General features: G+C 43.7%; 10 protein-coding genes, 2 long non-coding RNA genes and 1 other non-coding gene across 27 annotated transcripts; 5 read left to right on the top strand and 8 right to left on the bottom strand.

Moving 5' to 3' along the window:
* Positions 1-1,619: 1,619 nt before the first annotated feature.
* LOC144583922 (U1 spliceosomal RNA) lies at positions 1,620-1,779 on the bottom strand. The gene has a single exon (XR_013537859.1). It is a non-coding gene; the product is annotated as a U1 spliceosomal RNA (small nuclear RNA).
* Positions 1,780-16,777: 14,998 nt separating this feature from the next.
* Positions 16,778-22,863, top strand: LOC140708482 (uncharacterized). Its single transcript, XR_013537620.1, has 2 exons — positions 16,778-17,352; positions 21,844-22,863. It is a non-coding gene; the product is annotated as an uncharacterized LOC140708482 (long non-coding RNA).
* A 1,393-nt stretch (positions 22,864-24,256) lies between these two features.
* Positions 24,257-67,420, top strand: NDRG2 (NDRG family member 2). 9 transcript variants are annotated; one of them, XM_020807348.3, is made up of 17 exons: positions 24,257-24,388; positions 33,040-33,122; positions 35,716-35,760; positions 42,817-42,922; positions 45,655-45,775; positions 45,879-45,941; positions 47,243-47,303; positions 50,636-50,722; positions 53,412-53,468; positions 54,682-54,785; positions 57,710-57,754; positions 60,324-60,375; positions 60,545-60,592; positions 61,423-61,458; positions 63,344-63,395; positions 64,378-64,411; positions 65,432-67,420. In XM_020807348.3, exons 2-17 carry the CDS (start codon positions 33,045-33,047, stop codon positions 65,628-65,630), a joined length of 1,188 nt encoding a protein of 395 aa, XP_020663007.1. In that variant the 5' UTR covers positions 24,257-24,388; positions 33,040-33,044; the 3' UTR covers positions 65,631-67,420. The 9 variants fall into 9 exon arrangements, with proteins under 9 accessions (XP_020663007.1, XP_020663011.1, XP_020663012.1 ...); XM_020807352.3 differs by having other exon boundaries at positions 64,378-64,416; XM_020807350.3 differs by lacking the exon at positions 24,257-24,388 and adding an exon at positions 25,487-25,702.
* Positions 67,421-71,930: 4,510 nt separating this feature from the next.
* Positions 71,931-87,487, bottom strand: LOC110086469 (tubulin polymerization-promoting protein family member 2). Of its 2 annotated transcripts, XM_073004493.2 has the most exons (6): positions 87,361-87,487; positions 83,716-83,901; positions 82,551-82,646; positions 73,238-73,412; positions 72,788-72,941; positions 71,931-72,208 (listed from the first exon to the last, which is right to left on the bottom strand). In XM_073004493.2, the coding sequence occupies exons 2-6, from the start codon at positions 83,798-83,800 to the stop codon at positions 72,026-72,028; spliced, it is 693 nt and encodes a 230-aa protein (XP_072860594.2). In that variant the 5' UTR covers positions 83,801-83,901; positions 87,361-87,487; the 3' UTR covers positions 71,931-72,025. The 2 variants fall into 2 exon arrangements, with proteins under 2 accessions (XP_072860594.2, XP_072860593.2); XM_073004492.2 differs by lacking the exons at positions 71,931-72,208; positions 72,788-72,941; positions 73,238-73,412 and adding an exon at positions 78,777-81,320.
* A 10,201-nt stretch (positions 87,488-97,688) lies between these two features.
* Positions 97,689-122,246, bottom strand: ZNF219 (zinc finger protein 219). Its single transcript, XM_073004491.2, has 5 exons — positions 122,106-122,246; positions 112,977-113,067; positions 108,833-110,216; positions 101,329-101,448; positions 97,689-99,873 (listed from the first exon to the last, which is right to left on the bottom strand). The coding sequence occupies exons 2-5, from the start codon at positions 112,980-112,982 to the stop codon at positions 99,041-99,043; spliced, it is 2,343 nt and encodes a 780-aa protein (XP_072860592.2). The 5' UTR covers positions 112,983-113,067; positions 122,106-122,246; the 3' UTR covers positions 97,689-99,040.
* A 2,047-nt stretch (positions 122,247-124,293) lies between these two features.
* On the bottom strand, positions 124,294-162,735 carry ARHGEF40 (Rho guanine nucleotide exchange factor 40). Of its 2 annotated transcripts, XM_073004490.2 has the most exons (20): positions 162,472-162,577; positions 156,121-156,318; positions 152,872-154,645; positions 148,516-148,636; positions 146,803-146,908; positions 145,346-145,444; positions 144,043-144,159; positions 142,461-142,559; positions 140,954-141,081; positions 139,308-139,425; positions 136,589-137,184; positions 135,469-135,715; positions 133,862-133,948; positions 131,705-131,929; positions 131,268-131,429; positions 130,514-130,676; positions 129,608-129,760; positions 129,411-129,520; positions 128,470-128,523; positions 127,576-127,712 (listed from the first exon to the last, which is right to left on the bottom strand). In XM_073004490.2, exons 1-19 carry the CDS (start codon positions 162,472-162,474, stop codon positions 128,485-128,487), a joined length of 4,545 nt encoding a protein of 1,514 aa, XP_072860591.2. In that variant the 5' UTR covers positions 162,475-162,577; the 3' UTR covers positions 127,576-127,712; positions 128,470-128,484. The 2 variants fall into 2 exon arrangements, with proteins under 2 accessions (XP_072860590.2, XP_072860591.2); XM_073004489.2 differs by lacking the exon at positions 128,470-128,523 and having other exon boundaries at positions 124,294-127,712; positions 162,472-162,735.
* A 509-nt stretch (positions 162,736-163,244) lies between these two features.
* On the top strand, positions 163,245-167,513 carry LOC144583702 (uncharacterized). 2 transcript variants are annotated; one of them, XR_013537619.1, is made up of 4 exons: positions 163,245-163,385; positions 165,863-165,913; positions 167,111-167,189; positions 167,448-167,513. It is a non-coding gene; the product is annotated as an uncharacterized LOC144583702 (long non-coding RNA). The 2 variants fall into 2 exon arrangements; XR_013537618.1 differs by lacking the exon at positions 163,245-163,385 and having other exon boundaries at positions 165,794-165,913.
* SULT2A1 (sulfotransferase family 2A member 1) lies at positions 164,990-172,319 on the bottom strand. Of its 2 annotated transcripts, none has more exons than XM_020807382.3 (7): positions 172,100-172,319; positions 170,587-170,725; positions 169,462-169,670; positions 168,692-168,818; positions 167,397-167,491; positions 166,508-166,688; positions 164,990-165,978 (listed from the first exon to the last, which is right to left on the bottom strand). In XM_020807382.3, exons 2-7 carry the CDS (start codon positions 170,720-170,722, stop codon positions 165,827-165,829), a joined length of 900 nt encoding a protein of 299 aa, XP_020663041.3. In that variant the 5' UTR covers positions 170,723-170,725; positions 172,100-172,319; the 3' UTR covers positions 164,990-165,826. The 2 variants fall into 2 exon arrangements, with proteins under 2 accessions (XP_020663041.3, XP_078234259.1); XM_078378133.1 differs by lacking the exon at positions 172,100-172,319 and adding an exon at positions 171,318-171,454.
* A 20,592-nt stretch (positions 172,320-192,911) lies between these two features.
* On the top strand, positions 192,912-197,323 carry ATF5 (activating transcription factor 5). Its single transcript, XM_020807363.3, has 3 exons — positions 192,912-193,063; positions 194,495-194,770; positions 196,180-197,323. Exons 2-3 carry the CDS (start codon positions 194,593-194,595, stop codon positions 196,809-196,811), a joined length of 810 nt encoding a protein of 269 aa, XP_020663022.2. The 5' UTR covers positions 192,912-193,063; positions 194,495-194,592; the 3' UTR covers positions 196,812-197,323.
* A 923-nt stretch (positions 197,324-198,246) lies between these two features.
* On the bottom strand, positions 198,247-220,633 carry LIG1 (DNA ligase 1). Of its 2 annotated transcripts, none has more exons than XM_020807358.3 (27): positions 220,517-220,633; positions 217,534-217,691; positions 216,686-216,772; positions 214,540-214,693; positions 214,081-214,192; positions 213,609-213,737; positions 212,890-213,051; positions 211,994-212,114; positions 210,096-210,194; positions 209,385-209,441; positions 209,120-209,292; positions 208,201-208,367; positions 207,372-207,448; positions 206,963-207,054; positions 206,269-206,368; positions 205,299-205,384; positions 204,481-204,596; positions 204,297-204,392; positions 204,006-204,116; positions 203,620-203,691; positions 203,292-203,436; positions 202,864-202,946; positions 202,360-202,512; positions 201,454-201,507; positions 200,925-201,068; positions 198,909-199,001; positions 198,247-198,575 (listed from the first exon to the last, which is right to left on the bottom strand). In XM_020807358.3, exons 2-27 carry the CDS (start codon positions 217,548-217,550, stop codon positions 198,498-198,500), a joined length of 2,778 nt encoding a protein of 925 aa, XP_020663017.3. In that variant the 5' UTR covers positions 217,551-217,691; positions 220,517-220,633; the 3' UTR covers positions 198,247-198,497. The 2 variants fall into 2 exon arrangements, with proteins under 2 accessions (XP_020663017.3, XP_020663021.3); XM_020807362.3 differs by having other exon boundaries at positions 213,609-213,719.
* Positions 220,634-222,122: 1,489 nt separating this feature from the next.
* Positions 222,123-239,353, bottom strand: ZSWIM9 (zinc finger SWIM-type containing 9). Its single transcript, XM_073004486.2, has 4 exons — positions 239,214-239,353; positions 238,400-238,463; positions 237,037-237,306; positions 222,123-226,168 (listed from the first exon to the last, which is right to left on the bottom strand). The coding sequence occupies exons 3-4, from the start codon at positions 237,282-237,284 to the stop codon at positions 224,797-224,799; spliced, it is 1,620 nt and encodes a 539-aa protein (XP_072860587.2). The 5' UTR covers positions 237,285-237,306; positions 238,400-238,463; positions 239,214-239,353; the 3' UTR covers positions 222,123-224,796.
* A 3,689-nt stretch (positions 239,354-243,042) lies between these two features.
* Positions 243,043-249,113, top strand: LOC110086460 (zinc finger and SCAN domain-containing protein 20). Its single transcript, XM_020807391.3, has 4 exons — positions 243,043-243,144; positions 244,313-245,173; positions 245,373-245,541; positions 246,393-249,113. The coding sequence occupies exons 2-4, from the start codon at positions 244,382-244,384 to the stop codon at positions 248,366-248,368; spliced, it is 2,937 nt and encodes a 978-aa protein (XP_020663050.3). The 5' UTR covers positions 243,043-243,144; positions 244,313-244,381; the 3' UTR covers positions 248,369-249,113.
* A 402-nt stretch (positions 249,114-249,515) lies between these two features.
* LOC110086484 (zinc finger protein 232) lies at positions 249,516-258,231 on the bottom strand. Of its 2 annotated transcripts, none has more exons than XM_073004480.2 (4): positions 258,111-258,231; positions 253,217-254,171; positions 252,260-252,389; positions 249,516-251,091 (listed from the first exon to the last, which is right to left on the bottom strand). In XM_073004480.2, the coding sequence occupies exons 2-4, from the start codon at positions 254,051-254,053 to the stop codon at positions 250,601-250,603; spliced, it is 1,458 nt and encodes a 485-aa protein (XP_072860581.2). In that variant the 5' UTR covers positions 254,054-254,171; positions 258,111-258,231; the 3' UTR covers positions 249,516-250,600. The 2 variants fall into 2 exon arrangements, with proteins under 2 accessions (XP_072860581.2, XP_078234256.1); XM_078378130.1 differs by lacking the exon at positions 258,111-258,231 and adding an exon at positions 255,387-255,462.
* Positions 258,232-283,758: the final 25,527 nt, after the last annotated feature.

Below are 283,758 nucleotides of genomic sequence, written 5' to 3'. Positions count from 1 at the left end.
AAAGGTTGGGGATCGCTGCTCTACATGGATTGAGAGTTCTTGGGGAAATGAGAGAAGAGGAACGTATACCTCTCTCTCCTGAGGAATGTATGCCACCATGGCGATGTTACAAGAGGGCAAGAATATGTTTTTCTGTTGCCCTGGTAACAAGGTGAGATCCAATTCATATAAGTGAAAGAAAAATAGATTCTAAATGGAGAAATTTATTTTATTTTGGCAAAAGATAAGTTTCATATTGGTTATAACATTATAAGCAACTTTCATAGGAATTATACAAAACGGTCATAAACAGAAGGATAATACAATTTTAAAATCTAACAATAAATCTTAACATATCTATTCAGCTAATTACATAATATGGACAATCATGAAGATGAAATGTAGATGAGAGTGGCTTCTTTAAATAAGTGTGGATAGCAGTTGGGGGTCTGAGGGCATTCTGTCCCATTTTCCACAACCAGTCTCCTGTGGCTCACAAGAAAGGCACTAACTTCTTTATTCAAAACCAAAAGTGACTACTTTTTCAGGCTGTTTTAGGCCCTTAAAAGGTGGGATTGCCAACAAACCCTTAACATGGATAGTTGCCCTAAAAATTGCCAAATTTTGGGGCAAACATATTTTTCAGCAGTGGTAAGTAAGGGAGAGGCAGATTGGCCACCTACCCCCATCACTTAATGAAAAAATAAGTTCAGTTCAGTAGAAGTTATTCTGTGGGGTTCTTCCATGCAGGACATCTTCATGGAGAAGAATCGAAATAGCAGGCATTGGTCATGATGCCCTAGATTTTCTGTATCAATTGGAAAGGCTGTACTAGAGGGCGTAGAAGTCCCTTTCCAGTTATTTGATTCCATATAAAGACTGACAGGTGGATATCAAACTCGACAGACATGTCGTGGAACTGGAACTTTGCTTTACCATAGTGTATGATTGTAGCATACATAGTTCAGTCATGGGGCCAGAATAAATTGCCTAAACAATTCACATGAATCTGTTTGTTTCTTTGGGGGCATTTTGTGTCGTTTACTAGGTGGGAGGTGAGAGAATGCAAGAGTAGATTCCAAAACTAGTGTTTCTCATCTTCCAATGATCTATCTGCAGTGAGGGACAGCTTGTTAGCTAAGTCAGCTTCCTATTAAAAGTGTCAATAAACTCAAGCTTTATGGTCTTTCTGGGGTCCTCTTTCTAGTTAAATACAGTGGTGCCTCACAAACAATGTTGCACTTCACAAAACAATTGTTCCTATGGACAATTTTCACTGGACCATGTTTGGGTCCTTGTGTAGCAAGATGGGGTTTTTTTAATCCTGTTTTGCAGGACAGGTTCCTCCCCCCATTGAAACACATTGATTACATAAGACCTACTTTTTTATCCCAAAAAAATAGGGGAGAAAGTATATGCTGCTGGCTTTCCAGGGTCTGCCTCCTGGAAAAACAGCACCATATACTTTCTCCCACACTTTTTTGGATAAAAAAAGTAGGTCTTCTGTAATTAATGTGTTTCAATGGGGGAAAACCATCTTGCAAAGCATCACCAATGGGGATATGGCTGCAAATTTAAATGATAAGAGGATGGTGAAAATAGCCAAGAACCAAAGGGTAAAGAGATTATAAAAAAAAACTAGGGAAATCACAAATGTAATCTCCCATTAACACAGAGTATGCAGGTAAGTTCACCACATTTGGGGAAATCACAGGCATCAGTAGCACACCCAAAATGCAATGAATGATCCTCTCTCTGGGAAAACCACTTTTATGACATGGTATTTCCCCAGAAAAATATAAATTAGAATAATCCTTGTACCTCATACTCCCTTCTGTCCCCTGACCCCCAAAGTCATGGTAGCCCCCTGGCTGCACCTCCCACTCAGTACAGGGCTGCACAGCCCCAGTCCTGCCAGAGGCCAAGAGAGCTCCTCTGTGTTTTGGGGTGCCCTGCGGGACCCCCATCAGGGGCTAGGTGTTCCTCCCACAATCCTCTAGTGCACAGGTATTAGCATATGCTAATATCTATGCTAATACATGTGCACTAGAGGATTGTGGGAGGAACACTTAGCCCCTGATGGGGGTCCCGCAGGGCACCCCAAAACAATGAGGAGCTGTCTTGGCCTCTGGCAGGATTGGGGCTGTGCAGCCCTGTAATGAGTGGGAGGTGCAGCCAGGGGGTCACCATGCCTTGGGGGGTCAGGGGACAGAAGGGGGTAGGAGGTGCAAGGGCCATTCCAACTCATACCTTACAATAGAAATACTATATCATAAAAATGGTTTTTCCCAGCAAAAGCCTTGTCCATTGTACTTTAGGTATGTTGTTAATCCCTGTGATTTCCCCAAATGTGGTGAAATCAACTGCGTAATTTATGTTAGTGAGAGATTATACTTGTGATTTCTCTGGCTTTTATAGATTCCTTTTCATCTCTGTTTTTTTTTTTCACCAGGATCTGTTGCAAAGATGGCAAGTCCTGGTGGTGTCTTATATTGCATTTTTTTTCTCCCCTATGTTAAAGGATCAGGGCAAAAGCCAGGGGGCTGCTTTGATTCCTTTCATCTTCTTTCTTTGTTGCTAGAAAGAGGAGGACGGCCATTTGAGACCCATTGAATTTCCAGAGGCAGTGCAGGTGAGGGGATGGTTTTTTCCCAATATGGTATGGGGAGTGAATTAAAATCGTCTTGCGAGGCACCACAATTTTCTCAGACAATTTTCCTTTTTGGGAAGGAAATTTTAAGTGGCAATATATTTTTATGCAAACCTTTTTAACAACAAATAGAATTTTGGAATAGAGCAGATGTTCTCATGTGGAAGGTGTGTTTGAAGTGTGAGCAGTTTGGCCAGCACATCGTTATGTCCCATGCAATGAGAGGCTTCAGTTTTGAGTTTGAAGCCTATCATTCACACCTAGTGCTCCAGACTGCAATAGGCACACTATGTGTCAACAGCCATGCAATGATTAAAGAGTTGCTGTCCGAGATACTAACATAAGTTAGATGGTTTCACTTTTGTTAGCATAGGAACTGCATGGTGTAAACAGTTGAGACATGGCAGAAAATAGGGTGATGGTTCTGTTAGAGGAGTAACATTGAGAAAATGACTATGGTGGCTGGCATTTAGTATGGTTCATTTGGCACAGCTGGAGGAAAACCCAGTGTTTGGACAATAAACCTTTAGTGATGATTTTACAGGCAAAGTGTATGTAGAAGGGGGAAGGGGGGCCATATCTACGGAATTCAAACACATTTACTGTTTTGGAGGCAAATGCCATATGATGCGGAGAAGGATAGATCAAGTTAATTGCTTAGCCAACTGCTTTGGTCCCTTGAATGGAATGAAGCAGCCTGTATGTCTAAAATGCGTTTGCATCCAAGTTATTTTTGGTGGATTCAGATATTGCACCACCACCCTGTGAGCTTTCTTTTAATTTTGATTGTATCATATTTGTCATATTAAAAGAGCTGTTCTCTCTCTCTCTCTCTCTCTCTCTCTCTTTTTCTGCTGTGTGTTTGGCAGGCAAACTTTTTAAAAATGGTAACTGCAGAATTGACTAATCATCTCACAGTGTGTTGCTTAAATTCACTTATTGTTAGTAGCCATGAGGTGGCACTATCCTCTTGAAGAACATTAAAACCCTCAGTAATCCAGAGAGCTGCATTGAGTTTTTCTGTTTAACATGGTCAGGAATTAGGAATGTGCTTTATATTTGACTTATTCCAGAATCAAATCGGGCCCATTCAGACAGATTCATAAGATACTGCAGTCCAACTGACTTCAGTTAAACAGATCTGGATTCATTTGAATTTGGTGGGTCTAGAAGACACATCCATCAACCAGTCTGATCTTCGAATTTTGGTACACAGCTACCAGATTTCTTTCATTTTCCTAGGGGAGCCCAAGCTCTTCATCTTCATCAATAAACTTCTATAACTTCGCAGGCTGACCTTTCCCAATCCTTTCAGTAATAGACTTCAGCCATTCTAACTTTCAAAGACAATTGTTCTTAGGACATAGCCTGCATTGTCTGCTTATATGCATCCTTATCTCTAAGTTGAGTGGGACGTCCTTCCAGGTCACATAGGCATGCACCCTAAGTCTTTATTTTCTTGCAGATTGAACAAGTAGGTCCTTTTTCTTCTGTCCATAACATTAGTGAACTTTTGCGGTCCCCTTTGGCCACTTCTACTGTGTATCATCAAGCCTGCACGATTTTGGGATATGCTAAGCGAAGGGCAGTCTGCCTGTCAAATATGCTCATCTGTTAAGAGCTACATAAGACTTAAGTTTGCAAGAGCATGAGGACTGTCAAATGTTCCTCAGATGCTGGTGGACTCATTTGGTTTGATGGGTCACAAGGCCAGAGATGTAATCATCACTTTAACATCCCTGTCTCTGTGCAGTGCTCCACCAAAGCTACACAGACCTGTCACCATGACTGTCAGCTTGTCATGCACAGTTCTTAACAAGCTCTCCTAAGAATATACAGCTAAAGGATATGGCCTACATTTTGTATTATTGAGACTTAATGTGCAGTCTGTGCTTTCCACCTTAATTTTTCTTGGCGCATAATTTAGCCTTTCTTGGCACACAGCCTACTTTTAAATACCTTAGAACTGCCATCATGTCCTGCTTAGTTTTTCTTTTTTTTCCAGTTAAATAGGCGTAGTTCCTTTGTAACCATAGACGCCACATCCTATATTGCTTTTATAAAATGTGTCCCCATTCCATTTGTTTTCTCCTTTGATGTGGCAATCAAAACTTGTCATAATATTTCAGCATAGGCTTTGCCAATGCCCAGTGGTCCAATAGGTCATGTTTTGGCCAACCTGCTTGTTTGCTAAATGTTCAAATGAGTTACACATCCAATATGTGCCATTTAGGTTTATAGGCATAGTAGTAGGCATCCTTCAGGCTCAAGAGACTATGGTAACATGCTCAGAATAGCACGTTACAGGCATATCTTTATCTAAACAGGATAAAGTTGCATCCCCCATCTCAATCCCAACACTGTTAAACATGCCATCTGATGGTTCATTAGTCCTTTTTTGGCAGCAGTGACAGGCTGCAGGTTTCAATTCTGATTCTAATTTTCTATAGAGCAGTAGTTCCCAACCTCGGGTAACCCAGGTATTCTTCGAGTGCAACCCCCAGGAACCCCAGCCAAATGCAGGTGGTGGTGAAGGCTTCTGGGAATTGCAGTCCAAGAACACCTGGGTTATCCAAGGTTAAGAACTGCTGCTATAGAATTTAACCCAGTGTCTTTTTCTGTACTGTATATTCAAGAAACTGTAACAGAAGTTTGCAGTGTGCAAAAAGGAATACCTGTTCAGAATGTCAGCCAACCATGTCACCATCATCAACATCTTAGGATTGCAGAGCTGGAAGGGACCCTATAGATCATCAAGTCCAGCTCCTGTCAAGGAGACACAATGGTGAATTAAACTCCCAACCTCTGGCCTCCATACTTAAACTACTGAGCTATATAGCAGTTCCTCATCTAGAAAGATCAGTTTCATTCCTCCCATCCCAGTGCTCCAAATTTCTAATTCACATACAACATTCTATGTATACTGAATATATTCTGTCCTGAAAAGAGGGGAAGGGAGATCCTTTGTATTTTTGTACTTTAGCAAACCTCACGATCTCCTCAACTCACTTCTCTATTAGACCTATTTAGCCTCCAGACTCTCTGGGTCCTCCCCCACTACAGTCCTGCACCTCCAACACCATATTTCATGAAGGACCCTGGGAGTTCTGACACTCATTTGCAAACTTTTTGAAATAAATTGATCACTAAACGACACGAAAGGGCTTTTTTAATTGCCAAAAAGTGCCATTTTAAAAGAAAAAAATCAATGTGATCAAGGAGCAGGGATAGGCATAGAACTCTAGAGATTGCCCTGGTTTAAATTCTACTCCTGTTAGCACTTCCCATATGTTTACTCTTTGAAAAAGACTTTTTAAAAATATATATACACATTTGCGTTCTCTTTCCAATATAAAGTGTATCATTTTATGGCACATGAATTTTCATGTCAGCTTTGTGTTCTCATTTAATTAAAAATGGCTTGGATTTTTATCCTCTGAAATACTTGCAGTTTCTTCCAGTTTTGTGTCATGTGTAAATGTCATGAGTGTACTGCCAGTTTCTTTAATAAGTTAATCAGAGGGCATGTGTTCCCATCCAGACTGTTTCATTAATTGCTGTTCTTTGGGTGTGACTTCCCACCTTGTGTTGTGTTGTGTTGTGTCACTTTCTAAACCCCATTTCTCTAGCTGACCTGTAAAAATCTCTATTGGAACCATGCAAACAGCTTGCTTATGTCAAGAGATATTACATTGTTCTTGCCAATGAAATCCTGACAGACTTGGAAACAAGATTGGCATGGCATAATTTGTTCATAACATTGGGGTATTTTTATTTGTGCTTGCCAGCACTCGCTTTCTTAAGACATTTCAACAAAGCCTCAATAATGCAAGGAGGGCAAAACTAAGAACTGAGTTAGCAACACAGATCCCTGGTGGATTAGGTGAAACATTTTAGACTTCTCTGGGGTTGTGAAAAGTTTTCAGACCCACAGCGTTTGTAGCCACCTCAGGAATCTTTCGTTACACTGGTTCTCAACTTTGGGACCTCAGATGTTCTTGGACCACAACTCCCAGAAATCCTGGCCAGTACAGCTAGTAGCTAAGGCTTCTGGGATTTTTAGTCCAATAATATCTGGGGACCCAAGGTTGGGAACCACTCGTCTAGATGTACATCCAGTGGGCATTACAAGTTGTGAAATGTTTAAGAAAGCATCCATAAAGAAGAGCAGGAGAGGATAAAAATAAGCCAAAATGACAGTCTAAGGATCCCTTTCCTTAAGAGCCTTTCCTCTGGTATCAAAGAGGCAGGGGCAAATCTCCTTGTTTATTTTGATTTCTTCCAAGCTTTTCAAATTCAAAATTTTCCCCACTAGCTGTGCTGGCCAGTGATTTCTGGGAGTTGTAGTCCAAGAACATCTAGGGATCCAAAATTGAGAATTACTGTATTTGAACAGCCATACATACATGTATTAGAATTTGGGTAAAGTTCCATCCACTTGCTTCACGCTGAGGGCATTGACCTCCTATGTCATTTGCCCCAAAGCAGTGGGTTCTTAGTGGCATACCACGTCTGAAGATGGAGTGTCCTTAGACTCAGCTTAGCCAATGAGAAACCATCTACAGTAATCTTCACTGGTATCTCCACAGATTCTTCAGTTTTGCTGTCTCACAGAAAATATATCTCTGATTATGTGTAATGGTGGATTTTGAAACTACAGAAGACTGCCATTTCTGGGTGCTTATGAAATTGGTATAGTTGGCAAACTGCACTGGTTAGCAAATGACTCCATGACCTAGAACTGGACAGAGGCAGCAAGGCGGCAGGAGTTAATTCCTCACTCGTGCAAAAACCGGATGTTTCAAGAGCAAGCAAGGATTTTTTATCCACCTCTGGCAAATGCTCACATGCAGACTTAAGAGTCTGGCAGGCTCAGGAGGAAGCTGGTTAAGGAACCAACCCACCCTCTTTTTTAACCACCCCTCTGTTCCCAAATCAGGACAACCAGCTGGCTCTAGGAGAATAATTCCAGGGCTTTCCCCCTTCGGCTTTGATCGCAGGGCAGCTCGGGGGTGCTAGAGGGGTGGAATAGATCCGGCCCTGGCCTGCCACTCCTGGCGGCTTGCCTCTCTCGGTGCCAACACATTTCCAGGCTCAAAGCCAGTTCCTTTTGGACTCACATCCCCCTTCCCCAAATTGCCATGGCAACCATCCCCACAGGGAAGCCTATCCAGATTCCCTTCCTCAGCCACCCTGTTTTCTGAAAGGTTCCCCCCCCCCGCCCTGCCCCACACTGGAGAGGCCTTCCCTCAGCAGAGCACCCCTTGACACAAATCTCCGCCAACTGGGAGCCTCAGGGCCAGGTCAAAGCTGAAAAGAAGGGGATAAGGGGGCTGCTGTTTGTCAAGCCTGCAAGTCCCACGCCTTGGCAGGCCAGCCCTGGCGCACAAAAGGACATTGAGAAGTCTCCTTTGCTCACTCTCACACATATACACACCCTTCACAGCACCCGGCATGGGATCTTTTGTTCCCTTCAATGGGAAAAGTTGCCTCACCCAGAGTCCTGGCTCGAGGACCAGCCAAAGCCTCACACGGGTGGGAGGAAGTGGGGAATGGAGAGCTTTTTTTTCCCCCAAGGGCAGCTGCTGGGCTGACACTTGCTTTGCTGGGTCTTTAACAGCTGTGTGACTTAGAAATTCAACAGGTGAGGGTTTCTGCTGCTGCACCACTGAACTAGGACCTGTCATAAAGCTGTTAAAGGTACAAGAAAAATAAAAAAGTCTCTTCCTTAAAAAGACCCTTCATACCCAGCAAAATAAGACCCAGAACTTTAGGGACTATAATCCTCCTCTTAGAACTGCAGGACCGGACTGCAGAACTGGAAGGGACCTTATGGATCATTGAGTCCAGCCCCTCTCAAAGAGGCACAGTGGGGAATCGAACTCCCAACTCTAATCCACTGAGCTATCCAGCAGTTCAATCTAAAAGTTCTCCAAGGTCCCACAGACATTTGAACTTGGACAGCTGGATTCAAAGTCCCAAGTGCTAACTATTACACCATAGGACTTTCTATCTCATACCACAGCTGTGACTTCATTTATAAATGACTACAGTCTTCATATACTGTAGTTTAATCCAGAAAATTCCTAGTGTTTTATTCATTCGTTATGCTTATATCTCACCTCTCCCACTCTCACTTGGTCAGAGTGGTATACATGGTTTTCTTCGCCCTCACTATAACCTGGTGAGGTAGGTCAGACTGAGAAGTATTGCATGGCCCAGGTAACGCATTGAGTTCCATGCCTCAGTGGAACCATACATTTGGATTGCCTAAATCCCAGTCTAACACTGTAACCAGTACAAGGAAATTGTCAGAATCCCAGTTCTGCCAGCATACCTCCATCAGCATAAATTTCAGCTCCAAAGTACTGCAAGTTAAGAAGTCGGCATAGGCATTTGCTATCACACACCATTCACACAACTCAGCACATGACAGCTGTATCTAGCTGACTCCTCAGTCTAGCTAATTGTGGCAATTTGCAGCTGAAATTTATCCCCATAGAATCACACTGGAATAATTTTTGGCTGAATTCCAATCTTCAGAACAGCCCCTCCAAATTTTTACCCAAGGAAATGTGTCTTTTGAGAAGAGGCCAAAGAGAACCAATATTCTGTTCTTTAAAATAGAATAACTATCATATTCTGGCTATGTGCATCCAACCGTTAGGATTAAAATCCACATGGAGAAGAAGGCATTACAAGAGGGTTTTTTTAAATATGTGCTGTTTTTGACTCCACTAAAGTACAATAAAGTGATTAAAGCATGTTTAGGAATAGCTAATCTGAATAGATTCTTAGCACCACTTAACATGGAGCTCTGGCTTCTAGGCCCTTGCACTCTTCAAAGGACAAATGAAATTCCTGTAATACCTTTACAGAACAAAGAATATCCGAGGCTGAAACTTCTTCTCATTGCTGCCAAAACCTTTCCCTCGCCTCGCAACTACTAAAAACATAGGAACTTCACTCTCTTTTGCATTTGGCTGCCCTTCTTTTAAAACAGAAGATGTGCCAATTCCAAGATCATGATGACCCTCCACTTTCCCTCCTTCAGTTTCAAAGCCATTCTTACTTCAAAATAATATACTTCTGTTATTTGATCTGGAGTCACTATTCATTCTCTTCTTCTGCTGTCACACACACACATTTAAAATCACAACTTCATCAGCATTCAGTACAAGGGTTGCAGAGAATAGGTTCATTAACCACCCAACTACAGCAGGGTGGTTAAATTGAGTGGATGAAATATAATCTCCTGTTAAAAGTTTCTGACTGATATAGTATATCCCTCATCTTACAACCCACCCACCATGAAGCATAGTTAGGCCCAAGAGTCTTGGCTCGTAAAAGACAGCCCTTCTGTTTGCTCTCACCACTAGGTTACACTTTCACAGAATCATATAATAATAATTGAGTTGGAAGGAGCCTATTAGGTCATAGAGTCCAACACCCTGCTAAACTTTCTTCTCTATGTACCCAGGGAGACACATTTCCCGCCCTTCCTTCCTCCTTTTAACTACCTGCCTGCTGTTTCAGGAAAGAAGTCAGGGGTTCAAATATCTAGCCCACCCACTCCTCCTGTAAAAATTAAGCCCTTTTATGCCCTGGGAACAGCTGGTTCCATCTAGACCATGGAGGGATTAGCTCTCTCTGTTGCCCAGTGTGGGGTTAAGTGTGTTTGGGGCTTGCTCAAAGGGCCGGTGTCTCCCACGCCCCATGCCTGCTCTGGTGTCTCTTTAAATCAGTTCTTGTTCCCCTCACATGCTCTGCCAAGTGTCCTATTTTTAGAGACACTCCTTGTCTCCAACCCGACCCCCCTCAGCTTGTTTTGCAGCTTCCTTTGCCAGCTTCTCTAAACTTAGGCCAAGTGGGGCCAGGAGCCCAAAACCAACTCCTTAAATCCCCCCTCCCCTTGAGACCTGTCCCCACAGCTTTACATCCTGTCCTGTCTTCCTTACCACAGGGAAGTCTCCATGATCCTAGGAAGTTGTGCACAAGATCACCTTGAGGTCTGGATCCCTGTATGCACACCCACAGAAATATACGACCCAATCTCCTAATGGCCTTCCCCTGACGTTCACTAGCTGCTTCCCCCTCTCCTCACCCAGCCAAAATTGTTCCTCCAGATTCTGCAAGGTATTATCTTGTGCTCCTTGCTTTCAAAGTAGACAGAGAGAAGTTTCTCTAACAGACCGCATATTGGTCTATGCCCAGAGCTCTGCTCTTTTCTTTGGTCACACTCCTTTAAAGTTCAAGAGCAGACGGGAGGAGAATAGCGCAGAAAGGAGGCTGATATCTTTGCCATGCTATGGGCGGGCCAGGAACAACATGTCCTAGAATTGAGTTTTTAAAAAAAACAAGAGGGGGGGAAAGGGGGCTGAGGATGTGCAAGGGAAAGAGAAATGGCAGACGATTTCTTTGGAAGCATCAACATACAGTCAGACTGGTATTTTTGAGAACAGGCACAAAGAACCAGATACTGTAGACCTGAGTCACAGCAAAGCCAAATAGGGATTTTGACAATGGATTTCATGGCCCGCCACCCAATTAGGAGTCAAACTATATGATACAAAGAGCATATTGTTAGAAGTGGGAATTCCTTGAGTGCTGAACGACATCTGCCTGTCTTAGCAGGCGTTTTTCTAATCTGTTCTAGGCTCTCAGCTTGCAAACTAACTTGCTTTGTTTTGTGGTTGGAAGACAAAATAGGGACAGTTGTGGTACTGCACTACTGAAAGATGAATGTGCTTTCAGTTACTGATGGCGTGCTCTCTGTGTCATATAGTTTGAGCTTGGCTGATTAAAGGTGTATTTTGAACACCCCTCTCTCAAAGTTCTTCAGCAGTGAAACAGGAGACAGCTATATGACTGTGGTTTTGTTACTCAGTACTGGAAATATTGCTAGGTCAATCAGTGACGGCTGTTTTGCTCCTGTAAATGGATTGTTGTAAAATGCTTCCTTGTATGTAATGGGGAGTATTAACCCTATCTAATGCACTTAGGCTTGTGAAGGTTTACAGTAAAAAAGAGAAAATGAATACCAACTTCCGCATAAAAAACACAAGAGCCAATACAGCACAAACTAAAATCAGCTACAGAATGGTAATAAACTCCAAGCCCTAGCATCCTTCCTCAGAACAGCTTTCTCTAGATGCTTTTGACTTACCATCATCCCAGCACATTGGAACACCGACTGAGGCTGATGGGAGTGGCCGGTCAAAACATCTGGAAGGACCCTGGTTGAAGAAAGCTGCCTACAGCTTACCAGCCAAAGCCCAATCAATTCTACAAAGGCTTACTGGCTTATGCAGTAATTCCCAGATTGTTTGTCATGAGAAAGTGATTAACAATGCAATCCTATGCATGGCTACTCAGCCATGTGCCCCAGTGTGTTCAGTGGAACTTACCTCCAGATACGTATGCATAGGCTTGCAGCCTAAACAATTAAAAGCTTTCCAGACGCTCAAAATACCTATTTGGAAAGAAGACTGCCTGCTATACCTCTGTAAGATTTACTGATCTGACCATGCATCCTTTATGTTAGCCTTTGATGCACATGAGATGAGCAATAAAGCAATTAAGTTTTCAGCATTTCTATTTGTTGTTGCTGTCAGATGCAGTAAACTCCAACTTATTCAGCACTATGAACAAGTGATGTCCCAAATGTATTATTATTAACAGTCCTGCTCAGCTCTTGAAAACTCAAGGTTGTGGCTTCCTTTATGGATCCAGTCCATCTCATATTTAGTCTTCCTCTTTTCCTGTTGCCTTCAATCTTTAAAAGCATTGTTGTCATTCCAGTGAGTCTTGTCTTCTAATGATGTGGCCACATATGTGCTGAATGATAATTTATTCAGTAATTCCTGATGGACAGATGCTGCAGACCTTGCAACCATAATGAAGAGGCCATCTCTGGTGTCTTAATATGAGGTTTCAGTCAGATTCCTTTCAGTCAGAAGGCATGCTCAGAGAAGTGATTCACACAAAGAATAGGAGGTTCAACACTCCTCTGCAAGTAATTAATACTCCCCCTTTCATGCTGTAGAAATTAAAAATGTCTAGCCTACTAGATTTTCTTTGTCTACAAATCCCATTGCTGCCCCTGCTAAATGGAATTGATGGGAACTGGAGCAGAACAAAATTTGGGAGGCTCACAGATGTCCCGCACCTACTCCAAACCCAAGCTTTTCCACTGGGTATAACAGTAAAACAGGCATAAAATTTAATTCACAAGCAGAACAGTTATTCTCAGCTCTAAGAAGTCTAAAAATGCTGGCTTAGTGGAAAGCCTGCTGAAAGAGGTGAAGTCTTACAATTTTACATTGTTTTCAGAGCTGCAGCAGTGAAAAATATTTGGGCACCTCAGTAGGAATTCAATCTCATATCTGTGGAACCAACACCATCAAGGCCCAACTAGCTTTGTCTGGTCTCATTTTGTGAGGGGGGGATGTTGCTGGTGCTGCTAACAACTTGAAGATCTGTGTTCAAAGATCTATTTCCAGTACTCATCAACAATTCCACATGTTTGTTATATCTATACTTATTGCGGTTTATTCAATACCTGGCAGCCAATCCTCTGATGACAAGTCAGTATCCTGTTTGTTTTCACAGACAGGACTCAGACAACTGAGCATCCTGTATTTCCCTCTCCTTTTCTCCAGTTTATATTTACACAAGCTGAAGATTGTTTGAAAGCCTCCAATAGGTGCTTCCGCTTGCGCAAGGGACTGAGGGTTTCCTTCTGCAACCAGTTGCCAGAGAGGATGCACATACAGAACAGCCATTCTACATGTGCTCTGGAACCAGCTGGAAGCTAAGCTATCCACTTCTCTAGCTTGGGTTCTCAGTATGGTCTAGTAGTGGATAGAATGATGGACTAGGACTCTGGAGAAGAGGGTTCAAATTCCCCACTTGGCAACAGAAGCTCACTGAGGGAGTAGAACTGGTAAAACCACTTCTTAAATACTGGTAACTCACTTATCTTGAAAGCCCTATTAGGGTCGATTCCGATTTGATGGCACAGAACACACACAGGCCATGGCGTTTGCCACAGGGGCATACTTGAAGTCTTAGCAGGTGGTAGAACCTTCCAGAACTTGCACTTCCCTGACAAGCAGTGCAATCCAAACTCAAAGCTATGTTGGGAATGGTGGGTTTGGAATAGGCAAACGCCTCTCAACTAGATCTGTCAGCACAATGGCTGTGCAGGCTGACATCAGCCAGCAGAAGAGCCAAGAAAGGCAGAACATGGGAAGATTGGGGGAAAAGATGAGTTACACCATATCCAAATCCCTCTCATTCCAGACTCACAGCCACTATACTGACACAACCTTAGGCCAGGGCCAGGATAGTCCTAAGTAATTTCCAATACACCCAGGCTGGGAGAGCTTTGGGTTTAGCACAACATCAATTTGTCAAATGTCACCTCAGACATCCCAGAAAGGCATGCATACTCTTCAAAAGTCCAGGATCATATCCGATCCTAGGTAGTGGATAGAGTTGGACTTTGTAGACACACACTGACAATAATAAGGAGGAAGAGGAAGACTGATGAGGAAGGAGTCCCAGCCCAAGCTGTCCTCACTTGATAGCTTACTTGCTGAGTAAAAAAATAAATCAGTAGAAACCTGTCCTATTTCACAGATCCGTACATTTGCATTTGTCTCTGTGTCTCTGTATAAGTGCCTAGATAATCTAGTGTCTTGAGAGGAAGAATGCCTGATTGGTGTTCACTCCTTTGCAGCACTAAAAATATAAATAAAATAATCTGCAATTTTATTATCCTTTTATGGTACCTAAAAGTCTGCCGCCAGAGACAGGCTGCCTCATCCTGAGGCCAGATCCTTTTGCCTGTTGGCCTCTGAGGCTGGGATCAGAATTTTTCTATAAACCTGGCTTGATGCCCTGAGAGGCACAGGAGGAATGAATGATACAGGGTGAATCATGTACCTTATTAAATATATAATTTGCAACATTCCATCTTTTTTGCAACTGATTCTTTGGGAAGGCTGTTTATTTTGTGACGGCTGTTTTGAATAGGACTGTTCTGTTGGACTCTTGTTTAAGTCATCTTGGTCTTTTCATGGCAATAAATCTCATAAATAAATGAAATAAATAGCGAGGTGTGTGTTTGTTCCCTCTCTATAAAATGTCTCTTCCACTGGTTTGCAGATTGTGCATTCTCTTTGTGTATGCTGTGTTCCTAACATGAGGAATGCCATGTTAACTCCACAGCTGCCCTCAAAAAACCTGCTACCCAAACCCAGATATTTGTGTGTGAGAGAGTACTGTGTTTACTCACTGGTGAAAAGAAAGCATTTTTCACATGTTCAGAGGCACACACACTCTGTGAATTCATGTGGATCACCATAGGAGATGATCCAAGCTACCATGTGTCATAACCAGATCAAAAGGATCACTCAATGAATTGGGACACACAGGACAAATAAAAGGAAGTCGCCATGCAGCTCATAGTTAAAATTAGGGGATTCACTACCACATGGTGTAGCCTCTGCAAAAGAGGGCATACTTTTACTAGCTGTGCAGAAGTGGGAATTTCGACACAGAGAGTTTACATGATAAACTATGAGACAATTTCTACTTCCACACAACTGTTAAAGGTACAGGAATCTGTTCTCTTCTTTGGGGGGTGGAGACATTTTATTCCACACATTGTGATGATAGCCACAATGGATGATATTGAAAAGGATTAAACAAATTCATGGAAAACAGGGCTATCAAAGACTACCAGTCATGATGGCTGTATGGTTTCCTTTAATATCAGAGGTTTGCCCCTCAATATCAGATGAAGGAGAAAAGTGCCTCATATCTTGCTTCTAGATTTCCCACAGGTAACAATTGGCTCAAGTTACAGAATGCCAGATTTCGGTTGAATATCAGGAAAAACTTCCTAACTGTTAGAGCAGCACACCAATGGAATCAATTACCTCGAGAGGTGGTGGGTACTCCCATACTGGAAGCATTCCAAAGAAACTTAAGAGAACTACCTGGCAGATACCCTTTCATTTGTATTCTTGCATTGAACAGAAGATTGTATAGTACCTAATGGCCTTATAGCCTTTCCAGCTTCATTATGCTATGATCTGACACACCAACTGTGGAAAGAATACTGGACTAAATAGACATTTGGTCTAATCCAGCAGGATCCTCTTGTGTGCTCATGTACAATGTACCTTTGCTTTGATTAAGGTCAGGCCCAGACTAGATATCACTTTAAATTCTTTTAATATGAGAATGGTTTTGTTGCTGCTGTTGCATCAGTTAAGGAGAGGGCATTGATCAGGTACACAATCAGGGTAGAAACAGAGGCAGTGTGATTTAACACTTTCTTCTCCTACACTAATCCTAAAGAAACTACTGTATTCTGAAACTGTTACAGTATTTGCACGGGGAAGAAACTCCTATTGACATCACCTCAAGATGGCCATGTGAAGTAGTAGATAGCTGTGTAGAAAAATACATTTTAGCAGGTGTTACTTGTCTTGCAGTTGTCTCTTCCATACAATCATGAAGCCTTTTCCTCCATTTCATGTGGCCACCCTGCTGCCAATCAAGGAGGCTTTCATCAAAGTAAAATCAGCTTAAGAAGAAGGATCTTACTTGGGACCTTCACAAGAATTAACAGGGTTAAATCCTCCCCTCTATTCTTACTATGACACAGACACTCCATTATCAGCCACACTCAGCTGATTCAACAGGGAGGGACACCCCCCTGGACTCCTGTACCTTAGAGACACAAAAACACACTTAAATTGTATGTTTTGGCCCTCGGTTTCGGCTTAAGGTCAGTATCAATAACACACTTGGTTGTGGCAGAGTTGAGGTAGCCTTTAATAGCTGTGCCTCAGAGGAAGCATCTTCAGGCTCTCCTCCCAAGATATTTCAACAAAGAAGTTGTGAGGGGCCTAAAGGGTGCTCAGCAAATGAGCACAGAGAAGTGTGTGTCTTTGGCTGACGACAACCCACACTAGGATTAATCCAGGATGCAAACAGTGCAGGGACTAACAGGTTTGACCAGACAGGCATGCCAAAAGAATGTGCCAGGCAAAACAGTCCCGCCCAGCCCTGTCAGAAAAAGCAACATTTAAGTGGGTGGGTGAGGAACAAGACGCAGCCACTAGCTGTGAGATGTGAGAAAAGCAAGAAGATCCAAGAGAAGGAGAAATCTTCTGGGGCTGTCCGGATGGTAGTTTTACACCTCAGCAGCATTTCGTTAGGTTTCTGTGCGATTTAACATGGGGAAAGGCATGTAGGCAGACATTTCGTATCATAGCAGGACTTATGACCCACCAAGTTAAACACATAGCTATGTACTAGCAACCTCCCTAGATTAAGAGATTCGGTTGGGGCTCCGGTCTGAGTTGGGATCCAGGCCAAAAACTGTGGAAATGTGTACTATCAAGCCACAAGAAATGTATAGTAGATTCTGAATTCATCAAATTATTCAGGGCTATGTTGGGGTAGCAACAGCGATCAGAAGATAACTTGGCAATGAGTTCAGGAGTATAACCACAATTCTAGGGAATGCAGGATCATAACAAAAGCGGACATTTACAAGGTCACGTAACCAGTTTTTATTTATTACACCACTCTCCCTTCAAAAATCTCTGGGGAGTTTCCATGGGCACGGCCGACCCCTTTGACTCTCAAAACAGTCTTATGAGGCAGGACAGACTGAAAAAACAGTGACGAGGAAAAGGCTGGTAAGTGATTAAATACATACCCTTTCTGTTATGTTGGTTTTGGTACCGTCTTTCTGTACCAAAGGGACACTCAAAAAGTATGTGTGTGTCCACAAATAATATGTACATGTGTGCATGCATATATGAACAAAATAACGATTCTAAAAGCAACACCCAAAATAGCCACAGCTGCAAGGAAAACAAAGGAGGGAATTAAAAAACAGAAATAATAACAGATGAAAAAACAGAGAATTATTGGGAACTTTCACTAAACAATTCCCTCTAAAATGTAAAAGTCTTAACTTTGAAATTGTTAAAGGAGAGACTGACTGAATCTCCTTCACGATGCTGTTCCATATTTTAAGGACTACAATTCAGGGGCTCCTGTAGCCTCAGTTCTGTGTACACAGGATGGGGCTCCAGAGGTTTATTTCCCTTGCTAAAATATCCCAGATCTCCTCACTGATTTGTCAGTTCTCATCATTTCTTGTAGTTCTTTTCTTTAACACAGTACTTGAGAAATGCCAATCATGAAGACAGCTGCACTGTCCTTTGTTAAAATGGAGGGTAGCCTTTGGTCCTGTTGTAGGATTGTAAATACAGCTTTTTCTCTCTCTTCTGTTTTGCTCCACAGACATCTGTGAGCCACCTCTATTTCCCTCACAGTGCTGTGGTGGTACATTCTGTAGTACTGTACAAGTGCGTATTATGACAGCGCCCATAGCTATGCTCCAAGGAAAGTCCAACAATGCAAAATTTTGCATGTTGAGCTATGTGAAGAGACCAGCTCTAATCATTTTTATCTTTACCAGGGATATGTTTTATGTTCTGGTTTTTTGTTATTTGTAAAACAGATGGGTCTTAACTGCTAATTAAAGAACAAGCCACCCTAAAATGTTTTGCTTTATAAGAGGTATAATTCATAATAGCATAATTTTGCAGGAAAATCTATTTCCCCCATAGCTATTCTGTGGATTGCAGCTAAACTCAGAGGGAACAGATGGCCCCAAAGGATGGAAAGTAATGTCATTATTTCTGATAGTACTATGATTCTGAGAGTCTGGGCCCCACCACACCATTGCACAGAACTGCATGGTTCCTGTTCATTTGTATGGAAGAAAGTAAAAGGAGATGCTTAAGGCCTTCTTTAGGATGGGGCTAAACCTGATCATCAGGTAATGGAATTTCTAGGCAGCGATTTGAATCCAAGTCTCCTCTACTCGTAGAGCAACACCCCAAAAAATGAGATCGCAAGAACTCAGTTTCAGGTTTCCTTTCAAAAACTAGAATACTCTAGTGAAGGAGAGCCGACCACTCTCCCAAGCAGTCTTACTTTTATTGTTACAGCATCAAGCCATATATATAAAACAAAATTAAATACAGAGCTTCAAGTACTGACATAGACTGCAAAAAGCCAAATCAAATAAGCAAAAAGCAATAAAGCTACAAATATAACAATGTAATACCAATGTCTATGTTTGGCTATCTATTCTGGCTACTATGGCATGCTGCCCAAAATTTCGCTACCAGCTCTGTAGTAATCCAATTTTGATCAATTAACAATTGGTTACAGTAGTCCGAGTCTGATTGGCTTGTCATGTCTTTTAAGAGAGGTGTAATATATTTTCCTCGAATCTTCTTATGCCTGTTACATCTGAGCATCATATGCTCAATGGATTCTATCTCACCAGATCCACAAGGGCAGAGTCTCTGTTCCCTTGGGATCTTCTTAAACCTGCCTTCCAACACCGCTGAGGGAAAGGCCTCACATCTAGCCAGAGTAAAGGCTTTCCTAAACTTATATGTCTCAAGTTGTGATAAATAGGCCATGGGAAGCAAGCGATATTTGTGTGTGTCTATCGCTCTAAGGTTGGGGCATCTACCGAGATCTACCTTTCCATGTCCATTATTCTCTGCTGATTTTGCTTCATCCCATTGCATACTCAGTATTGACTCCCAAGCAGTCCATTCCAGTACTGAACTGCTCTTACTGCCAAGACACTCTTCCTAATGTTTAGGCAACATCTCATTTCTTGTCATTTGAACCCATTATTACAGTCCTAGTGTCTGGAGCTAGAAAAAACAAGCTTGCTCCATCTTCCACATGACAACCCTTCAAGATATTTGAAAACGGCTATGACCTCCCGTTCTTTTTCTTCTTCTAATATATATGCTTTTTTTAAAAATACAGAATTTTGTTTCAGTTCCACTTGATCAGGGTTCTAACATTACCTCTGGAGGTGTTTATCCTAAGATAAAGAAAATTCTGGAGCAAGATCTAGTGCCACGCAGGAAAATTTACTTTTTTGAAATAGGCACACACAATTGAAGCAGAGCTTGGAAATCAGCTGTAATGAATTATTTACTTATAATAAAATTCCTCCTACAATACTTAACACATAACCAACTTATATTAATAATAATGAATAACATCAGTATTTTGTGTTGTAACTATCTTAGTTATTTTTATAGTTCCAGGAGATGTAACAGCTATTTTGTATCACAAGTCAGTGGCTTGCAGCATTTCAATAAGTTTTCCTCCGTCCAAAGTAACTAAAAGGAACGCCTAAGAAATTTTTTGTTTTCACACAAAAGGAAAGAGATAGTTTTTTAAACTGTAATTATAGCAATAATGAACAATCCTTTGGCTTTAGAGCTGTAACTAGTTTAGTTTTTTAAAGTAAATTTCAAAATTTAAAGATGGTGATTTAAAATTTCCATTCTATGCATACTTACCGTATTTGCCAGCGTATAAGACGACTGGGCGTATAAGACAACCCCCCCCAACATTTCCACTCAAAATATAGAGTTTGTTATATACTCGCCGTATAAGACTACCCCCTCTTCCGCACACCTTCCACACACCAAATAAAAGGTGCTATTCATTGTCACCATTGTACGGGCCGCAGCGCGACTGCAGTACCTCCAGCCCACGCCTGCATCTCCCTGTGACCGGCACTAGTGCACAAGTGCGCATATGTGAGCTCTGCGTAGACAAGGGGCGGGGCGGAGCACCACTGCTTCCCGCCAAGCAGAACGGGCCGGTCATGTTGAAAAGGCTGTCACCCCTGTCTCGCTGCTGATGCTCACTGCCGCTGCGCTGGATACCGCACGATACTGGATGGTATGTAGAATGAGGTGGGCAGGCATCAGGAGGCTATTATGAGCACCGGGCGAGCATCGGAAGGCCACTATGGACAGCTATGTCTATCCCAGCTGAAGTGCACCCGGCATATAAGATGACCCCCCCACTTGGAGGCATGTTTTTCAGGGCAAAAAAGTAGTCTTATATGCCAGCAAATACAGTATTTAGGAGTTAGCTACAGAGACAGCAGTGGAACCTGTTATGTGCTGTCAAATCACTTCCAACTTACAGCAACCCCATAAATTAATAATTGCTAAAATATCCTATTGTTAACAGTTGTGCTTAGCTCTTGTAAACTAAAGGCAGTGGTTTCTTTTATTGAGACAATCCATCTCATGTGCACACTTCCTCTCTTCCTGCTGCCTTCAGATTTTCCCAACGTTACAGTACAGTATTGTCTTTTCCATTGAGTCTTGTCTTCTCACAATGTGTTTAAAGTACAACTGCCTTAGTTTAGTCATTTTGCTTCTGAGTTCAGGCTGGTTCCATTCAAGCAGCTACTTGTTTATATTTCTGGCAATCAACCTGTTAAGTTATCCTCCAACATTGATTTTTTCCCCCGTCAACTTGCTTCATTGCAGTTTTTCACATCCCTACACAGTAATCGGGAGTACCATAGCATAGATGTTAGGTCTGGTCTCCACTGACACTTGTGCACCTGATTACCTATTCTAGTTCCTTCACAGCCGCCCTTCCAAGTCTCAGTGTTCTCATTAATTGGCTGCACTCTCCTTTTGGACTGATAACTTAATCAAAATACAGAAAAAATTCAACAATTTCACTTTTTATGCTGTTATAATTAGGTAAAGATTCCCCTTGACATTTAGTCCAGTCATGTCCAACTCTAGGGCGCGGTGCTCATCCCTGTCTCCAAACCATAGAGCCAGCGTTTGCCTGAAGACAGTTTCTGTGGTCACGTGGCCAGTTCATCTAGACACAGAATGCTGTTACCTAAATAGGCAGTACCTATTTATCTACTCTGTTGGGAGCTGGGACAAGCAACGGGAGCTGTTATAATTAAAGTCATGTAATTCTTCTGTAGTCATTACTTTTGCCTTCTTAAGTAATCCTGCTTTTGCACTTTCTTGTTTTACGTTAGCTAGTTGTCATTTCAAGTCATTGCTGCTTTCTGCCATATTATGATTTATCTACATATGGGCCAATGTCTTGTTGCTTAGTGTAGTAAATCATCCTCAAATAGGCCTTCTCTAACTACCATGTTTCCCCGAAAATAAGATCTTCTTGGAAAATAAGCCCTAGTATATGTGGGGCAGGAAGCAAGTTAGAACTGGATATGGAACAAATGATTAGTTCAAAATTGGGAAAGGAGTATGACAAGGCTGTATATTGTCTCCCTGCTTATTTAGCTTATATGCAGAATAAATAATGTGAAAGGCCGGACTGGAGGAATCCCAAACTGAAATTAAGATTGCCGGAAGAAATATCAACAACCTCAGATATGCAGATGATACCACTCGGAGGGCAGAAAGTGTGGAGGAATTAAAGAACCTCATAATGAGAGTGTAAGAGGAGAGTGCAAAAAATGGTCTGAAGCTCAACATCAAAAAAACTAAGATCATGGCCACTGGTCCCATCATCTCCTGGCAAATACATGGGGAATATGGATCTTGGGCTCCATGATCACTGCAGATGGTGAGAGCAGCCCCGAAATTAAAAGATGCCTGCTTCTTGGGAGGAAAGCGATGACAAACCTAGACAGCATCTTAAAAAGCAGAGACATCACCTTGCTGACAAAGGTTCGCATAGTCAAAGCTATGATTTTTCCAGTAGCGATGTATGGAAGTGAGAGCTGGACCATAAAGAAGGCTGACCACCAAATAATTGATGCTTTTGAATTGTGGTGCTGGAGGAGGCTCTTGAGAGTCCCCTGGACTGCAAGGAGAAGAAACCTATCGATTTTGAAGGAAATCAACCCTGAGTGCTCACTAGAAGGACAGATCCTGAAGCTGAGGCTCCAATACTTTGGCCATCTCATGAGAAGAGAAGACTCCCTGGAAAAGACCCTGATGTTGGGAAAGTGTGAGGGCAAGAGGAGAAGGGGACAACAGTCAAAGGATCAGATGGATGGGCAGTGTCATCGAAGCTACCAACATGAATTTGACCCAACTCCGGGAGGCAGTGGAAGACAGGAGGGCCTGGTCTGCTCTGGTTCATGAAGTCACAAAGAGTTGGACATGACTTAATGACTAAACAACAACAACGATTTTTCTGGATGCTCGCAATATAAGCTCTAACCCCAAAATAAGCCCCAGTTAAGTAAAATCTCGCCCTCCACCCTTGTGCAGCAGCCAGAAGAATACATGGCTATTTGAATAAATGTACAGTAGATTGGTGTACATGAAAAAAATAAAATATCCCTTGAAAATAAGTCCTAATGCTTCTTTTTTTTTTTTTGAGTAAATATTAGCTACATAATAAGACAATGTCTTAGTTTTAGGAACACAGGGTATACAAAAGGATACTGTAATTAGAGTAGGCCCAGATGAATCCATGAAACTTACAAAAGAGTTGGCTCACCAAATCCCCCTGGATCTATAGGCCTTTCTAGTACAATTTTACTAGGCTAAGCAACAGATTTTGGCCACTATGTTTTCTTCCACCAATTTTCACTTCTCCACCTAAATCTAAAGAATCTACATAGAGTCTGTGGGATCTACTTTTAGATCCCAAAATTAGAGCGGGACCTTTGTTTGAAAGCTTTTCTTTTTTGAAATCTGGGTGGGAAAAGAGCGGTTGGAAAGCTAGAGTTTGCTTAAAGTTCCTGAGGAGGAGTAAACTGAAATTTGAATCTGGGTACCCTGTCGCTAATTTAAAAGAGGAAGGGGGTGACCAAGGGAAAGAATGAGGTAACTAACAGAAGAGAACATCAATCTTCCTGGGAAACCAACCCTTCCGTCTTTGCAACTCTTCTCTTTATTATCTAAGAATTGCCTAAGAGCACGTGCAGAGGCTTTCAGCCTAAACCAAACTAACGAGCAGAGATCCAGCGTCCTAGGCGGATGTCCAGAGAGACCGCCACGAAATTCCTATTTTAAAAAATGACGCAGAACTCGATTGCTAATCGGAGTACGATCTTGTTTACTACCCGCCTCAGAAACGCACCCACTCTGCATATGCTCGGAGGCACCGCCTTCTTCAGGGCGCAGACTCAAAAAAAAAACACAGGTGCTTCTTTGGGCCAGTCGTCGAGTTTAAATGAAGAAGCGACACGGGGATTTACTAGGGAGGCTGAAGGGCGCTGTTGTTGTTTTTTATTCCGGATTAGCTACTACGGATTTAATTCGGCTCATCTGCTTCATTCCGGCAGTGGCCCCTAAAGCTGGGCGGGGAGGGAGGGAGGGAGGGGGTGAAATGGCGGGAACCTCGCCCGGCAGGGGGCGCAGGATCGTCGCCTCCCATATTGTTTGCCAGCCTTTTGTGTTTGCACGTACACCTCCTCCCCACGCCCCCCTACCCAAGAGGAAAGTATTTTGCAATCGAATCGAACCGAAATTGGCTGGCTAAAAAAGGCTCTGAGGATCGAGGAGGGGTGGTCTTTGTAGGGATCCCCCTTTGTTACCACTACGATTTGGGGGGAAAGATGGTTGCCACTGTCTCCTCTGTCCCTTCCACCACCCCCTCCCCCGCGATCGCCTCTTCCCGCCCCTTCTCCCACCCCCTTTTTTTTTCCCTTTCCTTGTTGGCAATCTGGATTGGCAGAGGCGGAGCTGGTGGGGGGGAGGGGATCTGGGGGGGAGGGGTCTCTCTCTCTCTCTCTGGGGGTGGGGGGGGAGGTGGTGTTTGCAGTCAGAGAGTCAAAGGCAAGTGAAGGTGGAAAGACCGACGGAGCGGCGAACGCGCGGGCAGCAGCAAGGGAGGCCGACCCAGCACGCAGAGACAGACGCACGGACAGTGGGTACCCCCCAAAAGAAAGGAAAAAGGGGGGGTGTGGAGGTGCAGGGAGGGAAGGGGGTGTCCGTTTGCAAAGCGCGGCGGTTCTACTGTTTCTCTCCACCCCCACCTTCTCCCTCCTCGCGTGTTTCTCCCCGATTCCTTCTAAACCCCCCCAAGGGAGGGAGCAGAGATAGGTTACCAGATGTTGACAAGTTTATAGGGGATTAGATGCTTCTGATTGCACAGTAACCCTCCTCCCCTTCCTTGCTCATCCCCTCCCCCAGATCGACTGCTTTTCTATACCCCAGGAGCTATTTTTTTAAAAAAGCCCCTCACCTCTCCTGCAAAACGAAGGAATATTTCCGTGCTGAGCGATTAGATAGGATTAGTGCCCCCCCCAATACACACACACACACACCAAGAGAGGACCTCTTCCCTTCCCACCCGCGCCCGCCGTGAGCTGGTTTGATTTGATTTCCTGCCTGCTTCCTCGATTCGCTTTGCGACTGACACAATCCACAGACTCAAATGTCAAATGGAAAAACACTCCGGGTGGGAGGCACCCTCCTTCCTCCTTAAACCCACCCCATCCCCAACAGCCTTGGAAGGACCAGATTGCTGGAATGTATGGGGAGGAGAGGCGAGGAGGAGGAGAGGGTACCGCTACTACTGTGACCACTACCACTACACTACTATGTGAAATGGGGGGGGGGGGGTCTGGCAGGTTGGAGGAGGGAGAGATTGAGGGACTGGAGAAGGTTGGGCGGCTGATGGGGAAGGGATTGGTCGGGGAGGAATGGTTGCCTTCTGCTCCAGAAAAGGGATTAAGCAGATTGTGGGGTGGGGGGAGAGCAGAATTGGGGAAGTGGGATTTGCTCAGCTGGGATTCCTGGATTCTCTTGGAAAGGAGTGCGGTGAATGGGAAAAGTGGTTATAGCATGTGTAAGTATGTGTCAGACAGACAGCCTGCCCACCCACCCAATGCCGCTGGATTCAGATCCCATTTCTACAAAGACAGTAAGTTGCAGCAGGCAGAAGCATGGAGGTGGAGCTTGAAAGTCAAGGCTCGCTGAGGTTGTGTACATGGGAAGGGGTGTGTGGAGAGCAGGATGTGCCAGAATTATCTTGTGATGTAGAGGATTGAGTTCTGGGAAGGTACGTCAGGAACTCCTAGATTGTCAGTCCAGAGTGTGGTGGCATAGGGTGCAGGGGGCTATTCTTGTGGGCAAGCATGTTGTCAGGTCTCCAGGCCCCTCTTTTTCTATAAGGGCAGTGGATTTGGGAGCTGAGAGTTGCAGAGGAGTGAGCTTGGATGCCTGGGAGATGTATATGGTATGTACTGGTTTTATTTATCGGGTCAGAATAGAAGGGTCATCAGCTGAGAACAGGTGGATTTGCATCTCGGGGAGAGGAATTAACTTAGAGCTGTGGGAGAAGACACAGGCAGGACTTGGGTTCTATTGCAGCTGTGGAGATATAAAATGGTCCGAAAAGGAGGGGTTTTTTGCACAGGGGAGTCTGGAAACTGGTGAAGTCCAAAGCTCAGATTCCCTTGTTTTGGGAAGGGAGTATTTAGTGCCTTCCTAGGTCAAGAGGGTCAGCTGGGATAGGAAGCTGCCCAACCCATGCAACAAGGAGAGCAGGTTTTGTGTGTCACTGTGTGCTCCTGGAGCCAAGTCTGGGGAGGTTCTTCATGTGGTCTGGGCTGCAGCTGTGCAGTGTGCCAACATGTGTTTCCAGCTCTTCTGTGTGGGTGCCAGCTGTTCTGGAGTTACCTCCCGACTCTGTGTCTGGTTTTGGGCACTGGCAACTGGTTCCCTAGTGGTCTCAGTTGTGGCACTCACTTGCAGTCCTCACCATCCCATCTTACTTCTTTGCTATACACTAGGATGTCACGGGGACCCTGCTTCCCCTGCATGCACCTCATTGGAGGTCAGCAGAGCTGTCCTGGCTCATCGGCAACCTCGCAACGACCCCCTTGACCAGACTAGATGAGGAAGGAAGAATCAAGAAACACAGACCTTGCTCACTAGCCCATTACAAAGGCAGCTGTGGTAACACATGGATTATTTGGAGTGGCAGGCACAGAAGGGAAGCAGGAATTGATTCTGCTTAAGATATAACCCTACACACCACATGTTGCATAACTCAGGCTGTTATTAATGTCATTATTATCATTGTTTGCTTTGAAATTCCAGCACACTGATTCTAGGTCAGGGCCTAGGTGTGTGACTACAGCCTTATGAGCCACAAATATTTAATACAGTATTACACTTTTTTCAGAGAGGTAGCTATACTTGGTTCAGCATCTTTAACAAAAGAAAAAAAGTTTTTAAAAGTCTCGTGCCACCTTTAAGATTGACAGGTTTATTTAATAAGAGCTCTGTGGACCGGAGTCCACATCTTTGGGCACAGGAGAAGACATGGGCTTCCCACTTTCCCTCCAGTGACCTCAAGATGATGTACATGTCCCTTCCCTCACTTTATCCTGGCCCAAGGGAGTTTCATAGCTTTATGGGGACTTGAGCCTGCATCTCCCAAAGGCTAGTCAAGCACTCCTAACTACTACACTATGTTGATTAACAATGAGCCAGACAAAGTCCAGCATGATTTGTTGGCTGACTGGCCCACCATAGACTCACTAAAACCTGTTTTTGCTGCTGGTTTGGGACCTTAGCAGTGAAAAGAAGCTGACAAGCATATGGCAGGCTATGTATAACGTGGTTCCTTATGCTTTGTTGTCATTTAAAAATGATGTTGGCAAGACTCCAACAAGCATTTGGTAGAAGTTTTGGTGGGATGTAGTGCGGGTGGGACAGAACTTGGAAAAGTTGCTTTCTGGATCAAAACTCCCAGAATCTCCTGGTCAGCAAGGCCATGAAACCTGGGGGATTCTTGGACTTGGGCTTAAAAAAAAATTTAAAACTTGGATGGGGTGTAAAGCACCACCTCTGGGTATGCTCAAAAAGCATCTGTATTTTAAAAGTCTATCTGTAAAGAGAAAGCGGGCTTTAAAGTCCTTGGGAAGGGAGGAGAGAAACAGGAAGAATGGGACCACACCTCTTTTTACTATTTAAGTAGTATTTAAGCATTGACATCTAAAGTTTCATGCAGCACCTATCATGCTGCATTGACTCAGCAGATAGAAACCACTGTGCTCTGTGTGCTTTTAGCCGTTGTATGGCAGGCTTGCATTCAACAGGAGACATTTCCTCCTAGAAGAAGCATTTCTGTGCCAGGCAAGAGTGTACCTGTTGGACTTCTGGCTTGTCATTCAGCCAGTGAAGACACTATCACTGCCAAAGAGGCAACAGAGGAGGAAGAGAAAACTATGGAAAAGATGAGGCAAAGGCTCCAGAATATTTCCTCTTGGGAGCCCTGTCCCCCCGATGCTTCATGATGCTCCCCCAGTGCTTCATTTTCTCAGAACCAGGGCAACCCATTTAGGAGGTACAGATCCCCAGTTTTTCTGTCCTACTTTTATAAACCCTTCTTTTGCAGCTTTGAAACTAAGGACAGTGGGATCTGGATTTCCTGGCTTCAACCCTGCATTTCATGGTGCCCATGTGGGCTGTATCTCTTCCGTATGCAGAGGCTTCTTCAGTGGTGGCTAGAGGAATTATCTTCTGGATGCCTGTTCTTTGGCAGCCCCGTTAAGGGCCCCAGAGTGACAAGGAGCTCCCGGGCGAACTGGATCGTTGCCCTTGTCACGGTGATCAAAACAGCTATTTATGGCCCAGGAGGGGGATCCTTGGATGGAGCCCAAAGTGGAAACCAGCCACAGCATTTGGAAGAGAGAGCCTAGGAAAGTAGGGAACTGCTTGTACTTGTGGGCTTCTAGCAGTCCTACTTTAATACTGGTGGTAGATGAAAGATCAACAAGTGATCAAACAGGGCGGTGGCTTCTCATTTTCTTTTCTTTATCACAAAAGCTTTAAATCTCACTTTTTTCTCGAGAAGCTCAGGAAGGTCTATGTGCTTCTTCTCCTTCCCATTTTATACTCCCAGCAGTGCAGCGAGATAGGATGTTTAGGGAGAGTGAGTGATTAACCCCATTTGGGATTTATATTCCCTGTAGAATGCCTAGTTGTTAGTCCATGTGTTGGGTTAAACCCTCTGTGCCTAAGGATGGGAATGGGAAGTTCCATCATGCAAAAGGTCCGGATGTCTAGGTTTTAAAGAGTGCAGTTCATTGTGTTGGGGATCTAGATGTGTGCATGTGTGCACACATGCATGTCTCTGTTCTTAAGATGCCCAGGGGCAATGCCATTTAACTCTTTGCCCAACTCCAAGACACATCAGGATATGTACGGGCAGAGTGTACACAAACATACCGCAAACTCAGTGTATGGAACTGCACAAAGTTCTGCAAAGGGCTTTACAATGGCTACTGGCCCCTTCCTGAGGATTAACAACTCTGTGTAACAGATTAGGCCAAGAGCTATTCTGCACTGGATGGCTGCAATATCAAGTGATGATGGCCATGTGTGACTGAGCAATCATCTTTCCTATTCTTGAGACTGAACTTCCATTTGTGCCCCAGAGATGGTGGGGTTTTGGTGGCATATTTTTGTGCACTCAGTTGCCATCCTCAGATGTGCAACACTGAAGACCTACATGCTTATTTATTTTATTTATTTATTTAACTTAACTTATCCTGATGAAAAGGTTCTGCTGAGGGCTTACTTTTGGATAAATGTGCATTAGACATAGATATGCCTTTGTGTGAAAATCAGCCCCGAGAGAAAGTAAGAGTTATTTTCACACGGCTACCCAGTGAACATTGCAGGTTTGGTCCATTTCACATGTACTTACTGTCCATTTCACATGTACTTCGTGCTACGTGAGGTCAGGATGGATAGCTTTAAGTTTCAAGAAAAAAACTGGTTGAGATACTGATTTATATTTTTGAAACTTATACTCAGCATAAGCAACCTACATGGTGGATATAATAGAACTATTACTTTATTAATTCAATCAGTTTCTACTCTCACAATTGCTATATTTAAGCTTTATATATCTTTTGGATAAGTGTAACTAAAATATACAGACTTAGATCCAGATTAAAATTGAATCCTTTGTGAATTTCTCTGGAGACTGGCTCCATTAAACCAGAACGGACTTTCTCTGAAGTAGACACGTATAGTTGTAAGTTATTTGCAGCACTTACCGTATTTTTCCATAAGACGCACCAATTTTTTAGGAGAAGAAAACAGGAAAATATAATCTGTTTTCTTCGCTCCATAAGACGCACAGACGTTCCACCCCCCTGTTTTGTGGGAAAAAAGTGTGTCTTATGGTGCGAAAAATACGGTAATACCAGTTTGCATACTTTGGAGTAAAGTCATGAAACAGAAAGAGGTTCACATAACTTCGGATTGATCCAGTCCATCAGTTTGACGGTTAAGAGAGCCTTTACATAGTTAGGGACATGAGTGAGACCTCAGGCTGTTATGAGTGAGCAGATGTCCTTCAGATGTTTCTGCCACTAGTCAGAGATGGGAGCTGCAGTTCAGAAGCATCTGGATGGCCATAGCTGATTTGTGGGTGCAGTCCTGTGCATTTTAAAAAATAATTTCTGTACTCAATTTTTTAACAAATGAAAGAATCATGCATGTTCTTTGAGAAGTTGCTTTGAGCAAAGTGAAATTTACTTCCAAGGAATTGTGTCTCATAAGACAGTATAGTATCTGGGTATAGTTTTCAATAAACATAGGCTGATAGCTGGTTGTTTCTTACTTTTGTTTAATAAATTTGTATTCTACCCCAAAATGGTACCGAAAGCAGATGACAAAATCAAACCCGACTAAAAACATATATAAAGCATAAGAGCAAATTAAAAGCGCATCCAGAAAAAGAGGCAAAGTCCTTCTCAACTGTAACCGAGCATCTATGCCAAAGGCCTCCCTAAATAAAAAGGTCTTTGCCTGCTGGCAGAAGGATAAAAGAGAGAGGACCAGTTTACCCTTCTTTGGGAAGGAGTGCCAGAATCTGGGAGAAACTCCTGAAAAAGCTCTCTCATGTCCTCATTAAACAGCAGTAGGACTCCTAACGGCATTAAAATCCGGGCATGCTCCTAAGGAAGGATGCAGTCTTTCAAAGCTACTAGTCAAAAGTATGTTTTGCCCATGGGGATTGAAAGTAAATATGCATTTCGTTTGATTAGCAGATTCAGTAATACCGTGTTTCCCCAAAAATAAGACAGGGTCTTACATTAATTTTTGCTCCATTAGGAGCATTAGGGCTTATTTTCAGGGGATGTTTTATTTTTTTCATGTAGAACAATCTACATTTATTCAAATACGGTCATGTCTTCTGGTTGCTGCACAAGGGTGAAGGGCGGGGTTTCACTTAACTGGGGCTTACTTTTGCGGTAGGGCTTATATTACGAGCATCCTGAAAAATCATACTAGGGCTTATTTTCAGGTTAGGTCTTATTTTCAGGAAAACAGAGTATTCATAATATGAGAACAGAACGTACAGGGTTTAGACCACTAGAGAGCATATAACAAGAGGACAAGATCACCACATAATCTCCATAGATGATCTCAGTAAGATAATTAGCACCTGCAAAGACTCCAGTCATTATAATATTTAATCTCAGAAGTCTGGGGTTCTCTCACAGATTTCATTTCACCAGAGGAGAGTAGCTTTCCACTCAGATGGGGAACATAAGACCCTCTGTGTGTTGTTGGACTATTAACTCCCATTAATCCTACCCAGTGAGGAATGATTGTTGTCACCATCCTACAAAATCTGAAAGGGCACATCTCCCTGCCTCGTTGAAGTCAGTCTGTTGATAGATCTGATTTAAGAGTCTATAAGAATAAACAGGAACATGTTCATACTTAATTCAGATTTCCGTTTCAAACAGTTAAGCCCTATACAGCTAAATATATATATATATATTTCACCCTACACAGTGAGAGAATTCTGCATATATTAAGCAGGAACCTAATATTCTAGCTGCCTAATACACTTGTCCAGAGAAGGAATAAAGGATAAGATAGTATAAAAATGCGTGTCAAAACCTTATGCATCTAAACAGAAGACATGAACGGGTTCTGAGCAAGCTATCTCATCAGACCTTAACATGTCTCTCCTATCGACCCCTCCAAATAGCTAAATTATGGTACAGTAAATGGAAATATGTTATGGAGAATTGTATAGGTTATGAAATCTATGCTTGGTATAGATTGTGTGGTGTAGAATTCGAATGCCCTCAGTGGGGAGGGGGAGAACAGCCAAGAGCAGGCATTTGTATTTTGTATAAGCTGCAGTTCTCTCTTGTAGCGGCTGTTGTAATACTCTTTTCGCCGGTCACAGCCATTACTATAATGCTTGATCAGCTATTGTACTCCCTGCAGGAATGAGCAGCCCTTATGCTGTAAAGGCTGCCTGCAGGGCTGACAGATAATATTTTGTTGCCACAATCCCAAACTGCATTGCACGTAGTTTGAGGCCTGCCTTCCACATTCACCAAGAATTATGGGGCACCATTCTAAAAGCATGCATAGCCATACCCAGGCTAAGAATTCTACCTATACACATACTAGAATTGCTTCTCAGATGGACCATCTTTTTTGGGGAATTCAGAACTAAGTGACTACTGTACTGCTTAGCTGTCAGGCTGGGCCTGGCCACTTCCCAGTAAATGGGTGTCTATCTGAAATTCTGCCGTACTTGATTATGCAAGCAAAGGGGTTGTATCTGCAAATCCTGGGTTCACAACTTCATCTCTGTTAACACACAATCTGTTGAACCTTGGTAAGCCACTTTCTGTCAGCCTCTTCTCCCTCACATCATGTTTTTCTTCATTGTCTTCACTCTGGAGTGCTAAGCCAAAACTTGACCACATAATTCAGTGCAGGATATGTCATAAATCAAGGGGGAAAAACACTGTGGGTTCAGTCCAGATTTTGTTCGTAATTAGAGCGGGCCAAGTGAAATCAGTGGGTTGTGTCTTCATTATCCCATTGATTTCGCAGATGACTAATTGCGACTAAAGCTGGATGCAACCTAGAATCATAGTGTCCAATCTGAGGTCACAAAATTATTCACAAGTCTTGTTTTCATACATGTAACACATAAAGCAGGGATGAGGATTCCAGATGTTGCTGGACTACACATCCCATCAACCTTCACTATTGGCTAGGTTGGCTGTGGTAAAGGTGATGGGAGTTGCAGCTCAACAGCATCTAAAGGGATCCCATGTTCTCCAAAACTGCCATGAAGGTTGAAGAAACAAATTTTAAAAGATACAATGTTAGGTACAATTCTTGTCACACACAGTTGTGTACCACATGACTTGCTCTGGGCCCAAGCTGCCCATTTGTGTCTCTGAACATGTGCCACCTCTTGATAGCTGATCATGTGACTGAATGATACCATGCGTTCTAGGTGATATTGGGCAATGCTAATGCAAGTTCCATCTGCTGGCATTTGCTCCAGATAGCACGTTCACATCCACAGTCATCTCTTGATGGTGTAATACTCAGGTGAAGATTATAGACAGGTGTCACCCAGCCCTAAGGCAGAACAGATATTTTTGGGACAACCAGGAAGTAGGGTCTAGACAGCCTCCAACCTGTTGTTTATCAGATGCATCAGATGGACCTTTCCAGCTAACATACTGCTTCACGTTGGTGTCTTTGCGATTTCCCCCCCAGGCGCCATGACGGAACTCCAGGAAGTGCAGATCACAGAGGAGAAGCCGCTTCTGCGAGCCCCAGGAGCACCTGATCCGGGCAAGGTCAGCAAAAAAGCAGCTCTCCTCTTTCTCTCTAACCACGCCTGCCTCTCTAACCACGCCTCTCTAACCATCACCAGCGTTCCTTAATTTGTCCAGCCCCGTCTGTCTTCCTCCTTTCTCTTTCCCAGCTGAGACAGGATGACAGAGCAGATGCCTCCAAAAAGCAAAATAACCCTAAGTCTGGCTGTGGGTTCATTTAGCGCAGTGTTGGATAGCTCAGTGGTGTAAGTCATCTGGCTTCGGAGCCAGAGGTTGCAAGTTCAAATCCTCACCTGGCCTCCTTGACATGGGCTGGACTCAATGATCCATAGGGTCCCTTCCCACTCTGCAGTTCTTAGATTATTGTTGTCCACTGAGACTTGACAGGTGGTTTTCCAGTGCTACAGTGCTTCTTTCTGATCCCCTGCTACTGAGTCCTTTTAAATTTGAGCCATGTGGGATTTTCTGTGTTCAAAATATTCATTCCACAACAGATCATGGAAGAATGACATTACAACTTCCAGAATCTCCCAGTCAGCAAGATCTTGAGTACTGTCAGCAACCAGTCATCCCATCCTGTTTCTGAGGAGACAGTAGCAAGGGAATGCTAGGAATGACAGTCTTAAAAAAGCAACTTCTCAAGCTGTGTTAATTGGTGGATTCTGGAAGATTTTTAGACCAAGAAATATCTGTTAATAACTTCCCCAAGCCCTGCCCTAGTATTGTGACTCTCTGTAAATGTGTAGGTGCAGACGCTGTAAGCCAGATCCTTGAGTTCACCCAGAGGCAATGTGCGGGTTTTTAAAAAATATCGTAGGACTAAGATGCAAAGTTTATGGTCCTAGTTGGGGAGTGGGGAGGCTTGTGCCAAAAATGTCTTAAGCAAGAGTAAGGCTTTTATCCAAATCTCTGTTATATGCGTGATGGCTTGTAAGAGATGCCACGAGAGTCCTTCCATCCCATCAAATGCTTCAGAATCCCTTTGGTAGCGAACCTTTTATACTCTGCCTTGAGCTCATTTGATGAAAGGGTAAAATGTAAGATTAATAAGTAAATAAATAATGCACTCCCCCTCCTTCAAATATTCTGGAAGTAGCTGTACACAGTGGAAGTAGCTGTACACAGAATTGTTACTGTTAATTCTCATGAGGTAGATTTTGATCAAAACAGGGGCCGCCTGTCATGTTTTTAAAATTGCACTGCCTATCTGTGAATATTTTACTATGTTGTGTTTGACCTATCTGGCATAATCTCACAAGATCTAAGCATTTATTTTTTACTTGATATCCGGGAGGGACACCTGCTCCAGATTATCTGATTCTCCCTCCCCCTCCCCTGTCAGTGCTTCTGGGCCATTTGCCATCTGGGTGGCACCCACATTCAAGTGGATGGATGAGGATGAGGAAAGCCATTGCCTTGTGGAATCTCTGCTTCTTGTACCTGTATTAAAAGCACAGAAATCTTTCAAGGAGGCGAGGGAACCATGGCACTCTCGGACATGTGTTTTACACAAAGCCACTGTGAAAAAAGATGGCAGAAAAGTGAATATACTTTGTCTTGACTACAGTGGTGCCTCGCTTAACAATTACCTTGTTAAATGACGAATCCGCTTTACGATGAGGTTAATAATGATTGCAAAACAATGTTTAGATAGGGAAATTTCGCTTGATGATAATCGGTTCCCTGCTTCAGGAACCAATTTTTCACTAGACGATGATTCTAAAATAGCTGATCGGCGGCTCTAAAATGGCCGCCCGCTGTGCAAAATGGCTCCCCTCTGTGCTTTAGGACGGATTCCTCGCTTTACAGGCACTGAAAATGGCCGCCTCATGGAGGATCTTCACTGGAAGCTGAGGTATTTATCCCATTGGAACTCATTGAACCAGTTTTCAGTGCATTTCAATGGGCTTTTTCATTTCACTTGACAAGGATTTCGCTTAACAGCGATTTCAACAGAACGAATTTTCCTCTTCAAACAAGGCACCACTGTACTTGTACTTTCCATAAACAGATGTATAATCTGATGGGTTACCTGGACTGAAGTATGGACATTGACAGCTTTCAGGAAGCACTGTGGATTGATGTCTGCAAACAGCAGGCTTCCTTCACAGACGGGAGAATTGAAGTACAGTAGGTCTTTCCCTTTGGAAGGATGCCTTCTGTCCTCTGTAGCAGTGCCAACTAGAAACAGGGGCAGATATCTTATGGCTACCCCCAACTAAGAGTAGAGCCATTGAATCAGTTATGGAATAGTTAAAGTATACTGCTGTGTAAATCCCATTGAATCAGTGAGTCTACTGTAGCTGGGTCTAGCAGCAGAATATTGGCCATTAAAGGAAGTAGATCTGCCTTTGGATAACTCTTTTGCAACTTCTGAGTGTAGCCAGGTTTCTGGCGAATCTGTCATATTCTGTCTCTGTATATGTTCTATGCCCGTTTTAAGGAACTTGGCCAATGATAGGGAGGCTCTACTCTGCTTCCCTCCCCCAATCCCATAACTCTGGATTCCTCACTTACTTCCTACTCTGGATTCCTCACTTACTTCCTCCCTTCTTGCACTCTTTCTTTCTGTCTGTGTGTCTTCCCTCCTCTGCTTTCTTTCTCTGTGTTCTAGGATGCTGAACTGATAACAGCCAAACTTCTTGAGGAACATGGCCAGGTAATGTCCCTCTCTTTTCCTACCGTGTTGATGGGGTCAAAAATGGTGTCCTGCAAACCTGCAGAAATCCTCCACTTTAAAATAGCCAAAATGAAAGAAGCAATGAGTTGGTTGTCACCGACCTGCTTTCTCTCCTTCCTTCCTCCAAAACTGGGCATTTCTTGTTGGATTACATTCACACAGGGTATTCCTATGGGGAAAATAAAGGCTACCAACCACAGGTTCTGTGACTGCCTGTGAGAAAAGAATTAAGTTTAGGGAGCCTTTATACAGTGGTGCCCCGCATAGCGACGATAATCCGTGAAGCAAAAATCGTTGCTATACGGATTCGTCACTTTGCGAAATAAAAAAGCCCATAGGAATGCATTAAACCCCGTTTAATGTGTTCCTATGGGCAAAAAACTTACCTTTATGCGAAAATCCTCCATACGGCCGTCATTTTCGCTGCCCGGTAAGCGAGGAATGGGCGCGAAAACACAGTGGGCAGCCATTTTTTTAACCCAGTGGCCATTTTGGAACCACCAATCAGCTGTTGGGAAAACATCGTTATGTGAAAATTGGTAAGCGAAACAGCTTACCGATCATCGCAAAGCGATATTTTCCCATTAGAAACATTGTTATGCGATCGCAAAAATGATCGCAAAAAATTGTCGTTATGCGGATTCGTCGTTAAGCGAGGTGCCCGTTAAGCGAGGCACCACTGTAATTGGAATATGATACAATAAATGTAGATTCTCTAGGATCTATTTGAGAAAGAGACACAGTGAGCTACAGTCACCCAGGTCGGGGCTTCTTTGAACTCTACAGTTGCATGATAAGCTGAAGTTCAGTCAACACTGCTTCTCTTGTCATTCATCTCTGTGCTGAGACACAGTGCCTGCATCTGTTCCGTTAAATTATAGAAAACCGCCTTGTACCAAGGCAGATCCTTGGTCCATCTGGCCCCAGATTGTCTTGTCCTTGCTGACTGGCAGCGGTTTCAGATAGAGGACTTTAACCTGATGATTCAAGCAATTTTTTTGCATGCAATTCTTGCTGTTACCTGGTGGGCTGCTCCTCTTCCCTCAAATTATGGAATTCTTAAAGACTCAACAGAGCTTAGCAGACAAAAGAAAAAAAACGCACATGACAGCTTTTCCCAAGAACTGTGGCTCTCAGTCCAGCCTGTCCTTTGTTAGTTATTTTTGCTTTTTGTGGCAGGTACATCTCCCTGGTGTAACACTGTAGCCACTGCTGTCAGTAGACGCCTGCTGTTTCGTCCAGTGACAAAGGCAGAGCCATGAGAACCCAGAGTCAAAATTTCTATCATTCGAGTGTTCCCTGTATTACCTTGAATGGCTGCATGGTATAAAATCGTGAGCAGCTTCCTGTTTTAGTTTGCTTTGGGGTTGCCAGATGTTAAAAACACTCTTACTCCTACATTAAGGCAGGAACCTATGCTACAGACATTAGTGGGTGATCACAGTCCATATATATTCTGAAAAACTTCACTTTTCAGTTCCCTGCAAATCAACTGTTTCCAAAGACACAGGAGCACCCCGAACCTTTTAGCTGCATCTTTAATGCATCATTATGCTGAGAAAAGCCACCAGTTGGAATGCTTGCCTGGGCTAAAAGTATAGCAACTCTAGCAGCTTAGTCATTACCTTGTTGGCTAGTCATAAGCAGAGCATCATCTTGCGCACTCTCTTTCCCAACTGGAAAAAAGTAGGAATGTTTAATTATCGGGTTACTCTGAGCTTGGGTAAACTGTCATTTGTATACTTGAAATAATAGCCACATTTCCTGATTGCAAAAGTCTTCTTACATCAGTCTGATTCCTCACAAATGAAGTAATTCCTGCACCCAGTTTTTTGACAGTGAGGCAAGAGAAACCTACTCAGTGTGACAGGGATCTGCAACCCAATGCCAGCCGGGTCTGCTGTTTCACCCTATTACGTTACTTTCCATTCTATCCCAGAAGTAAAGAGGGAATCCAGGAGACTTGGCTTTGAAACCTTATCAGCTGTTAGGATTCTAAATTCTGCTTGGGTGGGTTACAAGTTTAACTTAATTTATTCATCTCATAGTGAACTGAGATAGCGAGTGTCAAAAGCAAGCAAACAAACAATAACAGAGCCAGATTCTGACATGCTTGGAGGAGCAAAAACTAGAGGAAAGGGAAAAAATTTAGACTAAGTTCAGTACCAATGGAATATTGATGTAGCTGAAAAAGCAGAATGGGGGAAATTTGGTGCAAAGAGTGGTGTGTTCTGCTTTGCTGCAGGTGGTTCCTTGGGATGCTGAATGCAAGCAGCCTTCAGGGTGAAGCTAGATTCCAACACTTGGTTATAGTTTCCCTTGTTTGTTTGTTTGATTGCCATGTTTTTACTCAGCTTTTGAAAAATCTATGTGTCGAGGCTCTCCAAGGTAGTCAACAATCACAAGTCAACACAGAAGCAGTCACGCTGCGAGTGATAAATCAGTATTCAAACAAGTAGATAAAGCAGCATAAGATTAGATTAGACTTCAATGACATAACAGTAACATAAAAAAAGGAAGAGGGAGAAATGTGTTTGCTATTACTCATGCTATCGGAATAGAGCCGTTTTCACCTGCCACTTGAACGTGAATAGAGACTAAACAAACTCTCAGAGGCATTAGAGACTTGCATGGCTGTGCTGGCCCTTAGCAGGGGGTGAAACTTCCTGGGTTTTTTAAAAGTGGAAAGCAACCACCTATTTCTTCATCTTTGTGCCACTGATAGCCCTTTCCTCTGCTCTGGTATGAAAGGTACAAAGGCCCTGTCTTCCTTAGCATCATGTCAGTCTGTAAGAAACTGACCGCCAACCAGTAAAACATTGCATATAGGAAAGGAGACAGTCAGGGCTTGCCCAAGACATTGTGCTGCCTGAGCCGAAGCACCAAAGGGAACCCCCAGCCTCCCAGAAAGCAAGTTCCTATTGCATAAAAAGACTATTTTCACTCTGAGTTGCTTCTTCTCTTTCCTGGTTAGTAAAAACACGATCACAGTAAATAAGCTTGCAGGATCTTCATGACACATCCAGCGTCTGCTGCCTCATGCAGCAGCTTCACTCTGCCTAATTATATGGGCAGTCCTGGGGGAGTTTATACATTTTCCTTGTGTTTGTTGCTTGCCACTGCCTTTAAAACAGTAATCAATAATTAAATGGTGCCAAGTCAGTTCCGACTGACCATGATCCTTGCCAGGGCTTCTGGGTTATAAAGTACTCCGAAGTGGCTCACCATTCCCTGGGTGATGCAGCTTGCGTGGGATGTCCAGACTGGCTGTTTTCCTGGGGTACACACTGGGAAATCAGTGATAGAGGCTGTCACGTCCTTTAGCATATTGTTTTAGGGCCTGTGGAATTAACTGTCCATTGTTGACTTTTATGTAGCCCAGACTCCATCTGGCAGAACTTTTGCTGCAGACCTGCATTATGAGTTATGCTGTGGAAGTGTATATAACTTCCATCAAATAAATATTTAGAGCTTGTCCATATGGGCATTTGTCCTGCTGTGTGGTGTGCTGATGGGTCAGGGTGTTCTGCTCTCTTTTTTGACATCCAAACATGTACATCACCAGGATGGACCAATTTGCCTCAACCCGCATCTTTTTGAACCCCCATCAAAGAGTTCTACTCTTGTGGTGCAGGTAGGAGGGCTCCAGTTTAGTCCCTTCCCCCTGAGTGTGGTTGCTTGGAATGGACTAAACAAGAGTCTTGCAGCATCTTTTGGTGCAAATTTCTGGTCAGTTTCATAAGCCACTTCAGGATATAGGAAATGGAACAATTTCCCCTGATTGTCTGTGGAGGGTCAGGGGAGGTGAAGTTATTTTTATTGTGTCTTCTAGACCATCACTGATGTGATGAATCACTTCAGTTAAATTTTAAAATATATATATTTTTCTTTGCCTGTCTGTGCATTGCCGCTCGAAACTGTGACTGTGGGCCATTTCTGGACTGGCAATACACAGAGGCAAAGAGAAAAATTAAATTTAATCAAAGTGATTCATCTCATCAGTTACTGTCTAGCTGCAGGGTCTCAAACATGCGGCCTGGGGGCCATTTGCGGCCCCCCAGATGATAGTTTGTGGCCCTCGCCTTGCCTGCCCCCCCAAAGCGCCCACACATCCTCTGCTGTCAAGAGTAAAAAAAAAAAAAGCCTTGCCTCGCTCGCCGGCTCTCTCCCAAGACAGCACCTCTTGCACCCTCCATCCAGAACCTGTCTGTCAGCTAAGGAAACTCCTGGGCGGCTTCCTCGGGCTCTTGCTCCGCTTGGCGGGAAATCTGATGCGGCCCAGCCTCACCCAGACTCTGTCTCTAGCGGCCCCCAGGTAAATTGAGTTTAAAAACCCCTGGTCTAGCGGGTGTAAAAAAATAATTTCACTGCCCCTGACCCTCCACAGATGATTAGTGGAAGCATATAACTGACACGAAGAATCAATATGCCATTTAGATAGGATGATCGCACCAAATGGCACATCGATCCTCTGATTTCAGCTTACTCTTTGCAGCCCAATCCGTGCCACACCAAAATGGCCACTCTGGACAGCCCTTTAGTTATGAGCAGCTCAGGCGACAACCTTTTGTCTGAACAACTAAATGTGGCAAGGCTGTCTCCCTACAGCCTGTCTGCACTGTATGGAGCAATTCAGCGCTTAGAGTCTCAGAGCAACGGCTGCTTGGCAGAATCCTGCTCCCCTGTGGCTTTCCTCACATTAATCCATTTGAGATAAACCTCTGAATAGGGCTTGTGTGCTGCCTGAATGCAGTGCTTAGAATTCATTTAACAAGTGCATCAGTCAGGCTGCAATATAAAGTTTGGGGGCTGGCATTATGCTTGGTGGACCTTTTCTTTCCTCATAGCCACTAGAGATGGGAAAATATACTTTCTGATAACGGAGGCTGGCGTAGATGCAATCCTAAATAATAATTTTCTCTATCTTCACTATCCCTCTATAACTACTCGCTCCCACTCTGCTCCTGTTGGTTGTGACACCCTCACTGCAGCTCTGAAAGTTCATGGCTCTTCAAGCGCTCCTGCCTCTCCCTCCAAACTACCTCCTTTATTTCCACTTTTTGCCCTTCTTTTCATGCCTGTGTTACTGCGTTGCAGTCGAGGAGCCCTGCCAAATGGCTCAGCCTTCCCCTGCCTCTACAGCTGCTTTTGAACACATTGAGTTCCCTTGTGCACCATAAGAGAAAGCCTTAAGCAGGAAGAACTGGGAGAATAAACAATGAACTTTTTAAAAAAAAAACACAACAGAATGTGATTGTTTTGAATCTCAATCCAACTTTTCCCCTTTGCATCATGGGAGTGATGATAAGGCCGCGATGGGCCGTCCTGCTGCACTGAATTTAGCACTTGCTCTGGAATGTTGCAGGGGAGGCAGCACTTAATATATTAAGATGACAAATGCCAAGCTGGGTCGTTCCCTATGAGTCACACCCTCTGAACTGCTTCGTCCTTCAGGTGTGTTCTCAAGGACATAACAGGGCTTAGAGATCATTTTTAATTTGAACATTACTGAACAGATACACAGAGGAAAGTAGGCTATAAAAGTAAACTGTAGTACATACTGGTGCCCCCATGTAGGGACAGTGAATAGGTTTCGTATATGTGCAGCTACCAATCTAGATGTTGTTGAGTGCTCTTTTGAGTACAAGAAAAGTTGTACTCAAAAAAGGAAAACTGCATTTTAATAATAATAATAATAATAATAATAATAATAATAATAATAATAATAATAATAATAATAATAATAATAATAATAATGATGATGAAGAAGAAGAAGAAGAAGAAACAACAACAACAACAACAACAACAACAACAACAAGTTACTTACACAAAAATTCTTCCAAGCTATGTGCCAAACATTAGGTGGCCAGGTCTTTTCAATACCTCAGTCTATATGGCCACGTCAGAGTATATCAGCAACCAGCCCAAAGAGAAAGATTGTATACTGCGTTGCCCTGAAAATAAGACAGGGTCTTTTATTATTATTATTATTGTTGTTGTTGTTGTTGTTGTTGTTATTCAAAATGAAGCACCAAGGATTTAGTCCTCAGGGAGATGAAAGTATAAAGGAACATCTGGTAAAATCTTACAAATTGGAGATGTTTATGGGGGTGAAAGAGATGGAGTAGTAAGGTCACCAACTTTTTTGCCATGCTGTGTAGATGCTGTGTAGCCACACATACACAAATATTGGAGAAGGAACAAATGATTATCTCTAAGATTTGCAAAGTCCCATCTTCTTCTTGTTCCTGTTTAGATCAAACTGAATCTAAGGACACGAGTAAGTCAGGATGGGGTTTGGGATAATTTGGCAACCAAGGGTAATAGATTCATGGCAGAATTTTTACTAGTTGGGGTGGACCCAGATTTTGAATAATATAGCTGCTTCCTTCTTTCCTTGAGTAGCATAAGCAAAGTAAAAGTATGGAAAGTTCTCTCTCACAGACACGCACTCTTTCACTGTGCATGTGTGTGTAATTTTGATTCTACCCTAAGTTTCATTTTACATGCACATTCTATATATACACAGCCTTACTTGCAAGGAACAGTGAGCACCAGCTTGGTGGTGGATGATGTTTTTACTTAACAATTTCTCTGTTGACTCTCTGCTCTAGAAGTCTTCTCTCTCGGCCCTGCTTCTTGAGGTCTCTTAAATAGAAGGGTTGGAAGGGATGCAAAATATATCTGTTTGAACCATAGCTGCTAAAAGCAGGGCACGCTCAACATGTGGAGGGAGAGGGTAGGCTCCAGCATATACATGCAGACTATGCCATTTGCATAGAATCTCATACGTTTTCAGGATTTATGTATGTGTGATTTTGAATGTTACATTTTAATGGTTTCAGGATTGTGCAGGGAAAGGTATGCATATACTGCTTGCTCCCAAGAGATGTTATGTGTGTGAAAATCAGGGATGGATGGCTGCCAAGCAGAATCCCAGTCCTTCCTCTGCGTGTTCAATATAACTGGTTTTGTAGTTGTCTAGCGTTGGAACACTGTGTTTATTCGTGGTTTTCTGTCTCTCTTCTTCCATAGAAACACACAGTGGAGACACCTTATGGAATTGTGACAATCACCATCCATGGAACACCCAAACCCAAACGTCCTGCCATCCTCACGTACCATGATGTGGGACAAAACCGTAAGATCGGGAATGCCCATCTGGTTGAGGGGCAGGGGAGGCTGGGAGTTTGCCACCTACTACTCCTAAAAAAAAAAATAAAGAAATAAAGAAAAGACCTTAGATGTTCACCCCGTAGCGTAGCTCATGGAGCTTTCAAGGGCTTTTTGTGTCATAAGGGAATTCCCCCCCCCCCATACTCCTTGTTCCACTAGGATCAGGAACTTTCTATGTATCAGCCCATATGTAGGGGATCGATATTGTGGTTTCTTTTACTAGAATCCCAAGGCTGACCAGTCAGATGCAGAGTAGTAGCGATATGAGGTGTAGGGAGAAGAAACCTAGATGCAAACTAGCTATTTAAAATAGAGAGCCTGTCGCGTCACTTTGACCAGATACAGAGATGTCTCCCCACTCTAGATGCTATACAAAAGGTTATAACCATCTGAGCTAACAGGAGCTAAATTGGGACAAATGTTCTTATGAAATAGTTGTCAGGGACCCTTCTAAGCTGATCCCACCACCTGAAGAAGAGAGATGGGCCTGAACTGCCAGTTTGGTGGGTCTTCCCAACTCGTTTACTGCTGCAACAGGTAGATGCTCAGCAGTTTGGTGCTCCATCCCCTCCAATGAGTGCCCACGCGGAAGGCGCATCCTGGCTTCCCTGCCCTGTCTTTTCCAGGTCCTGTTTCTGTCTGGGAGCCCACCAGAGGCAGTAGAGCACCAAACCACCAAATATCTGTTGCAGTGGCAAATGAACCAGGACAAACCACCAAACTGGTGGTTCCTGCCCATCTCTATTAAAGAATAAGGACCACAGTTGGATAATGCTCCAAAATTTCAGCACTGATTGTTTGCTTTGAAAGAGGATGAGTTAAATTCATATCCCAGACTCAATAAATGGTCTTGAGCAAGTCAATTTGTCTGCCCGAGAGCCAGCCTACGTGCACCTTGATGAAAGCTATTCTTACTGCCGTCTTTGAATCCCTCCTGCCAAGAAGTCAGGATGACAGAAACCATTTGTGGAAGAAGGAGTTCATTTCTCCTTCTGTTGTTTATCTGTCCTTTGCAGTTAATTTTTCCTGCTACTCCCCACCCCTTGCAGCTCTCATAGAGATAATTAGCCTCTAACAAAAGGAGATTAAATAAAGGACACAGAAATGTAGCCAGCAGTCCTTTCTCTACAGTAGAGAACACATCTATGCTCTTCAGCCTTTGCTGCTTTTTGGTAAGGAAACCTTCAGCATTTCCCATAGAACAGTAGAGCTGCTGTTCACAGGTGAATCTAGCGTGTAGTCGAGCATTTAATTCCCTATGCAGAAAATTCAGGTGATTGTAAACCCCCTTGCAGGTTTGCTCTAAATGTGAGTTAAAGATAGCTTGTAATGGAAGAGGTGGGTATGTCCTCTGATATTTTGGACTTCAACTTCCAGAAAGCCCAGGCAGCCTGGCTTTGTTTGTTTTGTTTTGCCTTTGTCCCATAAGAGGATTAAAGGTGCCTCACAATAATTAAAATGCAAGTAAAGTTAAAGCCATAATAAATTGCTCAATAAAAATAATTCAGTATAGCATAATACTGTATAAAAATAATTGTCACTTTAAAAAAGATTTTGAAAAATTCATTTTACTCCACCAAATCTTAGAAGATTCCTACTTAAATGCCCAATATAGCTTTAAAAACCTGTTTTAAAAGGAAACCTATTTACCCGTCACCAGAAGTAAAAGAGAAAGGGAGACCCGCCTAATCTTCTAAGAGAGGGCATTTCACAACCTGGGAGCAGCCACAGAGAAGGCCATCTCTTGCCATGCCATCAAGTGTGGCTGAGAGGGAGGCGAGGCTGAGAGAAGAGCCTCCCCTGAAGATCTTAAGACTTGAAAAGGCTCATGACGGGAGATACAGGAGTTTAGATAGTCTGGCCTCAAACTATAGGTATGGGGCTTTGTAGGTCATATAAACAGTACTTTGAACTGGACCCTGAAACGGGACTACAGCTGGTGAAGCTGGTTTAATGGGAGTTATATACTCTGTATAACCAGCCCTGTTTAAGAAACTGGCTGTAGCATTTTGAACCAGCTAATGTTTCCAAATCATCTTCAAAGGCAGCCCCTCATTGAGTGTGTTACCATAATCCAAGGGGATATATCTAAGACATCAAACAACCAAGGACCTTGAAATCGGGATCCCTGTCTTCTAGTTTCAATCTTTGATTAGAAATGTTAAGAATGGACACATTATCGTTTACGTTTCCAGTGTGATTTGTGCTCTGTTCTGGAATTCCTGCACCACCCATTTGGGCCAATCCTCAGTTCCTCCTTTAAGAATCTGCAAGGCTCTCCCACAGAGCTAGCTTCCTTGCAGGGGGGAAGACGGGAACTTTCCAATTAAACGTTTCCCACTTGTCTGAATGCACTCTTTTCTTCTTGTGCCAAGCCAGCTGAAGACAGTTTGGTGCCTTAAGCTGAAATCCTGTGCATTCTCAACTAGGAGTAGACTTCGTTGCTCACAGTTGGCCTTCCTTCTGAGTAAGCTTGTCTAGCCTTGTGTAGGGAGGTAGAACATCCCAGGAGGACCTCTGATGCTTAAAAAAAAGAAAATGAAGTATAACTTTTGCTGCCTTGCACCTGGTATCTGGTACCTGCCTCGTCCTAGAGCCACTCCTGTTTTGATTTGCCTGTCTGAGGGCACTATCTCTTGCCCTTCTGCAGCCTGACACCCCCTTCTTCTGTCTCCCTACCCGCACCCCCACCCCCAGATCATTCGTGCTTCGACACCCTTTTCCACTATGAGGACATGCAAGAGATCATAAAGAACTTCGTGGTGATACATGTGGACGCGCCTGGCATGGAGGAGGGTGCCCCGGCCTTCCCTGTGGGGTGAGCCTTGCAGCCTCCATTCCTGCCCCACCCGCACTGTTGGGTGTGATGGGGATAAAGTCTGGCCATCTAACGCAGCCTCTGCTCTTTGCTCCCTTCTTAGGTATCAATATCCTTCTCTGGACCAGCTGGCTGACATGATCCCCTGCATCCTGCAATACGTCAAGTGAGTCATGATGGGATGAATCTCTGTGTGTCCATTTCTCTTTCCAAGCCTCATAAACACCCCCACACACATGTGCGCACTTGGGGGTGAGAAACAACATTCTTCAGGGACTTCTCATCTGCTTCCCAAGGGGGAATGGAGGGGGAAATCAGAAAAATCATAGTGTTCCATGAATAAGAAAACTAAATAGAGAAACAGCTCAGAGATGTGATTAAACCTTCAAAGATATTGGCTTAGATCTCTCTTTTCCTAAACACCGAGCAGAAGGGAAATCACATAAGCAGCCCTATCCTCTGTTCCAGCTACCTCCTCTTTGCACACCCGTTCTCGCATTGGCTGTGAGGTTGTTAATGCAGCTGGTCACAGAGCAGAGACCTCTTGGCAAGAGGGGGAGGGGGAGCGTGTCCTTTCTTTTTCCTGATGTCAATGTTTTCATAAAAGTTCCAATGCTGTTGACAAGTATGTGACAATTTTTAAAAAAAAGGGTAGTAGGCACAGCTTTCATCATCTGAGAAGTGCTTTGATGATAGGGTGTATTTACTGAACATCTGTTCCTCATATCACTATTAAAAAGCTAAGCATCATTCCAAAGAGCTGGTTCACACTCTACCCCCACCACACACTACTTGCTTTTCACACCTGGCACTGCTATAGACAGAAGCTAGCAGTCCAAATCTTTCTTGTTTTAATCCATGCAACTCACCATTCCTAGAATCCTCACTGGCTCTTAGCTTCACGGATTCCCTAGGGAATTGTTAGAGTGCAGGACTCCCCTGCTTCCCAGTGTGTTTCTGCTTTTTAAGAAAGAATTTCGGCCTCATCCTAACCCTCCCCCCCTTCTCTTTTGCTAATCCAAGAATCCTGGTCTATTCAGCTTCACTGCTGCATATTAACCAGTATTTATTATAGTTCCAGATGGTACCCATGTTCTTTAACAAAAAATGTGAAGTTAAAGAAAAGGTCCTGGAACTGCAAATGCATTTATTGCAGCCTAGGCTTTTCTGACGTGAATTTGCTGGAAACATGCATATTTATATAAAGAAAGATAAATATAGGCAAAACATACTACACACACATGCGTGGAGGAAAAGGAAGGGGGGGAGGTCAAGAAATCAGAAGGCAAAATCTGGTATTTCAAAGTGCACATTCAATACATCTGTAAAAAAGTAACAAGATAAGCTAATGACAATCACCACTGGAACTTTCTGTAAACACACACACACAGAGACAGCAGAAGCAAGGTAGCTCCTGTTCCTTTGTGTCTTTTGTAACTGTCCTTTCTCTTTTCCTCCCTCCTGCAGCTTTACCAGCATCATTGGAATCGGAGTTGGAGCTGGTGCTTACATCCTGGCACGCTACAGTGTAAGTGGGATGGGGCCCAGCACATGTAACGTGAGGAGACATTAGATCCAACGTCATTGTGCCAAGCGGCTGTGGTCACTTCAGTTTACTGTGGCTTGGATGCTTGAGAAGTAACAGAAGACTCAGGCCACTGACTGTATGGCTCCTTGTGTCCTAATCATGACAGGCCATTGGCGTGAAATGGGTCTTGCAAGAGGGAGGTTTGGGTTGTTTGTTGAGTTGAGTGTGTTGGAAGGATGGCTCCAAAACTGATTTCAGCAGAGAACTAGTGTGATACATTGCAGTCGTTAAGAAAACTAGGAACAATTAGGGTTCAGTTCACAGCTGAGAGACATCAACTCCGCCTCAGTTTCTACAGTAAGTAGAATGAGAGGACCTGCTCCGTTAGTCCAAAGGTGGGCAACCCTGATGCCCAGGATGTTGTTAGATGGCAAGCCCTATCAGTTTAGTCCAGCCTTACCAATGGTGAGGGGTGCTGGGAATTGTCATCGAGCAACATCTAGAAGGATTCAACTGGTTGCTTGCCCCAGTTTAGCATCATAGGAAGATATTTCATCTGGACATTCATAACATGATGATTTTATTGCATTTATATCTTGTCTTTCCTCTAAGGAATTAAAGATGGCATTCACTGTGTCCCAACCCCCACCCCAGGGTTATCTTCGAGGTCGGTTAGGATGAGAAGTAGTCACTCAAGACTACCCAGCGAATTTCATGGCTGAGTGACGGACTTGAGCCCAGGACAGATCAAGTCTGACCTTCTAGTCGTTCCACCGCATTGGCTTCAATTCTGGAGGAGTGTGTCTGAAAAGAGTAGAGGTGGTTTGGAAAAGTCCTGTATGAGAGCAAGTGCAGTAATGTGTCAACAACACTGAGCGGTGCTCTGGTTCAAATTTTGGCTCAACCAAAAAAACCGGGGGTGGGGGAGGAGAGAAAATCATTAACATATGAAGAGCACTGTTGGATTAAACCAAGGGTACATTGAGTACTGCATCCTATTTTCAAAACTGTCCAGCCAGCTGCCTCTGGGAAGACAATGAGCTGGGCACTGAAGCAACAGATCTCTTCTGTTGCATGTCTCCACCATCTGGTATTTGGAGGTGTATCCCTATTTAGCTACCGTAGTCAAAAGTCATTAATTGGCACATCATTTGTACAAAACTCTTTGATATAAAATATAAATACTGATATAAAATATTGTTTTGTTTCACTTATGCTTGTTCTCATAAAAGTACATGAATGTACACTATGTCATAGTGAAAAACCTTATAGTGCACTCAGTTGTAAATTACCAAGTGTCATTACAAGTGAGAGGACAGGTACACTAACAGCCAGGGGGTGAGCTAGTATGGGCCACTTGGGAACAATCTTTCTAATCAAGCTTGGCCATTCACATGGAAATGGCACCTGCCAATATAAAGTGGCTTTATAAGCAAGCCACTTCAGGATATTGGCAAATTAATCGCCTGTTCAGCAGGGAAAGTGGGAAAAATATTTTTTACTATATATAGACCATTGCTGATGCTCTGTATCAGTTATTAAGAAAAACTCTTTGCCTTCTCATAAAGGGCTGCAACTGCCTGCAGCCAAAGCCATCACCATAGATTTGGCCGCAAGTGGGTTCTTGACCAGCCCTTTAAGGTGAGGCAAAGAAAAGATTTCTTTAATGTTTTTACTTTTATTGTTGTGTAAGTGATGGAACACATCACTAATAGTCAACGTACGGTCAAGATAATTTTTTCCACTTACCCTGTCCTCTGACAAGCAGGGGAAGTGATTAATTTGCCAATATCCTGAAGTGGCTCACTTATTAAACCACATCAGGATATTGGCACATTGAAAGAGGGAGGCTACCTTTGAATTACTTCCAGTGATCACATGCACTGGACCCAATCCAAACCAGAGCAATCCTACTCACACCAGAAGGACAGAAGCTCTTTGACAAGAGCTAGAAAGGTGTGGTTGGGAATACTGTGGGGGCAGGCTGGTGTGTCTAGCAAAGACATCATCTGATCGCTACCTTTAAGAGAGCACCATCCCATTCCAGCAGTGCCCCCCAAATAGCAGGCTAAACAGTACGTGTAGCTGGCCTCTGACTTCCATAGGTTAACTAAGCATTGCAAGTAATGCTTCACCATCTTAACAATATATGCTTTTTTCCTGTTACAAATCTACTCAGGTATTGTGTGGTAAAAAGGCTCACCAAATATGAGAGAAGAAAAATATTTTTTTTATTTTATATAAAATATTTCTCCACTGCCTTTTAAGGTGATCCTCATCCTCTGTACTCTTTTTACTTTTTCTATAACATTTGTAATTTTATGAACTTCTGCTATGCTTCTCCCTCAGTAAATTTTTCTTTTTCTTAACTCAAAGACTTCCAAGTACCATAGTGTTTCCTCAGGCAGTAGGTGTTTCCAGCACATGGATCATTATCACTATCATGCTGTAATTTTTCTAAGGCGGTGATAACCATTTTTCAGAGAGGGTGGTCAGAACTCCTGCATAGTGCAGCCACACCCTCGGTTTTTTTTTGAAAGATAATACATTAGTCGTTTTGTTTTATACTCCTTTCTTAATAATTCTAAGCATTCAGTTTGCTTTTCCCTTTCTGCTGGCGCTTCTAGTAAGCTGTCCAACATAACTGCAAGACACTTCTATCTGCTAGAGTAATGGAGATCTTACCTGTGCCTAGATGAAGCATCCTTTCAGTTTGATTGGTATGAGAGAGCCTTAGAGAAGCTGGGTTTTTTTTTTCTCCTCAGCTTCACACCCTGCCCCACTCCCTGTGTCTACAATGTGGGGTCAATGATTCTAACTCACCTTATAAGGCAACTTTGCTTACTCTGGTGCCCTCTAGATGTTTTGGACAACAGCTTCCATTAGCTCCATTGGTTAGGGATAATGGGACTTGCAGTCTAAATTATCTGGAGGTTGTCTTTTTAAAGAAAGCTATTTTGTAAGGGCTACGTGAGGCCTGGTCTATATGCATTACAAAATTAAGTAATCGGATGGACCACAGATTCTAAATATAAGGGCTCATGTCTGAATGCCAGTAGAAAATCAGAATAAGCAGGAAAGGTCTCGACTAGAAACTTTCTCCTAGTTATGCAAATTTATTTCTACTTATGGAAGTATTACCTGGGATTCAAAAGTTGTTTCTTCCAACTATGGTAAATAATGGCCTGTCCTGTTCTATCAACGTCTCCTTCATTGTTCTGCTTGCATCGGATTACCCACCATGTAGTGAGGCAGTGTGATAAGCACATTAGAATTCTGTTTTGTTATATTGTTAAAATGATAATAATAATGTGTTGTTATTTTGCCCCCAGCTCCTTCATGCAAACACTGTGGAGGGTTTGGTTCTGATCAACATTGACCCCAATGCCAAGGGCTGGATGGATTGGGCTGCTCACAAGGTGAGGAGGGGAGACGGATGGTGGAAAGAAGGTGTCTGTTGGTTGCATAAATGTGCGTGTTTACTCAGTTTCAGCTGGGGAGGGGCAGCAAACTAGCAATCCGCCTTTAATGTGGAAGAGAGGTGGCCAACTTTGGCTCTTCTGGTTCACCACACATTATGCTAGCTGGGGCTGATGGGAGTTGTAGGCCAAAAATACACAGGTGGCCTATCAGGGTCTGCATAATCCTCAAGTGATATTTTGGACTACTGTGGATTGAAACAGACAGCATAAACCAAATAAATGAGAAGTCAAGAGACAAACTTGGCCATGGTTTCTGTGGCAGCTGTACTGGGGAGGCAGGCTTAGGAAAGCTTATGTCAAAGATGCTACAAGACTTTATGTTGTTTCTGCTGCCACAAAGTAACATGGTTCTCCCATGCCCAGAGATTTGTACTGTTTTGCTGTCCCTAGTTTGGTAGTGGACTCTTCTCTCAGAAAGTTCTTTTGAATCTTTCAGTTCTACTGCTCTTCCCCCACCCCGTGATGCCCTGTCTATCCCCTGTCATTTTCCCCTCTCACCTGTAGTGTTCCTTCACATTTTCCTTCTCTGTCGGAAAACTCACTGACTTCCCTTTTGCTTGACTTTTATGCGATTGCCTTTACTTGGCACACATTTAGGTGGGCAGTGTGCGCTTACCCCACTACAGAAACGCTGTTGGATTTCACCACCACCCATCAGCCTGAGACGGTGGTGATGGGAGTTGTAATCTAACAAGATTTGGAGGGCCACAGGTGCTCCACCCCAGAGTATGGCATATTTTTCTCCCCCATGAAAATATCATATACACATCTTCCTGGTGGTGTGGATTTCCTCATGGGCGTTCATGAATAACTCTCTCAGGGGCGATACCTATATTAGATCTTTCAGAACATCCAAAAGGGCTCTCTGTATTTATTTTTTGGTTCTCAAGAACATGGAAACATGCCTTGTGCTGAGTCCATATAGCCCAGTGTTTCTGGAATTTATGACAAACATCTCTTCCACCCCTATCAGGACATGCTGGGGATGAAACGTAGGACCTGCATGCAAAGCATGTGCTCCACAATGGATCTGTCAGACTTCTTTGGCTCTGACTCAAAGCTAGGCTTATTTCCATATCCTTTCCTGGACAGTGAGAACCATTATGTCAGAACTTCACTTGTGCTGACCTTTTTCTGTAGGGCTCTTGATGATAAGCAATGGATCATTTTAATCCCCCTCTTTAGCCAAAAAGAGTAGCGTAAATGCAATCGCAGTCCCTAACTGCAGAAGTACAGTCTACAGATGCATCACAAAAAAGGGGGGAAGGATGGAGAGGGAAGAAAAACTCAACCACAGGTTTTGTAGCTGAAATGGGAACTCACGAGGACCAGCTGGAAACTCTTCAGGGAGAGGAGGAGACTGATGGAGGCTAATCTTTCAGCAGGGCTGATGGAATGGCCCTGTTTCTCCCCTTTCTCTGCTGCAGCTTATCATCCCCTTTTGTACATTTTTCAGCGGCTGCCTCAAGACCTTTGCATTCTTTGATGAACCGCTGTGTGGCACCTCCAGCTGCCCCTCTGCGATTCCCCCCCCCCAACCTTACCAAATCAGCTACCGGTGCACAATATGCCCTTGTTTCTCAAAGGGCATTTCCCTCAGCCTTTGCTGAGGGTGCGGCATCGGTTCCTTCAAGAGGGATGCCTCTAGCTCCCCTGTCTTCTTGTTTCTTGCTCTTCTTCTATAAAGACTTCAGTTATCATTCCCTCCAGGCTATGGAGCACCCGCCTGTCTTGTCACGCTCCTACTAAAAATGTGTGCCATGTTGCTGATAAAGAAAAAAAAAATTCCATTGCTCATGTGAACACATCATTTCATCATTACAGCTTCAGCTTATCTACATTAAATATTCAGTGTTTTTTTCACTTTAGACTTTACACAGGGTATAAGGGGTGGGATAGTGCACATTTCATCCAGAGTAGAGAGAGTCCGTCCATTTGAACCTCTTCCCACACCCCAAGTCCATTCATTAGGCATTCCTTACAAATAATAATTGCAACATTTCTTGCAATTAAAGATAATGATCTGGCATCACATGAGACCAAAGTTTTTTAAAGAGCCAGAAGCTCAAGCCATCTCCCTCACTTCACCCCAAAAGCAAACAGCTTAGAATCTGGATAGGTGGCATTCCCAGTTATTTTTTTCTGATGGGATTCCTCTTTCCCAACTTATGGGCGTGGGAGTTTGTGAAATAAGGAAGGCACCTCTTGCTTCCACGCAGGATGTGTGTCCTCCCTGATGTCAGGAAGGTGAGAGTCAGGCAGCAGGAACTCGATGGTGCAAGCAAAGGACTTACGTTGCAAAGTACTGTCTGTGCTTTAAGTCAAAGGCGCCCAATTTGTGGCTTCCACGTGTAGTCAGGCTGTAACTTTCATCAGCCCTAGTCATCATAGCCAATGGCGAAGGATGATGGAAGTTGCAGACTAGCAACTTCTGGAGAACTGGGAGTTGCCTACCCCTGGTCTGAATGATGCCTGATATGTTGAAGGGATCACAGTCTCAAAAATCTCTACCTTCCCACTGGGAACTGAGCTAATTTCTGTTCTTTTCATGAAGAAGCCAATGTTACACATTCTAAATAGGGTCCATTGTACGTCTCCCCTGACCTTATTTTGATTTTTCCTTCAGCTGACTGGCCTCACATCTTCAAGCTCTGAGATGATTTTGGGGCATCTCTTCAGCCAGGTAAGGACATGCAAATGACGAAGGATAGTAATTCTAATTGTAGCCTGTTAACTCTCTCTATATACTGGAATTCTCTTGGAGTCAGAAAATATCTCACAATTCATTCAGTGTGAGCTGCTGTTGTTCTAACAGATGAGGGATTTAAAAAAGGAACCCATTACATGAACTGCTGGATAGCTCAGTGGTGTAGGTAGAGGTTGGGAGTTCAATACCCGATGTAATTCCTTGACATCGGCTAAACCTGATGATCCATAGGGTCCCTTCCCGCTCTGCAGTTCCACGATGATGATGATGACGGTTGTTGTACATGGAGGAAGTGGTGTTGTTTGAAAAAAGAAATTAAGGTTTGATGGCCTAAAACGTGACCAATTCTATTCAAAATGCCTTTATACATATCCTTTACAAGGAACTAGGAAAAGTAATTAGAAAATGTTCTGTGTGCCACCTGCCCCAGAATTTGTATCATTATTCTCCCTTTTGTTACTTTTCTGATGTATCTTCATGCCTTTGTTACTTTAAAAAATGATTCGTTCCATGTAACTACATTACTAGTAACTTGTTACTCTCAACCTCTGCCTTTTCTGTGCCCACGTCCGCCTCAGAAAAGGAATACAAAAGGCAAGAGTGTTAGTACTGTGAATCAGCCACCCATCTCTCAACTCAACCAGCCTTAACAACTGGGGTTTTTAGAACCGGGTCTGAAGAATACTGAAAAGAGAAAGAGAGAGGCCTGTCACAGTGTCAGCTTCAGTTACCTCAGCAATCACAAGCTAAACTCAAGGGCCCCAGAGCACTGGCTGTTTTGCAGATTTGATGAAAATAAGTGAAGATGGCCTTCCTTTTTCTGGACAATGACTAGTTGGATTTCATCTCCAATTAAACATCTCAAAAAAAAATCAGACTTGAAATTTGACAGGCATGGGAGGGGCCCCGTTCCATTCCGTGTTATTCCCTCAGGAGTTAATTTCAGCACCAGGTAGTAAGAGTTGCCAGTTTATCGGGGGAAGTAAAGAGAGAGATGTGGGATTCTTTTTGCAACCAGGGCTTGTCATACCATAAAGTTTTGCAGCCACTAGTAGGGGACAGTGCTTATCAGGTCAGTGTTCAGGCACAGATAGAGAGGCTGGATGAAGAGTTGGCGGCACTAAAGACATAAGTATGGATAAGCTGTGGTTAGAGACTACTTTAATGCCTCTTCGATGCTTTTCCGCAGGAAGAATTGTCCAAGAACACCGAGATGGTGCAACAGCAGCGGGATATCCTGAGTCATGCAACTAACTTGCCCAATATCCAACTCTACTGGGGCAGTTACAACAGGTTGGTGTGTGGGCAAGGCGTGGATCGGGAGCGTAATGTCCAATGGAGACCAGAGTGAGAGAGTGTTAGGGCTAAGCCTTGAACACCTGTTGGAATGAAAACAGGATCAGGAAGCAAACCGAGGGGCAAAACCAGGATGCCCAAGCCAAGGATCCGCCCCAAACAGTTCTTCCTTAACAGTTTTGCAGTTCTTCCTGCCTAAGCTAGGTCTCAAAGCCAGGCTTTGTGGGCAGGACTAGTCCAGAATCTGAGGGTTTCTTTCCTGCTTGGGATGATGTCTGAAACCATGGGACTAATAATCCATCCCATGAGGCCGCCTCCTGCTAGTGTGTTGGGCTGGAGATTAGTAGCATTAGGGGACTGGCAGTGGCATCAGTAGTAGGGATGTACAGTGATGCCTCGCATAACAAGGATAATCGTTCCAGCGAAATCGCTGTAGAGCAAAATCCTCGTTAAGCAAAACGAAAAAGCCCATTGAAATGCATTGAAAACCCGTTCAGTGCGTTCAAATGCGCTGAAAACTCACCGTCCAGCGAAGATCCTCCATAGGGCGGCCATTTTGGAGCCTGTAAAGCTAGGAATCCATCCTAGAAAACAGCGGTGTGCCATTTTGTACAACCAGCGGCCATTTTGAAACCCAACTATCAGCTGTTTTTAGATCGTCGTAATGCGAAAATCGGTTCTGAGGCAGGGAACCGATCATTGTGAAGCGGATTTTTCCCATTTAAACCATCGTTTTTGCGATCGCTTTTGTGATCGCAAAAACCTAATCATCAAGCGATTTCCTCGTTAAGCAAGGCAATCATTAAGCGAGGCACCACTGTACAATTAACCGAGATATTCTCTCCTTCTAACGCAAGCATCCCTGAATTTCTGGTAGCTATGGTTGATGGTTTTTGATTATGACTCAACAGTCTGCCTCTGAAATAAAAGAAATACTTGCCATTAGGAAAGTGCATGCTCGTTGCACAGCTTAGTGTGCTGAGCATGTTGTTTGATGGCAGGAAACACGCAAAACAATATGACTCATACAAAGGAGGAATGAGCAGCTTTCAGGGCGGATAGTTCTGCTTTCTCTTTGCATTGGCAAGGGTTGCTTGTCCATTTGGACCAATGCAGAAACTCAGCAGAACTACCGTATTTTTCGCTCCATAAGACGCACCTTTCCATAAGACGCACCGATTTTTTAGGAGAAGAAAACAGGAAAATATAATCTGTTTTCTTCGCTCCATAAGATGCACAGACTTTCCACCCCCCTGTTTTGTGGGAAAAAAGTGAGTCTTATGGTGCAAAAAATACAGTATCTACCCCCCAACAAAAACAGATTGCAAAGGGGCAAGTTAAGAACGAGTCACACGGATATTCAGCAGCCAGCTTTCTAAGTGCAAGACAAGGCCCAGACAGGGGTGGCGGCACAGGGATCAAGCACTGGTCTTGTAGAAGGCTCCAGTCCCTAAGAACTTGTCAGAACAGAATGCATTTCCTTAATCTAGGGACCTCCAGATATTTTGGACTACAGTTCCCATTATTCCTAACCAGTGCAGATGCTGGCTTGGCCTATCAGGAAGTGTAACTCAAAACATTTGGAGTGTTTCAGATTGGGTAAGGCTTATGCAGGCTGCAGAAGGGAGTCTGGCCCTCCAGATGTTCGCCTTCAGCTTTCACTATTCCTGATTGCTGGCTGACTGGAGGACCACGGGTTTTGCAGCAGTGATGAAGAGAATACTAAGCTGAATGGATGAAGAGTGGGACTCAGTCCAAAGCAGCTTCTCTTATTACAGCGGAGGAGAAGGGAGGGAAAATAACACCTAGTGAGATTGCTCTCCTAAAGGATTTATTGGGGGATTTGCCTTCAGAACTTCATACAGTAGCAGTGTTTTTGTTATTGTTTTTTTCACTACAATATCTCAGGCATTGATTCAGCTTTCATGGAAGGTTGACAAAATAGGTCCACCATCTGGAACCAACCAGATTTTGCTTGCTTGTTTGGAGTCTCTAGAGAAGGTTTTTGTAGTGTGGTCTGAAGATACCATCTGCTGAAGCTGGGCTTCAGGAGATGCTTTGCATTCTTGGGTTCCTTTGGGTCTTCTAGTTCAAGGATCTGCTTGGATGGTAATCCCCTCCCGCGCCAATTATTGGCCTTCAACTCCCATAATTCTTCACTGCTAAATATTCTAAATCAGGCCAATGGGAGTTATAGTCAAAAGCATAGTTTTCTGATGGCGTACAGTTGCGATAATTGTTGATCTAATGAGGTTGCAGCTTTTGTCTTATGAACCAATAAACTGGCACGTATGTGTGTGTGTTTCATGGAAGCCGCTTGTACGTGATTGTAAAAAACCAGGGTGTTAATAATGGTGATGGCAACGATGATGGCTGGCTAAAAAGGGTGGAGGTAGCCCTGTGTAGAATGTATAATAATGCCTTTTTTCTTTTCAAGCAAAAAACTTCTGGATAGACTTAGGTTTCTGATCATGACACCAGAAGTTGGGAGTTCAATTCCCCACTGTGCCTCCTTAGACAGGGAATGGACTTGATGATCCAGAGGGTCCCTTCCAGCTCTGCATTTCTAAGGTTATTCTAAGATTAATTGACTCCAGGATCTTGGTTGCTTGGCTTATCGGTTTAAGTGGAAGTGGGAATAATTACCAACATCCAAGTTTGAAGAGTGCTCCTTTGCCCTTAACCAGTGTTGAAAGTGAGAGATTTGGCAGATGTATGACTGATGCTGCACATCTGCAGGGCACTGGAACAATTTTTAATTTCAGGCACTGGCAACTCTAGATCGAACTAGATTAGGTAGTAAACGGGAGCCTATTTATAGGATTGTTACAGGGGAAGGTATGTAGCAGGATGCAAAAAAGAAGCTGAGCTCAAAAGGCTGAAGAAAGATGTTGACGATGCCTCTCTTTTTACCCTCACAGCCGCAGAGACTTGACTCTGGAGCGTGGAGGCGACCACACTTTCAAGTGAGTGCTAGTGAGCCAAGCCTTTGTGCACCTGAGTTCACATATTCACCCTGTTCTGCTCAAGCTTGCCAAAGCTCATGGGAACGGCAGTCAAACAACACTAAAAGGCCCCACATCCCCACCCCTGCTTTGCATAAATATTGGAAATGTCCACATTTCAGAAAAGACATGAGTAATACAGATTATCTATGAAGAAAAGCCAAAGAACAGAGGGGGGTTTTTTAATTAAAAAAAATGCAGCCCAGTCTTCTACTTGTTTTTGATTCCTTGCTTTTTGCTAATACTGTAATTTTCTTCTGGATTAATTAGTTATAATCCTGCTCTGTTTTTATACTGTGAAACCTCAGAGACACATGCACATGGTTAATTAATCCAAAATAAAGATGTGACCTTGTGACTATGAAGTAGAAGTGTCAAAAGGGAAGTAGAAGTCACATGCTAAACCCAGAGACAGTGAGACTAAAAAAAGAGATTTCTTAAATTAGGTCTGAAGATCAGCAATTCTATTGCCATTTTTGAGCTTTTTATTTTTGTTTTCACTGATCCTTAAGGCCCCACTATGTTCTAATCTCCCATTCTCCTCACATCTCTTGTGTGTTGAACCACTGGCTTTCTGAGTAAACAGGTAGGACTGAGGTAACCCCTCAACACGGCTATAGGAGTCTAGGGGAGAGCTGTTGCCCCCACAAGAAACCTAGTAATACTTCAGACTTTCTACAATTTCTGTGTTAATTGTTTAGCTGTATCTATTCCCTGCTCTTTTTTCCCCATATGCCGAATTGCTCAAGACTGCATGAACAACTCTCTTCCTTTATTCCCACAAGAAACTTGTAAATTTCTTTAGGATGAGGGAGGCTAACAATCCAGCAACACCCCCGGTGAATTGGGTTAGTGGGGATTTGAATCTGGAACCCTGAAATCCAAATCCGGTACTCCAATCACTCAGCTACACTGTCTCTCTACCTATGTATACTCTCTTCTTCGGGAATCATTAGCTACACTGAAGGTAGAGTTAAGACTTTCTTTAGGCCATGAATTATACAAAAGTCGGCCACACACCCTTGCAACATGTTCACACCAGCAACTCTGCTGGAATGTGGAGAAAAAGGGGGAAGGGGAGCTTTCATCTCGGCAGGACTTGGATGTAGGCCTGGTTCTTCTGCCAGTTTTAGGAGGGGATCGGGCCAGCTCATGCTAGCGTGTTGCTTCAGGCAAAAAATTAATTTGGCTGCTTGGCGTCTTGTATGCAGGGCACCGCGGTCTTTCCTCCGGGCTTTTCTCACAGAGGCTGCTGCTAATCTGTGAGGTGGAGGGAACACAGAGAAAGGGCTGCATAGAGAAAGGGAAATCTTGGCTGGGACACGGCCCTGACTCTCATTCCCAAAATTTTGGTGGAGTGGGGCAGGAATGTATTCCTCTTTTAAGATTCTCAAGCGCTCTCTCTCTCTCTCTTTAAAGGGAAAACTCTACCTCTTGAATTTTGACACTCTAGGTAGCCAACCTGTTGAGCTAGGGCTGAGCTGACCCTGGGCGAGGACGGTATTGAGAGTATGTTGGGGTTGCTAAGCAACCTCAGGAAGCGCTGATGAGCCCCACAGAATTGCCAGGCCTCAGATGATGGCAGCAGGCGGCAGCGGGTCCCTTGGCCAGACCCCACGCTGGGCAGAGCGGACTGTGTTTGTCCACATCCTGTGGGGGCAAACACTGGATAATTGCATTGCGGTCCTCACCATGGCACAGTTTCGGTTTGCTTCCTTCTCACTGGCCTACCCCACGCAGGGAGAGGTTGGAGAAAAAAGACATTTTGGGCCCTTTTAATAACTTCCTCGCCATCAAAAAGTCAGAGAGGACGGAAGTGGCACCCAACATAGCTTGGGAGAATTGGGAGCTCCTAGCTGTCTTTCTCTGTGTGTGTCACTGATTTCCCCTCCTCTCTCTTTCTATTCATGGTGACATATCCCCTTTTTTTCCTTTCCCTTCCCGGTGTGAAGGTTGAAATAACCAAGAGACCCATGGCATCTTAAAAATGAATCCATGGGTTTTTACCCCCAAAATGAAGGAGAAGTGAGCATCAGTGAGGAAGAAAGCAGATATTCCTTCATGGTCCATGATTTTTATCCCCTTTCTCTGCCTGAGGGAAAGAGTCTTCAGAGATTTTCCGCATTTTGGCTACTCTTGCATGGACATAACATAGACGCTGCACAGCAGTTCCTGGAATCCATCTTTGACTGTGCATATATTGCAGTTTTCCTTGTCACCTCAGCTTGTTCACCTTCTGAAATTCCTCATTTCCATTTTTGTTTTGTCTGCCACATGAAAAGCTTTGGAGAAATTCAAAACATGCTTGCTATTATCACTGAGGGTTGTTTATTCTTTTTTTCTACTTTGTCTGTCCCTAATAATGGTATTACACTTCTGTAAATTCTGATCGTGTTTTCTTTTGAGCTGAGATAGCTGTGCATATTTTTAATGTAAGAGATAGCAAGCTTTTAATACCCCAGTCACTTGGAAGGGTTGCAGCTTCTAAAACACGTCCTTTTGCCATTGTTTCTTTTCTGTTCACATTTAGATGTCCTGTGATGTTGGTGGTGGGAGATCAGGCCCCTCATGAAGATGCTGTGGTGAGTAATGGCAATTTTTTTAAAAAAAGTTTTATATGCATGAAAAGGTGTGGAGTTGCTAGACCTCCTGTTTTTTGGGCCATCAATCTTTTACTTTCACCTTAAAATAAACTGATGAAGCGCCTTCTCTCATCTTAGGTTTGCTTTTTATCCTCTATTTCTCTTACAGGTGGAGTGCAATTCCAAACTAGACCCCACCCAGACATCCTTCCTGAAGGTAAGTAAGGCCTTTCTCAAGGCTATGCTATATGAAAAGCATAAGCTCTGCATCTAGCTTTTCATTCCCGTTGGCTCAGGTCCCATCCTCTTGTTTCTCCCATAGCCATCTTTTTCTTTAAAACTTTCCTGCAGTTTGTCTACTGCTGTCATACATTTCCCTTTATGAGTCCTAGGGCTTTAATTAAGGGGGAAATAGACAATACAGATAACCCTTCATTAGAACTGAAAGCATTTTAGTGTTGAAAAGGTGTGATTGAGGCAGAGTTCTGAGTCTGGGAAATAAGACTTGAAGGGAATCCAGCATTCAAGTCCTGAAGACCAATCACAAAACAAAGCAAGCTAATTTGCAAACCCCAGGAGGAGAAACTCCCACTGTGACACTCACATGTTTGTTCTTTAGGAATTTTCCTCTTCTAATGAAGGGATAGCTATAACATCAGTTCTGTCCTCAGAATCGACTTATTTGCTTGTAACCCCACCCTCCTAATTTTTTGTTCATAAAGCTTTACGTCATAGAATATCTGTGTCATAAACTTTTCTGAGAGTTGATTTTGTGGAGGTGGAAAGTGGTTATGGACATAGATTTTCTATGGGATTGGGATGCAGCAAGTTTCGTCCTCCAGATTTTAGCTCAGGACCGCACATCCTTTACACTGTTCACCCTTTATCTTTTATCCCTACATTTTTGACCAAAAGGTGTTGCCCCCCCCCTCGCAAAATGTCATAGAGACGTATCTTGAGGCCCTGATACTCATTTCTGTATGTTCTCCACAAAACCCACTCTACGTTAGATGCTTCCCTCTCTGATTACTGTTTCCATTTTTCCAGATGGCAGATTCAGGAGGACAGCCGCAGTTGACCCAGGTAAGATAGAGTGGCAGAAACTTCTAAGTTTTAGGAGACAAACAATAGGCATGCATTAAGGTGGATTGGTGGTTGTTGTCAAAAACAGTGTTTCCCAGTACATCATTTCTCCTTCTTCTAGAGCATGCTTCAGACATCTATGTCAATATAGGTACTTCTCAAGATAGTAAAGGAAATACAGTACATGATTGTTACGCCCGGTGTAACAAAACCTCAACATTTTAAATGACTTGCAGAGAAAAACCACTTCCAGAGGATGATTTGAAGCTGCGGAGAGCTTCAACTACACATCTCTCCCCCACCTCCTGTCTTTTGGAGTTCTGTGCCTTGCAGATAGGTATCTGATACACAGGAATGAAATGGCCAGGATATGTTGGAGAAAGAGGCAGAGAGAGAACTCTGTACTCCTTCTCTCTTCTGCTTAAAATTATCTGCTTCCTACACCAGACCTGGGCAAAATGTGGCCTTCCAGATGTTGCTGAACTGCAACTCCCAGCAATCCTAGCCCACACAGCCAATAGTGAGGAGTGTTGGGATTTGCCATTCAGCAACATCTGGAGGGCAGCACTTTGCCCAGGTCTGCCCTACACTGTGCTGCAGTGACAGAGGCCTTAATACATGTATCTGTACGCTGTGTATGCTCAGGCCCATGGTTTAATTCGCTGTGAGTCAATGTCGAACACAAGAGCTAGCTGTACCTAAAATGTATTTCTTCCTTTTTCATTGAGCCCAGAAAACAACATCCAGACTACACATATTATAGAAAGTGAATCATTGTTAAACAACCGGGATCATTTTCTTTTCTAGCTCACGTATATAGATTTTTAGTTGATGGACTGAGTCATTGTCCCAGCCCTGTTTAGGTATTCTCATCCCTTACATTGGCTGGATCGCTCAGTGGTTTGGGTATCTGGCTATGGAGCCAGAGGTTGGGAGTTTGATTCCCCCCCCCACTGTGCCTCCTGGGGGAAGAGTCAGCCTGTGTAGCCTTGGGCAAGCTGCACAATTGCAGTATGCCCCCAGAAGAAGGGAAGGATAAACCATTTCTGAGTATTCTCTACCTGGAAAACCCTGAAAAGAGTCGGCATAAATCAGAATTGACCAAATGGCCAATGATTATTATTTATGTAACCGCAGGTGCATAAGGTCAAGAGGAGGGTTCTAAATTTCTTAGGGTTTTACCTTGGACATGTCACGGTCTGATCAGCAGCATGCTGCCCATGGATGGAAGGAAAGGGTTTAGGGGAGCCTGCTCTACCCAGATATAATTTAGATTCTGGTGCAATGGTGTGTCTTAAGCTGAAATCGGGGTGGGTGGGATTTCTGTAACTAAACAGGAAAAGAATAAAATTAAACTTGCATTTCTAGCAAGGTTTTTGCGTACCTTAAAACTAAGAGTGGCCTGTTCCTTAAATGGCAACCATAAACAAATGTGGCTAAGATTTCTTTGAGGGACAATTACCATCCATTTTGGATGTGCTCCAAAGTCGTAACAGAGGTAATACTATATATTGGGACAGAAATGTTTGGTTTATTGTTTGAAATGTAAAATAAAAGTGGAATAAATTTGTGACTACCAACATTTAAGTACATTGGGGTGAAATTGTTTTTTTGACGCTTTAAGATGACGTTTGTATCGCTGAAGTTTCTACACTAAATAAATTACTAAGCATTGGGGGTTTTCTTCCTGTTCACATACTTCAAGCATTAAAAATAGAGAAGGGGGAGAACCATTAATTCTGGAAAGAGGGAAACAAGGCTATTAGCACAGTAAAGCAAATTATGGAAGAGACTCCACCATGACCAGTACCCACACCCATGTATGTACACTTGTAACGGTTTCCTCTGCTTTTTGTCTCTCTCTATCGTCTCTTCTGTCTTCCAGCCTGGTAAACTGACTGAGGCATTCAAGTACTTTGTGCAGGGCATGGGATACAGTGAGTATTGGATCTGAAAGCCTATGTTCTCTTCTGTAGTCTGCCAGGGGCACTTCTTATTGGGAATGTTGAGCTTTTTCATTCCATGTGGTCCAGAATTAAGGCTTCACTGAGTATTTATAGAAATGATCCTTTATGGTTCCCAAACTCATCCATGTTCAGCATTAGTACAGTGGTGCCTCGCATTGCGACATTAATTCGTTCCGCAAAAATCGCTGTTGAATGAAAACGTCGCTATGCGATATTAAAAAGCCCATAGAAACGCATTAAAACCTGATTAATGTGTTCCTAGGGGCTTAAAACTCACAGTTCAGCTAAGATCCTCCATAGTGCGGCCATTTTCGGTGCTTTTTAAGCGAGGAATCCGTCCCAGAAAACAGTGGGCGGCCATTTTGTTTACCCGGCGGCCATTTTGAAACCGCCGATCAGCTGTGCGATAATGGTCGCTTTGCGATGATCAGTTCCTGAAGCAGGGAACCGATCATCGCAAAGCAAAATTCCCCCATAGGGAACATCGCAAAGTAATCACTTTTGCGATCGCAAAAAGTTCATCGCAAAGCAATTTCATCGCTAAACAGAGCGCTCGCTAAGCGAGGCACCACTGTAATGAGTCAGATTGGGCCATTGGGGAGGGAATAAGCAGACTCATTAAAGGCTCCATAAATCAAGAATTAACACTGCCATCATGGTCCTTTCCTTTTGGGAGACTGAAGGCAGTGGGCCATTTTCTCCATGCCAGATATGCGTTGAACGCAGTTGTTGCAAGGATCCAAGGAATTCTGAGGCATTTTCTCTGTCCATGCACATTATTTTCTCTCTCCTCCCCTCCCCCGCCTATACCTCATCTCTTCATCATGATATTTAAAAGGCCCTCTTAGACTAGATTGTCCCTTGAGAAATGATCAGTGGTGAACTTGCATTCCCAGGGGAATTTCCCCCCCCCCCCCACTAGGCTGAGGTATCCTTTCCCATTTCTCCTCAGTCCCTCACGTACTGGACAAGAAACTGAGTCAGGGGTCAGGTACCTTCTGTGGTGTTTCTCCCACCACCAGCACCACCACCTATAATTCTTTGACTCACTTTCTCCTCATTATATCCCCTCACCCCTGCTGTGATTCCCTCACTCCTGTGTGCACAATCCCACACCAGGACACACATTGAATTGTTTGCTGTGATGGTGAGAAAGCAGAAGTTGCTTTCTTTGGGTTTCTGTTGTGCACTTAAATTTGAGAAGAACGGTAGCCTGCCTTTGTATAAGAACATGCAAGGGCTGCTAACAACTCTCATTCTGCACAATTGAAATCCTGGGTTTGCATTCCAAAATAAAATTGCTCACATCATTAACATTGTGTGCAGATGTCTTAATTGTGTGCAAATGATCCGTTTGCACCCTGTATTTTGTGTCTTTGCCGAATGGGGTAGGGGGTGGGTGGATCTGAGATGATAGGAATTTTTGGGGTTCGGAATGTACTGTAGCTTGCAAGCAACATACGGATAAGTGACACTGTGCAGAAAGGAGCATGGCTTCAGGCATGGATGGTAGGAAACCATTTCCATGCGCTGAAGGTGATCTATAGTCCTTAAAAGTTTTGCAACCCATGAGGGCTAAAAACCTGATGGGGTGATCCTTCCCTTTCTCCACACTGCATATGCAGAGAGAATTTTAGTAGGCTTCTGTTGAGATGCTTCCCCCCCCCCCCCAGTAAGGTCTGTCTTCACTTTACAATTGTCAGTGGATCTGAGGATGCTAAGGATTTAAAGGAAGTCAAACCCTGTAAATATAGATAAATAACTGGTGATCCAAGGTAATTCTCTGGTAGTTCCAGCCTCTTATTTTGCACCCAAATTTACTCATTCTCACCTTATCTTACATGTTGCATCGGGAGGCTGTGGAAATCACTGACGTCACACACAATGGCACTTATCCCATCGTTCACCCACTTCAGGACAAGATGGGGAGGCGGGATGATATATGACTTCCCACACGCAAGAGTTTTAACTGATTCTCCCTGTTTCTCTTTTCCTCCTTTCCACAGTGGCTTCGTCCTGCATGACACGCCTGTCTCGCTCACGCACCGCCTCTCTGTCCAGTGCCACCTCGGGGGACGGGAACCGCTCTCGCTCGCGCACCCTGTCGCAGAGCAGCGAGGCAGGGGCGCCTCAGCCCCCCGCCCCCACCATGGAGGTGTCCTGCTGAGCGCCGAGCCAGGGGACAAGACCACCTCCCACCACTGAACAGGACTTCTGCTATCCCACAATGCACTCCGGCCACTGGGCCATGTGACAATCTCCCCTAACGGTACTAAACGTCCAGGGAGGCCCAGATGGGATGCAATTTCACTCTTTTAAAAACAAACATTAACTCCCCCCAACCCATCCTTCTCACCCAACACATACGCACCTCCCTCGCCAACCTTGCCCCCTTCCCTCTCATAACCTAATTAATGTCAGCCTCCAGTTTCCTTAGTGACCCTCAACACCTAGAAAAGTATGGATGGAATACTATACTATACTATACATTTTATGAACTGTTAGGTTCTTGGCACCAGTTCTGAATTTTTCATTTCTCCTCCATCCAGTTGCACACTTTAGTTTTGTTAACAAGGGAGGTTTGGATTATTGTTGGGGTTTTTCTTTTTTCTTGTCTAAATCATAACTAACCATTGTTCCTCCCTCTAAAATTCTATGTTCTCAGAGTAGCCTGGATGGGCATCGGATTGCCTTGCTAGCTCTTTGTCCCCTCTGGAGTGTATATAGGCAAAAGCAGGACCTCACAAGAGAGACGCACAAGCCCCTATAAGGACTTGCACTGCTACTGTCATGCTGGCATAGTGCTCCTGAATTAGGAGTTGCTCACCCACCCACCCACTCCCACCACACCTCTGTGCCCATACGCCCATTTCGTCTTGTTTTGGTCTCATCTCCCAAGATTTCTATTTGTCCTGGAAGACGTTAGTTGCTCCTCAGGGCAAAAATAAATTCTGCGCTCCACTAACAGATTAAAAGAAACTTACCTTCTCCATTTCTTCCATCTCTCTTTGCTTTTATTTCGCATTTTCTCCACTCTCCTACATCCGTTTCCCATTAGCCAAAGATTTCATTTCCTGCCTATTCTGTCTCCCTCCCACCTGCCATAAAACTAATCCTTTGTAGATGGTAGCTTGCTTTGTGGTGTGCATGTACAGTCCCTGCTAAATCAGCAAGTGGTATCAGTGATTAGAGGTGTTTGGGAGGCTGGGTGAGGCTGAAAACGAGGGGGCGGGTGTTGGGGAGGGGGGTCGTTCCTCTTGGGGAATCCTTGGGTGGGGGACGGCTGGGGGCTTCAGATGGATTGTCCTGTTGCCTCCGTGCCAGCACAGAGGGCAACAGACCATGATTATATACTGGCTTCACATATGAAATGAGTGGAGGAGACCTCCGACTGTGGTCAGTGGTGAATTTTCCCTTGCAACCAGCACTGACTGTCATGGGGCTCCAGCTTGTGGCTTTGAGCAGGGCTCTCGTAGTGCTGTGGAGGGCGAACTTTGCGCCAGCTTCTTCTGTAACAGGATTCCAACTGTATCAGCTATTTGAATGTTAACAGGTATATTAAAAAGTCAGTGTTTAGATCGTGTTTGCTATGTTGAACTCGCAGAAATAAGGAATCCAAAAGGATGAAGGTAAAATTGGGGGAAAGAACAAAACAAAAAAAATGGACCAGTAGTAGGTGAGGGTATTCAGTATGTAAGCCTTGGAGTGACATATAGCTCTTCATCGAGATGTAAAGAATCTTGTGGAACATTAAAGATGACGGTCCAGTTACAAAGTCACCTTACTTATTCCTTAAACCTGAATGGGCACTGGGGATGAATGGCTCAGCTGCCTGTAACAAAGGGGCATTGCTTTGAAATGGGTTCCAGCTGGGATTTTAACTCCTGCATGTAATGGGATCCTGTTGTATTTGAGAATGTGTGAGCTCTGTTTATTTTCCCCAGAGCAGTCGATGGTGAATCCTGACTCTTAACAATAAAATATCTAGAGAGGAATGTGTTTTTGCTTCTTTTCTTATCCAAGAGGTAATCTAAGACACTAGTGGGAAGTTGACAGAGGTGTGTGTCAGCCTACTTTGCCAACCAACTTTTCTTGGAAGATTAGGAAAATCTGTTCATGTCTCACTTTTCATCAGTTCTCTAAGTTCCACACTTAATAATCAATAGTCTGCATAAAATAATGGCCTGACTAGATTGTTACGAGAGAAAATTCCTTTTTCCAGTGTTTTGTGTTTTTCTACGTAGTTTTTCTCTGAATCGGTGCAAAAATGGGAGAAGTCATTTTATCCTCTCCTGCCATTTTCTCTAAAAGTAAAACAGCAACAACAAAAAACAGGGCAGAGAACCCACTCTTGGTGCTTCACATCTTTCCTGGGACAGGGGAAATTAGCACCAAAACCACCACCACCACCACCCCAAAAAAACCCCAGGCTGCCCCTGTTTTTAAATTCCCGGGAAGTAAAGTAGAAAGGTGACATTCTGGACCATACCTTTTCAGCCTCCAAGGGGATGACACAACAGAGGTCTTGTCCAGAGAACAAGGAACAGTTATTGGCATGTAGCAAACTAGGACACATTACTTCCTATATGCAGCTATTTTTCTTTTTCCTTAAGGTGAACATTTAAAAGCACTGAAATGCGAAGTTCCGAATTCTGCCAACAATTCTACATAATAGCTACTATCAGTATTTACTGATGTGACAGAATGACTATTCTGTGCTGAAACAAATCTGTTTTAAAGACTTGACTTGCAGAAGGGACATTGAAGGCAGTCTGCAGGCAGAATTAATCCCCTTGCAGGACTGTTTTTCACCCCCCCCAAGCTTTCCTCCCAGTAGGCTTGACCTTTCGGTAAGAGCCAAAAGTGTAAATCTTTGTCCTCTGCCATCCTGTGCCAGCAAAGCAGCCTCGAGACCAAAACACCCCTGGGACTGCCAAGGGCTTCCTCCCCTCCGAGGGTCAAAGCCTCGTATTGTTAGTTTGAAGGAACAAAAGGAGTATCCATCTTTGTGGCATGGGGAAGTTTTCAACCTGTCCCCGCTAGGGCCCGGGCCCTCCGCCCAGCGCTGAACCACAGGACTGTGTCCAATGTTTTCACTATAAACTGAATATGGGCCCTGTTCTCCGTTTCAGCAAGAAGGCTGGAAAGCCTTTTGTTTTAAAAGGCAGCAACGTGAAGAGTTGAGACTGGAATGCAAAAACAACATCCTCTTAAGGTTGAGGCCATGGCATCGGTTGGGACCCTTGTCCGTGGTTCCTTCAGAGGCATTTTTAGGTCATCAAGTAAACAAGCCTCTTCTCTCATTCTGTGCCCACTCCAGCTCCTGTCAGATGCATTTACATGTGACTAAATGTCACAAAATATGAAGGCCTTCAAACGCACATCCTGTTGAACATAAATAGACAAACCACATCCATCTGTACATCTTAACATGGCAGCAGCTTTGTTCCTGCAGATGTACTTCCCAGTCCCATCTATTTGTACAGTCGTGGGTGTACATCCAAAAGCCAATCACCCTCCCAGTGCAATTAATTATTCACATGCATGCATGTGCAACTAGATCTGGCCTGGCTGAATACCTAGATTTAATCACACAAACAGTGCCCGTTGAAATGGCTGAAACGTAAAGTGATTGTACCTAATTTAATTTCTATTGATTTCCCTAAGTTATCTGAGTATAAGTCTGGATCCAACTCCAGTGTTCTGTTGCCAAATATGTGCATACAAATACCCTGAAATTAACTCAATGGCTTTTTTTTTTGACCATAACTTTGAGGTGGATTCCAGATGGCATTAGAATGCATTTCCCCTCATCCTTCGCTACTGACTATACTGACCAGGGTTGTCTCATCCCCAACATCTGGAGAGCCACAAATGGCCTACCCCCTGCTCTAGAGGTCCCAAGTCACCAACCCCACCCAGTGCGGTGAAGGCTCATGGTTCACTGGCATTGCAGATGTTAAGGAAGTGCTATGTAATAAAGCTACCATTCAGTGTCAGAACAAAAAGCCTTTGTCCTTCCCCATTTTGAGCGCTATTACTAAGACGCCAAAGATCAAAACATCAACCTCCTTTAATTGCAGCCCCACTGATAATCTGGTGATGAAATCAAGTGAGGATTGCCAACCCGGATGGTCTTAGGTAGGAGTAAGGCTCTTAGAAATTTACTTCAGTGTCAAATTCTGTAATAGCATGGATTGACTCCCTAAAGGAAAGCCTCTGGCTTGAGTTTGCAAGAGCTGAGCAGGGCAGGTGAAGGCAGGAAATCTAGGAGATTGCTTATTCATAAAAAAAGGTAAAGGTTCCCCTTGACATTTTTTTTAGTCCAATTGTGTCCTACTCTAGGGGGCGGTGCTCATCCCGTTTTCAAGCCGTAGAGCCAGCGCTTGTCTGAAGACAGTTTCCGTTGTCACGTGACCAGCGTGACTAGGGAGTGCCGTTTTACCTTCCCGCTGAGGTGGTACCTATTTGTCTACTCGCATTTTTACATGCTTTCGAACTGCTAGGTTGGGTGGGACAAAGCGACGGGAGCTCACTCCGTCGCGTGGATTCGATCTTACGACTGCTGGTCTTCTGACCCTGCAGCACAGGCTTCTGCGGTTTAGCCCACAGCATCGCCATAAATCGGAAAAGGCTTGTCGGCACATAACAACAAAACGGTAAAGGATTGCACTGTAATGGTGGTGGACACCAGCCCGCTTTTGTTCCCTGACTTTCAGGTTTTTCTCAAATGCTGTCAGCTTCCGCTCTCATTCTGCTGTGGGACCTACATGGAAGGATTGCATAAAAATGCTGGCAAACCACAGAGACGTCTAGATCTGCTTGCATACAGTGGCTTTTGGGAAGTCTCAAAAAGCATCCTAATGACTATTGCAGTATAAAAATAACACCGTTGTTAGAGACCTAAATACACTCGGTTGGATCCAGGATCTGCCTTACACTGCCTAAGGGCTTCAAATCACAGAATATGCTTCCACACTCAATTTTCAATGTTCTCTCTTTTCTACTGCATCTCCTACTTAATCCCATTCACCAAGCCCCCAACGTCTGTGTAACATTTCCAGGGTCCTGAAGGGTAGTCCAGTTACACATAGAGGGGAGTGTCAGAAGTCTAATATAGAGAAAGACAGCAATGGTGCTGGCAGGTAAATACTAACACCAGGCTGATAGAAGCACGCTTCTGACTTCATGGGTGAAAATTGCATGGGTGCTGGTGATACGCTGTTGCCCTCTGCTGGCCATCAAGGAAACTGTGTGATGAAGGTACCAACTAGGTCTCAAAATGAGCAAGCCTGTACAGTATATAAGGGGCAATCTGATATACAGTATCTTCTTTAATAGCCCTCGACAGTGGATCTGTCCTGGAGAATATTTCACTGATTCATGGTTACCCTGTTGGGTTCTTCCTTGTTGTTTTTTTGTTGTTGTTACAGTTAAAAATACGGTATTTTAATATGTTTCTGGAAATTTGGAGGGAGGGGGTACACAGTGATTTTAAGAGCCTTAATTCCACCTGCCAGAAGGAAGGAAGGAAGGAAGGAAGGAAGGAAGGAAGATTAGTTTAACATCTAGTCCACTGGTTCTTAACCTTGGGTTACTCAGGAGTTTTGGACTGCAACTCCCAGAAGCCTTCACCACCAACTGTGCTGGCTGGGGTTTCTGGGAGTTGCAGTTCAGAAACATCCGAGTAACAAAGGTTAAGAACCACTGATCTAGTCTATACTTCTATGAGAATTTAAGTAAAGGAGAAAACAGATGATCTTGGCATTTTCAAAACTATCCAAGATTGTTTCCATTCCATTTCTCTTGTATGCTTTGTGCCTTCCCTTCATGAAGTTCAAGCTACAATAAATGAGTTAATGTGCTCTACAGCATAGCTGCTTGCATGTGGGGAATAAGGTGCTAAGAACTGTTCTTGAGTTCAGACAAGTTAAGGAACATGTACTGCTTGTTCTTCTGGTCGTTCCCTGAACACAACTCTCTCCCACAACACTTTCTTGTGCATCCCAAGTACCTACCACTAGGTATGACTGCCTCATTCTGTTTAATGGTTATTTTGCAGGGATTAATAAACTCATAAAGGCAAGGTGGATGTGCCTACAATGGGAATAGCTGGGCCGTGCCCCTAAGGCTACAACGTTCTACTCAACTGCCCAGCCAAGCACAGAAATGACACAGCCAATCTTTTAATAGTGCAGGTCTAGTAGACAGCTCAGATCTAAGGTCTTGCAGTCAGAATTTGTAAAATTGTGTTCTTTTGGTTAGCAAGCCAAGAAGGACAAACTTAGATCAGAATCTCCAAGCAAAGCCGATACTAAATCTTTTCTAGCTTTTGCTTTCAGAAGTGAAAGGAAAAATTGGGTGCATGTATTAAAATACTGACTTTGATTTTCCTTGCAACATGGATCATGGTATGACAGATAATGAGGTGGCACCTTTAAAACGGGGAAATTTAAAACATCTTTCCTTCCAATGCCAAGTAACACACTCACAAGAATGCAAGAGGTCAGAGCAGTTGTTTATTGGCCTCCCCTACCGTTCATGGACAAAAGGGACAGGAAAGATCTTAGAGGGTGCTGCAAGATGGCCTTCACACACCTTTAGTGGCTCTTGTCATAGGTTCCAGCCCCCTTGTAGGCCCCAACATAGCCCGTGTTCTGAGCTAAGTCTGCACGCCCGGCGATCCCCTTGCCCTTGCCACTCTCATCAAATCGTTCCTTGTGAGAGCCCGTGTATTTGCTAGTGTCCGTCAGTCTATCCACTGCTCCAGCCGTGACAGATTTCTGCAAGAGAAACAAGCTTCAAAATTGTGATGGATGTGGAAGACAAGTAGGTGGGGTCGGTGTGAGAGCTGGGCTCAACTCTTGCCACAGGGGAAAATCACAAGGAGGGCAACTAGCTGACTGTATGAGCCAGTCCTCGGCTTGACAGAAGGGACCTCTGCATCAGAGAGAGATCTATGACATCTAGAGGTCCTCTGTACAGATTGGGAGACGGGTAAGGATAGCTTGTATTGGGTCCATCTAAGGGGGCATCCCCCAAAAGGAAGGAATAAAGGGCAATGATCTGGATAAACCTGCACATTCATATTTATTTGCCCAGATGAAAAAGCAGAACTAATTTTATGATGGTATAGGGTTAGGACAGGCTGCCATCCAGTCCCTATACAAATAAATGAACTACCTTCGTGGTGATAGGATTCTGTTATCAGTTCTGGGCTCCTTTAGGATTTCCCCCTGCCAGTACTTTGTTAAAAAGATTCCACATTTTTTTTAAAAAGCAGGGGATTTTCTACTCTCATAACAGTGGAAGTCGACACCCTTAGTTTTCCTCCACACTTCCGTGAGTTTTTGGTCACTCACCGTTGCTCCCACAAGAGACGGATCTTTGCCCACTAATAGCTGGTGCGTGGCCTGCAATGCCTCCTCGGGGGACTTCCCTTTGAAACGCTTAACGCTCAGCTCCTTGAGAGCTTCAAGAAATTCCGGGTATGTGATATTACGGGCTCCCTTGGTCCTGGAAAGAAAAGAAAGATATTGTCTCAGAACCTTCTCGCCTGTCTCCCCCTGCTTAAGACAGTCAGGCTGAAACAAACACACAAACACGGAGACCAAGAAAAACACACAAACACACAAATATACAAAGAACTGCTGGATAACTCTGTGGTTCAGGCATCTGACTGTGGAGCCAGAGGTTGGGAGTCTGATTCCCCCCACTGTGCCTCCTCAACAAGGGCTGAATTCCATTATCCATAGGGTCCCCTCCCAGCTCTGCAGTTCTAAGAGGATGATGATTAAAACCCTCCAGCTCACTTGACTTTGCTGAAGAGGATGTCCACATCAGTGCTGGTCACTAATTTTCCATCCATCACACCACATTCCTTCATCATTTTGGAGAAGTTCTTGCTTGTCATGTCATTGCCGCTGGCGGATGTGTCTCCAAAGACGGCATATTTGCGGAAAGCTGTTTCCAGATCTGCCATCCCTTCTACATTTGTGGGAAAAGGGAGGAAAAGTACTCAAGTTGACCCCAAGACTTTCCCCAACTCCCCACGTCCCCACCTGTAGCTAGAAAGTTAACAGCAGTGGCATCCAAAGTCATGAAGCCTTGACAGCACGGCCATCTCCTCCGTGTACCTCCTCTGTATCATTCATGCTCACACTCACACAAACTTGCACACACCGCAACTGCTTGAACATCTCCCTCTTCCACTCAAAGATGAAAGCAGAGGTGAGTGATGCCAGCCATTTTTCAGATTCATCAGCAGCCTGAGAGCTACCCTACCGTGGGCAGATCTAAAGGCATGGACTGTGGCCGAAAACACTAACTTGCATGTTAAATTTTTAGAAAAAAAACAAAAGCCATGGTCCTTTATTTAAAATAGTGAATAACCCCCCCAAAAAAATCTACACAATAAACCAAAACATCAGCATTAATATAAAAAACAAATACTAGCATAATAAAACATAAATGCAATGATGTTCTAGAACGATCTATCGTGCTCAAAAACGGAGAACAGTTTGGCCTTGAAATCGGGCCAGGTGATAAAAAACCTGTGGCTCTCATCCTGGAACTTCAGCCTAGTGCAGGAAGACAGTTACAACTTCCCCATCAACGATGGCTAGTTTCATTTGAGGTTGAGCTCACCTGAGGTAGCAGATGGCTTGGTCCCTGCTTGGTACCCTCTTGTGCGTGTTCTTCCTGGGTAGGAAACGGCCTGCTCTGAGCCAGGCCTAGCAATGGCTTGGGGATATAGTTTATGGTGAGAATTGTGACCTCATGAAGTTCTCTGTGACATGTCAGTCACCATGTCTGAACCCACTTGCTTTTTCAATATGGCTGCCCACTGGCCAGCAGCATGGAATGTTTTTATGTAACTTGAGACAGACACTTTTGTCTCCTGGAATTTTTAACCAGCTGAAAAAAACAAACATCATAAAATTTTGCTCCCAAGAGATGGGGCAATTCACCCCTTCCTATTCTTACATGTGCATGGAATTTTTGTAATGAAAATGTCACCTAGAATATGCACAAGTTTATATATTTGCATGTTGGTATCCTGATTCTCGGAATTCTTTTACTTACCAATTCACCTAGAGTATGCAGCTATTTTTTTAAGTCCACCGGCAAATTGATTCTCTGCTTCCTTATGGTCAGCACCATCTACAGGCTGCCTCGAGCAGCACGTTGTCTGCTAAGGCTAAGATCGCTATGTACTTCAGAGGAACACAAGAAGCTGCCTTATTTACCAAGTCAGATCATTGGCAAAGAGGATATGACCAGCTAACCAATTGTTGCTTCAGGATTTACAGTATTCTAGAGCATTTACTATTCCTGGTGTTTGCAGAGTTATGAATTGCACTCAAGGCCTGTTCCAAACCACAGATTCATCTCACTTCATCACCATAGAATCAATCTTTCCCCCCTTTTTCTTGTTTTTAAAAGCCAAGTATCTCAGAAGCCTGTATTTTATGCCTAGTAACAACATACTGTAGTCTGTAATTTTTTGATACTTCGGCAGAAATATTTTTGAAAACATTTCTGCACTGAATTTATTTAAAGGTTCCTTCTGTGTTTTTTATAGAAACAATATAGGGGAACAATAACAACCCTGCCTACAGCCATAAGTAGCATAATTTCCTCCACTGCCTCAGGGTGGTACCAACTAGCTTAATTGGTTGTGAACCAGGGACCTTTTTTTATTGCACTTCTCACTGAAAATAAGAAAAGGATGTTGTTTGTCCCACAGCACGGAGGATCGAGTATTTTAGGAAATAGTCTGTCGTGCTGTGAGCCACAGGAAGCAAAACAGAATTGGACTTCCTGCGCCCTTTCATCGGGGCAGTCCTGAAGCATTTTACAAAGAGGAAGACTCCCCAGCCCCATTTCTCACAGGCTTGCAGTTGACTATTCGGTGAATTCTCGTGGTGGGTCAGTGTCCAACACCACACCTGATGGAGCAGACAAGTTCAAGTGGTCCAGGACAGGCTGAATAGCATACAAGCAGAAAGACAGGATGGCTGTCATCCAACAGGTGGTGCAAAGTGCAACGGGTAGGCCAAAGGGTCTAGGGTCCTCAGATCTTCTTGGATTAAACCCCCCAGAGGCCTTCACCACTAGCTGTGGAACAAAGGCACGACTTATAAGTAACTAGTTACTTACACAAAAATTCTTCCAAGCTATGTGCCAAACATTAGGTGGCCAGGTCTTCTCAATACCTCAGTCTATATGGCCACGTCAGAGTATATCAGCAACCAGCCCAAAGAGGAAGATTGTATACCATGTTGCCCTGAAAATAAGACAGGGTCTTATATTATTATTATTATTTTGCTCCAAAAATGCATTAGGGCTTACTTTCAGGGCATTTTTTTTCATCTACAGCCATCTACATTTATTCAAACGACGGTCATGTCTTCTGGTTGCTGCACAAGGGCGGAGGGCAGGGTTTCACTTAACTGGGGCTTATTTTTGGGATAGGGCTTGGTATATTACGAGCATCCTGAAAAACCATACTAGGTCTTATTTTCAGGTTAGGTCTTATTTTCGTGGAAACAGGGTAATGACAAACAATGCTCAAGTGTAGTCTTTCACAGTTTGGGGGGGTTTGGTACAAGGGTTATATCAAGCCTGCATTTTTGCATTTATCTTTGTATAGTTTTTTTCTCCTCTGATCATAAGGAGGGACACAAAACTATTCAGGGCAATGAAACCAGTGTCTAAATGCAGAAATTCTCTCTCTTGCTCCTGAGGTTTTTCTAGTAATTGACAATACAGTAGGACCCCCATATCCATTGCTGATTGTTCCCCACCCCATGGTGAAAAATACGGATTACTGTACTGTACTGTACTGCAAATTCTGTACATAGCGCTAGCTCCCTCTCATGGTCAGTTCTGATAATGACATCATGAAAATATATTTCTATAGCAAAAGACCTTAGCGTGGTCTCTGGCTCCCTCTAGTGGCTAGTTCTGATAAATTCACCTTTAGAAATAGATTTCTAGGATTTTTCTTTTACATTTTTTAATATATTCAAACCATGGATAAGTCAATCAGCAGATACTGATTCCATGGATACAATAGTCCTACTGCACTTGCAGAGCAAAGCTATGTACATTTATTCAGATGTTGCCTTATCACTCAAAAGGCAAGAGTGACAGTGATTAAATGCATATTCTCTCAAGCGCTGGAAATCTGAACGAACAGACACAGAGACTTCTTGAGATATTGAATTGTGTATATTTGAAAAATTAATGTGCATCAGTAATAACTTCAAGTTTATTCAGTACGTTCAAAAAGAACACTTCTTCAAAGGGTATATCAAAGGCAGGTTTATTAAATCAAAGATGAAAAATAGTGTTCAGAAGCACTCATTCACAAAATTCAACCACAATTTTAAATCCCATTTGACATGTTCAGCTTCACTACAATAGAGGAAATCAGATTTCCCCTCCAAAACACACTTCCAAATCCGGTCAACCAAAAGGAATACAGTATATTGCCACTGGACTCTTCCCTTGATGGTTCAGCATTCTTTTAAACGACAAGAGATTTCTCATTTGTAAGTCCTACTTCTTTAGAAATCTGCAAGATCCCCTGGGAACTGTAGTCCAAACAGCAACTCATAAGGAAAACATGCAGGCCATGTCCCACATTCCACTACATCTGCCAAAGAGTGGTAACGGTACAGGCAGAGACATAATTCAGAAGAACTCAGCACTATGTTTTCTAAAATTACATTTATTTAATCTTTAATAAAACTCAACAAGTATAAACAGACTAATATGTTTAAAAGATATTAAACATGCAGTTTGATTCTGGCTATTCTACGTCGATTTCTCCCGTGAGCATCCTACCTGCCACTAGCCCTCCTCACTTTTCGGTTTTGCCCCAACTTCCAAATTCAAAACCTAAAAGTGAATCCTAGCCACAAACTGGGCATAAATCTTTAGGCTTGGAATGAGCCCTATTAATAACAATTCCTTCCAAATGATAAACTACAGATTTTAGAAACCGAAGAAAGGAGTCCTTTTCCTCTTAACCATGGCTGCTGGCTGTTGGCTTTACCTGGGCTTGGAAAGGCCTTTATGTTCCCTTCATGTATTGTCCAGGAAGGGAAGCCTTGCTTTTTATGGGCAGAACCGCAAGATCCAAGGATATATTTTAAAGTGGGGCTTATAACCTGGTGGGTCTGCCTACAATGCCATTGTTGACATAAGCCTACATCAAAGTGTTAGTCCCACTTAGAGCAGGCCCATTAAATTAACTCCTGGATGGTAAGTCAATCCTTCAAGATATCCTATTAGTCCAATGGGCCTACTCCCTTTGCAGCTAGAAACGGGGTTTAGGCAATCATTTGTTTACCCTGTATCAGGAAGGAATGGAAATGGGTTTGGGAGCCGGTTCTGTGGAACTGAGCCTTCTTCCTAGAACTCATCAAGAACTGCTGGACAGCTCAGTAATTTTTGGCTGTGGAACTGGAGGTTGGGAGTTAATTCCCCACTGCGCCTACTTGACAGAAGTGGACTTGGTGACCCATAGGGTCCTTTTTCCAGCTCTGCAGTTCTTGGGTAAAATCAAAGAAGGGTCTGTATTTTCAAACATGCAGAAGATAGGTGTGCTGTATTTTAAAAAAGTATTATGCAGCTTGCTTCTCCCCACTTGGGAGTGGGGGAAAAAACAGCCAAAGGATCAGGGGATAACAAGAGGACCTGAAGCTTAATGGCAGAGAGCAGAACCAGCATGAAAGGAAGTGGGGTGTGTGTCTGTGTTTGGAGATGCACCTTGGACATTATTAGGAACACCTGAATAATCTACCAGGGGGGAAAGTGGGAAAAGACCTCAGAAGTTCACACCACAGCAATCACATTTTTTTAAAAAAAAGGACTCAAGGCGCCATGGAGTTGACATGATTGTTCTTAGTGCAACACAGATAACCTCTGCTTTTCCACTTTGGATACTGATGTGGGATGGCTTTGAGCAGTGATATCTTCACGGTACGAATCTGGGGCAGACGGGCAGGATTAGAGTATTGCATATGGTAGTGCCACATGCTATGCATGTTTATTATGCCACTAAGCAGCTTTTGTCCAACCTGGAAAAACTCCTGATTATACTCTCTCTTGTCCTTCCCTCTCTAAAACCATCAAATCCAGGATCTAAAACTTCAGGAGCAACTGAAGACAAGTCAGCGCTCAAGGCAGAAAATCCCAATACTGTACATGTTCTGTATTTAAAAAAAATTCCAATGTAATATTAAAACTAAATATAGTTTTGCAAATGGAGAGCTGGAATGGACCCTGTGGATCAATGAGTCCAGCCTCTATCAGGGAGGCACCGTGGGGGGGGGGGGGATGACAATCGGACTCCTAACCTTTGTCTCCACAGCCAGAGATCTAAACAACTGAGCTATCCACACTGACAGTGTCGTGTCTTTTAACAATCCCTCAAAACCAGCGCACGGGGAGGCTACTTAACTCGCGTCTGTTTCTACCTTCTGTGCTTGTGCATACGCTTGCGCCTGTGCATGCCCATGTGCTTGCGCAGGTAGGAAACTTGAGTGAAGTAGCTGCCACACTCTGGGCATTCGTGCGTCAGGTTCACGGTGTGCACCCGCCGGTGTTTGAAGAGATACGAACGCCGGGCAAAGCGCTTCTTACAGGTGGCACACTGGTAAGGCTTCCCTGTTGAGTGGACATCCAGGTGCTTAGCCAGGTATGAAGGTTGGCTGAAGCTCTTGGGGCACACAGGGCAAGCAAAAGGCTTGTCTTCTGCGACCTTTTTCCTCCACGTGGAAGCCACATTTTTGTGGGCTCCCCCTGAGGAGCTCCGGACAGCGGGCTTGTCAGCGACACTCTTGCAGGAACGCTGAGCCGATGCCAACTCACACCTGGCTGCGATGCCTGTACTGAGGGAAGGCATGTTGGTGAGATGCGCATGAGAAGTACTGTCCCCAAAGCTTTCACAGTATCCACACTCACAAGTCTGTGGGAGTGATAAAAGACTGGGGAGCCCGTTGACTCCTATTTCCCACACACTGTTCGGGGGACGCAGCTCAGATCTGCTGCTCGTTTCTTTATGGCATACACCACATTCACAACCTCCGAAACTGCCAAAAGGTTTGTTGTGCGCCACAGACGCCATGGGGTAATAGTACCGCAGCTGCTTTTTGGGAGCGTTCTCTGTAGGGACATCTTCCTCATATACACCTTGGTATGTCTTCTCGTCTTCGTCCTTCACTGCCACCCAATCATCATCATCATCATCTTTTTCTACTACTACTTCTGCTTCACCTCCTCCTTCCTCTTCTTCCTCCTCTTCTTCTTCACTCATCTCATGCCATTTTTCATGTTTCTTCAGCTGCACATAGCGCTTAAACTGGCACCCACAAATGGCACAGCTGTAGGGTCTCTTCACAGAGTGGGTATACACATGCTCGGTGAAGTCGGAAAGAAACTGGAACTGCTGCCCACACTCGTCGCAGAGGTAGGAGGTTGGGAGCTTAGAGTTCTGGTCTGTTGTTTTTAGACTGCCGGGCGGGCTCATCTTGGTATCTTTTTTTCTCCTAGAATGAGTGGGTTCATGCCGGGCAAGATCAGAAGGGTAGCGGAAGCCCTTCCCACACTGACCACAAATGTGAGGCTTCTTGACAGAGGTTGTTTGGCCAGGCACCAACTGGGAATTTTGCCTGAAACTTTTGTGGGAATTTCCAAATGCCCCATCCATTTGCAGGGGTGTAGGATTAGCTTTCTGAGGATTTGGTCTCATTCCCTCTGAGTGGCATTGATGCTGTCTAGCTTTTTCTTTGCCAAAATGTACCCGCTGGTGCCGGGCAAGCACAGAGGGATATCGGAAGCCCTTCCCACACTGTTCACAGAGTGATAGATCCTTTGCATGGGTGATCTGGTCTGTCATTAGTTCTGATTTCCGGCCCGATGCATCTACATACATAGTCTCCACCTTCAGTGGTAAAGAGACAGGTGCTCGTGGACTCTGCTTGTCTTCATTCGCTGGGTCTTGGTTTGGTCTAATGGTCCCGCATGGGTCACAGACAACCCCTTTCTCATCATGCCAGAGGGCAGGCACTGGGGGGCGTGGGCAGCATGCTTCCAGTTGGCACACACTATGTCTTACTGTTTTCCTCCTAGAGTGAACGAGCTGATGTTGATCAAGATCAGAGGACCGCTGAAAATCCAGCCCACACTGTTCACAAATGTACAGGTTCTCAGCGTTGGCTGTCTGATCTGTTATGGGTGTTGACCCCTCGTGCGAGCTTTCACCAGTGTCTGCAGTGATCTCTTCAGCTTCAAGGGGTGCTGGTTCAGAGGCCGCCGAACTTTGATCGTTCACTTCTAGCTGTTTCCGGCACCGTCTACCTCCTTTATTTCTGTAACACTCAACTTGATAATGTCGGGCAAGGTGAGAAGGCCACCTGAAGTTTCTCCCACACCAAATGCAGACAAGCAGCTTCTTGGTCTGCTTGTTCTGGTTTGCCCCTCGTACTGCACTCTGCTGAGCTGTTTCCTTCCCGTCGGCAAACAGGTTCTGAGGTGAGGAGACAGGCGTCAACGGATTTGAGCTGCATCTTGCTGCTTGCTTTTGGCCCAGTCTACAGCTTTGTCTAGAAGCTTTACGGCCGGGATGCGCATTTTTATGTCGGGCAAAGAGAGAGAACCACTGAAACTCTTTATCGCACCGATCGCAGGCATAGCGATACTTGTTTGCGCTGGTTTGGTCTACACTTTGCTTTAAATTTGGGTGTCGTCTCCCTGCATCACCCGCGAGCATTTTCTTGGCCTGTTGGTGTGCTGAGGGAATTCTCTTGCCTTCCTCTGACTGATGCTCTGATGTTTTCAAAGGTTCGGCTCCCTCGGCTGAGCTTTCAAAATCTGCTGAAACTGAAAATACCAGATATGTCTGTTTGGAGTATTTGGGGGTAAACATCATATTGAGCATCATATTGTTCCCTGCAAGACAGAAGTCTAATCTGGTGCTTTAGCTGGGGCACTTTGGGTTCTAAATGCTTTCCCCTCCCTTTAGATGTGGACTGTCCCCTTGACATCTTTTCCTGTCTCCAGTATCTGTTCAGGAGAGTATAAAAAACTCATAAACGCAAAGACGTGCAAGCCTGAATCCTAGACAACTAGCAAGGCTTTATCTAAATACTGATTTGTACAGGTAGAAAAGCACAAAATACAGTGGTGCCTTGCTTTACGATTGCCCCACATTACGATGCATCTGCTTAACGATGATCTTTTTGTGATCGCAAAGCGATGGTCTAAATGAGGGAATTTCACTTTGCGATGATCGGTTCCCTGCTTCAGGAACCGATTCTTCGCAAAACGACGTTTTTCTAACTGCTGATCAGCAGTTTCAAAATGGCCACCAGGTAATTAAAATGGCTCCCTGCTGTGTTTAGGGACGGATTCCTCACTATACAGGCAGCGAAAATGGCTGCCATATGGATGATCTTCGCTGGACGGTTTTTACCCCACTGGAACACATTGAACAGGTTTCAATGCGTTTCAATAGGTTTTCTTTTCGCTTTACGATGTTTTTGCTTAACGGCGATTTTCCTGGAACGGATTATCGTCGTTAAGCGAGGCACCACTGTACAATCCTCCAGGGCCTTATACCTCTTTAGAATACCAGCGGGGGAGGTTTGACTGTTCCTCCAAAAAGCCGTCCTCTCCCCCTAGCACCATAAGGGAAAAAGGTTCTAGCCTGATAGTCTCTCTGGCACGAAGGTTTTCTACATGCAAATTTGATTTTGCTGCTTTCTTTCTGTGTTTTTCATCGAGGGTCCAGTCATGTGGACTCCAGGAAGGCTACACCATGTGCTTTCTCTGGTTATGGATGTTGGGCAATGAGGCAAGGCTCAGCTTTGAAATCGTTTAGGGAATAACAGGTCTCCAGAATAAAAAGTAGCAACTAAGATCTGAGTAAGTGTCAAAGCAAACCCAGAATGCTTTGGATTTTCCTCAACCACAGCCTGCTGATATACCCCTTTAGAGGCCAACAGGAAAGACGCTGGGGCATTGGGTGTGGGTGGCAAGCCAACTCAACATCCAGTCCACTGGAATTTTAAGAATTTATTTTATCTTTAAATACACCAACCATTGACTCACCTGGAGACGTTGTGGCATCATAAGGCTGAAGCTCCAGACTCCATATTTGTCCTCTTTCAATCCAGGAAGTTGGGCCCAGCTGAAGTCCTGGCCAATCTGCAAAGGAGAGGGGAAACGGTGAGCTGCCCTGTGGCCTGTCTACAAATCCTGTGGTAAAATGGAGGAACTTGAATCCCCAGGCCTCTTTCTTTGCAGAAGACACTGTTGGGTTAAGTCTGACACCCATGTTCGGTGCCACTACCTGTAGCTCATGCAGCATTATAAACAGGGTGGCGCACAGGTACCTCAGTACAATTTGGAGATCAGTGTGGGACTTTGGAGTGTATCCTGATTCCATCTCAAAGGATTTTGTAACCCAACCAACCCGATTTGTGCCTCAGATCCAAAGCAATTCGCCTAACTGCCACTGATTTGTGTTGGAAAACCCAACTGGTTAACACTTTTTCTTTTTGGCACTGATCTACATGAAATTTGGACACACGGCAGATCCTAAGGGCAGGAGTAAACCTTGCAAACAAGCTTTAATGTAGCTTATTTGAAAAGAAAATGGCTGAAGCAGCATCCCATTCCATTTGATTAGTGCCCAAATTGCAAACAATCTTTTAAATCTGTTTCACTCTGCCCCAAAACTAGATGTAGCCATTCTGTTTTGATCTGGATTAGAGACAGGCACAAACCAGTTTGTCCCAGTTTCGAACAGTGGTAGCACAGGTGCTGCCGCTCCCCTCCCGAGCCATGAGCAAGAGCACAGACTTCTCTGCCCTGCCTTTTTGTCTGAGTTTGTCTGAGGTTGTGGCTTCCTTTACTGAGTGAATTTGTCTCAAATTCATTCTTTCTCTTTTTCTACTGCCTTCCACTTTTTCAATCATGATTGTCTTTTTCCGGTGTGTTTTGGTTTCTCTTACGTCCAGAATACTATAACCTCAGTTTAGGCATCTGGCATGAGTTCAGAGTTCATTTGAACTAGAACATATGTATTTTGTCTTTCTGCACTCTGCTGCTATAAAGGATGCAATGAAACTTTAAAAGACCTCTTAGCCAGGCTGTGCCTATCCGGTTTCAATCCAAAGGACCTCCTTTCCCTCAAACCAAGGTCGTTGTTTTCAAATGATCTTGGATTTCAAATGTATCTTTGCAGTTTCATCCGCGTCTGAAGTAAACTCACCTTCTGCTGCCTCTGCCTCTTCCGCTTCCAGTGGCCTGGTGGCAGGTTGAATCTCTTCACTGGACACGGGTTTGAGAGCTGCCATTTTTCTCCCCAGAACAAGCTATGTTGTTCCGGGGCAACAGCTATGACGTACTGTTGTTCCTGCTGTTCAGTCGATACACCATTTGCCAGATAACATGGTATCTGGAAACAGAACATTAAGGAGAGAGATTATGCTCCGGAAACGCAGAAGTTCAAGAACAATGTTTCAGGGAGAGACTTTAGGAAAGCCGCTCAGAGACCTTTGGGTAGTGTAGGCGGCATATAAATTAAATAAATAAATAAAATAAAATATTAGCAGAAGTTAGGGCGGCCTCATCCGTAAGTTGATCAGCGAACCATTATCAACTGTGAAATCTTATTAATTAAGCATGGAGAAAATGTGACTCTGGGGCTTCTGTTTTTTGCAAAACCCCCGCACACACACACACTCCTTCTCTGGACCACCTTTTTCAAGGGTTAAAAATGAACTGCAAGGCCTGGAAGCCTCCAGAACTAGCAATTCATATTTTAAATTGTTGCAGGACCCCTTTGTACCACTTGGCACCAAAAATACAATCCCACCCAAAGCAGAAATGGAATTCCAGTTAAGCTCCGGTGACACCCCCAAGGTTCCCACTGCTAGTGTGCACCTTTTCCCTGGCACACAGGGACTCCTGTCCACGGATCTGACCCTGTTGTTACCCAAACGAGCATTCCGTGTGCTCCTTTACACTGCCCTCTCCACATACTCATGGTACCTGGGTCCTTTCATCAACCATCATTTGACACTGGGAAGGGGCTTCCCTTAAGCCTTTCCTCAGACCCTTAGGTCACACTGCCCACAACCTTTTAAGAGTTTCTATGGTGCTCTCCTTTTGTTCCCCCTTCTCCTTTCTCATCTGCGACCAAGCAGTCAACATGGGTGTTCCTGTGACAACCACCACTAGAAAATAACATCATTGTTTTATATACTAAAGAGGGATTTATTTTAAAAAATGAATTATAAAGAGTTGGGATGAGAGGCAATAACAACAGAATAAAGAATGTTCATAAAGCCTTTTATCTAATCTAAACCGAATCCTAAATGTCCAGTCTGCATGTAGGCCTATTAAGTGCTAACCCTTACCTACCCCTCTCACTCAGTCACACTGCTCATCACACTCCCACTTGTTTGCGGTCTCAACACTCAACTGTAAGTGCATCTATTCCTGTCTCAACTACAGTACACTCATTTAATCCAGTGGTTCTTAACCTTTGTTTACTCAGGTGTTTTTGGACTGCAACTCCCAGAAGCCTTCACCACCAGCTGTGCTGGCTAGGGTTTCTGGGAGTTGCAGTTCAAAAAAACACCTGAATAACCCAAGGTTGAGAACCACTGATTTAATCTTCTTCTTGCCTCCTGCCTGCCTCTTGGGTTAGAAGAAACAGCCAATGGAAATAAGCTTCCATGTTCTTTCTCCTCCTTCTCCATCAAACAGCCATACTGGTCTTAGTTGTCACTCACCCAGCAGTTAGCCGTCAGTCAACAAGCTCATTCCTCTATAGAAACAGCCAATTTACACCCCATAAAACAAGAACAGCAAACAAATAGGGGCTGAAATGATCCCATTTCCTTTTTTTCCCCAGTGGCTTTCAGGATTTTATGTTCCCCTCCAAAAGGGACAGAAAACTGGCCCCCTCAACCTACCAGTGTTCCTTTCCCCTGCTATGTATGATTACTCTGGGTAAATTCTCCATTGAACTCAATGGGGTTTGCTGCCCAATAAATATGCACAGGGTTTTGCTAACAAATGATCATGTTCCCACTGTGTTATTTAGCTTCTGGTGTCCTGATCTTTGTGCTTTATTTTGTAGTTTATATTTTACCGTGCTATTTCAATACGTTACTTCAACTCCTTCTATTCACTTGGCCAACACTTTTAAAAGACTGAAATGCAGGAAACAAAATTTTGCATAATAAATGAAGTTACATGATACCGCAAATCTTTCATAAGTTACTGCTCAGAATAGGAATGGGAAGATCTAGAGTCAAGGGACTAAATATTTGGAAGGTAATATGGAGCTAAATGCAAATATTTAATTGTAGTAAGCCAATTAAAATGCAAATTAAGAGAGTACAATAATTTCATAAACAATGTAATCCTTTACATATCTAATCAGAAGCTTACTGATTTCAATAAAGCTTACTCCCAAATAAGTGATTATACTGGATCATTGTCTCAGGCAACTAATTCTCAGAAAGAAAAGTAATTTTGATGTTTTAATTGTAATTCTATAATTCCACATTATTAAGAACACATCTGAATGAAAATACACTATTACCAAAACAGAACAGAAATGAAAGGGAGAAAAAGCATGTCTCAATCTGCAGCTCTACCACTTGAAACATTTCTTTATTGATTAAAACTGTCCCTCTTCAATTAATCAACTAGTCACATATAATAGTTAATGCCAACTAAGAGCAGATCCACTGAATCAATGGGGGTTACATAACTGCCCATCTACCAATGTCCGTTTGATTCAATATGAACTATTTTAACATGGACTGGAAATTGAGAATTCATCCCCAAGTCTTACCAGTGAATCTATTAAGTTGTGTTTGCATGCATGAACCAAAAATTTATGGTAAGTCAGCTCATTTCATGGCCAGTTTTACTTATGTGTTTATTCTGTCCTGGTTAAAGTTTATGCCAGGCCACAGTTGATAATATTCACCTTCTGTTTATGGCTGGAACTTTTTTTGCTATACAAAACCAGCAATATTTTTGGGAGTCAACAAACACTTGCAACACTCTTGATTAAGGATATATTTTAAAATATATTTATTTGATACACAAAATATTGCCTGTTATTATCTGAACAAGAGGTGATCTGAACAAGCATTGACTTTTGATATTTTATTTCTTGCAGCTAACCACAGAACACCCACATCTACTCCTTTGACCTCATCAGAAACTACTCAGAATCCACCAGCACCTGTACAGCAAAGTTAACACAATTTGTGGGTGGTGTGGAAAGGCTGCACCAGAACTCCCCAGGCAGCATGGGCAATGGCCTTGCTCCCTGGGGGGTTCTGGGAGCTGTAGTCCAAAAACACCACATGCACACCTCTTAAGTGTGAGTACAGAGATGGAGAAAGGATATCTTATCTTAAAACACATGGTCCAATAAAGAAATTATTACTCAGTACAGTACTGTGTTTGGCCATCAAATCATTTTCACATTTAGAAGGAACGTGAGTGAGGAAAGCTGAATTAAATATATTACAAGGGCTATTTATATTATATTGATTAATAATTAAATTCACATATAATTCAAATAGAATGCAAATAGTTAATAAATATATATTAAATATATATTTAATTCTTTTTATGAACATTTATTAAATTAAATATATAATATATATCAATATATAATATTTAATTCCTATTATTTATATATAAATTCTCATATATATTTATATATATGAGAAGCGCATTACCGCTCCGGTTTTTTAGATCATATAATCAACAGCCCCCAAGCATCAGGTAAGCCACCTAATTCAAAACAGAAAGGGACTCAACCCAAATCGCCTTCACACGTGCTGTGTAGCGGGTTGTTCCATCTCCCTTTTGTCCCTACCTTGAGAAGGAGGCTACCTTGCCCCCATGCTCGGTCCGAACACGTGCATCTTGCATTCGGAGGATCCGGAATGTGGCTGGCAACCCACGAGGAAGTTTCAAGCCACCTCCAGCCCCACCTCTTTCTTGCAAGCCTTCTCTTCTCTGGTCATCTCAACCTAGACGGGGTGGGTGGGGTTCCGCCTGGGCTTGCCATTAACTGGGCTATCAAAGGTGGCCTCCTTTTGCCCTTACACCGCCCCCCCCCGCCACTGTCTGGGTTCAACACCTGGAGGTAGATAGATGAAAATGGGAGGGAGGGGGTGAATAAACATACTGTATGTAAAATATGCAGATGACCGCCTCTTACTGGCAGAAAGCAGCAAGGGCTTGCAACAACTTTTAGGGAAAATGGAAGAAGAAAGTGCCAAAGCAGGACTGCAGTTGAACGTTAAGACAAAAAAAATCATGACTACAGAACTACGCAACTTTAATGTCAAGGCTGGAGCAATCGAAATAATGAAAGATTTTCTATACTTTGATTCATTTATCCCTCCAAAGGGAGAGGGCAGCCAAGAAATCCAAAGAAGATAAGCAAAAAACAACAAGGCAGAAGATAAGAAGTCAGCTGGGCCCAGACGAATGGCCAGGGGCTCCTCCCATAGAGCCAACTCCCCAGGTATTGTCATGGGAAATTGGCCTTCCTTAGGGATGCAAACAACTTGGCAAAGGCCATTTGACTTCCCACAAAAGAGAGGAGATGGCTCTCCAGAACCTGTTTAGTAACTTGGGCTGCATTGACACTCTCAAAGAGCAGTGACTTTTGCTTGCATTAAGTTCACCTATTCAACCCAACATCATAACTGAATGCTTTACATCTGTACCATTTCCCCTGTTCTGTCTCAGCCCTCTCTCTGTGTGTGTGTGTGTGTGTGTGTGTGTGTTTCACATCTGATTTCATTAGAATATTGTCTTATCAAACTGGAGTTCCAGCATTACATCACTGTGTACTCACTGGTGATTCTCCCCCTTCGTTATACTAATACTTCTTAATACATTGCATTTCGATACCACTTTTTTGCCATCTAAATATTCCTCACAAATTGGCAAAGAGTAATCCATGCACCCTTGCAGATGTAAAACTGAGTGATGGGCTACTTGCCAAAGACCATCAAAATGATTTCAAGACTGGGATTGTATTAGAACCAGGACATTTCCCACTCACAGCCTTGTCTTAGCAGCCTTTTTTTGAGGGGAAAAGAAAAATTGCTGCCGGGGGGGGGGGTAGCAGATATGCAGGGATCATGCATATAGGAAGATGTGATGTTGGTAACACAATTCCCTTAGGTTGATGGCTAGGTACAGGAGGGATAAAATATACAAAATGCAATTTAAAAAGTGTACACCCAGTTCATAAAACATATTATATGGTTAAAAAATACAAAATGTAATTTAAAAAGTACACAAATTGGATCTCAACAGATGGGAAACTCTGACATCTGAGCGCTCAGCCTGGAGGCAGGCGGTACATCACGGCCTCTCCCAATTTGAAGAGACCCTTGCCCAGCAGGCTGATGCAAAGAGGCAGTCACAAAAGCAGCGAAACCAGGGAGCTAGACGGGGTACAGATTGTACTTGTCCTCAGTGTGGAAGGGATTGTCACTCTCGAATTGGCCTTCTCAGCCACACTAGACGCTGTTCCAAGTCCTCCATGCAGAGCACGATACCATAGTCTCTCGAGACTGAAGGATGCCTATGCTAATTTAAAAAGTGTACAACAAATAATTAATTGTGTACTGGTTGTAAAATATGGGGAGAATCAAATACAGCATTTTTATAGCTCTCCTTTGAACCACTGGAAACTGATCTGGACAGGGTCTTTGGGTTATAAGGAGTGCTGTGCCATTGCTGCTTTACAAAATTTTGCTGCAGAGCATGTAATAAGGGAGTCTTGATCAGAAAAAAGTAGCTTGATGTAAAATTCATCAGGTTTCCTTGGATATCTGAGAATGATTGGGCTCAGGAGGTTGGTGCGTAGATCTTTATAGAAAAGACAGTAAGTAAAACATGACCTACAGTTTCCACTTGGCCATCATTACATGGACACAGGCAATCCGAGATAGGTGTATGTTGAAATCTTCCCTCCATGAGCTTAGAGGGTAAAACATTAAGTCTTGGTTTTGTCGTACAGCGGGGTCGTCGTCTAGCAAGGTACCACTGTATAGACTTTTAAAGTGGAATGAGAGAGTCCAAATTCAAAGAGATGTAATAAGAAGGTAAGTAGTGCCTTCAAGGAAACAGGTATTGCAGGTAAGTTATTTATTTCATATGGTTAAGGAAGGCTTTCCACTTATCTGCATATAGAAGCTGAGTTGGTGGTATTTGCGCTCGATCCAAGATGCGCTTCAAGGCGGGAGTATCCTCCAAGCTGTCAAGTTCAACGATGGAAGGTCTGGATGGTAGACCATCCCATCATTCTGAGTTAAGAGGTTGGGAACCAGAGAGAGTCTAAACGAGTCCATTGACATTGATCTGAGGTGAGTGAACCATGATTGCCTCAGCCACTGGGGAGTGAAGAGGATCGCATTTGATTGAAATTGAAAGTGTCAGAGGCGGATAATTGTCCGTTGTATGAGTGGTATTGGAGGGAATAGATAAAGTAATTCCCTGTTCGAATCCGTCATGAATTCGTTCCCAATGGAGTTCTCGTCTGCTCCAGCTCGAGAGCAATAGACACCGCATTTGGCATTCGCACTTGAAGCGAAGACATCGATGGTAGGTACTCTCCAACAGCGACAGAGTTGATCAAAAATGGTATCCTTGAGGGAACACTTGTGAGTCCTTGATGTCATGCGACTGAGATGATCTGCTATGTAATTATCGTCCGTGGAAATATGTACTGCAATGGGGAAGATGTGATGTTGGTAACACCGTTCCCACAGGTCGATGACTAGGTACAGGAGGGATAAAGAATGTGTTCCTCCCTGTTTGTTTACATAATATAGGGCAGTTGTATTGTCCATTGCCAGTTGCACCACTCAACCCTCAATGATTGGAAGAAAGGCATGGAAAGCTCTGATGATCACTAAGAGCTCGTGATGGTTGATGTGAAGTGATTGTTCTTGTCTCGCCCATAGGCCATGAATTTTGTGATGAAGACAATGTGCTCCCTAGCTGGACGGGCTGGAGTCAGTGGTGACCTGCACCGTCGGATGGAAGAGCAAGAATGGTCGTCCGACACGGAGATTCAACATCGATGTCCACCAAGTGAGTTGATTGGCTAAGTCTGGTGTCACAGTCAATTTCATGGATGGGTGGTCTATCACCAGGTTGAATAGTGGCAGGTACCACGATTGGAGTGACCTCATTTTGAGTCAGACATGCTGGATTACCGATGTTGTGGACGCCATGAGCCCGAGGAGGTGTTGAGCATGATGTACTGGAACGAAAGTTTGAGATCGAAAGGGGCAAATTGCCTTCTTTAACCTTATAACTGCCAGGGAAAGTGGCTAACAAATGGGAAACTGAAAGCAAAATATCCACCAAGTCAGATTCCTAGTAGTTTTGTAGAGGAACGCAAAACATTAGAATGGGCTAAAGTAAAGGCCAGGCTGTATTCATCTATGGATGGATGGCTTACACAGAAGGCTATCCAAAAAGGAATTGCACAAGAGATGACCAAGGCAAGCGGTGAGCAGGGCACACGCAGGACCAGCAAGGGCTTGGAGTAAGAGAGACCCAAATCAATACTGTATTGTGTTTGTGGCAAGTCAGAGCCCATTGCCCCCTTGACAGAAGGGAGCCATCCAATGGAAGAAGCTTCTCCAGACATAAATTCCACCAAAAGAAATTTTGTCCCGCTTGTCAGTTTAGTATGCCAGCCAAATAGGGACCAGTGGAAAGATATCAATTCTGAGTCAGATGTGTAAGGCTGGCAGTTTCTGTTTTCCAAAGAATAAGCCCAAGGGGAATGTATCTTGGTGAATCTTTCTTGATTGCCGCGTCTCACAAAGGCAAATCTGAAACAATGACTGTGACTGATTAAAAGTGGTGATGAAACAATGACCGGAACTGATTAAAAGTAGTGGTAAGCAACTGGAAGGACTGCCTGGGAGGAAACGCCCAGATGTGGGCTGATAGAGACAACCTGACCTGGACGTGACAGAGCCTCATTGGCCCCAGAATACTGTTTTCCAAAAACCGAAACTGCATTGTGGATGCCTTTCCCTCCAGCGACACCCGGAAAGAATGCCCCTTCTCTCTCCTGAAAAAGGATCAGAAATGTTCCCTGAGTCATCATGGCTGAAGAGCATTTTATAGCTGGTTCCTGATGACTCAAGGTAAAGAAGTGAGATGCTTAAATTTCACAACTGGGAAGAGAAGAAAAAAATGTTTGACGTGTGTGTGGGTGTATCAAGATGGAACCTGCCTAATAGGGTCTTCAAGATACGATAAGTGAGATATTTAAGGAGTGGTTTTACCAGTTCCATGTCAATTGGGGATTTGAACACTCTTCTCCAGGGTCCTAGTTTGTCACTATCAAGACTAATAGGTTTTATTATTATGTATGTTATTGATTTTATTTTATTGTATTGTATTTTATCACTCATGTAAGCCACCCCAAGTAGACTTTGTCTAGAGGGGTGGGGTATAAGTCCAAATAAAGTAAAAGTAAAGTAAAGTAATATGCTCACAAGAAAGGGTTTTCCCCCTTTCTTGTGAGCATATTTATTAGTCTTGATAGTATTATTTTGATGGTAAAGGTAAAGGTAAAGGTTCCCCTTGACAATTTTTGTCCAGTTGTGTTTGACTCTAGGGGGCGGTGCTCATCCCGCTCTTCAAGCCATAGAGCCAGCGTTATTCCGAAGACAATCTTTCCGTGGTCACATGGCCAGTGTGATTTAGACACGGAATGCTGTTTTATTTTGATGGTACGTATTTATTATTACCATTCAGTTATTATTACCATTCAATTGTTTTGCAGCTGAGGCCACCAGTTTGTTAGCCTGTAGGTGGCGATCTTCATGATCACCAAGTAAGTCACGCCATTTTGCGTAAGACAAAGCAATCTGAATGGACAAAATCCTATTGCCAGTGTAGAGGAAATAGCAAAACTTTGGGTGAACAGTTATGAAACTAAATTATGAAATCTGTGCAGCACTTATTTCATGCTTGCTGGTGGCCCCAGCTGTTGCAAGACAATTAAACAGTAACTTTAAATATCATTAAACGAATACTATCAATGAAGAAAGGAACGAAGCAGTCCATTCCCAGCCCGGACCAAACAGCAGGACAAATGCCTGTCTGACTGTAATCTATATCTGCTACGGGGATATTGTGGATAACACATCATCCTGATAATGATAGACATCCAAAAATTAAAAACAAAAATAAAATATTTTGAATTTCTAATTTGAAACAACAGATCTATTTCCCTAATACGCATAAGACTTCACGATGTACTTCGTGACACCTTCCAATAGAAAGTGCTTTCACCTTATCCAGAGAGATAAAAACAGTTTTGGCACTGGTTGGTTCAAATGTTGGCATCCACACCTGGTTTAACTTAGAGAGATTCATCCTGCCCTTTTTTTTAGAGCTGTCCTGCTCGATTTTTGGTGCAGTGCTAGGACTACAGGTTTTGTGAGGGGTTTTCTAGTTCACATCTTAATAGAGCTGTGGGCAGTGCTATGTGAGGTGACAACCCTGTGATGTATTTGTTGAGTTGAGGCGTTGAAAACGACAATGGAGAAACCCCCCTTCTCTATCTTCATCTCCTGTTTAAAATGTAAAATATATATATATTGATGCAGCGCTGTTCTGCATACCCAAAATACATTAGAGATTTTTTCATTACACTGTATCTGATATATTGCTGAATCATTCGGAGAAAATTAAATAAGAGTTCACTGTGGTGGTCCTTCTTTGTATCCTGAAATGTTCCTTATTCTGATTGGTACGCATACACTGTTTAATTGTACAGCACAGTTTCCCCTGGAATTGTTTCGAATGACGAGTTATTCCCAGGGTTCTGATATCTGCCTTAGGTATGCACCCCAACACAGCGGCACACGGCAAGATGTGACTGCATCTTGGTTTTGATGTTATTCTCCCATTTAACACTAGGTGGAGGTGTTTTATTTCCCAAGCTATATCCAGGATTTGACAGCAAACCATGTGTGACTTCTTCCAGAAAATACATTTTTTGTGTGAATTCCTTTTGCTTGGGAACACTTTAGCATGATTATACAATGCAGCATTTCAGGACTGTTAGTACTTTTGTATGTGATGATAAGTGGAGCTTTTCAGGGGAGAGGCTTAAAGGGAATAAATCCCTTTTAAAAATAACTAGAATGTCATGATGGAAAGGAGGTGTGGCTAAAAATGTCAGCTATGATAAATAGATCCTCCTTCGACAGGAATAGTTGTCCTTGAAGGAAGACACAGCACAGAAGGCTGTAGCTTTCTTCAGGGAGCAGTGTACATGACTAGGACTTCTATGGAATATTAAATCTGCAATTTATGCATCTTTACTTGCAAGTAAGCCCCAAAGAACATAGCAAGATACACACTAGCGAGATATGCATAATATTGGGTGGCTTTCAGTCCAGAATAACATATGCAAGGAAAGCAAATTCCGTGCAAGCAGAAAAGACAAATTTGCTTAGATTCTTTCCCCTCTTCCCTCCCCTCCCCCATAGTATTTTAAAATGTTATCTGGTGCTCGATCACTCTTCTTTCGCACCCATAGCCTTTCTCTTCCTGTGTTTTGCTTTTCAGTTTATAGGCATAATATATCTTATTAAAAGCTGGAATTGAATTAGTATTGTTTTTTCCCCGACCTTTTCTTGCAACCATTCCCTATGAGGGAAACTCTCTGGAAGTTCTCTTTCATTGTAACGCTGAATTGGCCGGCTGATGGTCCAGGTTTTCTGTCACTGTTATTGTTGTAATGTGTCCTCATGTCAGAACAAACTAATAGCAACCCTAACAGGGCTCTCAAGGTGAGAGATTTAAGGAGTGGTTTTACCAGTTCCATTTGCCCAATGAGTTTCCATAGTTGAGCAGCGATTTGAATCCTGCTCTCCGAGTCCTAGTCTATCCACTACACCATACTACACTCTATCCACTACACCATCACTCTATCCACTACACCATACTACACCACAAGCAAACAATCATTCTCCATTACGTTTTGCCCCGCTTCATGGAAGTTACCGTGACAAGGAAACAACTTCCCACAACAGGAACTTACTATATTAAGAACGGTAGGTCCTGATGTCTGCAGAATTATTTCTGTTAAGTATGTGAATCGCCACTCCTTGACATGCTGAACGGAATGCTTCAGGGAGACCCCAGCATAACATGGTCTTGCTCCTCTCCAAGAAGATGGTTTCTAAGCATCTCAGCAACTTCTCAAAGAACAGACCAGCAGTTCCCAGCGCTCGGTCCCCAGATGTTCTTGGACTGCAACTCCCAGAAATCCTGGCCGGCACAGCTGGGAGTGGTGAAGGCATCTGAGAGTCCCAGTCCAAGAACATCTGAGGAACCAATGTTGGGAACCACTGGTGGAGATCAGTCAACCCAGTATCACCCAGCTGTAGAACAGAAGGTGCAGCAATGGCTTGACAGTACAGGAGAGCATGGTGGCCGGCAGATGGCAGCTAAGAAGGCAAGGGGTAGCTCTTGAAAATACTACGTGATGGTAACTCTTCTGCAGCTATGGGGGGTGGAGCAGCATGTCAAGGAGCAGCTAAGAGCTAGTCACTGCCCTTATGAAAATTAGAGAGAACGCTGGCTGTAACCTAAAAAGATAACTTTTCCAAGTTCTGAGAGTTATTTACCACAACTCAACCACTAAGGGCTGGACTGTCAACATTTCATACTTTCATTCCTGGCATATATTTCCTGGGCAGATGGAAGGGGAAATTAAAGTGCTACAAATCTGAGGGATTTAAATGAATATAAGAGGGCAGTGATATTACTAGGATCCAAGCCCTTTGGCGAGATGGTTAAACTGCAGTACTGCAGTCAAGCCTCTTTTCACAAACTGAATTCTGTACTGAGGTTTTCAGGAGGCCAGCTCAAGGTTGACTTCGCTTTCCATTACTGCATTCTATGATCAGTAAAATGAGTACTTAGCTCGGGGGGGCGGCGGATAATGTTGTTTGCGTAATTATGTTGTAAGCATAGAGTACTCTAGCACTATGAGGTGCCATATAAATTGAAACAATATAACTTTTAGCCAGATCTATTTTCCTGGATTAATTTTGAATGCCAGAACTCCTTCTCAAATATACTCGCATGCCTCCTAATGAACTGTTCAGTAACATGTAAAAACCCTGCATACTTTTATGAACAGAGGCGGCTTATTTGTTTTCACTCTTTTTATTGTGCACCACACTCACATAAAATTACAAATGTCTATAATGCATAAAGCCAGTGTGGCATAATAGTGGTGGAACAAGGACCCAGGAGATAATAGTTCAAATCCCCACTGAGCCATGGAACTAATTAGATGACCATGAACCAAACTAGAAAGAAAAAAAGAATTCTATGTTTTGTTTAGTGTGGGATTCATCAGGGCTGTTAAGTGAAAGAGACACCTTTTGCTTCTCAGCGTTTCTAAATCCCTCCTGCTGAAACCTTGCTATGCTGGAACAGAATGTTTCTTTTTGCTCTTTTCTTTGCTGTAACATATGTGCATCACACCCACATAAAATTGCAAATGCTTGCAATATATAGCCAGTGTGGTATAATGATCATAGCAGTAGAACAAGGGAAGGAAAGATAAAACATTCGTACAGTCTGATTTTTTTTTTAACCTCATGAAACTCTCCTCCATCATTAATTCTCTCCTCCGTCATTTGAAAACAGTTAAAACAAGCTTAATTGGGACAATCTTCTCTCACAGCTCCATTCTCATTTTTTGCTTCAAAAAAATTAGACCTCTGGATTTTTAAAATTATTATTATTATTTAACTGACAAGTCCAGTGTTCGGTATTCAAGAACCAAGACCAAGCTTTTTCGCAGGTCTTGGGTATCTTTATTTTTTCTTTTTAATTGACTTGCAAATGTTACATGACTTCTCAATACCTGAGGAATATTTCGAGGATGCAGAAAGCAGTAGTTTATTTTTGGATGGCCACTGTTATGTTTCATGTCTAATTCTCATCATTAAGATATAGTCAAGTTAAAACTTTAGTAAATATTAACTAGGGGAAATTAGTCTGAAGGGAAACCCCCAAAGGCCTACCCTTGATATTGCTTTGTTAAAAAAATTAGGAGCGTCATTTATTTATTTATTTATTCATGCCACTCACACTATCCAAAGGTCATAACAACACTAGTTTTGTTAACAGAGCATTGGACTCTTGTGGGCACAACTGTTTCTTCAGTTAGGCTGGTCATGTCTAAACATTATCCACACATTTTGCAAAAAATTATTTTTCCCTAAACTACAAATTCCATGTTGCATCCATTGAAGAAACTATCATTTTTCCAGGAATAAAGTGAATACGTGGTCTTGTGCACATTGTTGGACAATAATTAAGTTACTCTTTGCCGCAGCCAGCACAATCAAAATGGGGTTGTAATAAAACAATATTCCTACACACTCAAGGTGTGGAATAAATGACTTGAACTGTGTTTTTTTTGTGTGCAATTTGTTAGCCACTTTGCGCTCTTGAAAACAGGTAAGAACAACTACATCTGGAAGCATACACATTTCCAATGCTTAATTTATACCCGCTGGAGAATTATTTATAACTCGCCTATCTTTCTAGCTTTGATAGTTAACAGAAGTAATACTAACATGTATTGAAATGTGTTTTGTGATCAGCCACAATGAGGAATATAAGATACAGAAACCTATCTGTGTGTGATTGACTCAGATAGAGTTTTGGAAAAGTTACTTTTCTGCAATGCCCACTCTAATGAACTAGGAGAGAAACTGTGGCTCAGACATTCTCTGTGATTAATTTGCTTATAGTGGTTTGTGATATTCTTCTACTAATCTAAGGACTTTATAATTCTCCAGCACTTTGGTTTAGGTCTCTGGCTGTGGAGCCAGAGATTGAGAGTTCGATTCCCCACTGTGCCTCCTTGACAGGGGCTGGACTCAATGATCCATAGGGTCCCTTCCAGCTTTGCAGTTCTAAGATGACAACCATGGTGATGAGGATGACTTGGGCCAAACCCATGCTCTTTGGGGCCATTTTCCAAACAAAAAGCATGAGGCTACAGCTGGCAACTTCTGGTTCCTAGCAGATGCTTAAAAGACATTGCTCAAAGCCACTCATACACACACACACACTCTCTCTCTCTCTCTTAATGGAGCACTAAGTCACTGCTCATTTTAATTTTTATTTCCAGTTTCAAATTTTCTACAAGAAAACATTAAAAAAATAGAAAACTCTAGAAGTTGTCAAGCTCCCTGACATGCCAGGTCACTACAGAAACAAAGATCTGTTGCTGGATCACTACGGAGATAAAGATACTGGCACTGGGTTGCTTGCTACGCACACGAGAGAGACAGTGGCACCTGGTTGCTATGGAGATGAGGCCCCAAAACAAGGTACTTTGAAATCCCCTCAGGCCAGGAGTGGTTAGTCTGGCCTGGCCTGCCTCTGTAGCACTTGACAAGATAAACAAGGCTTCATGGGGAAAGGGCTCCTGTGTCATTAATCAATGGATAAAGGAGAATTTTGACAGGCCTTAACTTCTCCCTACCACAGCAGCACAACGGAGGGGAAAACTGCAACTGAAGAAATGTTCTCCTTTTACAAAACCTTTCCGGGTGAAACAGCAGGCGTCTCTTCACATATAGGGGGAAATCAACCTTATTTTTGTGCCAACAGTGAAAAGGGCCCAGTTCCTCAGAAGTGACACTGAAAGGAAGCCGCATCAAGCCTAAAACTGAGGAGAGAAAAAGGAGTGGAACCCATCATGTCCAACCAAACGTATCACCTCCAAACCCTGTATGACTAACAGAAAAGACTGCTACAGCAACACTGCCCTACTCCATATCCCAGCCATATTACCACCTTCCTCTATTTTACCTCTTGGGGCTGGCATTTTTTTCTTTGCTTTTCCCGGTAGGGCTTCCTGTGCTGTTAAAAATCGACTGTGCCTCTTTTGGCTCTCCTGCTGCTGTTAAAGACATAACGCCTCTTCCAAAAAAGAAGACAACCCTACTACTTTCTACCCCAACACCTCTCACCGATGGGCGCATGACCCTGTCGTTTGTGGGAAGGCATTGTACTAGCTGCCTCTCCTGGACTCTGCACTTCTACACTACAAATGTAAACAGTTCTGAAACTGGTTTAACTGTCTTTAGAAGCTGCCTTTTTACTGAATCAGATCATTGGTCCACCCGGCCCCATTCGGCCTGCTTTGGCAGGTCAAGGTCACCAGCAGAGGACTTTCAGAGCCCTGCTACCTCTTTTCGCTAGGGATTACAAAGGATTAAATCTGGAACTTTATTGCATGCAAAGCATGTGCTCTATCACTATGCTATGGGCTCTCCAAGGCCCCTGCTCATGAACTCTGAGAGCTGTAGTTTTCATAGGGGCATTCAGAATTCTTTATTAGAGAGGTCCACTTCACAGAATGAACTTACAGTTCCCAGGGCCCCACAATGGGAGTTATCATGACAGTTAAAGAGGTTCGAAACTGGTTTATATATGTAGAGTAGATATACTCAAGCCTGCACTGGCTCCATCTGCAATTCCATGAGGCCTTGGCTTGTCTTAGATGCCTCCTGATGTGGTCCCTTTTGGACCACAGAACCAAGCAATTTCTCCTCGGGTCTGGGTTCCTCGGAGTCTTGTGACATATCGTCCCAACCTTGTTGAGCTGGTGCAGCTCCAGGAGAAAGACTAGCAATTATTGCTCCATCAGGGGTCCGCTTCCCTCGAGGCAACTCGGATATGGGAGGCTCTCCCTGGTCTTCTGAGTGCCAGAGGTTCTGGGTTTTGATGCCCTCACCCTTTGGACTTAGACACTCAAGGCCTCTCATCTGGGGGCTCTGGGTTTCAGGCATCTCATCCTCCACCATCACCCGAGGTTTAGGGGCAGTGTGAGAATAGCGCCGGGTACGGGCTTTCCGGCTGTGGTGGACTTGAAGGTGTAATTCCATTAGCTCAGGAGCTGAGGTGGCAAAGGGGCAAAACTGACAGCGGTGGAGGGCTCCTCCGGCCAGGGCTGGGCGCAGGGATAGGTCCAAGGGCTGGAAGTCAGCTTTCCCATTGAGCAGAGGCTTGCGTCGCGATGGACGGGACCGAGCTGCACCCAAGCCCCCCAGAGATAGGAAAGGCCCATGGCTCTTGGTGAGCTGGGTAGGGGGAAAGGCAGGGACTGCAGTGGGGGCGAGGGGTATGGGGCACCGCTCCAGTGTTCCGGCAGCCGCGGCGGCAGCAGCAGCAGCAGCTGCAGCGCTCTTCTGCTCCCGGTGATGGCGCTGCAGGTGGTACTTGAGAGAGCCAGACTGGGTGCCAGCGTAGTCACAATGAGGGCACTTGTACGGGCGCTCACCTGCAGAAAAAAAAGCACGAGAAACAAGCTGGTAAGACAGCTGTATTTTGAAGTCTTTTCCTGTAGATATAGAACAATAGAAATTTGGGCCCTGCAGATTTCAGCAAACGTTCCACATCTAGTCACAGATTCACTAGGTGACTCTGAATCATTCTCTTTTCGTCCTGCCAATTCCCGGGCAGGCCATGGATCTGTAAGGGAGGAGAGAACTATTGCACCTCGTTGTACAGACTGGACGGGGGTCATATCCCCTCATATTCCCTGAACTGCCTGCCTCACAACCTATAAAGCACAAATAAACATAACCGGGATGCTGCCTCTTGAGTCTGCCAGAGCAAGTGGGGGTGTCAAACTGCTGAACACCTGCTGCGGCAGTAAACAAACCAGGACAAACCACCGAACTCGTGGTTTGTGCCCATCTCTAGTCCTTACCTAAACTTACCTTTTAAGATATTTTAATGGTCCTGACACGACCAGATAGGCAGGATATAAATAAAATAAATAAATAAATGATCCAATAATAATACTGCCAAAGGATTTTGCAGTACAAAGCACACAACTGTGTTTTCTTTTTTATTTTATTATGACTTGATTCTGCATGACATAGTTTTAATAGCTGATGGTAAGCTATTAGGGGAGCTAAATAGATTTTCCAACAAAAAAGAAAAAGAAGTGGTGGGGGAAAACATAATTTGGATATTCACCTCATGTGATGGCCTGATTTTTTACACATCACGGACAACTAGGTTTGTGGCCATTTAAAAGTCAGACACAGTAAGTTACAGGAATTCATTCTCGCTGGTTGCACATTTTTGATACTAGTCTGACACACTGGATTTACAAAGCTGTACTTCCAGGAAGTGTCTTGCCTACCACACACTGAATACATGAGTGGAAGGGGACTGTGCTCCTCTTGCAACTGTCCAGAGCACCCAGGCAACTAGAGAATGCTGTCCGCTCTCCTTACTACTCCTTACAGAGTAGACCTTTGGTCTAGATGGGTGGGATAGAAATCCAATAAATAGAATAAATCAATACTTTTCTCATCATTAGGATGGAGTAGGTGAACAGGGCAGCGGGTCCAATAGTCTCTGGGATCCCTAGCAGTGGGGGGGTGTCTCCGAAGGCATTTGGGCCTTGGAAGATATCATCCCAATGGTTAGCTTTAGTTATGCTCCAGGTTAAGTAATAAGAGGAAGAAACATTGAAATGGCTTGGCTAGCCTGGACAGACTGCCTGTGATACGTCTGAAAAAGGTAGTGATTTCAACACATTTAGCTAGGCAGGAAGTAAGTGGAAGTTGTATGGACTTCACCAGTAGTAAAGAACTATGAGAGAAGGGGGATTGTCAGGAATTAGCCAGCATGGACACATGAACCTTAGGTGTTACCCCACACCACTTGCTGTTGGCCATCCAGACGACTCCTGCCCACTATGCTTTATCTTGACTTTTACCTGTGTGGACACGGAGGTGAACTTTGAGATGGTGGGAAGACCTGAAGGACTTCCCACAGAATGGACAGTCTTTCCCAGTGCCCCGTCGGGATCCGTCCAGGCGTGACTGCCCCTGCATATCTGGAAAACACACCATGGAGAGGGAAAGGGATTTTTAATAAGAGGGGATTCCAAAACTTTCTTCATTCTCCCTGTTTGGTTCCATTCTTCTTTTCTCTTTGCCTTTGGGTGCATCTCAGAGCCCTAAGGACAAAGCAATCTCTTTTCTGAGGCACAAAACAAAAAAGGAGGTATGCCACTTTCCCACACTAGTGTAGGTAACCTCCCCTAGACAACTGTGACGACTACGCTGGATCAGTATCAATTTGAAACCTTTGTTAATGTAACACAGTGTGACAACTGCAGAAAGGAGTGATGTTTTTCATTTCATCCAAGTAACAGAGGAATGGCTTCTGTGCCATTTATTTTACAATGCTTGCCAAAAAAAAAAAAAAAAAACCCCTTTACATTTAGGAAACAAAAATTGCAGAAACCCAGCAGTCAACTTTTAAGTTTTCTAGAAAGAAAAACAGGAAACACACCTTGCAATGTGCCGTAAACACTAACCACAATTCTATTAGTGTTCGCATAAGGCTTGTATTACTTGATGTGGCGACTTGGGGCTAATTCCCCCACATTAATTCCCTCAGTTATATAACCAAAGAGCCAGATCACATCTTGATTATGCAGCTGCATATGTGACTAGACTTATGACAGACACATGCCAGGCCACCTGGCCAATGAACCACAATCAACTGCAAGCAAATTATGCAAACCTTACACTAATGCTAGGAGGGTTCTGGCTATTAAGACTGAAAAAAAATTCTAATATTTTATTGTCTCCCCTTTTTTCTTATTGTTACACAACATGTAGCGCTATGCAGTGAAAGAAACTGCTTCTGTATAAACGCATTTTCTCAGAATGGTTCTAGATTGGGACTTCTCTCCACCAGAGGTGGCCAAATTCTAGACCTGCCAGGCCTAGTTCTGTTCCTGCTAGAATTATGACATCTGTCAAGAAGCACCAGATACAACACAGTGGTTTAGAAGGTTGGTGGGGGTGACAGTATGAGAGATGTTGATTTGGGTTCCCAATCTTGGGTCCCTATATGTTCTTGGACTAAAACTCCCAGAAGCTTTTACCAGTAGTTGTGCTGGTCTGGGTTTTTGGGAGATGCAGTCGAAGAACATCTAGGACAGTGGTTCTTAACCTTTTTGAAAGAAATGCCCCCTTGAGCCATTGAGGAAGTTATCATTGCCCCCCTCCCCGCGGTGATGATATCTTATTTATTTATTTATTTATTTATTTATTTATTTATTTATTTATTTATTTATTTATTTATTTATTTATTTATTTATGTATTTATGTATTTATTTATTTATTTAAGACACTTAAATGCAATGACCCCTGAAAACAAAATTCAATTTCAAGAAAATGAAATCCCCCCCAAAAGTAACATTTAATGATTTAGTTTCAAGTGAATTTTAAGACGCAAAAAGAAATATAAAAAGGGCATAAAAGCAAACTGCAATGCAGGAACTAAAAAATTTCAAGACGAAAACTCTGAAACTAAATTAAGATTGGAGGAAAATATATATTCATGCACATTGTAAAAAGGCTGCAGCCATCTTCACAGGTTTGGCTTGCTCCAGCGCCCCCCTACCGCCCCCCTTCTGCTCCAGCGCCCCCACACCGCCCCTTTTCATTCTACCGCCCCCTGAAAAATGAAACCGCCCCCTGGGGGGCATTATCGCCCACGTTAAGAACCACTGATCTAGGAAACCAAAGTTGGGAAGGGGAAAGGCATTCTCACACATTCTGCCCAGTCATTTGTTTTCAGCACCCCAACTGAGTTCACAACCCTTTCACAGATGCCATTTCCAGTTCTCTCTCAACGTTTCTTAGTTTCATCAGCCCAATTTAAAGAAGATGGGAAACATTTATACTACTGCTGTTGCTGGGTGGGGGATGAGTAGGAGGAAGGAGTACAGAAATCCTTGTCAACCCACTGCAAGCCACAGATCCTGATCTAACATTTGGTGCATCCCTGGTATACAAAATCTGGCGAGTGTTACATTTCCTTTATTTTATTTATTTGTTTATTTTATCTTAACAGACTGTCCCTCTTCTCAAGTTATCAGCTTAGACGAGGATACTCTACCCACAGGCCTGCTTTTACAAGACACCAGAGGGCAGGCACTTGAGACAGGGCTTCTTTCAGCAGTGGCATCATTTCAGTGGAATACTATACCTAGGCAGATCCTTTGCCCCCTTCTCTTCTAGTCTCCAGGCAGACAACTCTTTACTGTTTCCGTGTACCTTTAGTATTTCCCCCTCTTTGTCTCCCAAATGCTAATCTCTATTTTACACTTGGCTGCTGGCTTTAAAACTGTCTTTTTACTGTTTTCTAAAAAAATGTTTTTATATTGTATTTGTATTGCAGTGAATTTTCTGTGTTATATTTTTCCTAATCTGTGTAAGTTTGTATATCTTTTTATTAAAAGAAAGCAGTAATGGGAGGAGCATACGCAATACTTTTTAATAATTTAAAAGTGAAATGGAGAAGGAAAGACTGGGATGTGAAAAAAAATCCTTAAGTGGCAGGGGGGTAGGGGTGGTTGAGAATTTTTTCCCCATAAACCAAAATCCCAAGCTCTCTATTTCTGAGGTCACATCCCCTTTTCGTCCCTAACAAGGGCAAACCTTTTGAGTATTACTGCGATGGAAGAAGGAAGGGTAGAAAGTGCAGTTGCTCCTAGTTCCATTCAAAGCTTGTCATGCTTCCTTCCCTTCTTCCTATAAAAAGTTTCAGGATAATGTACAGTACAGCCTCTTTTTTTCAGCATTATTAAACTGGGTAGAATAAACACAAGAAGGGGAAAGATGTCAGTTCTTCCTCTCCTTGATGCCATTTCTGTCACCCCCTATACATGGAGGGCAGGTTCCTGAGGGGCAGAGCCCCATGGATGCTCTTATCATGGTTTGGAATCCTGGATTTCAATAATTAGGAGAAAGCGTTCACAGATTAAAGAAGCATCCCACTTCAGAAGGTTGCCCTCCAATTGTGGAAGAAGAGGGAGAATGGGACTGATTGATTGATTGATTGATTGATTGATTGATTGATTGATTGATTGACTGACTGACTTACAAACTGCCCATAAAACCTGCGCAACCAATCTAGACCTAAAATTAATATAAAAAGAAAAAGAAAGCGCAACAAAAGAAAAAATAATAATATTTACAGCAGCTCGGGGAGAAGTTATTCAAGGAAGCTTTGTAGAATTTTGTCTTCACCAATTTCCTGAATATTAAGAAGGAAGGAGCCTGGTGTATCTCAGATGGAATCATATTCCAAAGCCTAGGGGCCATTTCTGAGAAGTCACCTCTGAATACCAGTCGGCCACCTGGGCTTCAGTAGAACACCCACCCACCCCGACATTCTGGAAACCAACTGGGTCCAACAGTTTTAGGGGACACTGATGTACAATGTGAAAATCTCAGCAGGTGATGATCTGATGATGATAAGGCAGAAGATGCATGGTTTACCACATTCAGATCATTTTCTCTCTGCCAGATGTGAACACCAGGTCCAATATGTGTGATTTGGCACATGCATACAACCAGTGACATGTTGGGGCAGGCCCAGGGACAGCATGGCATCCATCAACTCCAAGGCTGCCCTGGCAACATACATCTCTGCATGGATGTTAAAGTCTCCCAGAAGTACAGTGATGCCTCGACCATAATCTGTTCCAGAAGATGCAATGTAAGTCAAAATGGTTGTAAGTCGACGCATGCATTCCCATAGGAATGCATGGGAACACGATTAATCCGTTCTGGCAAAATAACCCCACAAAACCACCAATCCTTTAAAAAATTAAAATAAAACTACAAGCCCCATGCAGGGACTGAAAAAAACCCACCAAAAAACAAACAACAACACACCACAGAAACATAAGCCCCCCCCAGCCCTGCAAAACCGACCTAGAACAGTTTTTAAACACCAAAAACTGGTACCTTACCTTATCAGGCAGACCCAAGTCTCCTCTGATGGCCTCTGTGGGCCGCTGCCATTGCTGGTGCCCAACGCCACCTCCAGCTCCGGAACCAGCACCAGCAGCTGCTCACCAGGGCGGCCACATCGGTTCTTGGCGCTCCTCGACGCCCTCCGCAGGCTGATGGCGGGAAATTCAAATGTACTGACGGCCTGCGGAGGACGGCGAGGAGCGGTGGCGGTGGCCAAGCGCCAGGAGGCTGAGCCTCGCCAGGATGTTCCGGCCACTCGCCTCCCAACGTGCTCCAAAGATGCTGAGGTTGCCGGCAGTTCCTCAGTGCCTAACTGTTGGGGCGAAAGAGCTACAAAGAAGCAGTCTCTTCGCCAGCAACGGTTTGAATTTCCCACCTTTCCCCCTTGCCTTTCCTGGTCGCAAGTCGAAGCTCCAGCCGCAAGCCAAAGCAAAATTTTGCGGCTGGAGCTGTTCATAAGTAGGGGCACCACTGTAAAAGATATTTAGTCCACCTTAAAAATGAGGAACCCTTTGGCTTCTGGATTTTAATCCTACAACTATGATCATCCCCACCCATCACCCCAATACAGAATTTTAGGAATTAATGGTGCAAAACTTTTGAATGGTCAAAGTTCCCCAATCTATTCTATTCAACAGTGAAATCCTATGGTTTTTTAAAACATGCTGAAGGCATACCATGTAACATTCAGTCACTTCCAGCTGGCAATAAAAGGATTTTGATTCTCTCTCTCTCTCTCTCTCTCTCTCTCAGTCACTCACCCACCCATGACACAGAATGAGGATATGGATGTTTTCATGAGCATGTTTGAATATAACTTCAGACAGAAAGAAATGGAATCTCCCCACTAGATACAAGGTAATTTTTAATTGTTCATCTATTGTGACAATTTCCATCTCTTACCACCTGAGGGCACATTTAAACAACAGATTGCCCCAATGCCCTCCCCCCCCCCAAATCAACAACTTCCCACACTGTAAAATCACCCCATGGAAGTGAGGTAACATATGATTCACACCTTTTTAATAGCTGAACAATGTGTCAGACTTGAGAATGAGCACATTGCTACACTATTACCAAAATGCAGCTTAACAGTCATTCTTTTTAAAGCAGAAAATGCTTTGTCTGCATCATCCCTCCCCCATTATATCCTGAAACCACATACAGACAACAGAAGTCAAATCAGCTTTTTCCTTGTTCCATTCCTCCCCCGCATTTAAGATTGACATCTAACCTAATGGAAAGAGTATATTCTCAAAATATTGCATATTTTCATGTGCTTCTGTACAATTCTTGTACCTTTCCGGCCTGGAAAAGTATTATGTCGTTGTGGAGTATGAAATCTCTTAAATCAGGAATTTTTAGGAAATACAGTGCTTTATAAGTTGGATACCATTGGTTTCTGTTTTGTTTTTGGCAAGACACAGACCTGGGATTCTGTTCTTGGAAAATTTGCAGAGGATGGATATATCCAACAAAAATGAGTTTGTAATGGAGACCTACATTGTTTTATACAAATTTGTTTTAAATTTGAAGCAGATGTGAGACATTACGCAAATCTGCATAACTGTAAAACAGTGGAGAACTTTCAGTTATCCCAATTAATATTGTTTTGAAAGCAAGCATTTGGATCACACAGAAATCTTCCTCAGACTTGCAGTATATAAATCCTGTAAATGTAACAGGTTGCTTGACTCTTCTAAGAGACTTAAGCATGGAAGTCTTGCAAAGGTTGGCTACAGAAACAGCTAAAACAAGTATGCGTGAAGATTTGCTAGTATACATTCGCCCACTACAGCTCTTACATGAATGTATGGAATTTAAAAAGAACAAAACACAACAACCTAAAATATTTACTAAGGACTATACTGTCAAAATAAATCAGGATCTGGTTCAAAATTTTTGGAAATCGATTTAACATTACAAGGTGTTTTTTGTCAGTGTGTGTGCCCTGATGGAAAGACTTTTACACTGGTCAGAAGATGTGGTATTCTGACACTCTGGATCGTACCTTGTCCTTAATTCTTCTTCTCAACCATATTTTATGTCTTTCTTGAAGCAGAGTATGCCTGCCCTGAGACGGCAGAGCCAACATCAGCAGCATACAACCCAGCCCGCAACTACTGTAACAGCTCTTTCCTCTGTCCTTTAAAAATGGTCATACATATATGGTTTAAATCATGTTTTTTTAATATTGAATGTTTTATATATATAAGTTTTGAAGTGGCATAGCACTAGATCAATGCAGCGCCAAACTAGAAACAGATAGGGAGGAAAAGGAAGAATTTGGACTGCAGGGCACCACAAACTTTGCAAACCGTGCAGACTCCCATAGACACTGTTTACTCTGGCATAGGTAATCACATATGCCAAAACACGTCAAAAAAGTGTGACCAGAATCAATTTAAAATAAACAACCTCCAAGTGGGTGTTTAAAAAATCCCACTTCCCAACAAAAAAAAAGTGCACCTAGCTGTATATCAAGTACTTGGTAGATTTTTAATTTGCTTTCAAATGTGTCAAACTTGGTGCAAAAACAGGAGTTTTACAAAGTGCAGTCAAGCCCTAAAATGTTTATAACAGAAGTGTAGAATTGTTGGCACTTGAGACTTCTAGGACTTCCAGTTCCCAAAGGTCAGCATGGCTAGTGGTAAGGCACATAGGGACTGCAGTCCTAAACATCTGGAATGACAGTGGTCCTCAAGTCTTAGTTTGAAACAATTCAGTGGCAGCCTGTGCAGTACTGTGCCCTGTAATATGAAGTTGCCATCTCTTAAAAGGAGGAAGGCCGGACTGGCATAGATGAAGTACAGGTAAAGCCACGTTATCTACAAGCTTGTGATTTTGCAGGAACTGGTGACATTTTCTGCATGCTGTGGAGTCTTCTAGAGGCCTAGCGCTTTCCCCTTTTGATAAAGCATACAGACCTCATCCCTTTCTTTTCTTAGATGTAACCCAGCACTGCCAACCAAGTATCGCCATATAGGCAACTGCCAAAATACTTATTTTAAAATCTCAGTTTCGTTAGGCATTTTTTTAATCCAACACATCAACTAAATATTGGGGTGTGTGCTGGTTTTGGCTCACAAGCTTTGACATAAAGTTTTACCATGGCCTCCATTCATAACTATCAACTAAGCATATCTCTTAATTCCTTTCTCTTTCCCACCCACATATATATTTGTAAAATGAAGACTAGATGAAGTTAATTTCCACCTAACTATGCACTGCCATTTGTCTTACTTATTTATGTAAAGTAAGCAGAATTCTGTGTGACTCAAACATTTCCTTCTAGCACTTACAACGTGAGTTGATCGACAAGAAAGGCTTGCCTTCTTGTTCTATGAGACCAGCAACAGCTCCCCGTCCCTGCTGAGAAAAACAAACATTTTCACAAAGCTCTCAGGTATCATTTGGGCTCTGCTTGTCCATACTTGCCTTTCTCCTCCTGGTTTAGCAGAGCTGGACTGGAGCTGGCTGTGGTGGAGGCTCTGGTGTTTGTGGGCAGCCAGTGTCCTGTGAGAAGGTGAGAGCCTAGAGACTGCCCTTTGCTCCACTCTCTCTCTCTGGGCAGGTGGCTTTGCCGGTGCAAGGACATCTGCTGGAATGTGCCGAAGGTCCGGGCACAATCTGGGCAGCGGTGGGTCCCTCCTGGGTCTTCTCTCGCAAGCTTGGACCCTGCTGTGTAGGGACGTTCTCTCCACTGCTGGCCACTTTCTACAGCCCGAGCTGTAGCCTGCAGGCGCTCAGCACAGCTGGCATCGCTGTATCCCAGAAAACTGCCCGTCCCAGCCTTGTCTGTGGGCCGAGGGGAGAGGAGGGAAGGATACAGGGCTTCACAGCCCACCAGCAAGCTTTGTGCTGACCGGCCAGGGCCGGTCCCTCTTTGTTCAGTCTGAAGGCCCAGCTTGCTGAGATGAACCTTCATGTGGTTCTTGAGAAACCATGGCTCTTTGAAGCCACGGCCACACACCTGGCACTTGTGATCAAAAGAGTCTTTATGCTTCCGCATGTGGCCCTTGAGGAACCAGGACTGAGTGAAGGCTTGGCCACAAACCTGGCAGCGGAACTCATTCGGAGTGGAGACCGCGGGGGCCGTGGGGGCCGAGGCCGGAGGGGTGGGCGGGGCTGTCTTGGGGGCAGAGGCAGGGGCAAGAGGGGTGGGCACCCTGGCGGCGGGAAGACTGTGTGCCTGTTGGTTGTGCCACTGCAGTTCTGCCTCCTGGGCGGCAGCAAAAGAGCACTGCCCACATTTGTAGGGCTGGTGGAGGATGCGGAGGTGGCGCTCCCGCTCTCCTGCGGTGCGGAACTTGCCCTTGCAGAATGGGCAGCGGAAGATGGGCTGAGGTGGGGGTGGGACAGGAGCAACTGGCTCTTCCTCCTCCTCCTCCTCCTCTTCCTCCTCCTCCTCTTCCTCCTCCTCTTGCCCTCGCAAAAGCGCCCGCTCTTCCAGCTCAAGCAGTAGACGGCTCTGGTGGCTGAGGCGGGCACGAGCCTCAGGACAGTGTGAGCGCAGGTGGAGTCGCAAGCTGGCACGCTGCCCTGCCCGGTGGCCACAGTAGGGGCAAGTGAGAGGGTAGGAGCTGGTATGGATGCGTGTATGCAAGGCCAAGATGCTATTAAAGCGGAAGCGCTTGCCACAGATAGGGCAAGGATACGGTCGAGCTTCACTCCTTGACCCTCCTGGCCCGTTGGAATAGCGTTGCAGGTCCAGTTCCCCATTGAAAGCCAGGCTTTCGGTGCCATCGCAGGAAGAAGAGGAGGATGGAGAAGGGAGGGCCACACTGGCTGAGTTGGCAGAAGGCAGCTGGTAATCTGCATCCTGCAGGAATAGCAAGGAGAAAAAAGACATCTGGGGCCTTAGCACAGAGTATGATTTTCTCAGAGGTTGGAAATGTTACTTTTTGGACCATAAGTCCTTGTGGTCATGCTGGAGGATTATGAGGACTGTAATCCACAAAATAATTTTTCAAAGTTCTGATTTTTCTTTACATCCCCTCTGAGACTATTCCTACTCTTTTCCTATGACTTTATAGACTGCCATCTATGGAAAATGAGAATAAAGCAAGCTTTTCTGCGCCACTGAATTTCTACAGAACAATCAGCAAACCTGTGGCTGACACACAACCTGGGGGGAAAACTATCACCCTCCCCCGTTTTTCCAAAGCAGAACTCTTAAGTATAAGATAGAACAGAGCTTTCCTTCCCACATGATAGCAATGGACCAAACCAGCTTCTCTTTCACATTGCGGTTTGCAAGCTAGCAACTACTACGCCTGCCAAATAACATTGCTTCCTTTGACTGGGGAGGGCCGAACTCCGCTTGATGTGCAGGAGAAACGGTGATCATCTCCACTCCCCAGAAACAGGCATCCAACCCCACTCTTTTGCTACAGAACAATTTGGAAAACCTGTGGCTGAAAAGCAGTACTTTGGAATATCCTTTTAGGCACAGAAAACACACAAAGTTTCTGGACATCATCCTGAGTGGAAGGGCAGTGGAACTCAGTGTGGACTCAGAAGTGGGAAGGATTATCCGACCCATAGCTGGAACTAAAGACAGATAAAGTTCTCCTGGGCTAGGCTCAGAAAAGAAGCTTGAGGGCTTGTAAAGGTCTGCCTCAGAGGAGAGCTATGCCATGCATATCCAAGAATTACCCCCCTCCTTACATGAAATAAAATGCAAGCAGAGGACTGCCAGCTTCCCTCTGTTTTTGCCTGGTTGAATGAAATGGAACAACATGGCCCCACCACATTTAAAAAGACCTTCTACAGGACTTCGGTCTCCCTAACGTTGGTTTTTGTAGTTGTTCTGGAGCACTTAAAACCAAGAATTAATTCTCTTCCTCTCATCCCAGCTGCACTAGATTGCCCTTCACCCTCCCTCAGCCAAACTGTCCTGTGGGAAGAAAGAGAGAAAGGCAGGCAGCAACATTCCCGCTAAGCTGCACACCTTCTCAGTACTCCATTTGTTCTGCGCAGCCAAGCCAGTGTTGCTGCCCATTTGCTTCCGGTCGAGGCTCAAACCACCCAGCGCTAGTGGAAATTACAGTGGGGTCTCTACTTAAGAACTTAATCCGTATTGGAAGGTGGTTCTCAAGTTGAAAAGTTCTTATGTTGAATCTGCATTTCCCATAGGAATGCATTGAAAACCATTTAATCCGTATCTGCTCTTTTCCGTCCATAGAAACTACAGTGGAACCTCTACTTAACAGCTTAATCCATTTTGGAATTGTGTTCTTAAGTTGAAACGTTCTTAAGTTGAAGCAAAATTTCCCATAGGAATGGACTGAAAACCAATTAATCCGTTCTGGCTGTTTTTTTTTTGTTATGTAGAAGTGCGTTCGTACATTGAAGCATTAGTTCCCATAGGAACTAATGCAAAGCTGGTTAATACGTACTCTACCACTCGGGGGAGAATTTTTTTTAACCTAAGATGACCTAAGGTTAAAAAAAGAGCAGGAAAGGTTTTTTTTCCTGTTCTTATCTTGGATTTCTGTTCTCAAGTAGAAGCAAAATTTAGCAAATGGAGCTGTTCTTAAGTTGGATTGTTCTTAAGTAGAGACGTTCTTAAGTAGAGACCCCACTGTAGAGGGAACATTGGCCGGCAGCTGAAGAAGACATCAGAGCCTTTTCCTCCTCAGACTGGACTGTGTCCTCCCTCCAAAAATGGGGCCAAATAACACCAGCTACCCATGAGAAAGATTTTGGCAACTTACCTTTTGATACTATTTGCTTTTTTATATTGTTAACATAATTTGGTCCCTATCCGTAGGAAACAGCCTTGGAAAGATATGTATTCTTGAAAGATGATAGTTAATTAAAATAACTATCTCTCAATACATTTTCCAAAACCCCACTGAAGGTAACAGAGCCAAGACTCTCCATTATAGTTGCAGAGGAAGAAATAAAAGCCTGAGAGATTTTTGTAAGCCTAAAACGAACTTTGAAAACTAGATACAGTGGTGCCTTGCTTAATGACGATAATCCGTTCCAGGAAAATCGCCATTAAGCGAAAACATCGTAAAGTGAAATTAAAAAACCCATTGAAACGCATTGAAACCCATTCAATGCGTTCCAATGGGGTAAAAACTCACCGTCCAGTGAAGATCCTCCATACAGCGGCCATTTTCACTGCCTGTATAGCAAGAAATCCATCCCTAAACACAGCGGGGAGCCATTTTAATTACCTGTCAACCATTTTGAAACCACCAATCAGCTGTTAGAAAAACATCGTTTTGCAAAGAATCGGTTCCCGAAGCAGGGAACCGATCAACGCAAAGCGAAATTCCCCCATTTAGACCATCGTTTTGCAATTGCAATTGCAAAAAGATCGTCGTAAAGCGGATTCGTCGTAATGCAGGCCAATCGTAAAGTGAGGCACCACTGTATTCCCATTTTGAGCCAGGTGAGGGAGCTGATATATTTTATCCAGGTAGAGCCTGAGATAATCTTTAATTGTGATGGGGTGAGGAGGGATTGATAAGTGCGAAGGAAGAGGGGACAGGTTAACCCCTCAGCTATCATTCTCGCGCCTCGCACCCCCCCATTCAAGCCATACTGTCTTCTAATAGTTACTCACCTCCATGGTGGTCCCGATCACATGCTTCAGTTGTTGGTTGGTCAATGGGCATCCATGTCACACCTGACAGGTAGTTAGGCAGTTGCATGGGCTATAGGAAAGCAAAAGGAGAATTTCCAAAAGAAAAAAATGAAGCTATGGTTGCCACATCATGATTCATATCACCTGACAAACCCACACATTTTCACTTTAAAAAGAACTTCATGGGACATAATTTGTGCCACTTCCTAGGCTCTGTGTTGGCACTCAGGACTGTATGAAGAATGTTACTAAAGTGCCCTGAACACAGGCAATGGGCTTCCAATAATGCAGAGAAAAATAAAGCATGGGAAAGTTATTGAGTTCTTCAGTCAGCCTAACCAGTGGTCGTGCTGGCCAGATTATTTTGGGAATTATAATCCCTCAAAGTAACATTTCCAAGCTCTGTTGCCCAGGTTTTGATCTGTTTCTAGATGAATTTGACTTCTGGTATATATTCTCCCCCCTTCAAAAACACCTAAAACACTATGTCCTGGTTTCCCAAATCAGGAGAAGGAGCTGATTGAAACCTTGACCTAGCAGAATACTGTACTGTACTGGGATCCTTATTCCACCTCCACAGAATAGATGGCCTATAGTACTTGACCAGAGTTTTTACCCACAGATTGACATTCTTGGGATTGCTAAAGCAAAACTGGTCTGGCAGTGAGATAACTCAAGGAAGGAAGCCAAGGCAAATAAAACATTACCAGGTTACAAATCTGGAGATGTTCATCTGCTGATCTGATGGTGGCCTCTGAATCAAAGAAGAGGATGCAGCCCTGACTTCTCTGAACCTGCTACTACTTGCCTTATTATCTTTCCATTTCTTAGAATCATAAAGTTGGAAGGGGCTTATAAAGCTGTTGAGTTGCAACCCCTGCTCAGCGCTGAATCAACGTCAAAGCAGATCTTACAGATGGTTCTCCAATTTTCTCTAGCACTGGAGCACTCTCCACCTCCCAAGATAATACGTTCCATTCTTCTACTGCTCTAATGGTTAAGAAGTTTTTCCTAATATTTAGCCTAACTCTGGCTTCCTGTAGTGAGCCCATTCCCACCTTTTGTAGCAAAACATGAGTACAGTATATACAGCCTGGTGAGGAAGGATCTCACCTCAACACTGTGGGATGATCCCCCTCCCTACTGTGCCTCTGTGTACATGTCTGCGCAATAAGAAAAGATCTCTGTCCTAACCCTTCTGTTTTCCCCACAGCCATTAACTGACCTAGCCTGATACCAAGGAATGTTCACAAACATTCTAGCTTTTCAGGATGAGAGTGTCAGCAACAGGATGTTGGCAAACAGGGTAGCTTCTGTGGGGAAGATAAAGGTTTGATTCCTAGGAGGGGAAAAATCAGGAGGGGCTGCTAACTGTTGGTATGATGGGAGATACATGGGGTTATGCCAGCTGAAGGAAGGGACATACAGTGCACAGAGAAACATGGATCTAGTACAGCCCTCAAAGAAAGGCTCAGGAACAAATGGTCTTCCAGATGTTGCTGAACTCCAGATCTTTTTGGCCCTGGGTAGTGTTGAAATATAATGAGGATATTAGTTTGACAGTATCTGGAGCATCAAAGCTTTCCCAGGCCTGCCTTACTAGTAAAACAGTGAAATGTAATGGCTGAGGCAAGGAACCTGACATAATGCTGGTGTTGTTCACTTGGATTTTTTTTTTCTGAGAGAACTTCCATATTTTTAACAACTTGATTTGTCCTTGACTTGTATTCTATTGGAAAGCTACATAAAGTTGTATGTGTGCCTCTTGCTGATGTTTTGAAAGCCTGGCAAACTACCCTACCCAAGATCTGAAACTATCTGGTGATATGAAGAACAAATTCCAGAGAGGTGTATCCTAAGGCACATAAACGTGCTGCGCCCCCAATACTATAAGCAGGTGTGGCTTGATCCCCATACTGAGCCAAACCTCACCTCTACCCTGCCTGAGGCAAGACTGTCATTTTCTGCATTACAAATCTATTCAGGCAGAACCCGGCCATAAATTCTAGCAAGTAGTTTTTGATTCCTTCAAACATCTCCTCTTCCAGATGTAAACCAAACCGCCTTTTTTCACCCACCCATCCAAAGACACATTTCCATGTTCCGCTCCTCAAAACATACACAGACAGTACTTAAAATGTAGGGTCCCCTTATCAGGAGAAATGCGGTTATAACAACAAAAATAAAACAAACAATAAATTTTAAAATGTGGTTTTTCTCCATTGGGCAACGACAGCTCCTGTTAGGAAGGCCAGGGTGGGTGGGGTGGGTGGGGAGGTTCCTAAGGCAAAATGCTCTTTGTCTATATGGGTCAACTCTCTCCTCTGCCGCTGCCTCTTGACTTCTGCTATCTCTACGTCTCATCAGTACAGCCACTGAGAAGAAGAGGGGGGAAAGCAAGCAAAAGGCTCTACCCCACCCACATCTGTGCTAACTTGTGAACAGGGAGCATCTGCAAGCAGTTCAAAATCACGGCTGTGTTAGTCTGTGCAAGGAAGAGGGCCTTGTGGGCCTTGGCACCTACTCAGCAATGCCAACCACGGACACTAACTCTTCCTATGGGCTTCCTCCCTCAGCTTTATGTGTGGCCTGAGCTTTATCTCTCCATGGCATAAAGAGGCATGAGGGTGTATGTGCAGCAAGGGGGGGGGCTATGTATGCATACTGGTTTAGGATATCGAGGCGGAAAAAGGGCGGGGCTTCTGCTTCTTTAACCCCTGTGTGAAAAAAGGAATTTCAATAGATATAAGCACATGTTAAATTTCCCTTATCTTCACAGCCCTTAAAGGTACAGGTTCCCTATCAGCTTTTACACCTAAGCCATGGTTTGTTTGCGACTCTTTCAAAGCAGCCACTGTGACAAAGCAAAAGGTCCTCTTCTCTTCATTTCTTAGTCACAGTTAACTCCTTGGCCCACGTACAGATCCCCACCTAAATAATACTGATGGAAAGAGAAGGCACTAGTAGCCAGAACAGCCAGCATTGGCAATGTTAATTTTGTTATGTGAGGCCAAGTCGCCCCCAATGTATGGTGACCCCATCAATGAGCAATCTCCAAAATGTCCTATCCTCTACAGACCTGCTCAGCTCCTGCAGACTCAAGCTTGTGATTCTTTTAGGGAGTCAGTCCATCTCATATTTGGTGCTCCTCTTTTCCTGCTGAAAAAGGCAATGCTTTTCTAAATACAACACAAGCACTACTAAAAAAAAAAGTTGGCTGAGGCCTTTGGCCAAATCTAGCAGTGACAACTTCTTATTTTAGCAGATTGCTGGCTACCTTTTTTATCCTTTTCCCCTTTCACTCCAAGGCCACACACGTGGCTATCCTTCCCTGCATTTTGTGCCCACAACAACTCCATGAGATCATTCAAACTGAAAGAGACTGACTGGTCTAAAGCCACCCAGTGAGCTTTATGTCAGAACTTGAACATGAATTTCCTTGGTCCTAGTCTAGCAGTCAAATCGCTGTACCACACCAGTTCTCTTCTTACATTCTTATGACTGGCAAAATTCTTTTTTTTTTAAAGGCAGACTCTGGTTCCCAGATGTTTGAAATATTTTACCTAGCTTGCACATATGGAAGCATTCAGACAGCTATTTCAATTTACAGAAAGAAATAAGCTGAGCTGCTGGCTTTTCTTTCCATTTTTCCCCTCACAGATCCAGCTGTAGAACCCTAAAGAGGGGGTTCAAGCTTGATATTTAAAGTGCATTTGCACCACAAATGTAAAATGGTGTAACAGTCATTTAAATTTTTGTCATTATCATTTTATCACACCCTTTCCTAGCAAATGGAACAATTCCAGTGGAATGTCTATGAGTCTCTCCTCCCTTCTAAATCACAGATCTGTCAGGCACAGAAATGTAAACTAACCCAGGGTCACTCAGTTAAGTCTTACAATTCCATCCAGCATTTGAATGCAGGTTTCCAGAATTCTAATGTAACACTCTAGCCCAGTGATGGTGAACCTTTTTGAGCCCGAGTGCCCAAACTGTAACACAGAATCAACTTATTTATTTCAAAGTGCCAACACTGCAATTAAAGCCCGAATATGAGGTTTTAGTTTAGAAAAAACAACTGTTCCTGCACTGCAAGGGTTAAATGCTTGTTGTTGTTGTTGTTATTTTCCTATGGGTGGTGTTAACAAAGAAATATTTACCAGTCCTGGGCTAGACTGGTAATGGCCACCATCACACCCCTCTGCCAGACCACTGCACCAGCAGAGGGGAGTGCCAAAATCCAGGATCGGAGGATGGGGAAGCATTTCTTGATGGTGACTTATGGCTCGTGTGCCCACAGAGAGGGCTCTATGTGCCAGCTGTGGCATGCGTGCCATAGGTTGACCACCGCTGCTCTAGCCCATACCCCACAGGGACTGCCTCACTCCATCTTGCCTAGGAATTGTAGTTTCCTGATGAAGTGAAACAGGATTTTGAACAAATAATTCCTCAACTACACAGCTGACTGGTGGCTGATGAAAACGAGAATCCAACAGCATTTGTATGACTACATGTTCTCCATTAGTACATTACCATTTGAGCCTAATCCGGTATTAGGGCCAGGTCTGTGAGCATTTGGAGCTGCCATACAGGTTCAAATTGTCAAATAGAAGAGCTATGCTGAAAACTGAGAAGTTTCTCTATGTCAGAGATAGAAAACATATAACCCTCCAGAATTTTGTTGTATTGAAACTCCTATCACCTCTCATTGCTGGCTATGCTGGCTAAAGGCTGCTGGGAATTATAGTCCAATAGCATCCAAGTGACCCATCCGTGCTCTGGTGACTTGCTTGCAAGCCAAATTTTTTTTAATCTTGCATTTTATCAGCAACCTGGCATCTGAAAGTTGAATAGCTTTAATATCTTGTTAGAAAATATTTGTGGGAGCTAGCAAAGGAAATAAAAGAGGAAACAAGGCGATACAAAGTTTGCAACCTTCTCTTCTTTCGCACCATGTTCTTCTGGCAAAGGGGGGCAAGAGAGAGCACAAACCATACCAGACAATGCACTATAGGTTTGGCTGGGTATGAATCAGAGCTGTGAATTCATACTATTCATCACATGACAAGCCCTCCTTTCCCCCGAGGGCAACAAACCTCACAGAAGAAACACCTGAAAGTACCTATGAGAAGTGCTGTCTGGAGTTGATATTCACACTGGTTAATTGGTGAAGAACTTTCACAGAACTGATTTCCTGTGTGCCTCCTAAGTGCTTCCCCCTGAACAAAATCAAGCAAACAAAACCACCACCACCCCACTTTCCTGTTCGTACAAAGTCAGCAGATCAGGGAAACAAGGCTAAACTTGTCAGCCTCGTATCTAGTTTCCTGTCTGCAAGGCTTGTATTTTTATGAAACAACATGAAGTCATGGCAGCAGCCACCATCCCCGCACTCTGAAGTGGTACAGTCCAGGAACAATTTTACCCAGACATCTGCTGTTTTTATGATGCAATTTGAACAGCTAAAGATGAGTGCCCTAATATTTAGCCTGTATTGAGACTGGAGGCCTAACATAAAGTTATGCACATATTTTGGTGTTCCTCTCCAAGGAATAGCACTTTCTTCCTCAGTCCTGTAGCTGCTGCCGTCGTTAATTATTATAATCATTTATCATCTATACTAGGAATGTCTGAGGAAGCAGACTTGTTCACGAAAGCTCACGTAAAAATATAGCACTTAGTTTTTAAAGGCACCACAATGTTTCTATCTTCTTTATTTTTATATTTCTTTTGTTTTCATCTATAAATGATTATATAAAACACAAGGTTATAGCCCTTTTTGTCAGGTTTACAGTCTAATGTTATACACACGTCCTGTGAATTTTTTTGCATTTCTGAAGTGAAAAACACATACTGTATATATATATTTGCCATCACTTGTGTATTCTGTTACAGTGGTAACTATTATCATCCTGAAGGAAATTTTCTAACAATGTTGGGAAACACAGTCTGCCAGATGTTGTTGAACCACAACTCCTATCAGCATAGTGATTGGTGCAAAATACTAGAAGAACAGCAACATCTGAGTTGGGGGTACATGTTGTCCCCTGATTTATAGTGGATATTACACATTAATCAGTCTTAATGGCAGTTTAGCAATTACTATCTTCCAAAAAATCACACAAAATGTAGTTGAACAATAATGCCAACAATTTAGAGCCTCAACTCTCCTTTAGAAACTACCATTCCCAAGGTTCCCTGGAAAAACAGCATGATTACTAAAATAGGTTAAAATATATTGTGTAGAAACATTCCCAAGTACAGTTATTGTGGGCTGACAGCCTTTGAACTCAACAAAATCTCTGATCTGCTATACTGTATATTCAGATGGCAAATCAGAGGCTGAAGGAATCAGATTTGGCAACCCATGGTAAAATCAGGGGCTTGACGAACCTCTATTAATTTCTACCACCTTGCGCTAAGTGATCACGTAAACTGAAACAGGACTGTGATGGTTGCAAAGTGGTCTTCAGTCATGTGGGAGATACAGCAATCTCTGAATGAGTATAGACAGGAATTGGGGAATTGATGTGGTGCTATGGATAGTGTGCCGACCTCACAAGACCTAGGTTTAAATCTGCTCAGCTGTGGAAACTTTTTGAGGGGTGGCAGCAGGAAACCACTCCTTGAACCTCTCACATACCTTGAACCTCTTATCAGGGCCTCCTCCAAAACTTACTTGAAAACACATAACCATAAGGAAGAATGTGACGGAAACTCTCTATAATGTTTTGCTTGTGCAGATGTTGTTACTTCAGTATATCATGATAACAACTTTAGAATAACATTACATAAACATGCCTGAACCTGGTTCAGATAAAGTAGATAACATAGCAGCCTTCAGAGATGCTTACAAACATTTCCTCAGGAGGGAAAAGGGCATTTAAAGCTTTTTATTGATTCTAGAAAAAGAGCTTTGTACAGCCTGAAAGCTTGCCATATTTAAAAGTGTTCAGTTTGAAAGTTTTCCTTATTGACTGAGAAAGACCAGCTTCCCTGGAAACATTTTATGATCCTTTTCAACATAAAAAAGTATCTCCTAACTAAACATTGCTTTTTAATAAGGAAGATAGCATGGTTCATGGCACAGTTCAGTGTACTTGCAAGTCAGTCTGTGATCTGGAAGCTCAACCCCATAATCTCATAAAGGGGGAGCCAGGAATGAGGGCAGGTAGTTGTCATTAATGGTGAGGAAGAGGCACTCTGTCCAAACTCAGAGATCCTCTTGTTTTTGGTTGTTGTTGGGTTTTGGTTATTTTTTAAATAATTGTACCCTGAGGCCAAGCTCTGATTTAGGAACAGCACACCCCATGTTATCCTGGCACCCTTATTACGGTACATTCCTGCTGCCTAAATTGGTGGCCTAGCTCAAAAGGAAGGTATTTGGGGCTTGGCCTACAGTGGGTATTGCTGGAATCAAGCGGAACGCCTTGTTCTCCTGCAGCAGCACAAAGCTGGTGGTATTCACAGGCCTGCATAAAAGATAGCTGATTCATTTTGGCACTGTGCCATGCTGGGCCTATGGCAGAACCCAAATGACTAATCTTTCAAAAAAAAAAAAACAGACACACACACACACACAACCCACAACATGATGTGTTTCGGGCCTAGTCAGTGCTAGTCAGGCAGATTGTCCTGTCTTGCTTGTTTTCTGCATACCAGGAGGAGGGGGAAGTTAACACTTTAATGCAATGCAACTGAACCTAACAGGGCGGTGTGTACATAGGGATGCCCACTCAGTCTTATTCGGAAATAAACAAGATGGCTGCCACTCAGGGAAAGGCATCCCAAATAAAAAGTAGGCAGCTTTCCAAGGGTCCCTCTGCCTGCCCCACTTCAAGAATAGGGACAGTGGCTGCCAGGCCTCAAGCCAATTCCCGCCAACTCGCAGGTCACGATGGACTATGGGGGGGCATATCAATGAGAACAGATCAGTCCCCTCCCTCACCCCACAAGCCCTACCGGCGAGGAGACAAGAGAGTGACTGTCCCAGCAAGACACAGAGTTGACCCCCCCTCCCCACCCCACACACCCCAAACAAAGGGCGCAGCTGCCTCAGCAAATGCTCCAGTGCACATTCCAGGGCGGGGAGGGAGGAAGGATGAGTAACGGGGGGGGGGGGGACTGCTTCCAGTGAATAAGAGCTACTGATCCCCCCCTGCCCGCTCTGACCCCACCCTGAGTTAGTTTTAAGTCTTTGGAGAGCCACAACTTTGTCTTCTGTTGGGTCATCAGATCGGAGACCCTCCACATTCCTCCTCTCTGCATTCAGGGGCATTAAAATGGTTTCAAATATTAAGGGGGGGGTGAGGTGCATGGGGGAAACAACCATCTCTTCCAAAGTGTGGCTGGGGGGTGGTGGGTGGAAGTGGGATGCCCTGGAGACCCACTGAGAGCACGGTTGTTGTTTTTTTGCGGGGGAGGGGGGTCATCTCTGCAGCCCAAAGGTGTTGCCACCTCCTTCCCTGCCCCCCCAAAAAACCTCCTCATGGCTCCAAGCCACCTGCTGTATACGAACTCCCTCCATTCCTCCTAGAAGCGACTTCACCCCAAATGGCTTCAGCCCACCGTCCGTCCGTCCCCCCCGCCAGCATGAAACTCCCGATTTCTGTGGGAAAAGATTTCAACCCCCCCTTTCCAAACTTGAGAAACGAGTGGGCCCCCCCCGACGCCCATCGCAACCCGTCACGTGGCTTAAGGGGCGACGAGGAGCGGCGCGGCGGGGGTGAAGCGGCGAGAAGAGATGGAGGAAACCGTCCGGGTCATTCGGGGATAACGAAGCCTGAGGCCGAGGCCGGGCGGTTTCCCGTGCGCCGAGACGGTGCGCGCCCAGAGCTTTGGCCCGGTGCACTGCCTGCCCCGGCCGGATGCCCTCCCCGAGAGGAAGACCGAAGCTTCGGCCTCGCTTTCCCCTCCTGGGCCGCCGCCGCCGCCCCCCCTTCCCTTCCCTTCCCCTGGCCGTGTCTGCCATGCACCTGCTCTGGGTGCCGGGGAGGCGAGGCGGGAGGGGGGGGGCTGGAAGAAGAGCCGAGCGGTGGGGCGGTTTTCTGGGGAGGGGGGCGCACGGTGGGCGGGCGGACGACGGCGCGGCGCAGCGCAGCTACTCACCAAGGCACACGGCGAGGCGGCGCGGAGGAGGGGGCGCTCCGGGGACCCGCCGCGTCGTCGGGGCTGGGCCGGGGCGAGCAGCCTCCCCGCCAATGGGGCTTCCCCCTCTCCTCTCCTCCTCGCCTTCTCTCTCTCTCTCTCTTCTCTCTCTCCCTTCCTTCCTCCCTCCCTCTCTCTCTCTCTCTCGCTCCCTTCCTCCCTCCCTTCCATTGTACGGAGCCGCAGGCAGCGGCGGCGATTTGCATTTCTGAGCCTTGCGCGGCGAGGGATTGCCCGGCTCCATTGTGCGTTCTCGGTCGGCCCGGCGCGGAGGGGGCAGCTTTGCCCCGAGGGAGGGAGGGAGGGAGAGAAAGGGGGCACTGGAGGTTTGAGGGGGGAAGAGAGAGAGAGAGAGAGAGAGAGAGAAAAGCACACAGTTTGGTATCGCCTGCGTTGTTAAGGCCGAGGGGAAGCAAAAGGGGAAGGGAAAACATGTCCATCCAAATAATGCGTGGGCATTGCTTGCCTGGCACGGGCGAAGATCGCCTGAGCTCTTTCGCCAAGGAGCAGGAAGGGGTCACGGTCTCAAAAGGTTAGGGGGACGCGGAGGGAGAAGGGCAGGGGGCAGCCTGCTCCTTGAGGCCGCTCTTCCTCCCCCCATCACCCCCCCCCCCGAGAAATACGCTACGAGGAGGATGCTTCTCTCAAAACAAAGTTACTGTACTGGCTCTGAATCCTGGCTTGGAGTTGGCGGAGGGACACCGCCTGCTCTCTTGACTGGGAGTAGAGAGATAAGGCCAGGAGGACCGAGGCACGATCACGACGAAGGGAAGAATTTGCTCTCCTGGGCAGAGACACGCAAACATCGCTCTTAAGTGGAAGCAGATGCAGGGGGGCTGCTGGAATGGATCCTGCCTCCTGCTCTGCTGTGGGCATGCAGGGCACCATCTTGGCACAGACGAGTATTGTCTGAGCTGCTTTGGTGGCGAAGAGGAAAGGCATCTGCCTGGCACTCTCTGCTTTCCCCCCCTCCCCTTTTGGATGATGATGATGGAAGGCAGCAGAACACTAGCCTGGCATAGCTAGGCACAGACTGGCTTTGTCTGGGACGCTGAGCCATGATAAGAGGAAGGGGTGGGGAGCACAGGATTGGCATGACCAGCTTGGCAGGGCTTAGCCTTATTACATAGCTGGTGGCTTGAAGGTACTGCCTGAAGACCTCATCCGCTGCAGTTTCCAGGCACTGTAATCTCTTTTCAGTTAGGCTGTGACCAAAATACTGTATAAGGCTCCCTGTGGCATTGTCTGCCCTGTTGAACTATGGCAAGAAAGAGAGACAGGAGGGCAAACTGTCATGTTTTAGTGTCCCTTGTGACAGAAGCAAGAGGCCTCCGGACAGAGGCAGAGGGAAGGATCATGTGCTACTGATGAGTAAGAGTCAGGCCGGCCAGGCCACGTTGCTGACAGATTGGATTCTTGGCCCAAGCCTGATGCCGGCTGGAAGGGCCTCTCACTGTTGCTCCTCAGCCACTGAGTTCACTTGGGAAACAGGGAAGGAGTAGGAACAGGAACATTCCAGTTGCTTAGCAACGACGGTGGGTCAGGTTTTAAAATTTACCTCTTGCATAGGCCTCTGCTACAAGAATGGGACAGTGAACAACCCAAGCCTCTGGACTGGGAAACAAACATAAAGGAGACAGGGCAGTCGGCTGGTGTTGTATCCCTCTCTCCCCATGTCTCCTTGCCTGTGAGAGGAGAGGAGACAAGGCTGCAGCCAGGGCAGGGGAAAAATTGAATAGCAGTAATGTAACAAGTACATTAAGGGTGGGGAGGGGGAGAGAGAGAAAGCATGGTCACCACACATTGAAATACATTCAGAATTTATCCCTCATATTTCCTCAGAAGTAAGTTACACCAAATTCAGTGGGATCTATGCCTGCAAACTTAAAGACATCATTTTTTAAATAGTTGGGGGAAAGTCTTTTTCTCTTTAATAGACTTCAGGCAAACCAAGGAAACTTCTAAAATTGTTGAGAAACTGGTAGGAAAAAAAGATATCAAAATATAATAATAAAAACCTGTCAAAACCCAGTGAATAGTAAGTAACATGGGCCTTGTGAATTATATTCAGTTTTAAAGTGATAAATAGCCAGGGAAAGAATCTAATGCAGTCACTCTTACAACTGAAGAACAGCAATTACTAATACAGTATAGTTCAACATGCTTTTTTATATATAAAATAAGGTCTTGTCAGACAAACCTGACTGATTATTTTGACACGATTACAGGTTTGGCAAAGGTAACCATTCATTTACGAAGACCCAAGGTGCTTGCTTAGTACCTTACAATGGCTTAAGATTGTGGGCAGCAGTAGCTAGAACCCGCTCATCAAACAGGTTAAAACTAGTGTGCTTCCATCATGTTTTAGCTTTCTTACCACCTGGGTGTGAACAATCAATCTGCACAGCTTGCAGATTTTAAAAAACATTTTACGTATCAATCAAATAATGACATTTTACTCAATTCGACCTCTCTGAACCCACATGACTATGGCACTCTCTATCCAGCCTGCACAGCAGTCAAAGCTTCTCTTTGGAAAAAAAAACCCTTTTAAAAAATAGAACTATACTATTGGGACTTCTGGTTCCCCCAACGATCAGCCTCAGTTCAAACACTAGAGCCCTTACTATATACCATCCTCCTTTTTCCCTTTGATACATTACACTATGGTAACACTTAAGCCGTTTGAAGCCAATATAGACGGGTTGCAGATGTTGCAACACCCAAGCTTGGAACTCTGGTTTTAAGTATAAAAATGCTGGTTGCAAAACCTCAGCTTTGCAACTGAGCCCAATGGATAAAATCTGCAAACAGATAAGAAAATAAAAACCTACATCTGGATTGCAGGTCTTCAGACTAGATGCAGAGGTTCAAGAAAAATCCTTGCATTTAGCAGACTAGGTGTTAAGGAAGCCTTCCTGACATGAGAGATTTCTGTGTGCAAGGAAGATTTATATGCAAAAGGGAAAGCATCTGAATCCACACCAGCCATCTGAGAGTCGAACTACACGATAGTGTATTTAAGTGTGTGAATTATTCCAAATCTATGTTTCAATACATATGCAGGAAGAGGAAACCCAGTTTTAGAAGTGAAAGTTCATTTCTAGTTAGGAATGCTTAACTCTTCCCATAGTCCCTTTCTTGATGCTGCTCTTGGAGGTAATCTGGGGGACAAACTACTCAGCTGTAGAATTAACACCCATATTTAGGTGTGTTTGTTTTTTAGTACTATTTGGCTGGTAATAGAACAGTGCCAGAAGATCTAGACCCTCCTTCCCTGCCAAAACCTTGATGAAACACGGCCCTCCCATGCACAGATTTAGGAAGAAAAGTTCCCATTAGTGCTAGAGGTGGAAGCTTTTGTTCTTAGTCTAGTTGCAGAGCAAGTAAATGGTTTTAATTTGGGGAAGATTAAAATAGGCTTCATGCTTTAGTCTTAATTTAAAAATATGCCTTATTGTTACATCCAGTAGCATTTAAAAAGCAAAATAAATGTCCAGACTTCTTTCCTAACCACTCAGTGAGAATGAAGTCTCATTTGAGCATTTAAGAAAACTGTTCAAAGAAAGAACTTGTAGGAAGAAACTGCAGATGGGGAAGGCGTACATACCTCTTACCCATCTGTCACTTTTCCTGTTAGAGATCAACACTTATCTTTTTCATAGTAGGTGTTTCTCTGCACAGAACTTCTGCCATGTCTAGTTAGCTCTGCAGTAATATGATCCATCCACAGGTTTACCACCTTGCCTACAACTCGAGGCTAATTTATGCCAGTTTTGCACATTGGAAGTTGCTTTTTTGCATTATATTTTACTCCAGTGGTTTAGGGCAAACAGATCAGCACCAATCCCATGAGCAAAACAAGTGGTTCTAAAATCAGGCATTTACTTTAGACAAAAAGAAGGGCAATGCAAGTCCATACTACTGAAGAGTTGGACAAAAGCATACGGAATATTATCAGCACAATCCACAGTCCTGGAACTGATGAGGATTCACAGTCTAATTAAGTGGAGGAAGAGGTTACTATCAGAGTCACCACTTTCAGTGATGCAGATGAAAATAGTCATAATGAATCAAAAGTCTGCTAAATGGTGACAAGTCTCATGAGGTTTCCCTGTTTTATGTACCAGTATTGGCTGGAGTGGTTTTACTGTCTCCTTTTAATATGGGGAGATGTCTGTAGGACACCCATAGTAAAGGCCCAATACTAGAAAAGAAATGTCAAGAGAAGGCAGATTAACTAACTGGCTTAGCTCCCTGCGCCAGAAAGAATGGGCAGAAACCCCAGAATTTCCACCCAAATCAAAGTATAGCACCATTAGTTAGCTGACAGTTTGCATTATCCAAATCACAGCATGGCACAGTTTATAAAAAAACAAAACAAACACCAAGCAGTCCCACCGCAAAAACAAGTAACATTACTATGTGGAGGCTTTAAGGGAAAGGATTCAAGCATGGGAGGTAATAATCTTCCCCATGTTTAGCAAAACCACTGTTCCGCTTTTTTTAGGACTTCATGGCCTCACACTGCAGGTAGATCACTTGACCAAGTGTTCTTGCCTAGTAAAAACCTTTTGGACATATTCATATATTTTAAAAGCACACTGCAATAAGATGTCTAGCTAGAACCCTTCTTAAAATACTAGATTTCTGTATGTGAGAAGGGTTGATTTTTTTTTCTGTGTTGGAAAGATACAAACATGTGCCCTCCTCATCTGCATTCCAAAAAAGAAACAGTCCCAGAGAAGGTATACCAAGCCAACCTCTGCGGAACTAGACACACTGCAGTATCACACCTTGGCTCTCATATGGCTGTACAGATTTTCCCTGATTCTGCTGGAGAGATCTCTTGAGTTCCTTCTTCAGAGGGAGGAAAGTTTTATGTCACAATAATCACCCTTCTACTACATGGCCTTGACACTCCTCCTTCCTCCTGGGTCAACTGGGATTTTGGTTCAGAAAGTGCATTTGTTGCCTAGCAACTGCAGCCCAGATTCTTCCCTTCATCTTTCATGAAACTAAGCAAAATACTAATTGGTCCAGAGGCTTACAGTTGTGACTGACAGAGCCTCAGGCAAAGGATAAATCTGATATGTCCTGAACATATTGATCATGGGTTGATGAGGGCAGACACCTCCCATTCTCCACCTCCATTTGAGCCAACATGGAACTCCTAGGTTTGGCCTTCTGTGATGGGAAAAAGAGCCCCCTCACCACCAACAGCATCAACTTTTCCAAGAATGTCCGGTAATTTTTCAGTCCCCAAAAAATAAAAATAAAAAATGGTAAAGGCACTGAATGGGTGGGGCAGAGTCATCCCAGGACTGCAGCTGAGTTGGAGAGGTCCTATGGGATGGCTGCAGAGTGTAGTACATGGGAGAGACATCAGATGACTTGGTGGAAGCAGGTCACAGTATTCCCGGACAGCAGTGCCCATTCATGCCTGATCCTCACTCCAACACTCTGTGGGGCTCAGACTGTTCTGTTCCCAGAGTCTCTTGGGACTGAGTTCTCCCTTCCATAGCTGCTTGGGGAGAAGAGCTTCCGGTGCAGGCTCCAGACCCAACGCTGCAAAAGAAACAACAATGAATGAATGCCCATAAAAGTAAGCATTCCTAGATTTGCTAGCTACTCATCACCCTGACACTTCTAGTCTTCATGCCTGCATTTTGTACTTATAAATCTGCACATTATTCTGGTCCAGTAGAATTTAACCCACCTAATGGGGTAGGTAGCCTTCAGCACAAACCACTCTGAAACAATAAAAGTTGCACTCTGCAGTTATGTTCCCTTTTTAAGTGTTCTAGGCACTTCATCTGGAATGTCTCCATAATAATAATCCTGCAAGACAAGCCAATATTTCTTTTCCCCTAATCGCAGATCAAGGGACAAGACAGAGAACTGGTGCTTTGCCTTAGGTCAACAGGCAAGTTCATGCCCACGGTGAGATTAGAATCACTGACTTCCCAGCTTACACTGTTAGTCATCAAATTACACCAGGTCTGTAGGCATTATATCAATTTTAAGCAAGGGCAATAGTACAGAGAAAACTGGATGGCCAGGAGTGGCCTCTACAAATAGAGAAGCTGCAAGATGGTAAAACACACAAGATTTTTTTAAAAAAAGCATTTGGACATAGAATCACACACAAACAGAGATGAGGTCAAATTCTTGGACAAAGAGACGTGCCTGGAAATAACAGACCAAGAGAAAGATACAGAGGAATGCCATATGCTGTACCTCAGGGGGAAGGGGAAACAGGAGGTAGTAGGTAAAGGGAGGGGGGGTGGCACAAAGGCAGAGAAGTTTGGCGTGGGCGCTGTACCTGGCCGCCATGGCCTCAGAGTGGGGTCACTGGTTCGCCGGCAACGCCAGAGCTCTGGCAAATAAAGAAAACATGAAAGCCATCAGGGATGGCATGGTGAGCCCTGGAGGGAGAGGGTGGACAGGAGGATCACATCATCACGCACACAGAAATACACCCACGTACACCCTGCACAGGCAAATAATCATCGAGTCATCATCACCTAACTCAAAAAGGATACATCTGTCATATGGCCTCTTTCATAGTCATATGGCAGAGGAAGATTGGGCAGAGGTGGGCTATGCCACTCTGAAAGTCTAAGGCAATGGTGGATTAAAATGTGACTCTCCAAATAATGCTTTTCCATTTGCCATACTTCCTGAAGCTTCTAAGACAGTGGTTGCAAGCCTTGGGTACCCCAGGCTCATGGATTATTCCACTTCCCAAAAGCCTTCACCACCAACTGTGGTGGCTGAGGTTTCTGGGAGTTGCAGTCCAAGAACACCTGGGTTACCCAAAGTTGGGAAACACTGTTCCGAGAGATGAAATCTATTTCATCTGAAGGACAAAAGGTCTCCCATCTCTGGACCAAGGGTACCCTCCCAGCCAGGCCACTTTATGATCTGAGTGTCAGTTTATACAGACCAGAAGCATCAAATGGTAACACCTAGCCTCCACTGCAGCATTTCAGGTTGCAGGCATCCAGGGAAGGGAGGCAGTGTGACCTCTTGGGGGGAAATCCATCAAGACATCTAGGCTGAAAACTCTACATCAGCTTTGTTACTAGAGATGGTGTCTCCCTTGCTGGGGAATCATTCAAATATTTAGTCTTCCCCTCCTCACCTGTACTCTGAAGCAATACACTCAGTGGTACCATACAATTCTAAGAACTATATATGAACAATACCCACAATAGGAGACACACATATACTAGAGAGTCATTTAGTAGCAAGTACACTCACCGACTGGTGGTGGCCCAGAGCAGAGCTGCTGCTGCCAGATAATGATCCTCTTCCTTGCCTAAGTGGTTCTGGGTGGCTTGGGGATGCTCTGCCAGACTCTGAAGTCTCCACTAAGAGGAATAGAAAAGGAGGCATTGCTGAGCACAGACGTGAGCAGCAACTCTCCGAGGCAGATGGAAGAATGGCAGTGAACTCACCCCTTGGAATGGGCTTGACATCCAGGTCCCATTCTTCTTCCTCAAAGTGGCCAGGCAACGACAGACCAGGAGGGGGCCCAGGACCCAGACCAAGAGGGGCTAAACGCTGGGAAGGGCAGGACGATATGCTCATAGAGACAGCCGGATGCGCAGCTGAAGCAGGCAGGGTGGGAGAGAAAGAGATGAATGTTCCAGACGTTTTTCAGAGCTCCTCCACGTTTGAAATGCAACCTCCTTTACTAGCTTTCTGCATGTTAACCTCATACGGACAGCAGCAGCAGCTGTATGGATAAATCAAAAGGCTGCATATTGCTTCTTAGATCATTCATGTGCACTTTTTAAGTGTAGGGATCTATTTTCCACATATTCTCCCCAAACAAGACCATATTCAGTGATATTAAGGAAAGCCACCACAGAATCCTCCTTTCATTTCCACAGAAAAAAAATACTTTCTTCTCAGTAGCTGACAAATGTCTCACGAAGGCAGCAGGCCAGCTTGTGTGGGCTTTTAAAAATTATTATTATAAGAGAGGCCAGTAATTTTAATTGAAGAATGAATAACATTTTCAAAAATAATTAAGCAGCCATTCCCTCTTTGAAGGGGAGTTCACACTCCTGGTTCATTTCTTACATTCTTTCAGTTTTATCCCAGGATAAGCAGCTGAAATTGACAGCAGTTCAACAGGACTTCAGGCACGATTCTTTCCTCACCCTAGCTGGATATTATCTTGAGTCCTCCCATCCAAGTAGTAACCAGGCCTAACCCTACTTAACATCCTAAATCAGACATAAACTGGTGTATTCAAGGCGATATGACGGCTTCGCCATGAGGTTTTCTTAAAGCGAGGCAATTATCCTGTTCTCTTGAGTGCTCCTAACCACCCTTTCTCTCTGACATCTTCATACCCTGTTTCCACAGCAGTTGGGCTATAACATTGGTCCACTGATGCTTGACTTCAGCAGAAGGTGCCTGCAAGGTGAAGGCCTGCCGGGATGCTCCACGTCCAAACCACAGCTCGAAACGTAGCCCGCTCGGCCCCACACTCTCTGTCAGCCCCATGGAAGCTGTCTGTACAAAGAGAAAGGAGGTGGGGTCAGGAATAATGAAAAATCGAGTACATATTCCTTTTGGGCCATCGGCTATAGGCAGTCTGTATGAGAAGTCCACAGAGAAACAGCCAAAGTAGGAAAAACAACAGCCAGTCCTCTTGCAAAGGGAACCAGGAAACAAGAAGAGGGTCTCAAACACAGACTTTTACAGCCACATACAACTGTGGCCTTGTCTTCCCTCTAGGATTCTACTTTTCTCTCTTGAGTCAGATTAGCTGGTAGTGAACTGAACAGTCCCCCACTCTCTCCATTTTGCATTTGTCTTTCCAGTGAGTAATATTGTCTTGGCTACATTTCATTTTTCTTTACAGCTCAATCGGCCCATTACATTGGTGTTTTCTATGCCATTGTAAATCGACCCACCGTTTTCTCTGTAAATTCTTCCAAGATCTGTGTCACATGAAAATTCAAAAAATCATGCTGTTCCACCAACAGATTACAATGGGGCAATCCAGTTCCTAGTAACAGTTCCATGCATTTAAACTAGAGGAGCTCCAGACTGTACATTAGTTGAATCCCAAGAGAATATTCTCTGGTCACCTGGAATTACCTGCAAGGCCTGTTTGCAGATGTAGCCACCTTCAGCTCCCTTGCACTTGGTGAAAAGCAGCAGTTGTTCAAAGAGGAAGATGTGCCGCTGGCACTTACGGCGCCCACATACCAAGGTGAGCTCACCACGCTGCAAGAGTGGCCCTTGTTCTGACAGTTTCATCTGCATGGGAGATAAAATAGTGCTGTTCAGAGTCATGAGGCTGACACAATACCCTACCATCGCCCTCAGTTCTATCAGAAGGGGTAAAAGCACCACTGTACAAAGACCCCACAGTGTAGGGTAAGAGCAACATCGGGCACCAGGCCCTCAACCTGACAAGCATCAAGGACAACCGGGTGGGGCACTGGACAAGTGATGTGAGCGCAAGCAGCACATGCACAAGTAAGCAGCAAGGAAAAGGCAGCGCTGCACACCAGGAGCACTCATGCGCTCACCTCACAGCCCCGGATCTGCTCCGTGGCCAGCAGGTCCCGGCCTCGCTGCTCCTGGGCCTCCAGCATCTGCTGGGCCTCCTGCAGGGCTTGGCGGTCAGGCCCACGCTCCAGCTCGCATTCGCGTAGCAGCTCACCCAGGAAGCGCCGGTACCGCTCCAGTTGGTCCAGAGGAGCACGCAGAGCACAGGCAATTGGCCCATCTTCACGCAGCTCTGGGGGAGCTTTCTGCAGGAAAGGACAGGACAAAAGAAAGAAATCAGCTCGCAACAGATCAGGAGCGTAACTCAAAAACATCTGGTTCTCGGTCTCTCCTTCTTACTTCACCTGCCTGACAGGGAAACCCTGAAATCCAAAGACAAAATGAAGATGCAAGGGGCAGGGTGGCCAAAGCCGTCCTGTCACATAGAATCATAGAGTTGGAAGGGGCCTATAAAGCTACCAAGTTCAACCCCCTGCTCAATGCAAGAATCCAAATTAAAGCAGATCTGACAGTCAGTTGTTCGATTTTCTCTTGAATGCTTCCAGCATTGGAGCACTCACCACCTCCAAAGGAAATTGGTTCCATTGTCATACTTTTCTAAGAGTTAAGAATTTTTTTCCTGATATTCAGCCTTAATCTGGCTTCCTATAGTGAGCCCATTATTACGTGTCCTGCACTTTGGGATTATCCTGCCCCTCCTCTGTACGACTACCTTTCAAGTATTTGAAAAGTACTATTATATCTCCCCTCAATCTTCTTTTCTCAAGGCAAAACATGCCTAGTTCTTTCAGTCTTTCCTCACAGGGCTTGATTTCCAGTCTCCTGATCATCCTTTTTGACCTCCTCTGAACTTGCTCCAGTTTGTTGGTGTCCTTCTTACAGTGTGACCTCCAAAACTGGGCACAATACTCTAGATGAGGCCTAAGCAGTGCTGAATAGAGGGGACTAGTACCTCAAAGGATTTAGAAATGACACTTCTGTTAATGAATCCTAAAATCGCATTTGCCTTTTTTGCTGCCACATTGTACTGTTGGCTCATCTTCAGCCTTTGATCTGTAAGAATTCCAAAACCCTTCTCACTCATAGTATTACTGAGCCAAGTATACCCCATCATCTTGTAACTGTGCATTTGGGTTCCCCACCCCACCCCATGTGTAGAACTTTGCACTTATCCCTGCTAAATTTCATTCTGTTGTTTTCAGTGCTCAAGCCTACCAAGACCTTTTGAATTATGTTCCTGTCTTCCAAGGTATTAGCTATTCCATCCAATTTTGCGTCATCCACAAATTTGATGAATGCAAAGAAGATAGGAAGCAAGGTGCCAACCTTCCTTTCTCCAGCACCACACATTAGGCTCACCTCCAAAGCATATGACTTCTCCTGGTGATGTAGGACTTCCCCATCTACAAGCCTTAGTTTACAGTTGCCTGAAGCCAGTGCCCTAACGAGCCTCATAATAGTGCTGGCCCTGGTAGTGAGTTTCCTGTTCATCATCATCATTGTTGAACTGCAGAGCTGGAAGAGACCCTATGGATCACTGAGTCCAGCCCCTCTCAAGGAGTCACAGTGGGGAATCGAACACCCAACTTCTGGCTCCACAGCCACTGAACTATCCAGCAGTTCATGGTGGCCTCCACATACTATAAATCAAAGGGACCCTGTGTGCCATTTCTTTCTATGCCCTCTTAACATTTTTTTTCTGGTTAGGAAAATAACAGAAGAAGCCAAGCTTAATCACTTTTTTTGGACTGCAACTTTCACAATCTTCCCCAGCAGCCAGCAAGGCCCATGGTTAGAAAGTGAAGTTACAAATCAGAAACGCAACTGGATCTCCATATTTGAGGCAGGGCAATTGTAAGATAAAAAGCCTTTTCTGGAACCGCCATGCGTAAGATTCCAAAATGGAACACAAGAGACAGCTGGCTCTTTGTAGGGCTGGCTCATCATTGTAGAGCAGTCTCCCACTTGAACGCTTGCATCCTGGGGTCATTCTCTCTGCCACTCCCCCGCACCAGCGTAAGCATTCCAACTCCAAATGGGGGTGAAAAGAATTCATTATGAGTCAAAGGCATCCCTTTAACTGGTGCCCAGGCTATCTATCAATTTTCGCCCACCACAAAGGTCAGAGTTGAATTCCACCCTCTCCTCACATCCTGTGTAGCCAACGCAACTCCTACCTTGCTGGCTATACGAAGGGAAGTCAGCGCAGCCTGGAACTTGTGGTGATCTTTGGAGTAGGTGGCATAAAGTTGAAGCTTCTCTTCCTATAGGCAGGAGAGGAAAAAGGTACAGGTTCTTTTGTTCATCTTGACGATGCAAGAAAGCAAGTTATTGAGCCTGCATGGCAAAGATCAATCCTTTCACCCCCTCCCCCGACTTCCAACTACTCTACTTAAAACAAAACAAACAAAAACTATTTCACAAGCCCAACGAAAGATTGCCATCTTTCTTACCCCAGCCCTTGTAGCTGCAACTTTTAAATTGCAACTGGACGTGTGCTAATCAGACAATTCCCCATCACTTTATTATTATGCCAGGATAAGCTTCATCTGCTATATCTCAGTGTGCCCAGCTGTTAAAGGCAAAGTAAAGTTTTTTTTAAAAGCAGTAACTCAAAGAGAAGGACACCCCTTTTCATTCACAGAAAGAAGCAGGAATTCTGCAACAGGCACAAGAAGGAAGCCATACAGGAGTGGAGAGTCTTTTTTGTTTGTTTGTTTGTTTTTTTGTTATCCTGGGGTGGACAACTTATGGCTCTCCAAATCATAGAATCATAAAGTTGGAAGGGGGCTATAAGGTCATCAAGTCCAACCCCCTGCTCGATGCAGGAATACAGATCAAAGGATATCTGCCAGGTGGTTGTTTAAGTTTCTCTTGAATGCTTCCAGTGTTGGGGCACTCACCACCTCTCGAGGTAATTTGTTCCACTGTCGTATCACTCTAACAGTTAGGAAATTTTTCCTGATATCCAACCAAAAATTGGCTTCCCATAACTTGAGCCCATTGTTGCGTGTCCTGCACTCTGGGGTGATTGAGAACAGATCCCGCCCCTCCTCTTTATGACAGCCCTTCAAATATTTGAAATGTGTTATCATATCTCCTCTCAGTCTTCTTATCTCAAGGCTAAACATGCCCAATTATTTCAGTCTTTCCTCATAGGGCTTGGTTTCTGGATCGGACTGCAATCCCCATTAACTAACCAGCACAGCTACTGTAATATGAGAGTTACAATACTGTATGCCTTTGAACACCAGTTGCTGAGGAACATGAGTAGGGTCTGCTCTAGTGCTTATGTCCTGCTTTGGCTTCCCATAGTTATCTGGGCTGGCCACTGGGTGAGCAGAATACTGTACTAGATTAGCCTTTGGTCTGATCCAGCGTGACTTTTACGTTCTTATGAACACTGCTAGCAACTGTAGTTCAAGAATCTTTGCTGGGCCCAAAGTCACCCATCCCTACCTTAACATAAGATGTGAATGCTTTCATGTATTTATTTCTAAACAAAGAGATAATGTGCACATACTCTCTGCTTGGAAGCCACATTATTTTCCTTGGAAGCCTACCATTCCCAGGTATCTACCTGTCATTGCCAGGTATGCAGGCACGCTTATAGTTAATCGGTGCTTGGCAAAAATACATGATTCTATGGATGCTTTGTGGTATTCTCTATGGTTGTGTCACATAGTTGAGCACACACGAGACTCTGAGGATGACGCCGAAGTTGCAAATTCAACTTAGAGGTAAAGAAGGTTTTGTCAATGGATGCGAGGAGAGGGGCACTCACGTGACGCAGGAAACAACCTCCAACAGATGATGGGTGGTTCATGCATCCCTCCAGCTCGCTCAGGAGACAGCCATTGTGGAAGGCCAGCAACTGTTCCCGGGTGGTCCGGAGAGCACTGCCCAGGCACCTCACCTCAGCTGGCCAGGCCTGCCCACCAGGTTCCTGGCATAGAGAAAGGGGCTGGGAAAGGGTGCCCACGTACTCCCGTTCACACTCCAACAGCTCTGCCAGAAGTTGCTGCTGGACCCTGGGGGGCGGGTGGGGGGGGGGAGAAAGTGGGAGGAAGAAGAGTCATTCGCCGAACCCTTCAGCCTTGCCTAGAAAACCAGAAGCGGGTGGGCTGGCATAGTTAAAAAAAAACATCGGTACAATACCAAGAGCAACAGACTGCTAGCTAGCAGATTAGCGAGTGGCAGAGTTTGAATTTCACAGAACGGCACAGCGAGAGACAGACATGTGTGGTCTGTGAGGCACAGCTAGGGTGTCTACTTATGGCTCACTCCAAAGGAGGACAAAAGCAGACACCAATTTACACAGTCCTCTGTATGCTAATTTGTATGCACATGAGTAACATTAAAAATGTTATTTCTGATTGAAAAATAGTTTCACTGAAACCCACCACAGTGGGGAAGACCGTGACCAGGGGCTCTCTCTGTGCTGGCTGAGTCTGCTCTCTGGATCCTGCAAACTGTGGATGAGCAGCTTCAAGGTCTCCGAATTCCTTCTTGTGGGTACTTTATCTTTAAATCAGAATTGGACTGGACAGTGCTTTAAACGGAGCCCTTCAAAAAACCCTCCCTACAAATGGACTTGTGACCACGCTAGGCACAGCACATCAGCAACTCCTCCTGATTCACGCCCCACCAAAAAGGACACAGCGTGATAATTGAGCAGTTCCATGTGTCTTATGGAAGCTGGTGTGATGGAATGGTTTGGCGATCAAACCCTGCATTTGTGAGTGAAAAGATGTGTATCAACTGGATTTTCTCCAAGCAGCACCACAATATCTGGGCTCCTCTTGGCCTCGTGCAAGTGTGAAGCATCCCGCTACAACACAGGCCAGAGTGGCACGACGGCACTCCGCTCCCCACTGGCTCCCGTATCCTTCCTCGCTACTCACCCAAGGCAGCGCCTTCTTTCCATGCGGGGGGTGGCTCCCCAAGGAGCTTCTGCCACATGAGTCCCGCTGCGGCCCAACAGCACGTGTTCGCGGGGGGAGCAGCTCCTGTCTGCCAGTTCGCGACTGCTCACCTCCAGGCCACGGATGTGCACGCTGGGGCGGCCCGGGTCGCTCGAGGCTCGCAAGGCCACGTGGGGCGTGGGAGAGAAAGGTGTCTTGGGGCTGCCCTGCCTCTTCTTGTGACTCTCCAAGGCAGCGTTGCTTCGCGTCGGGGAGCAGCAAGGAGAGGCCTTGGGGCTGGAGTGTGGCTGGAAGAGGGAGGTCAGGCTGCAAGAGGAGCCAAACCTGGCGCTCAGGCCCCAGCCGTGCTTGGGGGAAGAAGAGGCACTGATGCTGCAGGCCCGAGGCCGTGGGGCACAGCAAGCCTCTGGGGAAGGCTGCAACTTTCCTTGGGATTTAGGGCTTTGCAACGGTGTCCTCTCCAGAGAGGCCCCCTCGGCCAGGCCCTCCGTCGGCCTCCTTATTTTGCGCTTCTCTTCTCCACTGTCACAGGCAGATTCAAAGCACGCCTGTTCTTCCAGAGTCTGCTGCTGAACCTATAGGCCAGAAAGGTAGAAAGGTGTGGGAGGAAGAAAGAGAAAACAAAACACAAGTGACAACATTTGCCTGTCCCAGAAAAAAATGCCTCTAGTGGCCTGCCCTGCTTCTTGCAGGCAGTTCACCCATTCCAGCAGGGCCAACTTGAGGGCTCAGGGTTAAGTGCAGCGAGCTAAGGATGGATGGATGGGGTGGAGGAACTGCCTTTAACCTTTTTCCAAAGCTGTGGAAGTCATCTGGGTACTAATTACATAATGAACTTCCACTGGTTACTTCAGAAGAACTGCTCTGTTCCTATTTCCCAGTATGATGTGAATTTTTTTCTGAATGGAAACTAGCGCAAGAAGGGAGCCTCGTCCATGATTCTGTGTTCCGTTGCAACCTTTCCGGGTTTGTTTGTTTTTTAGTTTCCACACGGAATGGGAGAATTTCAACAAATGCAGATTCTATCTCCCTCGCACACAGTCCATCAAGGAGTACTCTGGCTTTTCTATGTTCTCAGTTGACCCATTTGGCAAAAAAACCCAATTTCATTTACATATAGCAATTCAACCCTCAACCTCTGTCTTTAGAACAACAGCCAAAGTCAAGCTATAACTGCCAATAAAATAAAATAAAATAAAATATTTTGCTAACAATGATATCAGGAATCTCTGCCTTCCCACAAATTTCAGGAGGAATTCCTATTTGTCTCCTACATCTCCTGGATCATGCGCTGCTTTTCTACAGACTACCAGCTTCTGCCTCCACAGAGCTGCTCCAGGCCCAGCTCCTACATGTAATATAATCCCACTTCATCTCCAGCTAAAGGAAAATTAGGCCTTGAGTAGTGCTAGCTAGTCTGTGCAGCCCCGTCCAGCCCTTCCAACCACCTCAGACCCGCTCTTAGAGAAGCCATTAAGGCTTTGATTATCATGTACTTTTCTCTCTCGTCCCATGCAGAATATTTGCCTTATTTTCCCTGGCTTCATTTTGCTGATTCGGGCAAGCTTCAGAGACCTAAATGTTATTTTTGCTCAATCTTCCTATGGTATTTTTTTTTTAAAAAAGATTCACCAGTCCTAATTTTTCCAGGACCTCATAGGCCCCATATGGAACCATATCTTGATGGGGGGGCCCTCACTACTCTTGTCCATGCGCTCGTAATCTCAATATTAGACCACTGTAATGCGCTCTATGTGGAGCTGCCTTTGAGATTGATGTGGAAACTTCAAATGGTGCAGAATGTGGCAGCCAGGCTTCTTAGTGGGGTGAGGAAATATCAGCATATCTCTCCCACTCTGGCTGCTTTGCATTGGCTGCCCATTTGTTTCCGCATTGACTTCAAAGTGCTGATGATGACATACAAAGCCCTAAATGGTTTGGGACCTTGATACTTGGCAGATCGTCTTCTCCCACCTAGATCTACCCGAATCATCCAGCATAGCCAGCAAGGACGGCTGAGGGGCCTAACGCTGAGAGAGGCCCAGAAAGAAAGAACAAGAAGTTGGGCCTTCTCGGCAGTGACTCCTCGGCTATGGAACAGTCTCCCAACAGAAATCCGCCTGGCACCCTCGCTGGGTGTTTTTAAAAGCCATTAAAAAACTTGGCTCTTTAGGCAGGCCTTCCCTTCAGTCAATAACTGATCTTTATTCTTTGTCTTTTAAATTATTTCATCTTGGCAATGATCTAAAATAAGTGTTAAATTATGATGTTTTAAATGATTTTTTATGATATTTGTTATATTATGATGTTTTCATGTGTGTAAGCCGCCCCGAGTAGACTTTGTCTGGGGGGGGGCGGGGTAAAAATCTAATAAAGGAAAGGAAACGAAACGAAATGAAAGAGGGAGAATAACATAATAGGGATGAGGATTTGTGTCCCTGTCAAGTCAGACTTAAGTCACATCAGTGACTTGACTCAAACGTGACTTGGGTGTTTTGTTTTTTTCAATGACTTCAGCTTGCGAATCAGAACCTACCCACCCCCTTTTTATGGGGGGAAAAGCTTCTTTTTAATACGGACTCAGATCTTACCAAGGGCTTGGGACTTGCTAACAAGGACTTGGACTTTGGACTCAGACCCAAAGACCTGGCCAACATCCCTGCGACAGAACAGTTGGGAGAGGCACTTTAGGAATTACCTGCATGATTTCCCGCTCCTCTTGCAACACTTCTAGCCGACGGTTGCTGAGCTGGACAAGTCCATGAAGGGCCTCATCCACCTCTTGGTAAAGCCTGGTGGCAGCCACAGCTTCCATGCTGCAGAAACAAAAAGGCAAATAATGGTCACTGGGGATGGGGGCATTTCCTCTCTGCATAAGCTGAGAGAAAGGATGAAGCTCATAGGGCTAGTTGAATACTGGCGAGGAGGGCTGCTTCAATTTAATAATATTTGGGGCCATTACAAGAAACAGTCTACACACCTGTCTTTTTAAAATGATACACGGAAAAGATATTTCTGTGCTTCTATAGGGGCAGTTTTGAGAAATGTGAGCTCAAGGTTTTTCTACATTTACTTATTATTCTTAGAATATTGCCTAATGGAATAATTGACGCTGATGTTTTTTCTTTTTCATTTTTTTTATCATTTGGGACTATTTATATATTTTAAAGTGTTTTTCCCTTTTAAAAAAAGCTTTAGGAAGTCTCTTAAATCATTCTTATTCTGGCAGGCTTTTCAAAACTTGCCAACCGAGGGGCTGCTGAGAACACCAGCCTTTCATAGCTAACTGCTGCCCTTTTTAATGTGTTTTTAGATGCTATGATATTAATAATTTTTATTAATTCTTAATTAATTAATTAATTAATTAATTAATTAATTAATTAATTAATTAATTAATAACTTATATTAATTAATTATTAATTAGTTAATAATTATTTAATTAGTAATTAAATAATAATTATTTAATTATTAATTAAATACTTATGAATGAGTAACAAACACATTTTTTAAAAAAGAAATAAACAACATAATAACTAACTTTTTAAAAATAATGTTTCAAGCTTTGGCTTCAGGAAGCAAATTTTGGGTATCACAAAAGTTCAACAGATGGTTTTTGCTGCTGCTGTTGTTGATATTTGCTGCCAAGTTGTTTCCAACTTATAGACTTATAAACTAGGACTAAGGAGACCTGGGTTTGAACCCTTGTTTGCACATGGACACGGGGTGGGGGTGATAAAACGATTGCTTAAATATCCCATGTATCCTGCAAGCCTTATTAGGGTTGCTATACGTTAGTTCTGACTTGACAGCACATAATATAGGCTAATTCCCTTCAACAGCCCCGCTCAGCTCTTGCAAACACAAGGCTGTGGATTCCTTTATGGGAGTGAATCTATCTCTTATTTAGTCTTCTTCTTTTCCTGTTGCCTTCTGCTTTTCCCCAGTCATGTAATTTATTATGATGGAAATTTATTATGATGGAATGTTTATTGCCATGAAGAGATGTTCCTGCTTAAGGTGTCGAAACAACGTGACTAACTTAGGGTATTATGTACCTTGACTTTAGCACATGAGGAGGATATTGGTCACTCTGCCTCAAGTAGCCACATGTCTTGAGGCAGGCCTGCAACACAATTCAAACGTGCAGGTGACATAAGTGAGCAACATTGAAGTCGATAGTGTGTTTTAAAAAAATATGAACAAGTGCCAGTCTTTCTTCCCCACACACGTAATTTTGCAAACAAGCAGCAGCTCCAGAGGGTGTTCTTCCAAACTGCTGAAGAATTTTCAAAGAAGAGCAAACAGGACCTGGGCTCCTGCTAGGCTCCAACTACTGGTCCTCACCTGCAGGGACCCAGAGGGGGCAGCCGTGCCAGCAAAGACCCACCACGCCGCTGGAGCTCCAGAAGACGAGGTTCAGAGAGCAACTTCCTCATTGTCTCTTGGTGCAAGGTGATCTGTGCTGACGCTTCCTGGGGTAACGAAAAATCTTTGATGATGGCACAGCAAAGCATGGGGAGGGGGTTAAGACTGAGGTAGCTAAAGTCTACCCCCAGCAACATAGAAAGATGTGTGGCCATCAGAACTCAAGAAAAGCTAGGTTTTCTGGACTGCAGCTCCCAGGGTCCTTCAGTCGGCAGGGAGAGCAGGCAAAAGCAGTCCAAAAAGGTCCAAAACTGCATTTTTTTTTCCACCCCACACTCTGGTGATGACATGTTATTGCTGCACAACAAATGCTGACTTGGCAGTTGATAACTGCACAGGTTTTCAAAACAGCCAAACCATGCCCCTAATCCTTGATGGACAGAGGAACAAATGCTATGCTTTAGAAGCAAAAGCAAACAGGCCACCAGATCCACAGTAACCAGAATTTCGCAGCAACCAAAGTGAATTCTATAATGGGCATGTGTCATGCAAATTACTGTATAAAGTTAAATACATCTGCTATTTTGCATAAGTAATTCTCTGTTAGTCATGGGAAAGGAAAAGAGCTACACAGAGCAATAATAGCACACACTTCTTGACCCTTGCAAATCTGCATTAAATGTCTCAGTTTAAAAAAAACTGGAGGTCTATTTCTCACTGTCAGTCTGTGTTTTTGGGCCATTTCTGGCTATAGGTGTAAAGTCATGCAGCTGAATGTTCTTTCTCTAGACAGAGAAATGAAAAATCCCTCATGCAGGGAATACACAATGTGCTATTGCAGAGCTTGCCTCTGACATTCTTGTTTTCTATATGAAATACTTTTTGTACATGGAGGAACATCATGGTATATGAGCTCTCACATACTGTCTGACATTTACAGACAGATACTGGTTCACCACTTCAGTGAGATCCAGGTCTGCATCTCTCATCTATATGATTGCTGCTATATACAGTATTTACAAGATACACAAAGGCGTAACAATGAATCATCCAGATTTTTAATTCGTGTGTCTTTACAAACAAACAGGGCCTTTGAATATAATTGTATAACTGATTCTAAACTCCATGGAGATGCATGGAGTAACACCACACCTCAGTCTCCATTTTGGAACTCAGTGGTTGCAACTCCTATGACTACAATGTCTGGCTAGATGAATTCTGAATGTTCCTTTTCCCTCCTTCCTTGGCCTTCTCACATTTTGTAACATCCAGCCTGATGAAACTTTGGAAGACATGAAAGCTTGCTTCCTCTCTCTCTCTCTCTCTCTCTCATACTGTACTATGACTGAAAGCTGGAAGTTTTTCCCTCAGAATAACAGATAATGCAAGACTATAAGAAGTGCAAGGTGGAGGTGGGGAGGATTGCCATCTGCAGAGTTAAACAGCACACCCTCACAACCTCTAAAGTCATGTCACACACTTTTACCTCCTGACTCTGTGCAGATCCCACATCCTTGAGGTGGGCACTAGCCTCATGTACAGCCTGCAAGACACTGTGGCAGAGTGCTTGTAGTTGTTCCAGAGCCTGTGCAGAGGGGGAGAGAGAGGTAAGGATCACACAAATTGGTGATGGCCTACATCCTTGCAACCAAGCCCTATGAGGAAACACTGAAAGAAATGGGCATGTGTAGCCTTGAGAAAAGAAGACTCAGGGGAATATGATAGCCTTTGTCAAAGACTTGAAAAGTCATACAAAGGAGCGGCAGGATCTGTTCTCAGTAGACATGTCAGCTTCATATTTGTCCACTCACTGGGCTCCTTGCATTGCACACATCCGATGGCAGCAACATCACGCCAATCGCGGATGTGGTCCCACCAGGGCTGTCCCTCCCCTCAGCTGACCACTCACTCTTCTCATTTCCTTGTCGAAGTAGTCAGCTGCTGAGAGAGGTCACATAATAATGGTTTCAAACTATAGGAAGCCAGATTTAAGCTTAATATCGGGAAATAAATCCTTAACTGTTAAAGCAGTACGACAATGGAACGAATTTCCTCGGGAGGTGGTAAGCGCTCCAATGCTAGAGGTATCCAAGAGAAAATTGGGCAACCCTCTGTCAGATCTGCTTTGATTTGGATTCCTGCCTTGAGCAGGGGGTTGGACTCGATGGCCTTAGAGACCCCTTCCATATCACTTATTCTATGATTCTATTATTATTTTTTTCTGCCTGAAGAAAGAAACAAGACATTGTCTCATCTCTACCTCACAAACACAAGCTAACTAGATGGCAGTTTAACCTTACTTCAGTACTGACCATGGAATAATATCCAGTGACAGCCCTGAGTCAGAAAGGTAGTTTAAGGGGCTGGGACAAGTTATGCCCCACATACATTTTGGGCTACAGTGTAGTTATCAGGGCGTAGATGTCCAAAGGGGCTTGGCCCATCTGGCAATCCACATTAAGATGAAGGAAAATATATGGATAAACTGCAGATCATGTCTGAGGATATGCATGGGAATTGTGGTGTCAGTGTGTTACAACTTTGCACGGGACAACCCAATATCATGCCTGGACCCTGCACACACCACCTCGTTCTCCAACAGAGGAGAACACAAAATTCATGAGAACAGCTGAAAAGACGACATCATTGTCCCTCAGCATCTTTTGCCAGTTGGGGCAACTGCTTCTCTCTGCCAAATGATAGGGCCAGCCTTATCAGATATTCAAAGCACGAAGAACTGACTCATACTAGGAGAACACACAGTGACCTGTTAATAGCATTTCTATATTTATACTAGCTTGTGGCCTCATGTGAAGCAGAAGAAACACAGGGTCCAGCCTCAGGTGAGGTGGAGTAGGCAGTTTTGCAACTATCAGGGATAAGCAGATAGGCTGAAGAGGAAAGGTTTATTGTGGGCAATGAGCAAATACATCAAAATATATGTGTTTGAGAGGAAGGTGTGTGTAGGGGGAGAGGTGTCTGTGCTTTGTTGGAAGGAGAAAAGACTGATTTCAAGGGTGAACTTTGTGGAGCAAGCTCAGTGTCACAGGATTACTATTCTTGCTTACCTGGTGCTCTGCAACCCATTTCAGTGGTGAATAGGATAGCGTCCCACCTAGTGATGGAGTCAACTGGTCCAGGGCAACATAATGTGGCAATTCAGGGACAGAAAGAAGGTGCACCTCCTGTAGGTTGAGGAAACACACAATGTTTCCATATTCCAGCTTCACAACAATGCCCCACCTATAGTCCTTCACCACTTACTGCCTTTCCCAGCAACAAAAATGAACACCTGAGTTAAAATCAGACCCAAACTGAGAGGGTTCTTAGGTGTTTGTTTATAATTCTCTCAAACACATATATGTATGCCTTAAAGCAGCGGTTCTCAACTTTGGTTAACCCAGGTGTTCTTAGACTACAATTCCCAGAAGCCTTCCCCACCACCTGTGCTGGCTCGGATTTCTAGGACTTACAATCCCAAGAACACCAGGTTGGGAATCATCATATCTAAATGATTTTTTTCCACTTTATTCATTTGGTTATTATTTTTATCTCTTCACAACTTTCCCTAGGCAATGTCACATGTGTTAGTGATTTAAACCTCATTCAGATTTATTTATCTACTTACAACATTTAAACATCACATTTTTTCCCAAAGAGCTGAGGGAAACACACATTGCTCTCCCTTCTCTCAACCCTATATTCACAATAACCCTATGAGACAGGCTAGGCAGAGATAAAAAGTGACCCAAGATCTTCATTGTTGATTTGGGATTTCAACACTAATGTACTCAGTCCTAGTTTGACATTAGACCACACTATCTCATACTTGGTAGCTCAATGACCTAGATATCCGGCTGCAGTGCCAGAGGTTGGAAGTTCAATTCCCCACTGTGCCTCCCAGAAGAGCCAGCCTGAGTGGCCTTGGGCAAGCTGCAGTCCCATTATACCCATACAAGAAGGGAAGGGTAAACCACTTCTGAGTTGTTGTTGTTATCCTTATTATCATTATCATAATCATCTCATGAATTCCACTGTGGTTTGAACAGACTGTATATTAGAGTTAATTATGCAGAAGTGCATTGTGCAGTTATCTCCTTCATGTGTTGGAGGGGGACAATATTACTTCACATATTTTAATGGGATGGAAAGTCTGGAATAAATAAATGGCAAGCCTTGGGGAGTGAGCGAGCTATTTCCAAAATGTCAGGGAAAGAGGAAATCTACTTGGAATTTGTCTACAGGCAGCCAGACCCCAATCTAATTTTTACAATACATTACAGCCTTTTGTCTCCTCATCTCACAACTGTTGCATCTGTCTCTTCTTTCTAACAAGTATCCCCCAATGTAGCCCAAGAAAGGATGACTTACCACTGCAGGTTCTAAAGCCAGCTCCTCTTCATGAGGTACAAAGCGGTCATCAGGCGGGAGGACCACCAGCAGCTGACTGATGGCGGGTGCCGAACTCTCCTAAAGAGAGAAAGGCTTTTGCTTTACAAAGGCTTGTTTTCAAGGGATGGTCAGAGAGAACCAGAGAAAGAGGAGAAAAGAGAGACACGGGATCAAGGAGGAGGAGAGGACAAGAGGGGGATAGAGGGCACAGCTATAGGGTTCTTTGGGGTGCAAAAGACATGGTCATGGAGAGGATGCTCAGTAACAGTTCTGTGGTGCCAAATCTGCCAATCTCTGAAGAGCAGGACAAGCCTCTGCCTCATCCTTTGCTGAAAGTGGAGAAGTTTGAAAAGTAAATAAAATATAGTAATGTTTTAGTAGCCTATGTAAAGGAATTTACAAGGCACTTTCAACTGAACAGTAAGGACACAGAAACATATTACAACGGTGCCCCGCAAGACGATGTTAATTCGTTCCACAAAAATCACTGTTTTGAGAAAACATCGTCTTGCGAAAATGTGGTTCCCCATTGGAAAGCATTGAAATCCATTTAATGCATTCCAGTGGGGAAAAATCGTCGTCATTTTGCGAAAATCTCCCATAGGAAAACCGTTTTGCATATTGCGGATCAGCTGTCAAAATTGCTGTCTTGCGAAAACCAGTCCCAAAACCACCCATTTTGCAAGTGGTGGACCTAGCTGTCAAAATCGTTGTCTTGCGAAAAACGCTCCCAAAAAAAAAGAACCGTCTTGCGAAACACAGAACGAAACATTGTCCAGCAAAAATCGCTCATAGGAAACACCGTTTTGCGAAGCGCTATAGTGATCGCAAAAACTCATTGTCTAGCAAATAAACCGTTTTGCGAGGTAATCGTCTAGCGGGGCACCACTGTATTACTTATTATAACTATATATATTCGTTTGACCATATTTCCTGCTATACAACACATGGAATTCATGAACTGACTATTCACTTGCTGCCTGATACAGCCCATCCCTGAACAGGGGATTGTAATAACATAATGAATGCTATTCACTTCACCTGTCAGTGGCTTTAATGCTGTGGCTGACCAGTGTATGTTATTGTTGTTACCAGTGCTGTTGTTACCACCAGAACAACCGTTGCTATTGCTAAAACTATTATTACTATTGCTTTTACAACTACTTGTTAAACATCCCAAGCGCTTGAGTAGGGAATGGAGTGACTATATGCTTACTCCTTTTCCCCTCATTTGCATTTTTATAGCACCAAGCTATTGCAGTAACAATGTACTGAGGATTAGGTTTGTTTGTTTAAAAAAGGCACAACAATTCGTCATAAATTGTGCCCTAAGGGGGTCGGTCACCAGCAAGACCTAGAGGCTGCCTTCCTAGGCAGAGAAGCAGAAAATGTTATGCCATGGGAAGAGAGCTCTTTCAGAGGAGGTAGGATGGTACCTGAAATGTCCTTAAAGCTGGCAGCAACACAGGAGCCTGGAGGACCCAGTCATCTACCTGGCTGAGGTCCAAAAGCAGGGTCAGCCCGAGGGCCTTCAGCTCTTGCCTGGAACATGTATGAAGAGACAAGAGAGAGATGAGGCTGTTGTTCTCCCTGACTTTCCAAGGGTTAATACACATTAATCACAGCTTCAGGAGGCACAGTGTATGGAAACTGGCTAGACAATTCACTTGGAAGTCTAAAAGCAAAGCATGCTCCTTATACACAGCCGCATGGCACTTAAAGCACTCTCTGGGTAGTTTACAGTTTAATTATGCAGACTAGATATTGCTCCCCCAGCAAACTGGGTAAGGACTTGCACAGTACGTTTCCTTATATCACCCCTACAATGAATCCACATTATGTTCAAACTGCCGCCTAGAGTGGACGGTTCGCCCAGATAGGCGGGGTATAAACCAAATAAATAATAATAATAATACCCAGCCTACAGATGGAGGGACTGAAGTTATGACTGCATTTTTATTTCATTTTTTTATGTCTAATGCACCAGTTTAGTATGCACAGAGTATATCAGAGCATGACTTGTTATTAGCACATGCAAATGAAGACGTGGAGAACAGACATCAAGTGGGCATAACTTTGTAGTGTATTTATGTGTTTGAAATATCCCGCGTAGACCATCCCAGTAAACATTATAGTTTTTATAATAATCTTTTCTTGTAGATCAAGAAATGATTGCTTAAAGCCATCAACTGAATTCTTTGCTGACGCAAAATATGAACCGGGGCTTTTTCAGGTGAACAGCTTCAAAACAAAAGCACTGTAGTTGCAAGGCACTTTTAAAAGTTTCTGTTAAAAACAACCATACATTAGGAACAAGCCACTTTCAAGCGAACTAGACCATTAATGGTTTTCCGTAGCAGTTTCCTCTCAGTTATGATTTCATGAGGAGAATTTCCTGAATTCTCCACCTGCCTCAGTCTATTGTTTGGAAGGAAATCCTAACAACCAACCTCATTTGAAGGTGCTTTCGTTAAGTAGCACAGCTGTTACTTCAGAAGGGAGACCCAGAAGATTTTTCAGAGGGATCATTCTGGAAGCCTCTTGAGGAAGACATGCAGTGGGTTGGCCCAGGATATTTGCTGTGTAAATATGGTAACATCTACCCCCTGTCATTCCACATGCAGAAGCCAAAGGGATGAATCTGTCTTTAACACTGCCAACAGGATGCACCTGAGGGCAGCTGCTTGCCCAGTAAACGTTGTGTGACATATTGGGAAAAGGCAGCTAAGCAAGACAGCAGCCAGTTCAAGTCAACAGCATACAAGAGTCAGGGCCAACCCTACCGTTAAGCAGAGAAAGGCAGCTGCGTGAGGAGGCAGAAGCAGAGGGATGGGGAATGGCAGTGAGGTGCTGAGGGGCAAAACTGTATGGTTCATGTGGCTTTCTTTGTGCTAGTTTACCACACGAGTGCTGGTCGACCACTCTCAATAGAATGCTACAACAGCATGTCTAATATCAAAATAAAATTTCACTGCCAATCCCAATTGCTTCTACATGTGGAAATTGTGTCATCAATTTATCCTTTGGCTGAGGCACCACAATGGCTTAGATGGCTCCTGCAGCCATAATTACCACGGCACTGGCTCAGGAAGAACACAGGGAGAGGGAAATTAATGCTGAAACCCTCACGCCTCCTCATGGCAATTTACCTAAGTAGGGAGTGCATGTATCTCAAGGTATTGACCAGATCCTCTTGTCCAGGAGGCAGCTCATCTTGAAGGGGCTGAGGCACCACAGTCAGCAAGGAGCGACCCGCCATATCTACTCCTCCTGTTGTAAGTGAAACACAAGGAAAACATGAGGTCTAGCTCAACATCAATTCACCCTGGAAGTGTAACACAATTTAGTCCTGACAGAGCTTACAGATTCATACTGAGTTCTACTGCCACTCAAACTGCCAATGCCAGACATACAAGAGCTGGCACTAAAGAGACAGAAGGATAGCCATGCCCCTAATGCCATCCACAGACCACTGGAAACTAGCAATGGCTATCAATCTCATATCATAAGTTCAGGCTGGATACCACTCTAAATATCAATGAACCGTTCATTTCACTGTAAACCACTACACAGTGTACAATGTAAATCACCACATGGACAGCCCAGCACAGTTACTTGTTTGTGTAAACTGAGCCGTCAAGCAAGAGCAGTGATTCCCACCCTTGGTTCCCAGATGTTCTTGGACTACAATTCCCAGAAATCTTGTCCAGCACAGCTACTGGTGAAAGCTTCTGGGAGGTTTTGTCCATTAGGAACCACTGGGCCAGAGAGTTCTTGTTCCTGTCTTCTAACCTTCATCAGTATTACAGCTGTGTTTCCCAAAGGAAAAGATGGATTCCTTTCAAGACACTGAGGTCTCCCATGGATAAAAATGCCATTCCAGATTGCAACCCTCAAACTTGATTAAAATCTTCACAGTGATCTCATATTGTCATGCTCTGTGGAAGGGCACATGGCAGGGGTTGGGAATCTGCTGTCCTCCAGATGTTACTGGACTATAGTCATGGTTGGGCTGACTAGGGATTATAGGAACTGGAGTTCAATAGCATCTAGTTGTAGGTCACATGTTCTGCACTCCTAGATAGATAGGGAGATCTGAAATAGCTATTCTCAGCATGCTATTTGGGAAGTATTAAAACAGGCAAAGGAGACAAGACATTCTGCTTATGGGGATCCATCCATTACAATATGCAGATGAAACGGAATCAAAATAAATTCTGCAGGAATATAGTCAGAAGGAAATACGCTGGATTAGAAGGCAAACAAGAACAGATTCCAGAAGGCAAAATTAGGATTAAGCCAATCAACTAGAACCTTAGGGTCATTGACACAATCAAAATGTTACGGTGTCATGTGTATATATCCAAACTTGCAACATATGAATGAGGCAAACACATGATCTCCTTAGAAATACAGGACTGATTCCAACATCCTATAAACATTTAGGTTTTCTGCCATGTAATCATGTGGAAAGATTCAAATGCAATTATTCCAAGAAAGAAAAATGATACAGTTTTATTTGAAAACAGAGGTAATATAAGATCTGATATGAGGGCTGTGGTATTCAGATTTTAGCATAGGCCTATGTTATATGTAAGTCATATTGACCTACAGTATTAAACCAGAACAGCTGCTTTTTTAAAAACTATATTTACAGGAAGAAACCCTGAGCTCATTCTCCATAAAAGAGTTACTGTTTCATCTTCCCAGGGTCATGTTGCTCTCCAGGTTCCAGAAAAAGCTGTAATTTCCCACCGATCCAAATGTTCCATTTCCTACCCATTCCTATCAAGTATTCCATCTGTAGCAATGGATACAAAACACATGGAATCTAACACAACAAAGTTCATTAAGAAACACATTTTCCCATTCCTCTCTCCTGTCAAACATGGGTAAGTCCCACGAAGCCTTACAAGAAAGCCATCAAGTTCTCCTGAATTGCCAGGTGAGATGTGAAGGGGTAGGAAATTGGGCTGCAAACTTTTTTAGGTTAGGTGATTTTAGGTTAGATTATTCTCCCATCTTCCTGTAGATATTGTTCAAGGAGAGATCCCAACTCTTCTGGATGGGCCTTGAGAATTTCCCATCTCATGCACCACAGGCATTGGTTAATTTGTGAACTGTGATTTTTAAAAAAAATCTAACTTGCCTGTTGTATCTATTGTACTATGTGTTTGTATCCTGTACGTCTTTTTTTGTCATTCTTTGCTTTGAATTTTCTAATTCTAATTTTTAAACACTGTCTGCTTTAATATTATAAGCTGCCTTAGGTCCTGCTGGGGAGAAAGACAGGGTAAAAACAATAAAAAGGAATTCAATGAATGAATGAATGCTGCAACAGGTAACCTAATGGGTGAGCCTAGCTGGTGGACCATCTCAGTTGGTTTTTTTACAATTTTCTGAAAGCTCAAGGGCTGTGATTCCCATAGGCTAAAAAGGAGGGGCATGACTAAATACAGTGGACCCTCGACTTACAGACGGCTCGACTTACAGACTTTTCGAGTTACAGACTTCTCTGGCTACAAAATTTAGATTCGACTTGCAGCCGGAGAATCGACCTACAGACCAGAAAAAAACCAAAATGGAACAAAAATAGAATAAAAACTGCCAGTTGTGGGATTAATCAGTTTTCAATGCATTGTAGGTCAATGGAGATTCGACCTACAGACTTTTCGACTTGCAGCCACAGTTCCAATACGGATTAATTCCTTAAGTAGAGGGTCCACTGTAAGCTAATTTGCATATTTCATAACTTTAAAATACAACAGACTAAAAACTAAAAACAAATGAATAAACCAGATAGGGATATTTAACTGAAACTGCTCTGTCATGGCCCCAGAAGTTGTGTGTGTGTGTTTTTTAATTAAACATTTAAAATATTTTTCATGGTATCGAGATGTCAGACATTCATGATGCTTCACATCCCCTTCCTCTGGGAATTGAATATATGCTGGGATTTTGCTTTGTCCACCTTGCCAGTCTGTTCCAAAAGGGCAGGAAAAGAAAATGCTCAAAACTCAACCTGCATCTCCAGAAAATATTTTGGCCAAATCCCTGCAGGTGCTCTGGGAGCTGTTCTTTTTTTCTTTTTTAAAAAAAGCAACTTTCCCAAGTTCTATCTATATATTTGATGACAGGAACCAACAGCAGATAGCCTCCTTTATTTACTGCCTTCCTAACTCGGCTGCTGCCTTCCCAACTTTCGCCCTAATCTTCTCTTCATTCATCTTCCCGCCGGCCAGCCCCACTTCCTTTTGGTTCTGCCTTGGTGTGCGCTTCTACTGAGCCACAGCCATCCTCGGGGAGGTCTGCCTCCCATATTGCAAGCCACAGCAACATGGCAGGGTTCTCCTTTGTTATTTTGGGCTGTGTCTTGTAGCTTGGAGGGACGGCGCGGTTTCTTCAAACTGCTATGATGTGGCAAGCAGGGAGGCATGATATTTAACAAGATGGCAAAAGTGCTGGCTAAAGGACAGGCCATCCAAAGCACCTAAGGAGAATTGTTTTGTGGAGATCTTACCCATACAGAATTTTGGAATGCAACCTGGCTGGTGGTTTGCATTGACAACCCATACACTTAATCGATTTAGAATACTTTTATATTGTTCTTCACCCTATTGCTTATTCCTAGGAAAATGATTACTTTAGAAACTGATGAAAGGAAACTTTGCTAAACTAAATGATGATTTTAAAAACACTCATCAATATCAAACAACAAAAGGCAGAAATATATAAAAGAGATCAATTTTATGTATTTGATGATGATGACTGACGCTGCCACTCAGCATCATCGACCAATGGAAAGCATCTGCTCCAAACCAGCCGGCAGTGGCTCTCTAAGAGCAGGCAGCTTGCTTGAAAGCAGGACTCCCTCCATTCCTGGGATGTCCCTCCTTTAAAACAGAGCCTAGCATCCTTTTGCTTCCCCAGCAGAGTATTCTGTGATCTCCGGTTTGCTACTGCAGACTCTCAACTTGCTGCTACACAAGATGGATATCTGTGCATGGAAATGAATAGGGCTTATGCTTATACTGAATACCTTGTTGAGCAAACTCGGAAACAACTATGCCACATGCACTAAAGACAGAACAAAACAGAATTGTTCTGGAGATGTGTTGCGCACTCCCTGCGTGCTCTCTTCATAAAGCAAAATGCGGCTTTGTCATGCTACACTGTCAAAATTCAGAGGCAGCTGGAATTCAATGAGGAGAGCAGGGCCGTAGGCAGGCTTATGTGCTGCCCATCCTTGCGTTAAAGAATAATGTTCTCTATATATTACTTCTAAAGCTTAGACAAGTTCCTCTTTTTAATTACAGCTTCTGTAACCCCTTAGCCAGCATGGCTAGCAGCCATGCTGACTGGAGGAATTCAAGAAAATGTAGTCCAAAAAAAAAGGCAATTCTTCCAATTGTTCTTTCTTTCCAAGGATGAGAAGGATTGATCAAGCCACCTTCAAGCCCACCGCTGACTCCCACAGCCCAGACATGTCCTTTTACTGACTTTACCTGTTAGAGCAAAGACACCGGATTGTAGAAGTCCCCAGTCCACAGAATGTCCAAGGGGAGGCCCAGCAGGGAGAGGGGTGTTCTGTCTTTCCTCTGGCCCCGGATCAGCTGCTACACTTGAGGCTTCCTCTGGTCCATCAAGACTCAGTTCATTTTCCCTTGACAACATCGTTGGTGTTGGTTGGTCGGTGCCAACAGGGAGGCCCTGTTCTCCCACGCACGGTGCTTCGGAACCATCCGCCCCATGTTCCGTGATGCCAAGGCTCTGCTCCGGTGTGCCAGCTCTTGGTTCATTAGCCTCCGCTGCAGCAGCAGCCAGCTCTTCAGTCCTAACGCTCAGGCCTTCTCCGCCAACGCTCTTTTCTTCAGTGCCAGCGTTACTGCCGCCATTGCCAACAGAACCTTTTTCTGTGCCACTCTCTGTCTCTTTGGTGCCAACGTTCCTTTTGCTGGTGCCAGCAGCCATCTCGCTGGCAGAAAGAGCTCCCTCTCCAGTAATGGAGCTTTCCTCTGCGATGCCACTTCTCTCCTCAGGAACACTACCCTCAAGGTTGCCAACAACACCACATTCTTCAGCGCCACCTGCTTGTTTTCTAGGACCAGTAATGGCTTCTCCCATCCCAGAATCCTGTTCTTTTGAACCAATGTCTGCTTCTTCCTTCTCACCCTCTTTTACATCAGCTGATACCATTGTTTCTTTGCTCGTCAAATCACCTCCTTGTCTAATTCTCGCCCCTCTCCCAGCCCCTTTCTTTTTCCTGCGGTTTCCTTTACTGCTGCGTTTTGGTGTAGCTAATGCTGGAGACTGGGTTCCATTGCCACCCTCTCTGGAACGAACTGGATCTTGGTGACCAGATCCTGGGAACTCTGCTTTCTCTAGTCCAATGTCCTCAGCAGCACCAGCAGCAACAAAAATGGCTGGTCTTACCTGAGTTCCAGAGGGAGTTAGCTTTTGCTCTAGTTCCTCAGGACTCGCGCTCCCTACTCCCTTAGAGGCTTCCAATGTTTGACCCAGGACTGGGCTAGGACTTCCTCTTGACTTATCGGGCCTGTCTCTCTGGGTACCACTTCCTTGGCTGGATCTCTCTGCCTCTTGGGTTTTGAAAGCTTGACGCAAGGCAAAGTTCTCTCCACACCCTGACTTATGGTGGAGCCAGGCCCGGTGGCGGCGGCTCCGGGTCTTGCTGTGTCCCTTGCGGGCAGGCATGGTCTGAATCTGTGCGCCACAAGGCTGTAGGATCCTGGGCGGCTGGTGCACGGTGGGGCTGACTTCCAAGAGGTGAACGTATTCGCCTTCCGACTCTCGGTTTTCCCCACCAGAGTGACGTCCGTCGCCAGGGCTCCGGGCCCCTAGCACCTCTGGAGTCAAATCTGCAGGGCAGCGTTGCCCCACAATGAATCCGTCTTTGTGCACAAACTGGGGGTACACTAGTTCAGACCAGGGCAGGCTCAGGACCTTCTCCCCAGCTGCCAGCAGGCAGCGCTCCAGGCGCCCCCCTCGGCGTTCCTTGTTGATGCCATTGAGCCATTCAACCGTGAAAAGGAAGGGGTAGGAGTCGGAGGACACAGGCAGCTCCTGAACCCCCCTGTGGCTCTCCGGGGAGAGGCACTTCAGCACCAGGCGGGGGGCACACTCCCGATGAGGCACCACTTGGAGATAGAAGTCCCCCGGGCAGAGGCGTTGCCAGGGCAAGGAGCCCAGCTGCACAACGATCTTATCGCGAAGGCACAGTGGCCAACCTTCATGGCAGAACACAAAACCGCTGTACTGGGCCTAAAAAGGAACACAAGAGAGAAGTGGGGAGGGCGAATTAGATGCAAAGCAGCCAAACTGGGCATCAGGAAAATATCAGATTTGGTGACTTGTCTAAACAAAGTAAATTTGCACAAACTGGCTTACTTCGCACATTAGTTTATTTCAGTTTTGGCAAACTCATGGATGGGCAAAATGTCACATCCCGACTACGAGAAGTCCTTTTAAGCAACCCTTCTGGGTTCCTGGCACTTAATAGTCATTTAACTTTGAATAATACTCTCGCCAGGGTGGATAAAAATCAACGATTTTTAAAAAAAATCAAATTGGTTTATGTAACCGTTTAAATACTATTTAAACTGAAAAATTCAATTATAAAAAATTTAGATCATGACCAAGATTGCGACTTAAATCAAATTGATTTAAATCAAATCAACCCTGGTGCTCACCATTTTCTGGGCTTGAAACCTGGCTTTGGGCTTCACACAAGAGCTGGTGTTCTCTGGCCTCAAAACCTTGGAGTTCCCCTGGTGCAACAGCTTACAGAAAGAAATAAAGTGTTACCTTGACTTATGAACTTAATCCGTATTGGAACGGCGTTCGTACATTGAAAAGTTCGTAAGTCGAGGCAAGATTTCCCATAGGAATACATTGAAAACCATTTAATCTGTTCAGGCTGTTTTTTGTTCGTATGTCGAGGCACCGTTCATAAGTAGAGGCATTAGTTCCCATAGGAACTAGTGCAAAGCCGGTTAATCCGTACTCTACCACTAGGGGGTGAATTTTTTCTTCTTCTTTTGACCTAAAATGAACTTAGGTCAAAAAAAGGGCAGGAAAGGTTTTTTTTTCATTCGTAAGTCGAAGCTCCGTTCGCAAGTCGAAGCAACATTCTGCAAACGGAGCCGTTCGTAACTCGAAATGTTCGCAAGTGGAGATGTTCCTAAATCGAGGTACCACTGTAATGGAAGTACTAATTATGGATTAACATTTCAAAGGATTGTAAAATCATGGGAAACTGTCAATCCTCGGGAGAAAGAAAAACCCACATTTATCTATGTGAAAGTTTCAAGAAATGATTTGGGATCCTTTTATAAAGAAAGTTGGAGTATAAATCAATCAATGGTGTTAAAAAAATTCTAGAGCTGATCTCTAGCTTTGCAAAATGTCCCCAAGTTAAACCTATCAGTCTTCTCCATGTTGCTGGATCACAACATCTACCCTGGGGTCCTACCTTCCACTGATGATTTGAACCACCACCACCACCCCCATATCCCTTTTACCATTGAAAATGCCAGCTGGGAATTCTGGGACGGTTGTTCAAAATAAAGGTTTTCAACCCCTGTTTAGATCAATATAAGCTCCCAACAAGAGGTCCATTGTGGGATTCCAGCCTTGGCATTGACGGCTTTTATGCTGCCCTGTGCGGCTGAGCAATTTTTTTTCCTATTCAGGGGTAGCCCACAGGAACAGAGAGCCAAACCAAGGCAATAACTCACACAAGCTTCGCTTTGGATGCGAGCCAGGATGTGCTTGGCAGGAACAAGGAAGTCAAGGGTGTAGCGCAGGGCGTCGTGCTGGTACGTCCGCTCGAGCACCTCAAAAACCTGGCTCAGCAGGGTGGGGGCAGTGGCTTCAAAGGGGGGATACAAGGCAGCCAGGGTGCTCTGGACGCATTCTTCCACAGGTTCAGGTTCCTGCAAATACATCAAAGAACGTATTGGAAACAGGAGACACCGGGCCTCCATGAGCCCCCGGCTGACCAATCCTGTCCTCCCCAAACCCTCAGGGCCTTATAGAGCCCACGCAACCCTCTGGGTATCCATGTCAACCCCTTCACCCTGAAGCAGTGGAGAATAATTACAGCCACCTTTAGCTCCAGTGCAGTGCCATGATCTCCACATAGGTGCAACATCCTTCACTGTTTTCTCACTCTTGGGAGAGACACACAACTCCGTGATATGGCCTTGGCACCAAGTTACCTGCAGCAGCTACCAGAGGCTTAAGGATCCTACCTAGAGGCCGGACTCCGCTGCCCCCTGCTGGCCTGCCATGCCAGTCAGGGCAGCAAGGAAACTGTTTTGAAGGGAAAGGGGGGGCATGCACAGAGATCGGCTGTGTGTTAAAAGAACAGGGGGAATGGGGGGGGCAGCACGAAAGAAAAGAGTTTGGGAACTTGCCAAGAGCTGCGAATGGAGCAGCCGAGGCCTCATCTGGAATACATTAGCAGCTGTGAGCTCATTCCTTCCGCAGCTCCACCCAGCAAAGGAAATGGGGGGGGGGGGGAGAGACTGTAAGAGAAGGGGGCCCCGACAGTAAGAGGCAGCCATTATGTCCCGTCTTTCAGCTGTACCTCGTGAAGATTCAGAGTGTGTCTGTGCCTACTGGTTGTTATGCACAGTGATCCGCATTTAAATCCTCAAACCACAATTTCAAAATTACGTTCTTGGCTGCTGGGGAAGGAGGTGTGGGTGGAAGGACAACAATCCTGCTTTCTGGCTTCAGAAATTCTTTCTGAGAATTCAGAAATTCTTTCTGAGAATCCAGAAGAAATGGCTTTGCAAAATGATTTCCTTTTTTTCTTTTATTTTTGCAAATTATGAAAATGACAGAATCGGGTCGGAGCTAGATTGCGGACAACCAGCATTGAAAAACATGCAGAAATGCATAACTGCACGGTGCAAGCGGTAGGGAATTGAAAACAAATTTTTCAAAACCCTTTTTGGGCAGGGGCAGAAATGTGTCAGTCAATGAGCCTGCAAGTCTTTAGAACGGACACAATTTGTATGACCAGTTCTCTGTTTATTTCATCATTTCCTGCGGTCAACTTCAGCAGACATTGTAGGATAATGTCCAGAAATCTCACAAGAGAATGTTGCTCACAAGGAAGGCCGGCCCTAATGTTAGACAGAGACAAGCAGCCTCAGGAAGTTTTCAGATCTTAAGAAAAAGAGCAAACTGTCTATTGTTGGTTCTATTATTATTGTAATTTTTCTGCTGGGATGGGGGGGGTTGGGTAGGAAGAAGCACTTACGTACTTTTCTGCATGAGGTGTAGAACAAATTTTGGCTAAAGTGAACGCACCATGTGTTACTCTGCACCAAGCAACAAACAAACAAAAAAACAGCTTCTTCTTAGCCTCTCGATGTAACATTTTCCCACTAACCAAGGAGGCTGGATCTAAAATCTAGTCTGCACAGGCGTCCTCCTGATTCCAGATAAACATGGGTTGGTTGTGGTAATAAAATGGCAAAGGGCGGTGTAGACCACAGGACATGGGGTGGAATAGATAACAACTCCATCACCTTAGGCAGCAGGGCTGTGACGATAGACACCGAAGTCCATCACAGCTGGAGTTTCTGCTCATGCAAGAGATGTTCTTACCACTGCAAACCATGACCCTCCTGGAGACAACCTGCATGCTTCTCAAGGCCCGATATTTCCCAAATCTTTAAATTTCAACAACCTCCTCTTTTTTTGTAAAACGGTGGAAAGTATGCCTGTCTCGCACATTCCCCACCTCCATAGTTTCTGGCAGAAGAGAAGGAAAGTAGAAACTCAAAAGCTAACCGAGCTGGAGGGAAAGTTTTATATTCCTCCCCTGCCCCGACACACACACACATACACACTCCTGTTCCCCACAGGAAGAGGCAACCCCCCTTCCCAGGCAGACACTGGCAGGAAAGAGTGGGGAGGCCCCTTCTTGGCTCCACGTTCTGGAGGGTGTGCAAGGCAGACAGTTCCAATGAGAACAGCCGCTGGCAAAAACTCAGGCGCTGGTCCTCCATTAAGATTGCTGGTGGTATTCTCTCATTTTCTCTCTCTGTGTTTGTGTGTGTCATAAACACACAGAACTGGAGCCTTTGTATCTCTGCATACTGACAGCAAACTCTTCATGTATCCTTATGTTGTCCAGGTGGCATCATTCCACACACAAGACAGAGGTATTGGCAGGCGTGGGGAAATCCCAAAGGTAGCAGAAGTATGCAAAATCCAGCAAGCAGCACTTCAATCACACATGAGGACTGACTATGCATCCTAAAGTCTAAACAGCCCCTGGGAGCCACACTTAGTGGGCCCAATGGCGTTTGTGCAGTTGGATCACCAGCTTCTAAATTACACCAAAAAAAATCCTGCTTTTCTCAAGAAGATCCTGTTTCTAGCAAACACAGCAGGCATAAAAGAACAGGCATCTAGGGAGCCATTTTTTAATTTGTTCCTTGCATTTTGGGGATCATCCATTCATGGGAAACTTGACAGCACATGACAACAACAACAACAACAAATCCAGTTCTCCATGTGTGAATTTTGCTGCTTCCTCACCTAACAGTTGAGCATAATCCTCCCCCTTTTACAGTTGTTACTAAATATCGGCTAGATTTTTTTGTTGTTTTAAGCAGATAAATAGATAATTATATTAATTCCTTCTCATGGATGCTTTTACTTCTGGAACTTGGGGAAAAACAAGTCCCTTCTTGACCCGCATTCATATGAAAACCATTATTTCCACAACTGCTATTATCACTACGTCTGCCATATACTTGAATCCATCTGTATACAGGTATGTGATTTTTATAATCTTATTCTGTAAATATTTTGGATTAGAATAGTGAAGACCATTTTTTAAAGAGCAATAAAGCATGACCCATTGTTGAGCCCCTTAGTGTGAAATACAGAAGGATCTGCTATTTCTCCTATACAAAAGACATTTGATACATTCCTTGGGGGGTGGGGGAAATCTTGTTATTTTTGATAAGGCAGGTTCACCTTTCTGGCTCACTCGGCTTTTGAAAATATTGCCTCAATGTCAGATATCACTGCTGGAGTATCCAAGCGCTAGTGGTTGTCATGGCTATGTTTCTGCAGTCCAAAGACTGGCTTTACCAATGGAAGGAGTGAAGCCTCTGTTCTAAGCCACAGATGCTGGTTCGACAATGGCTCCCCTCTCCAGTCAATCCTCCTGAAATCCGCCAGTCCTCCCTTTCTCAAAAGACAATGCATCCTAAAAATTAACCTATTATCATCATGAATTATGAAGGATGTTTTCCAGTTGCCTTTGTGGAAGTAATATTCAGCTGCTAGTCCACCGGGCTTCTGTATGTGAAACGGGCACCATTTTGTCTTTTCTCTTCAGGTGGCAAATTATATCCCAGGTGACAGAGTCCTCTGTTGCAGATATTTGCGTATTCAAGAACTGCTGGCAGGGAGCACAGGAAATATCTATCAACCCTTCCACTGGAGAAATGCAACAGTGTTCGTCTCAGTTAGATCGTCGTCACCAGCTCTAGCCCCCACATAACCAGAATAGGTTGTAGACTCTTGGGAAGGTATCTCCATACAAGGCAGATGTTTCATCTGCTCCCCTATCTGTTCCCTGGTTCTTCTGGCCTGAAGAAGGACCAATTACAGTGTATGGAAAGCTCGTGCTTGAGGATGACCCAAGACATTTTGCCACCTGAGGCACACCAGCATCTACTACATTCACATAGTTCAAGATACAGTACATGGCACTCTTGGTCAACCAAGTTATTCTGCATCATGTTGTTGTTGTTTAGTCGTTTAGTCATGTCCGACTCTTCGTGACCCCATGGACCAGAGCACGACAGGCCGTCCTGTCTTCCACTGACCCAACTCCGGGAGGCAGTGGAAGACAGGAGGGCCTGGCGAGCTTTGGTCCAAGGGGTCACGAAAAGTCGGACACGACTAAACAACAACATGATGCAGAAAAAAATCCTACAAGCACCTATCTCTCTCTCTCTATATATACTGTATATATCCACTCACTCACCCACCCGTCCACCCTGCTGTAAAATAACGGATGAAATGGCACCTCTTTCATAACATTCACAATCTACTATCACAGGCAGTTACCTCACTCTGCCTAATGGCAGGGACTGCCCTGCATATGATCTGCCACAAGCTACAGAGGCCCCACCTGATGATATGAGAGTTTCCAGTTGACACAACTGGCTGAATTTGACTCTGCCACCTTTTCCTTCTCAATAGGAAAGGTCCTCAGTGCCACAGAGACTTCCAGCACTATAATTCTTCCCCACAGAATTATTACTCACATTGCAGATAAAAACTATGGAGGTTAAAAGTAGGGGCTCGATTTCCAGTGTGCAAAAACATTTGCTACAGTCAGACTGCGCATAACGCACAACAAACAAACAGCCCAAACTTCAGCCGCCTCTTTGTCTAAAGCCACCCGGTTTTACATGTAGGCAAACCATCCAGAGAAGAGCCAAAGGGAAAGGCCTCTCCGACCTCCTCCCACCTGCTCTGTTTCAGTTACCATTTCCTGCTCTCAGTCTGCTTTCTATCCCAATCTCAACTGCATTTCACCCACACAGACGTATGTCTGGAACTCAGCTGGGATGAGAGAGGACAGCAATTGGTAGGGAGGGACGCCAACAAGGAAAAACAGCCCTGGTCCACTTCTTCTCTGTTCTCTGTACAGGACACTGCAAAATGAGGTTACTTTAGCCGTATCAATGGCTAAAGTGATCAAACATGCCCCTGTGTCTTCTCCCTCACATTTGTTTTTTCTTAGGAAAGTCAACTATTGAAGGCTTGTGACATGGATTCGCATGCAGTGTGTAGATCAACATTCTCACTTCTTTTTTTGATGTACAGCAAAGTCTGCATTAAATTAAGCACACTTCCCAATCAACTTTCGTGTGGTTTCTTTGGACCAGGAACCCACAACAAGACTATAAGACACTGAAATACGTCTCCAATTGCTTCTATTTCCTCCAACCACTGGATATGGTTTAAATGCAGTGGCTTTCATGTTCTCTTGCAACCACCTTCTGCTTGGGGCCATCAACCTGTATCCAGTTAGAAAAACTGCCTGGCCAAGACACCAGGCATGAGATCAGCTCTCTCTCCTCCAGATTCAGTTTTTCAATAGCTCTTAGTCCTACCCTTTCGAAAATGGAAGAGTATCTTCATAATGGATTTTATCTATGCCTTGTGGCTAAAAGCACTTGCGAATAATGCTAAGGAGGGAAGGGAAGGGCAGGAAGAAAGCAGAATGGGGTGAGCTAATTTTAAATCAAAGAGTGCTCCAGTTAGTATAGGTTCTAGTTCAAATTAAAGATCAAGGAAATGCAAAAGGAGACTCTTTTTAAAGTATGATCCCTGAAGGAAGCTTCAAGCTACACATTCAAAATCAAACCTTTTGTGTGTTCCGCTCATTCATCCGCCCCACGAAAAGCAGCCACTCACCTACCTTCCCTTCCTTGAATCACAACCAGGAGGCTGGCACCGGCAATTCATTCATACAGGCAGGCATTCACAAAAAGCGAGTAGAGGTGAGCGGCTGGAAGCCGTCCACCCTTTTGCCTCATTCCACTTAAAGAGCATAACTGGAAGCCACCCGTATCCAGCCCACTTGGTGAGTGGAGACTTACCAGTCAACATGGTTAGGATCCGGCTGGAAGAGCCAGTGGCACCCACGGCATTAACTCTCCCTCCCCACCCCCAGCCGGAGCCTCAAAGGCTGTGGGTTTTCCTTCTAGCAGAACCCAACTCCAATCTCTCTCCTCCTTTCCCCCCCCATCGGGCATCATCTGTGCGCCCCCCCCTCCTGCCCTTAATATTGCAATGCCCTCTCCGATGCCCTGCGCCTCCTTGTCCACCTCCGGTGCCCGTCCTACAAAAGGACTGGCGGAAAACGGGGGAGGAACAGGAAGGATCTCTTTTCCAGCCTTGGCTTTAGGACCCCGGATCTTACCCCCACCTAGCCGCAAGGAACAACCCCCCCTCCCCGTAAGACCGCGTTACCCCCCTACCCCCCCTTCCCGCGCCCCCACGACGCCGGCCGGGGAAAACGCACAGCGGCTCACCATGACGCAGGCGGGCAGGCGGGCGCACAGACGGGACGGGACGGCCAGCCAGCCCCGCGGCTCGGAGGTGCCGCTTCGGTCGGGGCTCCCGCCTCCAGGCTGCGCCGCCGCCCGCCCGCCCGCTGCCTGGCCGGCGAGCCCAGCCTGCAGCCGCCGCCGCCGCCGCCCCCTCAGCTCTCCCGCCTGGCAGCAATCGCGGCCCCCGACGCCACGGCTGCCTGCAGCTGCAGTCGCTGCCGGAGCGCCCGGCCAAGGGCACGTGGAGACGCAACTGCGGCAACGCCGAGCGAGCCGAGCGGAGGGGAAGGGAAGGGAGGGGGGGAAGAGGGAAGGGAAGGGAAGGGAGGAGGACCAACCTCGGCCTCCGCCTGCTTGTGCCCTTGGCAGAGCCGCAACTTCAGTCCCTGGGGACGCCCTCCAGCTGCGGCTGCACGCCGGGCAGCCCCGGGACCTGCTGGCCACCCCCCCCCCGGCGGCCAGACTCCGGCGGGGGCCAAGGGACGAGAAACAGGGCCCCTGAGCCGGTGCAGAGTGCATTCTCCTCGGTCCCTCCTAACCGCGGCTGAGCTTTTGGCATGAGGGGTTGCGGGCAGGCAGGGGTGCCAGGCCCGGGGGCCGGCCCTCCTTAGGCGGACTGAAGTCCCTCAACCTGTCTTTTCCAACTGAAAGTTCAGTTACTCTTCCGTTATAAGGGAACGACATGACTGGAAATAAAGCGGGCTCTCAGCGCCCAGGGGAGTCGGGAATTGCAGCCTCGGAGGTGTTGGAATTGAGGGGGCCAACTGGCCCCGTAGCTTTTGCGTTGGCCCCTCTCAGGGGGTGCTTAGCAGAAGGCATCTGCAACTAGCAGGAAGCGGGAGTGGAGCTGGGGGCTTTCGCTAAGAACCTTTCTAGCCCGCCCGCCCCTCACTGAGGTAATATCAGCCGCAAGCAAGAGATTGCAGACCTTCCGCACTTGTAATGGTTGCCCAGGGACTTTTGGCACCTACCCTTGCCCAAATTTCTGCTTTTCACATGAAAAAGCAGAAGCATTTAGTCCCTCTTAATAATAAACATTCCCAGGGTCTAAGTGCAAAAGGGGGGGGGAAGCATCTCTGTTTACACGTCCCAAATCCCCCCACAATGTGTGCGCACACACAGTACCTTTATGAGCACAGCCACAACCTGCCCCACACTTTAGAGATCAGGATGCTGCCCGTCAGCCACAGATAAGGAATGTATGGCCTTTCACTTCTGGAGAGGACTGTCACTCCCATCATCATTGACTATACTGGACTAACAGGAAATCCAGTCCTATTACATGGTCTCCTCCATGCCTTAGTCTATGATTTTAAAAAATGCTTAAGTGGCATGGCTTTGATGGAAACCTACAAGACCCAAATCAGATTTGTGCAGTATCCCATATTAATTAGTTCAGGAAAACGAGGAGCCATTGGTTCCTTATTACAAGCTAAGCCAACACAAAAAGGGCCAAAGAATCTTGTTGGCTCAAGCTCTGTTAGGCTCTGTGTAGGCTGACTTTCTCCTTATTGCAGTAGCCAAGCAGATATGCACCCAGGGCTCCTAAAAACACAGCATTCATGTGATCATCATACTCTCTCATTTGTCTCCAACATCTGGCAGTCAGAGATCTAACGCCTCTGAATATGGCTGTTCTCTTCAGCTATAATATCTAATATCCAATGTTTTATTAATGTGGGTGAGGATCATCATATTAGTCGGGCTTGGATGCCTATACATAAATAATAATCAAGTGCCATCAAGTGACTTATGCTGGTCCTTTTCAGGACTTTCCAGGTAGAGGATACTCAGAAGTGGGTTGCCATTCCCTTCTTCTGGGGTGCCCTGGGACTGTGCAGCTTGCCCAAGGCCACACGGGCTGGCTCTACTTGTAGGAGGCTCTGTGGGAAACTTCCAACCTCTGGCCCTGCAGCCAGACACCTCAACCACTGAGCTGTCCAGCCGGCTTGGCTGTGTAGAAGAGTTGCCTCAAAAACTCTACTGAAATTGTGTGAATTTGTATAGGGATTATTTTGTACACTTCCCATTAACTTTTCCCCCCTTTTTTTCTTCTTTTACACCAGTTGGTTTGTGAGTAAAACATATCCTTTCCTTCCCAATGTGTAGCCACAACAAACCCCTCATATTTGGGGGCAATTAGATAAGAATGCATGAATATCTGCTTCAAGGGGGCTTTGTTTCCTAGTTTCTGGAAAAACCGAGGCCACACACAAACACACGCATACAGACTGACTTTGTGAAAGCAGGGTCTCATGTGCCAAGCAGGGGGAGGAGTTATTTTCTTCAAGGTTTTCTTTCCAGTCTGTGTTTAGGTTCCAGGAAAAACTAAAAACCTTTTTTAAAAAAACTTTCCAAGGTTTTTGGTTCCAGTTGAGCTCAGCATTAAAGGATAGGGCGGGGATGGGGATTTTTTTTATACCTCAGAAGTTGGCAATTAAGGGAAAAGTCAAATAATTCTGTTTGGATTAGCTTTCAGACCTGCAGTCAAACGAACAAATACAATTAATCAGCCTATTTTTTATTAAAAACATATAGCGAGGGAAGGCAGCTAATTAGTTTGGATCAGCTTTCCAGCATCCTCGTCAGGACCCCAGTTTCCCTTTGCAGGTCCACTCATTTCCTGCCAGCGACAGGCCAGCCCCTCCTGTTCCGTGGTTTTTCCACAGCCTTTCTTTCTTATTCCAGCTTTTTTCCTTAAGTAAGTAGGGAAAAAAACTTTTCTGATCATTTCCTCAACTCCCAACCACGTCCATCCCTTCAGGGATCTACCGCATGCATTGGTACTCCCCTCAGTTTAGTTTAATGAGCGTCCAGGAGAATCCTTTTCCCACATGGGATACTAGAAAAGCTGCCAGTCGAGTCCCAAATACAATCATGGTTGTATGGCTGACTTAAACTATTCCAGTCTTCAGTGATATATATAGATTTTAAACCTCCGCTCCCCAGCTTTTTTCTCCTCTGAGGGTGGCACATTCTTGCTTTCATTTGCTGTTCGCTGTTTGCCTCACAATAACCTCTGTTGTTGTTTTTAAAGAAGCACATTGAGAAACTGTTCCCCACACCATGACCTGTGGTTTGCTTAACTGGAGGAATGTTACTGCAGCATTTGCCTCCACGCAACATGCCATGTGTTCTGCATTATAATGTGCCTTCACAATTGACTCCCAGGAACACGTGTGCCTCTGAGCATGTGCAAATTTCCTTCCTCGCTGTTGTAAGTGCCCAGAGCTGCAAGGCTTCAGAAGTTTCAGATTAGGGGAAAGGGCTTTTTTTTGTCACAGTGTATAATATCATTGGGGGGGGGGAGAAGGGTTGAGTTCCAGCATCCTCGGGTTCAGAAATGAAGGCTTCTTGCTGTGTTGCCTTCCAGCCCACCTGGTTGCCAAGGGAAGATTTCTTTCAAGTCCTGCATCTTTTCCTGGTAAGCTCTGTCAAAGCACTCTGATTGTGCCACAGTGAAATGAGTCTTCCAGTCTCCACAGATGCCTGGAAAATGAAGAGCAAAAATCCAGCATACTTAAAGAAGAGAGGTCTCATTTGATGGCCATAGGCAGCCCTTGGTTTAAACGAAGAGCAGGATGACATTTTGGGGTTATGTCCCTCCCCCTGGCTTAGGCCATGAGTCATGGCCATTTGCAACATGTGGGGAGAAGAAGATTGACTTTTCCTTCTCCAGCTGCAATTCCACTTTAAAATCACCCTCTAAATTCTCACTAAGGGGGAGAGAGCTTTCCCCTGCTGCCAATGGGCAGTCAAAGTTCTAGGAGATGGATCTGGGCCCCAAAAGAATGGATAGTAAACGTAGTGGCCCACAGGCCTCTAGGCATAGCAACACCCTTGGGTGCTAGATCACAAGATGCCTGTAGTTGATGCTTCAATAGTGATTTCTGTGAAAGGAAGCATCCAGTGAGTAGACCTATAAATGTCTGTCATACAGCCAGGGTCTCCAAATTCTGGCTCGCAGTTCTGCATTGGGCCCTGCCGGGCAAGATCTTCCGAAGTTGCCTTGTCTCACCTTTCCTCAGAAAAGTCCCCTTCTCTTGGTCCATTACTTCTTTTGGCAGCATGGTTGAGTTGCACATGTTGTTCTTCTGCATGGCTTCAAAGGAGGCATTTTGTACCACGGATGTGATGGCTGCCTCATCCAACTCCTTTCCTAGGAAACGGCAGAGATGCTCCACACTGCCACGCAGGTCCTATGGAGAGGCGGGACGCAGAGACCAGTGTCTAAAAAGCAGCAAACGTTGAACAGGCTTGACTTCCTGAATTACTTGATGTGGTGGTGTGGATAGCCTAATGAACGAAGACTCAGGAAATTTGAGTTTAAGTCTGCACTTGGCCCTGTAAACTCACTAGGTTGGGATGGAACTAGTAACACCACTCCTTAAATATCTCACTTGCCTTGGGAAAGCCCTATTAGAGTGAATATAATAACTTGGTTCTAACTTGATAGCACATAACATGCATAACATCTTCAGTCATTGGAGTTAAATCGTTTACTGTAGTCTAACTTCAGCCCTGAGGGATAGAAACTTGACTTGTAGAAAGTCTAGAATTCTCACGGTATCTTTTATACTACCAAATTCTGCATAATGTGACACAGACTGCTTATTCCTAGAGTATGGATGTCTGGATTAACCCTAGCTGGAAAAGACTTGTTTGAAAGTTTAGAGGGTTACTCTTCCAGTTCTATAGAGGTAAGTCTAGCAGTGGAGGGCAGCTTCCACTGTTATCCCATGTTAAGTGCTTAGTGAATGTTTTGAAATTCTGATTTTCATTTTATAGAATATTTCTGGTTTGTAGAATTCTAGGTTTGCGTCATTTTTCCTACCACTAATAAGAAGGGTTACTTTACCCTATTTAGGGGGAAAAAAGAGAGATGTGATCTATCCTTCTGCGATTACCTGCTGCAGCTGTTCATAGGTGATGAAGAAGATGTTACTTTTGCCTTTCAGCTTCAGCCAGCCAGTGATGTGGTCAAACCAGGATCCAAAAAGTACTGCAGAATGGGGAGTGAACAAGCATGCTAGTAACTGATTAAACATAAGACATTACTTTGCATATAAAGCCTGTTTAATGTGTTACTTCCATAAGCAGAAAAAAAAGGTGGTGAAGCAGAATCTTCATCCTCAGAACCACCTGACTTGGTTGTACTCCTGAAATTAACACTGAGCCCAAGATTAGCAAATGGACTCCTGTGCACAAACAGATGGACAGCGGAACCCCCTTATCTGCAGGGGATTGGTTCCAAGCTCCCTCCCCCTGCACATGCTGAAAAATACGGATTACAGCAGTGGTTCTTAACCTTTGTTATTCGGATGCTTTTGAACTGCAACTCCCAGAAATCCCAGTCAGCACAGTTGGTGGTGAAGGCTTCTGGGAGTTGCAGTCCAAAACTCCTGAGTAACTCAAGGTTAAGAACCAGTGGATTACAGTACAGTACTGTATAGCAAATGCTATAAACAGCATGGTCTCTGGCTCCCTTTAGTGGCCAGTTCTGGTAATGACACCATGAAAATACATTTCTGTAGCAAATGCTATATGTTGCATGGTCTCTGGCTCCTACTAGTGGTCAGTTCTGGTAACATCATCTTTAGAAATACGTACCTATTTCTAAGATTTTTCTCTTAATATTTTTAACATCTTCAGACTTTGGATAAGCGAATCAGCAGATAGTGATCCCACAGATATGGGGGTCCTACCATATGTAAGTAAGTGGAACACACACACTGATGACTGACATCTATTCTGTGCACTCCAGATATGCAGAAAACCTGTGAAAGGGGCTGCTGCATTATATGGGGGACCTGAGGGAGCACTCCTTCAAAAAACATGCTAACCATGTCAACCCATTTGACCCTGAGTGCAATTAGTCCAGTGTTCTGATGCCCAAGAATAGTTTATTGTGTAATTTCCAAACAAGACCTTATGGAGTTAACCATTCTCACTGTTTCTTGACAGGACAGGACAATGACAACCTGTCTCTGAAGGAGTTCTATATGGGGCTGTCATTGCCCAAAACCATAGATAATTCTAATCTTTTCTGTGTTTGCTTTATTTATAACAAATTATTTATTGGACTAAGGATCACTACACTTTGGCAATGAGCAGGTGAGCATATCGATTGGATTTCCACTCAGGGTCCAAATCTCCTCTAACACCTTTCTCCTTCTCCACCCATTCCCTCCTTCCAACTCACCTTCTCCATTCAGAAAACTTTCAAAGAAGTGGTTAAAGGATTTGGGCTCTCCAAAGGGAATGCACATCTTGGAGAAATGATAGTAGGACACTAGCACATCTCGGGGGTCTCGTAGTGTGTATACCACCTGTGCAGGAAAGCTCTTGTTAAACTGCTGGGAAGAATTATCAGTAGGGAGCATCATTTTTGAGAGAATGATGGTATCTCAGTGTTTCTCCCATCTTTGGGTAACCTCGGTGGTCCTGGACTTCAGTTCCCAGAAGCCTTCACCACCAGCTGTGCTGCCTGCAGTTTCTGGGAGTTACTGTCAAAGAGCACCAGGGTTACTCAAGGTTGGAATCCACTGCAGCATCTGAAAAAGCGTATTACTCACACTGATGTTTAGAATTGTTCAAGTTCCCGAACAAAATCTTTGCAATAACTATAGGCTTTGATACCCAGAGAGGTAACATTGAGAATGTACAAATAAGTACTGTATCAAGACCTAGCATACAGTTTCATATCTATCGTCGTCATCACCAACTATGTAGTGCTTTTCATTCAGTAAAGAAATTAGTCCCCTCTTCCCTTTAACCCATGAAGCAGTTCAGACAGAGTGAGTCACTGAGCAAGAGTTAGTGAGTAAACTTCATGGTTCTGTAGAGATTTGAACATGGATCTCCCATGCCTCAGTCCATCACACGGTAGATATTAGAGCCCCTTCCTTTGATGCACAAGCAGCCACCATGACATTGCCCCCATGACAATACACTTATTGTCTTCTCACCCACCTTGGCTTTGGAGCGGAAAAAGGCTTTGGGGAAGATCTGAATGGGGAGATGGCAAGTGAGCAGACGTGGAGATGGGAGATCATGTGCAGTTTCCAGGCCTAATTGGGTGGTGAACCAGGGAGCACGAAGGGAATTTAGGACACTTTGATTTAAGACTGGGTTACCCTCATTGAGAATCAGGCTGAGAATCTCAATCATCCACACTGTCCCTGCATAGAAGGGGATAAGAAAAGAAAGCTTTATGTCATGGAGCAAAATCCTATACCTGGCTTCTCAGAATTAAACCCCGTTTAATTCTGTGCAATTAATTTCAAGATATATGGGTACAAGATTCCAGCCTAAATGATCTTTCCCATAATTCAAGACCAAGCAAAAATTTCAATGTGACTTTTAGAGTTTTGGACATTTATGACTTTCATTCTTAGAAATTCTTTTTTTTTTAATGTTACGAAACCGAATAACTTTGGTCTCTATGAAAAAAGTCTTTGTAACAGTAAATATCCATATGGCAAGTTCACATCTTTATCTCTTATATCACCAAACTACCACAGTAATGACTGTTCGAGTCAAATTAAAGACATTTAAACACCACATTTTTAAAGTGGGTTAAGACAATGTAAATGTTCCTAGCAAATCTTTTTTTTCTTTTCCACACTGAGTATGGGAAAATGGCATCTGAGCCACAAAGAATAATTTAGTGATGCACCTTTCTCCCCATAAGGGGACCCACAGCTTCATGCAGAAACACCGAATCCATGAGATCCAGGCCAATAATCTATTTCCCAGGGACCTGTGTCAATCCCTACATGCATATTATAGTTACACATTACCAGATAGTGCCTCCCCCACATTTCTTTAATGTTTGGCAACAGGGATGTTGGCAAGCCTCAAGTCTAACTCCTGATTAAAAAGCAAGCTTCCCCCCCACCAGAATAAAGGGAGGGGGTTGTTGGTTTGAGTCTTTCGAGTAAAAACCAAGTCCACTTCACAGCAATTCCCATGATTGGAGTCTCATCCCTGCTTAGCAATGCCACTAGTAAAATGTCCTTTAATTTTCAATCTATCCAGTTTGGAAAATAGAAATCTAGTTTCCCCCTGCATCCTTTCTAGGGTTTCCTCTCATACCAGACTTAGGGTAAGTGACATTGAAGATATCATCATCTCGCACTTGAAACTCATTCTCAGCTACTTGAAGGCTTTCCACTGAATTATAGCCACAGGGAAACTTTATCTTCTTATACTGGACATACTGGGCAGGCATCTCCTGTGAAGCAAAGGAAAAGCTCGTCATGGGGGGAAAAGGACCACCAGATTATATCATCGTAACATGTTAAACACCTCTGATCTTTTCTGATTGAAGGAGCGAAGCCTGGTTAGTACTTGGATGGGAGACCAGCAGGAAATACCTAAGCTCTGCAGACAAGGCTCGGAAAAAATCCCACATCACGAGGAGGCAGGATTTTCTGGAAAAGACAATCGTGCTGGGAAAGTTGAAAGGCAGCAAGAAAAGAGGAAGACCAAATATGAGATGGATCAACTACCTAAAAGAAGCCACAGGCTTGAGTTTGCAGGAGCTGAGCAGCTCTTGTGTGTTTCATCATGCTCAGCAACAGGGTTTGGGGGACCACATATTTTCTGTGGCAGAGGCAGAGAACTTTGGTCCTTTAATCCCAATATTTTGTCCTTCAACTTCTAGAGGCCCCACCCGATACAGCCAAATTTGTAGTCCAAAACATCTGGTCACCCGAGACTTTCCTATCCGCACTATATGGCTTGCATTACACAGCCATTTTCATTACAATAAGAAAACTGCTTCACGTTTTTTGAAAATAAAAAGTAAACATCAAGAAGAAGACCTGAAATATCTGAGGGGGCATACATGGTCCACAGAACCTTTGCCCCTTGTTGGATTTATCATCATCATCATCAAACTGCAGATCTTGAAGAAACTCCATAGGTCGATCAGTTCAGCTTCTGTCAGAGAGGCACATGAGGGAATCACATTCTCAACCTCTGGCTGCGCAGCCAGAGACCTAAACCACTGAGCCTACCCAGCCGTTCACTTGTGGAACCTTCAAATATGACTCACTGGATTAAAAATACATTTAGGACATAATCGCAGTGCAGGGTTGGGAAGTTGGTTTCCTTACAGAACGTGCGGGATTCTAAGTAGGTCCTGCCAGCATGCCCAGTGGCTAGGTCAGCTGAAAACTATGGTCAGGCAACATCTGGAGGATGACAGGATCTCTACTTCTGACCAAATCACAGGTGTTTACTCATATGTCACATTTCATTTCTTTTCTGTGCTCTGCGGGGAGGGTGGAAAAGAGCAGGAAAGTTCAAGCCACAGTATAAAAAGAGAAATGTGAGGGCCATATGTGAACACCATGTCCACCAAGAGGTTATGATTCTCTTTTGAAGTTGAATCTAAAAAAATAAATAAATGCTGGATTGCAGTCTACAAAAAGCTGACGCCTAATAAAACACTATTGTCTTTAAGGTGCCCCAGGATATTTTATTTTGCTGCTTCAGACTATCACAGCTGTCCCTCTGGGAAGTGATTCTCATGAGACAGATAAGTTTAGTGTCACATATACACACACTTGCGTACACACTTCCTCTAAAGCTACTCACTCACCGGTGGAAGAAAAAAAAAGGTACTCTTCCCAGGATGTGCCGGGAGCAGGAGAAATCACAGGGGGCGGCAGGAAAATCACGGGACTGGCTAGGAGAGTAACTTAAAAGAAGAAGGCAGAAAAGCCCACCAGTAGCCACTGGTTTCAAATTCAGGGTTGTGCTTGGCCGTCCTGGTGAATAGCAAGGCTTGTCTTCCTTTGCTAAGCACAAGCAAAATAGAGGCAAATCATTAACAGAATGGTCTGCACAGAGTCTATGTGGGGGGAGTGAACCTGGTCTAACAAAACAAAACAAAAAAGTAATATGAACCAGATGTTGTCTGTCACATTTATGGGCAGGGCCTGTTGTGTGGGTGTTATTTTGTCTCAGCCTCTTCCAGCTCTTGGTCTTGTTATTGTTCACACTACTACTTAAGATCTCTTCCTCACACTTTCCTAATCCACCCCTTTGGATTCAAAATATGATTGTGGGCAATACTTTCCCACCTGCAATTTCACTGCACCGTTTTATAAAATAACTGCTTCCACTGGAAGCCAGCCCTGGGCACAAAAGGATGGAACTAAAAGTTTCTGTCTGGAACTGTGTTTGGAAACTTCTACGCTGCTCAGCTTCTTATTTAGAAAGGAATCCTCTAACATGGAGGAATATTTCTTTGCCTCTATGTGCTCATACAATTTGTAATTAAAGCTAATTTTTCAAAAATTTCTAAGGGCTGTCCCAGTCTACATTTTTTAGCACTGTTCTTGATATTTTCACTGCTGAGGGTGGCATGGAGTGTGTAACATTTTGCTACAATTATGAATGTTAAAGACATTATTTATATGCTTGTCAGAAGGATATTATCCTTCCTTATCCAGGCTGAGACATTCATTTTAGCAATTAATTCCAAAACTTTTGGAATTGTATAATAATTGTATAAATGTATACAATATGCCAGCAAGTTTGGAAAACTCAACAGTGGCCAGAGGACTGGAAGGGATCAGTCTATATCCCAATCCCAAAGAAGGGCAGTGCCAAAGAATGCTCCAACTACTGTATAATTGCACTCATTTCACACACTAGCAAGGTTATGCTCCAAATCCTACAAGGTAGGCTTCAGCAGTATGTGGACCGAGAACTCCCAGCAATGCAAGCTGGATTTCAAAGGGGCAGAGGAACTAGAGACCAAATTGCAAACATGCGCTGGATTATGGAGAAAGCCAGAGAGTTCCAGAAAAACATCGGCTTCATTGACTACGCAAAAGCCTTTGACTGTGTGGACCACAGCAAACTATGGCACGTTCTTAAAGAAATGGGAGTGCCTGACCACCTTTTCTGTCTCCTGAGAAACCTATATGTGGGACAGGAAGCAACAGTTAGAACTGGATATGGAACAAGTGATTGGTTCAAAATTGGGAAAGGAGTACAACAAGGCTGTATATTGTCCCCCAGTTTATTTACCTTATATGCAGAATACCTCATGCGAAAGGCCGGACTGGAGGAATCCTAAACCAGAATTAAGATCTTCCTAAACCGGAGGGACGTGGTGGCGCTGCGGGCTAAACCACAGAAGCCTGTGCTGCAGGGTCAGAAGATCAGTACTCGTAAGATCGAATCCATGTGACAGAGTGAGCTCCCGTCGCTTGTCCCAGCTCCCGCCAACCTAGCGGTTCGAAAGCATGCAAATGCAAGTAGATAAATAGGGACCACCTCGGTGGGAAGGTAACAGCATTCCGTGTCTAAGTCGCACTGGCCATGTGACCATGGAAGATTATCACAAAATGCTGGCTCTATGGCTTGGAAACGGGGATGAGCACTGCCCCCTAGAGTCGAACACGACTGGATAAAAATTGTCAAGGGGAACCTTTACCTTTAAGCCGGAAGAAATATCAACAGCCTCCGATATGCAGATGATACCACTCTGATGGTAGAAAGTGAGGAGGAATTAAAGAACTTCGTAATGGGGGTGAAAGAGGAGAGTGCAAAAAACAGTCTGAAGCTCAACATCAAAAAACCAAGATCATGGTCACCAGTCCCATCACCTCCTGGCAAATAAAAGGGGAAGATATGGAGGCAGTGACAGATTTTACTTTCTTGGGCTCCATGAGCACTGCAGATGGTGACAGCAGCCATGAAATTAAAAGACACTTACTTCTTGGGAGGAAAGCGATGACAAACCTCGACAGCATCTTAAAAAGGACAGACATCACCTTGCCGACAAAAGTCCACATAGTCAAAGCTATGGTTTTTCGGTAGTGATGTATGGAAGTGAGAGCTGGACCCTAAAGAAAGTTGACCACCGAAGATTTGATGCTTTTGAATTGTGGTGCTGGAGGAGGCTCTTGAGAGTCCCCTGGACTGCAAGGAGAACAAACCTATCCATTCTGAAGGAAATCAACCCTGAGTGCTCACTGGAAGGACAGATCCTGAAGCTGAGGCTCCCATACTTTGGCCATCTCATGAGAAGAGAAGACTCCCTGGAAAAGACCCTGATGTTGGGAAAGTGTGAGGGCAAGAGGAGAAGGAGACGGCAGAGGATGAGATGGCTGGACAGTGTCATCGAAGCTACCAACATGAATCTGACCCAACCCCAAGAGGCAGTGGATCTTGTCTATGGGGTCACGAAGAGTCGGACATGATTAAACGACTAAACGACAACAAGCTTGCCAATATACTGTATTTTCCTCTGTTGTATGTTATACGTTAAGTTACATCTGACGTATAAAGGCCCTTCTAGGTTTTCTGAGGTATGTGCTATATTTAAGGGGGTGGTTTTACCACTGCCACTCACCAAATAAGCTTCCATGACTGGGCAGAGATTTGAACCTCTGTCTCCCAAGTCTGACCACTACTCTATGCTACACTGGCAATTGTACATTTTCATCTTGTCTGTGGAACTCTTTACTTTTGGGGACTTGTTCCCATGTACTGTACATTATAGAGACCAAATAAGAAAGAAAAAGAAAGAAAAGAAAAGAAAAGAAAAGAAAAGAAAAGAAAAGAAAGAAAGAAAGAAAGAAAGAAAGAAAGAAAGAAAGAAAGAAAGAAAGAAAGAAAGAAAGAAAGAAAGAAAGAAAGAAAGAAAGAAAGAAAGAAAGAAAGAAAGAACTGTGTGGAGACAGGGATTATTCTATGTTATAAAAAAGTTTTCCCCAAGGATGTATGTGAAGATTTTTCCAGGAAATTCTTTAACCTGTTTGATGTCTGTGTACAAAGCAGAATCTCAAAAAAAAAAAAAAAAAAAAAAAAAAAAAAAAAAAAAAGCCTCATGAGAATTATGATTTCAACAGTATGGGTGAGAATGAGTGACAGTGTGCTTTTGTGCGTGTGTGCGTGTGTGTGTGTGTGTGTTTGTCTAAACAACAGGCTGTGTGCATTTTGTTATGAATAACCTAGTGAGGCCCATTTCATTAAATAGGCCAGTCGGAGAGCCTAGAACCAGTAAGCTGCCAAGATTTCAGTACTCCTGAGGAGCAATCCCATGTGAATGAATTCATGGGGCAAGGAGAGAAAGGCTGGTCCTTGTCCTTATCATCATCATCATCTTCTTCATTTTCAAATTGCAGATTTGGATAAACCCTATGGATCATCAAATCCAGCCCCTCTTCTAATTAGCCATTCTGTGAGTGCTTCTTTGAGGCCTCAGCCCTCAGGAATGTAAGCTGAGGAGAGGAAGCTATTAAAAATCTATTAAGTATGTTGGCTATTAAAAATCTATCTACAGTTATGGGAGATTAAAAGCAGTAGGGCTCCTTTGAATGAGGTATGGGGATATGTGCCTCTCTGCTGTTGGACTCCAACTCCCATCAGCCCACTCCCATCATGGGCAATGGTGCGGGATGATGGGAGTTGTAGTTTAATAACATCTGGGAACACCACAGTGTCCCTCATTCTGCATGAGAGAGTGAGACAGACAGACAGACAGACAGACAGACAGACAGACAGACAGAATCTGCCTGTTCTGTGAAGCTGGAGGCAAAGCTCAACTCAAACCAAAACCTCAGGCACATTTCAATCCAAACTACTGTACATTCTGAGGTAAATTTCAAACCAACCAAAAACCTGAAGTAAAATACAATGGGAGCTGCCTCTTGGGCCACTGTGTAATATTACTCCACCCCATACATAGCTTTTTTTACAAATATTCTTTTTTATCATTGGATTCCCCCCCCCTTATATGGTTATGGGTGAGATTTCTGCAATGCGTAGTGCTCATCTTATGACTGCCATCACAAAGCAAATACAGTAGAGGCCAACCTGGAGGAGAAGACATTCAGGAGCTGACTCGACCATGCCCCCTAGAGGAGGAGTCCCATATATGCAATATAAATTCTACAAATGCAAGTCACAATGATCTTTTTTCCCCTACGAAAAGAAACTAGCTAAAGCTGATAAATGTTTTGAGGGTTCTATGAAGCATAAAAAGAGGAAATAACCACAACAGGTGTTTCTAATACTTTTTGCCGTGTAATTCTGAACATGCCATTGGGCTTTTGTCACTTGTGCATTCATTACACAAAGGGTTGTCCCATGCCACCCTCCCCACCACATACACATTTGAGGACATAGACAGTATCCCAGGGCTGGGTTCAAATCTGCTGGACCCCTCAGTCTGGATTCTGAATTCACAATCATTTTTCCAATACCATTTTTTTAAAAAGCCATCTCAAGTACACCCTTCCAGCCGCCTAGAGTGGTCCTAACCCGACCAGATAGGCGGGATATAAATAAAATAAAATAAATAAATAAATAAATAAATAAATAAATAAATAAATAAATAAATAAATAAATAAATAAATTTATTTCTCATGTTATACAATGTCTGTAGCTTGTTTTTTATTTTATTATTTATCCTGACAGCCGAATCTTTTTTATTCTGTGGGGCTGAATTCAAATATCACTATACCTAGCGAGGATTATTATTTAATACATCAAATTTTTAAAAATCAGCAGATAATATTAAACTCCCTGGCAATCTACTCTGCAATATAAAATCCATGCACTGCAGTAGCCATTCAAAAGTGTCAGGCAGAGACCCTTTAAAATCTCCCATAAATCACAGGCATTTTTACATATTCTGTATGTAGGAAGAAAAATCTAATTATTAAGAGCGTGAACTGAGAATGCTCATTACTACTTTACTACTAGCTCAATACTGTATTTAGCTTTTGAAAGCTCGTTCTCTTTTTCAAATGGTAGCCCTCACAGCTACCATTTGAAAACAAGGAGAGGTTGGAAAAGTAACTTTTCCAAATGCTGGAAAAAATACTGTCATATGTCACAAGGTTTTTCTTAAACTCTAGCTGAGAGAATCCCTCAGTTCAGACATAAGAGAATGAGCAGCGGCCAGCTTTGAATTCATGGTTCTCTCCTCCCTTTCGCTTGTGTAGGGACACATTAGTTTTGTACTTGTCTGCTGTGGCTTCTAAATATGGTAAACTATGCTTTGTGCAAGCAGGACATTGTCCTTAAACCAGAATCCTAAGAAACTGTTTGCTGCAAACAAATAGCGGACATTTATAACCCCTTCCCCTTGCATGCAAAAGAAGAGGAGGAGGAATCAGAAAGCTTGAAGCTAGCTGATACTTACTGACATACCAACACTGGATCATCATTATGTCTGAATTGAACTAACTGGCTTGTAAACTGCTGTGAACGCCTGAAAGGTGCTTATTTCAGTTCTAAGTATATATTATGACATGTAATTAACACAAATCAAATCCTATATGTGAGCACCATGACTATACAGCCTCCGGTGGATGGACGTAGTCCTTCTCTCCCTCTTTTTTGATGTGGTTCCGGCACATTATAGGGGTGGCTCAGGGTATGGGACTGTCTGCATCCGACAAATAATTGTGTGCTTACAAACAACAACATCTAAGATTAAAACCAGAAATGGATTTCTTTTAAATTGGATTTCTAGAGCTTCTGCATACATGGCTGGCTGTATGTCAAGCTTTCTCCTCCGCTGAATAATACTGTAAATAATTCCTCTCACTTTGTGATAGTGGCAAGGGAAGGACTCCAGCTGTGTAAGCAGGGTATATTTAAAATGGGCAGAGGGGAAGTCAGGCTTTGTTTTCTACTAATTTACATAAGAATCTATATGACAGTTCAAGAGTTTTAGTATTTATCCACTTGTTTAAACAAAGGACACTCACATGTTTTTGTTTTTTTTGAACCAAGTTCTATAGACTGGGCAGTTTGCAATGGTATATAAAAAGAGAATGTTGGTAGATCAGGGCTGTATTTTTAAACAAGTACATAACCTAAATCAATGTTTATTTATTTCCACATTTAATGTTTCTTCCCATTTCTTCTAACCACTAAAAAGGTGGAGGCTCCTGGCCGAAGAATTTAACTTGCATATTTAATTTTTAAAATATGTATACAGTACAATGCTTTATTATACACAATCATAATGACTTCTAGTGTCCATGACTGCCGGAAGTGACTTGAATGGTATTCTGAAACGGGTTGCCAATAATCTGTGATAAAAATGAGTAGTGTTCTGCTGGCTCAAAAAGTCCCATTTCCAACATGACAGAAATTACTACAATAGAGAGCACTTGAGCATAAGAAACAGCTTTCAGTTTTTATGCACATTTTTATCAATTGAAAGAAATATGCATAAGTATATAATGTTGCATGTACACATCAAGTGCGTGTACTAGAAACCAAAGCACAGAAGACACAATAGCACAAAATGCTTGTTTGTCTAATTATCAGGTGTGATAGTTAAGATATCATTAAGAGGATACTCTACACAATAGCAGTTATTGTAGCTCCTCCCCCATGTACTAAACAAGCCTTAACTCCATAATGAATGCTGGTGAGACACTATGCACCACAAATGAAAATTATGGAATGTTTTGCTGCTGAACGACAAAATTAGATTTCCAAATATTCTCTGCAATATGAGCTAGGTATAAACAGCAAATATGATGAGCAGAAGGGACATGGTGGCACTGCGGGTTAAACCGCAAAAGCCTCTGTGCTGCAAGGTCAGAAGACCAGCAATCATAAGATCGAGTCCATGCACGGAGTGAGCTCCCGTCGCTTGTCCCAGCTCCTGCCAACCTAGCAATTTGAAAGCATGTAAAAATGCAAGTAAATAGGTACCACCACGGTGGGAAAGTAACGGCATTCCGTGTCTAGTCGCGCTGGCCACGTGACCACGGAAACTGTCTATGGACAAACGCTGGCTACGGCTTGGAGACAGGGATGAGCACCACGCCCTAGAGTCGGACACAACTGGATTAAATGTCAAGGGGAAACTTTACCTTTACCTATAATGAGCATTTGGGCCTTTCCAAACCTTTTATTATTATTATTATTATTATTATTATTATTATTATTATTATTATTATTATTATTATTATTATTATTATTATTATTATTATTATTATTATTATTATTATTTTGCAGCAATATCATCTGAAAGTGAGGGCCTACCGGTTACCTGGAAATCATGTTCTTAAATCTTATGAATGGTGGAGTTCAGTACTGTATGTAAGTACTTATGATTTGCACTTTATTTACTTCCTCAGTATGTCCAAAACCAAATCTTGGCATTTCCAATTAGCTTTGGAATTGAAACCTAGTTGAAATTCTCCCTTGTTTTCAGAAATATCATGTAACCCAGATACAGCAAAGCAGTGGGGAATTAATCTTAGAAGCATCTACTGCTCTTACACAAAATTATGGAAGTCTTACAAGTCAGAAATATTTGCAACATTTTTATGCACTTACCTAAATGAAGCTCTCAATTAAGATTATCTGTCAATGACATGAAGTGTGGGTTCTGGTTCAAGAGGCTTTTTAAATAATAATAATAATAATAATAATAATAATAATAATAATAATAATAATAATAATAATAATAATAATAATAATAATAATAATAATAAACACAGCAAAACAGTGCATTTCTAAAGTTTTTTTAAAAACTTCCAGATGAAACTAACTCAACAGAAAATAATAAGAAAATTTAGTGGTCTCAGCTACAATGTTTGCAAATGTAGGAATAAATACTCAAATTCAGATGCAGAAGTCAAGTTTCACAGGCCAGGCTAAGAACTGCAGTATGTTTTTGTCTTCTGATCACATCTTTCTGGCAGGACGTTTGTCATAAAATGCATTGTGTAACCTGTACTTCAGACAATCTCTGCTGTGCTTCACTTAGGAAAAAAAAAACTCTTGCCATCTGGACAAATACCAGAAGTGGCTTTTCCTTCTAGAATTACTTGACACACAGTAAGTCAAATCCACCCCAGCCCTACATTAGAAGAACGGTGGAAAATTTTGGTAAACTGGCCAGTGGACAAATGTATGACTAGACCACAAACAGGAAGACAGCATCTTTTAAAAGAAATCTGATCCCATTCAGTAAAATCTCCATTTGCTTTTTTCCTTATCCTCTTTCATTTTATGTTGTGTCTTTCAAAGTTTAAAACTGAGAGTTGGGAGTGTCTTTCATTATTAGAAAGTGATCTCTGGGTATCTGCAAAGCTCCAAGTTATTTTGGGGGATTAAAAAATAGAGGGGAATGGAAAGCTTTTTAAGGATTAATTTGAGACACAAGAAGGAGTTTCTGCTAAGCACATAATTTCTCATATACACTATGTGGCAATTTACTACCTGTTTTTTTTTTTATGTTGACAAACACACACACACACACAGGCGACGAAGGCTGTTCTTCTCTCCCTCCCCTTGGGTTTTAGATAAAGAGGATACTCAACATACAAGCTGTATGCTGTTGGGATGTTATAGAATCATAGAATAATGGAGCTGGAAGGGGCCCACAAGGCCATCAAGTCCAACCCCCTGCTCAAGGCAGGAATCCAAATCAAAGCAGATCCGACATGCAGTTGTCCAATGATCTCTTGAATGCCTTCAGCATCGGCGCGCTCACCACCTCCTGAGGGAATCAGTTCCATTGTCATCCTGCTCTAACAGTTAAGACGTTTTTCCTGATATTCAGCCTAAATCTGGCTTCTTAGAGCTTGAGCCCATTATTATCTAAGATGACCGAGAACAGATCCTGCCCCTCCTCTGTATGACTACCTTTCAGGTATTTGAAAAGCACAGTCCTATCTCCCCTCAGTCTTCTTTTCTCAAGGCCACACATGTCAAGCTCTTTCAGTCTTTCCTCACAGGGCTTGGTTTCCATCATCCTTGTTGCCCTCCTCCAAAGTAGCTCCAATTTGTCCACATCCTTCTTCAAGTGTGTTGTCCAAAACTGGGCACAGCACCCCAGACGAGGTTACCTTCTGCATTTGCTGTCCACAGAAAAGGAAGGGCAGTAGCCCATCAGAACGATGCTGATTTATTTCCTAACATAATTCCGGGCTAAATCTGGCACAATCCCCTTTCCCCCACCTTCCCCGGGGTGAATTCATGCACAGCTGTCCCGTGTCCATCCTTTTCCCGCTCTAGTATGGAGAAGAAGTGGGGCTGCCCCATATGTTTTCCCCTCTCCAGTCCAGGAATGATCAAGCGCTGCCATTAGAAAGGCGCGGGAGGGGGGAGAGAAACAGGCGACTTCAACTGCCTCGCTGCAAGGTCTGCTTACTAAGAGGCCCTCCCTCCTCGTTCACGGCGCCCCCTCTCGCACGCCGCAGGTACTGCCCCGCTCCCTGTGCCCGAAGGGAAAGAGGGGCGTGGCCTCCCTTCTTGGCAGCTGGAGGCTCCCCCGCCATTTTGCAACTCTCCACCCCCGCCTCCGCGTATTCTCGCAAACACTTACGCAAACAGACTAATAACCTTCCTCTTGTTCTCTGAGGACCGGGCAGCGCTTCGCAAGGAGGCATTGGATTTTTTTTAAAAAAAATGCGCATGCACCGTCTTGCACCCACCCACTTCGTCTCCTCAGTGCGGCACCTCCTGCCACCCCAATTATTTTCTATTTCCAGATAACAAGCAAGTCCCCTTGTTTCTCCTCCATCCTAGAAGCATCCTCTTGGAGTAAATGAACGATGACGGGCGACCCATGTATCTTTCTGTTGTTGTTGTTGCTCCGTTGGCAATTTTACTTTTAGGTATTCTTCAAAGTATACTACTGTATACTTCCCGCTTCCAGATCAGTGCAAGCGATACATATAGTCAATGATTGTAGAACAAAATTATACAGCTAGGTGAGTGGAGGTAGGAAAGAATAAATAAAATACATGTGTTTACTGGACCTTTCCAGTAAGTTCTGCTAGGGTTCTTCCTGCTGGTATAGGCAAAATTGCCACTACCGTAGACTCACAGAATAATTAAATTGGAAGGGGGCTTGTAAGGGCATGGAGTCCAACTCCCTGTTCAATGCAGGAATCCAAATCAAAGCAGTTATGAGGGATGGTTGTCCAATTTTCTCTTGAATGCCTCCAGCATTGGGGCACTCACCACCTTGAAAAAGGAAAAGAAAATAAAGGAAAAGTAGTCTTATCTACCAGCTCAGGTGCAAGTGTGCATTTGTTTGTAATGGAATAACTCATTCTGAAAATAATAGCTACAAAATATTATTTGGAGTAAGCAGGTAAACTAAAAAAATAAAATAAAATAGAAAACCGTAACCTTATCTATCGGCTCATGTTACTCAAAGAGAGTTCGTGTGTGTCACTGTGTTGAGCCATAAGCTGAGTGAAGCCGCCACCTCGAGCAAAGGATTTTGAACAGGGCAAAATGATGACAAAGTGCTGGGGAATAGAACACCCCCCACAATGGAGTTCCTTGCCTCAGCAGTGTCAACAATGCAGCAAATACCCTAACAAGGACTTGGCAGCGCTGTAATTGCTCGGATATCAAGCTGTTAATAGATTAAAACAGCACCTTAGGCTAGAAGGTGTGAGAAAGTTAATAGAAAATGGTCATGAAGCAAAGCCCAGTGATTCTTGGGACCCCGTGTACATCGGAATCAATTGGCTTCCGCTCACAGACAACGAATGCAGCCTACATTTTATTTCTGAATGTTTTAGGCCCACCTTGATTAAATAGTTTAGGTCAATAGTTAAATGGCTAACTTTTATATCACGCTGAATGTTTCAAGGGACGTCGCAGGCAGCAGATCAGTGATCCCTGTATCAGCAATGCGATGGATGGATTCCTATTACAGTGGTGCCTCGACTTACGACCATTTTGAGTAGCGACAGGAAAAAGGCAGGGGGAAAGGGCAGGGAATTCAAATTTGCTAACCGGTGGTAGGCGAAGGGGCTGCTTCTTTGTAGCTCTTTCACCCCCAATGGTTAGAGTGAGTGTGTGGGAGGAGGTTTGGGACTGCCTGGAGCTGCTTTCTGCTCCTGAGTAAGTACATTTACTTGGTTTTGCAGGGTGGGTTTGGGTTTGAGGGTGTTATGTTTCTGTGCTGTGATGTTTTTTGTGTTTTGGTGTGTGTTTTTCTCCCAGCCCCATGGCGTTTGGGCTGGCTGTGTGTGGGGGGGTTGTGTCCCCCCCCAGCCCTATGGTGTTCTGCTGGGGCTGGCTGTGTGTGTGTGTTGTTTTTTGAGTGTTTTTTCCCCAGCCCCATGGCATTCCGCTGGGGTTGGCTGTATGTGTGTGTTTGTGTGGTTTTTTGAATGCTTTTTCCCAGCCCCATAGCATTCTGCTGGGGCTGGCTGTGTTTGTGTGTGTGTGGTTTTCGAGTGTTTTTCCCCGGCCCCATGGCGTTCCACTGGGGCTGTGTGTGTGTGTGTGGGGGGGGTTGAGTGTTTTTTCCCAGCCCCATAGCGTTCCACTGAGGCTGGCTCTGTGCATGTCTGTGTAGGGTTTTGAGTGTTTTTTCCCAACCCCATGGCATCCCGCTGGGGCTGGCTGTTTTTTTGTTTGTTTGTGTGTTTGTTTTTCGGCCCCAGCGCGTTCCTATGGGGCTTGCAGTGTATTTATTTATTTATTTATTTATTTATTTATTTATTTATTTATTTATTTATTTATTTATTTATTTATTTATTTATTTATTTATTTATTTATTTATTTATTTATGGGGTTTTTGTGTAGTCCTATGGGAAATGGTGCTTCGACTTACGACCATTTCAAGTTATGCCCATCTTCTGGAACGGATTATGGTCATAAATCAAGGCACCACTGTACTCTGCTATATAGATTGGGGCTGATTCTAACCAAGCAGTAGGTTGCCAATGACATCCAGAAATTTAATAGCTAAAACGAGATAAGTAAGAACATAGGAAAGACAGTTGTATCACACCAGACTATTTGTCTATCTAGTACAGTGTTCATGATGAGGAAGGTTCCGAGGGCCACATGTAGCCTACTAGGGTTCCCCATTTTGGCCCTAAAGCTTCCTCTTTTGCTGTGACATCTGATGTGAGTGCTGATCAGAGGCCATTTTAAACACAGGAAATTGTGGCCAGCTTAGCTCTGCAGACCCAGGAAGTCAATTGTCCTGTTTAGGCTGGTCTGGAGTAGTTCAGAACAGAAGAGTTCAGGACCAAGGATAGCGCCTAGTTGGTCCCTCGCTCCAAAAATGGCTGGAGCCTGAGGTCTCCTGAGAGGACTGTGTCTGGATGACACCCTTTAGGCTCTACCTCCCTTCCCTCCAAGTAGGAAGCCTCAAAGGGAAAGCTTACTGGGCAGTAACTTGACACTCACTCGCTTCTCCAAAAGCTCCTGCCTAGTATGCTGCTGGGGTTACTGTACCAGTAAGAAGACACATGGAAGCCAGCAGCCTGTCCTAATACTCAAGCCACACCTTGAAAGTGCCACAGGCTCAGGGGGCTCCAGTTGTCAGGCTTGGCTTGCTCTGGACCTCAGTCTTGTTCCATGTCCAGACAGCTGATGGACACTTAGGACAACACACCCATCTAATCTGGCAGGTAGCAGGTGACTTCAGGTTCAGGCAGGGCTTTTTAAGGACTATCTGCATTTCAGACATGTGCTGTTCCAGAGAAAAACCTTGGTCATTCTGCAGCTTCAAAATACTGTAGTTGGTTTATATTGTGCATGCTATATACATCTTGTACATGACAAATGTTTCATAATTATTCTTACAAGCCCATCAGTTTCTGTGACCAGTGTGATCCTCTCCTTCTGTTTTTGCTCTCCTGGTGTTTTCCCTTTCCTAAGCTATATGGGAATATTCTTTGTAATGTTGCAATGTTTGATTGCTTAATTGGCTAGAATAATGACTTGGTGAGAAACAAATTGATTTGCTATAAATGTGCTAGTAAATCACAGACTTAAAAAACAGTTTTAAATTATTTTCTATTAAAAGGATACATTCTTCTTGACCTAAAAATGTATTTTTCTCACCCACCACCGGTTGTGACATCTGCATGCAACATAGTCTAAAAACTAGGAGAGTGCACTTTTTTGCTTAAGAATTATTATGTTTAGTTATATGCAGATTAGATTCATTGATAGAATCCTATTTCTTCAGCTGTATGCACAAAAGGTGGATGATGGAATCAGCCGTGGGACTGATGGCAATTTTGGGGCATTAAAGTCTCTCCCCGGTTCCAGGGACTCTAAAGGTTTTCTCAGATTGAAAGATATCCCTATGGAGCATCAGAATCTGGGGGCTGAGGGAAGAGAACAGGAAACATTTAATTAAAGATTAAAGTCTGTGGATGATGATGTCATCACCCTGATGTGCATGAAGCTGCAAAAAAAAGTATGTGGCCATTGATTGATTAACTAATTACCAAAAATACAACACTTGGGATGCAGTCCTGGCATACACATGCACCTGGGAGTCATTCTTATTGAAATCAGTAGGACATACTTTGGAATATACTAGCATAGGACTGCACTGTGAGAATTCTTTAACTGGGCAACAGAATTAACCTTCACCTCTAGCATATCACACAGCTGAGTAAACAATACTAAAGGCACCTAATCACAACCCCAAAGCTCTCTAGGTTATTTGGAAGGAGAATTAAGCTTTTAGGGTCTGAGCCAAAGATCAACTGAGCCATGAAAGAGAAAATAAGAGTGCATCTGAGAAGCTGCGAAGTGTTTTTGTTGTTGCAATATAGTGTATTAGATAGAGGGAGGGACTAGGACTCTGTCTCAGGGTTCAAGTCCCCACTTGGCCATGGAGACTCACTGGGGGAATGGAACTGATAAAAAGCCCTCCTTAAACATCTTACTTGCCTTGAAAGCCCTAACAGGGTCACCATAAGTTGGTTCAGACTTGATGACACATAACTATCAGTTGCACCCACTTAAGTAACATTGGCAATCTCATTAGATGACAATACTTGGAAGTGAAACAAAAGGTAGCCTATGCTATCACAGATCCATGTACTACCTATACTTGTCAGGTATTAGGGCACCAGCTGAAGTCTTAGGGAATCCCTGTTCTTCCCCAGTTCTCCTTATGGGGAGACAAATATCGCAGCAAGCAGGGCTGAAATAGCAGGAACTTTTATTTTTATGTGTACAGTACTTGTTTTAATGCCTGGGCACCCGCTCCAGACATTCCCAACTGACACAGAGTGTATTTGGCTATCTGTCCAGCTGTCAAAAATTAACTTTTTCTTTAGCTGCCCTGTCATCTGATCAAATGGGATTTTTCCAGTTCCTGGGCCATTATCCCTGGATTCTCCTTGTGCCCATTTCTACAATCAGCTCCCCCCTTCTAAAAAAAGTGTTCTAGCCCCACTCCAAACTCTTGCCTGCCTTATGGTTTCCATAGCATCCAGGCCCTGCCCCCTTGCCTTAGGCTTTGGCAGTTAAAGCTCAGGAAATGGAATGCAGCTAAGGGGGCAACATTGTCCCCCAAAGCCCCACCACCAACACCAAAGATATGGGGGGGGGGGAGAGAGAAAGTAATCGACTAGGGAACACGTTATCAGAAGATCTGGATTGCCTCAGATGACCTGGAGACCATCTGAGTATATGATTAAGCATGAAAGTGAGGTTGACTGCCATGCATGGATACCACCCAAATATGTTTTTTTCCAGAAGGTCTCAGTGGGGGAAAAAACTGTTAGACACTGACTTCCCACAGGATTTGAGCAGCTTGTTGTCATGGCTTCATCTGGTCCCACCCTAGGCCTCAAGGAATTGACTACAAGACTTCGGCTCCTCTTTTAAAAAGGAGTTTCCATGGCTGCTCCCCAGCGGGAGAGAGAAAATGTACAAGTAATGGTCACCATGGAGATTTTGAGGTTCCACAGGGAACCTTGCTCAGCATACAAACACACAGGAGGACGAGGGGGAGGGAGGAGAGAGAGAGAGAAAGAGAGAGAGAGAGAGAGAGAGAGAGCTCTGAGTGCCTGGAAAAGGCTTTGAAGCGTTTTGAGGCTGAGTGTGGCCTCAAAAGCCGAACCTCAACCCCAGAATCTTATTGCTAAGAAGAGGCTGGCTATGTGTATGTGCAGTGCTTTCATAGAATTATTGAATAATGGAGTTGGAAGAGGCCCATGAGGCCACCCAAGTCCCAGCTCAATGCAGGAATCCCAATCAAAGCGGATCTGACAGATGGTTGTTCAATTTTCTCCTCAATGTCTCCAATGCTGGAGACATTGACCTCCTCCATGGGTAATCAGTTCCACTACATACTGCTCTAACAGTTGAGGTTTTCTTCTCACAGGTATAGGCAGATGACAAAACCTAGGAGATACTGAAAGGGCTATCAGGTTTGTGCGTCTAGTAGTCACTCTCCACATAAAACAGACAAATCACCCCCATTCTCTGTGAAATTGCAAACCTCCATATCTTCACAGACCTCCTCCACAGATATACCCGTGTTACACGTTTGTAAAACATGCATATGTTTGGGTATTGAAACAATGTGTTTCCAGGTCATCACTCTCATCTCTTGCAAAAGACAATTACATCACAACACCTTTCTTTCTGTTTGCTCGTATTGGAGGCACCACCGTGCAATTTTAAAAATTCAGCTAATTTTCACCCGACAACAGGCAACATCAAGAGTACAGTATTTGGAGCAGCTAACATCAAATATTCCACAGTCCATAATGTTGAGGGGCAAAGAGTATGCCAACATTAGTGTGAAGTTGCTGCTCCTCCCTGCACACACAGAGAACTATTTTCAGTTCACATTGGTTCTACCAACTCCTATCCATAGCTTATGTGTCTTCCAAGGTTTGGCTTAGAATGTGTAGAAGAATACCTAGATATTTGCAAGTGACTTGTCTCTTGCGTCTCCTGCTTTCTTTTCCTCTTCTCCACTTTGGCACTTCCGGCTTGGCAACAATGCCTTTACTGACAAACACATCAAGCTCTTGCAAAGCATTTAGTATTTCTAACATGTTTTGTTTTGACAAATCACATTCCTGACAACATTGCAACAAAAACAAAGGGAGAATATCAGATTTAAACAGAATGGGGAAGAGTCTCCTCTTTTTCACGTTCAGCTTCAGGCAGGCAATGTTTTATCACCAGGGATGGGGACTCGAGTTGCAGGACTTGCTGTCAAGTTGGACTTCAGTTGCACCAGTGACTGGATTGTACTCAACTTGGGTTTGTTTTTTTTCCCCTCAGTGACTTGGACTCAATTTGCCACTTGAAACCCACCACCCTCCCTTTTTTCTAGGGAAAAAAAGCCTACTTTTAATAGGAACTTTGCCTTAGGACTTGGTACCAAATACTCAGACTCAGATTTGGGATGCAGGCCCAAAGCCTTGTCAACAGCCTTGTTTATCACTGCATCCTTATGACTGCATTTGAAGGATTTCCATTCTCTGTACATTTGGCCTGTTTTCTTGGGTCCTTTTAAGGAGAAAGGTGGTGTAAAAATATTTTAAATAAAGAAAACAAACTGATGTCACTCCTTGTGTTCTTTCACAGCAGCCAGGGAAAAGCAGCTCTAAGAGCCCAGCTGGTTAGTGGCAGTAGCCAACATTTTACAAATAGTAGGAACTGAGAGATAAACTTGATACTGAACCAAGATGGATTCGTAAATGAATTGTCACTGTGGACTGTATTAGATAAGAACTACTGGTTCCGTATGGAGGAAATGGCACTGGTGCAGAATGAAAAGAGCAAAACAAGCTTTGTGTTGAGCTGTGTGTGCGCACGTGTTTGTCTGATGTCTGAAGGCAGGAGTGCCCTTGGAAAATCCACTTTTCAAGAAAGTGCTAAAAATGTTTTGGGTCAGCTTCCGGGGGGGGGGGCTGTGGCTCCTTCATTCCCACCCCCAGCAGTAAAAGCACATTTCTGGTGCATCTTTTGACCGAGCCCATTAGCACACCACCCCCACTCCATTTGTCAATCCTCCCCTTTTCTCTCTCTCTTCTCCTATCTCTTCCTTACGGTGAATTTGGCACCACATTTTCCTCAGTCCCCAAGCCTGTTTTCTTATGATGGTTCAGTGAAGCACCTAACAGTAATTAAAACAAATGTAGAGAGTAGGCAAGTTTGCAAGGCCTTTCTTTACTGGTCCTGATGAGCAGTTTCCATGTGGTCTCTTCATGGCTGGCAAAAATACAGAGAAAATACATATACACTGAAGTAATCCTGGGGCCAGAGGCCTTTCCTCTGCCTCGCTGGCTCCATGCGGCAACCTTTGCCCTATCCCGGCTATTGACCTCCAGGAATGCAGCTGAAGAAGCAAAGGTCATCTTACAGTGCAAAGCACTGGTTTGGATCAAGGCAGCCTGGAGAGACCTTTCAGCCAAATCTCACTGCTGTTGCCGATGGAACAAACAATTCAGAAATAATACACATTCACCTTGGTCCTCTCTTGTGCCCCTCCCCCACACAGCCAATTAGTTGCATTTTCTGTTTAAAAAACTGCATTGCACACAATGATCCAGGTGTTTGAAAGTAGCTGTATTCTATACTGAGCCTTGTATTAGGAGAGTCACAAAGTCACAAGTTCTGGGTCTAAAGGAATTTTGATCATATGTGCTGAAAATGCAGCTTGAAAACTGCAAGGAATAGTGGCAGGATAAGATGGTTAGCATTTTCGCTTTTGGCTCTTCCTCTTGCATTTCAAAAAAAGTTCTAGAGCTTGAGCTAAAATTCTCTGGATTATTAGCACTGTTTCCCCCTAGTCATTCTGCATTAAGATATTAATGTTCTGGAATAAGAGATGTTTTCTTGTTACGTAGGGCCAATCTGGTTACCCAGCATAGTGTAATTGGACTCAGGAAACCTGGGTTTGAATCTACCACAGAAACTCAGTGGTTTGAGTGGCACGAGTAAAATTATTCCTTAAACATCATACTTACTTTAAAAGCCATGTTAGGGTCAATGTAAGTCCATTCTGACTTGCTGGCACGTAAGGCAATGTAGGGCCGATGTGGGACTTGTTCCAGAAGTGACTGGATTTATCAATAACCTAAATAAACACAGTATGGATGCTGCTGTACACAGAAAATACAAACAGGCCTGTTACATACTTTTAGCAGTAAAAAGACAAGTTTTCTCCAAGGCATTCACCATCTGAATTCAAAATTCCTCAGCAGGGGAAATATAAGTAGTTATTGTGAGGAGAAAGTGGATAGGAGGAAAGCCATGCATGATCTCATTGGGAAGCAGCATATAAAAGCAACTAATAACAACCTTGCTCTTTGGAATGTTACACTATTACATAATGGACAGGAGCATTCTATACCAGTTAGAACCAGTTGTTGGGGAACACAGGTTCCTCCGAAAAGGACAAAGATAAGAGAAAGACTTCAGTGCTTTAGCTTAGTTTTAGAAAATATTATCTATTGTAGGCATTTTATGGGGACAAGTGGTTAACATAACTTAGTAACACAAATATTTATTTATTGCTTAAAAGTTTCTAAAGATAATTCTTTTCGCCCCTTTCAAAACCAAACTGATGTGCAATTCTTAATGTGAACTGCTCTTGTGATCTTTATAGAGGCAAAACAGATTAAAGGGAAATAGTAAATAAAGAATTTAATAAATGGAAGGAAAGATGTAAATGATATTGGCTGAGGTTGAGGGAGAAGGCTAAGTATCAAGACTTCAGATGGTTAACAAATGACACAGATTTAAGAATTCAGCAAGGCATTTTTTGATTAAAAAGCCCTAACTTTAGAACCAAAAAAAACCCTGAACTCTCTCATTCCAAATCCAATATTCAAAGACAACTCTCATCCAAATTCATTGCATCAAAACCTGGAAAAACTGAATTTCCAGTGTCATCGTTTGAAATGAGAGTATGCAAATTCAGCATTCAGAAACCTGCAGCCTGATATTGGCAAATGCTGGTACATCATTTAAGGTGCCTGACCCACCGATCCTCCCAGACCAGGCTCCTCCATGTGGCCACCCCGACGGAGGCCCAAGAGTCTTCCTCTAGAAGCAGGGTCTTCTCTGTGGTGGCTCCAACTTTATGGAATCAGGTTCTGGAAGAGCTACGCCTGGCTCCCTTCCTCTTGTCCTTCAGAAGAAAACATAAGATGTTCTTTTTTAGGGAAACCTTTCATACTGACCTGATTCAATATTTTGCTCATTTCCCATTCTGCTGTTTTTGTAAATGCCACTGGGTTTTCTATACTGTGTTTTTGTTTGTCTAGTTTTCTGTTTTTAATCTGCCCAGAATAGTGCTTTTGCGCTAATGGGGCAGTATATAAAATAAAGTATAAAATGAAAACACCAGACTTCAAACTGGCTCACAAAGCTTGGCAGTCTCCATTTTGAATCTTAAGAAACTATATCACCTATAACATCTAGCCAGGATGACTTTTGAACTTATTCCCTTCCTCAAATGTGTAACGTCCTGTTTGATTAAACCTTTAAAAGGTACTGAAGATTCACTTCTTTCCTTCCTTGTTTGAAATATATTTTTGTGGCACCCAGAAACGGCATGATTCCACTGTGCTTTTTAGATTTGGAATGAAACGCCTCCTCTTGAACCTTTGCATTACTTGTGTTATTGTGTTATTGTTATTCCTCCACAGTCTGTGCAGTACAAGAAGCTTGCCTCGTTTTGAGGGAGCATCACCAACAAAAAAAGGGAACCCCCAAAGCAACGGACCTGGAAATTTGCTGGCAATGGCTGGAGGCGAGCGTGATCCCCGCCTCTCGCTTTGGACCAGCGGTTCCTCCGGATGCCAATCACCGCATCACGTGTGCTGCCCTGCAGCCAATGAGAAGCAAAGGAACACAGAGAGTTCACCTCTTGTGTCCCGGGAATCCCCACAGCTGATGCAACCTCGGTGCAATCCGACGGCCGCGGCCGCGTTGCTGACGCCGCTGCTGCCCGTATCCTGCTCGCTGCCCTGATAAAATAGTCCTGAAATCGCAGTGGCTGAGCAACGCAGCCGCTCGCAAACCTTCAGACTAGATAGGGATCTTGTTCTTAGTGGAAGCTTTGCCCCCAAGAATGCACAGGTATACATATAATTCACATGCTCATATATTGGGGCAGAACCTTTGCACTTATGTCAGAAATAGATTTTGCTTTTTATCCGAAGCCCGCCTTTACAGAGGTACGCCCAGAACATCATGTCATATAATAATCTAAAAACACAAGCTTGCCTCTGAGGATGTGCAAAGCGTTTTTTACCTTACTAACTAGCCACAGCAGTTTTCAATCTTCCGGATGGTGTTGATGGGGTACCAAACCGTAAATCCCTACTATTTTCAAGAATTAAACAGAACGCTCTGCTTTTATTGAATAGAGGATCATGATACTGTTTTTAACTTGCTGCAAACTGCCCAGAATAGTGCATTGCACTAATGGGGCGATAGACAGATGGACGGACGGATAGATGGATGGAGCCACCACCTTTCGTACTACGCTCGGGAAGGTAAAGAGACCCAGGCACACCACGCGCGCGATCCTTCACCCCAACCCCTTTTTAGGAAGAGTGCGCGAGGCGGGGAGCAAAGCCCGGTGGATGGATATGCAGCGCGCTTTGCACTGCGGCCGGCGGGATATAAATGGGGAGACTCCACCCCTCTCTGACTCATTTGCTTCCCGACCCAGGTAGGAGACGACGCGTTGAGACCCGGAGAGCGATCCTTGTCCGGAGCAGAGAGATGGCTTTGTAGGCTTGCACCGATCTCGAAGTGAACGAGCGTGTCTTGCACGCTGCTAGAAAACCAGCATGATGGAGTGAGTAGACTCTTGCGGGGTGTGTGGGTGTGTGTTTCTTCCTGCGGGCAGTGGGGATTGGGCATATTTCTTGCATTCTAGGATTTGGGAGAGACTGGACGGAAAATAAGGGAGAGGGATGCCTACCTGAGTATTCAGTGTTTGTTTGGGTTCATGCGTAGGATAGCAACCGCACCCCTTTTTCTCCTTTCCCTCCCGATTCCTCTGCTCCACCTTTCTTTCCAGGTCTTTAGAGAAGGCAGCAGGTGCGCCAAGTGAGCCCGCGGGGAGAAGCCGATGCTCCTGCGCGGTGGCATCTTTCTCCCTCCTCCTCCTCCTCTACTCTCCTGGCGCCATAGCTACTCTCCTCCCCTCAAAGCTGCTGCAGAAGGGAGTTCCTTTTACAGCCCCCAAGGGACACTGCTTGTACTCTTGTGTGCCACATGGCTTAGCAACCTGATGTTTCCAGATGTTGGGACTACAGCTACCATAGATCCTAATTATTGATAATTCTGTTTGAGTTTATGGGAGTTGTATTCCCAAACATGAGGAAGGCTGCAAGATAAACCCATTTGTCTGGTTGGGGGGGGGCAGGTGTCTTCCCCCCCATCTCTGTCCATTTGGGTAATATTTTTGCAGAGGTCAGCTGTGATGGAGAGAAGGGTGCTAAAAGGGCCATCGTTCTCAACCTGTCATGTCTTCCATCAGTCACTGACTGTGAACATGACTACCACCATAAGAAGCAAAAAGCTCACTTTTTCTGTGAAGGATTTCTTCACAGGATTCTGTTACTATACAGTAAGACTCCCACATCTGTGGGGGAATAGGCTCCAAGTCCCCCCTTGTGGATGCCAGAAAATGTAGAACAGCATGCATTGCATGGTCTCTGACTCCTCTAGTGGCCAATTTTGGTAAGTACACCCTGGTAATACAAATTTCTGGGTTTTGTATTTTCAGGCAGCAGATACAGTGGGGTCTCAACTTACGAATGACCCTACTTGTAAGTGAATCAGCAGATAATGATCCCCTGGAAAGGGGGATCATTGTGTATCACACACAGAATAAGCTGGTATGCAGGAGATTAGAGGAAACACTGGGTATCCATTTACTAGCAGTTTACACAGATGCTGCTAGTAATCCCTGGCAGGTAGAAGACTGCCTGTCATACTTATAAGAGCACATAGGCATTGAGAAAAGTTGAATTCTTAGCAAGCATTATGAAAAACTAGTGGCTAACCTAACCTGCTTCCCTGTTGCACCTGTGAAACATGTAGCACTGGTTGATAATCACTTTTTCAGAGCGCTTAATTAGGCCAGTGGCATGGACACGACAGACAAGGCAATCCAAGTGTAGCTGAAAGTATGCGGGAAATGTCCACTTATTTGGTACTGATCTTTTTAAGGAGAGAACTGCATGAATTTATGACGCCTTTCTGTTTCTTTGTGCTTCAGGTCTTTTGCCCCCACCACTATCCCTGCCTGCAGGAGCCAAGCCACTCCTTGCCTGCTGCATCCCAATCCTGCACTGGACCTGAGTAATCATCCCTACAATGTCCCTGCTGGCAGCACTGACGATGGACCTGGACCTCACCATGATCCCAGCTAGCACGATGACCTACAGGCCGGAGCTGCTCAAGCACCGGCCGTTCCAAGCCGGTCATTGTGAGCTGCTAGCCGGACCTGTGGATGAGGGTTTTGTCCTCAGTATGGAGCGGCCACTATTGGCAGGTGAATAAACTAAATGGGAAAAGGGTTAAGTACTAGAAAACTACAGTGGTGCCTCGCTTAACGATTGCCTCATTAAACGATGAAACAGCTATACGATGACTGTTTTGCGATTGCAAAACGATGTTTTAATAGGCAAGATTCACTTCCCGACGATCGGTTCCCTGCTTCGGGAACTGATTTTTTGCTAGACAATGTTTTTAAAACAGCTGATTGGTGGCTTTAAAATGGCCACCTGCTGTGTAAAATGGCTCCCCACTGTGTTTCTGGATGGATTCTTCCCTTTACAGGCACTGAAAATGACGGCCCTATGGAGAATCTTCGCTGGACAGTGAGTTTTCAGCCCACTGGAACACATTGAACGGGTTTTCAATGGGATTTTTTTATTTCGCTTCATGAGGATTTCGCTCTACAGCGATTTTGCTAGAATGGATTATCCTCATTAAGCGAGGCACCACTGTACGGGGTGGGAGAGTAGTCCCCTGATGGAACAAGGAAAGGCTAGAACATTCTCTCAAGGTCAAGCTACCCATTTATATGGAATTTTAGTTGTTCATTCAGAAAACTAACACTCAGAGTATCAGCTGATGAGATTTAAGTTCTTCACCTTTAATATTTTCCTTACATATTCCTTACTCTGTCCCATGGATTCAAAACAAAACAAAACCTAAGATTTGTAAACTCTTAATTTTAGGGATCTGTATTTCTAGGAATCTTTATAAGATCATATTTACAAAGAGCAGCTTGGAATATGGAAAATCAACAGCTGTCAACTGTTTAAAACCAGTAACAAGGACTGGTTAGTCCTCTGGTATGTTAGAGCATGGACAGGCAATATGAGGGCCTTCAGTGTTATTTGGATGCAATGCACATCAGTACAGTCTATGTTGGGACATGGTGGGAGTTGCAATCCAACAACATCTGGCTGGCCACAAGATGCCCACCCTTCAAACAGTGAGGATCATCCAGTTCATAATAGGTAGAAACCTGCTTGACTGCACATAATGTGAAGCTACATCAGCATATAAATTAAATAAATAAATAAATTTGGTGAGTATTCTAATGACCAGGTAACAAGGATCGCTCAATCGATCACATGGTTCCCATCACAACAGATGGGTCCCATCACAGTATTTTGTGAATTGTAATTCTGCCTTGGTGAAATTGGTTGCTCAGAAGGATCTTAGACATTTTAACCACTTGCTTTGGTGCCTATCAGACACATGCACTTCTCTAAAACATTCCATATAAAAGCAAAGGCCCAGGGTTATGCTGCCTAAGCCAGAAAAAAAATCCTGGTTCCTAGTCTACCTTGTCCTCATGTATAGAAGTTGACATTCTGTCTCCTAGTTAAGCTTTGTAGGTTTCCTTGTTTGCATATCCACTGTTGACCTTGCTCCATTGCTCTGTAGGCGATGGCTTCTCTGACTGGATGACGGAGCGCACAGACCTGGCCACGCTCCTGAGTGTGTCAGGAGAGCCCTTGCCACTGTCACTGCCCTCCCCTCCTGCTCCAGACCTGGAGGCCATGGCTTCACTGCTCAAGAAAGAGTTGGAGCAGATGGAGGATTATTTTTTGGAGGAGTCGCTCTCACCAGAACAGGTAGCGCCCAGCACCCCACCCTCTGATGGAAATTTCCATTTTCCTTTTGGTGACGCTTTGCAACCCCTGGACCACCACAGTACCCCTGCTCCCCTGCAGACCTTGGATTCAAGCTGCTTAGAGTTGCTGGAACTCTATGGCAGAGAGACGCCTGCTGAGCTCCCCCTGCAAGCCAATGAAGTCCATGTCCCAGTACAACGGGCACCCAAGGGGGACCGGCGCCAGAAGAAGCGAGACCAGAACAAGACTGCAGCCCTGCGGTACCGTCAGCGTAAACGGGCTGAACACGAAGCACTGGGAGATGAGTGCCAGGCCCTGGAGGCACGCAATCGTGAGTTGCGAGAGAAAGCAGAATCTATTGAAAGAGAGATCCAGTATGTCAAGGACCTGCTCATTGAAGTTTACAAGGCACGAAGTCAGCGCGTGCGCACCTCCCTCTAGAAGCAAGGAGTTGTCCTTCCGGTCTCATTTACCTTCCCTCATTCCTCAGAAGAAAATCCTAAAGGAAAAGCCAAGGGAACAGTGGATGCAGATAAGAACGGAACAAGCATGTAGGATTAATGTTTGAGAAATGCTGGAAATTCATAGTTTGCATAATGCTTAGGAGGATAGGACCCAATAGATGAATTGGGTAAGAAGGATTCAGCATTGTAGGGCTTATGGATTCTGTGCAGGTCAGGGTAAAGAACAGAATGGATTCCATTTGGAGGATGCTGTTGACTAATGAGATATGAAGGGCCCCAGATTACCTCTTCTGGTAGTAAGATTTCTTGAATAGGCTTTGTCAGGGGTAGTACTACTCTCCCTTCCTTTTCTATATCTGCCTCTCCACAACAGGAATAAAAAAATAATATCAAGAGACTCCCTTTTTATATGTAGACTTCACAGTACTTCTTTCTTGAGCTATCTTTTTTTCAAATTATGCACCAATAAACACTTGTTTTAAACAGTCACTGCGAGTCATCCTGTGAATAGAAGTCAAAGCAGTGCTTTTCCTACAGGGGGGAGAAAGGTGAGGAGGACAGGCCGATGGGAGAACTTTGACCTGACGGTGAAACCTCACTCCAATTTGGAAAAGGAGTGGCAATCTTTGGAAGGTCTAAGAGCAATTAACATTCACTTCAGAAGAATCAGACACTTCAGATTGCCTGATTATGTTTGTTTCCTTCTAGCCAAAAAACGTGGGTAAGGGTTTCTAAGCAAGCTTTGACCAGAGGACTCAAGGTTTGCATAGCTGTCTGCTGCTCCATTTCAAGGCAGAGTAATTCCAGGAGGCATTACGGCACACTTCACTAGGAATGCATCTACTCATGCAATGTTTGGGGCCCCTATTCTGGATATTTGTAGAGCAGTCATTTGGAAGGCCCAGTCTTCCTCTGTCAGGCATTACAGGCTGAGCTTCGTTGCCTCGATGGAGGCACCTTTTGGACACAAGGTTCTGCAACAGGCTGTTCCACAGTAGGAAATCTCACCCCTCTGAGCTGTGGGAGGTCTTGATCCAACATCATCAGTGACCCACCATTGTAAGGACATTCTTCTGCCACTGTAGGAAAAGGTAACAGTGGACACATACTGTGCCATGTTCTTTTTGTACAGGGGTAGAAGGATGTCCTTCCACCTCCCAGGTGAAAAGCTGCTCAACACCTGCTGAAGTGAACCTGTGAGTTTGGTCTTAGGGAGAAGTGAAGATGAATGTCTTCTGACTCCAACCTTCTTAGGTTCTCTTTTTGTTTGTTCTTGAGACTAGGCTTGGAGAGTTCCTGAAAAAAAGACTGGTCTTAGTGCCTATGTATCAAGGTGACAACCAATTATAATGATGCCCTTTTACCGTGGTACAAAAGGAATGGGCCACGGTAAGTGTCCAAAACAACAGTAGTACAAAATGCCAAGGTTTATTAATAGACCAGCACTTTCTCTTCACTTGGGCCGTCCAATAACAATGTTAACTGCAAGGCATTATCATCTACTGCCAGGAATGAAAAGCGGGATCCAGTTTCAGGACACGCCCAAGCACCAGAAAGTGTTTGGAATGGATTCATGAGATGCAAGCCTTAAAGAGGACATGAGATTCTAGTTTCATTCTAGGGGAGAAGCCAGTAATAAAGACCCTTCACCCACACAGAGTTATTAGTAGAAATCATCATCTCCTTTTTCAATTGACTGCTGATTCTGGATCTGTTGCTGCTTGAAGTACAGCTCAGCCACCTACAATCAGAGAACGTATATATATATATAACAGAAATTACCACTTTCTCTACTGCTTTTCATCACTATGCTTAACCCTGCACCTTGCAATATGCTGCCTTGCTCTTATATCTACGCCCACTTACTTACAGTGGCAACCTTTCTATACCTGTATATCCATAAGAAAAGAACATTACTTAATGTCCCAAGCTGTATCTGTTCCAACATAACTAAGCCAATAGTCTGCAGCCTCTAAAATAACTTGAGTCCCCTCTACGGGTTTTCATTTTCAGCACACAGTGCTTGCCAGATTTCTGCCTGTTACAGTCCCATACACACACTCCATTTTTGTACCTGGGTGCTAGAAGTGGCCTCCTCTGGTTTCTTATCATCTCTGATGCGCAGGAATCTGGGGAAACGAAGTGAGATACCTTTGTCTTCATCCACCTGCAATGGAAGGACAGGTCCATAAAACTGGAATAAGGTGTGTAGTGCCTCATTTACTGTTGCACAGGCAATTACAACCTTCTCCACACATAAGCAGATGTCTCTGGGAATTAGTCAATTGCAGAACTTGCTGATTTTGCTATCAGAGGAAGGGGATCAGACAGAACCTTGTTACCTGCCTCTCTAGCAACATGTTTTCCTACCTGACATTTAATTCTGAAACAAAAGACTGAATATGCTGACTACACAAGCACTGATAATTAGAGATGGGGGTATCCATATACGAATATCCCCCCCAGAGGTGCAGATAATGAGGGTCTGGCCCTCTGGGGCCAGACTGACCACTCACCATTCTGCCGCTGCCATGGGCTCTGCACTCCCTATTGCTCCCAGACCTCAGGGTGGATTAGCCACTCCTGGCAGAAGGCAGGATGACGAGCCTCTCTGCCATCTAGATGAGTAGCTAATCCATCATGAGCTCTGGAGCACCTATAAGGGGCTATACAGATATGTATCCAGTTTGGACCGATGGATGGAAAATGTATTGTGATCTGCATGCAGACATGCATGTTCTCTTGTCAGTGAAGCAATACGAGAGGAGGATCATGCATAAAACACACCAGAACTGGGGGGAAAAAGCTCAGGGTTTCCTTTTACAAGTCTGTCCAAAGGTTACAACCAAATCTTTTACCTATAGAAGCAAGCCACACTTAGAAGCATAATCAAATCCCAGCACATTTCAAGTATGCTTTGGAAAGTTTTATGTTAGCCCAGAGATAAAAACTGCATGTTTTACAAGGTGAAACAACAATTAAAATCATACATACACATCATGTTCATATATATTAAGATTACACGTGCATTCACATCACCATTTTGGCAGCACATGATGCTAACTGTAGCAATAAAAGTTGCTGTAATAAGACAGTGGTGGTCACAGAGCAACCTTGTAAAAGCTGCCAGATTTTATTCAACAATAATTCTGCATTCTTAGTACATAAATTACAGAAGGTACCTGACTAAAATGACTATGAGCCTCCCATATAATTTTCAATAACGAGGGACTATGCCCATTCCTGATGCATAATCTAGGTAGAACTTTAGCATAGTGCTTTTCCATTACCACTAATGGTACTGTCTGGAACCAATCAACAGTGATGGTCTCCTCTACATTAGTTAAGTACTGGCTACTGCCAGACAACAGTAGCTATTCTTCAAAATTTGAACATAATGAAGGGAATCTTGACTTTACTGCAGCCAGATCCAACGACTCCAGCAACTCTGCAGCCAATTATCTGCACTTGTGCTGACACAGAGGCACATTCATTTTACATAGTGAGATCAATCTTTGTTGTAATTAGTGGTAGCTGGAATCCTACTTGTTTGCATAACATGCTGTGGCTGATTGCCACTGGTATGCATGCATGCTGGGCATGTGACCTGAGACACAATCTGGCATCTCATTAATTAGCCCTGCCAAGTTATACAAACTTTATGCAAACATCAGTAGAATTCTGTGCATTGCACATTTTGTACCTTGAATACAGCGATTAACCTGGGGCGTTTTCATTGTCACATTTTTCAAAGCAAAACAGTACATCATACATTGTTCAAAATTTTTCTTCCACTAGCAGCCTCTTAATATCACCTGTCTTTTCAATGTCTCTGAATCTATGTTTTCAAAGAACTTTGTACGGTGGTCTCAAAATCTTTGCTGAATAGTTATAGGAGCTCACATTTTGAGCCCAACATGGGACATATAATTAGAACAATATCATACGAATGAAAATATTTTAACTATTTACAAACAAAAGCTGGCATATGAAATACCCCCAAATATCTGTCCTGAGAATAACTGTCTAGATATTTTAGTTGAGAATGCTACTCATTCAGACAGCCCTTCCATTGGCCACCATAACTCACCAATCCTGTTGCCGCTTTGTGGGCAGGAGAAACTGACAGATCCGCACACTTCACTTCCCAGACATGCTGGGCCTCCAGCCAGTGGTCAGGCTCTGCTATACCACCCCACCGATAGTATGGCCGTGGCTGTGGAATAACATGGTCCTGCAATATAGAGACTGGGATGAGCTGCAGTATTGGCATGGCTGGGACTCATCCATCCACTGATGGCATAACCCTGATAGCTCCCTACAGATGGCATTATTTTCATCTGGCTATTCAGGGAGAGGACACCCTTCAACCTTCTAACATGGGAGCCCAAAATAATGTCTTGTATAGAATTGAAGTACTGTAATTGGATAGGACAAAAGACAAGAGCCAAAAATATGGCCTCTCTCTCCCCTTCTTGCTACTCCTTAACTCCATACGCAGAAACTCCATTTAAAGGGAGAATTGTGGGAGCAAAAGCATGCACCACTCATGTCTTTTCCCCGTACTTAGCAGAGGACATAAAAAGAAATGCCTCATCAGAGCAGAGGCGAGCTCCTACCTTGAGAGAGGTATGGAGCTTCTCAAGAGCTTCATCTGTGAATCCAGTGCCAATCTAACAACAGTGTGAAAGGATGAGTGTTAGAAATCAAATTACTGTTATTATCTTGCAGTGCAGACAAACACTTGAGGCTGGACATGGTATGGAAAATGCAAGCCTCAACCATTTTATTCCACAGGCAGTCTCTTAAAACTTGCAGCCAGGACAAAGTAATATCACTTGCAGCAGCCTCTACTTTTGTAGGCTCCGATTACTGTATTTTACCATGTATACAACCCCCCAATGTATAACCCCCCCCCAATTTTGACCCTTGATGGAGGCGGAGGAGCAGTTAATGGGCAACTGCTCCTCCACCTCCACCTCCTGCTGCTGCTGTCTCCGCTGCCCACCTGATTAACTCCTCTAGAGCGACTGCCGGGGCTCACCTCCTGCTCACGTCTCTGCCTCATCTCCTGCCCTAAGGAGATTGTGGGAGGAAGTGATCTGGCGGTGTTGCCTCCGCCTCTGCCACCTCCACCACCGGATGTGAGCTAAGCCCATCAGTCCCAGTGGAGGTGGTGATCGGGCGGGGAAGGCAGCAGTAAGAGGCACCCGAGTACGTGTGAATGCTCCTTCGCCTCCTCCAGCTGCTGCTTCAGGGCCACCAGAGGGGACAAGCTGTGAGCTCTGGAAGAGGCAATTAGGCGGAGGCAACAAGAGGCACCCCCGCGCACGCGCGACTGCTTCCTTCACGACACCCAAATTCTTCCTCTAATTATTTTAGGAAAAGGTGTCGTTTTATACATGAAAAAATACAGTATGTTGGGAGCACTAGATGCTACACAAATACGCACATTTCACTAAGTTCTAGGACAGGGGCTGAGTGTCCAAGTGCCCCTAACAATGGAGTCACTGGGCATACCTTACCTTGCAGATGCTCTGGAACTCTTCACTTTCCACATCATAGCAGGCTAGGAGGAAACCACCGTATGTCCCTGCACGCTTGCCCTTGCCCAGGTAGGCACCGATTACCACCAGGTCCAGGGTATCTCCAACTCCCTCCAGATAATCTTTTTTTAGCTGGTATGGGAAACACAGTTACTAAAGAACGTAACTCATCCCTGGGAACACGAGCTGAACTTGTACCTACACAAAAGGCATTTGTCAGGCTTTTCAGTAATTCAGTAAATTTGATCTCAGGGAACATATTGCTTTTATTACTGATTTTCTTCTTTGTTTCTTATTACTGTTGGTGTGGACACTGTATTCAAACTGATCAGCAAGCAGGAAAATAAATAAACAGCCTTCCTCCCTTCAATGACAGCATGGACAGTTTGAAAAAGAGACACAAGATCCACTATTACTTTTGCTCAGTAGGGCTCTAACAATACTTTCTTTTGGTAGGTGGCCCTGCAAGCATTCAGTTCTTACCTTCAACCAATTGTGGGACCTCTTTGCGATTTCATATGTAGCATCCACTTCTAGTGTTTTCACCATTAGCCCTTCACAGGAATCTGAAGGAAACAAGCTACCTTGTGATTAGTTCAGCCTCTTCATCAGGTTATTTATCCTGCTCCTTGGGTAATGAAAATTAGGGAGGGATAGACCAGGTATTCCTGGTTTTTATTCTTACAACAGCTCTGTAAGGCTCAAAGAGGAACTAAAAGGTTATCAGTAAAGTTTTATAGCTCAGCAAGATTTTGAGCCCAGGTTTCCCACATACTGTATTAATCCAAAAATGTTCTTAGCTACACCATATTGGGTTTCATTCTAGGGCTCAGAAAGGATATCTAAGGTTTATAAGAAATAGTTAAGGAGAGAGGAGAAACAAAACAGACTTGCTATTGTCTCTACAATACCTTTGATGGAGCGTTCGAGGAATTCTGCTATCTCATCCGTGTTACTAGTGTCCATGGAGGTAGCAAAGAGAAACTGACCTTCAACCTCCATGAAGGAGTCACGCAGTAAAGTCCGACGCTGTGACAAGGGTTTCTGGACCAGCGACTGAAGGATACATAATTGAAAATTTAGGAGTCATGGAAAGCAGAAGGATAGCAGTGGGATGGAAAGAGATAAAACAAGGTAGCAAAAAACAGCAGCAGATAATGCAGGGCAAATGCAGCTTAAACCATATGCAGAGTAAAATACACAGGATATGCAGTTGTTTGAAATAAATGGTATTCTTACCTGCCCATTGAGATAGAGCATGTCAAATGCATACACACATACTTGCACTTTGATATCTGCGGCGTCTACATCCTGGAGAGTAATAGTTAAGAAACAAGAAGAAAAGGGTTGAGATTTCTAAACCATTAAAACTGAGGAAACTTTGATTTTCCTCACAAATCATTTACACAGTTCAACAACGATCTACAGAGAGGCAATATCTTTCCTTCATGTCCCACAATGTGTTCATAAGACATATACTTATTCTCAAAGTCCCATAATATCCTCCTGTACCAATATGCTAAGAATATTCCATCTCATTGTGTTGTGCCCCAAAAGCAGAGAACCAGAGCAAATGAATGTCTCCGTCAACAATTTTAGAAAACAATTTAGGAACAACAGCTTACCTTGCGCTTGCGAGTGGTTAGTACCTGGAATGGCTGGATCTGTTTGGAATCAGGATCCCATGCCACAGCCTCTGCATCTAAGATGCAGGAGTTCACAGTTGTCTTTTTCACCTGCAAAATGGTGAAACATTTCAGCTTATTTTTCACTTCCCATTGTCCACAGGGTCAAGCTCAACACTACTGTTATGTAGAAGCTAGGCTGCAAATTGCCCTGTGCCAGTAAATCACCACACTTTTGTTTTCTCTTTGGGATACACTCCCTACACCCTAGAATTCCAAAAGCCCCTTCACCTTGGGGATTCGGCTGACAATGTCAGGGTACTTGGATGTGTTGTTCTCTTGGTTCCGGCTATAGATGTGCACTTCTCCATTCTCCAGGATATGAATCTATGAGGAAGATAAAAATTGAGTTACAGCTACAGAAGTCAAGGAGGATGGGAGCTTAATTTTCAGAGTATGCACCACACATAATTACCTGGGCTCGCTCCCCATCATACTTGTATTCACAAGTGAAAGCTGCTTCTTCAAAACGCTTTAATACTTCCCCAATGCCCTTTGTTGGATGAGCAAGCATGGGCTTCAAGGGGATCCCTGAGGAAGGAAGTACACAAGGCTGAGAACAGATAATAATATCTCAGTAACTCCCAGTGGGAAAAAATGTAGTATTTAAATCACATATGATAATACTGGAAAAGAAACATATACTTCCTCAATTTTTCCTTGCAAATATGACATGCCGTTTTCAATCTGAGCTAAGAGTTTTGGCATTCTTGGTGGAAAAGCTGCATCATACTAGCCTATTAATATATTTGCACATAATTTTAGATGTATAAATATATATATGGATATGCTCACTATGCATAAACATGTAATATCTTATAAGCATTATCCTGAAGTATCTATCTGCACATTTGCACAATCTTGGGTTCTATGGCAAAAAGTAATATGATGAGGGAAAAGTAAAATACATAGGAAAAGATCAGCCAATATGTAGGGTTAAAGGAAAGCAATAGCTAAACCAGATAGAATCCAGTCATCGTTAAGTATTTTATAGGCAATATCTGTATTTTAAAATGCATATACACATATAGATTAGAACCTAATTGTTTGATTTTTAAAATGAATACATAAGATTTTCACAAATCTGTTTTTGGCAGTGGATGATACTTCATGCCGTTTCACACTTGCAGTATTATACATGATACATAGTTTGAAGAGTCTAAGCAAAAACAAAACTCCTTATTGTATCAAATGCCCTCTCCTTCCTTTTTCCCCAAGAAATGTTTCAGATACCTGGTGTGATCTTGCAATGTTGAGGCAAGCTCTCCACGCCATGCTCTAGAAGCACAGGCACAATGATGTCGTAATTTGGCAGCTCGCTGAAAACAAAATGAACAAGAATGGCTAAGACCTAAAGCCATCTACTGGAAAGCACATACCAAAACTTGATTTTTTTTGGGGGGGGGGGGAGTGTTCTTGCTCAGAGGCTCAGACTTTGCATTTCAAATGACCCCTTCTGTGTTATCTACTATGGCTATATTAGTTCTCTCTATTCACTCTCTGTTCTTGCAAGACGTTCTATCAGGATGCAGGTTCTGGAGAGCAAGACTTATTGGGGGAAAAACTAAAAACAACTTTCCAATTTTCTTACCATAAGAACACACAGGGGTGGCTCCTTAAGTACCAAATGGCCTGGGCTGCACTTGACAGATAAAATTGTACAAATGGTGGGCGTGAACAAGTGAGGCAGAATGAGATCAACACTGCTGAAGCTTCCTTAATACCCCATGGAGACTCAATCTGCCAGAAAAGGTCCACAGTGACAGCATTGGGGTCTTTTTACGTTTTAAAAATTTCCTAGAGTTGTGGTTCTCCACTAGATGGATGGTATTCATTCAATCAATCAATCTGTCTTGATCTCCCCGAGACACCAATTGCTCCCTAGCATTTTAGCTACTACAGCCTCTGAAGGCAGAAACTGCATGCAAAGTCTAATTGCTGTGACTGTAAGTAGGAGCAACATACCCAGAAATGTTACCTTCCATGGGAAAAAAAGGTTATGGGCAAAGAAACAAAGGAATATACCATATAATGAGTCAGCATATTGACCTATATAGTCCAGTATTATTAGAAGTGGCTGTGGGTTTCAAAAGCAAGTGTCTTGACTACCCCTACCTAAAGATGTTGGGGACTGAACCTGAAACCTTATGCAAACAAAGCAAGTACTCAGTCCTTGAACTTCCATGAAACAGAAATTACTTACCAGAAGGCTTGCTTAACAATCAAGGCTCTCTCATCTAACCAGGCTTTGCGTGCCTCTGCAGATTTGCCCTTTGCGGCATCTAGTACCTCTGGAGGAAATTCTAGAGAAAATGCAGCACAGTTGGCAGCTTACATATAAAGTATTGGGGCCATGATATACACATTTTTTATGTTGCTCATTTCAACGACAGTACATCACTGTGCCAAGAACAGATCCTGTTATTGAAAGAAAACAGGCATTTTTGGGAAAGCGATAAATATGAAGGAAGTTTGGAAACATCAATAATATCTAGAAAGAGGTCACAAACAAAAATGAGGTTGAGCACAGCTTAAGCTTTCACATAGCTCTGCATCTCTTCTTTATGGCAACCATTCACTGCCTCTCTGGCCAACACCTGGTCAACCCTAATTTCCTTGTCCTCCACTTCTTACATATTCTCCTCTCATTCAAATTCTATGTTCTTTAGGATCCTTAATTGTGGAAATAAGCTTATAAATATTTAATTTGGATCAACTACAAAATGTGCAGTACCATGCCTTGTGGATAACAGTCTCCCTTCCCAAAGAATACAACATCTAAATGCTGCAATAAGTTGCCATCAGAGCCCTTCTTAGTTGCTCCATAGAACCGTACAGCCTCTAAGTGTCTCCTAAACCAGCACTAGTGTTATTTGTTAAGTGAATCCTGAACTCACTTTGCCCTGGAGGAGTGAGTGATCCTGCCTGGGCCAGGGCTGACAGAACCGACTGCTCTGCTAAACCAATTCGCAACTTTCCTTCCAGTGACCTGAAATACACAAATACACAAAACACCTCACTGAAACATTGCAAAGTTGGTGTGGACTGCTACCAAATAACTTTATGTGTGCATGAATCTGTGTTTGCTTGATGCAGGCAGACGAGGAGTAGGGACTGAAAAACAAAATGCTGTGCAGCCGCAGCAACAAAAGGGGAAGGTAGGGGTGGAAGGACTAAAAATAACAGTATACATTTAGGAACTCTTTGGGGACAAGCAGGACAGGAAGCTATATGCAAAAAGATGATAAAACATGGGGAGTTGAGGTGGGGAAATGCAGCCACTACATGACAGTAAGGCAAACTCACCGTGCAATGTAGCGAGCCTCTGAATGGCGGCAGGCAACAAACAAAGACTTGATAATATCAATCTTCTTATTCATGGACTGAAGAGGGAAAGAAATGAGAGGGAGTGCTTGAGATACAAATGGAAGGATTAAGGAGAAGGAAGAATAGTCTAGCCTGCAACACCCATCTCACAACAAAGGCTTTCCCACAGACATCTGGCATTACAGGGGACTTCAAGAAGATAAAATGTGCAGTGCTGTCCCAGACAGTCTAATTTTGCTTAGCGACACGACATCCCCATTAGTGGCATCATTGGACTCTGCTTGCAGAGCGTATGCTATAGAAGCAGCCGCGTTTAAGGGCAGTTAAACTCATGTGCAGTGGTAAATCATCTTGAAAAGATCATATCAAGCATGCGTTCTCAAAGGCTTTCATGGCTGGGATCTGATGGTTGTTGCAGGTTTTTTGGGCTGTCTGGCCGTGTTCTTAAGGTTTTTCTTCCTAATATTTCTGCAGTCTCTGTGGCTGGCATCTTCAGAGGACAGGAGTTAGAACTCTAGACAGAGTAATACAGAGTTCTAAATTCTGTCCTCTGGAGATGCTGGCCACAGAGACTGCAGAAACATTAGGAAGAAAAACCTTAAGAACACGGCAAAACAGCCCAAAAACCTACAGCAACCATCATATCAAGCATGTTGTGTCAAACGTGAGACAAGGCTAACACAGGCACAGGCAGAGGAAAAACCCACTAGGCTCATCTGACTTTAGATTTGCCCTATCCACTGACAACCCTAATGTCGCTCTCTTGATTCAGTTTTTGAATTTCCATGCCCTCTTGCCCGTTACTTACAGAACTTCCCATCATACGCCCAATGGCCTGCAATTTGCTAAAGACGGCAGCAGCGCCAAGCTTGGGTGGGGCAAACATGATGCCCTGTGTGGTACGGCTACTCTCAGCGACTAATCCAAGATCTCCCTTTTCTGCTGCCTCTGCCTTGATTTGGTCCAGCTGTCGACCTACAGAAGAGAGCGAAAAAAGGAAAATATCATCATAAAGCACAAATGTAACGGTGGGTGATACCTTTTATTGGACCACTATAAAATCATACACCACAATGTGATGGTGTAGTGGATAGAGTGATGGACTAGGACTCTGGAGAAGAGGATTTGAATTCCTGCTCGGCCATGGAAACTCAAATGGGGGAGTAGAACTGGTAAAGCTAGTCCTTAAATATCTCACTTACCTTGAAAGCCCTATAAGGGGCCCTGCACAGAACATGCACATAAAACCATACAAGTTGCAAGTGGCCACATCTGTGTAATCTTGGAGACCATACGGCCTTATCTTTGCTCTTTTATAAACCATAAAGTCAGGTATGCCTTAATCACTTCTTATGAATTCCTGGCACTTTCATTTTTCAGGTAACATATTTTATATGTTGTGTATGTTATATATTGGTAAAGATTCCCCTTGACATTTAGTCCAGTCATGTCCAACTCTAGGGCGCAGTGCTCATCCCCGTCTCCAAGCCGTAGAGCCAGCATTTGTCCGAAGACAGTTTCAGTGGTCACGTGGCCAGCGCGACTGGACACGGAAAGCCATTACCTTCCCACCGTGGTGGTACCTATTTGTCTACTTGCATTTGCATGCTTTTGAACTGCTAGGTTGGCAGGAACCAACCTATATATGTTATTACATCTATGTCATTGATGGCAACTCCTGCACCCCTGCATTTAAATCTGTAGTAGGTGTAACTAGCCCAACTCACCTGTGGCTTGAGCCAAAGCTTTCATAAGGATGGTTTTGCCAATACCCAGCTCCAGGCCCTCGTATGCTGGGCCTAATCGATTAAGACAGAGGTAGACGCAGGAAAGCAGGTCTTCTGGAGACAGGGCAACCACAGAGCGGAACAGATTGCTTAGGGTCTCTATAATTTTCAACCTGGAAACAGAGATGGATACTGAATGGTTATGTGCGTAGGAGAGAGTGCTACTGCGATTCCTCACCATGATGAATCTTTAAAGTTACCTTACCGGGCAGATTCCTCTTCAATCCTTTCAAAGGTACGAGCCACAGCAAGGTATGGGACCCTGTCAGAGACATAAAGCCAAACAACATGGATCAGCTGAGGTAAAAAGATAGTCCACTGGCTCCTTCTCATGCTTATTATTTGTCTGGGTCTAGACAAGTTCAGCTATGGGAATCCTGTTATAAATTCACAGTGTGGGAAGATCTTCAGAAAGCCAACCCAACATTGAACAGTCAGGAAAAAGGTCCACCCACTTTGTATATAATGATCAACATCACTCAAAGGATGGAGCCACAAGAGATCAAGGGGCCAGTGATAAAAACAAGTTAGACAAATGCACTCTAGGCTTCTTCTCCCCATTTAAACTAAAGCATCGCCACAATGCAGTCGTTAAGTCATGGCTTCAGTAGTGCCCGAGACTGTGACAGACAGTCCTAAACTCTGAACAGGAGTTGCAAAGCAGCTTTGGTGTGGAGAAAGAGATATTGTTGACATGCTGGAAGTACCACAGACATGAAATGCAGATTCTTGCCTTAAGGAAGCAGCTGGGCTAAATAGTCTGTCCCATATATATTATCTGTTATTTTACAGATCCACTGTTATAAGTTTATGGTATAAAATTGATGTGAAAACATGGAGACGTTACATCTGTGTCCTTGAATGACAGGAGGGATATAATTTGGGGAAAAAAAAGGGAAAATCACATCTTCCTCACTTTTCGCCAGGACCCCAGCATGCATCATGGACTGGATGATAATTGTTCTTTGCAGGGTTGTACTCTGCCGGCTCAAGTTTAACAGATGGCTTGAGAGAACTACAAAAACAGGAAATAAACAAACAGCTCAGTGGAGACAATCATGTACATCTTTAGGAAACCTGGCAAATAAACCCAGAAAAGTTGGTGGTCTACATGTTTTTAACAAAAACAAAAAACAAAAAACTTTTTGTCATTCACATATTGCGATCTGTTGCACATCAGTCCCAATTGCCATATGGTGATGAAAATAATCCAAGCTTATCTTTAAGTTTGGATTATCTCCCTACCAAAAGGCAATGTTTGCTCATTACAGGCGAATGGCTATAGTCCAGAGGTTGAGAGTTCAGTTCCCCACTGTGCCTCCTTGACAGGGGTTGGACTAAATGATCCATAGGGTCTCTTCTAGCTCTGCAGTTCTCTGATGATGATGATTTCAGGCCTGTGCTAAGGCCTGAAAATCCAAAAGTGGTTCAAAGATTATAACCTCCGTTTAGAAAAAGTATCAAAGAAAGAGTGGTCGTAATGACCAGATAGGCAGGGTATAAATAGAATAAATAAAAAATTGTGAACTTACAAACCTAACTAAATAAAAATTAGTCAAAATAAAGAGTATGAAAAGAACCACGCTGGATCTTATTTGTGGCTGGATATTATAAGCACAAGGTGGACTAGACCCAAAATGCCTGCATAAAGTCCCAGAAGCAGCCAGGAAATGGTTGGGATTGGTTAGCTCCCCTTGATCTAGATCCACAAATGCTATTTACATTGTTTGCTGAAGTTGCACTCCTATTTTCTAACTATTTTCTCAGCAGAAAATAACACAATCTTCTCTTCTTGCAAAGGTTAGCCTTCATAGGTGGGAGAAGGAACAAATATGAATCTAAGTTAAATTTACTAATCATTGATCAATAAATGAAGGAATAAACATTGCTACAAACAACAATTCAGCTGATTTCTAGGGCAAGGAGACTCTTGGGATAGTTTGCTCTATATGTTAATGCCTTGTCTGTGTAACAAGAAATACAAGTTAGCATAACTGGTGGGTGTGATGGATTGTCTCCTTAGGAATCAGCAGAAACATAGCTAACTTCTGTTGGTTCTGCTGGACCTCTCAGCAGCTTTGGATACCATCAACTATGGTATCCTTCTGTGCCATCTCTCTGGGATGGGACTTTGAGGCACTGTTTTGCAGTGGCTTCAGTCCTTCCTGGAATGGAGAACTCAGAAGGTTGTGCTGAAAGACTTCAGTGCCTTGGCCTTTATAGTGTCCCTCAGGGTTCTGTTTTATTCCCCATGCTATTTAACATCTACATAAGGCCACTGGGAGAAGCTGTCCACAGGTTTGGGGTTCAGTGTCACCAGTAGGCGGATAACATCAAACTCTGTCTCTTCTTTCCATCTAAATCTGAGGAAGATGTTTCTTTTCTAGACCAGTGTCTGGTGTGGGTAATAGACTGTATGAGGGTGAATAAACCAAGACTTAATCCAGACAAGACAGAGGTGTTCCTGATCAGCAAAAAGGCAGAACAAGGAATAGGGATCCAGTCCATGCTAAATGGGGTTACACATATTGTAATGGGGAGTCTCAGACAACCTTGAACAGCAATATACGTATATAAATTTTTTGTAGCTCTCTTCTATGGATAAAAATCTCTCACTGTGCTTATAGCACAATGTCTGGTTTTCTTTGGAATCAACTGCCCTGATTTAGCAATAACTGATAAAGTGTTTCCATACCAATGATCATAGATTTTTATGGATCCTACACAGAATTCTGCTTTCAACAGCTGCTAGTGTACACAGCAAATAAATTACAAACTCTCTCCTTCTACTATCAAATGACACCCATCACTTACTTGCCAGCAAAGCTATTGGACTCATGGTTGCTGACTTCAGTATGGCTCTTCAGTGCAGGTGTCTTTTCCCCCAAGACAGGCATTGTCTTTTTCTCTGTCTTCACAGAGGTCTTTCTGGGGGCTATGAAGAAGAAAACAGACAAATGCAGCACTTTCTTTATATGAGCTGAACTACAATTAGTTTGGAGTATTAGTTAATGTATGAGAGTTGTTGCAAATTCAGAGATACTGAGATAAACTATAAGACTCTGAATAGACTATGCTCTGGAGTCAAACTCTTAAACATTAATTCAGTTATTGAAGGGAGAAATACAACGTCAACCCTACCAGACTCACCGCTTGGCATAGTCACCTCCCGGCATCTGCTCTTGTTAAATTCTGGCATACTTAGCACATAAGGTATCCTCTCTTTCAGCAGCAAATCCCCTGACCCTTACTGAATATACATTTACCAATTTCCATTCATATGTACTAAAAATATTTTTAAGCAAACTGAGATGTTTTCAGGTCCAAATCAAACAAGTGCAGCTTGTGAACATGTCTGTGCTCAGCACTCTTGGCGGTGATACGTTAGATCATCCGTGTGCAAAATATAGTTCATGGTCAATATTGCACCATCAAGGACCTCCCAATGTCCATCTACACCACTTTAGAAAAATATGCTTTTCTATTGGTGGTTTGGCCACCCCACCCCCCAATCTAAACTGGAGATAAACATCCAGACTTACAGTTTTGAATGGATGGATAATTTTTGGACGTGTTTTCTTATTTCTTGAGCTGGTGAAGCCTATGGTAGCTGCTGGGTGTGAAAATCTGCCCCCACCCTCACCTGCTAGGGTTGTATGTCCTTCTGTTAAATAAATAGCAGTATATCCCTCTCCCCTTAACATGCTCACCAAAAAAACTAGATATGGGTTTGCTGGATGGCTTATGGAGTTCCATCATCTTCTCTTCCTCTGTTTTGGTTTCTGTCTCATGCTCTCCCAGTTCTGAATTTTTATCTTTCTCATCTTTCACATCTAAGTCCATGGGCCTCTCATCTGGCTCCTCTTTTGATCCTGTACAGGGTACAAACAGATTTTGAGAAGACTGATACTGAATCTTCACTGAATAAAACTGTTCCAACTCAAAACTGGAATAAAAGAAATATGTTTTTTCCCTCCCCAATACCTCAGTGAAAGCCTAAGTGCCTTCAGATCTGTCAGTGAGGCAAGAGTATGGGGAACAGTCTTTGAGTCCAAAACACCCAGAGAAGAAGGCAATCCAAATTCAATGAATGAGAGGCATACAAGACTGAGACTCTAGCTGTGCCATTCTTTCACATACTTATATGGACTTGTCCCATTTGATTCAATGAGGCTTACTCCCAAGTTAAAGCGCTGAGAACTGAAGTTTAAAATCCAGTTTTTCAAATAAAGAACTCTCATTTCATCAATATTCTCACAGTGTTTAGTCTGGAAAGGGAGTATATTTTCAATTAGGAAGAAAAAAGTTATTTCCCACACCTGTTCTGATTCTCCTATATTCCTTGTTCACTTCCATGTCATTGTTTCCTCATAATTTGTTTTAGCCTTTCTCCAGTCTGATACACAATAAGAAATCCAAAAATGCTCACCATCTCCATCATTATCATCTCCCTTCCGCCTCTTGGCACTACCATTATCTTGGGAGCTATCATGGCTGTTGACTTCTTCTTCTGCTTTCCGTTTGGGGATCTGTTTGCGGGCTAAAGTTTGAGATAAGTCTTAAGGGCAATTAGACCAGCATGACACTTTCTTAACAGTTACAAAGCTTTTATATGCATGACAGCAAGAGTTCTTTTGGACACAGTCTGCTACATTTAAGTAATCTCAGGATCAAACTGTCCTACCTACACATATCATAAGGCCACACACAGTTGTGGGCTAATACAAGGTTCAGATAGATTAAGAGTAAAATAAAAGCTAAAGCAAATAATTAATTTCTATAGAAGAAAAGATCAAACTTGCAACATAAGCTTTAGCTCAGTATCTCACTATGTGCTCACTTGTAAGAAGAGACAGAACAATAAACATTCTTGGCTATTCTATTATCAAAGGAGTACTTACCAGTTTTTCGCCGTGGGATACTGGTAGGTGAGGGTGAATTAGAGGCAGCTGGGCTGGTGCTTGGGGAGATATTCTCTGCAGGGTTTATTTGCTCAGTGACACAGACAGATTCCTAAAAAAGGGGAAAAAACAAAGTGAAATGGTGTATGATACAGAAAGAATAACCACAACTGTTTTCTTGACATTGGACAGAACAAGAAAACCCTGTGAGAATAACATATTTTTCAAAGGACAGAAATACTACAACAGGTATCTGAAATGTTTTCCAGAAAAATAAGGGAACACAGTAATGTTGGTGTTTTCGATTCATACCTGAAACAGGAGAGTCTAAATAGAGTATGTTAATGAGAAGCAAAATGATATCTGAGGATCAGGTGTGCAATGAGAGAACCTTGATGGGGTTTGGAACACAGTATCACTAGTTAATCAAATATCAGAAAATGACATGACAGGGCCTACCTGCTTGCTATCCCCAGTCTTTGTATTCTTCTTTTCTGATTTCTGAGGATTCACTTCATCTCCACTGTTAAGTACCTGGGAAGCTTTTTTGGCTGTAGAATTCTCTGTACAAGGTGCTCTACTATTTATCAGTTGTTCAGAATTTACTGGTTTCCTCAAAAGAGACAGAATACTTAGTAACATAGCAACAGATCAACCTGGACCCCGCCTTAAGATTTATTGTATTTATATTCCACCTTTCTTCCTAAACTCTCAAAATAGTTACCATGGCGTTCTCCTCTAAAATTCTATTTTCACAAGCACCCTGTAAGGCAGGTCAGGTTGCTAGATAATGATGGGTCAAAATTATCCTATGAACTTTAAAAATAAGTAAACATTTAAACTACAATCTTCCTGTATAATAGCCTAACCAATAAAACAAATTGCCCTATAACCCATCCCTGAGCAAATTCTTCAGGGATCTATTTGTTGTTTCATGTGTTTGTAAGCCACCTAGAGTGGTTGCAAGACCAGATAGGCAGGATATATACAAACAAACAAACAAACAAACAAACAAACAAACAAATAAATAAATAAATAAATAAATAAATAAATAAGAAAGAAAGAAAGAAAGAAAGAAAGAAAGAAAGAAAGAAAGAAAGAAAGAAAGAAAGAAAGAAAAGATAAGATAAGATCTAAATCAGGGGTATCCAACCTTTCACCTTCCCTGGGCCACATTAGAAGATGAAAATTTGGTTTGGGCCGTACCTACATTTGGTTTGGGCCGCATGGGGGGGGGGCAGCCCTAGCCGTCCTCCGCAGCCCTGCTCCAAGCACGCTTACCAGCAGCTGCGATCTCAGACAGCAGAGGCTGCCAGCTTGAACTCTGGTGGCTTTATGGGGCCAGAAGAGGGTCCACCTATTGACAGGGACGGCACAATGCAGTCACGCAGCCCCCCTATCCCCTCCCCTCCCCCTCTACTGTTGTGACATGACCCAGCCATATTCCGGCCGCAAGCGCCAGCAGTGTAACTTGAAACTTTGGAATTTATTTAAAAATAAAAAATTGCACTGGGCCGCATTACGAGCTGACCTGGGCCGCATGCGGCCCTCAGGCCACAGGTTGGACAAGCCTGATCTAAATAGAATCTAAATTCTATTTTAGTTTTCATAAGCCATCAAAAGAGAGCAGGATATGTCAAGCATCAACAGAGATAACCTATCAGTAAATCTGTTTCAGGCACATAAAAGAGCAGAGAATTCTTGTTATACAACCTGCACAAAATGAAAAATTGAATATTTGACCTTATTAACTAGTAATTCCTGTATGTTAAAACAACAGTAAACACTGTTTACTGTTTCTACATGCTAAAAACAGTAAACCCAAAAACTACAAACAATTGAGAAGTTCTCTTTCCACAACAACACCAGAGCCAGTGTTGTGTAGTAAATGGATTGTTGGGACTAGTGTTCAGATGACCTGGGTTCAAATCCTTCCTCAGTCACAGAAGTTCAGTGGAAAGTGACAGTGGTGAATTACTCCATCACATGCAGCTCCTTATGAATATTTGAGAGGGTTTAGATATTACACTATTTCTCAGCCTTATAATGATGTATCCTCACACATCAATATTTTTCAATAGTTTAATGTATGTTTATAACCTGAGTTAAAACCAATATTATAACCTACACTATTATTTTTGACCTTGTTTAAATAGAGTATGGCACATTTGTCTGCTTCTGTAATTTTGCTTGATGTTTCCAAAGAGCCTTTTCTCAATTTTATCTGCAATGTCTTCGCAACACTAGAGAGACTGCTCTAATGTCAATGCAAAATTAATGCTTTCAATTAATCTAGCTATGAAAATGAATGGGCGAGAAAATAAAAGTTAAAGAATGATTCTATACTATCTTCCAGTGACAGCTTCTGAGCATAAATGCATAACCTGGTCACTGAGCCTTTCAGAGACAAAACTTTCTAACGTGGGATGAACTCAATCAGTGTTGTCTTTCCAAATCATTTTGTTCAAATACGTTTAATCCAAGATTTCAGAACAAAAATCAGAGCAGTTTACTGTATATACCACAGATCACTTCAACAAATGTTGAATATATTCAGAATCTTGTAATTAATCTATAGTCTACTACAAGCTTCACAGTAGCTCACTTTTTTGGACTGGGCACCTTCTCCACGTGACTATTCTCTTCTATCTGTTCTTCAACCTTTTTGCGTGCCAGAGGTTGAAAAAATGATCTGCCGAAATATAAGCATACATGGTTATATTGTTCTCCTTTATTCATGATTGCAACATTCACCATAGTTTATGCACCAAGAGAAGACTATTGCTCCTTTAGAACACCAGGTACTAATAATGCAACTGTTTGGGAACGAAGATGTGCAAATTTGCATTTTACAGCCCTTTCCAAAGGAAAAAAATCTTTCCTTTGGCAGCCTGCTGTTTGGGAAAGAGGGAGGGAGCAAAGAGACAAGTGTAGAAAAAAAAGGGTGCCTGCCCACTTTTGACCCTGGCCCTTCAACTGCTATTTTCACTTCCATCCATTGGCATAAATCTGGACAGAATATCCCCAGAGAATGTTGTCCTCAGCTGAAAAAAAGGATGCCCAGCCTCTGCCTCCAAAACTGCAGCTTCTCTGCTGCAAATAGATGAATATGCCATAGAAATGACTAGTCTTCTTTGGAAGCATAACACTGTGTTATATTAGCATTTTATGTTTTGCATTTCTTGCTTGAATTATATTTGTACATAATGTAAATAAAGTTCTATTGTTAGTTTACAAAAATATTGGAAAGCTATAAAATCCTTTGTGTAACAATTTATTCAACTGCACTGTTTACCTGAAGAAATGATTATTTCATAAGCAGAGGTCTTCCTCTGAAGTTGTCAATGTTTTAGGCATCAGAAGAAAAACAATAATCCAGTTTTAAATGTATGCACACACACATATATGCACATGCACCTATATACGAATCTCAGAATTGCCAGCAATGCTTACCTTATGGTGCTCTGCATTGTGTGGAGTTTTGGATAAATATGGCCCTGAATCAGCTGTCAGAGTGACAGCTCAGCTGGCCAGTTCCACAAGATAAAGAGTGCACGAGTGAGGTTCATGGAATAGAGTATGTGTTGGATCCTATTTTCTCACAGGCCACGCTGATGGAAAATGAAGAGAGAAAGAGGGTAAGCAACTGAATTTACATCATGCAATACTGCAGCCTAACTTTCAGAAGCACTGAAAAAATCTTTTCAGGTTGATGTAAAGGCCAGACTAAAATGGCATGAGCATTCTATTGTACAGGAAAGTATAGAGTCTGCTGGAGACTTTTAATTTTCCTTCTTTTTTTTAAAGTGATCTTGCTTCAAATGGTGTTACTATGCATTCCACGTCTTTGAGATTTCAGTTACAGATGAAAATAATTAAGGCATGTTATAAGCAACATATTATGAGAAGATGCAGGAGAGAAAGATATGGCATTAGAGCTATTCGCCACAATCACACATACAGTATATTGTTGCATCACAAAGGACACAGAAAGACAGAGCGTGACTAGCTAGTATCAGAGCACAACTGCTTTACAATATTCAGAAAAAGTCTCTCCTCAATTACAAGAATTAGATGGACAATGATCAATGCATTAAAAACATGCAAAATGTAATAGTGTCCCTGCCTTTTAAACATATATTATTCACAATACATACATGTTCCTACTATCATATGCAGCATTGATAATGGAGACTAGCACCCAATTTGATGCCCACAAGTGCTAATATGGATTAGGACTTTTCACAAATGTGTGCATAAAATACCACAGTTCTACCATCATCTCCATTTGAATCCTGAATGTCTTCCAGTGCTCTCCCAATGTATCCCATGGAACAGTATAGATGGGGATTGCTGCTGACTTTGTTTAGCCAGAGTCAGTTTGCCTACTAATCTGGCAAAATGTGTACTGCACCACTGCATAGTACAATAATGCAAATTTCTGGGAGCCAGTTTGCTTACTGAAGCTGTGCTATCTCATGCCACCCCCCAACCCTGCCGTAGACTGAGTTATATAACAGAGAAACTATCAGTCTCTTAAAAATCAACAAGCTATGCAACACATTATGTACAAAGCAATAATGTTGGTCATGACTTCTATTGCTTATCATTACAGATCTCACTGATGGAAAGGTTGGGGCCCATGCCCTTTTGTCCTTAACACCTGTGAAAAAGAAAAAACTTCCAACTTTTCTCATCATTGCATGAAAAGCTGAATCAGCATACATTCCCTCTTCTTTTTTCTGTTACAGATACATGCAGAATCACTTTTTCTTTTTAATTGTACTGGGGCATGACATTCTTCTTCATGACACCTATGTGCCCACAATCTGTACTGTTTCCACTGTTCTGTTACTGTGACCATGAACTAGTATACCTGATATTTAATTTCACCAACGCAAAATTAGATGGTATTCTGGTGTCTGAATTTACTTGAGACCTCACTAAATCTTGCCTGCAAGCCTTTACTTTCTTCCACACAGGACAAATCTTACCACCTATTCCTAGGGAATGGTGGTAGAAAAAAGAGTGAAGCACAATCTTTGGAAATACTGTACTATTACAGTGGACAAATCCTTCACAGCATATAATGACAAGAGTCCTGAAAGGAAGGGAAACCCTGCAATGCAAGAACACAGAAAATGCTCTCAACCTCCTAGAAGTCCTTAAAACAAACAGACTTTCTGTGCACTTCTTGCCTACTCACATTGGTAGTTTGCTTTTAATACAGATTTGTCTACCTTTCAGTCCCAGTTAAGCATTAATGCAAGCATACAAAAGTGATTCAAAGGGAGCCCTTTAATTCCACATGCAAAAAACCTCTTAAATAAATGTGTTTTTGTGTTCTACTTCCTATCATTCTAGTTTTTTTAAAAAAAAAAACCAATTCCACTTAATGCACACTTGACAGCTTGTGAAAATAGTTTATTGGTCTGGGTTCACTTCAAGAGTTTTGGGAAATACAAATAATAAAGAAAAGTCTAGAAAACACCAATGGAGGTTAACCAACACATCGGTCCCAGAAACAATTTCCTCACCCTCTGCCTTCACTTCCCTCTTTAGCAATTATTTTTGCATTAAACCCATGGCCAGTTTTTGGAAAAATACTTTATTAATACTTTTACACCGCATCACTCAATTAAAAGATATCTATCTATCTACAGTATATATATGTACATTTTATATATACATTTACCCTGTAAGCCTTCGGCCAACAGGAGATATATATATATATACACAGTACTGTATCTCATGTTGTTATGTTGTTTTCATTGCATGTTGTGCAACCTGCTTTTTATATATATATTTTATTTTATATATACACACACACACACATATATATATTATTTATATACACACACACACACATATATGCACATATACACACACATATACATGTACATATATGTACATGTATATGTGTGTTTATATGTGCATATATATGTGTGTGTGTGTGTATAAAATATAATATATATATAAAAAGCAGGTTGCACAACATGCAACGAAAATATGATAAAATGTAAGCAGGCATAACCACAAGGCCTCTCAGTTTTCATCTCCTGCTGGCCAAAGGCTTACACAGGGTAAAAATTTGACAGGGAAAAAAAGCGAGGGAGTAAAGAAACAGAAGCTTGCGTTGGGTAAACAACGAGGGCCACCGCCACAGGACCTGAGCCCTCCTGTTCTTCTTTGTACCTTCTGAAGGGCCCAATAATGGCCATTACCGAACTCTAGGCTCCTATCCGAAGGGGTGGCTTCGTTCCCGCCACCAATGCCTTCCCTTCCCCCCTCCCCCAACCCCGGTGGGAGGGGAGGCGTTTCTCCCGCCAAAACTGCCCCCCCACTCCGCCGCCAGGGATTCTCCTCAAGAGACCCTCCACAGGAAGAGGAGGAGGAGGAGGAGGAGGGGGCGCGAGGGGAGGGAAAGAAGAATTACCTGCGCGAACCTCAGGGCCTCTCTTCTTTCCCCCCAGCACCTCTCTCTCTCTCTCTCTCACTCCCTCCTTTTTTTTTCGCGCGCGAAAATCCAAAGCGACGGCCCTTTGACGTCACACGCGCGGCGCCGGCGCAGACGCTCGGCACCCTGGGAAACGGAGTTCTTTTGGCCGCAGAGAGGAGAACCGGCGGATTGGCGAAGCCTGTTTCCTTGGTCTGACAAAAATCAGTGCTGGTTCCTGTAATCATGTAACTCTTAAATCGGCTACAGCCAGCAATGTGTGGTGGAAACATTCCCTATATGCTATATATTCCCGTGATTTATTTATTTTTCCCCCTGCATTGTGTATGCTCCTCTCTCATGGGGTGGAAAGGATACAGCAACAGGTGGCTGTTCTGCAGAATTGCCCTGAGGATTCTGTGCATTCCGCCCGCAGCAGCTTTTCCTGAAAGGAAATGGACACGTCCACGGAAACGTACATTAAAATATAATAGCCTGTAAAGTGCCACATGCTTTTGTCTTGCTTTGTTTCTTTGGATTTCGCACCAAGCCGACCCCTCAATGTAGAGTTTAGAGTTCCTGGGAGGATTTCCATGTCGGACCCTCCCTTGAAGCTTTCCTCCCATTATTCCTCAGGCAAAGATAATCTTTGCACAACCAAGGGCCATAAGCCGGCATTCCTTCTGGGAGGACCAAGTGCAACACATTTTATGCATACCCGCAAGCTCCAAAAAAAGCCAGAAGGAGGGAGAATCAGGGAAATCTGCAAATAGTTTTGCAACTGTCACGTGGTTATTTGTATTTTGAGGCTTGTACATGTGACATTTGGGTTGATGATGTACATAAAAGTACCACACAGCTCTAATAATAATAATAATAATAATAATAATAATAATAATAATAATAATAATAATAATAATAGTAGTAGTAGTAGTAGTAGTAGTAGTAGTAGTAGTAGTAGTAGTAGTAGTAGTAGTAGTAGTTCTGATGGATTAACACAGCTGGCTTTGCTAAATACACAGAAACTGAACAGGGAAGGAGGCCAGACCATGCTTAGATAATAGCCTTAATGGTTTAGGATCTGGATATTTGGTGGAACAGTCCAACCACTCCTGGAGGTTCTTGATGTTTGTAACACATAGGGAGGCAAAAAAAGCGCTAATTTTTAACAACTCAGCGTTTTCAGTAGTGGCTTCTTCCCTCTGGAATAAACTTCCTACAGAGGATTGCCAGGCATCTTCCCTCTTTGTTTTTAGGAAGCTAATTAAGATAGAATTATAAAACTGCCTTCTGCTAGTGTGAATATTGACTTGAGATATTCAAATTGGTTTTGTGTATTTCTGTTTAAAGATAGGTTCATTGTTTTAGCTAGCAATAGGGTTTGTTGTAAATTACTGTACTTTTTACATGGTGTTTTTTATTGTACAGTATGTTGTGAACTGCCCACAGAGTGATAACATTAATGGGGAATCTGGAAGTAATGATACAGTATATTCATAAGAATCTTGCCAAGAGCCAGGAAAAGGTGGAGACATCTCCAGGCTTATATAAACTGTAGTTTTGAGCTGGAGGAACAGACATGGACTAAGAACAATGCATTGGTACAGTATTCTTATTTGCTGTATATATTTTTCATTTCAACATATTTCATGTATCTGCCAATTTTTAGCATCCAGGTGGCCTAGCCACCATGGATTATCTATGTGATATGTTGGGATATGCCATCTAGTTATAAAGAGTGATGTAGTAAACTTTGCAGAGTGTATCAAAAATGCAGATTCTTATCAACAAACAGCCTATACTAGTTTTTATCTAAACCCAACCTCCCTCTCCTACTGACAGTAGCTACAGAGAGGGAATAGAAAAGCCCCAGGGGAAAGACAGATGACATCACTGAAAGCTCTAGCTTCAATACAGAGCTGTTTGTAAGGCAGGATATAGTAAGGAAAACACAATTAATTGTTAATTTCAATTTGTGGGTTTTAGATGGCATAAATACTGGCATATTAAAGAAAAACAAACAAAGCCCCACTCTACCCAGTTTCTATGTGTTTTTTTTAATGGAAAGGAGGCCTTAGGTCTTATGATTGTAATATACTGTATTTTGATTCAGACATTTCAGCACTGTGTTCTGTACTTGAAAGTAGAAACACAAAATGGTTCAAAACCCTATACAGCCACAGATGCTGTGTGAAGAGTCCTGACTCAAAGCATATCAATGCTATAGTACTGGATAATCTGTCAGGCTGTGACCCTTCACCCATTTAACAAGCAGGTCCTGATAAACTCAATGGGTCTTACATCTGAGTAGACATACATAGGATTGTATTGTACCTCAACTCCAATCTAATTGCCATCTATCTTGTATTCCGTTCCAAACTTACATATTTTGTTCCATATAAGTTTAGGAAACTATTTCTAGGTTACATTTGACACTGTCCACATTGGAGCCATCTATTCATGTAGACATAGGAAATACAGTGGTACCTCACTAGACGACGACCCAGCTGTACGACGAAACCGCACAACGGTGACTTTTTGCGATCGCTATAGCGATTCACAAAACAGTCATTCCTTTGGAGGAATTCCGCTTGACGATTTGGTCCGTGCTTCGCGGATCGTTTATTCGCAAGATGACGATTTTTCCCCCAACAATCGTCGGCTTCCTAAAATGGCTGCCCCGTGTTTTCTGGACCCATGCTTCGCAGCCATTTTAACAGCTGATTGGTGCTCACAAAATGGCTTCTGTATAGGCGATCTTTGCTGGACGACAAGGTATTTTCCCTAATGAAACTCATTAAACCAAGTTTCAATGCATTCCAATGGGGAAAGGCTTTTCGCATGATGACAATTTCACTTAACAGCGATTTTCCTGGAACGGATTATCGTTGTCATGCGGGGTACCACTTGTATTTAATGTAAAATGCTTTTGTCTTGCTCAAGTACTACTTCATTCAAACTGCACTACTGTGCATGTGAATGAAACATTTAGCAGATGTTGTGTTTATGCTCAAGTCTGAAGGTCTGCTTAAGTTTTTTTCTTTAGGATTTAAGCTCTGCAAGGAATAGCACACTATCTTCATACACACCCTTCCCAGCTGTAATTGTTAAGTAATGTGTGAGGAACTACTGTGTTAACCTCTGACCTCCCCTCCTCATTAAATCCTAATATACAGCAATCTGGAACAGGACTCAAATCAGTGGGTTCATTGAATTAGATAATTAAACAGCATGGGATAACCTTTGTTTGTTCAGATGAGCTGTTTCTTCCTAATGTTATCTGTATCCAATAGCTACCAAAACTGATAAAGGGCACAGACTCCAGCACATGAAATGTGAGAGCATTTCAGTATATGTGAGTATACTATTCAGAGAATAGTGAGAGAACCAATGATAGAAAGATGTTAATTCTGGTACCCTACACAACTGTTTACCTCTTCTCATAATTAGTGGAAGCTGAATAAATGATGCAGAATAAGCAATTGTCCATGATAGCCTGATTCTAGGCAGTATTGGGCCACAGATTTCAGAGTTAACTGCACCTAATGTCACATAGGGTCAAGCTTCATACTGCCCAATCTGTATAGAAGCCAACTTTTTTCTTCCTTGTTCAAAATTTTGATCATTTTCAAAGGGCTGCTCAGCTTAATCTGCCCACTGAATATTGCCTACATCTGGTCATCCTAGCTGCAGGATGTTGTGCTTTGATTTCCAGAATGCATCAATGCTGAAGCCAAAGCCCCCACAAGAACTGTCTGTATTTATCTGAGGGCATCTGAGTGAACTCTTTGAAGCATTAAGTGGATCCTAGAAATTGTCCCCAAAACTGCATTCCATCTGTTTCTGTTCCCTTTCCTCTAGACTCTCTGGAGGCTTACAGTACCCAGTCCCATAGTAGTTGGCAATATTTCTTAGCACCCAGCAATCCCGCACTTACGGGTATGCTCTGCTAACTTTCCCCTTTATGACTAGTCAGAAATTAGTTCAGCAAAATTATAAGAAAGAAAAACCAAGTATCTAATGGCAATTTCAAATCTAACATATTTTTTTCAGTGAGATCTTTTCCAGGATCAAAATCCACTTCTTCTGACACGGGCTACTTCTTCAGAAACTGGTCAACAATCTATCTACCTCCTCACACTAGGGCCACTTCTACCCAAAGATGAATGACAGTATGAAGAAAGTAGCACCTTTTTTTTTGCATCAAAGCGAGGCAGTGGCTCAAGGCAGACACCAGGCCTGTGCAGCCCTGTTCAATGGGTATGATGCAGGGACAATAGTTAGCCTTCTTCCTGCCCCATGGCATTTTGCAGTGTGCCCCGTGAGCTGGGTAGCAGGCTGGGGTCAAAGAGAGGCTCTCCCACCCAAAGGCGTACAGTGAAGATGTGTCGGCATGGCAGCTGGTGAGCTATGTAGATGGAGCAGCTACAAGTGGCCAGATCTTGGCTCACCAGGAAGGAGCAGGTGTCCCCTTCCAGGAGGTACCCATCAGAGGTGTCCTTGAGCTTATAGTGCACATGGGGCACTAGGTCCAGTTCTTCAGCCACCAAATCAACAGAATCAGGAAGGCAGGTGGTGTGATACAGCTGTATCACAGGTGCCACATTGAGTGTTGCTGCCTCTACATGCAGGGCCTGGAGATCGAGCAGGCCCTGGACACATGCAGGCAGTGCTATAGGTGGATTGAGTACCATCAGAAGCTTCCGGCGATGGGCACTAAGGTGGTCCAGGAAGGAGCACTCTTGTTTTCTTTTAAAGGCCCAGCACTCTACCCACATGCCTTTGTGAGGGTGCCAACATTCCAGGAAGTACTGCAAAAAAGACAATGGGGCAACATCTTCCAAGTAACTCAGGTACTGGGTATAGATCCTTGGTGAGTTGGCATTTGACATGTTAAGGAGCAAATTGCGGATCTGGTCCCCTTTCGGTACAGCCAGGTCACAAGCCTTGCGGTAGAGGGCCTCCAAGACCTGCAGGCGGCAGATCTGCACCCTGGCCCGTGGCAGCACTTCCTCTACTGCATCAAAGCCTGTCACGTCAGCTCCAACTGTGACCACCTTTACTTGCAACTTAATATCTGGGACACTCTGAACTAATGAGGCCACAATGAAGACGAGGAGGTCAGGCAGCTCCTGGCGGGCTAGACAATAGGCCACCTCACGCCCACGTCCATTGCCATCTTGGCACAACACAGTATAGAGCTCAAAGTCTGCGTTGAGGCAGGCAGCGCGTTCCAGGAAAAGGCGGGCAGGGAAGCGTTGCACGAGTTCGCACATATGTGAAGTGGCCAAGAAGATGCTGTTGAGGACTGCCACGTCCTCCTGGAACACCAGCTTCACCTTGGCACCTGCATCTGCCTTGAAGAGCCCATCCAGAACAGCCAGGAGCTCACACATGCCCTTGTCTTTTGCTTTGCTATAGTCCTCTAGGTTCCAGATAAGGTCAGGTGCCAGAAAGCGTTTGGAGATACTGTTGGTGATACGGATAGGCAAGCCCAGGCTGGCTATTAGCTGGTGCCTTCTGAAGTGGTGGGCAAACTCCAGTTCTGACAGGCGGTGGTTGTGCTCCAGCTTGGCCTCAGTCACCACCAGACGGTCCTTTTTCGGGCCTAGGCGCAGTGTTACGGAGGCTGGGCAGTCAATTTTCTCACTGCTGCAAGACAGGAGATGAAAAGATGGGTGTATGAAATGGATAACAGCAACTCTTCAAGATCTCAGTTACCTCTCCCACTCTACAGTTATGGATTGAACCTGGGATCTTCTGCACACACAGCATGGGATTTACCATTGGATAGTGTTTCCCATTTCAACAGACCTTTCAACACCACGGTAATCCAAATTTATGCACCAACCACCGATGCTGAAGAGGCTTAAATTGACCAATTCTATGAAAATTTACAACACCTTCTAGAACTGACACCAAAGAAAGATGTTCTTGTCATTATAGGGGATTGGAATGCTAAAGTAGGGAGTCAAGAGATAAAAGGAACAACAGGAAAGTTTGGCCTTGGAGTTCAAAACGAAGCAGGACAAAGGCTAATAGAGTTTTGTCAAGAGAACAAGCTGGTCATCACAAACACTCTTTTCCAACAACACAAGAGGCGACTCTACACATGGAAATCACCAGACAGGCAATACCAAAATCAGATTGATTATGTTCTCTGCAGCCAAAGATTAAGAAGCTTTATAAAGTCAGAAATAAAAGACCTGGAGCTGATAATGGCTCTGATCATCAGCTTCTTATAGCAAAACTCAAGCTTAAACTGAAGAAAGTAGGAAAAACCACTGGGGTAGACTGGTATAATCTAAACCAAATCCCTTATGAATACACAGTGGAAGTGAAGAACAGATTTAAGGAACTAGATTTGGTGGACAGAGTGCCTGAAGAACTATGGATGGATGTTTGTAACACTGTAGAGAAGGCAGCAACAAAAACCATCCCAAAGAAAAGGAAATGCAAGAAAGCAATGTGGCTGTCCAACAAGGTCTTACAAATAACAGAGAAGAGAAGGGAAACAAAATGCAAGGGAGACAGGGAAAGTTACAGAAAAGTGAATGCAGACTTCCAAATAATAGCAAGGAGAGACAAGAGGGCCTTCTAAAATGAACAGTGCAAAGAAATAGAGGACAATAATAGACAGGAAAAGTGTGTGTGCATGTATCAAGTTGGAACCTGTTTGTAGGGACCCTAATAGGGTTTTCAAGGTAAGTGAAATATTTAAGGAGTGTTTTTACCAGTTCCATTCCCTCAGTGAGCTTCCATGTCAATTGGGGATTTGAAAGCAATTCTCGAGGGTCCTAGTTTGTCACTCTATCCACTAAACTACACTGTAGGCATGCTGAATGGTTTTCCCTCTTTCTTGTGAGCATATTTATTAGTCTTGATAGTATTATTTTAATTTTATTTATTATTACGATTCAATTTTTTTGCAGCTGAGGCCACAAGTTCATTAGCCTGCAGGTGGCAATCTTCATGATCACCAAGTAACTCAAACCATTTTGCAAGACAATTAAACAGTAATTTTAAATATCATTAAAAGAATACTATCAATGAAGAAAGGAACGAAGCAGTCCATTCCCAACCCGGACCAAACAGCAGGACAAATGCCTGTCTGACTGTAATCTATATCTGCTACAGGGATATTGTGGATAACACATCATCCAAAAATTAAAAACAAAAACGACATTTTTAAATTTTCTAATTTGAAACAGCACAGATCTATTTCCCTAATAAGCATAAAACTTCACGATGTACTTCGTGACACCTTCCAATAAAGAGTGTTTTCACCTTAACCAGAGAGATAAAAATTCTTGTTACTTAGTGAACCTCTAGTCAGAGGCTGTTAAATCTCATTCCCCAGCCAGATGAATGCAGCTTCTCACCATAGACCTTCCTTCTTAAATTCAAAGCTCTGAATCAAAAAGATTTGCTGATTTAATGGTTTTCTATATGGCTATTTGTACAAAATCAGTGAAGCTGTTGACTTATTTTTATTTTAACATGAAGTGGTTTCTTTATTCTTGGATTCTTTTTTAAAAGTACTGAAGATTGTTTTATTTTCATGATTGTGATTTCAAACATTTGCTGGACTCCTCTGTTAGAGACCATATTGCTTGGCAAAGGCTTCTACAGTGATATTCTGACAAGTGCAAACACACAGACACTCACACTCACTCACACACACAAGAATATAAAGTTGTGCCCTTTTTAGAAAGCAGGCCTTCAATGTTTTTGGTGGAGAGAAAACACAAACTCTAGACACTCTTTGTGATGCTCCTTTGTGATGCAGTTCGGAACTCGCCTTAGCAATTGCTCCACGAGTACAATCAGACATTTGCTGAGTGACCAGCATCCTACTGACAGGTTCAAAAGATGGCGAAGGCACATATTGATGTTCTGGCTGCTCCCTGTGAAGCTTTCATCTCAGAGATCATATGTAGTCTCATACTCATAACTGCAATGATTTATTTGATGTGGGAGCTCCTGCAGGGTTTCCTAATATGGTCCATCTCAATGCATGGACCACTTGCTGCTCCTAGATGTCCAGGAGAAGAAGAGGAGGAGAAATCATTACCATTGTCAAGGTGTGCTCCCAATTCCTTTGCGGATTATATGGAAAGTTGTGCTCACCACGAGAAAATAAAAGAGGAGTTCACTTCATTGACGAGCACCCATGAAACATTCCAAATACCGTGGACAGAGTCTTCCTGCAGTCAATCTGAATCCTCAACTACCAGCTGGAAAAGGTTCAAGTCTACTAGAGGCCATCAAAGGTCCAGGGGCAATAAAGAAACATCCCACTATGACAGTGATACCTTTTCGGAGTTCAATCGAAGTAAAGGCAAGATGTTAAAATCTCTGGTTTCATTACAAGAGGCCCTGTGTGGTCGGATTGACAAAATAATGGGACTAAGGACGCAGAAAGAGGGCAAGACAAGTCAGAATGCTGAGGCACCACCAACTGAATTTAAAACACCGAATATTCCTTTCCTTGATGAGACCGTGGTCACCAGGATGGAGTCACATTTGATCTCAAAAAGAGTGCAGCATCTCATGGGGTTGCCCTCCACCATCCTCGGCTCGCTCAGACGCTTCATGCCTTCTGCACCATCTTTTCTTCTGCAGAAGTGCCAGTCTGAGGTTTGCGTGTTGCCAAGGCTTGAGCCCCTCTTGTTTCTGCCAGTGGGCACCAGGAAGAACCTAGAGCTTCACCTGAAGAAATGGATTAAGCTGAGGCATTGGAAAATACCCCAGAGGATGCAGGAAACCCTTAGGTGCCTGAAGCCTCCATTTCCATCCAAGCAGGAGAAGTCTCCTCCAGCGGTCCATCGACAAAGGCCTGAGGGCACAAGGATGGTTAAGATGATGCAGAGAACAGAATCCCAAGCAAAGCTGCAAGCCTGCTTGGTAAAGAAAAGCTTGCAAGAGAGGCTGGACTGCTTCCCTGCCATTGTGTGTTCTTCTAAGGAAGTGATCATGGGAAAGGAGAGGAACTGGCCTCTGCCCAAGCTTATTCCACCCGGCCGTGTCGCGGTCCAGCCCAGGAAGACCTTGTACTTGAGTCTTCTGGGGAAAGGGGATGTTGTGGAGATGAACATCAAGTGCAAACTCTTCCACTTCCTGTGGAATCTTCCAACACTCTACACGCAGTCTCTGCGCAGGTTTTGCCCCAATGCCCCTGCCCTGCCCATTCCCTCTTGCCAGATGACTGGCTTTACAGAATGTGGCCCTGTGGAGCCTTCCTTCCTACCACTCAGAGACAGGAAGCGCCTGGAGTCCCATGTCCTCTCGAAGAGGCTTCAGCACCAGTGGGGTCTGCCTGGATTGGCACAGCGCTCCGTGAACGAGTTCCTCCTGTCAGCCCCACCATCACCAGCTCACCGTGAAGCCCAGTTTCATCCTCGACTGCAAGTTCTGATAGTCACTGGGATCGGGCCTTTCCCTTGTATTAACTCAGAGACACAGCAGAAGCTGGAAAGCCATCTCAGGCGCAGGATCATCCAGAGACAGTGGGGCATTCCCAAACGTGTCTTTGAGTGCCTGCCAAAATGCCTTCCAGCTGCTCCCCTGTCAAGCAAGGCACACAAAGAGAGTCGCGAGACCTATGCATTGGCCCAGAAGAGGGGAAATAAGAAAACACTATCCAGCATGAGGCAGGGGTCACACAAGAGATCAGGAACCACTAGGCACCACTGCCCTCAGCTGAGCTGTGCCCAGAGATGGCAGCAACTTCAAATACATTTGGCCAAGAAAACGCTGGAGGTCCACCTGGGGACGGCCACTCCTGTGGCTCTACGCTCTTTCCAAATTTCTTTCCAAGCATCGAAGAGGGAGCTCCCAAAAGGAATTCAACCCGCCTCAAGACCTCTAAAGCCAAGGTCACAACACCTCCTTTTTGTGGACCAAGAATCTCTGACCCGTATCCAACTCAACATCACTCACAAAAATCTGACCTACAGATGGGGGGTGCCCACCATCTTGAATAAGTCCCTTGCCCGGCTTTTTCGTGGTACAACACCGCCAGCTCCCACAAGCCATCCCAGGAGGAAGCCTGCCATGTTAGTCTTCTCCGAAAAAGAGACTCCGTTTCTTACTCAGAAATCTAGAGACACTTTAGAGTGGCATTTGAAAAGAAAAGTCATACACCACACCTGGGGCCTGCCAGGCATCATTCAGAAATCTATTCAACACCTTCTGCCCATCACCCCTCTCCATCCCCTGCAGAACAGACGGTACAAAGAGGTGGCCGTTTCCTCAGCCACCCTCACCTTCCTCAGTCGTGCCACTAAACGAGAGCTTGAGAGAAACATGCAGAGGAGACAGATCCATCACCAGTGGCTGCTGCCCAAGAGAGTCCTTGAGGCTACCAGATTACTGTACGCAAAATATGGGTTTGGCCCTAGGAGAGCAGAGGAGACCTGGAGCACGGGTCCCCCACACAAGAGGCAGAGTGTCAAGAAGACCCAAAGAAAAGCAGCTCAAGTCACACCACCGGTTTCCTTGTTACAGGCTAAGACTCAGATGATGCTGCAGTCCCACTTGGTGAAGAAATGCTTGGAAATCCAGTTGGAGGTTTTCCCCTTGGCTATTAGAACTTCCTGGAGCTGCACCTTTGGAAGAGAACGTCTCCCCAAGATGATCCTTGCAGGACAGAAGCCTTTGCTGCCTCGCAGATCATTACTGCCATTTGCATGCAGACAGGATATGGACAGGATGGAAATGACAGTCAAGAGGAACCACTTGGCTTCCTTTTGGGAGCTAGGCACCCGCTACGTCGAAGCCATTAAAAGGATAACTTTCAAACCTCTGTCCCAGCCTTTCCAACAGAAAGGAAGAATGTCTGTATTCTTAGAAGCATCTGTGAAATTCCTGCCAGATGTTGATAGAGAAGCTTTAGAACGTCATGTTCTCAAGAAGAAAATTGGGCACACGTGGGGCTTACCCATCGTTATGCAAAGGTCACTCCAGAGCTTTGTGGGTGAGCCATCTTCTCTGCCGTTCACAAAAATGGGAGAAGTCTTTGTTGACATCCAGGTGCAGGAACTATTTTTCCTTCCCCGAGAGGTCCATAACCATCTGGAACTACACATACAGAAAATGAAACTGCAGCGCCTGTGGGGATTGCCTGGACGTGTTCTCGGATCCCTGAAGAGTCTCCATCCACCGTTTAAGACCAAGAAGCCCAGGCAAATAGCCTCTTTGGATCAGAAGAGGATCTCCAACAAAGTTGGCCAAAGGAGGACCCCAGCTGTGCGTCTTCTGGAAAGGGGAAAGGTGACTGCCCTTCACCTATCTCAGAGGTACCCCATGGTAGAAGCCAAGAGTTTGGAGAGAGTTCAGCTCCACCTAAGCAAGAAAAGTTTGGAGGTGAAACTGGATGCTCTTCCAAGTGTCTTCAGACTCTCCTGGAAACGTGCCTCCTTCTCGTCCAGGCAACATCTCCCAAAGCTTATTGATTCCGGTGTCCAGCCACTGAGACCTCGCACCTCCTCTCTCTCGTTGAGCCCCCAGGAAACAGATAAGATTGATTTTGCCTTGCATCGCAACCACATAGCCTGCCTGTGGGGACTTGGGACACGCTATGTGGAGGCCCTTGGTGGGCTTACATCCAGGGTGTCCTTCCCTCCTGTCCAAAGGGCTGTTTGTGAATTTTCAGAAGCCAGCACACCGTTCCTCCACAGGAAGACCCGAGAGGGTTTGGAACAACATCTCCAGAAGAAAAGGATACAACATTTGTGGGGATACCCTGCTCTTGTGCAGCGTTCAATCCAAGGCTTTCTGTCAGAAGTACCCACTGTGCCTGGTCTTTGCAAGACGATGGTGGAGATCGAGGTGCTGCCTCCAGAGATTTTTTTCCTTCCTCAGGACATCAGGGCCCACCTTGATTTCCACATTCAGAGGATCAAGCTGCAGAGGAGATGGGGTTTGCCTGGGAGAGTTCTGGACTCCCTGAAGCTCTTCCTTCCACCTCCTCCCTTGAGAAAGGAACTTCCACCCACTTATGAGGGAAAAGTAGAGTTCGGCACCAAAGAAGCTAAAAAGTCCCATGCAAGGGGAAGGCACACCGTTTGCGCTGCCCCAAAGAAGAAGGAGGACTTGGACAGCCACCTCAGGAGAAAAGGCCAACAGATCAAGCACCTGCTTCTCCCTAATCCGTTGGTCGATTCTCAGAGAGAAGTCCGTAGCAGAGAAGGGAAACCTCTCCCCAAGCTGGTCCGTGTTGGGCAGAAATCTCCCTCAAGCAGAAATTTCTCCATGCTCTTTTTGCCACCAGCTACTAGAGATGTTATGGAGTTGAATGTGAAGCATAAGAATTTAGCCTTCCTGTGGGGGCTGCCTATGAAACAAGAAGAAGAAACCTCTTCTTCTTCTTTGCCATCAGAAGAGAGTGGGCCGCATAACCCTGGCTCAACAAATTGTTTCTTGTCTCTTTCCTCAGGGGACTATGAATCTCTTAAAGCTGCTTTCTCAAAGGAGTTGGAAGAAAGCTCCTGCTCTCTACCATCTCAGGGCAACAGGCTTCATAACTCTGGTTCAGCAGAAGGCATGGAGCCTGCTTTCTCTTTTCTTCCCTCACAGCATGACGAATTCCACACACTCACTACAACAAATGAAGTGCTGGAAGGCTCTTCTCACTGGTCAACAGAAAGTGAATCCCATAGTTCTCGATCATCCTCAGAAGGACAAACAGAGCAGGAAACCAGTGAGCCTTCTTCCCTGACACTGAAAGAAGAAGACGTGGTAGAACAATACAACACCGTTGTTTACCAGGAAGAAGCTTGGGGTTCCTCTATGCAGTCATCTCATGTTGTTGAATCCCATTCTTCCTATGAGGACATTGTGGCCAGACATTATGGCCAAAAAAGGAGGCATCAAAAGAAAAAAATGGGAAGCAGGTTACGAAGAAAAGGAAGCAAACTAGACTGGAGTACAAACCCCTACAAAAGTCTGGGAGAAACAGCCTCCGAAAGTGACAAAGGGCCATTAATGAAACATGGCCTCAGCCAGGTGATTTCAGTAACTGGAGGAGGAGAGGTCCACGGGTCAGAAGAAGGCAGACCTGAGGAGCTGAAGGGAGAAGGCTACCAACCTCATAATGTAGATGATGTAGAGGCAAGAGAAAGAATGTCCATCGTTGGTAGCATTGTAGAAAGAAAACTGCATCTACAGGATGGACTGGAACTATGGAGGCACAGTGGAAGAAGAGGAAAGTATGTTTGGAGAGAGAAGCACCAGGAGCAAAAGAATGTTTCAGCTCCTGGGCAGGAATCAGAGATCTTGGTAAATGGATGTGAGGCAATAACACCAGAAGGTTGTAATCAGTCAACTGCCAAGAAGCAGAAAGAAAAAAATAAGAACTCTCCGAAGGAACAGTGTATGGGTGGCAGACCATTAATCACGCCAGGGACCCGAAAGACGTGTAGAATGACCGGAGGGAGAGATCTCCCCAGTTCAGAAGAAGGCCAAAACATGGGGCACAGCAAGGAATACCGTCAGCTTCAAAACATAGGCAGTGCAGCTAAAACTGGAAGAACTTCCATCCTGGGTAGTAACTTTGAAACAAAACTAAGTCTATGTGATCAGCTGAAAATGTGGATTCGAAAGAGGAAGGAAAAAAAGAGGCAAAATTCAAATTCATCTATGCAAGGAGTGACAGCATCTGACCCACTAAAAGCAAGTGGCATGCATGGAGCAGGGCTTGAAGGAAGAAGGGCCAGGAAGAAAGGAAAATGAAAATAAGAATAATGAGATCTAGGCCTTTGATGAACAGGTCAAATGAAATCAAAAGGGATCTCTGTATAAAAGGAGAGGATTTTAAAATCTAGCATCAGGAACAAAGACAAGACATCATGATAGAGCTTGGTTTAGCCAGGCATTATTTTAGTACACAGCCATACAGTATATTCCTTTTTCAATTATATATAAGGTTGCATTATTTCATTTACCCTCAATGGTTATGTAATAAGATGTTTTTCTGCAGTGGTTCTTAACCTTGGGTTACTCAGGTGTTTTTGGACTGCAACTCCCAGAAGCCTTCACCACCAGCTGTGCTGACTGGGGTTTCTGGGAGTTGCAGTTCAAAAACACCGGAGTAACCCAAGGTTAAGAACCACTGTTCTAAAGTATGATCATACTTTAACCATAGATCTACAGTTGTGTTCAAAATTATTCAACCCCCAATGCTGTAAAGGGGTTTAGGGACTATAGTGTACATTTGGAATTGTATTCAGAATGAAATCCTACAAGGACGTTTTAAAGAACCAAATGCAACTAAAATAACATCAATTGTTTATGTAATACAGTAGTAAATGTTTCTTTTGTGGTTTCTTCATTGCCACAATTATTCAACCCCTTAAAGACTACCACTCTGAAGAAGAGAGGTTCATTCAGGTGTTTTCGATCAGGTATTGAAAACACCTGTGGATGTCACCAAGCACCAATCAAGCATAATAAGCACCAATTAGGCAGCTTTAAAAGGACTGTGATACTCAGCTCCTTCTAGACATTTACTGGTGTGGTTACAAACATGGTGAAGTCAAGAGAATGGTCCAGGAAGACAAGAGAAGAGGTGATTTGTCTTCACAGGAAGGGCAATGGCTATAAGAAGATTGCAAAGAAGTTAAACATACCAAGAGACACCATAGGAAGCATCATTCACAAATTCAAGGCAAAGGGCACTGTTGAAATGCTACCTGGTCGTGGAAGAAAGAAGATGCTGACTTCGACTGCTGTGCGCTACCTAAAGCGTAGAGTGGTGAAAAGTCCCCGTGTGACTGCTGAGGAACTGAAAAAAGATTTGTCAGATGTGGGTATAGAAGTTTCAGCTCAGACAATAAGGCGCACACTGCGTAATGAAGGTCTCCATGCCAGAACCCCCAGGCGCACCCCCTTGCTGTCTCCCAAGAATAAGAAGAGTCGACTGCAGTGTGCCAAAAGTCATGTGGGCAAACCACAAAAGTTGTGGGATAGTGTTCTGTGGACTGATGAAACAAAATTAGAACTGTTTGGGCCCATGGATCAACGCTATGTTTGGAGGAGGAAGAACAAGGCATATGACGAAAAGAACACCTTGCCTACTGTGAAGCATGGCGGAGGGTCAATAATGCTTTGGGGCTGTTTTGCTTCTGCAGGTACAGGGAAGCTTCAGCGTGTACAAGGTACCATGAATTCTCTTCAGTACCAGGAGATATTGGATGAAAATGTGATGCAGTCCGTCACACACCTGAGGCTTGGGAGACGTTGGACCTTTCAACAGGACAATGATCCCAAGCATACCTCCAAGTCCACTAGAGCATGGTTGCAGAGGAAAGGCTGGAACATTTTGGAGTGGCCATCGCAGTCACCAGACTTAAATCCGATTGAGAACCTCTGGTGGGACTTAAAGAAAGCAGTTGCAGTGCGCAAGCCTAAGAATTTGACTGAACTGGAGGCTTTTGCCCATGAAGAATGGGCGAAGATACCCATAGATCGCTTCACGTTTAAAAGCTGTTATAACTGTAAAAGGATGTTGTACTAAGTACTAAGATTGAATGTCACTTGGGGGTTGAATAAAAACTAATAATGATGTGAGCACAGAAAAGACATTTGTGGTTATTTCATTATAAACTTAAGGTTATATTTCTCTGACCTACAAGTGCCTCTTTCATGTAAATGTAAGCAAGATGACTGAATGATCAAAATCAATGTCAAAATGGCCAAAACATTCAATTTCAGTGGGGGCTGAATAATTTTGAACACAACTGTATACTATAATAATAAAAATATTTTTGTGATTTATGTTTATTGTTAAGATTCAAAGCTACTTGGCTTTTTGGAGTCAAAAGTAGGAGCATGCAAACTTTGAAACACCGAGAGTATATTTTATTTATTATAAACAGTTTTGGTACTGTTTGGTTCAAATTTTGGCATCCACACCTGGTTTAACATAGAGAGAATGCAACTCCTCCCCAATATGGTTAAAACTGAGTTTGGCTTTTGAGGTGAAAAAGATTTGTTCAAGTGACTCTGCCCTTTCTGCCTTCGGTATTCCACATCTTTAGACCCAAATCCTTGACTACCTACCTGTCAGTTACCACAGGTATTGGTTCCTTCAAATTCCTTCTCAAGTAGCGCACCTGCATTTCCATGAAGTTTCTGGCTCCCAGTTCTCATCCCCATTTCCCATCCTCAATAATTCAGTAGGAGCACACATCCACAGATCAGTTCTAAGTCCATCCCCTCTGTAGATTCTGGGGATTGTGGATAAGTGAACCCTATATATATAGAAACACACATTTCTCAGGTTTTTAATTTTATTTTCAGGTAGCGGTTAAGGGAAACTCTGGGTATTGATCTCGTGGATATAGTGATCCTACTGTACGTATTGCTCCCCAGTTAGCCGCACCTCTCCACCTTTAATTATTTCTTTGGTGGTGAATTTAAATCTGTAAGTTCAATAAGGAAGAATAGATCCTCTTGGACTTTGGAAAGTGCAAAGCGTAAAAATGGTGCTGTTTACAGAAATCGCAACACTGACTTACAGGCGGTTTCGTTGCACCGTGCTTTGCCCCACGTAGGTCCCACTGTGCTTGCAGATGAGCCGTACGAAACGGAAACGAAGCGTCTCAGCCAGGCTGGGCTGATAATACGGTGGGTTCTGGCGCATGGAGATCAGCGGCTTCAGGCTAGCAATGATGAAGAGGACCGTGTGCTTTTCACACCAGTCGTCAAAAAACATGCTGAACTGGTGCCAAGTGTGGAACTCCTGGCCCAAGCCTAGGTCCCCCATGGTGCCGGTGAGAAACGTAGCACTGCCAAGTACATTATAAAAGAAAACAGTGAGATCAGTGATGAAGTATAGCCTTATTCAGGTACGAGGCTTGAACAGGACAAAGCAATACTTCTACAAAGGAGTAGGCCGTGCACACTAGCCTTCCCATCTTAGGCTGAAACTCCGTATTTACTTCTGAGCAGAGCTGTACAGTGTTGCCTTGGAAGTCGAGCACTGCATTAAATTCTATCCTTGTCTGCTTAGAAGTTCCACTACTGTACATTCGTTGACACTTACTTCCAGGTAAGTAAATATAGGTATCCCAGGTAAGTAGGTACACTTACTTTCACTGAAATCAGTGGGACTTGCAGATCAACTCTGTGCATGCTCATCTGGCAGTGTGCCCCAGCGATCCCCATGAGATTTACTTCAGCGCAGTGTTGCAGTTATTAAACCCACAGTGTTACAATGGCAGACGAGCCTCTGTTAGACACCTTCCCTTTGATCTGCTCTTGCCTGGAAGATATGTTTTTCCGTATCTTCAGAAAGACATACTTTCCCATTTTGTCTTGAACATTCGGAAGTGCTATGTAAACACTGGATTGCATCCATGGCCTTCCTTATGTACAAGTTGGAAGGGTTTCCTTCTGTCCACAGAAGGCTTCCAATGTAGCCTATGATTTCTGCTGGCACAGCAAGGGGGTAGAGAGATTTTTTTGTTCCCTTTCTATCTCACCCCAAAATCTACTCTCATAGGGTTGATGGACCCTTCACTACTGTCAGGGAGAGAACACCGCAGCATGCAGAGGGGGAAACTGGCAACATTGCTTCCATACTTTTCTTTTCAAGGGTTGGGGCATTCTGAGCAGAATTACCATCGGTGCAAAAGAAGCTGGGTCTCATTTACTACTGAAAATCTACAAATCTAAGTATTTTTCAGCATTTGCTAGAACATGGCTGAGAATCAGAAAACTAGTATACATTATATTCTAACAAATAATTAGATTTGGTATTCAAAAGAAGCTGGTAGAATATTTGATAATATACTGTACTTGGAAGCTCTTATACTCCAGCTGTAGTGATCCAATATCCACTGGCAATCATAGCATACAGTGATAAAACCAATACTGTACCTAGCAAAGCAGAGACTTTCTGTGTGAACTGAGGTGCCTTGCCAGTCTTCAAAGGAAAATAGACCTAAAAATAAAAAAGTATATAAAAATTTAAAAAGGAACAGCAGAATACTTTGACATGGGATTAAATGGTGTTGGAGAAACTCTCTATAAATCTGGGGAATCTATGGCAATGCAGATGTTGATGAAATCCTACTCCCATCATCTCCCAACATTGGTCAGGCTAGCGGAGGTTGATGGGACTAGAAGTTAACAAAATCTTGGAGGGACAGAGCTTCCCAGCCTTGTTTGAAAACTATCAATAATAGCTTTCCTTGTGCGGCTGCCCCTGCCTTTGCATATAGACCCAAAGCAGAGAAAGATATGTACAGTAATGTGGTTTTGGAGAAGAGTTCTTATAAAAGAGGATCTGGGGATCCATGACGTGAAAGGGTTCATGTGTTATGTCTTTGAATGGAAAAGCCAGTGAAAACTCTCCCAAAGTTCCCAACTATATCAAAAATAAAAATAGCCCGCCTTACTATGTGTACAAACGGATCCATTTAAGTTAGAGAAATCTGATTTGTCTCAGAACCAAAAACTCCCATCGTATTCTTCAAGACACATAAATGAGTGCACCCAATAGATCATGCAATAAATGCAAAACAACAGTATGACAAGATGGTTCTGGGGGTCAACGTGATGCTTAATTTTACAGACTGTGCCATTGATGCCCAGCCCCAACTCTTCTAGAGGGCTCCTCCATTGTGCCTGGGGCCCGATCCCCTGTATTTCCCCCTCCCCTGACGAAAGGGCCCCAGATCCCCCCTCGTACCTGGCCAGCAAGCTCCTTTCCCACTCCAGCTGCCTTGAATCTTTGCCCCTCCAGCTTGCTAGCCTGCAACCAGGCCCAGGAGCAGCGAAACAAGCCCGGGCGCTCCGTCTCCCCCTTGCTGATTCCGGCTGGGCAAAGATGGAGAACCGCGAGCTCCACCTGCTGGAGCTTCCAGAAAGGCAGCCGGCTGACGGAGAAAGTAATAAACGAGGGAGTTGGGTACAGTATTGGGTAGCACCAATAAGGAAGATCTGTACAGTATATGATAGCAGGAGAGCACCGGAAGAAGATGGGGCCTCTGGGCATGTGCAGAGTGCCTTCCCTCTACGATCCCTAAATGATGCGACTGTGTGTATAAATTATGCTTGTGTTCATCTTAAAACCGAGTACTCTACTGTATTTGCATTTGATCCCAATATTTTTGTATACTTCCGTATATTTATATATTTCGATGTTTTATTTGTGGTTGGTCTTTGACCGTAATAAAGTTTCATCTTATCTTATCCAATGATGACTGGAGATCCTGACTTAAATCTCCAGTCAGCCTTTATGAATCTCTCAATCAGGGTAATTTCCAAATAAAATAACTTAAATATGAATAATAAACAAAGGTAGACATGATGGTCTGTAAGGAAAAAAACCTCCCAAACTCATGAGATTTAGTAGTCAAGTAGTCGTGTCTGACTCTTCGTGACCCCATGGACCAGAGCACACCACGCCCTCCTGTCGTCCACTGCCTCCCAGAGTTGGGTTAAATTCATGTTGGTAGGTTTGATGACACTGTCCAACTATCTCGTCCTCTGTCTTCCCCTTCTCCTCCTGCCTTCACACTCCCAACATCAGGGTCTTTTTCAGGGAGTCTTCTCTTCTCATCAGATTGTCAAAGTATTGGAGCTTCAGCTTCAGGATCTGCCCTTCCAGTGAGCACTCAGGGTTGATTTCCTTCAGAATGGATAGGTTTGTTCTCCTTGCAGTCCAGGGGACTCTCAAGAGCCTCCTCCAGCACCACAATTCAAAAGCATCAATTCTTCGTCAGTCAGCTTTCTTTAGGGTCCAGCTCTCAGTCTATACATCACTACATGAAAAAGCTTTGACTATGTAGACTTTTGTTGGCAAGGTGATGTCTCTGCTTTTTAAGATGCTGTCTAGGTTTGTCATCGATTTTCTCCCAAGAAGCAGGCATCTTTTAATTTCGTGGCTGCTATCACCATCTGCAGTGATCATAGAGCCCAGGAAAGTAAAATATCTCACTGCCTCCATATCTTCCCGTTCTATTTGCCATGAGGTGATGGGACCAGTGGCCATGGTCTTAGGTTTTGTTTTTTTTTTTGAGATGTTGAGCTTCAGACCATTTTTTGCGCTCTCCTCTTTCACCCTCATTAAGAGGTTCTTTAATTCCTCCTCTCTGCCATCAGAGTGGTATCATCTGCATATCTGAGGTTGTTGATATTTCTTCCAGCAATCTTAATTCTGCCTTGGTATTCCTCCAGTCCAGCCTTTCGCATGATGTATTCCGCATATTCTGGGTGACAATATACAGCCTTGTCGTACTCCTTTCCCAATTTTGAACCAATCAGTTGTTCCATATCCAGTCCTAACTGTTGCTTCCTATCTCACATATAGATTTCTCAGGAGATAGATAAGGTGGTCAGGCACTCCCATTTCTTTAAGATCTTGCTATAGTTTGCTGTGGTCCACACAGTCATAGCCTTTTGTGTAGTCAATGAAGCAGAAATAGATGTTTTTCTGGAACTCTCTGGCTTTCTTCATAATCCAGCGCATGTTAGCAATTTGGTCTCTAGTTCCTCTGCCTCTTCTAAATTAATCTTGTACTTTTCGGAGTTCTCGGTCCACCTATTGCTGAAGCCTACCTTGTAGGATTTTGAGCATAACCTTGCTAGTATGTGAAATGAGTGCAATTGTACGGTAGTTGGAGCATTCTTTGGCACTGCCCTTCTTTGGGATTGGGATGTAGAGTGATCTTTTCCAATCCTCTGGCCACTGCTGAGTTTTCCAAAATTGCTGGCATATTGAGTGTAGCACCTTAACAACGTCATCTTTTAAGATTTTTAATAGTTCAACTGGAATGCCATCATTTCCACTGGCCTTGTTGTTAGCCATGCTTTCTAAGGCTCACTTGACTTCACTCTCCAGGAGGTCTGACTCAAGGTCAGCAACCGCACTATCTGAGTTATCCAGGACGTCCAGATCTTTCCGGTATAATTTCTCTGTGTATTCTTGCCACCTCTTCTTGATATCTTCTGCTTCTGTTAGGTCCCTACCATTTTTGTCCTTTATCATGTCAAACTTAGCACAAAATGTTCCTTTAATATCTCAGTTTTTAAAATAGATCTCTGGTTTCTCCCTTTCTATTATTTTCCTCTATTTCTTTGCACTGTTCATTTAAGAAGGCCCCATTGTGTCTCTTTCCTATTATTTGGAAGTCTGCATTCAATTTTCTGTAACTTTCCCTATCTCCCTTGCATTTTGTTTCTCTTCTCTGCTATTTGTGAGGCCTCATTGGACAGCCACTTTGCTTTCTTGCATTTCCTTTTCTTTGGGATGGTTTTTGTTGCTGCCTCCTGGACAATGTTACGAGCCTCCATCCATAGTTCTTCAGGCACTCTGTCCACCAAATCAAGTTCCTTAAATCTGTTCTTCACTTCCACAGTGTATAAGGATTTGGTTTAGATTATACCTGACTAGCCCAATGGTTTTTCCTACTCTCTTCAGTTTAAGCTTGAATTTTGCTATGAGAAGCTGATGATCAGAGCCACAATCAGCTCCAGGTCTTGTTTTTGCTGACTGTATTGAGCTTCTCCATCTTGGGCTCCAGAGAATATAATCAATCTGATTTTGGTATTGCCCGTCTGGTGATGTCCATGTGTAGTTTCTCCTCTTGTGTTGTTGGAAAAGAGTGTTTGTGATGACCAGCTTGTTCTCTTGACAAAACTCTACAATATTAGCCTTTGCCCTTCTTCATTTTGAACTCCAAGGCCAAACTTCCCTGTTGTTCCTTTTATCTCTTGACTCCCTACTTCAGCATTCCAATCCCCTATAATGAGAAGAACTTTCTTTGGTGTCAGTTCTAGAAGGTGTTGTAATTCTTCATAGAACTGGTCAATTTCAGCCTCTTCAGCATCGGTGGTTAGTATAGAAAATACACTAGGCCTTTGATTTAGTTAGTACCTCTCTCTCACAGCCTAACCCACTGGGTTGTTGTGAGAATAAGGTGATGAAGACGAATCACATCATCATCATCATCATCATCATCTGAGAACTGCTGAGCCAGAAGGGATCATCAAGTCCAGTCCTTGTGAAGGAGGAACTGAACCAACGTGCCTAACTCCCCTGAGCTATCCAAGCAGTTCCTTTGCTCTGAGCTTGTTGGGGGGAGGGAGTGTGTATATGTGTATCTATAGCTATAATAGAGGTGTGCAGATCGGTGGTTTTGGACTACAGTTCCCAGAATTCCCAACACAACTGTGGGACTTGTAGCCCAAAAACACAAATCTGTACAGCTCCCATATATATGTTTTTTATTTTCGGGGACTCTACATCCAAAGCAGGCGGCAGGAGGCATCACGGCAGGAAAACCATTTTTAGAAAGCTGAACAACACTGAAAGGCTGTTGTTAAAGTTTGCGGGGCGGGTGTGGGGGGGAGAAACTTCCCGCAATAGCAACACCACACAGCGCAAACCCCACCCCTTAGAAACCAAGAATGAAAAGCCGGCCCCGCCCTCGTCACCGCCCCCGCCGTCTGAGTGACACTCCACTCGGCCACTCGCTATAGAGGATTGGGAGGAAGGGGATTAACCCTCCTTTCGCCAGGAGGGAGCTCCTCTTTGCTTGGGGGCGCCCAGGAGTGTCCGGCAGGGTGGCTGCGAGTTCGGGACCTGGCGCGACCTCGGGGCCGGGGCGCAGGGCAAGGTGAGTGGGCTGGAGAGGCCGGTGCGTCGGCTGGCGCCGGTTAATCCTTTCAAAGGCTTCAGGGGGCGGGGGGGGGGAGGCGGCAGTCCAAGGATTCCTGGTGCAAGCACCTGGGCAGAGAAGGCGTCTTTCTGTCCGGAAGACGGCAGAGTTGTGGTTAATCCGGAATGGCAGGATCGGTGCAAAAAGAGTTTTTATGGCGCTGGTTCGTGTGAGAGGAAAACAGGCTGGGTAGTATATGGGTGGGACTGGCACTCTTGCATACACGGAAGGGCAGACTGGGGTTTGGGAGAGGGTAGGCCTGTAGGTTAAAAAAAAAAGATTTATTATTAGCCTTTGTAATTCGCTATAAATTGTGCGTGAAGAAGGGAACAATGGTTCCCTTCATCCGTTTCCCAGTTTCCTTTAGACATGCATTGCCGATATTCCTTCCACGTTCCCAGCAAACACTTTAGTTTCAATAACAGAATTCGGAATTTATTGTGCTACACAATGGAAGGCTTTGTTTTGCCAACTTCCAACAGTGCGATCTTGTGGGTGCCTATTTTGAAGCACGACCCCTTGATTTCAAGGTCCCTTCCTGTCAAGTCGGTGTGCGGAAGATGGTAGCCTGAACTTCTCAATTTGTCTGAAAGGCTGCCTTTTGTGACGAATGTTGCTCTTTTTTTTATATCTTCACTCACACTGAATAAAAATAAGGGGGTGCTTTTAAGATTTATGAAGCTTCCAGCCTGTATGCAGTGACTTGGTAAGAAGTCCTGTTGAAATCGGGGGATCACACTTCTGAATAAGCCTGTGCAAGAAAACTGAGTGCAATTCCAAGTCTGCCCCCAGCCCCATTACAAGATCATGTTGTTTTGGGGTGAAATGTGATAGAAAGTTGGGTTAATGATGTCATGAACACGGAGAATGAAAAGAGAAGGAAGTTTGGCTTGGTTTTTTAAAAAAAATCCTTGCTGATCCTTTGGATGAGAACACAGACACTTGCATTTATTCGCTGTATTTCTGATCCACTCCCCACCGCCAGCTCAGTTGATTTACAAGGTTTTCCTTCTCTCCACTTTATCATCAAAACAGTCCAGTGAACTAGATCCCATCCTGACACTCTAACCCTGACAGCACCCAGTGCATTTTCTTTTCATCTCTCAGTTTAATGTTGGTGTTTTAGTTGCAGACCCCTCTTTGTGGAGGATTGGTGGCTTCCATCAAGAACTGACAGAGAAACGGAGGCCTTGTGATGGCTACTAAATTGGAAAACCACTGCCACTTGGGCTTCCATGCTGCCACCCTGTTCCATCAGGCCAGTTTGCCTCAGGTGAAAGTGGAAGCAGAAGAGATTCCAGTTTCTGATTTCAGAAAGGGCCACGGTGGAGACAAACAGATGGAGGCACTATGGATGTCTCCACCACGTGCTAGTCCTGAAGGTTTGTCCCCTCATGGGGCAGTCCAGTGGCTCGAGGAAATAAAGAACTCAGCAGCATTTGTAGAAGATGGACAGGAGTGTATTCTGAAGAGTGCTCAACTTCCTCAGTTATCTCCTGGGACTGATGCTGAGATCTACCTGGCCACGTTTGAGCAAGTGGCCTCAATCTGTGGGTGGCCGAAATCTGAGTGGGTGATGAGGCTTGTGCCACTGCTTACTGGAGATGCCCAGCAAGCTTATAACAGCCTAGAGCCCATTGATGCGGAGGACTATGCAAAAGTGAAGACTGCCATTCTGCGAGAGGACATGGTTAGCACAGAGACCTGGCGCCAACGCTTCCGGCAGTTTGGCTGTCATGAAGCTAGCGGGCCCCGTGAGGCCTGTAGCCTTCTGTGGGAACTTGGCCGTTGTTGGCTGAAGCCAGAGAGCCACACCAAGGAGCAGATCCTGGAGTTGCTGGTTCTGGAGCAGTTCTTGATGGTCTTGCCAGAGGAAATGCAGAGATGGGTGTTGGAGCATCAACCAAAAACCTGTGCTCAGGCCGTGGACCTGGCAGAAGAGTTCCAAGAGGACACAAGACTCAAGGCCAAGGCTTCAGAAGATCAGGTGAGCAACAGGTTCCATCAGCAGTTGGGGCTGCCAGGACTTGGAGTGGGGGGACCACAAGCTCTGTGATGTTCTTCCTGAAACAGCCGAGCACAACAATAGCACAAGTAACAGCTTGGCTTCTGATGAGGCTGTCTTCTCTGTCTGTAGAGGGTTTAGTTCAGTAGGCTTTGACTTGTCTTCCCTCCTTCCCCCACAGGCAGCTGTGTGTGTGAAGATTGAGGAAGTGACCTCAGAGACAATGGATGCAGACCCTGTGAGGGAATCTCTCCCTTCTCAGTTCTGTCCTGACAGGGGTGCCCAACAGGAAGAAGGACGGATTGAGTACAAGTTATGCCTCGTCTCTGGAAAGGAGCCACAAGAAATGGGTGAGAAGGAATTCCTGTTGCATTCATTGAATGATGTTGTTGTCTTAGCTTTTTACTATCAATGGAGACTAACACTGATTCCTAAACTGACAACCCATCATGGCTGGGTATGATGAGAGAAGTAATCCAACAAATCACTGTGGAAAATAGTTTGGGTGAAGGCAGGACTTTCAAAAGATGTTCTAGGAGACTTAAGGTTTATGCAGTCTTACCGGGGCTTATCCGTCTGGTTCAGGTGAAATAAAGACGCCAAAGAAGTTTGTGGCAACTTAAAAACTAACCAGTTTTAGCTTTTTTTAAAATTGTAGCTCATTTCATTAAATGCCACAGATGGACTGGGCTGTAGCCATGAAACTGGCTGGATAGCTGTGAGGCAAAGCACTTGGCTGTGGAGCCAAGGGTTGGGGGTTCAATTCCGCCCGCTGCCTCCCAGTAGATGAACCAGCCTGTGTAGCTTAGACAGTCTGTAAGGTCCTAAAGCAGCTACTTTCTGTAGACTCTCCCAAGGAGATGTCCTCCTAATGTGCTCTAAAACTGCCACCATCCCAAACTTTCCTGAACTATTGGTTGAGCACCTGTTGCTGTGACAGACCTCATAAGGCTGATGATGGTATTAGCCATAACAACTCTTCCGAAATTAAAGTTATCCTGTCTCTAAGCTCTCATGTAACCCATTTCTTCATTTGGAAGTCACAGAAACCATGGGACGGGACGGGGGGGGGGGTCATCCTAACAGTTGCAATTTTAGGTAACTAAAGATTGCACCTGCCTTGCGGGAGAGAACAGCTTCCAGCTGATACTGGCGTGCAAAAAACTGAATCTATTTTTTTTTCTTTCCTTGTCCCCATCAGGAGTAAAGACTCGTAGAACCACATCATGTGAGAAGCAGCGTGCTGTTAACTGGGGAGAGAAAGAGACCCGAGCTTTCCTGAGCATCTGGGGACATGAGCACATCCAGAAGATTTTGCAGCACCAGTCTCAGGATGAGGAGGTCTATAAGAAGATTGCTTTGCAAATGATAGCCCTGGGCTATGACCGTGACTGGGAGCAATGCCGCCAGCGTGCTAAAGAGCTTTGCCGGGGCTACAAAGATGTAAGAGACCAGAACTGGCACACTGGACGTGGGCGACAAATGTGGCAGTATTTTGAGGATCTGGATGCCATTCTTGGCCCACTGTTGGAACTGGGACACAGGTATGAGAGAAACGATGGTGCTGGCGATTTAGGTGGGGACATCTGCCTTGGAGGGTCCATGGAGGCCGACTCCCAGAGCTCAGCTGAGCTTGCTGATATGGAACAGAATGGCATCTGGGCCATGGAGCTCAAGGAAAGGAAGGATAATAGCCAGGCCCTCTTCCAGAGAGCTGCCAACTGGGGGGAAAAGGAAACACGGGATTTCCTTCGGATTTGGGGGCAGAAGCGTGTCCAGAGACTTCTCCATCAGCAGCACTGGAACGAGGGCATCTATAAAGAGGTTTCGGTGGAGATGGCAGCCTTGGGCTACAGCAGGGACTGGGAGCAGTGTCGTCAGCGTGCAAAGGATCTCCGGCGCGGCTACAAGGACATTAAGGACCGCAAGAGGCGTTCTGCTCGTGGCCGTAAAGTTTGGCAGTACTTTGAAGAGCTGGATGTGATTCTGGGGCAGGGAGCAGATCCTGTGGAGGGAGCAGATTCCTTGCAGAACTGGAAAGATGATTTTATGGACGAAGGGCTGTCCACACAGAACGCAAGCCCTGTGGGGGCTCAGGACTCTGATCAGATGGATGGGATGTCAGGTTCTAGCGAGGAGGCGGAGGACCTCCCGGCGCCGTGCCAAAGAGCCGAGAAATGGGGGGAGAAGGAGACGCTGGACTTTCTGGGCATTTGGGGTCAAGACCACATCCAGAGCTTGCTCCATCACCATCATCGGAATGAGGAGGTTTATAAGAAAATAGCAGCAGACATGGCCATCTTGGGGTACGAGCGTGACTGGGAGCAGTGCCGCCAAAGGGCCAAAGATCTTCGGCGGGGCTACCGGGAGGTGAAGGACCAAAACCTGTGCTCGAGACGGGGAAGGCAGATGTGGCAGTACTTTGAAGAGTTGGACGGGATATTGAGGAGGTGGTATGAAGTGGGTAGTGAGCATGCCGAGGAGCAGGTGGGTTTAGATGGTGCTTCTGGGGGGACCTGCACCCAGAAACACCATCTAGGGCATCATGTTTCATCCCAGACTTGCCACACTCACCCAGCTGAAAGGTCAAATTCACCAGACACTTCAGCGTTGCAGGTTAAAGAGACTACGGACAGCAATGGCCATGCAGAGCAGGTTGGTGGCCAGACTCCTGCTCAGCGAGCTGCCAAATGGGGGGAGAGAGAGACTCGGGATTTCCTGAGTATTTGGGGACATGACAGTGTCCAAGGTCAGCTCCACCAACAGTACCGCAACGAGGAGGTCTACAAGCAGATCGCAACACAGATGGCTGCCCTGGGGTACGACCGCGACTGGGAGCAATGCCGTCAACGTGCCAAAGACCTTCGACGCAGCTACCGGGATGCTAAAGACCAGAACAGGCGCTACGGCCGCGGCCGTCAAGTGTGGCAGTACTTTGAGGAACTAGATGCCATCTTGGGCCGCTGGTCGGACAAAGGCAGCGGGCCCAGTGAGAGGGACAAAGGAGAAGATGGCCCTGCCTTGGAACTTCACACTGGAGGATCTGTATCACTCTGTGTGTCCACAAGCAATATTGCTGGACCTGTCTTGTTAGAAACTCAGCTGCAGGGGCCTGCTAAGAGGGGAAGGGTACAAGTGGCTGAGGAAACGGCCATGTTGGATAGCTGTAGCTGCTGAACCAAGTCCTGCTTGTCCATGTAGAACAGCTACAGTATTCTCAACTTTTCTTTTGGCCATGGCCATAAACACATTGTGGAAGACAATATAGGCTGAATCAGGAATGTATAAGTCACATAATGAACCTTAGAAGGTGGTGTGTGAAGAATTGTTCCCAGGCTGTGGCCCCCTTCAAATGTGCCAGGGTCTCCCGGGGGGGGGGCTGTATGGTGCCCCTCTTGAGAATGGCTGATGTGAAAGTATGCAGAAGGTCTCCTTATTGGTCTGTAAACAAATAAAAGTTGGTGGCATAAGAGTCCACAAAAGCTTTATGCCAAATAAAACTTTTAGATGCAAGATTCTTTTATTTGTCCATGTGGCAATTCCCATAGGAGAACTTAAAAAGTCTGCACTAAAGATTAATGTTTTGGCATGCTCCTATATATAGCCATTGCCTTATATGTACTGAAGTTTGATATAAAATTCCATTGAGTTCAGTGGAACTCCCTCCAGGTAAATGCGCAAGGGACTGGAGCTTTATTTTCCCTTGTGTGAACTCTCTCTTTTTAAAATGACCACAATATTGCCATATAAACTGGTTTTATAGGACTGCTCTTGGGTTCAGGGGGACTAAATAAACTATTGGAGCATGCTCAACCTTGAGTTAAGTGGAAGAGGAGAAACAAAACATTCAAATTACAACATTAAACTTTTTTTAATGTGCAAACTACAAAAAATAAAGCTTTAATAAAAATTTTACAAAACATTTTTTCTCTTTTAAAAAAATCTAAAATTTACATATGCAGCTATTACTTTGCAAAATCCCAAACATGCAGTTTTGGTCTATGAACAGTGTTATGGGGTTAAAAAGTAGTGTTAGATAGAAGGCCTTGAAAGACTTGAAATGTGTTTGACAGTCATGTCCAAAATGAAAAGAAAAACAAACAAAAACCACATACAGAACCGCAGAGCTACCTTAAGCACAAAAGACCTCCCCTTTCTGAACAACAGAATTCTAATTTCTCATTCACAAACTGCTTCTGATAGTTACTGCCATTTTAAAACATTTGTCCGGTGGTAAGGATATCTCCTTATGTCTCCTTACACACAAGGAACTAGGTAGACAGCACTTTGAATCTTACCCAGACTCTTGTAGTTCTTTTAAAAAAAAAGTTTAAAAAATTATTGACTGAAAATAAACAAAGAAGCAAAAAGAAAATGTAAGTAAGGGCAGTGGGCTGCTGACACAAAAAAAAGTTGAAGGGGACATCAAAGACTCTTGTGATTTTTTTTCCACTTCTTGATGTGCCACTATTTAAACAAATTCAAAGAAAAGGCTGACATCCTACAAATTCTCACCTATATTCTCACAATACAAAATTTGTTCTGCTAAAGATCACCATGAAGGAGGCAGCACTGCATTGAAGACTGTTGTGGCGACACTCCATCACACTTTTCCTCAGGGATGGAGAACATGCGAGCCTCCAAATGAACTGAACTGTAGCTCTCAATATCCTTCCCCATTTAGTATTCTCCCTGTATATTGCAGCACTACACCATTGCTGTAGTCGTGCCTGCATTATCATGACTAGACTAGTCGAATTCTGGCCATGTAAACTACCAACCAAGATATGAAGAATGTATAGCCCCTGTCCACATAGTCTTCCTGCACCATCCAATAAAGACACTTGTAGCTTGGATATAAACATGGTTTTAGAAATCTGATTCATGGTTGGATTTCATCCTTCAAAATTTGCTATTGGATTATCACCCACAATTTATAGCCATAGCTGCTTCGTCTGTTGAGAAGTGTGTACGGATAGATACTATTCAATCAGTGGCTTTTGGGGGGAGAATTGTAACTACAGTAATTTGGGTTATAAGGTCATCTGTGTGATCCACCAGGCATCTTTGTTTCCCTTTAGATTGGGATTTAGCAGGAACTTGATTCCTATAAATGTATATTAGAATTTTCTTGCCCCCTTTCACTCCCCCCAGTTACTTTTACAAATTAATAAAGCAAAACGATACAAAACAAAACAAAACCCCAAATATTTAACCAAACAGAGCTGCTGAAGGCATTTTTTTTTGCTTTGACTATTTATGAAAGTCAGAACGACCTAATCAGAAGGTAGTTCTGATTTCTTTAAAAGTTCCAATTTCTAGACGTTTCCAGGGCTGAGGAAGATTCAGAATATTTCCTACGATTACTTCCTACATTCAAGTCAGCTATGTTTCTCCCCTCCATTCAGGTTAGCTGAAGGGTTCCTCCACCTCAGGCCTTCTCTCCTCTGTGTTGTATTGCAAGCCATAACTTTCAGTGCATTCACAACATCCGGCCTTTCTCTCTTGGCCACCCGGTCCCGAATTCCGCTTGCTGTGTTTCCCACACAACAAGCAACGGCTCGACTCCTCTCGCACATGGGTTCGCATGTGGTTCACCAGGTTAAACTTGTGCAAGAATCGTTTCCCGCATTCAGTACACTGGTGTGGTTTGACCCCCGTGTGGACTCTCCGGTGCCTGGTGAGCGTGGATTTACGAGAGAAGTTCTTCCCACATTCAGGGCATGGGAAAAGCGCTTCTTGCTTGGGATTGGCCTGCTTATTGTTAGCAACCCCATGGCCATCAGAGTTCAGACGGGCAAACTGGGACAGCTGCAAGGTAGGAGGGAGCCGGCTTCTTTGCCTCTTTGTATTTTCCTGGACTAGGAACCCATCCTCATTTTTGGTCTCACTCTCATCAGCTGCAGGATTGAAAGGAAAAAAAATCCCAGTTTCAACTGTTACTATTTTATCTAAGTGAACCAACTTGCAAAAGGGTTTTCTGCAAGAAGTGTTTTATATATAAAAATGAGCTCATAATACCAGAAGCCTTCCTTGACATTGTGCAATCTGACCTGCAACATACTACTTCTACTGCCTCCAGGAATATGTGCAGTGGTTGTACAGTGGTGCCTCGCATAGCGATCGCTTCATATAGCGACGAAATCGCTTTGTGACGGACTTTTTGCCGATGGTCCCTATGGGGGAAATTTGCTTTGCGATGATCACAGGGAATCGATCATCGCAAAGCCCCTGTTTTTGGCCAGCTGATCGGCAGTTTCAGAATGGCCAGCGGGTAAACAAAATGGCTGCCTGCTGTTTTCAGGCATGGATACCTCACTTTAGAGGCACTGAAAATGACGTCAGTATGGAGGATCTCTGCTTAAAGGTGAGTTTTTAGCCCATAGGAACGCATTAATCGCGTTTTAATGCGTTTCTATAGGCTTTTTATTTTCGCTTAGCAATTTTATCGCTTAGCAGTGATTTTTTCTGCACGGATTAACATCACTAAGCGAGGCACCACTGTAATTAGATTCCAAGGTATTCAGGCTTTTTTATGATTCTACTGCCACCCATCAGAACATTGTAGCAACATTGTGAGGTAGATTAGGCTGAGAAGGAGTGCCTGATTTAAGACCAAATTAAAAAAAAAATAGCTGCTTACAGAAATTCAACATGCTGCTGACAAGGTTTCTAAGTCTAAGCTTCACCTTGACACATTCATTTTTCTTTAACACGCAAAGAAGTGGTGGACAATTTTGGCAGATCTGGACTTTTGACTCTCAGGGATCCAGGGTGGGATGCACCCTGCTAGCTTTAAAAAAAAATATGTTATGGTTGGTTCCCAGTTTGGGAAAGAAGCGAAACAAAACAGAAAAGCTCCTGCTATCCTCTTGCATTCTTAACACTGTACAGTTACAGAAACACTGTTCTGTCTGGTTCTGTCGGACATATGGCTCAACTCTCATTAAGAGAGACCTGATTTTATTGTTGTTGTTATCATGAAGCCTTATTAAAAGCTCATTTCACTATATTATCTTCGTATAATCCTATCTGCATACTCTGCTTAGGCCACAGAAATATCCTTACCCAGTGAGGAGGAGTGCTTGTTCAGCTCTTCCTTGGCCTCTCTGCACAGCACCATCTGCCTGGTGTCCAACGGCAATTGCTCATTTTCTGGAAAACTCACACCCTCTTCAAGCACATATGGCCCCAGCACCTGAAAACAGCACAAGGAGCCAGTTTGAGGAAGAGGGGAGAGTAAGAAAAGGAGGCAAATAATGTCATTAATTACAAAACATTTAGGTCAGGGCCAGCCTAAGACATTGTGTTCCCTGCCACAACAAAAACAATTGTTGCCAATATCCAGGGACAATAAGGAAGGAAACCTACTCTTTTAGAATTAACCCTGGGATTTCCCATGTTGACATGCAAGCCAAATGCGTGTAACAGGATTTACCACAGGATGCAGGAGGCCCAGAAATGACCTGCAAATGGGGTTGAGGAGCAGGAAATAACTATGGAGTGTCTGGACAACCAGTTCTGGTTTTGTGTTTTTTTTTCTTTTAAAAATAAATCCCCACCCATCACCCTAAACCAGAAATAGGAATGGGGAAAAATACATTTCTACGCATTTATTTATAAAATAAATTTATAAAATTTATAAAATTTATAAAATTATATATATATATATATATATATATATATATATATATATATATATATATATATATATATATATATATATATATATATATATATATATATATATATATATATATATATATATATATATATAATTTTATAAATTTATTTTATAAATAAATAAATGCGTAGAAATGTATTTTTCCCCATTCCTATTTCTGGAATGGGGAAAAATATATATAAATATATATATTGAACTGAGGTCTTGAAAGGCCACAAATATGCTGTTGGGAGGCCTATATTAGATTCTGCATTACAGCCCGGTAAGATGATCAAAGCTTTGTTGTTCCAGATCCCGTAAGAAAATCCCATTCCAGATCCCTGGTAAAACAATGCTCTCACCTGCTGGTCCCATCTCTCACCCTCTTGTTGCTTCAACAGGAAATGCTCTGCTAGGGTCACGGCCTGGATGCAGGTCTTGGGGCGATATTCCTGAACCCAGTCCTGCATTTCCTCCGGCAAAATGGTTAGGAACTGCTCCAAAACCAGCAGCTCTACAATCTGCTCCCTGGTGCGGCTGTCCGGCTCCAGCCAGCGATGGCATAGCCCCCGGAGCCGGGCGCACACCTCACGGGGGCCTTCGGCTTCGTGGTAGCGGAAGTGCCGGAAGTTCTGGCGCTGCCTCTCCAGGCTGGCGGCATCCTCCCGCAAGATGGCAGCCTTCACTTTCCCATAATCCTCGCTCTCTCTGGGATCCAGACTATTGTAAGCCTGGAGGGCGGCTCCGTTGAGGGCTGGCACCAGCCGGGTCACCCACTGTTCCCTTGGCCACTTGCAGGCCTCGGCCACATCCTCAAAGGTAGTTAAGTAGGTCTCCACATCTTCTGTCAGGGTGAGTTCGGGCACTTGGAGGTTCCTCCATGCGGGCGACTGGACTGGAGTCAGGTCCGGAGTGGGCAGCTCTTGCCCCTGAATCTCCCATCGCTGGGGTGTCTCCAGACGCTCGCTCCTGGTCTGCTGAGGTGCCACCAGCCTTAGGCCTCCTCCAGCAGTCCCAACCTGCACAATACGATAGGTTTTTACTGAACCCTCTGATATCCCCAACGAGTCAGAACCAGCTGGGTCCATTTCTTTCTCCATTTTCACCAGTGGTTGGACTCGCTGCTCTGGTGGGGCGGCTGCCGGACACTGGAAATACTGAGCCACCATGTTCCGCTTGGCGGTAATTTTTCTCCTCATTTTGTGTGTCCGTGCGTCGGCTTTGAAGCTTATAAGGCCTTTGTGTTTTATTTTCCAGCTACTACCTCACGGACAGCCGAGGCCAGGCGGTAGTTCCTTAAATGGTCCTGATGTCAAGCTGGAGGGTAATAATGATACATTGGATTAGACCGGGACTTGGGAGATCATGGTTTAAGTCCCACCAAACCATGAAATCCACTTAAGTGACTTTGGGCCGAGCCCTGTCTGATCCACCTCACAGGATTGGAGGGAAGATACATATGAGCCACCCTGCTCTTACAGAAAGAACAGTAGGATATTTCATGAAAGGTAAAATAAATAAGCAAGGAACATGAATGTGACGTTTTAATGAAATAATTTGCAACGTTAATTATTGCAATCTTTAAGAAGCTACCAGTTGCTAACCCCGTGAAGCTGGTTTGCTAAATTTGGGGCTATTAAGAGAGATTGCCTGACTGAGAGAAAAGCCCTGAAGCGCGCGCACACACATACACGCGCGCGCGCATGCACACAAACGTACACAAAGTGAACCTGGAAATTATGATTAAATAAAACTGTTCCAGCTACTAAGCCATTTATCCTCTGCAGGCTTATTTGAACTCAGTGGGACTTACGTACATTCAAGTAAACTTGTCAAATTGGATTGGGCTAAGAAAAGCTTAGTCTTTGAAAAAAAAATTCTCCCCCAGTTAAACATGACTGGTTTAGTTTATAGGTTTTTCTTGCATACAACTTTTTCAAAAACATAGCTTTGAGACATCTACAGGCTCAGGTTTGGACAATTTGCTCAACTTCTAGGAATATTAAGACATATACCATGTTTTCCCGAAAATAAGACAGGGTCTTATGTTTTATTTTTTTTTCATGTACGACAATCTACATTTATTCAAATACAGCCATGTCATCTTCTGGTTGCTGCACAATGCTGCACAATGGTGGAGGGCACGGTTTCACTCAACTGGGACTTATTTTTGGGGTAGGGCTTATATTATGAGCATCCTGAAAAATCATACTAGGGCTTATTTTCAGGTTAGGTCTTATTTTCATGGAAACACGGTAATAACAGTTCCTCCCTTTTAATTGTTGCTGCTCTGCACTAATAAAATAGCTACATGAAATATTCTGCTGTAGAATGGGAAGAGGTTAAAGCTTTAACAGCCCCCAGCCCTCTGGCAGACCCCTCTTTTCTAGCCAAAACCAATAACAACAAAAAGGGTAGCTCCTGAATCCTCCAGGACTGGCACTTTATTTTTTAAAGAGTGCACAAAAGTCTTTCTGCACCATTTAACACCCTTTAATACAAATTTTTCAAAACTGGAAGTGGGACTCTAACCTTTTGCAGTTTCTTTTCCTTTTTTCTTCATTTACAGGCATTTTTGGTGGCCTGTGTGGCCCCTGGTTAAAAAAAAAGGTGTTGAATCCACCATAGTTGTTTAAAATTGGAAGAATGAGAAGTTTAATCCTTAGGTCCCCAAAAAAGACTGGTATGGAAAATCTGTGATCAATGTGCCAAAATCTGACCAGGGCAGGGGGAAAGGAGAAATCTGTGAGGCTGATAGGAAGAGAAACTGCAAATTTGATTTAAAAAGTTGCTAGGGCAGGAGCAGTTATAATGGGAACAGTGATCCTTGGAACAGGATCAATCAGTCATCATCACCACCATCATCTTCCAACTGCAGATCTGGAAGGGACCTACAAATGATCGAATCCAGCTCCTGTCAAAGAGCCACAGTGAGGAAACGTCCAACTTTTGGCTCCTTAGCCAGATATCTAAACCACGGCTTTCATCAAATGGAATTTGTGGCCAGGTATGCATGGCACACTAAAGCAGGGTCCAGTATGACATACATAAGCAGGAATAAGCTACAGCCAGCATTTTGGCTCCTGTGCTAAGAGGAAAAGATGTCTGGAAGCTTGAAACCACAGTTTGTCTTACCTGATTTTCAACTATGATTTATGCTCATGAGTACTGTATAAGATTTCTACAAACTAATTTCATAACAGCTTGTTTGAAATTAGTTGTAGTTTATCTTAAGCCTTACATCAGTATTAGGCCAACCAAAATGTATATGGATTTTCAAGATCTCCATATATTTACATCATGAAATTTTTAATAAAAAGCTGACGGGGGAGTGGAGAACTAAGGATAAGCAAATTGTTATTATCACACACTGTTCATAAATTACTGTGGCAGACAACCTGACACACCGTAGCTGCCCCAAACCAAATTAAGTACAGGTACTTCTGAATATTGTATTTGCTCCCAGCTGGGTGCAAGGAGGAGGGAAGCATGCAAGCCTAAGATTTGTTGCAGCATATTCCCACACACACCACACTAAGATCAACCCTCTTTTACCTGGCACACTTCACAGTTGTTGGCCTGCTCTGAACGCATTTACACTTATCCATTTCTAGAACAGATTTAATGTGTATCTAACAAATCTTCTTACACAACAGAGCTCTAGAACAATAGTGCACAACCTTGGGTTCCCAGATGTTCTTGGACTAAAATATCCATAGACCTTAACCACTAGCTGTGCTGGTCAGGATTTCTGATAGTTGCAGTCCAAGAACATCTAGGGACCCAAGGTTGGGAACCACTGCAAGAAGGATCCATTTGTCTGTTACTGAACTCCAAGAGGAAGGAATTATAGCAAAGAAATCTAGAAATCTGTAATCAAACATTATGTATATCATGAAATCAATTATATTCTGACCAAATAAGAAATGGATCAATTTGGTAAAGGAAACCACAGGTTTGACTTGACAAGAGCGGAGCAGGACAATTGAAGACAGGGCATTTTGAAGACTGCTCATTCATAGGGCAATTTGATGGCACATAATAATAACAACAGCTAGCAAAACCTGTTTGTAACTTGGCTAGCCATCAAAAATGTAAACTTTATCTGTTATCTTGAGGTCATGGTTAAAAGGCAAACAAATCAAAATAATCTTGTAGTGCTTAGACCTATTAGCATTTAAAAATAAAACCTGGGGGGGGGAGCTACCCTCCCATAGCCTAGGGCAGTGAGCAATAAAAAGAAGGGTTCCTCCCAGAAAGACAAAAAAACAAGAATTATGCAGAACCTTAGAAAACGTATCTTCCCCAAACCTTATTTAGCATGAGTTCAAACTGAGCAAGAATAAATTTCCTTCTCAAGTTAATCTTACAGTTCTGCATAGACAATCTTCAACCTGGTTCAGATTTTTTTTGAGATTATACCACTGAGCTTCCCTGATTCTTGTGGGAAGCAGAGAAATCCACCAGTGCAATTGTATATATCTCTCTCTCTGCTGGAGTCAGCCCTATTGAGTTCAATGAGCCTTATTCCTTACTCTTGAGGTCAAAGGATTACAGTTTGCAAAAATACATTACAGTCTAACTATAAACTCATTTCACAAAAGTATATATCACAGACTTTCCTTTATTAGGAAATTATGCCTTGAGCAGAATGTTTAGCCCTAAATAAACATAAGCAGTCTCTTTTGAACCAGATAACACGTTTCAGTCCAAGAATTTAAACCACATCATTAAAAACCTCCTGAAGCTAATTAAAAACCTGCTAATATTTTCTTATTCAGAAAAAAATTACTTCCAGGGACACATACAACGCTGAAGTCAATCTGCCTATTCCTAGCATAGGAATAATACTTTACACCAGGCCTAATCTAAATTTTCTCAAATCTCTGAGCCACAAAACATGCAATTCATTCATTTTTACCTCCACACCAAAGAACATTTAAGTGCTATTTCTGTATGCCCAATATATAACGATGACTTTTTTTTAAAAGCAAAAGTCTTACAATCAGCTGTTCAAATACTAGACCAATTGCACCACTAAGAGAACATGATGTTAGTATTGTATAGTATAAAAATGGGATAGAGTTTACAGGAGGAAAACACTTATAAGTTTGACTTTCCTGCCCTTTACAACCAAAAAAAAATACAGAATTTATCCAGCGTGTGTCAGTGTGCACATCTGAAGTCCACTTAAGAACTCCAACCCCTGCCCCGCCATTGCTGTTTGTTTTAGTTTCAGATGGTCATTGCCCTTACCTGCCTCTTCTTGCCTTTGCAACCTTCACTTTCTAGAATCTGATGTCCTCACTTTCCTCTCCTCCCCCTGAGCATGCTCAGATCCACAGGGACAAGCAGCTGACTAGGCCTCATTGCACCCATGTGTGTTTAACCATTTTGCATTTCCCATAAATAGGAGGACATTGTTAGTAGGTATGCAATGGGTGTGCATGGAAACAAAAGCTGAGCCCAGGAGCAAGCATGGGCTTCACAAAGGAAGGCCATCAACTAGCCAGACAGCCCACCTCCTTTCTTTGATAGATCTCTGCCTAATAATCACCTGCCCCCACATAGGTATGTATGATACAACTAGTCCACATAGTCCTTAATTACTGCAGCCACAGGTTGCACAAGCAGGAACCCTCTTGAAAAAATTCCAAAGCCTGTAGGCAGTTCCAGGCTCCAATAAATAAATGTGGTGTGATCAGTTTTGCTAAAGGACATGATAAATAACTCCAATTCAAAATGAGCAGAATCAGATCAAGCAGTGTAATTATTTTCAGAAACATTTTACAAGTTGGTTTGTGCCCATCACACATTGGTTTAAAGTCCTGGAGATTGTGTGCATTAAAAAAAAAATCCTGTGCTGGAATAAGGAGTTAGTCCTATTATATTCAACGGCTTTACACTCCAGTAAAAAGTAGTCAGGAGAGCCATACCATCTTAAAACTAAAAGCAAGGGATACCATGGATCATTGAATCCAGCCCTTACCAAGGAGACACAGTGGGGGAACTGAGCTCCTAACCTCTGGCTCCACAGCCAGAGACCTAAACCACTGAGCCTATCCAGCAGTTCAGTTTATATGAAGCAAAGAATTGAGTGCATTACAACAGGAATAAAAGTGAGTCCACTTGTTACAGTGGGCAAAATGGAGACACCCCCCAAGGCTCATTTTTTGTAGCTAGCTGTCCCCCACCTCCCCCCACCCATTAAGAAAAAAACAAACTGATCACTTTTCAAATGGGTCACTACTCTCTTCATGCACATCCAACATCCCTCAAACCCATTTCTCAAAACTTCTAGGTACCGGCAGCTTCGTTTCTTTGGTCTTCCACCCTTGGCCTGTTAGAAATCTGTGTCCCCCCCCCCCCCCTCATGTTTCTTGCAGCAGAAGAATGGTCTCTGGATGTACGAAAGCTGCTTTTCCCTTTGTGCTTCAAGCACTGGATGAGGCTGGAGGCATAAACTGACCTGCTAGGAGGGAAATCCCCACAAAATTTAGATTTTGAGCGTAGAAGCAAGTAGGTGAATTCTCAAAATTAGGACTCTGTGCATTAATACACAATCAGAATTGCCACCTACTAATCCAGGGGTCAGCGACTGAGGCCCTCCACATTCATTTATTCATATTTTTGTCTATAATTCCCAGCAGCTTTTGGCATCATAGCCCACGGTAAGGAGTTATGCAGTCCTACCTCATCTGGAGGGACCTAGATTGCCTTAATTCCATTCACATGATTTCTGCAATATGAAAATTCATTATGGAGCAAGTCTTAACTGTAGTCCCTGTGGAGGACCTAATTATGAAACAAGTGTGCATGGGATTGATTGTGAGGTTAAGGTTATTTATTTCATGACCAGGTGGAATCCGCACTTTATTAGCAACACTAATTTTTAAAGAAACAAAACATCTCAGTTAACTCCTCCTATTACTTACACCCAGGCTATCTAAATAAAATAATAATAATAAAAAATAGACAGGTTCCTGCATAACATTTTAAACCTCCCCCTTGCAATACATGAACTCTCCTGCCCAAATATACACAAACAAAAAAACCTTATAAAATGAAAAAAACAAAAATTTCTTGGCACCTTAAATGCCAACAGTTAATTCCTGTCATAAATTCTCCAATTAACCAGTTTGCAACAGGTCTGGCAGGTTTTCCTCTTTTAATTGATTTTCTAACCTAAGCAACAGATCTTTTTAAAGCGGCAGGAGAGGGGAAGTCCGTAACATAAGCAAATTAAGCTCCGGCTAATGCTACTCCCCTTCAAGCATTTTCCCCCCATTCTCTTTCCCGAGTAAGGTTGTTTTTTTTTTCCCCCTGCATCGCTTTCCCCGCAAGTTTCCGGATTACACCGCATTCTTCGTCAGGCAGCTAAGACTCTTCATACGCCTCCTTTCCGCCAAGACGATGCATGGCGAAAAGTGGAGGGCCGGGTGCAATTGGTTTCACACCAGTCTAGCCAAAACATCCCAGGAATATTGCAATACTGATCGGGAAGAGGGACAACGATACCTGGTTGGAAAAATTTTAAGTTCTGCCCAGCGGCGTGCGCTGTACGCAAACCGCGGCAGGCTGGCTCAAGGGCGTAACACGGTTCCGTGTTTAGCGCTCCAGAGGATGCAACTTAAGCCGGTTGCTGCTGGAGGCTAGTCTGCCGGCGGTTATTTTCCAAATTAATTTTTTTTCCAAAAAAAAAAAAAAAAGGTGCCGGGGCTCAAAGCTGCCCGGAAACCACATCCCTCTGACCCGGGAAGTCCTTCCCCCTAGTGATCCCAGATGTGTAGAAATTAGTTGAGAATACGCGACTCATGATAGAAAGGCATTTTGACTATGCTCAGAGGCACTCTCGTCTCTGGTCTGCTGTGGGTTTGCACAGAAAGAAGAGCAGGCGCTCCCCGGGGTCGACGCCGGCTTAACATTCCGAGCCCTGGTTGACGCCTCGACCAGAGAAGAAAGGGTTAAAAGGGGGAAGAGCCCTCTGGGTCCTAAAGGCACTCAGATTTAATTGGGGGGGGGAACCAACAGGGACGGGACTGTCTGCAAGAGGTTTTCAGGACGAGTTGCGGGGCCTCGGGTCGGCGGAGAGAAAAAAAGGGAGGCTCCACCGGCGCTTGCGGTCGCAACAGCAGGGCACTACTCACACGGCGGCAAAGTTTGCAACCCGATCTGGAACGCCGCTTAACTGGGAAGGGAAACCCCTCCAAAGTCCGGTGGAGTAAGTGAACAAAATCGCAGCCTCCTAGGGACGGGCCCAAGACTCTTCCTCCCATATTATCAGAGTCAAGAATGTGGCCAACCAACAAGTAAGCACGGCTGGAATTTAGGAAGTGCAAATATTTCTGGAGTAATGGCGCTCCAAATTTTTTTTCTGGGAAAGAAAAATATAAAACAGATCACCTGCTGTTGCTGTTTCTTCCGTGAAATGCCCGTGTGCTCCAAGATGCTTTCTTATTTCCTACAGAGCAGGTGTGAGATCAAAGGATTCGTCTGAGATGACTTGTGATCCTTAAGATGTCTCCCAGGATCTTCTGCAATGCACAAGAGTTCTGCACTGAAGAGACACCTGGTTATGCATTGGTAGGGGGAGTTAGTAAGGAAAGAGTACATCATGCGCTCTTCTGTTTGTATGGATAATGTAGCTGTGCCAGGCCTCGATACTTGTACACACAGTGTAAGGCTCTTACTCCCCCACCCTAGCCATGTATTCACAGTTTTGAGAAAATTGTCACCTATGATCTGCACAGTGTAGTGGTTAAAGTGTCACACTGAGAGGGGTGGAGCGCTGAGTTCAAATTCCCATTCAGCTTGGAAGCATATTAAAAAGTGCACTTAGGCTTGTTGCTTTCTGCCAACCCACGCATGGATTGGAGTGTGCATAAAATGGATGGTGTTGGTGAACTTTGTAAGTCAACTTCAGCTCTTTGAAGGAGAGACAGATTAGAAGAGTAATCAAATAAATGCAATGAATTAAAGTTCAGTCGGTAGGCCCTTACAATTAATTAGCTGTTATAAAGTTTCTGAGTCCTTGGAGATGAATGGATCTGAGAACCACTGACAGGCTGTTCCAGCTTGGAAGTCAGGTGTGTCACCTTATGTGTCCTATTCTGCTTATCTATGCTTGAAGGTAGGTGTCACTGACTTATAAATGACTCTTAACCATCACCATTTAGATTTCTGTCCGTCATCTTCAAGCATTATCAAAGACCTTTAAGGGCTGGTATTTGACCTTTAGCATGCTGGAGCTCCTGTATTTCCACCACTGTCTGTTTGCTCTCCTCCTTTGCCATTGCACGAATGTGTCTACTGAGACTACATTCCATGCATCTGAAGAGGCATTCATTGCATCCCATGAATGCCTTATGCCAACTAGAACTTGTTATTCTTGAAGGCATCAGAGAACTTTGGAAGCCTCTGTATGTTCTTCTCTCTCTCTCTCTCTCTCTCTCTCTCTCTCTCTCTCTCTCTCTCTCTCTCTCTCTCTCTCTCTCTCTCTGGGTGAGTGAAGCACAAACAGCAGTGTGTGAGAAGTACAACGCAGCAATTACCAATTTACTGTACTGTTCCCACTCTTCAAAAATATCTGCATATTAAAGGATAAGATTTATCTGATAAGTCCTGCTCCACTGTGCCCATTAGTATGTACTTTTGTGGTTCATTCTGTAGGCAGTGACTGCATCCTTCCACCTTCAAAGCTTTGCTAATTTCCTATCAGTATTAGTATGTGTATGCAAGAAACAGAGACAGAAGGAAGTGTTGGGGACACAGTCGAGGGTGAAGTTTGACAGAAGTCCACTGAAATAGCATACTTAAAACTAATATGTACAACTTCTCAACTTATGTGGAGTTATTTTTCCCTTTCACATCCACTTCTGCTTTTCTGTGAATATACACTGGTGCCCCGCATAGCGACAATAATCCGTGCAGCCAAAATCATCGCTATACGGATTCGTCACTATGCGGAACAAAGAAGCCCATAGGAATGCATTAAAGCATGTTTTTGCCTATGGACAAAAAACTCACAGTTCTGTGAAAATCCTCCATGCGGCCACCATTTTCGCTGCCTGGTAAGCGAGGAATCAGGGCAAAAACACAGCGGGTGGCCATTTTATTTACGTGGCGGCCATTTTGGAACTGCCGATCAGCTGTTAAAAAAACATCGCTATGTGAAAATTGGTAAGCGAAACGCTTACTGATCATCGCAAAGCGATGTTTTACCATTACAAACATTGCAATGTGATCGCTTTTGCGATCGCAAAAAACACATCGCTATGCGGGTTTGTCGTTAAACGAATTACTCGTTATGCGGGGTACCACTGTAAATGAAAACAACAGTGTCAGTGTCCCTCTACTGAAATCCTTCATATTCTTTTTTTATATATCTGGTGGCTCACTGATTTTATTTCTCTGTCACATGTATTTCACACCACTGTTCCTCAGGCTTGCTCTGTTTTCATAGTAACAACCACAGGTTCCGTTATGAAATACTGTAGTTCTATTAAAAAAAATCCAATGTGATATTCATTGACTCCTCATTATTCTTGCAACAAACATGATCCCAGGTCTCCATAATCCAAACCAAGGTTTGAACTCAGGACTCCGTACTCCAAATTCAGCATGTCACCCATCGTGTTGTGCTGGCTCTTTCTAATTCCTTGTTCACAGGTGCTCAATAAGGAAGCTTTTTAAAATTTGAAGCTGGAACTCCCTGTTGCAAAAAGTTCCAACACATTATCCTGGCTTGTGAGTGATGAGATTTAATACTCTGTCTAGCCATGATGGGACTTACTGTCCAGCACATTTTTGTGTATAAAGTAGGATATAAATCTTTTAATGAATACATAAATAAATCCAATTAAATTTGGAGGCCACTGGCTGGGGAACCCTGTTTTGTTTGTAACATTTTTTTTCTATTTGTCTTTAGCACTCTTTATTCTCTTGTGTATGTTTCCTTTTTCGAAGATGGTGAGACCAGGTTTGGATATATTTTTAACAACCCAACCCCAACAACAAGCTAGGATATCGCTGTTCAGAATTATAAATGTGTTTGTACTCAATAATAGCTTTTACAATTTTTATTTAAAAAGTAGTATAGTCAGGGGAATTGTTTTGTGAGATTTTTGGCAATGTTTGTGTCTGCTCTATCAATTAAACCAGACAAATGAGTTGCCTGTTGGTGGAATGAAGGGCTGGTGCTACCATTAATTAAGGAGAGCAAGGTGGTTGGCATGTTTTGGGTGACATGAAAAGAACAGCACATTGTTAATTGTTTAGTTTGTTGTTTTTATACCTTGTACTGCCAGGGTTGTTGAGAAATGCCCATGGGATATTTTGCCTCATGTACTAAAATAGCATGGCTGTTTTGGAGTACTCTACTATGTATCTTGCCTTTGGTTGGGGCCTCATTTGCTGTTTCACCTCAATTAAAAAATGTCTGACCTAATGGTAAAAGATGAATAAATAAGTGGATATCCTTCATTCCCCATAAGAGAAAGACTCCCAGTAAAGATTGGCAGCAAAGTAGTGGTGAAGGGCAGGACAAGGAACATCACAAGATGGAGAAACTGCCAGAATAAATACTGTCAGACAAACGTTAAGGCCACTTTAGCGGAGCTTAGGAAAGATTGCTTTCATGGACTATAATTGTGAGAATTCCCTCACAAGCATGTCTTCTGTGACGCACTGAGAGCCGTGGGCCTAAAACCAATTGTTAGTCCTGCCCGGAGTAGACACAGTGACCAAAACCCTTAGTGTGATGAATTGCAGTAGAGTAGACACATTGAATCAATAAGAATTCACAAATTCCAGTGATTCATATGAGCCTACTCTAACTTCAACTTCTGTTTCAGTCAGATTAGGTGCATTTAAGTCAATGGAATGTACAGAGGAGTGGACTCACCAAATCCTTATTGATTCAGTGGACTACTCTAATGTGATTTACTCTGCCAATTAACAGGATTTTTCCCACTGAATTAATAGAATAGATGTAATTTTTGACCTACCAGCACAGGTCTGTGAGGACTGATGCTAACCAAGATTGGCAGTTGGACTTTGTCTGCCCATCCTCTTAACTTTTCCAAGTTATTTTATTTGGTGAAGCAATTAGCTGTAGTCTCTCTTTTACATTTATATTCTACCTTTTCACTAAAAAGTGGCGCTCGAGTGGTTTATGATCTTCATAAAAGTTTAAAAGCATGGAAAACCAAATTTAACAATGAGCCTTTTTTTCTTGAAGAAATAGGATGCTTTTTAGGCTAATATTTGTCAACTGAGATCCAAATACGTATACTGTACACAGAGTTATGTTTATTGGATCATCATGTTTGTGCGGGATACACTTTCTGACTCATCCTTAACCAGTACAACTGTAACTGGTTTTAGTGAATATCGTATGGTCAGGAAAAAAAGTTGCTATTTCTATTATTGCAAACAAAATCCGTTCCCTGGTTTGTTGGTAAGGGCTTCTCTGCTGGCCGGAAACCAAGGACTTCTCAAAGAAAGTAGCAAGAGAAATTCAATATTTTAGCTTAGCTGTGATTGGGCAGCATTGTTCCACAGCAAAAGACAGAAGCATAGAGAGCATTTCCTGCTCTCACAAACACTGGCTTTGTATTGTGATGGAAACATTGTGGGTTAAAAACAATAACCAACTCTACATATTGAAAAGAACTTGTTTCCATTCATGTCAATAGAACTCAGGTTTCTGCCAGTAATTAAATAGTGGGTTTGTTTTGGGAAAGGGTTTAAGTGGATGTTTGTTTTTTGCTACAAATACCTGGGGAAGTTTTGTATGAGCTTTTTAAAACAAATCTGGGAACCATCATACAGCCTCAGCTCATGTTGTGAAACACGTACCTGCATGGATGTAGTGCCTTTCCTACATGAATGCTAGGCAAATATGTGGTGTAGTTTTTCTCTGTAAACTCTGAGCACAGAGGGATACATCCTGGAGAGTGAAGTCAAGCGGGCCTTAGAAAGCATGGCTAACAACAAGGCCAGTGGAGATGATGGCATTCCAGTTGAACCATTAAAAATCTTAAAAGATGACGCTGTTAAAGTGCTACACTCAATATACCAGCAAGTTTGGAAAACTCAGCAGTGGCCAGAAGATTGGAAAATATCAGTCTACACTCTAATCCCAAAGAAGGGCAGTGCCAAAGAATGCTCCAGCTACCGTACAGTTGCACCCATTTCACACGCTAGCAAGGTTATGCTTCGAATCCTACAGGGTAGGCTTCATTAGTATGTGGACTGAGAACTCCCAGAAGTACAAGCTGGATTTCGAAGGGACAGAGGAACTAGAAACCAAACTGCTAACATGCGTTGGATTATGGAGAAAGCCAGAGAGTTCCAGAAAAAAAATATATTTCTGCTTTATTGACTATGCAAAAGCCTTTGTGTGGACCACAGCAAACTATGGCAAGTTCTTAAAGAAATGGGAGTGCCTGACCACCTTATCTATCTCCTGAGAAATCTATATGTGGGACAGGAAGCAACAGTTAGAACTGGATATGGAACAACTGATTGGTTCAAAATTGGGAAAGAAGTACGACAAGGCAGTATATTGTCTCCCTGATTATTTAACTTATATGCAGAACACATCATGGACTGGAGGAATCCCAAACCCTAAGATTTCTGGAAGAAATATCAACAACCTCAGATATGCACATGATACCACTCTGATGGCAGAAAGTGAGGAGGAATTAAAGAACCTCTTAATGAGGGTGAAAGAGGAGAGTGCAAAAATAAAATAAAGAAAATAAAGAAATTAAAATGGCATGAAGCTCAACATCAAAAAACCTAAGATCATGGCCACTGGCCCCATCACCTTGTGGCAAATAGAAGGGGAAGATATGGAGGCAGTGACAGATTTTACCTTCTTGTGCTCCATGATCACCGCAGATGGTGACAGCAGCCCCGAAATTAAAAGATTCCTGCTTCTTGGGAGGAAAGCGATGAGAAAGCTAGACAGCTTCTTAAAAAGCAGAGGAATCTCCTTGCTGACAAAGGTCAGCATAGTCAAAGCTATGGTTTTTCCAGTAGTGATGTATGGAAGTGAGAGCTGGACCATAAAGAAGGCTGACCGCTGAAGAATTGATCCTTATGAATTGTGGTGCTGGAGGGGGCTCTTGAGAGTCCCCTGGACTGCAAAGAGAACAAACCTATCTATTCTAGAGGAAATCAACCTTGAGTTCTCACTGGAAGGACAGATCCTGAAGCTGAAGCTCCAGTACTTTGGCCATCTCATGAGAAGAGACACTTTATGCTGGTAAAGTGTGAGGGCAAGAGGAGAAGGGGACGACAGAAGATGAGATGGTTGTACAGTGTCATCAAAGCTACCAACATGAATTTAACCCAACTCCTGGAGGCAGTGGAAGACAGGAGGGCCTGGCGTGCTCTCCTCCATGGGGTAACGAAGAATTGGACACGAATTAACAACTAAACAACAACAAATGATACAGAAAGGGAAAATATTTCTTATTGGGGAGAGTCACAGTACATGGTTAATGCAGAATTTAAGCAGGGTATTGTAGGGAGTGGATTGGAGGGGAGAGAGAGGTCTAAAACCAAGGTTTTGGAAAGAAAACAAAAAAGAAACTATTCAATTGGCTTTCAGGTTAATTAAAAGAAAATCCAAATGTTAGTGAAAGTTCACTTGTCTATAGGCTATTAGCGCTATTGAAGGTGCTATGATGTCTTCATAGTTAAGGAAGCCGACAGGAAAAAAATTGATTTGTTTGAAATGTGGTCCTACAGGAGAGCTTTGCAGATGCCAGGACTGCCAGAAAATACAAACGAGAACGTCCTAGATCGAATGAAGCATGAACGATCTCTGGAGGCAGAAATATTGAAACTGAGGCTGTCCTACTTTGGGCACATCATGAGAAGACAGGATTCTCTGGGGGGCAAAGAACCCAAAAATGTTGGGAAAAGGTTGAAGGCAGCAGGGAAAGAAGACCGAATGCAAGATGCACGGATTCCCCAAAGGAAGCCACAGGCTTGAGTTTGCAAGAGCTGAGCTGGGCTATGGGGACAGAATATTTTGGAGATTGCTCATTCATGGGGCCGCCATACATTGAGGGTGACTTGAGGGTATATAACAATGACATCAACATCTTCAGGGCTTGGAAGCTAATCTCTGTAGTAGAGAATAAGGGCCCACCTGCACTGAAAGAATCCTAAAACAGGGAGACTGGGTACCTCTTTTTCTCCTCTTTCAGGGTTAGTAATGAAAAGAAAACAAAGCCAAGTTAATGGTTTAAGATGGCCCATCAGATTTGAGGAGATGGATTTTAATGTTTCAGTCAGGATAAGAAGAAGAAGAAGAAAAAAAGGACAGTGGCCCTTTCCCCTATTTCTTGGTGCAAAGGAGGTGTTGGCCATTCAGACTTCCAGGTGAGAGATCAGGGAAGATCTCTCCCTGATTGTCTTACAACAAAGGTTTGATAACAGATGGCAAAAATAGATTCCCCTCGTCTTCCATTTGACAGATCGGGGTTTTTTTGGCCATCCTCCGAAAAGTGTAAAAAGAGTTTTAAAACCTAAGCAAATTGTGTTTGAAGGCTTGAACAAATCCAACAGGGCAACAAACTCAAAATAAAAGATATACCTCCTTAGGTGCTTCCCTGGCCATGCCAATCAGGAAATGTGCAAGATTGAATAGGGAGGAGGCAAAAGTTAGGAGACATTAATTTACCAGCTGAGGTCCTTGTAGAAGGTATGCAGTTTTGTAATTGGAATATTTTAGTGACCCATTAAAGACATTGCTCACCCTTGAATAGTTTTGCTTTGAGACATGCATTGCTTACGCAACCTCCAGATGCTGTTTCTTCTGTGATAGAATACAGCCTGTTCTCTAGATGGTGGGCTGCCCTTAAATTGCAGTATTTAACAGTGAGTTGTACTTTCAGTCTAGCATAGGCATCCTTCAGTCTCGAGAGACTATGGTAACATGCTCTGAATCGAGGAGTGTCCTCTCCAGAGCATGAAGCCCGGGTAAGGTAATATGGAGGATAGGCTGTTACCCAAGCAGCAGATCCCCCCTCTCCACATTGCTGAAATGGTCCAATGGAAAGGCAAGAGCCAATACAACTGGTTCCAGCAATGTCGCAGGAGTTGGCAGAACAACACATGCCGCCTTCGGGACTCCAGCTCCGGATTTTGCCTCGAGGTTAACTCCTGAAACCTTTTCCATGAGTGGATATAGCCACAAGGCAGTGGAGGTTTGAAATTGGAGTTTTCCTTCTCCTAGATGGGCTGCCTTCCATGGCTGACAAGCCCCACCTACCCGGCCTGCTCTTTAATAGTGCAAAAGTATGATCTGATCCTTAAAACTTTCCTGACTCCCCAGCTTATGCAAATCTAATTGGCTTTCCTATTTACCATATTAAGGCCAGATACAAAATTTGAGAATTTCGGAAGCCCCTTTCAGTCTATGACAATTCATTCTCCATTTGCAGGTCTACATTACACCACAATGCCAAGCTTGCATGAGAGGAACACGGACATTTGAAGAGCTGCCTTACACTAAACAAGACCCTTTGTTCATTCAACCCAGTCTAGACAACTCTGACTCATCAGTGACTTTCCAATCTGCTCACTGCACCTGGAGAGTCTTGATTCTAAAATGCTAACTAGGTCTCACCCTCTTTGATTTATAAAAATCAGATAAAATTGGAATGCTCAGGCTGGTATTCTGATTCCATTGTATGCGGATTGGTTGGCTTTATTAGCATTTGCACAATAATTTAAAATGCTTAAAATGCAATAAAGCCATAGTTTCCCACATGACATAAGCTGAGTTGAAATTCATAATTTTGGACAGACGTACTGTGTAGTCAAACCCAGTTATGCTCAACTTCTCCAGCCCACATAAAATGGGGAAGTCATGTTTGTGTGAAATGAAAGACTGGAACTAGGAGATTTCTGAGGTGTGCATGGTTGGTGGACAGGGCAGTTTCAAAGTCTGCAAAAATAAAAATCGGAAGTCCAACGGATTTGTCTGTGTGAGCGCATGTGTGTGTTTCTCCCCCTCAAAAACTCTGCTGAGGATTTAGGCTTGCAATGAAGGTACCAAAGCTTCTGTCCGTAAGAAGACCTGACAAAATTATCAACCCCACTGACCATGAGTTAAACTTTGTGTAGAGCAGTGGTTCTTAACCTTTTTGAAAGAAATGCCCCCTTGAGCCATTGAGGAAGTTATCATCGCCCCCCTCCCCGCAGTTATTTATTTATTTATTTATTTATTTATTTATTTATTTATTTAGACACTTAAATCCAATGACCCCTGAAAACACAATTAAATTCCAAGAAAATGAAATGCCCCACAAAAAGTAACATTTAATAATTTAGTTTCAAGTGAATTTTAAGACGCAAAAAGAAATATAAAAAGGGCATAAAAACAAATGCAGGAACTAAAAATTTCAAGACAAAAAGTCTGAAACTAAATTAAAATTGGAGGAAAATATATATTCATGCACACTGTAAAAAGGCTGCAGCCATCTGCACAGGTTTGGCTTGCTCCAGCGCCCCCCTACCGCCCCCCTTCTGCTCCAGCGCCCCCACGCCGCCCCTTTTCGTTCCACCGCCCCCCTGAAAAATGAAATCGCCCCCTGGGGGGCATTATCGCCCACGTTAAGAACCACTGGTGTAGAGTATATCAGTCACATATTCTAATGCACTTTTTTTGTTACTTCCCCAAAGGACTGTAATGAAATTAGGGGATTCGAATCCATTCCCTTTCCTCTTTATTTAGATATAAACCGCCCATTGATTTTTCAATAGTTGTTATTTAAATCTCAGGCTAAACATCTACTAGAAAGCGCACAGCTAGGAAAGGCTACTTATACAATCTGTGGCTAGTCTTCTGGAAATATAAGTAAAAAATATTTTCAGGATGGGCTGGCTGGAAGATAACAGGGAGTTCCCATCCCAAATGAGTGGGTGCCCATCTGGCCAAGGCTGCTGCATTTATTTTACTACTGGCTTTCTGGAATTACAGTTTTAAAAAAGGTTTCTCTTTGAAGAGCCGATACTGCACAGAAGAACAAATGAAAGCCAAGACATGAATCTCTTTATCCTGTTATTGACAAATTGTGATATTTTGCCTTTGTAAGGAGCATGACGAAAATCTGTAAGCACTAAAAAAAAAAAGTGCTAAATTTACCTCAGGACATCTAAAAACTGAATAAAAATAAAATTCTCTGCAATGTTTCTTTCGAATGAGGAAAGCAACAACAACAACAAAAGTGTCCCCGATCCACCTCAGTTCTGTAGCAGGAGTGGGAGACTTCTGCTCTATATTGGACAGAGATTCTGGTCAGCAGTATTTGGACGTTCACCTCAGCTCAGCTGTACTAGCTGTCTATGTGTGTCTCTGGAAATAAATGCCGTTGACTCAGTGTGGCTTTTTTGCAGCCCAAATTGTTCTCCTATGCATGATTAAAACAATGTTTAATGACAAACAAGTCCTGCTGAGTCCAATGGAATTTGAATTTCAGGTTAAGCAATATAAAATTATAGCTTAAACTACGGTGTAAATGCTAACTGGTGTTCATCTGAAGTCTAGGACATAGTCATTGGGATATACAGTAAGGGCGTATATTTTTCTATATACAGTACTTGGAACATGAACATGATGTATAAATGAACCTATTTTTCAACATTTGCTTGGGAACTACATATAGTCATTCTTCTGAACTCTGGGGATGTTAGACCCCTGTGCATGTCTTCTGCAAAGTGCAAACAGGTTTGAAGAAGGAAGGAAACACTGTATGCAGGTTTTGGAACCACCGAGTTCTGGGACTTTGCTGCCCTCTGGTGTTTACATCCTGCTATGATGAGATCGAAAGTGCCAAATAGGATGAATGCAAGAGTAGAAATATGAAATGTTAAAAAGAAGCTTCACAAAATGTGCATTTGCAGAAAAAATGAAAAACACTCACTATCACCATAGTGATGGAATTACCAAAAAAAAAATGTTGCTGGCCTAATTGGTGTTGATCAGGGTTGTGCTACTTCTCTTGACTTGTGTATTCGCTTCTCAGCCTTTCACCACCCGTTCTTTCTTTTATGCCAGCACTCACCAAGAAGGACTGCCCCCTATTCTGTTTGTCATTGTTCTGAATTGCCATCTGGTGTCAGCAGTGCTCAGATTCTGGATGATGATAGAATGGAGTGATGTTTTTAATATGTCATATATTTAATTGTTTTTTTACACATTAAACATGACTGTATTATTGACTGTCTTAACATTAAAAAAAGACATCTTACTTCCCATTTTGGGATTAAAGGTAAAGTGAAAATAAAATGAATGAATGCATTCATGAGACGTCTAATTAAATGATTAATCTCTTGGTTTATGCCTCACCAGGCATATTGGTAGGTCTGAACCTATTTCTCTGAAACAAGTTTTGTCTTTTTTGTTGTTGTTGTTGTTGTTGTTGTTGTTGTTATTGTTGTTGTTGTTGTTGTTGTGTAGCCTTCATTTTTGAAATATGTGTTAATTTTAAAGTGAGAAACACTTCTCTTTCCCACTGTTACCTGAATACAAACAGATCACAACCATGTGTCTGGCAGAGATGACACTGTAGCTTGTTTTTAGGTGTTGAGAAGCCCTCTGCACTAATAGAGATGATGGTTTGTTTGACCCTAACAAGACTCTGTTGTTACAACCAGCTCCATGAAGGCCATTCTCATGGTTACTGTGACCAGCCTTCACCCAGGCTGATCATATTTCAAATATCTTCACTTATAATAGACTTCCTTTCAACCCAGAGCACATAAGGCCAATTGGTTTTAAAACTAATTAAGATCTTAATTAGAGATGGGGACAAAGTACTCAGCTATCAATTTCCTTCAGTTTGGGCTGGCCTGATCCTATTGCTGTGCCATTTTTAATTACCATTTTTGCTTCTTCCGTCATTGTCCATAGATTTTTGTCCCTCGAAAACGGAAGCAATGTTCTGTTCTTCAGAGAGCCTTGGCTCAATTCATGGACCACTTTGGGAAACTCACTTCACTTTCAGTCTGTTAGGAAAGCAGCAAAAAGCCTGACGTGCTTCAGAATATGAGTACAGTGGTGCCTCGCATTACGACAATTCATTCCAGCGAAATCGCTGTAGAACGAAAACGTCGTAATGCGAAAATAAAAAGCCCATTGAAATGCATTGAAACTCCTTCAGTGCATTCCAGTGGGCTGGAAACTCACCGTCCAGTGAAGATCCTCCATAGGGCGGCTATTTTCGGTGCCTGTGCAGCGAGGAATTCATCCCAGAAAACAGCGGGGAGCCATTTTGTTTACCCGACGGCCATTTTGAAACAGCTGATCAGCTGTTCTAAAATAGTCGTTTTGCGAAGAATCGGTTCCCGAAGCAGGGAACCGATCATCGCAAAGCGACAAAACCCCATTTAGACCATCGTTTTGCGATCGCAATTGTGATCGCAAAAAGATCGTCGTAATGCGGCTTCATTGTAATGCGGGCAATCGTAAAGCAAGGCACCACTGTAATTCAATTCTTAATATCTTCTTCCAAATAGGACCCACTTATTTTTCTTTCTTGCACTCCAAGGTACCTGCAAATCTACCCTGGTGTACAATATTTCAAACAAGTTAATTTTTTTCTCTGTCACCTTTCTTTCTTGTCTAGCCTTCATAAGACTGTATGTGAGATAAATAGCAACATTATGAAAAGTCGAAGAGTGCATTTTGACTAGTGCATTTCAAAATCCAAAACATCTGGACTGCCAAAGGGTGCACAGCTGTGTTTTACAAATTGTACAACAGTGTGTGACAGCATGTGAATTCTTGCACACTTAAGTGTGTATAATTGCACATGCATGCATGCAGGTTATTTCATCCCAGAACAGAGAACTCTACAAGGACAGCACATAACTTGGGCTCAAGGCGGATGCTCATAGCTTTGCCGAAATCATGAAAAATGTATTCAAATATAGAAACACAAGGGTTCTCACCTGGCACACTCACTGCAAATATGTACTGCTCAATCTCCAATGCACAGGGAGAGCTTCTGCATTTCCCTTATGGCTTCCTTCTTTCCTTCCTTCCTTCTCTGTTTGAGCTCCAAGCCATGCAAATTAGACAAGTATCCTTCCTAATGCTAATGTGATCTACCTCTCTCATATCTTGCACACTGGAACAAGTTTCACATATACACGGAGGCTTTTATGTTCATTCATTCTAGCACATTTCTTATCCAAAAAAGGCACTGATTACAGCCATAAGGGAATTACCTCCAAGGGCCCCAGGACTGACCTTTCCAGAGGAGCCAGACCTTGAACTCACAACTAGTGTGAGGTCAGTTCTTTGACTGAACTCATCATGAGTGTGAGACCTGGCACACAAACGGGAGCAATTTTCCTTTTGCTTCATATTTCCTGAAGAAGATGCTGGCCCATATGTTTAATTTCATCTACAACTCTGTAAATACATCTGTTTCAATGGTCTATTTTGCTTAGATATTAGCCTGGAAAGATGCACCTCCGACAGGAAGACTTACTTGTGGAATCTTGCAGAGGCCCAAGATGTTTGCCATTGCAATCAATGGAGGCTTCAGAATTCATGTCCCCAACAATAGTCAATTACATTTGTAATTAATAACTCTTTGATGATAGGTGGCCAAGAGATTCACGGTGCATTTGAAAGTCAACTGAGGGATGAAGTAATTTTCAAGATTTTGGAAACCAAAGCTAATACTGATTAAGAGGTTAAGATTCTCATTGACCTCCTTCCTTGTAAAAAGGAAAGTCAGAGCTTGAAAATGATTCTTACACATGAATCTGTAACATGAATGTACATGAAGTAACATCACATCATATACATGACACTTCAAAACAATCATCTACACAGAAGTTCCACTAGGAAAGGAGATCACTGTGTAACGTATTGTGAACTGAATATGAAACCTGTTCCTATTCTCTTCATATATACATCATGCTTCAGCTACAGCTCATCCTTGATAAAGGATTATCTTGCTTACAAAACATGTTAGTCATGGATACAGATGATGAATTAAGAGAGTGTGGGTCAAGTAAACTGACCTTTATCTTGAGTTCAATCCAGTTAGTTGAACTTATTTTCCAGTGAAATTAATGAAGCTTAGGTTCATATCATAACTAAATTTACACACATTTTTCTCATCTGATTGTGGCCAATGCATGCAACTAAATTTAATCTGGATCCAAGCCATTTTTAAGCTTTTTGATTTTATTTTTATTTTTAGAAAAATGAGCCAGAGCATTATGCTAGCACATCTGATAAATAGATTGAGATCTAATGGGAAGTAAAACTGAAGATCACAACCCAACCTCAGCACTAATTCAATGTGTGTAATGCTTCTATGGTTGTCTGTTCTAAGAAGAGGGGAAAGGATTGGGGTTCTTGAAAAGACAGCAGTTTCACTTCCAGATTCCATCTTTCAATTATAAACATAGGCAAAATGAGTTTCACTAGATACCAAATTATTACACCATATTATGTTTACGGTGAAGCATCATGCTTGCATATTCTCTTGGGGAGCTCATCCACTTGGTATTTTCTTTGAGAGCATTGTTTAGGGCACATGGCATGTATCTTACATCAGTTTTTCAAAATTTAGAGTATGAAGATTTCGATGGAAAAAAGGAGAGATTTCAGAAGTCTAGTGGCTGGAATGACTGTCAATAGAGGATTTAGGAATGCATGCCATTTATTAAATACAGATGTTTCTCTTTTACAGTGGTGCCTCAACTTACAAACTTAAACCGTCCCAGAAGATATTCATAAGTGGAAATGTTCGTAAGTCGAAGCACCATATTCCTTTGAAATGCATGGGAACGGGATTAATCCGTTCCAGCATTTTAAGAAAATGCCAAAATACCACAAAAAACACAATTCCAAAAATAAACATTGGAGCAAGTCCCATGCTCGGACTGCCAAAAAACCCCACCAAAAACAAAACAACACCGACCATCAATCCACCCCACCAACAAAACAAAGGTCACCCAAAACATTTTTTAAAAGCAAAAAGGAGCACCTTACTGGTCCAAAGCCTCCTCAGCTTCCTGGGCCTCCAACGCCACCCCAACTGCCGTGCCGTGTGGCAGTCTCCCAGGCTTCCAACACCGCCACGACAGCCGCACCATGCGGTGGTCTCCCAGGCTTCCAAGGTGGTGGGTGTGCAGGTGAGGTAATTGTGTCCTGAGAAGCCCAAGGCAGCGGCGAGACAGTGTCCAAAACCCACAGCCGTGCCACGAATTGCAGAGCCGATTAATCCAAGCGGGCCCCCCGAAGAGGTGAGTCACGGAGAGCAGGAGTGCCTCAAGTCCTGGCAATGCCCGAGGGCGGCTCTGTGGGGCTCCTTGATGCCCCCACACCCCTCTGCCCTTGCAGCTTGCTCGTCTGCCCTTCCATCCACATTCCGGGAACTCAACTGGCTCCTCGCCTCCTGAGCAGCTCCAGCCCTGACCAGGTGGGGGTGGGGGCCAGGGCTCTGTTAGTCCTGAACACGGCTCTCTGGCTCTTTGGTAAGTCAGGGCTCTTTTTGTGCCTGGCTCCGCATTCACCTGCCGTGGCCGCCCTCCTGCCGCTCGGCTTGCTCGGGCTGACAGGCCGCTGCTGCCTTGGGAGGCAGCATTCTGCCCTCCCCTTCAGGCCCATGGGGGCTCCTGCCTCCCAGCCAGGGCCATGCCAGGACCACAATGGCTCTCAGAAAGGTGGCGGATGGGCTGAGGAGCACGCAGGGCAAGGGGGAGCTGTTGGACCTCTTCCGTCGGGGATGGGCACTGCTTCCTGCAACCGCTCTTCCTCCTCCTCCTCCTCCTCCTCCTGGCTGGGCTGCTTTGGAGCTACTACTCCTGCCACGTTTTCCTTGGCTGGTCTTCGCCGTGTGGCATTTGGCTGGGGACCTCGAAGCCCACGCCGCCCCTGGGAGCCCTCGGCCTTCCAAGCCTGAGAGGCTGAGCCTCCCTTTTCCTAACTGTTGGGGTGAAGGAGCCACCCATGGCTTGAATTTTCCACCTTTCCCCCCTGCCTTTTTCTGTTTTTATGTCGAAGCTCTGCTCGCAAGTCGAAGCAAAATTTTGTGAGCGGAGCTGCTTGTAAATCGAAATGTTCGTAAGTAGGGGCGTTCATAAGTTGAGGCACCACTGTACTGTGTTCTGTGAATGGAAGCTTGTTTTGTAGTTTAAATACTATTGGGGAAAGAGAGAGAGAGAGAGAGATAATACTTACCTCTTGTTAAGGGTGTATATTTGCTATGGATATGTACTGAAATTCTCAATTTCATCAACAGAACAATTGTGTGAAAATGCCCCATCTATAATGTGGTATCCTGGCGTGCAATATTTATGCACATAATTATACAGTATTTTATTTTTGTAACTTGGGAAGATTGGCTTGTTTTGCACACCCATAGCGGCAGAAGAAAAAAAGCAGCAGCAAAAACAAGAGCAATTTGATTGTGAATGAAAACATTTTCAACATTTCCTCTCAATCACTCCACCCCAGATTACGACAGTCAGGCCTTGCCTTTTCTTCTCAGTCTCTCGGATTGGCCTTTCTTGACACTTCTGAATTGATAGTCACACTTCTGCACCCTGACTGCCAAAAGGTGTCAAGAGAGAAGCTTTTTCAGAAGCATGGGTGCATTCCTCGAAGAATACAAAAACAAGGTTGTTTGGCGTTTCCTGGATCATTGCCACTTCCTCTTTTATTAGCCTGGTATGTTTTTGTTATTCATTTTGCGCAAGTGGGCTTGAGAGATTGTAAAAATTACAGAACAACTAGTTTTTTACCACCCACCACCCCCAACAGATGCTGAGTGGGTTTCAAGATACTTATTCTATACAGCAGAATAATTCCACCACTGTTTGAGTCATGAGAGTTCAGCTAGCTCTTTTCCAGAGACAGGATCTGTTTCCATTTGTGCTGTTTGCATTTTTCACTCCCTGAAAAATGACTTTTCTTGGGCTGAGAAATAGGGATGGGCTCAGGCTGGCTTGCAGTAAGAAAATATATTCAAAACCCAGGCTTTTCAAGTAGGCTGAAACATCCACCAATTTCCCCCTGTAAAGGTATTAAACAATGTTGTATACAAGGCTATATGAGAACCTCTCTCTTGTCATTTTTTTCCTGATATCAAGCCATTTTCTTACAGGAAATGGTCCTTAAAACACAAAAAACACAGCCCATTGGTAGAGTTCATAATTCTGAATATAAAGGATCCTAGATTCAATTTCTGATACTTCCACTTGGGGTAGGAAGGAAGCCTGGAGGGTCACTGCCAATCTTGTTCAATGATCTCATGCAGCATAATGCTGTTTCCTGAGTTCTGATGCCTCCAGATCCACAAAGTGTGGCCCACAAGTGGCAGGAGGTCCTCTAGGTCTCAATGTAGTCCCCCAAACTGCTCTGCCCAACAGTTCCCATGTTTCTTTTTTACTCAACAGGGCTCCTCACCCCTATTCTGGTACTACCAGATACATGTTTCTGGGGCCCCTGGGGTGTTTTAGGCCATGGGTCCTTTTTTCAAAACTGCAGGTGGGTCACTCTAAAAGCTACAATAGAGAATTTCTGGTGTCCTGTTGCAAATAGCTGCCTTATGTTGGATTTAAGCCTTAGGCTGCAAGTACAGAGTCAAATATTGCAGGATTTGCTAAAAGTATAAAATGGATGAATTCATTTTTTAAAAAACTGATCACATGAAACAAATGCCAGTTTGAATCGGTCTAGCCCTTTTTGCTCCCTGATTTCCCCCCTCCTTTCTCTCTGCTGCTGAGGGCTTCTATTTTTTCAAGCTGCAATAATTTGAACAGACTTATCCATGTATCATCAGGTGCTTTGTTCTCCAAAAGAATGGTCTCTTGACTATGGGTGGCGTTCTGGTCACATACTGTGCCAGGCATGATATTTTGGACAGCAGGAACATCCATCCCTGTGGTTTTTCTCCCTAGTCACTCCAAAGTATTTTTAAATAAACTACTGAGTTTAGTGCTATATCACCTTATCACTACTTTGATATAGTTGTTTAGCGGTATATCACCTCTGCATTCAGACAAAAAAAGGATAAAAATGGAGATGAAATAAAAACAACTCCAACAAACTATTGCAAACTACTACATTTCCTTGCTACATGTGTATGTCTTTGTATGTTATCAAGAATTTTAGAAAACTTTAAGCAGTCCATTGGCTGTACAATGAACCATGAAAGCAGAGCTGGAGTTTAGCAGAGGGCAGGTCCAATGGAAGAGTGGCTGTGGGCTGCATCAGCTTGATGAGCCAATGTCGACACTGGTACTGAAGCAATCCTTAATCTCTGTAGGATCCCCAAATCTGGACAAAAGCCTAAAATTACCAGGGAATGAAGCTGCAGGAAAAACGAATCACTCCAATTCAGCTTGCCAATGTAGTCACAGTCTTAATTGTTGTGATACACATTTTGGGTTTCTACATTCATTTTTTAAAAGTATCACACCATATCAAGCTGATTTATACATCAAATGGTGGGTCATTGAATGTGGTATGGTTAACCCAATTGAGTCATAATAATTGTTTTTTGTATTACATTTCTGCCATTGATAAAAATGAATTTCATCTGGCCACCATTTTGCAATTTTTTTTTCAGCTGAGACCTGTAAGTATCTTTGGGATATATTAGAAATAAGTGTCAGGCCGCTTTCAACAGCTCATGCTTATGCAGAGTTTGAGGCTGATGTTAATTATTTTGGCTGCTTGGTTTAATTTAAGGTTCAGTCTAAAATATATTGCTCAGGTGTAATAAATTCAGCAGTTTGGGAACCATAAAAAACACACTCAAACACAGTGCATATCAATAGACTCAAAACTTGGGAAATGTTCCTGTTTATCTCTCTGCTAGTACAACACACACAAAAATCAATGTTCTGTTCTCCGTATACTCTTCTGATTAAGCAGGATGTTACTCACTGTCTCATCATGTTCTGCAGAATCTTCTACAGAATGGAGATATGTGTACTGCTACATTTTGAGCTCATATTTGCGCAATGTTGGGGCATAGGATCTGAATGTCCAAAGCCAATTTCCTGTTTTTTAAAGAACTGCTGAATGAGACTTGGTTCCTAAGTTCGCACAACATTGGCCCATAGTGAGAAAAAGCATAACAATAGTCCGGAACTGCCACTTCATCATAATCCATTAATAAAAGAACTATCACTGCAAACTTGATGACTTTCAGCACATTAAAATATATGCCAACGATTATAAAATATATGTGTCAGTGATACATATGCCAGGCTGATCAATTTAAACTTTAGTAGTGTTTTCCTTTCTCATGGATAAGAATACAACTTTAAAATAAACACTGATAAATTGATCATACAGATTGGTTAAGAATTTTGTTTGGTTTATTTTATATTTTTTAAAAAAAATATCCAAATTTCACACATGTCTTCTCCCTAAATTTGACACCAACTAGGACACCAGTAGTTTCAATGTGGGGGAAAGTGAGACTGACAGGAGTAACCAATTCAGAAACAGGTCTTTGAAAAATCTGGTTTTTGAGTCCTATGCTTTAAGCTATATTCATGACATGGAATTAGAACTGCTGTCACTTCTTTATGAGATGCTCTATAGCAGTGGTCCCCAACCTTGGGCCTCCAGATGTTCTTGGACTTCAACTCCCAGAAATCCTGGCCAGCAGAGGTGGTGGTGAGGGCTTGTGGGAGCTGTAGTCCAAGAACATCTAGAGGCCCAAGGTTGGGGACCACTGCTCTATAGCTTCATGAATTACATCTAAGGGGATACAATATAGGAATAACTGTATCCAAAAGCTGAAAAATTTGTTCAACTTGGTTATGATAAGCATGTACAAATTTGCATTTCTTCTAAATTTAGCAAGAAGAACTCAAAGGTTTTAAAAGGGGAATGTGGTGAAAAGTAAAACATTATCTTCCTCTGACTTTATTTATAATAGAGGGCATTCTGTCCTGTTCTTAAGCCTTGAGATGTAATATAATTTACTTTACAAATACTTCGTACTTTTTGTGACTCGTCTGTGAAGACTAAAAAGATATTATTGGTTCCCATTATTTTGAGCAGGAATGTGTTTAATAAGCATTGCTTTTCTCTGCATCCTCCATACTTTCCTTCTGCTACCATTGGTCTAAATGTTAGCCCCAAGTAGAACAGACCCACTCATTGTATAAATTATGTATCAAATTCCCACTGCTTCCCTGTATCTAGTCTGTTGAAACTAACAATTATATTATGGCAATTATATGTTATTGTTGTACTTGTACACATTGTGTAAGAGACACTGGATGAAATATAGAGGTAAGTCACAACTAGAATAAGCCTTTTCAATCGATGGGCATTTGGTGAGTCAACTCTTCCATAAGTTCCATTGATTCAATGGGCCTATTCTAGTTGCCGCTCACTAAAGGAGTCGGACATTGTTTGGCTACACCAACTCAATGCTTTCTAGTTTGCACCCCAAATGGGTTTACTTTGTGATGTGATCACTGAAAACTGCTCCCTTTACAAAGACCATGAGTCCATCTATTATGTATCATTATTATTTATTAAACATATCTATCACTTTTCTGCCTACCAGGCCTCTCAAAGAGATGCACAACATAATAGACAAAAACATTCTTTTAAAATCAGAAACATTCCTAAAAAAACAGAATTCAGGGCTTCTATTATGGGCCGTTGAGAGCTGTTTATGTATCTGCCCTACTGTTTAGCTTTATGGCCCTTCAAGAGCAGGCAACAAGAATTATACAGGGGTGAGGTGAAGAGACACAAGTGTATAACTTTAATGACTAGTGCTTTGGTTTACCTGCTTTCCTCTTTCCGTTTCTTCCCTTCCCTTTTTTATTTTGTGTCTTTTCTGCTGGATTAGAACCCAGTCCTTTTCAGAGAATGTCCTTTTCAAATCTTCGTAACTGATTATAAACAATGGTAGCAGCAACAATAAGAACCCTACTTAACCAGCATGTGTGGCTTTGCACCAAAGAATATAAAATTTATTTATTTATTTATTAGGTTTTTATCCCACCCATCTAGACCAAGGGTCTACTCTGGGTGGTTTAGAAATTTAAAAACAATAAAACCAAAAAGTCCAAGATGACGAAGTTTAACTAATTTAGCTATGGCAGTTAAGATATGGCAGGAAGGAACCCTGCCAAGCAGAGGCCTCTTAAGTGACAACAAGTCCTGTTCTTGTATACATGTATACATAACAATGTGAAATATGTTAGCATTAATTGAAAGGTATACATACAACATGTTATCAGTATTCAATAGAACTATCACATTCATGTCAGCTTAGTGCTAATGGCCACAATTAGCCACCAGCGAAATTGTAGCAAAGGTAATATCCTGATCTTTTGAATTTATTCTGCTATATAACAAATTGCTGACCCTTGTTTAATAATGGAAAAAGCCCTGTCTTATAAAAATCAGTGTTTCAACCATTGAGATGACCTACTGGGCAGGTAATGTAAGACTGTTGAGAGTGAATCCTGTTTAAGACTGTTGAGAGTGAATCCTGTTTAAGGTCATTGTTAAAATGGCCAAAGAAGAAGGAAAGTGAGACACGCGAGCCAGGATTCGCGAAAGCATTTGCGCACGATCACTTGTTGTGACAGTCTGGAAAGCAAGGTTCCCCCACGTTGGGCAATCCTCTCAGTCATGTTTGTGTCTAGTTGAAAGTTAGCTCTGTTATTTGCTTCTGCAAACAACCCCCCCCCCCAATCTCTGCAAGTCTTCTGTTTGATCGTGCCGCTTCAAAAATGACAACCCTGTACAGGTTAAAGGCAAATTTGTTACGAGTGTATTCTTTAGTAGCACAATAAATGGCAGATACTGAGTGGATGCACAGTGACCAACAGGCATGCAATGAATGGACAGGGGTGTGTGTGTGTGTGTGTGTGTGTGTGTGTGTGTGTGTGTGTGTGTGTGTTGGTTCCAAAAGAGAAGAAATAAGGCAAGTAAGGTAATACCTTATTTTATCCTTTCCTTATGTGTCCATGCACAGATAATTTGTTCAATCTTAACTAAAATATCAAACAGTGATATTACATACTACCATGTAGGCAATTTGTTCCACAAGAAGTGGTTTTCATTATTCCTTGTTTTGGTTGCCCTTCAAATATTTAGTAAGGGAAGATTCTAGTAAAAGAAAATGAAATGGAAGACAATGCTTCTGTCAACCTAGTCTTTTCAGGAATATGCAGGCCATTCAGTTATAACAGAGAGTTGGCACCAGACAAAGTCCTGTTTAGAATGCAGCCTCTGAAATCAATGGAACAAAAGTTACACGTGGTTAATTTAGATCCCTTTGATTTCAGTGGGTCCAGTTCAAGCAGGACCAAGTCCAGCGATCTGTAAATACTCAATGGCCATCCAAGAGAGTAAACAGGTGGCATGTAAATACCCAAGGACTTGCTAGCCATTGACATCCGAATTACTTCAGAGATCAGAGCGCAGGTCTTTCATTCCACCTTACAGATATATCCTTAGGCATCTAAGTTTTGAGGAGGAAAAGCGAATCCTTGAACTTGTTTTTAAAAACAAAGTACAGTATCTCACGCACCACACACTTTTCAGTTGCTGAGTGACAGTTACTTGAGGAACTGAGAAATTTAATGTTGCTGCATTCTGCTGAGTCAGTTCATGGGTGTATCTCAGGCATGAGGAACATATGCCCCCATCCCCCAGAAATTGCTAGCCAGCAACACCAAACATACTGTCCTCTAGCCATATGGCTTGGGCCAATGGCAGTTGCAATCCTTCAAGATCCTGAGGGCCATAAACGTTCAAGCCCTTGAGTGTTGCCATATGGAATCCATTTAGCTCAACGTCGTCTGTAATGATTGGTGGAAATGCTCCAGGGCTTTTCACAAAGGTCTTTCCCATCTTTAC

The sequence above is a fragment of the Pogona vitticeps genome, chromosome 6 (assembly GCF_051106095.1).
Source record: "Pogona vitticeps strain Pit_001003342236 chromosome 6, PviZW2.1, whole genome shotgun sequence".
NCBI classification, from domain to species: domain Eukaryota; kingdom Metazoa; phylum Chordata; class Lepidosauria; order Squamata; family Agamidae; genus Pogona; species Pogona vitticeps.
The sequence above is the reverse complement of the archived record's forward strand: the minus strand, read 5'-3'. Positions and strand labels throughout refer to the sequence as shown.

Excerpts from the sequence above, each read along its gene's own strand:
- SULT2A1 (XM_078378133.1), bottom strand. The coding sequence starts at position 171,416 with ATGGAGTTTCTTCAAGATCTGCAGTTTGATGATGATGATGATAAATCC. Across the intron at positions 170,726-171,317 it reads TGCCCCCTCAGATATTTCAG|GAGATGCCTGCCCAGTATGT; the intron begins GTCTTCTTCTTG and ends TTTGCTTCACAG. Across the intron at positions 168,819-169,461 it reads TTTTCCGCTCCAAAGCCAAG|GTGGTATACACACTACGAGA; the intron begins GTGGGTGAGAAG and ends TTTCCTGCACAG.
- NDRG2 (XM_020807348.3), top strand. The coding sequence starts at position 33,045 with ATGACGGAACTCCAGGAAGTGCAGATCACAGAGGAGAAGCCGCTTCTG. Across the intron at positions 35,761-42,816 it reads TTCTTGAGGAACATGGCCAG|AAACACACAGTGGAGACACC; the intron begins GTAATGTCCCTC and ends CTTCTTCCATAG. Across the intron at positions 60,593-61,422 it reads CCCAGACATCCTTCCTGAAG|ATGGCAGATTCAGGAGGACA; the intron begins GTAAGTAAGGCC and ends CCATTTTTCCAG.
- LOC110086469 (XM_073004492.2), bottom strand. The coding sequence starts at position 83,800 with ATGGCAGCTCTCAAACCCGTGTCCAGTGAAGAGATTCAACCTGCCACC. Across the intron at positions 82,647-83,715 it reads AGAGGCAGAGGCAGCAGAAG|ATTGGCCAGGACTTCAGCTG; the intron begins GTGAGTTTACTT and ends TCTCCTTTGCAG. Across the intron at positions 81,321-82,550 it reads TGATGCCACAACGTCTCCAG|TTTCAGCAGATTTTGAAAGC; the intron begins GTGAGTCAATGG and ends TGGTATTTTCAG.
- ZSWIM9 (XM_073004486.2), bottom strand. The coding sequence starts at position 237,284 with ATGGGGGACCTAGGCTTGGGCCAGGAGTTCCACACTTGGCACCAGTTC. Across the intron at positions 226,169-237,036 it reads ACGGTGCAACGAAACCGCCT|CAGTGAGAAAATTGACTGCC; the intron begins GTAAGTCAGTGT and ends CCTGTCTTGCAG.
- LOC110086460 (XM_020807391.3), top strand. The coding sequence starts at position 244,382 with ATGGCTACTAAATTGGAAAACCACTGCCACTTGGGCTTCCATGCTGCC. Across the intron at positions 245,174-245,372 it reads CCAAGGCTTCAGAAGATCAG|GCAGCTGTGTGTGTGAAGAT; the intron begins GTGAGCAACAGG and ends CTTCCCCCACAG. Across the intron at positions 245,542-246,392 it reads AAAGGAGCCACAAGAAATGG|GAGTAAAGACTCGTAGAACC; the intron begins GTGAGAAGGAAT and ends TGTCCCCATCAG.
- ARHGEF40 (XM_073004489.2), bottom strand. Across the intron at positions 154,646-156,120 it reads GCATCCAAAGCGAAGCTTGT|GCCCAGTACAGCGGTTTTGT; the intron begins GTGAGTTATTGC and ends GTTCCTTTTTAG. Across the intron at positions 137,185-139,307 it reads AGGAGCGGGAAATCATGCAG|GTTCAGCAGCAGACTCTGGA; the intron begins GTAATTCCTAAA and ends TCTGGCCTATAG.
- ZNF219 (XM_073004491.2), bottom strand. Across the intron at positions 101,449-108,832 it reads GCTAAACCAGGAGGAGAAAG|ATATGCAGGGGCAGTCACGC; the intron begins GCAAGTATGGAC and ends TGTGTTTTCCAG. Across the intron at positions 99,874-101,328 it reads TCACCTCCGTGTCCACACAG|GTGAGCGCCCGTACAAGTGC; the intron begins GTAAAAGTCAAG and ends TTTTTTCTGCAG.
- ATF5 (XM_020807363.3), top strand. The coding sequence starts at position 194,593 with ATGTCCCTGCTGGCAGCACTGACGATGGACCTGGACCTCACCATGATC. Across the intron at positions 194,771-196,179 it reads GGAGCGGCCACTATTGGCAG|GCGATGGCTTCTCTGACTGG; the intron begins GTGAATAAACTA and ends ATTGCTCTGTAG.
- LIG1 (XM_020807358.3), bottom strand. Across the intron at positions 214,193-214,539 it reads AGACTGGGGATAGCAAGCAG|GAATCTGTCTGTGTCACTGA; the intron begins GTAGGCCCTGTC and ends CCCCTTTTTTAG. Across the intron at positions 204,393-204,480 it reads ATGATGGGGAGCGAGCCCAG|ATTCATATCCTGGAGAATGG; the intron begins GTAATTATGTGT and ends TCTTCCTCATAG.
- LOC110086484 (XM_073004480.2), bottom strand. The coding sequence starts at position 254,053 with ATGAGGAGAAAAATTACCGCCAAGCGGAACATGGTGGCTCAGTATTTC. Across the intron at positions 252,390-253,216 it reads GTGAGAGATGGGACCAGCAG|GTGCTGGGGCCATATGTGCT; the intron begins GTGAGAGCATTG and ends TGCTGTTTTCAG. Across the intron at positions 251,092-252,259 it reads CAAGCACTCCTCCTCACTGG|CTGATGAGAGTGAGACCAAA; the intron begins GTAAGGATATTT and ends TCAATCCTGCAG.